Raw genomic sequence first — 241,005 nt, 5'->3', positions numbered from 1 at the left:
TGTAAATGCCCATACCCATCAGCACCAAATGGGATTCACCCTGATAGGCACTGGGAACATTTAGAGCTTTCCAGGAGGAAAGCTTACTGCTAAGCCACATTGCAATTTTGAACCACAAATTCTTCTTCGAGTGGTCCCCGTGGGTGCTCCACAAGAGGTGTCGGGCTCACCCGGCACCGCAGATCGGAAATCTTCCAGCAGTTTCTCCTGGATCGCACATGCGCCGGCGCGCGCCACCCCCCTGCGCACCTCCAGCCGTGTGCGCGATCCAGTCCGCGCCAGTTCCTTCTCAACCGCCATCGGCTGCAGACGGAATCCACTCAGGCTAAGGCCAGAGTCAGATTACTCAGTGGTTTTTTTCCACATGTAATTTGTTGTTTCCGTTATTAAACAGAGTGAAAGCAAAGACAAAGAGAATATCAGCAAAGAAAAAAAGAGAGGAGCAGAGAAGAGAAGAGCGGACGTGAAGGCCATTTAGGCCGCCGATCACTATTTGGGGTGGAAAGGCACGGATTAAGTGCTAAGTACCCTATTAACAATAAAGGACTCACCGCAACGGCCTCTTCAGGTTTTAAAAAGCGGGAGTCATGCCATGAAGCTATGCCGGCCTCCGTGGGGCATAGCGAAGGCATCCGACACCTGGGGGAATTACAGCTTACCCAGACGCATTCTCACTGTGCTAAGCTCACAGCCAGGGCCAGGAAGGACAGAGCGATGAGACGTAAAATGCTCTTGTTGATAAGGCTCTCCAGCCGGACTTGCCGGAGAAGCCTCACCCAGAAGGGCCCTCTGGGTCGCATAAGAGGAGGGCAGCTTTTCTCTCTGACCCCCTCAGCGCAGAAACAGAGGAAACTCTCCCTGGCTCGATCCTTGCCGTGCGTTTGCAGCGAGCAGGACAAGCGGAGCGCACAGCCACCAGCCGCATACTCAGGCAAGCGGCAGCGTGGCAGCGCATGTGGCAGAGGCTGAGCCTCTGATTATTCAACAGCTGGCATGCGCGGCGCCTAGAGCGTGAGCCAGGCAAGCGCCGGAACCGGTGGCACCGCCACAGGCGGCACAGACCCCCGCGGCACCAGCGGTGCAGGGCTGCCAGGCATGGAGCCTGCAGGCACCGGAGGGGGATACCCGCGCGGCACTGCAGCTGACGGTGCCGAGCGCGGCGCTGAGAGTGGGGCTGAGATCCCCGGCACGGAAGGGGGCAGTGCCGGTCCCGCAGCGGAGGGGCAAGGCAACATCAAAAACCTGGCACCGCAGTCCATCTCTTGACAGGGCTGTACTGCTGTTAGCAATAAGCCCTCCCCCTGTAATACACACGCCGCACCGAAGGCCTGTGTCTCCACCGGCCCATCCGGAAAAAAGAAACAAAAAAAAAAAAAAACCTCCTTCTCCGTTCCTCCAACCAATGTCACCATGGCTTGGGCCACCTTCGCCATTTCTGGGATTGGATCCCCCGGCGTACTATCACAAGCCAGTTTCACCTCTATCTATGTCGTCGCGGAGGTCTCGCTGTCCCAGACATCGGGGGTACACACCCCGCGAGTGGTCTAGGTCTCCATCCCTGGACCCTTGCCCATACTGCCATGGTCGTCCTTATCAGGCTGGACACAGACAAACCACAGGCCTACACCCAGGGGCAGGTCCCCCCCCCCGGCCGCTCAATACCCCTGTGGGCACTCCCGATCGGGGACGGAAACACAGTTGTCTAAAGGGGAGTTAATTTTAGAACCCCGAGACTTTCCTTCACAATCCTCCGGCGAGCAAGTGTATCATCGACCGCAGGAACCCGAGGGTTTGAGGGAGGTTTACCTTAGTGGTTCCTCCTCATCCTCCCCAGATGAGGCCATGGCCCCCAGGGACGTCACTCCCCCGGATGACTTTAAACAGTTTCAGGAGCCGTTTAGAAGGGTGGCTTTCACGCAAGACATTCAAATGGCAGAGGTGCAGGAGAAACATCACAAACTCCTGAGACCCCCGGCTTCATCCAAAATTGCTATTCCGCTGGACAAAGCCATTCTGGAGTCAGCCACTACTATATGGCAGACTCTAGCCTCTGTTCCGCCTACGAACAAGAGAGCGGATAACAAATACTTCATCCCAGCAAAGGGCATGGAGTTCCTCTTCAGTCACCCACAACCAAATTCTTTGGTGGTCGGGTTGTCCCAGCAGAGGTCAAAGGCTTCTCAGTACAAATCGGGGGATCGGACAAAGATGCTAAGAAGCTAGAGCTGTTTGGCAGGAAGGTATATTCCTCTCCTATCCTGCTAATGAGAATGGCAAATTATGGGCACACCTAGCAAACCATAATTTTGATAATTACTCCGGGCTTATTCCCCTCATGGATTCACTTCCGGAAGATAAAAAGCCGGTGTTAAAGGCGATGGTTCAAGAGGGCTATGCAGCATCACGGACGGGAGTCCAGATTGCCATGGACGTGGCGGACACGGCGGCACGTTCAACGGCTACAGCAGTGGTCATGCGTAGAGAATCCTGGCCCCAGACGTCGGGTATCCCGAGGGACCTACAGGCGAAGATCATGGACCTTCCCTTTGATACACAAAAGCTGTTTGCGGACTCAACCGACTCGGTCCCTCACCCCAGTAAGGACTCGAGAGCTACACTTAGAACCTCGGGCATTTATACTCCCCCATACAGGAGGGAAAAATTTTATCCTCAGCAAAGACGCTACGCTTACAACCACAGAGTGCTCAATATCAATGGGGCTACGGCCAAGGGCGCTATCAATAGCGGCAACAGTACAGAACTCCTAGGCGACGTTCTTAACAAAGCCGTATGCCCTCGGGTCAGGCCCAAAGGCAACAAGTTTGATGGGTAGGTCGGGGGCTGCACTATCAATACCCTCGCTCAATGCCACTCTCATTTCATGTTCCATCATCGCCTCAGACCGTTCCACTCCCAATGGCAAAAGATCATCACAGACATATGGGTGCTGGAGATCATAGCCACGGGCTACGCGATCCCCTCCCAGTTGCTTCCACCGACGAAGCCTCCCACCAGGCCTCACCTCAGGGACGCTGCCATGAGGCGAGGCTCAAGCAGAAGGTGACTCACCTTATGTTCATAAGGGCGGTGGAAAGAGTGCCGGAATAATTCCAGGGGAAGGTTTTTATTCACACTACTTCCTACCAGAGAAGAAAACAGGACACTGGAGGCCATCTTAGATCTTCGGGGCCTCAACAGTTACTTGCGTAAGCAACGGTTTCAGATGATCACAGTTGCCTTGATACTCACGGCACTGGATGATGGAGACTGGGTTGCAGCACTCAACTTACGAGATGCTTACTTTCATATAACAATCCACCCGGCACACAGATGCTTCCTCTGCTTCACGGTCGGCCAGGAGCGCTTCCAGCACAGGGTTCTTCTGTTTGGCCTCTCCTTGGCCCCCAGAGTCTTTACCAAAACCCTGGCAGTGGTATCAGCCTACCTGCACAGACAGGGGGTGTTTATTTTTCCCATATCTGGGCGACTGCCTGCTAAAAGGGACCTCGAAGGCAGAGGTCTCACGCATGATACGTGTCACAGCGGACATGTTTCTTCGCTGGGCCTAGTCATCAACCTCGCAAAGTCAAAGTCCGAACCCACACAACATATAGAGTGCATAGGGGCACGCATAAACTCTATCACAGCAAGGGTGTACCTACCAGACGCCCGCTTCTGCGCAATCAGTTCGCTGGTGCAAGTCATTTCATACAGCCCCACGGTGCCGGTCTTAACGTGCCTGCAGCTGCTGGGCCATATGGCGGCAGCGACATTTGTGGTGCAGAATGCCAGGTTGCACATGTCAAGCCTGTAGCCTTGGCTGGTGAGCGTTTACAAACCGGCATCCCACACTGTCCACAGGGTGGTGTCGCCCACAACAGAGGTGCACAGATCCCTGGCGTGGTGGGAAAACCCCGAGATCTGCTAGTGGGGGTGCCTTTTCACCAACCACAAATTTCTATTTTTTTCTTACTACCGACGCCTCCCACATAGGATGGGGAGCGCACATCGGTGACAAGGTAACGCAAGGGTTATGGTCCCCTGCGGAACAGACACTGCACATAACCATGCCGGAGCTCAGAGCAGTGTTCAACGACTGCAAACATTTTTGAGATCACCTACATGGCAAAGTAGTCGGGATTCAATACCGACAATACCTCCACTATGTTTTACATCAATCGACAAGGAGGAGCACGATCCCGTGCCCTATGTGCGGAAGCAGTCCAATTGTAGAATTGGTGCATCGCCAACAACATAACGTTGAAAGCCTCGTACTTGCTGGGCACTCACACCGTGAAAACAGATCAGCTGAGCAGGCGCTTTGCAATCACGCACGAATGGCAGATCCGCTCTGATCTGCTACGGCGCATTTTTCGTACATGGGGGTTTCCCCAGATCGATCTGTTTGCCACAAGGTCTTGCACTAAGCCAGAAGGGAGAGAGCTCGCATGATACTCATAGTCCCACTTGGGATTGGCAGCAATGGCTTCCCTTGCTTTTGTGCATGTTGGACCGCCCACCGCTCCCTCTACCGGTGGCACTGGACTTACTCACGCAGGCTTAGGGGTCCTTAGTGCATCTGCACCCTCAGGGTCTGCACCTACAAGCATGGCTAATCCATGGCTCAGCTCTTTAAAGAGCACGTGTACGGAGGGAGTACAACAAGTCCTGGAATGTAGCCGAAGGACCTCCACCAGGAGGACTTACAAGCAGAAATGGACTCGATTCACAGCCTGGTGTTCCGCCAAGCAGTTAGCTCCCCTTGACATTCCTATACCTGTAATACTAGAATACTTATTGGACCTCAAGAGAGGCGGGCTTTCTCTATCCTCGCTAAAGGTCCACCTCGCCGCTATATCAGCCTTTCAGCATACAGAGGAAGGGCCCACGGTATTCGCCCATCCTATTGTTACCAGGTTCTAGAAGCGGCTGGTAAACCTGTACCCCCCTCGGAAACCGCTTCCACCATCGTGGAATTTGGACTTGGTGCTCAGCACGCTATCGGGTCCACCTTTTGAACCATTAGCCACAGTTCCCATACGTCTCCTTATGAAAAAAAAAAAAAAAACACCTTCCTCCTTGCTACTATGTCAGCCCGCAGGGTGAGTGAGCTCGCGGCAGTGATGGCAACGCCGCACTGCACAGTATTCTCAAAGGAGGCGGTAACCTTAAGGCTGCAGCCAGCCTTTGTTCCAAAAGTCTCTTCGGAGTCCAATCTTAACGAGCCAATAGTTTTACCCTCGTTTTACCCGAAGCCTCACAGCTCCAGCACGGAGGCACGCCTGCATCTCCTGGATGTGAGGAGGGCGTTGGCCTTCTACATAGACAGAACTAAGTCCTTCTGGAAAACGGACAGGCTCCTAGTCTCTCTCTCTCCCAGGTCAAAAGGAGAAGGTCCCTCTTCACAGAGAATCTCTTAGCACATTGTGTCCTGTATAAAAATGTGTTACGAGCTTCAAACTGCTCCTTTGCTGGCCCCGCCCAGGGCTCACTCCACCAGGGCGGTGGCGGCGTCAACAGCCTTCTTCAAGGGCATCGCGTTAAAAGACATCTGTAGAGCGGCAACCTGGTCTTCCTACGACACCTTCGCCGAGCATTATGCCCTGCCTCGGGTATTCGAAGAGGATACCCGTCTGTCGACAGCAGTCCTCTCGGGGGCAAGCTGCACATCAACCGATTACCCACCTCCTTACTTGGGTTACTGCTGGGTGGTCACCTATTGTGGAGCACCCACGGGGACCACTCGAAGAAGAAAGAGAAGTTACTCACCTGTAATAACGATGGTTCTTCGAGATGTGTCCCCGTGGGTGCTCCACCACCCGTCCATCCTCCCCGCTTCGGTTCTCTGTCTAGTGTTTTTCAGGAGCATCCGAGGTGGTTGGTCAAGGAACTGGCGGGGACCGGATTGCGCACACGGCCGGGGACGCGCAGGGGGGTGGCGCGCGCCGGCGCATGCGCGATCCAGGAGAAACTGCTGGAAGATTTCCGATCTGCGGCACCGGGCAAGCCCGACACCTATTGTGGAGCACCCACAGGGACACATCTCGAAGAACCATCATTACTACAGGTGAGTAACTTCTCTTTATCAAGCCTTAACAGTGGAATATGACTTAACTATTGAAAACGCTGTATTTGATCAGTTCTGCATTTATTTGATCTGTATTTGATTAGTTCCAAGAGTCTCAGCATGACCAATTATGAGCTATCATTCAGGAAGGGCAGTAATACCCAAAAAAACACTCCAGCCTTTGCTGCACCAAATACAGTGGCTCAGTTCACCTCTTTGGTAGTCATTATGCAATATACTTTGTGTTTACACCTTTGAGGCTTCACCAAAGAAGTGCAGATGACTGTTGAAGACCTTCCCTTTAAAGGCACAAAGTTGTTGGCAGAGAAGAGTGAAATGTCTCTCCATACCCTTACTCAGGGCCACTCTCCACTCATTAGGAGTCTATGCACCTCAGCAAAAGAAAAAAATTAGTCTGTGGCACCAGCATAAATCCCATTCTCAGTACCAGGCAACTCCTGTGTTAGCCTCTGAGAAAGAAACCTAGGCTCACCAGATTCAAACCATCAGGTCCACAGTCTTCCATGTTCCAACCATCTGCCTCCAAACATCAATTTATACATCTTGGTCAAGTGTCAGATCACTCCCCTCAACCACTACAGGTGACCAACCCATCCTACCTATTTGGTTAGTATCTTATGATGCTCTGCAGTATCTAGGAACACGCAACATTGGACCAGTGGGTCTTTCAAATAATTCACAATGGCTGCTTCATCCATTTTACCTCCACAACACCCTTCTCTCTCCTTCTTCAGAGATCCTTTTCAAGAGATTTTACTGTGAGAAGGAATAGATCATCTCAACTTAAGTCGTAGAATCTGTAACTAAACATCTATGAGGCAGAGATTTTTACTTTTGCTATTTCCAAATAACTAAGATGAAGAGAGGTTGGAGACCCATAGTAGACATCAGAACACTAACAAGTTTGTTCAAAGCTCAAAAATTCAAAATGACAATTCTAGCAATGATTATTCCAGAATTGAAATAGTGGGATGTGTTTTCATTCTGACCTTCAGGACACATTTCCATATTTCAATTCTGCCATCCCACAGGCAGTTCTTCAGATTTACACTAGGACAAGATCATTACCAATACAGAGTATTCCCCTTCACGCTATAGTCAGATCCAAAGTAGTCACCAAGGTTCCCTCAGTGGTGGATGCTCACCTATGCTCCCAGAGGATCATGGTGTATCTCTGTCTGGATAGTTGCCTCTTCAGAACTTGCTCCATCGAGGCTCACCAGTTTACAAGAAAACACAATAGAACTGTTCAAAGAATTGGGCCAACAGATCAACCCACTCCACAAATTCAATCTCTTCATCTGTCATTTTCCTCAAGAAAGGCCATACTATAAAGAAATAGGTAGAGCAGCAACATGGGCATCAGTTCATACCTTCACAGAATATCATGTGATCAGTGGAGACTCCACCTCTGATGCCATCTTCAGCTCCATAGTATTGTCATATGCAACTAACTCAGCCCTCCAGTAGGGATACTGCTTGGGAATCACCTACAGTAAAGTACCCAGAGGCTGAGTCTACACTAGAGAGTTTTGTCGACAGAAGGGCCCTTCAGTCAACATAACTCAGGGAGTGTCTACACACAAAGCATTCTGTTCACAGATTCTTGACAGAACTCTGCATTTACCTCGACAGTATTATCTCTCAAAAATTTGAGGCATAATCTCTCGACAGAGAAGTGTCAACAAAAGTGCAATGTGGACACGTCTGTCGACAGAGAGGACGTCCGGCTGCCGGGCAGCCCTCTTTGCAGCGCTGCCGTTCTGCTTTCTGGCACCACAGGGCAGTGCAGTCTGGCAGCTCGCTGTCAACAGAGCGAGCTGTGTGTAGATGCAATCTGTTGAAAGAGGTTCTGTCAAGATTTCACTGTTGAGAGTAACTTCCGTCGACAGCTGCTTCTAGTGTAGACACAGCCATAATGGCAGTACGCAAAGAGAAAGTTACTTACCTTATACAGTCGAGATGGTTCTTTGAGATGTATATTCCTATGGGGGCTCCACAGCCCACCCTCCTTCACTCTACTTCAGAGTTCCTGACTCTGCAGTAGAGAAGAAATTAAGGAAGGTTAGCCTAGCGTAAGGGCATGAGATGAGACAGCGAATGTATGGGCCTAACCAATAAGGCTACCAAAAGTTCTCTGATCAGGAGCATGGAGATGCAAGCACACCTACAGTGGAGCACCCAAAGGGGGGCCCATGTCAAAGAATTACCATTACTGCACAAGTGAATGTGGGGGAGAGAGTTTAAAGAAAATGTGCAGTGTTCTGTGGCAATGCTGTTTGTTGGGCTTATTGAAGCCAACTAATTTATGCAGACACAAAACTACTTTAAATATTGCCTTGAATTAAAAGTAACTTGGACCTATAGCCCCACTGCACAAGGCGAATAACTATGTTGACACACAGTAATGGACCTATGGGCTGAACTACCTTAGAACAGCATAAAAAAAAAGCTTTGGAGTTATTTAGCTCTTGCAGGAAAGCCAGACGGATCAAACTAGATCTGAAACACGTAAGTCAAATTTATAGACAAGAAACAATTTGGCTGAGAGAGAGAGAGAGAGACTGCCATTCAGTTTGTTTTGCTCTGGGTGTATGGGGGTGGGGGGGAGCGGAGATTGCGAAGTGTTACCAGATATTGAAAAGATAAATTTACTGTACAAAATAGGGACCAAATTTTTCAGTTTAATCACAAACTAAAGAGGAAGAAAATAAACATTGTTTTGCCATTCGGAAAAAATGACAGGAGACAGCTGAATGACTTTAAGAAGGCAGCAACTTTATTAACAGATGGCTGGGACTAGCTTGCCAAGAAGAGCATACAGTGTAGGTAATTTCATGTTGATTCAGGATCTACCTGAGGGACCTCCACCAGCTTTCCCCTTTTTCCATTCAGGTCCCCAGCCAACCTATTGCTGGGATCTTACTATCCTCACCTCAGACCAGGGTCAAGGTGGGCTATAAGAAAGAGACTTGCTGCCGAACCAGCCTATTTGCCACAACTCACCCCTATCCCCAGTTTGGCTCCTTTAACAAACACTTTTTAAAGTCCTTTACCACTCCCTATATCCAGCCACGGTGCACCTTCCCTAGGGAGTATCTGCATGGAAAATCCACCCCCAATTTATATAACGAGTTGTCACATCGTGGCATACATCCCCTCTCTATTCATCACAGGGATCCCCTACTACCCCACCAGCTCAAGCTCATTATGGAAAGGCTAAAAATACCTCACTCCATCTTGGCCAGTCTGGGGGCGACGGACGAGTCCTCCCCAGTCCACCTAGAGAAGAGTGGTTAGCTGGATGCTCACAGTAGGTCCTGACCACACCAGGTGTTTTGCCACCCCCAAGGGATGGAGGGCAGGTGCAACTCAGCCTGACCAGGAAAAAGGGGCTTCTCCCACCTGGCTTGCCCCTTTTCAACCCCCCAAGCCTGGCAGTCCTTGTGGATGAGTAAGCATTGACATGTGACCCCCACCCCCCATCCCCCCTTTCACAGCAGCTTTGGAGATTCTCCAGCCCTCCATTCATAAAGTGCTTTTCCCCCACCCTGCAAACCTGATTGTACTCCCCTGCCACATACATTTAAAGATGTGATGTGGTCAATCACTTTCAATATGTGCCAAAGTGCATTTCAGTGAGCCACGTGGCTGCAGGATTACATTTGAACACAAAGTATGTGGTATAAACCAGGTAAACAGGAATATGCTTGGGTAACACCAGTCTCTGTAGTGGAACAATTACTTTTCCACGTAGCATGCTTAATGCTCAAAAGGTATTTCTGTTTTACTGAACAAATTAACTTCCCCAGCCTGCTTTCTGTGAAACACGATAGGAGGGACGGATTTAGAGAGTTCATATTTAAGTAAGTTGTTTTCCAGCTGAAATATGGTAATCGTACTTACCAACATTTCATTGATTTAAAAATCTGCCCTTCTAACAGTGGCTTCTATTGAAACCGGTTATTAACCATTCATTATTCTTCTACCATCACAATTACATTGTTGAGAATACTCAGTTTTGTACTTGACTGTTACAGTTGCCACACCACCACCAAACACTCATAAATATATCCCATCAGTGCTTAAACAACACTGTCCACATGTTATGGCCTAAAATGACACCACCTTTATTTTGGCCAAACAGACAAGGAACTGATACCCCGGCTGCTTCACCAGCACCTCTAGAGCACTCGCATGGCAAAATACAACATTATTTTATCCGCCTGTTACCCAGAAGAGAAGTGTGGTTTTAGTAAGTTACAACCCTAACTTCAGACTCTTTTCTTTTATAGATGCCAGGCTCTATTGCATTTTAGATCTACAACCTACTACAGAGTCACTTGGAACTTACATAGATTCTGATTTTGTCAGTAGCAGCAGTTCCCTTTTACACACTTCACCTTATTTTAAAGAATTTATTAAAATCAGATGTAAGTTGCTGCATATTTGGGGAAGTGTCACATTAATTTGCCCTGCTCAAATCTCAAGCAAGTATTTGTGTAAAAAGTACAAAATACAAAAAAAGCAGTCAAAAAAACTCTGGCTATTGAGAATTATCATTCAGAGGCAAAATGTTCAAAATGAGGGTATTTTTTTTACTTATGTTTGACAAATGCCATAATAGAAACTAATCGTTATTCCAATTGCATTCAGCTAACCAAATAAATGTAAGTAAGCAGACGTTTTCAAACCATAATTGTATTTTACAGAAATTATTTAAATCAAATCTCTAGTGGCCTCTTCACTCTACATGTATGGCATCAGAGTGACAAAAATAATAAATTGCAGCAGTTGGTCAAGTCACTAGTTTTTCTTGTTAAGAATACTGAAAGATGGATCATTACGTTGCATCCAGTAACTCGGTTTTCATTTGTGAACAACTGGTATACATAGTAACCTATTATACTCTTTTAGGCTCAGATTTCTAAAACATTTAAGCACATGCTTAACTATAAGCACATGCTTAAGTGTCTTTGACTTTGATAGGATTTAAGAACGTGTTCATGTGTCTTCTGGGTCTTAATGTTTCTTCCTCAGTAGTAGCCAGGATTTCTGCATTCACTGCTACAAATATATTAGTGCTAACAGAAAAGCCTGGTTGACCCACTCACTGTTTTAGATAGGATTCTTAAATTCACACTGCAGCAAAACTTAGTTTATTGTTGGAATATTAAGGAGCTAGTTTTCCTTCTAATAAAGTAACTCTTTAGGTAAGGGCAACATATGCACAATTTAGATTGTATTTGAGTCTTGGGCAGAGTTTTTAAATAGAAGTATTACGTAAATCAGTGTGAACCATAGAAAAATAGTCTTGGTTCTAATTAAAGTGGAATTTAAATTGAAATGGTCCTCCAGAACTGAAAGGGTTGAATCCTTGCCATGTGTTCCAGGTTCTGTGAAAAGGGTTTCCTCCTCCCTGCTGGTTCTCTGCATCCAGTGGGTCTTCTCCCGCGTCAAACTTCCTCCTCATTTCTAAAGAGACAGATACGTACATGGTAGAAAAGGGACATGGATTTCACACAATTATTACAGAACCATTGGACCAATCAACAGTAGTTTGGCACCTCTGGCAGGCCAACTGGGAGAAATAAGACATGGTTAAACATCCATCCCTAATTCCATAGAGCAGCAATGATCAGTTTCTTATTTCCTGACAGATCTGTGGATCCCATTACAATAGTAACTGCCAGTTTAGTTGCCAGTATAGTTGAAGTGATAAATTCACTTAAATTTATTATAAACAAATGATGTTTACAAACCATTCTAGGGAATTTAGACAGATTAATGAGAGGTACCTAAACTAGGACTGTCAATTGCAATTAACTCAAGTGATTAACATGAAACATTTTAAATAGTCATGATTAAGATAGATATTTATTGTTTAACAGTACAATTAAAACCTATTTAAATTTATTATATGTTGGATGTGCTTCTACATTTTCAAATGCATTGAATTCAATTACAACAGACTACAGTGTGTTCATATTGTTCTATTTGAGAATGCTTTCACTGCAGATTTAACAAAATGCCCAGAAGGTACAGTGTCTAAAAGATAGCTACAGCACTCCACCCAAGGTTTAAAAATTTGAAGCGCCATCCAAAATTTGAGAGGGATGAAGTGTGGAATATGCTGTCAGAAGTCTTAAAAAGGGCAACACTGTCGTGGAAACAGAATCCAAAACAAAAAAAAACAAAAAAAATAAAAAATGCAAAAACAAAAACAAAACAAAACAAAAAACAAAAAAAATCAACCTCCCCATGGTGGCATCTGACTTTGATGATGAAAATGAAGGTGTGTTGGTCTGAACAGCTTTGGATTGTTACCACGCTGAATCCCTCTGTTCTCAGTTTCAACATTAATGATAAAGTGAAGTGAACTGGGAAGTACTAGATTTTTTGTTTCTTTTTTACAGTGCAAATATTTGCAATAAAAAACTGAGTGAGCACTGCACACTTTCTATTCTGTGTTCTAGCTGAAATCAATATATTTGAAACTGGAGAAAAAACACCAAAATTTATAATAAATTTGAATTGATATTTGTTACTAACAGTGTGATTAAAACTGCAGTTAAGACTTCTTAATACTTCAGTTAATTGCTATTGGTGTAATTGACAGCCCTAATCTAACCTCTTTATGCTGCTTTTGATAATCTTAACCAAGTTGTACAGAAGGGTTTGAGATCCTTTAATATAGCTTGCAAAGGCAGCATGCCACTTCCCCTTCTCCACAAAAAAGATTTCTAAATACGAAAAAAAATCTCTTTGATTAAAGAAATCATCTGCAAGCATTTGGAAGGTGGTAAGATGATAGGGAACAGCCCGCATGGTTTTGTTAAAAACAGATCATGTCAAACCAAACCAATCTAATAGCTTTCTTTGATAGAATAACGAGCCTTGTGGATAAGGGAGAAGCGGTGGATGTGGTATACCTAGACTTCAGTAGAGCATTTGACATGGTCTCACATAATATACTTATCAATAAACTACGCAAATACAACTTAGATGGGGCTACTATAAGGTGGGTGCATAACTGGCTGGATAACCATACTCAGAAAGTAGTTATTAATGGTTTTCAATCCTGCTGGAAAAGTATAAACTAGTGGGGTTCCGCAGGGGTCTGTTTTCGGACCGGTTCTGTTCAATATCTTCATTAACGATTTAGATATTGACATAGAAAGTACACTTATTAAGTCTGCAGATTATACCAAGCTGGGAGGGGCTGCAACTGCTTTGGAGGACAGGGTCATAATTCAAAAGGATCTGGATAAACTGGAGAAATGGGCTGAGGTAAACAGGATGAAGTTTAATAAGGACAAATGCAAAGTGCTCCACTTAGGAAAGAACAATCAGTGTCACACACACAGAATGGGAAAGGACTGCCTAGGAATAAGTACAGCAGAAAGAGATCTAGGGGTTATAGTGGACCACAAGCTAAATATGAGCCAGTATCATGCTGTTGCAAAAAAAGCAAACATGATTCTAGGATGCATGAACAGGCGTGTTGTGAACAAGACACCAGAAGTCATTCTCCCGCTCTACTCTGCTCTGGTTAGGCCTCAGCTGGCATATTGTGTCCAGTTCTGGGCACCGCAGTTCAGGAAGGATGTGGAGAAACTGGAGAGGGTCCAGAGGAGAGCAACGAGAATGATCAAAGGTCTAGAGAACATGACCTATGAAGGAAGGCTGAAAGAATTGGGCTTGTTTAGTTTGGAAAAGAGAAGATTGAGGGGGGACATGATAGCAGTTTTCAGGTATCTAAAAGGGTGTCATAAGGCAGAGGGAGGGAACTTGTTCTTCCTTGCCTCTGAGGATAGAACAAGAGACAATGGACTTAAATTGCAGCAGGGGAGGTTCAGGTTGGACATTAGGAAAAAGTTCCTAACAGTCAGGATGATCAAACACTGGAACGAATTGCCAAGGGAGGTGGTAGAATCTCCATCACTGGAGATATTTAGGAAGAGGTTAGATAGATGGCTTTCAGGGATAGGCTAGAAAGTGCTTGGTCTTGCCATGAGGGCAGGGGGCTGGACTCGATGGCCTCTCGAGGTCCCTTCCAGTCCTACTCTTCTATGATTCTACCCAGTTCGTCTACTCTTGACATACCCAAATTCATGATTAGCTAGAAAATGTATCTACTTGCAGCCAGCTCTGCACAGAGTCTGGGGTAGGCAAGCAGGCAGATAGGTGGTTCCATACAGCCTTTTGAAAGCCTCTTTACAATAACCTGTGTTTGTTTCTCATAAGAGAGAGTGTCACTGAATTATGTCTCGGGTTTATAAAACACCTCGTTATAAAAGGCCTCGTTTTGAAAATGCAAGTCTCCTGCCCTCCCTGAGCAGCTCAAAACAAGCTGGGGAGGCAAGTGTATCAGCCAAAATTTGGAACCTCTTGCAAAGTAACGTTCCCATCAGTAGGTTTGGTCTTGGTGACTTTACACTCTACACGAGCTCTACTGATTTAACTCAGTAACAACCGAGACAACCAGTATGTAAACAAAATACATATTTTTAAATCGGCATTCCATTTCTCAGCCTCCATCATACCAAAGGTATTAAGATGGTGGTGGGTGGAGAAGAGAAGCTAAAAGCTATAGCCTCCTTTGCCCACTGCCACTCCACTCAGTAGCAACACTGCAAGCTGTTTTACCTTCAAAACTAAGTTTGATAAATTGGAACTGATTAATGTGCCTGGTGCAGCATTTTTGCAGATACATGGCCTTGATAGGCACTCAGCTACAGGGAACAGCTGATAAACACACTGGCAATCAGCCCCTGTTAGTGAAAAACTGCCTCCTATTTTTGGCTGCTATATTCTTTGCCTCCTAATCCCCACTCCCCCCGACCTCAAACACTACTTTCTTGTCCCCCTAAAGAGCAGCTCCTTGGAGGGCTGGAGGAGACTGAGGGATCTCTCACCAGTGCCAACCATGTTTCATGGATAGCTGGGTGAGGTGGAGGGTTGTTTTAATCTTCAGAAAATGGGAACACAAGAAGCTTCTGATTTAACCTCTGCCCTTTGCCATCTGAGGAGATAGTCAAGATGTACACTTTCGAAGTGAAAATGTTAGACTCCTCAGAGTATTGTACAGGGAATATTTGGCTTTTGACATAAACTTAATGGGACAAAACTGTGCCTTAATATTTTCTCCATCAGCATATGGGAAGAGGAGTCCCAGAAAGAGAACTGTGAAAAAACAGCTTTTATTCAGTTTTTAAATGCAATTTATTAAAATAGCATTAAGACACTCTGGGGTGTGGTTTTTGTCCATTAAGATAATCCATTGACAGATGAAGTTATTTTACTTGAAACCTTGTGCCCTATAGTGCGCACGGGGCATAGATAACACACAATAAAACTAGGGCTATCAATTAACCCATGTTAATGCCTGTGATTCATGCAGGGCAGAACTGATGCTTTAAAAATATGAACACTTATTCACGTGCCTTAAATTGATGGCCCTATTAAAGAGCAACCCAACCACTGTCTTTGCAGAGCACTCTCCTTAGTTGTGCGCCTCTGGAGCGAACCACACAGCTGCCTGCTACTTCCCCAGTGCTAGTCTCCCTGGCTTCTGCCTGGCGTCCAGGAGGAGGAGGAGGGAGGGGAGGGAAGGAGGGTGGACCCAAGATGAAAAGAAGCCACCGCAGGCTGGGAAATGGCAGCTGCACATTTGGGTGAGTGGCTGGTACAACAGTGCCCACCTGTGGTGGGACTGCAGAGGAACTTCTCCAGCCCCTAAAGCAGTGTCTTTTACAACACTCTGGCCATAGCAGCCCACTGTAAAACCAGCCTGACGTGATGCTGAGCCGGGTTCAGCAGCTGTTGAGCTGAGGTCACAGCCTGTAGCCTCACCAGATGTCCTTTCATTGCTCTGTCTGGAGTTTCCCTCTGCCCATCTGCACCCACATGGTGTAGCCTCTTCCACACGGCTTGTGAACGGCAATTTGGTGATGAGGCCACACAGTGCCTAGCATGGCAGGGGCTCCTACCCAATAACAGCATCACAACTGGAGCCAGGGTCCCCTGCAGAAGTGCCAAGTGTATGGGCTGTCTCCTCAGCTACTGGGGATGACTGCAGATCCCATGACTCCGTCCTGTAGTCACACACAGTGAAACCAGCAGGTCCCAGGCCAGAAGTCTGTGTAAAAGTTGTATGTGGGAGGGAGACATTAAACATCGTTTCACAGCCCAGGAGAAAAGCTTGCATGACAGCAGGCAGAGGGCAGAAGCAATCAATAAATCTGCAGCACAAGGGTTTGTCTTTCTTGTGCCATATCCCCAAAGGTCTAATGAAGCAAGGGATCTTTGAATTCAGTGAATGCACATAGTGTTCTACCTGCTGGGATTTCATCCTGCCACACGTGCAAGGGGTCTATAGAAGCCTGACGGGGGTGCAGAAAGGGAGTAAGGGACTGCTAGTAAATTAATGTGCATTCATCTTTTAAAAAATAAATTAACTGTGCTTAATTGTGAGATTAATTTTTAATTGCTTGACAGCCCTAAATAAAACACCAATCCACAAATGTCTTAACACTCTTTTTAAAGATAAGTGAGTAGGTCCATTTTGAAGTTTCCACGTCATTCCTTGCCAAAAGGATGGGATAAAAGTATGTATCAACCCATTATTCTGTGCCACGTTCCATTAAGAAAGGCAGAATTTTAGTCTTCCAGTCTATGGTGCTACTTACCATATGTTCCCCTCATTTGTAGTGGATTTACAAGACCTCTGAAGGTGACTAGTCTCTGTGCTACTTCTCAGGGTACCAGGACTGCTACTATGCTATTAGAAGACTTTCCTAACACGCCTTCCTTATCACTCTGTGCATATTGGAACACTGTCTTATATTTTTCATTAATCCTTTTTAAGAATTTCTCACAGTTGGCAGTGTCCTCATAACTGTTTCAACTTGAGTAGCGTTTGTAAGCTCTGTAGGACTAACCCAACAGTTCCATTACGGTCCTCACACCATTCAGTGGTTTCAGCATGCCCCCCCAGTCTCCTCCCCACCCAAACCTGAGAGCCCATTTGTAATTCACCCTCTTTATTTCCCTATCTTGACTAATGCAAACATTACAATTCACAGACAGAAAATATCTACGAAGGGGATTTTACAGTTCAGTGCATTTTGTGTTGTGCAGGTGATTTATAGGCAAATAATCAACTCCTGGCCAAACCAGACAAAGCTACCAGTCCCTAAAGAGACATTTATAGTTTCTAAGCCAACCTGTCACTAAGAAGAAACAAGATCACATGAATTTCTACATTGAACATTTTATCCAACTCGCCACAACTTTCTAGAAAAAATTCTGTCTCAGCTTATGATGCCTTTGAAATTCAATTGACTGGTTTTATTTTTGAGCACTTCAGGTCTGGTTAGGGAAGAGGGGGAAAATGCAAGGCAAGTACTTCATGTGCTTGAAGTCCATTTTTTGGTTCTCAGAGAATTCTAACATAGTTCAATATTCTTGTGTTGTCATTTACAGACAAATCATGTGACAAAATAGGTCATAATGGACATGACAGTTGTGTATATTCAACCCATTATTCTGAAAAGAACTACTGTGTAAATTTAGTCAATACCTGGGTCAGTCAGTACTTCTTTAGCAGCTGCTATGTCAATAAACTTTTTCTCTGCCTTCTTCTTCTCCTCTTCATTCTGGAAGTTATCAGGGTGCCACCTCGATGCTAGCTTTCTATAGGCTTTTATGATTTCTTGTTTTCTCGCATTTCTAGGGAGGAAGGAAATTAATTTATGTACAAACTAAAGTTTCCAAGTGTTCGTATGCTGCATCAATGAGTCTACAATATAGTTATAAATGTGAAGATAACACAGACCAACAGGCACCAAGAAAATAAAATATTCACTAGTTAGCATTTTGCTGCTGGTACTCAAGATTTCTCAGACAAAGATGGCTTCATCTAATAAGAACAGTAGAAAGCAGGTTGCAATTTTAAGTAAAACAAATCCACATTTTCAGTTGGCTTTCACTGGAAAACTTGTTTAATTAATTGGTATTAACATTATTATTAAGATTCAAGAGAACGTTAAGTGTTCAATAGCTTCACTTTTCTGGGGGAGGGGTCTCTGAGCTAAAAAGCGTACAACGGATTCAGAGGTGATATAACAACTCAGTCAAACACAAAACACAAAGATGAGAGGAGGGGGTAGAGTCACCACTATAACACTGGTAAAGCCTGAGCACAACAAGATGGTTTCTATGTTTTTAAACAGAAATCATTAAGTTTGTTTCTATCAAGCCCACAAAAGAAGTGAGGTTTCAGAACGTATCTTCTAGGTTTTTTTCCAGCAAGTCCCAAGGTACTGAGATCTCTGCCATGAATTATATTATTGTTTCCCTTCCATAGTTTTCTTCTGTCATCCTTTGGGTTCCCAGTCTGCTTACCTACCTCACTACGACATTATATTTGGGACTACTTGCTAATGGGGGATTACTTCCCTGTTTGTTGCCTGTTAGCACACTTTTACTCCTTACTAGCAAATTCACCCCATGTTACTTGGGTCTTTATGTCAATAATGGTGAGGAGGGGGGTAGGAGGAGGAGTAGTGGAAAATAAAAGGGAATGTTCATGCTTTATTTAAATTACTGCTTTTTAAAATCTGCACACCCCCCACCACACCTCCAGCCCCTGTCCTAAGCCTTTCCTCACCCCCAACCCAGACACCTGTACCCACAACCCTGTGCCCCAAGCCTACCACACAAACAGCCCCCTGGCCTTGCTTGCTGCTCCCCTACATAGGCATACACCACCCCCTATGATGAGTCCCCTACACCCCAGTGCCAAGCCCCAAACCCCAACTACTTGCTGCTCCCCATTCTGTCCTGGTGAGGGGGAGAGAGAGAAGCATACAGTTCAGCTGCCCCCTGCTCTCTCCAGCAAGAGTGAGGAATACAGCAAACTGTGCGCTGTCCCCTAACTCCCTAACAGCAAGCAGTGCATCTGGTGACAACCAAACCCTTACCTTGCTATAAATTATAATAAAAGGAAGCAGTCTTCCAAATTTGGCAGTCCTAGTGCTCACTATTTAGGAGGAGTTCTTGTACAGACAGACAGACACACACACACAGAGACAGACTGACTCACTCAAATGCAGAATAGACTAAGAGACTTTGAGCAAATGCTCTTTAGAGGCTGAGAGGAAAAAAACAAAACTAAAAACAATACAAAACAAATTGTGACCAATGTACAATCTAAACAAACGGACAGGAGAGAGAATAGGGAAACATACCCAGAAGAGCATAAACAGAAGCGTCAAACAGACTTTTATTAGTGACAGACTATATGAAAACATTCTGGCCATTCATCTCACCTTTTTATTCCCAAAATTTTGTAGTAATCTCTCTTCTGAGATTGCTTCAACATCCTCTGTGCTCTCTCCAGGCCTTCACGAATCTGTTGGTCATTTTCACTATTGGCCTGAGCCCTTTCATAATCCTGAACAGCTGCCCATAAAAATGAATGTAAGAGCATAAGACATTACACACCTCACTATATCAACCTTCTTTACCAAAAAAACTCCACTCAGTTTAGATTAAATACTAAGTCTATCCCTGTAACTTGGATCTTTTGCCATTATTACAAACCCAATTGCTGAAGCTTCATAAAAATGTCCTAATTTCATCTTATTTTCCTTGGTATTTGTAAGCATGAAACAAGAAACGTGTTTTGACTCCTATTCCGTGAAGTTCATTGCTTTATCTGCTTATGGTTTCTTAAAACACTTTGGAATCCCTCAGAGGCCCTGGAACAAAATTGTGATGCCTCAGTGTAACTCTTGCCTCTACTAGGGGGATTGCTCTCTTGGCTAACCCCGCACAGGCAAGGCCTAACTCACCAAAGCAAGTTAACTTCTTGGTTTTAATCAGACTTGTGGAGGACACTTGAAAATTAACAGCATCCCATGGCATCAGAAGGAAGTCAGGATCTTGTTCCTGTTTGTGACAGGACAAAGCGGAAGTATTCAGGGCCCAGCACTTGTCAGGAAAGGGATTATATGAGGGTCTTAACTTTAATTTTACCCTCTGATTGAAGTGGGACCCTAAATGGGTCTAAGAAAAGTCAAGATCAAGCACTTATTTGAGTGGCTGAGGGGAGCAGTGGTTCACAACCTTCTTCCCTCATGTATCACCTTTGTCCCTGTCCATGCCCTCCCTAGAGCCAGGAGTGGGGCCACAGTGCCAGGGGGTATGGACATGGACAAGAAGAAGGTCAAAGCTAGGGCTATCAGCCAGGACACATATTGCTGGCCGGTGTTCCCTCTCAACTCCTATCACACATATTAGGCTGGAGTCCTTGCAGGTGTAGGTATGATGGTTGCACATCCCAGTGGAGTATTAAAGCGTGGTACTGCATCTGCAGCGATGGTAAAAAAGTTTCTTCCCCCTCTCCAACTTAAGCCTCTTTGTAAAGGTTTCAAAAGGGCGTGGCAGGTGGAACAGACTGTTCTTTCATTATTTTGTTTGCCAGTTAGACCTCATTTCTGGCCCATCCGTTTGGTGTCCTCAATTTCTGGCCTTACATCTCTCTTATTCACTAGGTCTGATTGTCACCTAGACCTTGAATTATATTAATAGGTCTTTCTGTTTGGACTAATTTAGGTTTCTGTCTCCTTTTGACATTCCCCCACCCCCATCAGTGTTTGAAAGTTCATAAAAATGTAGTAACTTACACTTACTTTGTGCGGTGGTGTTTACAAGTAAGGTAAATCCGCAGGCCTAGTTATTACTACAGCATCAAACCCTGACATCCTTGATTTTAAATGGGCTTTCCATCTGATAGGAATACTCTAAGCATGCAGACTGGGCTCTGGGGGAAAGATAGCGATCTAATTTGTGGCTCATGCTTCCATTCTGTCCAGGTGCACAGCATGAGAAAGCAGTGTGCAAGCCCAAAGGCAGAAAAGAGAGATGCTGGGGACTTTAACGACAAACATTTAGGTACCAAGTGAGGTTTAGATTTCTGTGGGGTTAAGGAATGGCCAAGAAGTAGATTACGGAGATCTCTTTGTAGACCTGGCCTTAAATACCTATAGAGGGAAACAAAACTCTGAAACACACTAGATCAGTCAAGCAGACAAATGTGGAGCAAGGTCCACTGGCTAGAAAGTGAAACTAGAGAAAATTAGACAATAAATAAATGAGGCACAATTTTAAACAGTGAGAATAATTAACCATTGGAGCAATTTACCAAGGGTAATAGTGAATTTTCCCTAACTTGCCATTTAAAATCAGAATTGGATATGCTGCAATTTAAATAGGAATTAATTCAAGTAGTCCTATGGCAGTCAGACTGGATTATGACAGTAGACCTGTGGTTTTGGAATCTATGAATCTATGCTTCAGCAACTGAAGAGACATACAGAAAAGGTATAAGGAGAGCATTCTGTAGCTAGGATGTATACAGCAAGTGGAAGACAGGTTGCTAAAATCAGCACTGGAAAGAGAGGTCATTGCAGTTATAATACTAATGTGAAGTATTCAATGCATTTGGAAGTTGCATGATATGGATCCTATCTTCAGTGCATAATTGTTTTCAGCCCTTGATGCCCAAACACTATATGCTACAAGGTTCTCCCTATTGCACAGGTTTATTATGATAACAGAACAGCTAATCATCTGAAATCAATGCATACATCTACATAACATACTGGTATATTTGTTTATAAAGAGACAATATAGTGTATTCATAAAATTGTACTTTTAAATTCCATACATAATATATGTGCTTCTATTTTGAATTCTCACTTCATCACATGACTATTGCTTTTATTTCAACAGCATGCAAAATTTATCAGATACATGAACAAGCAAAATACTATAATGACTGTGCAAAAGAATAAGGCATTTTGAAGAGGTACACAGCTTGGCTGTGCTTTGTTCATAAGAGAGCATACAGAATCACTGGTACTGAAAATATTCTGTCTAGAACTGATTTCTTTTAGAAGAATGAAGCATTTCTTCAAAAGACAATTGTATTATCATCATAAAGTAGCAAGTGAAATACTTAGACTTCAAAATTTAGTATTCTTCAGTAGGCCCTGCTTTGCATTTTACATGTAATGAGCACTTTCCCTTTCACAGTGCTACAATCTGAGAGTCTCATTATAGGTCTAAGACTCTTATGTTTCCTAAATAAGACATATCTTTGCATCAAGATTATTTTCAAGCAGATGTTATTTCTCAGCAGGTGTTACATTGATCTTTTTGCTGTTTCTGTGTAAGACAGCAGGAGGTGTTAGTCAATTTAAATTAGACACTTGACAGGAGTGTGATCTTGTTTCAAGTAAGAAATTCAAAAATAAAAGCTAGACTGCATCTGATGGCCCAGTGATTCACACTATGTTTTTCAAAAAAGCAGAAGTAAGATTTCTATTCTTTCCAGTATGGCTATGAGTGATAGTCTCACTCATTTGTCACTGGAATCAGAGCACTTTGCCTGCTGCTGCTATTTGTAATAATTTGTCCAGTCACTTAAAAAGAGAACAGGCTGTAACAGTGCATGTCCATAACATATACACTACTGCATCTGATGGGGATAATGAAAATACAAGGACTTCTCCATTACCCTGCTTTATTGTCCTTATAATGCTAAGCAGCAGTGTGCTTAATCTGTTTTGTAGAATCATCAGCTTCTAACAAATGCTTATTACAGACTTAGGCTACGTCTACACGTGCCCCAAACTTCGAAATGGCCATGCAAATGGGGACTTAATAAGGGGACTTCGAAGTAGCTGGGGTCCTTTCGAAAAGGAGCCCCGTCTGGACAAGACGCGCGACGGCAAGCCGCGTCAATTTCGAAGTGCCGCGGCCACCCGCATGCTAATGAAGCGCTGAATATGCATTTCAGCGCTTCATTAGTAAACTTCGAAATGGCCATTTGCGTGGCCATTTCGAAGTTTGGGGCACGTGTAGACACAGTCTTAGTGTAGCAGAACTGCTCATCTTTACTGAATGACACATGCATCTACAATATGCCACTATCAACTAACAGTCTGAAGTAACCATTTTCTTCGAGTGTTTGCACATACCCATTCCAGTGTAGCTGTGAGCATGCCCCAAGCACAGTTGCAGGAATATTTTCCCTTAGTGGTATTTGTCAGGCTGGCTCCAACACTCTCTGGTGCCAGGCACTCAGCATGCCAGAGTAAAGCAGAGCAACTCCAGTACCTCATCATGAGACCTCGATCTGGATTCCAGTAGGGAGCCTTGCACTGAGCTTTAAAAAGGCACCCCACAGGTCCCAGTTGATTCAAAGGCTGGTATGAAGACCTCTCAGCTGATCCTAGCCTGCTCTTCCCCACTTGAGGCTCTGGTGGGAGGGGGTGTGCTTCCTCTCTGAGATGACCACAAGGCTTAACAAATAGGTTAAAATAGGTGGCCTGGATGCGACTGATCCTTTGGCCACATCTACGGCCCCATCAGCAATCATACACTGGTGCTCAATGGTTGCAGTTGCCAGATTTTCCCCCTAAAGTTACAACAAACCCTCCAAAGTCTTCCCTTGAAGATTGTCCTTATCCTTTTGGGGGCAAACAGGTGGCAGGCTTCTATGGGCTTAAAGGAGTCTAACAAAACTATGGAATCTTTGAATACCCAGCAAGTATTACAGGCTCCAGCAGTCTGACTCTTATTTTGCCCAGCCAATCAAGGCCTGCAGATGAGAAACAGGGTTCAGATGTAGACCACCAGTAACTTCCATGGAGGGCTGATGCAGGCCACCCCAGACAGTTAGGGAGCTTGGAGCACTCCTTGTAACAAAATGCTTGATATTGACATCTCAATCACCGCAATACTGATCCAACTGCCTGTGTGTTCAAACTCTGTGGCCCATTTCTTCAGTGCCTGAACTCTCAATACCCAGCAGGCCAGAAACAATGCCAACTGTGGCCTTTCAGTCTGGCAACCAGCTTGTTCTTGAACTCAGAGCCCACCTCCTGTGCAACTGCTTGAGAGTCACCTATGTTGGAATGGACATGTACGAACACTACCAGAAACAGTTAAAAAGTTAGCAGCAGGGGTTTTTAGTGACTAGCTTATTCAGCTTTTGCAAACAGTAAAAATACAGGCATGCAAGTTCTCTAGTGAAAGGACAGGAACAATCTGTGCAGCACACCTCAGAGGCATGCTTGGAAGCCCTGTGGCATGAGCAGAGTACAGTTAAGCTAACACCAGAAGAAAATGCACACTGTACATTCTTAAAGAGGAGGGGAAGCGAGATACCAGGAGGCGCAACAAGAAGGAGTACCACCTCACGGGAGGTCCGTCCTGAACAGTATATACTCATCCATGACAAGTCTCCTGATTCATACTGAGAAAATAGGGCATACATAGAAAATAGGCCCTTCAGAGCCAGCACATGAACATAGAAACCTGGAAAACAAACAGGAAGAATTGGAAGTCCTGGCACCATCAAAGAACTATGATGTGACTGGAATAACAGAGACTTGGTAGGATAACTTACATGACTGGAGCACAGTCATGGATGGATAGAAACTGTTCAGGAAGGACAGGCAAGGGAGCTGCACTCTATGTAAGGGTGCAGTATACTTACCCCAAGTTCCAGTTAGGAAGTGAAGTAAAACTTATTGAGAGTCTTTGTATTGAGATTTGAGGTGAGAGCAACAAGGGTAATGTGCTGGGCATTTTCTACAGACCACCAGACCAGCAGGACAAGATAGATGAGGCTTTCTTCAGATAACTAACAGACGTTTCCAGATCACAGGCTCTGGTTTTCTTAGGGAACTTCAATCATCCTGACATCTGCTGGGAGAGCAATACAGCAGCACACAGACCATCCAGCAAGTTTCTGAAGTGTGTTGGGGCCAAACTTCCTGGGACAAGTGCTCAAGGAACTACGTAGGGTTCATGTGCCTCTTGACCTACAGCTCAAAGAGGGAAGAACTGATAGGAGAAGTGGAAGCAGGTGGCAGGCTGGACAGCAGTGACCATGGGATGGCTGAATTCGGGATCCTGACAAAAGGAAGAAAGGAGAGCAGCAGAATATGGACCCTGGTCTTCAGAAAAGCAGACTGACTTCCTTAGGGAACAGAATCAGTTGGATGGCATCCCAAATCCCAGATTAAGGGCTATTTGGGGGGTGTGGGGGAAAGCTGGGCATGCCCAAGTCCACAGGGGCAGATCTAATGCATTCAAGAATGCAGAGAGAGTTGGCTCATCTAATGCAAAGCCATGGACCATGACGTTTGAATATCTGTGGTGATCAGATGAGGTCCTAAACAATTAGAAAAAAGGTTAATATAGTGCCCATCTTTTAAAAAAGAAGGAAGATACAGGGAACTGCAGACCAGTTAGCCTCTTCACCTCAGTCCTGGGAGGTAGAGGGGAAGTCCTCAAGAAATCCATTTTTGAAACACTTGGGCTACGTCTATACTAGCCAAAAGCTTCGAAATGGCCATGCAAATAAGGGGACTTTCAAAAAGGAGCCCTGTCTGGATGAGCCACGCAGCAGCAAGCCGCATCAATTTCGAAGTGCCGCGGCCGCCCACATGCTAATGAGGCGCTGAATATGTATTTCAGCGCTTCATTAGTAAACTTCAACATGGCCATTTGCATGGCCATTTCGAAGTTTTTGGCTAGTGCAGACACAGCCTTGGACAAGAGAAAGGTGATCAGGAATGGCCAACATGGATTCACCCTGGGCAAGTCATGCCTGACCAACCAGATATGGGGAAAGTGGTGGATGTGCTATACCAGGGTATTCTTTCCAGGAAGTTAAAATAGTACAGATGGGATGAATGGACTTTAAGAGGGCTAGAAAGGTGGCTAGATTGTTGGGTTTAATGGGTAGTGATCAATGGCTAGATGTCTAGTTGTCAGCTGGTATCAAGCAGAGTGCCCCGGGGTCAGTCACTTTTGTTCAAAATCTGGATAATTAGATGGATTGCACCATCAGCATGTTTGCTTATGACACTAAGCTGGGCGGAGAGGTAGATACTCTGGCCTTCTTCCTACCCACCAGAATGGCCTAGATGAATTGGAGGATTCGTCCAAACCAAATCTGATGAGGTTCAACGTGGACAAGTGCAGAGGCCTGCATGTAGGATGGAAGAATCCCAAGCATTGCAACAGGCTTGGGACCAACTGGCTAAGCAGCAGTTCTGCAGAAAAGAACCTGGGGTTTACAGTGGATGAGAAGCTGGAGATGAGTAAACATGACCTTGTTGCCAAGATGGCTAACGGACTATTGGGCAGCATTAATAGGAGCACTACCAGCAGTTTGAGGAAAGTGATTATTCCCCCTTGTTTTACACTGATGAGGTCACATCTGGAATATTGCATCCAGTCCCCTTCCAACACCCTACTACAGAAGGATGTGAACACATTGAAAGGAGTCGAGCAGAGGGCAACAAAAATGATTAGCAGGCTGCAGCACATGACTTACGAGGAGAAGCTGAGAGAACTTGGCTAATTTAGTCCACAGAAGAGAAGGAGCAAGGGGGGATGTGACTGCAGCCTTCAACTACTTGAAGGTAGCATACAAAAAAGTCAAGATTTCCAGTAATGCTGAAAGAGAAGTTCTTAAAGGTCCGATGGAATTATTCCTGTTGTATTCTTTAAAGTCTGAAACCATAATCTTAAGTTTTACCTTCCTCATATTGGTCTTCTAATAAATAGGCTTCTGCTCGGTTTTTTAAAGCATTCACATTATCTGGTTCCTGCAGCAGAACTTCTGTGCAGACTTTTATGGCTTCAGCAGATTGCTTATTCTGTAAAGCGGAAGGACAGATAATATTGGTATCTTGTTTTTTCTTGTGAAATATTATACGAGGGTAAAAAGTGTTCTTCTTTACCTTTGAGAAGCAGTGACAGATCCTTTCTTTGGCATGAGTAGTGTAAACAGGAACCTTTGGTTCAGTTTTCATTACAGATTCATATTTACTGATGGCATCTGTGTACCTATTTTAATTTTGAAAATAAACTGAGTATTTCGGAACACAATTATTTTCTAAACAACTATCAATTCTTCAGTGGTCATTAAATATACTGACTCATACAAAATAACTAGAAACTGTCATGGGGAGCTTTGTTTTGTTTGGAATGATCTGCATCTCTGGAAATGCCCCTCTCTGCCTCCGAGGCTGTCTCTGGCTCAGTAGGAAGAAAAAAAAAAAAAAAATGAATAAATAAAAAACACCTCTTATCGCCTTTAAGAACTGCACCACCATCTGTCCCTCCTAGGATTCGGAAGAGGAAGGGGCTCTCTGGTTGATTGGTTGGAGAGACACGTGCAACACAAGTCTATCAGCTCACACCATGAAAGGAGGCGGCTTATAAACCTTTTCCCCCTGCCTGGGAGTTGCATTCTGCAGCAGGAAGTCTCCTCAGTCACAAGGCAGGGAGGGAGGAAAAGTTCTGGGACCTTGTTGTGAGTATCACTTAAGGAATTTTTTCCTGGCAGCCAGCTTGGCCTGAGCAGAATGACTTTTTTGCCTTTGTCTCAGCAGCCCAGGATCCAGTGGGTAGGTTAGGTTGTAAAATTCAGGTTGTTGCAGCTTAGCAGGTGCCCAGTACAGGTATTCATTAAACGTGGGAGTGTGGTTCCCTGATAAAGTGGAATTGGAAGTTATAAGGAGAAAGCATCTCCGAGAGCTGTGATTTCCAATATGCTGCCCACTCGCCACATATGGCAAACAGGACAACCCAGTGTGGCAAATCCACGTTCTGGAGCCACAAGTGGCTCTTGGAGCCTTTAAACGTAGCTCCTCAGAGCTGCACGTGAGTGCCCCCCCACCCGCTCTGTGCATGAGCCCCAGTGCGTGCTGGTGGCAGTTCCTGGGCCTCCTGCTACAGCACAGCTTGGGCCCCCACATGGCTCCTGCAGCAGTAGCTCTGGTGAGTCGCTGTGCCTGGAGGGGTTGGCGAAGGTGTCTGGCTTCAGGGGTGTCTGGCTCTGGGGGAGGGTATTTATTTGGAGCAGGAGGGGTTGGGGCCTGACTCTGCGGAAAGGGGAGAGCTTTTATTTGGAGGGAGGTGTGGCAAATATGGAAGGAGGACAACCATAAGTGTGGTGATCCTTGAATTACTATTGGACACCAATGTCCTAGGGAAGGTGGCGGGGGTGTGGAGTTAAGGCTTCTAATATCTTGGTACAGTGAGGAGATAACACCCTTTTCACACACCCTAAAACTTCGTATGGGAGTAAGGCAGTGTCGTCTCAGCTCTGAGCTGAGATTGAGTTAGTGAAGGGGAACTGAGGAGGAGATAATGGCACTTCACCACTAGGTGGGAGAGATTACACAGGAGCTGCACTCAACAAGTTACTGCTAGATAAGTCCCAAGTGTGTTACTTAATATAAGTTATGACCAATCAAATCACATTTCCGGTGGTTTGTCATTCCACAGTGCCCACTGTCAATGCTCCTTTGCTTACTTTCCTATGCATGAATGCTACAGAATGAAAGCATCATCTGACGAGCAATTCAAGTGAGCCAAAAGAGAGAAACTATGTCTTGTAACTCCCAACGGGTTAGAGAGCTGAACCAAGGTTTATAGTTTTAAATGTGCACAAACTAAATTTCTCTGAAATGCAAGGTTTTTTTCTGAAACAAAAAACAGAACTGCAGGTTAATTTTTCCATTCTGTCCCTAACCAACCAAATCACATAGGGCCCAGACTTTGGAGCAAAAACAATACATTATCTATGCACCTCTCTGGGTCTTTTCAACCCTCAGGCATAGAAGGGATGGATTAAGGCTGGCATCCCATCAAAGTTATTTTAGTTTTATTTACTGTGTCAGTTAGCATCCCAAATGTAAGTTTGGCGCATCTTACAAGTCCAACATATTTCAAGGCTCTAGTAATTATTTTCTTGTTTCTTAAGTCATGACAAACTCATGAAAAATGCACTTGCAGGCTGTTGTGATATTTTATTTGCAAATATGCTGTGACCTCCACTTTTGAACACTCAATCATTAAAAATATGCATTTAATAAGAGACATTTAATACAAACTAATAGCACTGACACTTGAATTTACTGGTGAGAAGAATAACCACATAAAGCTTTCCAGAGAAGCCACATAGTACACCAATAAAATTATTCAAAATGTTTATTGATTTCTTTAAAAAATACTTATTAGAAACTCTGCTGATACAATTTTCATTTTTGTCATTTTGGCACGAGTGTAAAGCAAAACTAATTTTCCTACACACAAATGCACATTTAAGTATTCTAGATTTCATCCTCAAAGTTTAACCAAAAAAAAAAAAAAAAAACCATATCTGCTACCACACAGCATTTGAAATCCAGATAAATGACGAAAAGCTATTTATTGTCTATCACCTTACATAGCACCTAGCACAGCTGTGGTTATGCTTTTGACAAAACTGAGAAGATACAAGGAACAGAAACTCCGAAAAGACAACTTGCCACATCTCACAGCCAGGACATGAAGCCCTATTTGCGTGGTAGACCTATTAGTAAGGGACAATTTGTCGTAACATTGATCTGTATTTATTAGTTAGATACAGCATTTGGAGCTACAACACCTGAAAGATGAATACAAACCTTGCCCATGCCAAAAGCTTACCTATTCCATGCATACAGAAAACTCAAATGGCAATAGACCACAGGGAGTAGATAGGGGAGCAGGTCAAGTAAGAACCAGGTAAAAATAAGAAAGAACAGCTGCCACTGGTGGTACAGGTGGCTGGCTGTCTATTCTTAAATTGATTTTCTCATGGCCATCCCAGTGTTCCATCCCGCATGACAGACATTAAACAAACAGTCTCCAACCCTGGGGAATTTTACTACCTTAGGGGGAGTCATAGGAGGCATCATTCAGCACATGACTAGTGCTCTTACCTGCCTTCTCTGATGAGTTCCTCTGCTGACTCGATTTGCTTATTAAGTTTCTTTACTTGTTTATAGTGAGAAAAACACAGCTTATGGTCCTGGTCAAGTTTCAGACACTCCCGGACTTCACTTTTCGTGTAGGAAAAAGAAACAAAGGAATTTTAAACAGAAGTGGATCAAACTATTTTTTAAAAAAGCAGTCAGATTTTTCTGCACTGTGTTCGCTCTTCCACTTAAGAGTATGCTGACGCGCAAAAGTTAATGAGAAACATCCACCTGAATTCGCAGGTTTTTCCCCCCCCCCATTACTTTACCCTGCCAGAAAGGAGGAGAGGGAGAAAAGCCTAAAAGGACATTTTTTGACAGTGCAATCCCCTGTTCTCTCTACTTCCCACCCGCTTCCTCTGAGTCAACAATTGCTTCTCAGCACAGGTGCTGTAGGACAGCTAGCTGGTGGCAGGCTCTCATCGAGCGGATTCTAATGCTGCCCTCTTCCCCAGCTTGTTATGTGAGCGAAAGCAATGGATGCTGCCTTCTCACTTTCCTGAACTCATCACAATTTGTCAACATACAGAAGTACAGAGGTTGAACTTTAGCCAGAGTTAGTCTGAATGAACTTCAATCTGAGTAAAAGTCAGATGGGGTTAGAAAGATCAGTGGACTGGAAGAGGGAAGACAACATAGATGGCACTGAAGAGTAAAGTATTTGTTGACAATACACTATGTCCTTGATATCTCAACCCAAGTGTTTCAATGAACACGCTCTTTTCAAAGTCTAGACGGCCTCAACTGCTGTCTCCAGTTTCAGCCCCCAAGTTTTATCTGTATCCATGTGAGGTGGTTTCCCATGAAATATGTTCTCCAAAGACACTCACAAGAGCCCCTTGCAGTCCCGCGGCAGGCCTTTCAGCTGTATTTAGATCAATTTGCTCTTGACCAGACTTCTTCACTAATTCCTTCCTTCTCCACATTTTTCACTGTGCCCGTTTTCTTTTGTTTGACAGCCTAGCTGGCTTTTTTCTGAGCCAGGAGAGGAGCTGCAGTCTCTAACTATAAAGATGCAACCAATGCAGCACTTCATTAGTGCATTTTAATTAATAATGCACATAATATGCAGGGCTTCACACACCTTTCTTGTGCTGAATACTGCTGAACAGAACTGTATAAGAGATCGGCTCATCAGTGATTTCACACAGTGACAACGTTAACAGAAGTGTCTGCCCAAATCCTAACGCTCACCGATTAGGTATGTCACTGTACTAGACACGTCAACCTTCCCTTGTCATGGGCTTTGTGTCCTAACGCTTGCTATTACAGACAACAGTAAACTTACCTTAATGAGAGTTCATGGTCCCCCAACTGGTAGTATATTGTGCTGATTTTATAGAAGGCTTCAGTGTTATCATTCTTCAGTTTGGTAGCAGCTTTTAAGTCACTGATGGCTTTGCCTGGTTCCCCTTCCTTTATATAGCATTCAGCTCGAAGCTCCCGCAGCTCTGCGGCCCAAATGCAAACCTTAAGGAATACCAAAAGAAAGCTAGACTTCGATCTGCAAGCACTTCGCTTGTGTTTAGAGACCACCTAATTTCATATTGCCTCTTGTGATGGATCAGGGCTCTGGCCATGTAGTGAGCGCTTGACATTTAACATCACTACACTTCCTAGAGAGCGGAAGCCGTGCTAGTCTATACACTATCAAAACAAAAAGCAGTCAAGTAGCACTTTAAGGACTAGCAACATAGTTTATTGGGTGAGCTTTCGTGGGACAGACCCACTTCTTCAGAGAGGGTCTGAAGAAGTGGGTCTGTCCCACGAAAGCTCACCCAGTAAACTATGTTGCTAGTCTTTAAAGTGCTACTTGACTGCTCTTAGTTTTCCTAGAGAGCGTGAATGTTTATTTCAAATCCATTCCCGCAAAAGATAACAGAAATTACATTCTTTTGGAATGTGATTTGTAAGCATGCAGATGAGCCCACCTAGCAAGGCCTGCTTGAACTCAGCAATGCTGGAAAGAACTGGGACAGAACTGAGTGTGAAGGAATCCTAAATTATTACAATTTCCCTCACTATTTACAGAAGGTAAGAACTGTGATGGTTGAGGTGTTTACTGTCCAACTAGACACTTAAAGGAAGCTTCTATATCAACACGGTTTATGCATAATTCTGCCCTTGACACCTTTGACGGTACGAGTTTAGAAAGGGACAACAACCATCTCTCAAATAACTGATTGCATGTTTTTCCTGGATATAAAAATGAGTCTTTCCTTCTGTAATAAATGGGGCACAGGGTTGTCAAAAGTGACAAGCCATAAAAAAACAAAACATTTCACTTATTGTCTAAAGCATCCTCTCTCCCCCACCAATCCCACACGCCCATACTTTCACGGTTAGGAAATAAATGTTAAATTTGACAAATGATTGAGCTTATGGTGATGTACCCTCAAACAGCATATTCTCTTGTTGCATCTAACAGAGGGGACTCAGGGAGATAACTATTATTCAGTGTAAGGTGCTATGACAAGCAAAATTAGAGTATAGCTGTAGCATAGCTAGAATTACATTTGCCTTCAACAGATAACCCACTAATTCCTTTATCGCTGTTTTGGACTTGCAGGATTTGTCTGGAAGAGCCAAACAATGCAGCTTTTATGGTAAATAAAAGCTGTGCATATATTTTGACATAAAAGAAGACTGTATTTAAAAATCTTCAATAAAGCAATAGAGAGTATTTGAAATGAGTACACACATTTTAAGTTCTTCGTCATTCATAGATAGTATGTATACAATACAGCTTCTTAATGTTTTCGTGTATTTTTTAGAAAACAATTAAGGCTGTAAAGCAATTAAATAATCACAATTACTCACGCTGCTAAATAATATCAGAAAACCATTTTCATATTTTAGACATTTTCTACCTTTTCAAATATTTTAGTTTCAATTACCACAAAGAAAATGAAGTGTATAGTGATCACTTTGAATTTCTGATTACTAATATTTTCACTGTAAAAACAAGACACTATTTCAATTCACCTAATGCAAGTACTGTAGTGCAATCTCTTTATCATAAAACTTACACCATTGAACTTACAAATGTAAAATTATGTACAAAAATAACTGCATTCAAACATAAAACAATGGAAGAAACTTTAGAGTCAAGGATATCCACTCAGTCCTACTTTTTGTACAACCAATCTCCCACACAAACAAGGTTTTGTACATTAGCAGGAGATAATGCTGCCCATTTCTTGTTTATAATGACACATGAAAGCAAGAACGGGCATTCAGATGGCACTGTTGTGGGACCACAAAATATTTATGTACCAGATATGCTAAAGAGTCATACTTCTCTTCATGCTTCAACCATTTCAGAGGAAATGCTCATGCTGATGGCAGGTTCTGCTCAATAACAATCCAATGTAGTGCAGACTGATGCATGAGCGTGTTCATCATGTGAGTCAGATATCACTGGCAGAAAACTGATTTTTCTTTTTTGGTGATTTGGGTTCTGAAATTTCCACATCACAGTGTTACACCTTTTTGACTTTTGGGAGCATGTTCCGCACTTCATCCCTCTTAAATTTTGGATGACACTTCAGATTCTTAAACTTTGGTTCAATTGCTATAGCTATCCTTAGAAGTTTCACATTGGTATTTTCTGTATGTTTTGTTAAATCTGCAATGAGTGTTTTTAAAATGAACAAGTGTGCTGGGTCGTCATCTGGGACCTCCATAACAACAAATATATGGCAGAATGCAGGTAAAACAGCAGGAAATGTACAATTCTTCACCAAGGAATTTGGTCATAATTTTAAATTATATTTTTAACAAGCACCATCCAAATGGAAACATACCCTCTGGAATAGTAGTCAAAGCTTGAAGAGGCATATGAATGTTTAGCATAGCTGGAATGTAAATAATGTGCAACACTAACTACGAAAGTACCATGTGAATGCTTGCTCTCACTTTCAGGCTATACTGTAAATAAGAAGCAGACAGCATTACCTCTAGCAAATGGAAATAAATTTCTTCAGCCAATTGCTAAGAGAAATAAGTAGTAGAACTGAATGAACCTGTAAGCGTAACATTTTATGTCGTTTAGAATGCAGTTCTATTACAAAATAAATATCTACATTTGTAAGTTACACTCTTACAATAAAGAGGTTGCACTACACAACTTGTGTGAGGTGAACTGAAAATTACTTTCTTTTGTTTATCATTTCAACATGCAAATATTTGTAATAAAAATATAAAATGAGAACTGCACACAATGTTCTGTGTTGTATTTGAAATCAGTACATTTGAAAATGTAGAAGAAGAACATCAAAAATATTTAATGAATTTCAACTGGTGTTCTACTGTTTCAGGGTGCAATTAAAATTAATTAATTAGGACTTTGAATTACGTTTTTAGTTAATCGTGTGAGTTAACAGTGATTAACTGACACCCCCTAGAAAAAATGAAAAACAGCATACTAGTACGCTTTTGAGCGGCCCACATCAGATTATGTGACCAGTGACTGAAGAGTCAAAACAAGTGAAAATGCAACAATGCAGATATCTGAGGATAAGGATGTGAGTATGGAAACCATGTATGTACTTTAACTTAGGGATGTAAAATCCCACTCAATTGGTTACCCAGTTGGTTAGCTGGTTAAAACTGCAATTCAATTAAGATCGGGGGGGGGGGGGGGGGGGGGCTGTTGTCTCCCCTCCCCCACCTGCAGCGCAGCAAGAAACAGGGCTGCCACAGCTGGGCTGGAGGGCCCACGCCTGCAGCACTCCAGGGATCAGGGCTGCTCCGGCCCAGGCCATCTAGAGCAGCCCTTGTCCGCAGCTTGTCCTGCTGCCCCTCCATCCAGCCACCCACCCCAGCCACTGCGGATGGGGAATGCTCTGGCCCAGCTGGAGCCAGCAAGCCCCCTGGCTACAGTGGGTGGGGAGCTGCTCCAGTCCCAACCAGTTAACTATTAACATCCCTACTTTAGCTGCATACTATTTTTGGTCTGTCATGACTTCTCTCTAACTAGTTTCCCTACCTCCCAAGTGAGAAAAGTATTCCGTTCTCACTGACGACCTAAATACACGCTATGTATTAAATTCAATCCATTTAAGTTTCTTGGGTAACTTCAGCATGACTGAGAATAGTTAAATTAAGAGACATCTTTTAATTTGCTTAAAATTCCCTTAAAAATCCCCATGCTCAAAGTATGGTGAACTTTGGGCTGAGAGAAAGGACAAAGAATTTAAGCACAAAAAAATATTATTAAAAGTCATCTATACCAGCAAACTGGGTTAAAACAAAAATAATCCACAATCTCCCTTTCTTGAGTACTCTTGTCCCACCAGATGCTGACCACCCTCAGCTCCCACCAACTCTAATGGGATGCTACAGTGTGTGGCAGGATAGAACAAGCAACGCACAACATTTTTACATCAGTGCAGACTTTAAAGTTCTGTGTTAAAAAGGAAACAAACATCTGCCACAGACAAATTCTTATTTCTCTTCAATTATATTTCACGTAGCACTTACTTCTAGAATCCTATCAAGGAGACTTATAGCAGCAGTGTAATCCTCCTGATGGTACAGATGCAGTGCCTGTGAATGCAGGCGCTGTAGCTCATCAGATTTCATCAGCCCAGACCGGGCTTCCTTTTCCTCATTATCAGTGGGATTAGATTTGAGCTATAAATATTAACAAAGAGAGAGAGACGGAACTCTGGTTACTGGAGGTATGATTTTGTTCTATTAACCATCACATGCCCTGGAGAACAAACCTAAGATATTGCTGAGATGAACTAACCTGTTTAAAATTCCCTTGGAAATGTTTCTAGTTGGGAAGAAAGAAAAGTATGTTGCCAACGCATACACTGTTATAATCCACAAACGTCCAGTTCCTTTTGTTCAGTACTAAAAGTGCATCACTTTGACACTTCATTCCTATGTAGTTAGCATGCCACACCCTCTACTGTATTCTAGTTAATCAGTCTCTCCAATGAGGCAGAGGATTCTTTTACACAGCTTTTAAGTCCTCTACTAACCTGGACCTGTTTGATGTATTAGGCTTCCATGTAAAATCAGGTATATTTACATGATGAAAATATTGTGACTAGTTTAATATCACTGTAGAAAAGCAATTATCACACTTCCTTCAAAATGATGGCCATAGCAATAGATACAGATGCTTTACATTGGAGAAGGTTCCTATGGGTCAGCTGAGGACTCCTGGACTCGGGGAGCCAACAAGTATCAGATTTCACATAGCTCTTTTAGACTGGGGTGGGCAATAATTTTTGATGGGTGGCACGCCAAGATTTTAGTAAGTGATCAAGGGCCGCAGTTTTCTGTCAGGAGCGTGCAGGGGTCTGGGATGGTGGTTGTGTGCAGAAGGCACCTTGGGTTAGGAGACTGGGGTGCATGATAGGGTAGAGGTCAGAGAGAGCTTGGCTGAAAGATGAGGTTGTGACCTGGGACAGATTATTGGTGTGCAGAGTTCGGGAGAGGATGGGGTACAGAAGAGGATTCTGGTGTGAGGAAGGATGTAGGAGCAGGGTCTGAGAAGGAGTTGTGATCTGGGATGGTGCGCGGAGGGTGCAGGCAGTTTGGGTAGTGACCTGGGGTGGGGTATTGTGGGGAAGGGTCTAGGAGGGGGTATGGGTACAGGAGAGGATTAAAGGAGAGAGTGTAGGGTCTAGAAGGAAACTGGGGTGTAGGACGGGGTGGGGTGCCAGAGGCAGGCTCTGGCTGGGAGGAGCTCACCTTAAGCAGCTCCCTGCCACCAGCCCTTTTGGACAGGCCAGCAGCCCCAGCCCGCTGACCTATGTGACTCTCTGCCTTGGGTGGGGAGGGGAGAGGAGAAGGAAGGCTTTGTGCACTGCCCTCACCCACCATCAAATCACTTAGCTCCCATTGACTGGTTTCCAGCCAGTAGGAGATGAGATTTTTCTGGTGGTAGGGCCAGCACGTGAAGCTCTCCTTGTTCCTCAGTCTAGAGCCACAGGGAAGCAGCCAGCTGTGTTGAGCTGCTCTGTGCTGCAGGGGTGAACCACAGGTAAGATTAAAAGACTCGGGGAGCTGGGTCCAGCCCACAGGTTGTATCTTGCCCACCCATTTCAGATAAAGATGAAGGCCCTTGGTTCTCAGTCTCCTTCTGAACACAGGCATCCAGCACAGATTCTCTGACGCTACTATGACAATTCAGTATTTGAAGATGCAGGGTGGGTTCCCACTGTCTCCTTTTATCCCCAAATGCTGTCCTTACATGGCATTGTTGCTTTGCATTTGGCAGGCATGAAGATTATAGCCTATAACAAGCGCTGCAGTGGGATGGATCACTATGAGTGGTCCCCAAGCACTTGATGACAAAACTGATTTTTACACAATGAGGTCAGCTGGATGTGATCTCATCTGCCACTAAATCATGTGTATTATACTCCAAAGTAGATAAGAATCCAGACCCAGTGTCAGACACATTTCATTTTTCATTGGAGAAGGGTTCGCTTTATTCTGTTATGTAAGTCCTAAGAAAGACTTCACCGAGGCACAGTCCAACAGTTAAATCCTTGCCACCCAGAAGTCAATGGCAAAACTCTGTTGGACCCTTCATTATTCCCCCAGACTCAGTATTCTTCTCTTTTATTGCAGTAGGTTCTTTACCCACCAAAAACAAGCTATGAACGTTGAATGGGAAATCTTAATTTCTCTCAACAGACCACGTAACTGGGAAAAGGCAAACAAACATTCTATACAGAACACAAAACAAAAACCTTTAGTAGAAGGTGGTAAAGCTCACCACAATGTAAGTGAAGCAACTATGAGAGTTAAGTTATGTCAATTGGCCATATTAACCAAATTACTATTTTGAGAACACAGAAAAGTCAATCTTTTTCCAGGGTAAGTAATCACTCAAAGAAAGACACTCTGATTTGCTCGGGTAGTGCAGCTAGGTAAAATGTACCCAAAACCAGAAAGTTTTTGACGAGGGGAAATAATTTTCACCCATCAATGAGATTTAGCGGTAGAGTTAGTCATCAATTTATTCAGCTTTTGGGTCAAAATCAGAAAATATAACTTGTTTGCCACTAATGTTTTGGTTTTGCTTCCTACATTCCGAGATCTCAACAAGAAGTCTGGTGTGTATTGCCATAGAGAGTTTGTTTATTCTCCCACTTTGGGAAAAAAAAATCATCTTGGTTAGAAATTCCTCTACCGCCAGCAAGAATGAAATATCTATGAATCTTCGTCATTCCTTTAGCAATCCAATGGAAGGACAAGCAAGGGAGGAATCACAAACAATACCTGGCATAGATCAGATAGATGGGTAAGGGAAAGAACAAAGCTTCAGTGATCACAGGGCTACAAGAACTGACCATCTATTGTGTGGTAGAAGAGTTGTCAGGTCTAGTAATGTAATTTAAAGGTCTAATCCAAATTCCTTTGTTTTCAATGCACCTTGGCAAGACCTCAACTACATTAAATCATATGATACAGCTGGCTAAGAAGCCCAGGATGACCTTGGAGTATGTTTCTATCAATGCGGACATGATAAAACAGTACACTCCAAACTTCACTGTTTTTTTGCACTGTTTCATTTACTTTATTTCAAGTTCTAATGCATTGGGATTAGACTATTGGATTAAGCCCAACAAAATGAGCCTGATTGTAAAGGGGGCAGGGAACAGGGCAGAAGAAAGGAAAGAGGGAGGAAAGGCATTTTGCATGTCCCTTTTGAAGCTGCTCGTCAAGTTAACAAAACCAGAATCTTTTCCAAATTAACGTTAGCAAGGAACAGGACCTATCAAGAATGCAAACAATGCTTTCATGGTGCATTATAACTGAGGCCTCAGTGGGGGAGGGGGAACAAATTGGTAGCTCTGCTGCCATCTCTAATCCACCAACAATCATGAATGAAGCAATAGGTCTTCAAAACCAAGACAGGCTTGAAAACATTTGTTAAAAACAACAAGAAGTCCTGTAGCACCTTGTAGATTAATAGATATTTTGGAGCATAAGCTTTTGTGGGCAAAGACCCACTTCATCATAAGCAAGCATGCATGCATGCATGCACTACACGCATCTAATGAAGTGGGTCTTTGCCCAAGAAGCTTATGCTCCAATAAATCTGTTAGTTCATAAGTTGCCACAGGACTTCTTTTTTGCAGATTTTTTTTTCCGTTTTTGCGGATTCAGACTAACTTGGCTACACCTCGGATACTTGTCAAACATATGTCATCATCTCAGGATTACATATCTACTTCAAGAAACAGAACAGACGATTTAGCCAAAGCTGACAAAAACAGAATACACCCAAAAGTAAGCTTCAGGAACTTGTCTGAGAGGAGTACTGCTCATGAGACTCATTTTAACTTTATATCTCCTTCTCCACTGCCACATCCTTGCTTCACTACATATCAGAAATACATCTATATATTTCCAGGTCAAAAACTGATTATTACGTGCAATGCCCTCTGACGCCTCTACTGGCACTAGAGGTCACAACTAGCATCAACTTATTCATGTGCTGACATGCTATTTTGTTTTCAAAAATCTGAACTACCTACAAAATGCAGTGGTTAGAGCTGAAGTTGAAAGAGTGCTTTTGCACAACTGCAGGTGTTTGGCATGGGTAGCTGTACACTCGAGGTATAAGGGAGTTTGTTGTGGAGGACAGGCTCCTGAAAATTCACATGGGTGTTACTACACGGTTGAACACTAGAGGGTCTGAATGACAAGCTACATACTCAGTGGGACAGCAACCTACGAAGCTACAGCCTGTGATGAGCCAGCAGCAGCAGAAGGCACCAGAGAAATGCCTGTGCCTGAAGCAATCTGATAGAGGGAGAGAATAAGTAGGGAGTGAAAGGGGGGATAGTGGAAGCGAAGGGGGTCAGAAACAGGGGTTGTGGAGGGTTACAAACACCATCCATCAGCTGCACTGAGATCTGCTTTGTCCTTTATTATCCAATTACCCTTTACCCTGCTCCCCCCCCATGCCAAATGACCCCAGAATTTCCTTTCCCACTAGGACCCTCTTACATACCTCCTTCCCTCCCCTGTTCCACAAGGCTTGGTTAGCAAAAACAAACAGTCCTGGAGCACTTTAAAGGCTACCTAATAAGTAACTGTGCTGAGGCGCTTAAATGGGAAAGATACACTTCTCCAGAATCTGTTATGTAGTCCCAGGGGCTCATTGGCTCTGTCTTAAGAATCTGAAGACTTGGGCCATACCCACGAAAGCTCATAATAAATAAGTCTGTTAGTCTTTAAGGTGCTATGGGACTGCTTGTTTTTTTGTGAAGCTGCACACTAACACAGCTACCCCCCTAAGTCCTGAATAGGAACTTCTACAACATGCACACAGGCCTGTTTCATGGCATCTGAAACAAGGTCTCCGCATGCTAATGCTGCCTAGTTAGTGATTTTTTTTTTTTTTAAACTGAAACAACCTTAGGGTTCAGGTTGGTCGAGTTAATTTTTGACAATACAAGTTTGTGTAATGAATTACTGCACATTGGTGCACTTATAGGATTGTTCCTTAATCCCAAACACACTATTGGACTAGGAGCTATTAAACAGCTTAATGCAAACAAAATTCCTGGAGATGTACTTAGACGACACTAGAGAATACAGAATAAATCTGAAACATCAGTGTGACAGCCACGTAGTTCTAAGGGAACTGGACATGGGGGGAAAGGGGCAAGACTTGTGCCCAGGACAACTGACAAAGACCAGATAAGACAGGAGAGGGGAGACAGACTTGTTGCACAAAGAGACTGGGACAAGAAGCCAGAGGCGAGGAAGAGACAGTACTGGGACATTGACATGTCAGAAGGGATAGGGCAAAAAAAGCCCAGAGCCTCAAACAGAGCCCAACGTTCTTGAGTCTCACCCTCCCTTTGCCTTCAGCAAATATCTGTGAAACCCGCTAGCAAACTGTCCCCTTCCTCTGTAGTTCTGTACCACACAGAGGACACCTAATACTATTATAGCATACTTATTACTAATGTCAATTACTCCATTAGCTAAAGCAACATAGGTCATGAGCAGGGCTGGGACCTTTAGATCCACCACACCAGACCTATGTTGGTGGCAATATGAAACCACAGGATGGGCTGCTGGGGGAGTCCAGTTTGCTGTTCTAAAATCTAAAAAAGCAGTTTGTAATTGCGTTACATTATTAGACTTTGGAGAATTTGATTTTTATCAGTAATGTCAAACAAACAAATTCTACCACACATGCAACCTCATGAAAAAAATATTTCATTGATAATAATCAAAGTTTATTCATAGGTAAAACAAGAAATCTGCTTGAGAATTCAATTTGATTTAAGGATGTTTAATTTCAATATTTTGAGAAATTGTGCTTTGCCAGTTATAAAGCTTTATTTTTTTAAATCTACAACATTTATTAAAATAATTATTTTCTGGCATATACATTACCTGTCCCCCTCTAAATTTCTAAAAAAGTAAATATTGAAAATATTCTAAATGTCTGTCAAAATTATAAAAATGAAAATAAAACTCTGTCATGCCATGCCACAAAATTTCATTATAGCACACAAAATGTTGAAGAGTCTAAAATCCAAGGTTCCAATTTCACTATGCTTCTGCACCTGGCCAGACTATGATCCAACCTTGGAGATATACACTTGGAAGGCTATGTCTATACTAGAATTCCACGTTTGAAATATACATGCAAATGAGGGAAACTGAAAATGCAAGTGAGGTGCAGATTTACATATCTAGTACCTCATTTGCCTATTCTTTCAAAAGAAGAAAAAGCATTGTGTACACAGCTCTTTCAAAAGTAATCCCCATCTTTGAAAGAACCTTCTTTTTCCTTTTTTTTAAAAGGAAGAGTTCTTTCGAAGACAGGGTTTAGTTTCGAAAGAGCTGTGTCTCCACGGCTTTTCTTCTTTCCAAAGAATATACAAATGAGGTGCCAGATATGTAAATATGCACCACCTTTGCATTTTTGATTTCCCTCATTTGCATGCATCTTTCAAAAGAGGAATGTTAGTGTAGATGCTGCCTAAGTATTGCAACTACTTTTCACATTTTTAAATTGACAGTGAAGGCAAAATATTGAATACATAGGTCAATTCCTCTGCATGGGACAGGCAATATCACAGCCTGTCTATCTAGCCTTAGAAAAGAAGGTCCGGCATGTATGTAGAGCATGGATAGGTTGAGGGAGCAATTCTCATATCTAAGTGGGGTGGGATCTAGACTCCTTATTGGAAGACTTGTCGGCACAGAAGGCGGAGGGCCTAGAGTCAGTTGTGCGGCTTATAGTGACACGGTAGATGGGAGGCCATCTGTGAATGTTAAAAAGTTGCAATGGTCAGTGTGGGAGGGCCTCTGCATCACTCAGCAGCCCAGAGACAGACTGCGACAGGCCTAGCAAAGGCAGCAACAGGCTGCCAAGCATAGAGAGAAGAACAGTTTATGACAGGCCTAAGGACTAACGGAATGAAATTGAGCAAACAAAAATTCAGGCTATCTGGGAATCAAAACCAACAACAAAAACACCACCACCACCACTCAGCTAGCACAGGGAGATCAGTTAGGCTGTGGAACAGCCTCAGAGAAAGTGGAACAAACCCCATTGTTTGAATTACTGAAAATTAGACCAGAAACACACCTGAATATACGCTAAGCTAAAGTCCTGTACTGGCAAGGTAAGAAGCACAACTTAATTGAACTCCCTCACCCATTTCTCATCTATGGGTATTTACAGCTCTGCCCGATTGCCATTCCCCCCTCTCTTCGGTGTTCCCCAAACAGCTGCACATCAGATTGCCCTCTCTAATCCCTGCTAGCACTGTTCCTACAGAGCAAATAACTTGGGGACATAGTTTGATATCAATATGGGGTGCACCTCTCAAAGACAGAGACAGAAAATTGTCCTTCAAGTGTCCCCACTCTAAATGCTGACTGAAAAAATGGGGTTAGAGGTTATAGTCAACTAGAAAAAAAAACAGCTTGTTTCACCCACAGCTAAAAGATCTCCTCCTCTACATGCACACACTACATGACAACTGATAAATACTATAACGTATTTATAACTGAAGTCTGTGCTAAATTAAGAACATACAAAAATAAATGTGTAAGTGCACAATACTCAGAGTTGGTTAGCTTTTGCTGACACCTAGTGGAATTATAAGAATCTTCCATTTATGGCTTTTAAAAATCTGTAATTCCTCCATGCTCAAAAAAACCCCCATAAACTCAACTCTAGTGCTACGGCCATAATGTAGCCCTAACTCGAAATACCTTACGCAACTTGCACAACGCTTGTGCTGGTCCTACTCCCCACTGCTCATGCTGCTGATGGCTGTCCTTCACCTCCCTGGGAGGAACATGCCTGACACGAGGACCGAGGAACACCTCAGTTTCCCAGTGCTCCACCTGTGTTTGCCCCTTCGGTTGACCAGGCAAGCTGGGGGGTACCCACCAGCTCTGACTGGCGGGACTGGCTGGTCATGGGGCAATGGGATGACCAGCAGTGGCTCCTGAATTTACACATGGGCAAGGAGACCTTCATGGAGCGCTGCACCTTGCTCGCCCTGTCACGTGACTGGATTTGTATATTGCATGTGGAAGCCATTTTGTGCGCTCAGGGTATCTACTGGCCCCAAATATTGTGCTGGGGTGGGGGGCTGTATGAGGTGTCTAATGAAGGCTGATGATGTCCTGAATCTATGTATGCTATTGATATGTCTATATCATGTTTGTTGGTAAAGTTATAGATTTTAGCTCTATAGTTGTATTAGGAATATTCAGCGCCAAAAAGTATACCACTTCTGGCTCCGTACTTCTGTGATCACCACCACAGCCAGGACACCTGACTGAGACAAAGGACAATACGCATCTAAGAAATTGGGACAGTCTCCTGTGGTTCATCCAATGGCAGCTTGCCACTTGGGTAATGTGACAATGACCCTTAAGTGCCTGATGGGAAGAAGAAAGGGCTTTGTACCTGGACACACGAGAACCATGAGGTGGACCTAGCAGCGTCCATCTTGGGGAAAGAAGCTGTTGTGCCATTTCAAGGATCCAGGTGCCACCATGCTGATCCCAGCTGGACAGATCTACATTTCTCCAGTAACTAAAACTATGTAACCTGAAAAGGGACTTTCAGAGACTTTCCAGAATCAGCATAGAACACCGCTGGCCTGCATCAATAGATGCCCTCCCACTTGAGAAGCAAGTCACCATCACCTTCTGGAAGCTCGCCACGCTGTGACAGCTACCGCTCCATGGGCAACCAATCCATCAGGGCTATCCTCATGCAGTTAAGGCACTCTTGAACTGCAAGCCCTGTACTGAGGGTCGGGGTGGGGGCGCAGCCTAGGAGAGGAAGCCTTGGCCCCGGGGAACTGTGCCGCCCCACCCTCACACAGCCCTGCTGCTGGATGGGGGGAGTGGGGGATGGCCTCTCAAGGGGGGGCTCCGAGAGATCTTGGGGGAGAAAGAGGACAGAGGGCAGGGGACCCCCACTGGGGCCGAGGGACTCTCTCTCTCTCTCCCGGTCTCTCACATGTGTCTGGTCTCCTCCCTTCACAGGTAGTGTGGGCCATTAACATGCTCCTGCTCCGGACACTTGTGCAGCATCACTGGCCTGGACGCGATCATAGCCAGCTTCAACGCCCTCGGCTTCGCCAATTGTTTCAGGACAAAAGATGGAACCCACATGCCCATCGGGGCTCTGGACTACAGCACTGCATTACGGCACTCCCTTCTCCCCCTCAATCCCCGACCTCTCCCCAGTGAGGAGGGATGCGGGGGTGGTGAAAACTTTTACTAATAAACAAGTATCAAATAAACCTTTTTTCCATAACAAACTACCTACAGATACATGTACAGCACGGGGAGAGCTTGGGACAGGGGATGGGAGAGTATTTGCCCAGGGAGGGGGTGGAGGGCCGCGACTCTGCAGGGGAGTGGGATCCCGAGTGACGTCAGCCAAGGGATCCCCTCCCACTGTGGCTTCAGGATCCCTGTTGGGACTGGGAGCACAGGCAGTTATAGCACCTGGGGGTGTGGAGGGGAGGCTGGCAGAGGGAGGAGCAGGACCTGGATGGCAGGAGACTGGGCAGGCTGGCGGGGCCAGGGGAGCAGAGGGGATGGACAGCGCAGAGGGAAGCCTGGGGAGCAGGAGCACTGGCCACGGCCATTGCCCATTGCAGGGCCTGCAGCACTACCTGAGGCATGGAGCCAGGAGGGGTGAGCAACAGCAGCTGGCAGAGAAGCAGGGAGGCAGGTGCAGAGGCCCAGGCCTCCCTGACCTGCCAGGTGGCAGAGGTGACATCTAATCTGACCATCAACTGATCCCAGGCCTGAGCCTGCTGCTGCCGCCACTCCCAGTCCTCCTGCTGCCACTGCTTCAGGAGGTCATTCTGCAACCCGAGGGCAACCATGTAGGCCCAGGACACATCATCAGTGTGGCAGTGGCCCCTCCGGATGCAGGCTCGCCGCAGCAGTCGGGGGTGCTGGCTGGAGCAGGTGCCAGTCCCACGCTGCCGGTCTCTGGGCATCGTATGAGACTGGTAGCCCTGGTGGACTGGCGGGGCTGGCCCAGCCCTCCAATGGTGCAGCTGTAAGGAAGAGAAGACAGAGTGATGGCCAGTCATTCCTACCACATGGCCCCAAAGGCACTGCCTACCCCTGCATCCATGGGCAGCGCCCACCACCCCCGGAGCCGAGGGATGGAGATGTCCCAGGAGCACAGGCATGTATGCCCTTTACGGCGAGCCCAGCTGCAAAGGGACCTTGTGGTGCCTTGGGGACCAGGCTGCCCACTGCACCCTCCCACTCCATAGGCTAGCATCTGGGGGGGGCGGTGTCTGGCAACAGAGCGGCCCCCACACTGGTGAAAGATGGGGTACGCATGTAGGCCCCCCACATGTAGCTTGTAACACTGTCTACAGGAGCGGATGCTGACCGTCACCTGTGGGTACGCCTGTGAAATGGGAGCTGTAGTCCCCGGTGATGTGTTTGGGGTTGGGCCAGGACCCAGGCCTGTGTGGCTGGCCCACTCGCAGCCATAGTGGCAGGGGCAGGGGTGGGGCAGGGCAGGCCCCCCTTCCAAGCAGGGTTCTTACCAGATGGTCCCCCAAAGAGGTCCAGTGATGCCCTGGACAACATGGCCTGGCTTGACGAGGCTGAACCCAGGACAATCACCAGGATGCCATCGGTGGACTCCCGGTCTGAGGTCAGCTCCCACTCTTGTTCCAACATGGTCCTGGGTTAGTCTCCCTCCAGCTGCATCCTCAGACCAGAGCAGCCTGTGAAGCTCCTTATAATAGGAGCACGTCACAGGACCTGCCTCTGATTTCCTGGCCATATCCCAGGCCCTGGCATAGCCCTGCTGCAGCTCCTCAACCATGGCCCGAACCTGCTCCACGGGCTAAGCAGGGCAGCCATGGTTTTGGAGGCTGCTGGCCAGGTAGGCATAGCCAGGGGTGTTCCACCTCTTGGCTGCAAGATCCTTGATGATATCCTCATCAGCCCAGATGCCGATGAGGTCCCAGATCTCGGGCACTGTCCAGGATGCAGCTCTGAGTTTCATCACCTGGGTGGCTCCTGGTACCCCTCCAGCAGCTGCCTTGACAGCCCTGGGGTGTCGCAGGGCTGCTGGCTCACTGTCATGGGCTGGGAGACACTGTGAAGTGGCTGAGAGGGTGTGGGTGCAGACAACACGCTACTGGGCTGCTTGCATGCACTTAGCTTCCTGCCATGCAGTTTCCGAGGCTCCCTGAGCATTTAAGAATGGCTGGAACCCAAGAGCAGAGCTGTGACTGTGGTGGAGAGCGCACCTTCCGAGCCCAGCTGGCTGGCGCCATGGAGGATTTCTCTGTCAACAAAGCATTATTCCTAATCGCAGAGAGGCAGAACGCTGTTGGGGGAAGTGCCAACTTTTGCCAAGTGACTGTCAAGAAAACGCATTGTGTGTGCAGGCGCGCCGTGAGTTTTGTCGATAAAACGCCAGCTTTGTCAACAAAACTGTGTAGACTAGACGTAGCCTGTATGTTTGTGCCTTCCAATGGATTTAGGTTAGGTGAAAATATCTTTTGCTCAGAATCTGAATTTAAAGCCAATCACGTAGGTTCCTATACTTCCCACTTACCACATTTTTGAAGTCATCTTCTGCTTCATCAAATTTTCCTTGTTTAAGAAGTAAATGGCCTCTTTGTAATCTTGCCTGAAATTAAACAGCAGAGTGTTGTATTTTCATCAGTTCTTACCTGTAGTCTAAAAAGAACTTAAATCCCAAGCTTCCTAACATTTAATAAAATAGAAATGTAATCCCCCATTCACATCTAACAAATTGAACCAAAAGCAAATATAAAGATGTGGGCTCCCCAGATCCCTTTCCTATACTGTGTTCTTATAAGAACAGTCTTAGCAAAAGTGATTATGGCCTTCTACATCAGAGTTTTAAATTAGTAATTATCCATCAGCGTATCTAAGCAGTAGATCTTCCATGTCCAGTGTAGATGTAACCTAAGTGTAGCTTCAACTACCATCCAAATAATTCCATCAGAGGATTGTACAAAGAAAAATAATCACTTAGCCTTCAGGATAACAAAAGTTTTCATGCAAGTTAATTTAGAAGTGCTGTTAATGTTAATTAACACTTGCAGTCACCTTTCTCAAATAAACAAATTAAATAAAAATCAAAAGACTTCAAATAATTTATTGACATTGTTAAACCATTCATGGGACTTTAAAGACTGTTCTTTTATCAAATGTTTTAGTCCTTTGGGGTGGAGAAGAAAGAAAATCTTTCCATTTGTTCACTAGAACAAAATCATCTAAAAAAGGCATTTTATTGTAAAATTATTAAATCTTCTAAAGGAAAACAGCTGTCAAATTTGCCACAGTAACTAATATTATATAAAAACAATCACGATGTGGAGCAACTTATTGGACTAACTTCTGTTGGTGAGAGAGACAAACTTTCTAACTGCACAGAGTCAGGAAAAAGTACAGTAGTCCCTCAGGTTATGCGAGTGTTGTGTTCCAGGCAACCTTTGCAAGTTCCGAATTTTGGGTAAGTCAGTGAGGGGGGCTTGGGCGATGGGTTGGGGTTAAGGGGTTCAGCCAGGGGTCGGTTAGGACTACAGGTGGGCAGCTGGAGGGTGCAGCTGAGCTGGGGCATGCGTGGGCTGGAGCCGGGTCTGGAGCCAAAGCCCACCCTGTGTGCTGCACTGGGGACTGGAGCCTGAGCCCTGTATGGGGCTGTAGTGCACTGGGGGCTGGAGCCTGAGCCCCATGTGGAGCTGCAGTGTGCCAGGGGCTGGGAGCCCCCCCCCCCCCCCCAGGTTGTGGCTGAGCTGGGGCAAGGGGGGTTTAGCAGCGGGCAGTTAGGGGCTAAACCCTTCTCCCTACCTTCCCAGGGTGGCGCCATTGTCAGCTTAACAGTAGCGCCACCCTGGGAAGTCGGTTTTAGCCGCCTGGCTGCCCGCAGTGCTGCTCTGGGAAGACAGGAGAAGGGGCTCTTAGCCTGCCTGGCTGACTGCGGCTGTGGGAAGCTAGGCAGGCAGGCAGACAGCCACGTCTTCAAGTTACGTGAAACCCACATTAAAACAAGTTTCACACAACCTTAAGACATGTAAAGTGAGGGTTTACTGTACTCTGAGTGTCACAGCTAAAACACAAGGAGGAACAGATTTGACTACAAAACAATCCATTCCACCTTTGTGTTCAACTGTGATACTCCAAGTACCTTATGCAGGTTTCTTCAGATATGGGAAAGCTCAAAAGCAAGACTGGTCCTATAAAAGATACCACCTCACCCATCTTGTGTCTCTAATAGTCTAAAACCAACATGGATACAATAATGCAGTAAATATTAGATAAAATATCATTTTTGCAAAGAGAAATAGTCAATCTTTATTCTTCAAACTATGTGCAACTCAGTCTTTCCAAAAGTTATTTTAACAGCTTGAGAAGATATTCTACAGTTCAGAACAAAAAGTTGGGGGAGCCGGGGAGGAGGCTTATCAAACTAATTCCAACTTCACAAGTCTCCCAGCAACTAACTTCTAAGATGGGGTAGACAATTTTTGCAGTAGGGCTACTCCATGAACTTTGGTAAGTCATCACAGGCTGCACATTTCTATTATAATAACAGAGGGGTGTGGAGTCTGGGTCCTGGGGGGAGCCTGGGGCTGGTGCAGTCTGTTGGAGTGCAGAAGAGGGTGAGGAGTGTGGGCATCGGAAGGGAGTTTGGTGCAGAAGTGGGCTCCGGGCTTGGGAAGGAGATTGGGGGTGCTGGAGGGGATACAAGGTGCAGGCTCTAGCCAGAGGTGCTTACCACAAGCAGCTCCCATCCCAGCCTGTGGCACAGAAAGGCTCAAGCAAGCTGCCTGAATACCATGACTTTACACCACAACCAGTATGTACTGGCTGCTGGCACATTTCTGCATGCCCCTCGGCAGGAGGAGGGAAAAGGATCCAGCTCCCTTGGCTAGAAAGCGGCGAGAACAGAGCTGGGGGCAGGGACAGCGCATTGCCATCTCTCCTTCCCCACCAGCGGCACAGAGACGTGCAGCAGCTGCTTCCATGAGCATAGAGCGATCAGATCTCCCTCTCAAATACGGGAGGCGTGTGTGTGTGTGGGGAGTGGGGTGGCTCCTCCCAGCTGCACCAAGCCCCCCACAGGCCCAGGAAAGCAGCAGCCATGGGTACTCCTGCCCCCACTGGCCTAAATATGGGACAGTACGTCCCTTTTAAAAAATAAGTCGGGATGCCTTTTTTGGCCTCCCAAATATGGGACCGTCCCACCAAATACAGGACGGCTTGTCCCCCTACATGAGCAACAGGAGTCCACAGCAGGCAGGCAGCCTGCTTGAGCGCCCTGCTGAGCAATGGGACTTGTAGCAGCCTGGAGACTGCAAAGAGGCAGCCAAAGAACCACATGCAGCTCTGGAGCTGAAAGTTGCCAATCCGCGTAAATTGCTGGGAGTCATGCTGGGCCAAAGAGAACCGCTAAACAGGCCTGATCCAGCTCACAGGCCATGTTGCCCACCCCTCCTCCAAGAGCTTGATAAGGTAGGTGGTACCCCCAAAAAGTAACTGGTTTCCTGATTTGTCAACCAATTTTACTGCTTACAGATGACTCATTGGTCATTACAAACTCTTAAGTATCTTAGCAAGGCATCTGGGCATTTTACTGTAGCTAAAAGTAAAGTAAGAAATGAGACCATTCTTGCTCCGTTCTTTCAATATAGTACATTCACTAGAATCTAACTTTAAACTTTCTCAAATATGGAACATTCAATTTTCTCTTACTAGATGACCAGTCAGAAAAGACACTGCCTTTAAAACAAACAGGAAAACAGAAAGGAAGACCAGTTTCTTACTCTGAAGGAATCCTGAGACAGCATTACTTACTGCTGTGAAATCTTTCTTTAGTTCAACTACTTTACTTAAATCACGAATTGCAGCTTTAGATTTGCCCACGGCCAGATACACTGTGGCTCTTCTGTAATAGGCAATGTAATTATCAGAGTCCCCTTCTGCAAGCAAAGAAAACAATAATCAGAACACCAACTCAATGTAATTTGGGTACAATTAACAAAAGTAGCATTTATATGCAGTAATATTTTACATCTCATGACATTTGCTTATGTTATACATTTCTGAAACTAGAGAATGTGACTCCAGTAACATTGCTAATATTTAAACATTTTGAAGGTGAATATGTAGGGATATTTCAGCTCTGTATTGAAATCAAAATGAAACACACAACCTTTTAATCTTAAATTGCACACCAACTTTTGGATGCATATTTAATGCTTTCACTCCTTATCATGGGTAAATACCTGATATTGAAGGTTCACCAATAAGGAAGCCAGACACATTATTTCAATAATGACCAACACTAATCTAGGTAGCCCAAAATTTTCCTAATTTTATTATTTATTTATCAACAGTAAAAACTTCATATTTCATTTAACTTTAAGACATGCACAGTACCCTTATTTCTATCCTAATGGAAGAAAGATATTCAGAGAGCGGGAGGTAGAGATGTTAGCCAGGTGGTGCCTGAGGTGGAACTACATGGCTCTGCAGTTCCGTTCCAGTACTCTCTTCACAAATGCTATTCAATATCCATTCACTCTTGTTTGAGTCACACCACGCTGACCACTTTTGGAAGCCAATTTCAGGAATTTCTGGGCACATTTCTCATTCCTCTGACAGGATACAGTAAAATAATACATTGTCCTCAGCTCTGATATGAACAGTAATGGGACCACAGCCTGCTTGCTAGTGAACTGTATCTTTTACTTCAAAAGGACACAAAATGTTTTAATGTATTATTTAAAAAATTTCAGGGTTTGGATACAAGAATAAAACGTCTGGGCTACATCTACACTAGCACACTACGTCGAAGAAAGAACATCTAAATAGGCTACTTCGATGCGTATCGTCTACACATCCTCCAGGGCTGATGCAATCGACGTTCAACTTCGAAGTAGCGACGGGGAACGTCGAAAGGAGCCATCCCAGAAGGAAATGCAGAGCGTCCACACACACAAGCACTCTCTGTCGAAATAAGGGGCCGGCAAAGCCTGCAGACGGGGTCACAAGCTGGACTAGCGCTTCTGGGGCAAAAGCAAGCCGCTCCCTTAAAGGGCCCCTCCCAGACACACTCAGCCTGCACAGCACGAGGTCCACAGAGCCGACAACCGGTTGCAGACCCCGTGTACACAGCATGGACCCCCCCAGCTGCAGCAGCAGCAGCCAAAAGCCCTGGGCTAAGTGCTGCTGCACACAGCGACCACAGAGCCCCGCAGGGGCTGGGCAGAGCATCTCTCAACCCCTCAGCTGATGACTGCCATGGAGGACCCCGCTATTTTGATGTAGTGGGACGCGGATTGTCTACACACACCCTACTTCGATGTTGAACGTTGAAGTAGGGTGCTATTCCCATCTTCGGATAGGAATAGCGATTTTGACATCTCGCTGCCTAACGTCGATTTCAACGTTGAACTAGCGCACGGTGTGTGTAGACACAATGCATGCTATTTCAACGTTGTGCTAGCTACTTCAAAGTAGCTGGCTAGTGTAGACGCACCCCTGAAGAACAAAATGTGTATGCATGATCGTCACTTAGTAGATCTCAAGGGTAAAATATAAAGTTTAACACATGAACCTAAGAACATTGCTGAAGAACTTCAAAGCATGCAACTGAGCTTCATAGTTATAGCTGATATTAGCAGTATTTCAGATGCTGTCTTACCAAGGAGACAATCACTTTACTACCAAAGTGGAAAAATGCTGGAAGCCTAGAGGTTAATTACTTTCTACCTTGATGACACAGGCCACTCTCTATACTAGTACTATGGACTTCCACAGTTATTTTCATATCCAAATCCAAAAAGTTATCAGTAATTGCCATGGACTACTCCAAAATCTACATAACCCATTACAACACACACACACACACACACACACACACACACACACACACACACGGAGCTCAAGTTATATGTATAACTCCTAAACCTTGTAAGCCACACACACACACGCACGATCACCGACTGTAGTGTTTGTTAAGATCTAGGACTGAAGAAAAAGAAAAGCAGAAACGAGCTTGCTTTTACCATGTTAGATGTCTGCAACAGGAACACTGCACGGTCAGAGATTAAAAAAGGGAAAAGATATTGTCCAAATGTTAGTCCTGCCATGCAAAGCAGGCACAAAGCTTGGAGAAATAAGATTTTTTTAGTTTCCAAGCAAAAAAAATCTTATTTCTCCAAGCTTTGTGCCTGCTTTGCATGGCAGGACTAACATCCGGACAATATACATGCGCAGATAGTCTTAACTGCACCTGACATCTTAAATAACGTGTAACTTATACTTCCCCTGACTTTTTTTGTCCCCCCTTCAGAAAAGATCCAGGCATTACAGACAATTAAAAATTTAGAAGATAATAAGGTCACAAAACTCAAGACTGCTCCTGTATTAATAATTCCAGTAGAACAACAGCCTAACGCTCACCGAGTCCTTTTTAATGGCACTCCTCATACGAAACATAGAAAGCAATACTGCATGAAATGTTAATAAGCTAAGCTTTAAATAACTAACCTCACACATTTAAATTTCAGTTCTGCTTTTCCTTTCCTGACAAAAATGCTAACCAAGAAATTACTTGTAACAATGAATAATTAACCTCTATAAATATCACAATACGTTTCAAAACAAATCCAATCAAAGTTGAATTTCACTTGTAACCATAAAGTGGAATTGTATGGAATCAGAACTAAAGTTTCTACACTCTCCCACTTTAAACCAATGTTCGTTAGTTCAATCAAAAATCAAATTAAAAGCAAACACTAATAGCCAAAAATTTGTAGACACGATTGCAGTATGAATACTTTTTTATGTAGTTCTCAAAGGGCTGATATTACTGCAAGTGCACATTTATTCTTTTCACTATCACAAATGATATGTTTTGTTATATTGTGTCATTAATTCCAATTAGAAAAATCTGGATGGAAAAAACTGATATGCATATATCCTATTATAATGGTGTGAATAAATAAAATCAGACACCAGGGAAGAATAGAACCAAAGGCCGATTTAAGATTGTAATATTCCAAAGCACAAAATTGCACTCAACCTGAACAATGAATACACTCAAAAATGTATGAAGCTGCAATGATCTTTGTCTTCCGTTCCACCAATGGATGTGTGTGAGAATTTAAAAGTTATGAAAAAATATACTCCAATACTAATTTAGGTCTCAAAAAAAATCTTTCAAGTTATTCTGAAATGAGGAATATTGTTCCCCACCCCTAAGGGCATCGACAAAAAAGCTGTGTCAATGCTCTGGGGAGCCTTCTCTCGCCCTGTCTGCTATGCTTCCAGGTACCTGTTTTGTCAAGAGAATGGCCAGGCAGCCCAGCCGCTCTGTCAACAGAGCGGAGTACTCTTTAGATCAGCTTGTGTGTGTGTGTGTGTGAGGCCACACTCAGAAGAGATTTCCCAACAAAACTTCTGTCGAACAGTGACTTCTGACAACAGATCGCTGGAGTGTAACCATAGCCAGAAAGTGTTTGTCATCAACTTCCGATAAAAAATTCTTCTCTTCTCCCCTTCTCCCATGAGCAGTGTTTGCATTGTTGGCAGAAGAGCACTCTGTTTACACTAGCCACAGCTAGGCTTTTGCTAGCAGATTGAGGTGCCTGTACAAAGCCCACCAGAGAATTTCAGGAGGCCCATAGCCTGCTTCAAAAATATGCACTAATGAATCCTTAGTATTTTTGTCATCATCTTTACAGAAGAATGTAAACAGACCATATTGTATATAAAAACAGCATAATACAGACAAAACAAGACACATTTACAATATAAATCCATACAGGTGACTGTATCTCATTAAAGCATGTAGAATCTGCGTGACCCTCACAGCGCTGTGCTTTAGTTTGTGTGGCCTTCCTATATAATAGTTGGGAACCACACGATTATACCAATCCAGGTGGTTACAAGCAGTTAGTTTGCCTTACGCTTTGCATCATCACCCAGGCTTGGAGCTCACATTCTCTATGGCTGTTCTAGGTTTCAGCATGGATCCTGAAATTTTCCACACCCATGAAGTCAATAACGCTCCTCGTGGACACAGCAGGCCACCAACACATTGTGAATTGGAGCCATATTAATCAGCAAATTCTGAGAAACAGTCAATTGCAAGAGAAAAATACTGCACCACGAGCCCAGACAAACATTTTTTTTCTTCAGATACACACACCTATAGCAGCATGGAAGTGAGACAAAGCATCGGCCAGCTGTCCAGCTGCCAGTAACTTCTTGCCCATTTCGAGTTGTTTTTCAACTTCCGCATGTATTCCACATTCAACTCCTAAAAGAGAAGAGTCGTTATTTTTAATCACAGTTTGATTCTAACAAAGTTAACATCACACACACAAAAAAGTATGCTTAGAATGCACGCTCTCGCTCTCTCCCTCTCTCCATAATACCTAAAATCATAAAGGACAGCTCATATTCTGTTACCAGGCAAGAGCTCCCAACCTGAAAAATAAATTGCTGATATAGAAGCACATAAAACCAATACTACCTTTTTTGTACTCAGACATCTTAGTTCAGACTTTTAGACATTAAACTCATTGGCTCCTCTCCAAAAATCCAGTCATAATGAAACAAAAACAGCAGAAATGTAGGACTTTAAAGACCAACGAAATGATTTATTCGGTGATGAGCCGTCGTGGGACAGACCCACTTCATCAGATCAGTCTCATTTCCCGTACAGACTGACAGTACTGACATAAGTACAGAGGATCAAAAAAATTGCAATAAAAACCAACAAATCAAGTACATAGGACTGAAGGAGGGGGCATGTTAAGTGTCCTGCATGAGATAAGTATGAGCATCAAAGGAAGGGAAGCAGTCCTTGTAATGCATGAGATAATTGAGATCTCTGTTCATGCCACGTGTTAATGTGGTATTTGAAAATGTGAATATGAATTCCCATTCACAACTTTCCTGCTCTAATCGGTTTTTAAATTCTCTCTGCTCCAGGACACAAATTCTCAGGTCTGTAACAGAATGGCCCACTCCATTAAAGTGTTCACTGCCCAGCTGGCTGGGGCTCCACCGGCTGGCCTGGGAGGCTCTGGCAGTGGGGCTAAGGCATCGGGGCCGTGACTCGAGTGGCTGGCCAGGGCTCCCACAGCTTGGGCCAATGGGCCCGCAGCTCAGGCAACTGGCGGTGCATGGGGCACCGGGCCCGCGGCTCAGCCTAGTGGCTCACATGGCTGGCCCTAGCAGTGGGCAGCTCAGGCCGGCGGCTGGCCCCCTGATGACGGGGCTCAGGTGGCTGGCTGGGGCTTGGGCAGCTCAGGTGGGCAGCTGGCCTGCAGCTTGGGCGACTAGCCCATGGCTCAAGTGGCTGGTGGAGCTCACCTGGCTCTGGCACCACGAGGCTCAGGCGGGAGGCCCACAGCGCTTGAGCGGCTGGCCTAAGCAGTGAGAGACTTGGGCGGGAGGCTTGCCTGGTTCCAGCAGCTAGCATCGGCAGCGCAGGGCTCAGGCAGCAGGCTTGGGCGGTTGGACAGGGCGCAGGCGGCCGGCCTTGGCAGCACGGGACTCTGGCGGGGAGGCAGCTGTGTAGGGGTCGGGAAGCTCAACCAGCAGTTTAGGTAGGCAGCTCTGGCAGCTGGCAGGGGGGTCAGGTGGCTGGCCAGCTGGGCCTGCACCAAGCGCCCGCAAAGTGGGGGCTGTGCTGTTAGCCTGGCTGGTCCACAGTTGGGCTAAGGCTGGCACAGAGTCTGGCACCCTGGCCAGGGCTGCGGCTGATCTGCTGCACCTGCAGCTCTGGGGCCATCGGGTCTGGCAGGAGGCAAGGGAGCCCTGGAGTTGGTGGGGCACTAAGGCTCATGTGGTTGGCATGCAGCTCAAGGGGGCACGGCTCCATCGAGTCACTGGCAGTTTGTGGGACTGGGGAGTAGTGTGCCTGACTGGGGGGGAAGGGCGTGTGGATGGAGTAGAATGCCTGGCTCCAGGGGGCTTAGCTTAGCGGGGTGGGGGTGTGTGTGTCGTGGCCATCTATAGGGAAACAGAGGGCAGTGGGTGGAGCCCTGGGGCTTGTCCTGACATTTAAAAAGTGATCTTGGGTGTAAAAAGATTGGGGACCACTGACTTTAATAAAATTTTCAAATTTCAGACCACAAAATGTGATTTTTTCCCCCTCTTTTGACGTGTAGGGGTACTGGTTCAGTGGGTTGGGAGGCTGAAGAACGACGCAGAAGGCAACGGAACTTCTTCAAACTTTCTAGCATGCTTGCGGGAGTGTTTGGGATTATTCTATCAAGTGAGTAGATAGCCAGTTTTGCGTGGTTACTGGTGGTGGGGCACATATAAGGCAGCACGTGTCTGTACATAATAATAGTAAATAAACATTCATGATAACTTATCAAAGTAAGTTGCATCTATTAAATTTATTCTAAATCAGGAAATTATTTTAATATATTATGGCTGCAATTAAGAAAAGGAAGTATGATGAAGACTACATTAAATATGGCTTCACTGTCATAGGAAAAAATAGGATCAGTCATCCTCAATGCATAGTATGCCACACAGTTCTCAGCAATAGAGAGTAAGCCATGCTAGTCTATACACTATCAAAACAAAAAGCAGCCAAGTAGCACTTTAAAGACTAGCAAAATAGTTTATTAGGTGAGCTTTCGTGGGACAGACCCACTTCTTCAGAGGTGGGTCTGTCCCAGGAAAGCTCACCTAATAAACTATTTTGCTAGCCTTTAAAGTGCTACTTGACTGCTTTTAGTTCTCAGTAATGACGCCTTGAGACCTAACCGTCTTGAGCAAAGAACCACAGCACTTCGACAGATAAACCAAAAGAGTTTTTTCCTGCTAACCTTCAAAATTTGAAACACACGAAGCTGTACGCTACTGGAGCTTTACATCAAGCATCAGCCAAAACAGTAAAAGCATCTTATGAAATGTCATTGCTCATTGCTAAAGCCAAGAAAGCGCACATAAGAGAAACTCTTGTGAAGCCTTGCTTGTTGAAAGCAGCTGATATTGTGCTTGGTGTCAAAAGAAAGAGGAAAGTATTGGCAATTTCACTTTCTAACAATTCTAACAAATCCATGAAACAACGCACACAAGTTTAAGATCTCCTGCCAGGTCATCAAGTTGTGGAGGCAGTGTTGGCTTCCTTTTTCATAATTCAGTGCAAGGATACCACAGATGTAGCACAATGTTGTCAGTTGCTTATCTACACAAAATTCATTAACAATGGAACTGTGAAAGAAGAACTGCTTTTTTCAAAGGAATTGACAACCACATCAAAGGCTTCTGATGTTATGAAGACAATTTCTGACTTTTTTTTTTTTTTTTTTTTTTGGAAGAAAATAGACTTTCATGGGGAAAGCTGGTTGGTGTATGCACAAACAGTGCTCCAGCGATGCTTGGCTCTCACTCTGGATTTGTGACATTAGTGAAAGAAAAAAATCCAGCCCTAACCACACCTCACTGCGTCATACACAGACTTGCATTGGCCTACATGGCTCTTTGAATTTGGCCATCAAAGTCGTCAATTTTGTGAAGAACAGTGCTTTAAAGGCGAGACTTTTTGCTGCTCTTTGCACAGATCTGGGAACAGATCATAAAACTTTTGTTTCACATGCAGTTACGATGGCTTTCCAAAGGTAACATGCTTTCAAGATTATTCAAACTGAAAGACAAAGTGGAAATTTTCCTCAAGCAACAGAAGAAAGAAGAGTTATATCCTGCATTTACAGACTAAACATTTCAACTTTCACTGGCACACCTCATGGACATTTTTGAATCTTTGAACAGCCTCAATTTGAAGCTGCAAGGAAACAATGCTGCAACCATTATAGCTCACCATGATGCCATTAAATCATTTATGGGAAAAAAATCCAACTTTGGAAAAGCTGAATACAAGCTCAAACACCTAACTTTTCGTCTTTTCCACCATTTTCACCACTCTGAAAATGAAAGCTTCCAAGAACTTCATGAAGAACAAAATTGTGTTTCATCTGGACTGCCTTGCTGATGACTTCACCCTCTATTTTCCAGACAACTTTTCTGGTAACCCTATTCATAAATTAGTACACAATCCATTCAACAATGAAGTTGATACAGTGCCAGAAGTATTGCAAGAACAAGCACTCAAAATAAAATATGATTCAAGGGCAAAAGATAGTTTTGAAAACTCAAGCTTGGAAGAATTTTGGATAAAATATTTCTCAATGTACCCAAAAGGTGGACAAGAAGGACTACATATTATTCTTTCATTTTTGTCAACATACTTCTGTGAAAAAAGCTTTTCAAGTTTAGTCACATTAAAAATGAAACAAAGAAATCAACTGGATGGCGAAAATTATTTGCATTGCGCACTTTCATCTTTCAAACCAAGAATTTCCCAACTTGTGAAGAAAATGCAGTATCATCCTTCACATTAAATTCATTTTGTTTCTGCTGTTTGATACTAAATTACATTTTTATTAAATTTTTGGGCCAAGAAAAACCATTTGTGCTTATTTTTATTTTTAAATAATATTTTATATCATTTGTGTTTATTTTAAATTATGGATTCATTTTCTTTGTTAAAAGGGGGATGGATGATGGTAAAGAAGTATTAAAAGGAGGGCATGATGCTGAAAAGTTTGGGAAGCACTGTGCAAAAGGGTCTAGTCCTATCCATATAGAAAGGTAGTGCCCTTCTTACATCCAAGGTATGTAAACATTGCCGCCTTGGAAAGGTATGAGGTTTTGGGTAAAACACCAGTCAAGAAATGTCCTGATTAACATGAAACATAGAGACCACCTTTGATAAATACTAGGGGTGAGGTCTCAGTCTAACCTTATCCTTATAGAACACTGTGTACATGGGATCCACTGAAAGTGCTCATAGCTCAGATACTCTTCTGGCTGAGGTTATTGCCACCAAAAATGCTGTTTTGTAACTCAGAACCAGCAAAAAACAGGTAGCCAGGCGTTCAATGTGGCCCCCATGAGCTTGGCTAACACCAAATTGAGTTCCCCCGGGGGCACAGGTGCCTGAACCTGGGGTCTGACTCTTTCTAAGCCCTTCAGAAACCTTTTGACCACCGGTTCTGAGAACACAGAAGATAGTCCATGTCTCAGGCGGAAGGCTGAAATGGCTGCCTGGTGCACCCTGACCAAGGAGAGAGAGAGACCCTCCTGTACTAAGCCCCACAGGTGGTCTAAAATTATCAGGATGGGGGCCTGCGAGGGAGATAGCGAAATAGGTTACCTTCATAGAAGGTTACATGGAAAAGTTTCTCGGTGTGGGTGACTCACAGAGGGGCTTTCTACTGTTTAACAATACTTCCTTTATGGGATGCGTACAGGCTATATCTCTCAGCCACAGAGCATCCATGCTGTGAGGAGCAGCGACTGGAGCGCTGAAGACTCCCTCCTTGTTGTCTTAACAGATCTGGGCAGATTAGCAATCGTATCGGCTTGCGAATCAACAGGTGCAGGAGGGTTGAGTACCAGTGCTGGCACGCCAATGCAGGAGCCACCAAGATTATCAACACACCATCTGATCAAATCTTGAGAAGGACCCTGTGAACTTGTGGAAATTAAGGGAACGCATACATCAGCAGGCCTGACCAGGGAACACGGAAGGCTTCCGCCCAGGACCCTAGACTCTGATTGTGGTAAGAACACCACATCCTGCATTTCGCTTTGCAGTGGGAGGCAAACATGTCCACTTGGGGATGACCCCACTTCCGGAAAATGGAATGAACGACCTCTGGATGCAGTGATCCATAAAGGACCTGCTGAGCTGGTCTGCTAGCGAATTGTGCACCCCCAGCAGGTAACCGGCCTGCAACAGGTTGTTGTGCTGTATGCAGAAATCCCAGAGCATCATGCCCTTGTGACACACGGGTGAGGAGTTTGCACCCCCTGTTTGTTTATATAATACATTACCATCATGTCATGTGTACTGACTGATATGCAATGCCTCGCCAGATTGGCCCTGAAGATCACATACACTAGTCTGATGGCCCTGAGTTCCCTCACATTTACGTGGAGTTCAAGGCCCAAATCGCTCCACAGAGATTGTGTTTGGTGCTGACCCAGGTGCACTCCCCACCCCAGGTCCAAAGCGTCTGTTACTAGGGAAAGGGAGGGCTGGGGGGAGGGGGGAAAGGGACTCCTGTGAGGATGACAGTCATCCAACCACCAGTGCAGGGCTCACAGTCTGTGGTGGCACTGTAACCACCAAGCCTAAAAACTGTCTCTTACAGGGCAATACACTGATGCCAGCTGTCGGCAGAGTTGCCACCAGCGTGGTGCTCTGCTCTCTCCAATGTATCACTCGGCTGCGTGCGTGTGTTCCCTCTGTGTGCTGCGCCAGCTCTGCAGATAGCAGACACAGCAGACTCGAAGAGAACCCCCAATGACCACAGAGTCTAGTAGGGTGCAAAGGCACGTCGGCCAGGTTTATTGCTGTATTGGATACAGTAGTAGTTCCCTGTAGATTTCTTAGTCTAAGTCAGGGCATACTACAAATATGCACCCACGGTCAATGGACTCGGCTCAGTCAGTGGCAGGACTTTCCACTGCCCCCTCGGCCGGACCCAGACCACATCCCAAGATTACATTCTTATACACAGGTACAAACAACTTACACATCACTCCTGACGTATTGAGGTACACCCTTCTTCGTAATCAGGTACTGCCTCTCACCTTGTACATGGTGGTTTGAACAAAACAACTCTATCCATCGTATTACCCTTCTGCCCCTGTCATTGGGATGGGTCGGCCTGTTCTTCCTTATCTGTGGAATGTTCCAGGGTCGGGTGTTCTGGTACCGTGTTCCTATTTCAATATGCTAGGTAGATATGTTTATGCAACATCAACCCTCTTCTTGCCAACTTCTGTGAGCAATGCATTCCTTTAGCTCACAGCTGCACTTTGCTTTCTGCTAGCAAAGTTTTGACCATTACTTTGGTTCAGGCCTAAGGCCTCATACTAGGCCTGTACTTACTACACCAGCCACAGGTGCAGGGGACGCATGGTCGACCTGGCATGCTGAACCACAAAGGTACACGCAACCATGTGATCCATCAGGCACAGGCAACATCTGACCGTCGTGGTGGGAACTGCCATGTCGTCGCAGATAACAACCCTCATGGTTTGAAACCTGTTGGCAGGCAAGAACGCTATGGCGGCTTAGCGTCTGGCCAGGCTCCTACAAACTCTATTGACTGAGATGGGAGCAATATGGACTTTGCCTCATTGATCAGGAGATCAAGGTTTATAAGCGTTTGTTGAATCAGCTGTACATGCTGAAGTACCTGGTCTCGAGAACGACCCTTGACCAACCAGTCATTCAGGTATGGGAACAGCTGCCCTCCTTGTCTGGGTTGGTGTGCGGCCACAACCACCATGTGTTTGGTGAAGACCCTGGGGGCTGCAGACAGACCAAATGGCAGTACTGTGAACTGATAATGGTTTCTGTCTTCCATAAATCACAGGAACCTCCTGTGAGAAGGGTAAATTGAAATACGTGTCTTGTAAGTCAAGAGTGACAAACCAATCCCCCGTTCCAACATCAAGAATACGAGACCTAAGGATATCACATCTTTTTTATGAATTTTTTCAGCCCTACTAGATCTAGGATAGGTCTCAAACCCCCACTTGGACTTTGGAATTAGGAAGTAATGGGAGTAAAACGCCTGACCCCTGAACCTTGCAGGACCTGTAATTCATGCCGCAGCAGGATCTTGTGAGAGGGGTCCCTAAAGAGGGACAGGGAAGGGGGTAGGAAGAGAACTAAGTGGCATATTCCCCTCTCTACCATGCAATGGACCCACGTCTCTGCTGTGATGCTGCATCACATATGGTTGAAAGGGGACAGATGGAACAAAAAAAGTGGGGGTGCTGGAACAGGTGTCATTGGCTCAACACTCCTGACTGTCATCAAAATGGTGGTTTGGACCCCTGTGCGCCTTTTGAAGGCCCTGTGCCTGAGAACGTTGGCCAGAATGGCACCCGCCCGTCCTGCTGCACCTTCTGTTACTGTCCCTTTGTGACTGCAGGAGCTGTCTCAGCCGTGGATGAGGGTTAAAGTGCCTACGCTGATTAGACCCAGCGAATGCAGGGTGGCCCTGGAGACTTTTAGACTATTGAACCTTTTATCCAAGAACAGCACTGGGCTGTCAAAAGGGAGGTCCTGGATTGTCTGTTGGACCTTATATGGTAGGCCCAAGACCTGTAGCCATGCCCCACCATGCATGGTAACTCTGGATGCCATAACTCGAGTGGCAGCATCCACAGCACCCAGTGCAGCCTGTAGTGCCACCCCAGAAACCAACCTTTTCTCGTCGACCACCGAGGTGAAGTCCTGTTTGGCTTCAGGTGGCACCAATTCCAAGAATGTGTAGAGGGCATTAAGGGTGTTGCATGCGTATCTACTAACCAGGGCCTGCGCCTAGTGATTCTTAACTGTAACCCACTCGCAGAATAAATTTTTCTCCCATACAGTTCCAAGTGATTAGCATCTATATTTTTTTGGGGAGGGACCTTGGAACCCTTGACACTCAATGATTTGCAGCATCCACTATCAGGGAGTTGGATGGCAGGGTGAGTGAACAAGTGTTCATTTTCTTGGGATGGGAGAAAATACTGTATCATTGCTACAGCTCGTAGAAAAGGCAGAAGCAGGGGTCTGCCAGAGTGTTTTTTCTGTGGTGGCAATTATCTTAATTATGAGTAGAGCCACCCTGGTAGGTCCTACAGAGGACAAAATATCTGTGACTGAATCCATTTCATCATGGACCTCCTCTGCCTGGACTCTTAAGTTTCGGGCCACTCTTGTAAGGAGCTGCTGGAAGGCCCTGCCATCCTCCAACACAGACAAGGCTGAAGAGCTCACAATCTCCTCATCTGAGGAGGAGAGCTCCTGGACCTCTGCCTGGAAGGGGAGGGTAGCTGTGCCATGTCCCTGCAATTGGCTTCCAGAAGACACTATTGGGAGCTGGGTGGCATTGTGCTTGGCAGAACCAAAGGTGCTGATTAGCTGGGAAACCCATGGTTAGCAGCTGATATGGCATCAACATGGGCCCTTGCCCTTGGGCCCAATCAGGTGCAAGTGCTGGTCCCTGGAACACTGGCGCCAGCGGTATCAGCACCATGGTTGTCAGTACTGAAGGAGTCCAACCCTGTTGTGATGGGGTCAATGACGGCGCCAAGGTCGACGCTGACAACACAGAGGCAGGTGGCTCTGAAATATCTGACAGGTCCTGCTGCTGTTCCGGCGGGGGAAGAGGGAGGGGACACACAGCAACACTGACAGTGCTGAGCATGGAATCGGCAGGGCCCCCAGCACCCTGGCTGTGACTCCCATGCCCTGGCTCTGCACTTCATGAGTAGAAGGAGTCCGCTGCTGAAGACCCTGGTGGAGCCACCAGTGTCAGTGCCAACAACATCCACATTGAGAATGGTGCCTGCGCTGGAACACAGGGCACCTGAAACTGGCCCATCATCGCTCTCTGAGCGGACAGCTCTGGAGTGCTCGGCATCAAATGTGGTGTCAGTGCTGGAATCGGTGCCAGCATCACCTCCAGACATTCTTCTGTCTTGGTGCTATGGCACCAGTCCTCTATAGACAGAGAAGGACCCAGCACCATCACCTGTAATAGCCCTTGAGACGCTTGAAACGCCTCCAGCATTGAGGGCAGGTACAGAGAATGAGGACTGCCATTCTGCACCAGCTTCAACGCACACGCTTCCTGTCCCTTGGCATGGCGTGGTGGAGCCATGGACTTGTGGTTGCTGCGCTTTGACGTCAGCAACCCATTCCTCTTCTTTGGCACTGGAGATTGACTCTTATGGCACTGTGAGGGCAAGAGTACCTGCACCTGCTCCCAGTACCAGGAGTCCTTAGTCAGCACCGGGGCAGATGGTGCCAGTGCACTCTGCACTGAAGAGGGTTCACTTCCAGCTCCCACAGGGGACTCCTGGGGCTGAAGTGCTGCTTCCATCAGGAGGACTTTGAGGCTCTGGGCGCTATCTTTCCAAGTCCTCAGCTTAAATGCCTTGCAAATCAAGCAGCGGTCACCTAAGTGTCCTTCCACCAAACAACTCAGATAAGCTGAATGAGAGTTGCTCTTGGACGTATATTTGCCATACTTACAATGCTATGACAGCCTACTAGCTAATAAGGTGACTAGAGAATGGCAAGAGTTCCAACGATTGGCAGTGTGGCCAGAAGGAACTGCCGGGGGGTGTCAGGTGGTGCTTATATTGGTCACCATATCGGCACCACATCAACACCGCGGTTACTGCCTAAGGCAAAAAGCTTCCAATGACTGGGCATGCACCAGCGCACACACAACTTGGAACGGACATGAGCTATCACTTGAAGAACTTCGAAATCCCCTAAATGTCTATGTATAACCTTAATCGAGACTCAGCCAAGTTGAAATCTGGTCCACTTAAAAGAAGAAAAGAAACAACCCTTAAAAGTTCAAGTTTCACATCTGACCCCAAAGCCAAATCCATGTTTTTTCTATACCATTTTCCTCCTTTCTTCTTTTGTCCCCAAATCTCTCTCTTTCTTCCCAGTGGTGCAAGACAGGTCCATTCAAACAAGGGGAGAAGTTACATGACTATACGCAAAGGAAGGGACTTTTGAAAAGAAAACATATTCATCTTCAGTAGCACTAACTGAAAGCTGTAACATGGAACTATAGAAAGTTAAAAGAATTTCACACAGAACTGTGATTTTTAAAATGACAGTGGCACTTTCCTGTTAACACTGCTGGGCTATTTTTCTTTTTTCTACGTATTGTAGAAAGTAAGTGTGTGGGGGGCAGTTACATTGCATGTAGAGCAGGAAGAGGAGGGAGTAACTTTCACGAGTACCGTAAAGGTACTCATCAACAGCACAATGCAGATGCCTTGGCTAGGACTGGAGTTCAGATCAGAAACCCTTCCACTCTCACAGAGTTCTGCCCCTACTTAGGTAGGCCTGCCTTGCAGCAGAAGCACCACCACTTGTTAAAGCAACAGCTGTACTGCTTCTGAAAGCAGTTAGGCAAAGGAAGCTTGAGAAGGGAGGAGACTGAGAAAGGAACACTTGTGCCACACAGATTTCCAAGACCAGCATCTGATGAAGTGAGTCTGTGCTCACGAAAGCTCATGCTCAAAACTTTTCTGTTAGACTATAAGGTGCCACAGGACCCTTCATTGCTGTTACAGATCCAGACTAATACGACTACACCTCCGTCACTGAGGGTAGGGAGTAACTTTGGATAGTAGCAACTGAGCAGAAATCCTCTCCACTCCCACAGATGGAAGTGACAGTGTGAATGGAGTGTCAAGTGGGGGTGGTGGGCGGTGCAGCAAAAGAAAGCTATCACTAACTCTCCTTCCCCAACCCGCTCACTAATCTACAGTGGCCTGGGAACAGTGACAGGAATCTAATCGGAGGGGGAAGGAAAAAAGATATTAAGTAGAAACAGTTCCCAGAAGCACAGCTGACTGTATGAGAATGAAGCCAGCTGGCCCATCTTTTCTCCTGTTCCTCAGGACTCATTTGCTTTGCTACTTGGATTTGGGGGGGGGGGGAGTGGACAAAAGAGAAACAGGGCATTTCCACCTCCCCAGTCATCTTTCTTCCCCAGTGTAGCTTGGGGTGGATGAATATGTTTGATTCAGGAGGCAGAACTTTGGCACATGGCATCTCTGCTGGAAAAGTCAGGAAACAGACCACTTTATGATTACCTGCTCTGTTCATTTACTCTGAGGTACCTTGCACCGGCCATTGCTTGAAGACAGGATACTGGGATAGATGGACCTTTGGTTTGACCCAGGATGGCCATCCTTATTTTCTGAAGTAAGAACAATTCCAAAGAAAGACTGAGGCTCATTATCAATTCTATACTAGACTACTAGGGAAACGGCCATGTAAGCTGCAGTTCACCTCCAAAAGTTCTGGAACTTTTTCATAATCCTGAGGCAGATATCTGATACAATACCAGCAGCCATCTAAAACTTTAAATTAAAATACATTCCTTTATCCCATGGATTTTTACATGGCTAATAAAAACTTCCATAGCAAATTAACACATTGCACAGGGAACTTCCTAAAAGTCACAATTCAATGACTGGAAGTACCAAAAAGTATTAGGTATTAAATTAGAAACTTGTGAACTGCAGGAATATGCACTGGCTTTCTTGGAAGACTAACTACTTTACCTACATCATCTCTTCTCCCATCCTCCTCCAAAAGAACCCCATAAACCAGCAAAGGGCCACCTGGGCTAGTGAGTGGGCCACAAAATTGTCGTAACTAATGCAGTGTCCTGATACAGGGTAGTTTTGCTAACTGAGCTTGTGTACCTAGAATTTCTGAGGAGTACTCATTAAGCCATAGTAGCACTTTGGATGGATGCTGAGGGAACACACAGCTGTCACAGTTAATATTGTGTGCAAACAGTCCACACTTTATTCATGTTCCTTTGTTTTACCTGCATGTCACTTTAGTAATACTGGTAGGAAAAAAGATACCTGAATGAAAACCAGCAGGATCTAGCAACCCTGCACATGGGCAATGTTAAACAAAATGTCTTGTGGTCTCCAAACTCTCCTGAAAACCAGAGAGATTGAGACTGAAAATGATGCCTCTGTTCTAGGAGAGAAGAGATTAATACAGTCTCCAGCAGAGCAGAAACTTCACAGTAATACACCACCATCCCCATTTACAAAATCTCCATTTCACTGTTTAACTTTTTCAGCACTACGGCAAGGGTAAGAAGAAACTAAAAAATGTACAGTGTGCCTGTATAAAATGAATAAAATGATCTACAGCTACAGAATGTAAGTTGCACATTACGTTAGCCACACATACACTAAAATAAAAAGTTACTTCATAAGGGATATTAAGACTTAATAGGTCATATTTTGGCTATCCTAATGTCTGCAGAATTGTTCCCCATCTGGAGCACTTTGTCAAGGATAAGTTTAAAGTGGCACCCTTCCTGGAAAAGTATTTCATAACCTACTAAAGTTTGCTATTAGGAAAATATATACAAAATTAGAAAGTAAATTTGTGACAAACATTGCCACATTCAGCAAAGCAGCAAGGTCAGCCATACTCCTTGCATCTATAAGGAACACATTCAGAAGATGAATTATCTACATATGCTTAAAAAGCAAAGTACAGGTTGAACCTCTCTAAATCCAGCACCTCGGGGGTTGACCAGTGCTGTGAATTTGCTGACCACATGAGCACAATATTGTCTGACAGCATTACCAATGCTTCCACTGCTTACTGGGCTCTTAGAAGACATTCAGGGGTAATTAAAGCTAACTAACACCACAGAACACTGAGAGCCAGGACTGATGGTTGTAAACAAATGTTAACGCACCACAGGAAACTTGGCCACACTCATGATAAGTGGTCATCCAGCTAACTCAAATCATGCTGGATTATGGATGTTGCTGGATGAAAGAATGCAGGAGAGAGAGGTTCAACCTGTACAAAAGCTTAGACTGATTCCTCTGGTGTTAGTCCTCTTAACATTACTGCAGAAGTACTTGGTGAAAAACCAGTACAAGACTGCAGCATATACTTATACATTATAGTCTCATTCTTGCCACATTATGTTCAATATTAAATTATCACTAAGCCAAGATACTTGTTTTTAAGATTTCTCATTTAAGACAACTTTGAAGTGCATTTCTAACCTCCAGAAAGACCTTAAAGTAACATGTCTGGTTTTCAAACTGGAGCATGTGGTCAAAAAAGGATTCTGGCGGTTCAGGTCCGGTGCTGACCAGACTGTCTGCTTTGCAGTGCCGTAGAGTGGGGCTGGCAGACTCCATGTTACCTTTAACACCACACAGCTCCTGAGAGGCAGCTGACATATTCCCCCATCTGGCTCCTATGCATAAGGGCAGCCATGGGGCTCTGCATACTGACCAGGCCCCAAGTGCTATCCCACCACTCCCACTGGCCAGGAACAATAGCCAATAGGAGCTGTGGGGGCTGTGGCTACAGATGGGGCAGACAGTGCACAGAGCCACATGGCCACGCTTTTGTGAAGGGACCAAAGGCTGAACATACTGACTGCTTATGGGAACTGCTTGAGGTAAGCACCACCCAGAGCCTGCACCCCTCATGGGCCTCAACTCCCTGACCCAGCCCTGATTCCCCTCATCCCACCTTCCAAACCCATTGATCCCAGCCCAGAGCCCCCCCAGCTCCCCCAACATGATAAATCCTGCATCCCCAGCCCTGCTTCAGAGTACAGTCACCCCCCCACCCCAGCCTTCACTCTCCTCTGCCTCATGCCCCTATCTAGTCCCAAACCCCCTTCCATCTGAATCCCTCAGTCTCAGCCCAAAGCATCCTTCTATACCCCCAAGCCCCTCATCCTCAGCCCCACCCCAGAACACACACACCCAGCCAGAACCCTCACTAGCCCCACACCCCAACCCCCCAGAGCCATCTCCCACACTCCAAACCCCTCACCCAAGACCAGAACCTCCTCTTTCATCCCAAACCCCTCAATTCTGTCCCAGCTCAGAGCCCACACCCCCATCCTGCACCCAACCCTCTGAGCCAGACTGGTGAAAATGAACAAGTGCTGGGGGTGGGGAAAGAGGTCTTGGAGAAGGGGCATGGTAGTGTTTTCAGTTTTGTGCAAGTAGAAAGTTGGCAACCCTAAATGATCACAGCCCTCAGACAGCTCCAGGTTCACTCTAACAGTCAAGCAGTTCCCCCCCATTAGCTTTCCATATGATTACATAGACGTTACTTGATCAACGCTTTCAGTTTCCAATTGTAGTAAGTGTAACAGGGAATAATTCCCTGTGCAGAACCACTACCCTTAGCAGGAATGAATGATTTAAAAAAACAAAAACAAAAAAAACACCTCACAATTCTCAGAGCTGAGAACAACTTTACAGCACTAGCAGTTATGGGGAAAAAGTCTTGAACACTGAGCAGATCTATATGAAAGTCAGAAAGACACCATCAGCATGGAACTCCATAATCCCATTTCTACATGACCACTTTTTAAGCTAGATCCACACTCTTAAAGTCTTACAATAGTTAGCATGCTACCAATTTCCCTAGCTTCTTTAGGGAGGACTAATAGAAACCAAACTTAAGTAAATTGCACTTCCTGTGGCTTCAACAAAACAAAGCTACAACACAAAACTAGAAAATCATTACTTCAGTACTAGGATTTTTAAAAGCAACAATTAAGGTTGATGACTGCATTTGCTGTTCATCAGATTTTCATTAAAATCTATTTTGAATTTTGGACTTTAGGAAACATTTATTGTTTTCAAAGTGAACGGCCACAGCCCTCAACTAGAAAAATAAGGAATTTTTCTATTTTTTCACCGAGAATTCTCTGGTTGTACCCAGAATTAATGACCACACGCCTTTGACAACCTCAGCCCCTGCTCACATTCCCTGCCCATCGCAAATTTCTCTCCCTTCGATTCTCACAGGCTGATATTGCGCACAAGCCCAGCACAGACCTGCTCTCCCTCCCCGCGTGGATTAGGGCACTGGAGCACCGCACAGAGCTGCAGCGGAGAGACCCCTCAAGGGCCAGTAGGTTACGGGGTTGATAAGTAACCCTGTGTTGCGGCAACACGCGAGAGAGCTCAGGGAAGTGGGGGCTTCGCTGGGGGGAATATGATTACAAACCCCGGCACTAACTCTCACCTCACCTTGCCTCGCTCCCCACCACCAGCAGCGGCTCTGTCCTATGCACCTCCACAGTTCTCACCTCTCTCAAACTCAGCCCCGCGCCTAGCACCATAACACCCCCCCGCAGGCTGGGCAGCAGCCGTCCTGCCCCCTAGCAGTGTGCAGCGCCGTCCACCGGCGCGGGCTCGGCCCCGCGACCCCTCACCTTCGCCAAGCAGGTCGAAGAGAACCAGCAGCAGGGGCAGCACGCCGCCCAGTTGGCCGGCGCACGCGCTGGCCGATACCATGGGTACGGTAAGCGGCCGCGTGCACCCGAACCCCACTCGGGACTGCGAAGAGAACCCCGCCACGCGCCTCCAGCAGTCTTCAGCCGCTCCACTTCCAAGTTCGCAGGGGTGGGTCGTGGGTGCCCCCGATTGGCTGCGCCGCCGCCTGCTCCGCCCCCTGCTAGGGAAACGTGGAGAGCCCCGCGGACTAGTGTCAAGCGCCGCTCCCCTGACAACATTGCGCTTGCGCAGCAGGCGCGATCCGAGCATGCGCAGGAGCCACAAGTGAAGGTGCTGCCCGGAGTTTGCCCTCGCTCGTCGAGCGTGGCCACCCGGAGCGGAATGGGGAAGGCGGGGGGCAGGAGACAGGAGCGAGAGGCTTGTGTATGTGCAGTGTCAGCGCTGTGCAGCCTGCACAGGGTGGATCATTAGAGGCACAGGCTGGCGCACACCTTGGCTCGGTGGGACCCAGTCATTTTGGGGCCGGGACCCACAGAGAAGCAGAAGGAGGAGGCTGAAACACCCGCCCCATTCTCCAGTCATCGTGCTGGGCAGGGATTGGCGGATCTGGCAGCCCAGCAGGGGCTAACCCAGGTGAGCTGTGTCCGACCCGTAGGCCGCTTATTGCCCACCTCGGGGTTCGGATGTGCCATAGCCAGCTATGGCACTAGCTCCAGCCCCAAACGTTCAGAAATCCTGAGCCTGGTCTCCCGTGTTCCCCTCCACAGTTTGCTTTTATAAACGAAATATCGGGGAAGGGGTTTGGCCTATGTCTTGATTTTGAACCCCTTCCCCAAAGTGCATGGCATGGAGAGTAGGAATTACAGATCGGACTGAGTGGTCCTGAGCCAAAAGTTTGCCAGACCCTCTGCTTCTAGCCTTCAGATTCCAGCTGCCCCTCCCAGCCACTGAACTCCAGCTGCTGGCCCTGGCTCCACTTCAGTGTTCCCTGGAAGTTGTGAACTCATGTAGGCTCTCAGGAGGAATTGAAACGCCACTCAGCTGATGAGCAGAACAGCACCCACAGCTATGTTCTTTTTCATAAGTGGTGGACATTCAGACATGCTTCAGTGCACATAAAAATAATTCTGCCAAATCCAAGCAAGCCCCAGTCCACACCAGGACCACAGGCTGTAGGTTCCCACCTCCTGTCTTAAAGGGAGAACATTCCTTTTCTCCCAGTTAACTGGGCAAATGATTTAACCTTTCTGTATTTCTGACTATAGTCAACTTTTTTTAGATTTTGCAGCCCCAGGACTGGGAGGTTGCTGAATATTCAAATATTCCAGCTAACAGAGAGAGATACCTAGCAATGCGTAACACTAAAGAAAAACAAGTTAAGCTATTAAGAAAAAAAATGTAAGCAGAGTACTTTATACACCAACAATAGTAATATTGTAAAATTATAGTGTATGTGCTGTATTTATGGAAAATGTAACAAATTTTCTTATGGTTAAAATGCCAGTTATTTGAAAGTTCAGGATGATAGAATGCCAGATATGAAAGAGTTTACTCTATTTGGTGAACTAGTTTTATGAAAACCCTCCAGCAATCAGTACCTTATTAAAGTATAAAATCCTTTGTTATGCCTAAAATTTTTTTAACATCAACATATGGTGAAATTTCATAAATACATCTATTGTTATAAAGATCACACAACATTGTATTGTTACCTTTTTCTAAAAGCAGTGAACTTTGTTGTGAACACATTACACAGCACTGACTTTGTTTGAGCGCATTAGATAGGTAGTAATCATGAATGATTAGGGCTTATGGGTATATTTAAAATATAAAATTAACTTAGAAATACTGTTTAAGAAAATGTAAAACAGAGAAAAGCTGCATCATGTATTCCATAATATTTCATGTTGTATGCAGCAGGACAGCTGACTGGCTGTTATTACAGTTTTTGCAACTGAATATCTGACAAACTTCAGGGTATATTTAAAAAAAAACACCTGTGACTGACATTTGTTATTTCCAAATTTAGTGCTTTTAATTAGGTACCTTCTGCATGTCCAGTCTTCACAACCTGGCATGCACTGAATAACTTGCTCCATCTTCTTTAGAAAAATTTTAGAAGTGTTCTTTTTTTCAAATGTCATTTGCTACATTTGGGGTTCAGGGACTTGTCTGTAAGGGTGAGCAGAATGTGGGAGGTAAGAAAAGAAGGAGACAGTGGGAAAGCCTGGTAAAAGCAGAAGGTGAGCAAGGGTGGGGCCACAGGCTGGGGAGTCTGCCTTCCCAAACAGCAGCTTCACCCACTGCCCATGGGTTTAGCAACATTTGTGATTCTGCTGTGCCAGTTTTCCCTGTGAGTGCTCCAACCCCAGATACCCAAGGGGTCCCCCACAATGTTGGACCACAGATGTTGCCACACCAGAGATTCCTGCACTAGAGAAGTTCAAACTGTAGTGTTGTCATTTGACCACTTTCCTCAGTTTACTAAGGCGATGTGGCCCTGCTCCAGAGCTTCTCCCAATCTGATGGTGCAGTTTCCTACTTCTCGCAAATCCCCAAATTGCCTGAATCTGGACCCCGAGGCTTAGGGTTGCCCTTCCCAGCATCCAGCCCAAGGTGGGATATGGAGCGGGCAGCCCCAAGTCTCCCAGGCTGGATCAGGCTTTTCTAACAGAAGTAGGACTAGTTACACTTTTAAACTCTTCTCTTCTTTTAGACTGGTACAATAGTGATTATTTTAAAGGGCTTATTTTTTATGACTTCTATGCTGTACAAATTCATCTGACATTTCAGCAGCATGGAAAAGTGAACTGGGTTTTTTTATCACAAATAGAAGCCCCCCAGACATGATATGGCACCAAATTTAGCATCTGTTCAAGTGTAATCAACTGCATTAATTCTTCAAAATTACCCCAGAACTTTCTCACCACTGATCTGCTTCCTGCCAACACCTAACAGTTCCTGGTCACAACTTCAAGGAATGTTCCTACAGGTTGCTGGTTTTCACTGTAGTTAATGTTCTCCATTCGCAAGGCCAAACTCAGTCATCATCAGGGTCATGCCAGTGTAATGGAAAGCAGGCTTGGCCTTTTAGCTTTATTGTGACTTTTTCTCTCTAGAGATACATTGCTTGTTTGGGGTCTGATGAACCTGTTGGCTAAGCATTTTGACATCAGCTTGACACAAAGTAAAAAGCTCCCTGGCAGGTACAAAGACTGGAGAGGGTTGATCGGATTATGCAGGTTGAACTTCTTCAATCCAGCACACTTGGGACCTGACCAGTGCCAGACAAGAGAATATGCTGGACCACAGGAGGTCAATGTTGTCTAGCACGTTACCAACAAGAAGTCCTGTGGCACCTTATAGACTAACATATTTTGGAGCATAAGCTTTTGTGGGCAAATACCCATTTCGTTAGATGCCCACGAAAGCTTATGCTCCAAAATACCTGTTAGTCTATAAGGTGCCACAGGACATTGTTTTTGAAGATACAGACTAACTTGGCTGCCCCTCTGATACTTAGCACATTACCAACACTTCCACTGCTTGGGGGGCTCTTAGAAGACATTTAGAGCTAAAAACCAGCACACAGAGAGCCAGGACTGGTGGCTGCAAACAAATCTTATGGGACCACAGGAAATTTGGCCATATCCATGATGAGTGGTCAACCAGGTAACTAAAATGCTGGATTACAGATGTTGCCAGATGAGGGAGTTCTGAATTCGAGAAGTTCAACCGGTATCAGCTTCATCAGCAGCCATGGGTTCAGTGCCTGTTGGTGTCTGATGCCTTTCTCACTATTTCCTTCCATCTTACCCTGTCCAATGAAGAGTGGCTTAGTTTCTGTAGACTAGCTCCGTACCATTCTACTATATCATCTACCCACTCTCTCTGTGGGGTCTGCCTCTCCTATTTGAACCATCCACTATGCCAAATACCTGGATCTTGATTTTTCATTTGTTATTCATTCTGCAAATATGCCCAAATAGCTGTAATTTCCGTTGTATAATCTTCTGCAGTAGATTTTCTTTTGGTTGTATCTTCCCATATAATCCCTTGGTGGTGACCTTCTGCATCCATCCTATTCTCAGCATCTTTCTATAACAACTCCTCTCAAACACCAATATTCTTCTCCAATGATCAACACATTTCTCTTCAGTATTTCCTCCAGTGTCTTTGTCAAGTCTTTATGGAATAGCTCAATCTCTTGCTCCATGCTGTTTGACATGGGTGCATACACCTGAATAACCGAGATGTTGAATGGTTTTGCTTTGAGTTCTCGCTACCATCATTCTTACACTCACTGGTTTGTATCCTAATACTCCTCCTCTGGCTCTTTTGCTAAGAAGGAATCCAACTCCTGCCTCGTGTTTCGTTTCGTTCCCTGACCAAATGACTTCACAACCACACAGCTCTGCAAGAAGATGATTTCACTTTAACTTGTGCTGGCCATTAAAATTGCTGCTTGCACTGCTCTTGTCCTGAGACATTAAGTGTGCTTAGCTATCACCAGAAGAGAGTCTATACAATTCAGTGTTTTCCCCAGGAATTGAAAATAGAAGATATGTTTCAGTATATGAGAAATGGATGGGTGGGAGGTGTTGGGAAATGATTAAATTGGGAACACTGCATCTGCAGTAAAACCTCAGTTATGAACTGACAAACCGCTCAGAAGTATGCAATCAGGCAATGGCAGAGGTCCCCACACCCTAAAAGGCAGCAGTACAGTACTGCGTTCAGTGTAAATTACTAGAAGGATTTGACAAGGCAAAGAAACTATTCAGTGTTTGTTTCATTTAAATTAAGATGATTAAAAGCACCCCTTTCTTCTGCATAGCAAAGTTTCAAAGCTATATTAAGTCACTGTTCAGCTGTAAACTTTGAAAGAACCACCATAACATTTTGTTCAAAATCACAAACATTGCAGGGTTATGAACAACCTCCACTACTGAGTTTGTAACTCTGAAGTTCTATTGTTCCTAGCTGGCCACAGAGGAGATGGGGGTTAGGGAAATCCCTGTGGAGCTGAGTTACCATTAATGGAGAGAGGATCATAATCTCTAAAACCTAGTGCCCAAGCATGAGGTTCTTTAGAAAAGCACTCCAAAAAGCCACATATGTTGCTGGGAACCCCTCACCATACAGTGTCAGGGCTTCATTATTTTATCCCAAAATCTTGGCTTTACTAGATAGCACCTTAAGTCCCATCTATACTCCTGTTCAGCTCTCAGAGCTGAGAAGTGTAATTTCCCCTCAGATCCATAATAAAGCTCTTCTGAATGTTTGGAGGACTTCACATCAATCCAGCACCAAAGACTGAAATTGAACTCCAAGTATTTGAATATCTAAAGTAGATGTGCAATTTGACATAAATACAACACAAAATGTTGTAAATTACAAAATCCAGTTTCACTTATTCCTTTGCTGATGTAATACTTAAACAGAAGCTATTCAGTTGAGCCTTCCTGTTTCCTTGAGAATACGGCAGTTTCTATGAGTTAAGGGCGTTGGAGCTCATGGCAGGGTGGGCAGGTGGAGGGGCCATTGGAGCCCCTGGGAAGCCATTGGGTTCCTGGATTGGGGGCTTCCTAGAGGCTGGAACCCAGAGCTGGTGGAGCTGGCATCAGGGCTGGCCCCCAGATAGAGGGAATCCGGGTGCAAACCTGGAATTGCTACATCCCTCTGTACCCGTACTTCCTGCACCCATGTGCATGTGCTCCCTTTGGATCAAAATAAATTTCAAAGGTATCAGCAAACTGTTGTGAGAGGTGTTTAATGATCATCTGAAGAAATGGGTCTTACCAGGAAAGCTCATGACCTAATACGTTTGTTAGTCTTTAAGGTGCTATAGGAGTGCTTGTTATCCTTTGGAGCTGTTAGGCCCAGATCCTTAAGTGAAATCCTCACTGATTTCAGTGGGAGTTAGGAAACTAAATATCTTTGAAAATCTGGGCTTTAGTGCTTTTCTTCAAGTTTTGTGTTAGAAACGTTCACCGATTAAACTACTCCCTAGTTTACTATCAGCCAGGAAAATCTTTAGTATTCAGCCAACAAAAGCATCAAGGATTGTGAAATCACAGCAGAGATACAAAAATCCACTATTAGAGGAGCTAAAGTTCTTTTTGCCCTCCAACAGAATGTTCTAATTTGAGTTGGTCTGTCCTGAATCTTATAATGCCAAAGACCAGCATAAATACGTGTATGGTGAGTTGTTTAAAAGAGGGTAAAGGCATGAGCAACCTTTTTACCCCTCCCATTTTTTGATTTTAATAATGTTAGATAGAACAGGGTGGGTGATGAGAGTGAATGGGTTGTAGAAGACCATAAATGACTTGTAACTTTCAGTCAGTGTGTGGTTGGCAGTTAACAGGGCATATACAGGGGCCAATTTGGCACAGGCACGCATCCAACAGGGAGGGTGATTAGCTTCCCCTAGCGCTACACCTGCCACCCATGCAGGTTATTCTGAATTTTAACTCTATCCTTCAAAGCAGTTGCAACCCCTCCCAGCTTGGAATCATCCACAAACTTTACATGCCATAGTTTAGTCAGTTTCTGAGTGGCAGGAAAAACTTGTCAAACGATAATATTTTTAGTGTTTCCTTGATAATGATGATGATGATGATGAATTCATAAAACAGTGATTAACACCCCCTCCCCCCGCCGCTTCCCCCCACCTCCGAGTTTGAGGGAAACCGGCAGTGGGCGTCGGACTACGTACCCAAAAGCTAAGATAACTCTGTGAGACAGCTGCAGCGCGCTGACAATGAAGAGGCTGAAGTAAGCACTTCTGCAAGCACCAGTGCGCTGAGCTGAGAGCTGAATTTTTGCGGGAGAGCACCGCGGATGGAGCCGCCAGATCCTCACTCTTGCTCAGTTTGCTATTCCCGCTCGATCGCTGGGTGAGGGGGGCTGCCCCACTCCCAGGGAGGGGTCGCAGCCGCTTGCCACTGCCTCTGCTCGCCCGGGCCCAGCTCCGCATTTTCCCGGCGGCGGAGAATGGGGCGTGTCTGCGCCTGGCAGGATGGGGATAGGCGGGAATGAAGACGGGAGCGAGGAGCTGCCAGCCCCTCTGTGACAGGGAGCAGGAGGGGGCGGGGAGGCGGTCCAGTGGGGCCTCTGGAGGGGGGCGAGGAGGTGTACTCTCGGCTCCTGCTGCTCCACCCCATTCTCCTAGCGCAGGCGGAATCTCCCAGCGGGCTGCAGCCACAGCGGAGCCGGCTGCCGGAGAAGGCGCTGCCCGGAGGCCGCTGCCGCCCCCCGAGGTGAGAGCAGCGGGGAGTGGCTGGGATGCCGCCCTCCTACCCTTCGTCTTCCTCCTGTGGGACGCCTTGGTCCCCACCTCCGCCTCAGCTGTAATCAAAGTTCGGGCCGGGGCCGCACGTGTCGGGCTCGCTGGGTTGGCTTGGGAGCTCGCGGTGCGGTTGGGCTCCCGCGGCAGCCGCGCCTCGTCTGGGGCTGCACACTGGGGAGGGCGAGACCGGGCTTCTCGGAGCCCCGAGGCTTAGCTGACGGAGACAGTCTGGTGCAGGAACCTCTCCAGCTTTTTAGGCCCAGCTAGACTAGTCTCTCCTTCTTCTCTCCTCAGTCATCCTGCCGCCGCCTCGCCTGCCACGCTGCCCCTGCTCGGACTAGGGGGGCGGGTTGTGAATAAGTCAGGCCTTTGTTTGTTCTTTAAGGGTGTTTTGGGATGAGCTCACTACCATGGGCCTCCAATCCGGATGGGGCCTTTGGGTGCCACAACAAAGTAAACAAGCCGTCTGAGGCACCAGTCAGTGCTACGGTTAAGTTTAAATTTTGCACTTAAAGCAGCGTCCAACAACGTCTTTGTTGTGGATGAAAGAAAAAAAATATTGCCGTCCAAAACGACCGGTTGGACGCAAGAATTTTCAGAGCATTTACAAGGGAGTCTGTAAAACTGATTTGGAACTACAGTAAATTAAAAATGAGCATTTTTAGAAACAAAGCACATAGTGTTTCTTATTTTGCTTGCACTGATCTCAGTGACAGTCTCTGGCCCCTTTCTCACTGGATCTGCTTCCCAACAGTTCCATGCTAACTCCTCTAGCTGAACAGGTATAAGAAACCAGCACCCTGGAAAGGTCCCACAGCAAGGCCTGATAATGTCTCCTTTAGTGCCTGTGTTCAAAGTTGCATGACTTTAAATTGGTTTAAACAGATTTAGACTGTGTCTACACTACAAACATTGGCCATTGCAAGTTACATCTCTATAAGCCACCAAAGTTAGAATATTGCTTGTGCATGCACAGGGGGTATACAGTGGAGACTGGGGTACACTAAGCCTCCCTAAACCACATCTTGTGGGAGTGCCATGGGGGAGTGAATTACCCAGTTTGAGGCCCCCAGAAATATATCCCCCCAACATGGCCCCAGTGCTAGAGGAGCTCTTGCCACACCATAATCTCTGTGCCGTAGCAAAGCAGGGGATGGAAAGGAAGGAACAAGGGCAGAGCCGTTCAGGAAAGGTGGTAGTGGGGTGAAAAAGGCATTGGACCTCAGGGAAGAAGCAGAATGGCTATGGGTGGGGTCACAGGCAGATGGGGCAATCCAGAACCCGGCCGCTGCCGCCGCCAGATGAGGGGGGACGGCCTCCAACCTTGGAGGTGTGGCTAGGACTGATTGCTGGGGCCATATGCAGGAGGGCTGAGTTCTCAGCCCCCTGCGATGTGGGGGGCCAAGAGGGATAGGGGATGTACTGCTACTTACTACTACTTAATCCTAGTACTCACATGGAGCATAGATCATCTACAAGTCCCCTCTACTTCACTCTGTCTTGGGACAAAAGCTAAAAGCTGGGGTCAGGGCCTATGATGGAACAGGGGGCTAGCATCCCCACTAGGAAGTTTCTCTTTCCACTCATGCATTCAGGGGTGCTGCTTGCATTGGCAGTGAGCATACTCACCAGGAGCACTTGTGTTGATGTAAAGTGCACTGCATTCTTGTTAGGTGTCCCAGTGTGTCACATACTGCCATTCTTCACAATGCCTTTTGTGACATTTTGCAGAGTTATGTGGAGAGAGACAGCATTTGAGTATGAAAGAGAAACACTGTGTGAAAGACAGACTTTGTGACGCAGATTGTATGCTGCAGTGTACATGTGACTGTGTGTGTGGCATAGACTGGGTATGTTTGTGATGGTGACGTGCTGGTGCTGCTGGGTAAGTTTCTGAGAGAAGCCACCCTCTGTCTCTTTAAGGGAAATCTGTCCTGCTGTGTTGTCTCCTCCCTCCTGTTATGCACTCCTGAGTCACTTACTATCCATGCTTCAGCCTAGAGCAGCTCTGCTGTGTGTCTCCCTTTCCCTGATTTCTGCTCTGTAGAGATGGGCTAGAGAGGCAGGGAAACATGCTGATTTAGCACTCTCTTCTTCCCTCCACACTCCACCCACTCTGCACAGCTAGCAAGAGAATCCTAGGAGCAGCTCAGGTGCAGATGGAACAAGGCTGGAGAAGGGGCAGCTGAAAACATGCTGCTGGCTCTAAGTACACACACTCTGCTAATGCTTGACAGGCCAAATCCATCCCCTGAGGCTGATTCACCAGCCTCTGGTTTAGGTCGTGACAGTCTCAAACAGGTTCTTGCTTGTGGCATGGTTGGAGTCATCCATTGCATCTTCCCTCCTATTCCTTCTTCATGTTCACTGCAGAGGTCTGTCACATACTCCAATGTATCCACAGTGGTCTGCTGGGTGTTAGTGGGATTTCCACCCAATGTGGCATGCAGTTGCTTGTAAAGGAGGCAGGTCTGCAGCACAGCACCAGACCTAATGTGCTCCCTGGCAAAGTTCTTTATTTTCATGTGGCACTGCTGTTCATCCTTGTTGTACCCCTTTGCCTACATTGTTCATGTGATTTGCTTGTGGATGTCCACATTTCTTTAGCAGGTCCAAAGCTGTTCTTGGCACAGCTCCCTCTTACTTTTCTGAGTCCAGGGAGATCCAATCTGCCTTTCTCTTTCAGGCAGGGAGACATTCAGTACCTCTCCGTGAACTGCGGAGCAGGCATGGATGGTAATACACAACAAGGGTGGAGTGCTAGGTTTGCTTGTAAAGGTAGGCAATCTGGAAAAGGTATATCAAAAACACATGGAGGGCTGTAAAGGAGGAGTGGCTTTCAGTGGAGTTTAAAATTGTGTTCAGAGCCACCACTGAGTCATCAGTAAGGGAATGAGTCATTATGGAACAGCTGCTGGAGACTGCAAGGAGGATTGATAGATTATGCAGTGTCATAGAATCACAGTGTTAGAAGGAACTCCAAAAATAATCTAACTTAACCTCTTGCCAAAATGCAGGATTTGTTGTGTTTAAACAGATGGTTATCCGGCCTTCATTTGAAAACCTCCAGTGAGAAAGTTTCCACACCCTTCCAAGACAGACTACATTTACACTGTGTTGACCATGGCTCACCATTCAGTAAGGTGGTTTTACTACATCCTGTGACTACCAATGTTGGCTGGACACAGAATTGAACAAGGTCAACACAAGGCAATGTATGTCAATCTAACTTTGTAGTCTAGACCAAGCCTTATTTAAACCAATTCAAAACCCTCTGTGGACATTCCTAATTAAACTTGGTTTAATATTGATTTAACTAATGAAGAACTTACATAAACTGTCTGGTTTACCCAAATTGGTTTAAAAAAATCATACTTTTAATTAAATCTGTGCAACTTTGAATAAAACCAGGCCCCAGTCTCACATGCACTCTGTCTCTGTCTCTTGTCTCATTTCCCTCATCCTACATTATGCCCTTCAGCATCTTCAGCATGGGTGTAGTTGTGCATTTTATATACATTGGAGTAGATGTGGGTTGTATAAATTATTTGGAGGTGTATACTAGAAATGGGAGATGTGAAATGTGGCTATTGAGTGATGTGTATTCAAAAAGGCTGTGTAGTGTTTGTAGGAGGTGGCTGGAGGGAAAGAAACTTGGGATGTGTTTCTGAGGTGCACAGGATGGAGGGGTAGAGTGGAGTGTGTATTCAGTATAAGTTGTGTGGGGGAGCCTGGGATGTGTTTGGAAATGAGTGGAAGGGTGAGAAGCTGAGGTGTGTACAAAAGGAGTTGTGTATGCAGGAGGACAAGTCATTGGGTGTGAGGAAAGAAAGTGCAGTGGAAGGGTTCAAAGTGTTTAGGAATGGGGTGGTGAGGACAGCGGTGAAGTGTTTGGGGATGGTAGAGTGAGGTGTGTGGCGAATGGGGTGGTGAGGATGGGGGTGAGGTGTTCAGAGGAGAGTGAGGGCTATGGTTGCAAGTGTTTGTGAATGGGGTGAGGTTTGTGTGGATGAGGGTCTTGAGGTGAGCGGGGTGAGAGTGGGAATGTGTTTAGGGAGGGAGATGAGGTAGTGTGTGTGAGGTGGTGTGGATGGAGCATCAAGTGCCCGTGAAGGTGTTTGGGAAGGAGGATGAGGTGGTGCGGGTAGACCAGGTGTTTGGGAGAAGGTTTTTGGGGTGGGGGGATGAGGCAGCAGTATGTACAGGGATGGGAGTGTGGGTGGTGAAAGGTGAGTGGGAAGGGGGATGAGGCAGCAGTCTGTGTGGGGATGGAGTAGGGGGGTGGGGAGGGCGACGAGGCAGCAGTATGGGATGGGTGTGGGGGTGAGGGGAAAGAGGAGGAGACAGTAGTAGGGGTGGGGGCAGGGAGGAGGCAGCAGTATGGGTCAGGGTGAGGTGAGGTGGGTCGGAATATGGGGGGGTGAGTGAGGCAGGTGAGAGTGGATGAGGCATCAGTATGGGTGGGGCGGGTGGGGAGAAGAAGCAGTAGTGGGGGTGGGAGGGGGGAGGAGGGGGCTGGGGCGAGGCGCTGGGGGCGCCCGTGCATCTCACCCTCGCTCTCTCCCCGCAGCTGCCATAGCAACGCGGCGGACGCCGGCGCCTAGCGGCCGCGCGGGGGGCTCCGGGCCCGGCTGGCGGTCAGAGCCTGAGGCCAGGGCCGGGCCCTGGGCCGGCGCCGGGGGCGGCAGTTGGGGCCCCGCGGCGCCGGCAGCCCGGCCGGGATGAGCAGCGCCGCCGCGCCGGGGCCTCTGCCCGCCTTCCAGTTCCGGGCGCGGCACGGGAGCCCGGACTGGCGGCGGCTGAGCGCCGTGGACGTGGAGCGGGTGGCGGGCGAGCTGGACGTGGCCACCCTGCAGGAGCACCTCGGCCACGTCACCTTCTGCAGCGCCGAGCGGCTGCGCTGCCCACACTGCCGCGGCCCCGCCGACCCGCTGCTGCTCAAGCTGGTGCGCCTGGCGCAGCTCTCCATCGAGTACCTGCTGCACTGCCAGGAGCACCTGGGCGCCCAGCTGCAGGGCCGCGAGCAGGCGCTGAGGGCGGCAGACGCGCAGCTGGAGCAGCAGGCCCAGGAGGCGGCCCGCCGCGCCCAGGAGATGAAGCTGCTGAAGGAGGAGTGCAGGCGGCGGAAGAAGATGATCAGCACCCAGCAGATGATGCTGGAGGCCAGAGCCGTATATCACCAGGTGGGACACACGGCTACACTCATCCTCTCTGTGCTGTGCCCTTAGGGTAGGCGGGAAACACTTTCTTGCCGGCTGGGGGATATACTCCCCAGGGCTTGTGCTTTGTTCCCAGCACTTCGGGGTCAGCATGTGATAGCGTTTTATAGAGGAGGCATTATGGTTTAATTTCCAGCTGATTCTTTTCAGTGGTGAGCTTTTTTCAGGCTTGCATTCACTTTTCCATCCTGTGTCACATACCTAAAGTGAATCTGAAGCAGATGGTTACACAAGGTGGATGGCAGGCAGGGGAGAATAGGGCCCATTAAGTCTTAGAAAGAATAACAGCTTAAGGATCTATCAGCTTTCTTAATTTTCTTTTAACAAGTCTTTGGGGAATGTATAACCGCCTTAAAAGGTATTCTGAAATTTGAAGACTATACTAAGCTTAAACTTGGCAAACATGACATTGGGCTAACTTTATGTGTTTGTGTATGCATATTGAAAGTTCATTTAACTTTTGTGAAAGATGCTCGTCTGTCACTCCTGAAGATCAAAGTCTTGTTTATTGAGTAGTACAGGGAGAGAATAGGTAGGAGCAATGCAAGCTTTCTCATGTTGTGCCACCACTGTGTTTCAACTCTAACTGGAGGGAACAGCAGCATGTCACAGGGGTAGGAAAAGTCTTCATTTTTTGGTGGTTTTTTTTCCCCTAAGGAGTCTTGACTAAGGAAAACATACATCATAAAGCTCATTTGCTCAATAAAAAGAGAGGTACTTTTTGTCCCAAATTATATTTTTAAAAGCAGATTATTCTAGTTTTATATTTCTGTAACATGGGCCTCAATCATATAATGGTATCCATGTGGGCAGAATTCATTAGGATCCCATGTGAGTCCAGGTCCTTGTGGGTTCAGCTGCAGGATAGGGGCCTTATGGATAAGCTGGTGATGTGATTTGCATTTCAGAAGCTCTACATCTTGCTTGATCAGAGTATCTGACTAGAGTTGATAATGAAAACTGAGCTCCTGTGATAATTTAATTGTGAACACAACTGGAAAACATAATCTCAGCTATACATGTAAAAAATTCCAGCTATACATACATGTATACATATATACATATGATCTGGTCTAAATTAACTGTCACCAGTCAAGGAAGAGATCCTGCAGTAATTGTGGGTAGTTCTCTGAAAACATACACTCAGTGTGTAGTGACAGTCAAAAAAAGCAAACAATGTTTGGAATCATTTAGAAAGGGATAGATACTAAGACTGAAAAATATGTTATCTCCCTGTGGCAGATGTGATCACCTCATTTCCAAAAAGATATACTGGAATTTGGGGGTGGGGGCAGGGGCGGGAATTCAGAAAAGGGAAACAAAAATCATTAGGGGTATTGAATGACTGGCGTATGAGGAGAGACTAGTACGACTGGGACTTTTCAGCTATTACCCAGTATAGGCAGCAATGGTGTCCCTACTCTGTTTGCCAGAAGCTGGGAATGAAGGACGAGATGATTACCTGTTTTGTTCATTCCCTCTGGAGCACCTGGCACTGGCCACTGTCAAAAGACAGGACACTGGGATAGGTGGACCTTTGGTCTGACCCAGTTTGGCTGTTCTTATGTTCTTAACTGAATGACAATAATCTCCTTATTGCACTTAAGAACACAAATATGTGCATTTTTTTCAAAATGCATATAGACCACATCTGGCAGAGCAGAGCCAGAAGAAGAATCAAGTGAAGCGTTGGGCTAGGAGTACAGTTTATCTTCCTTCTTCTGTTCAGTGGTATTTACAAGAAAACTGAGACAGGAAGCCTCTTCTCATTTTTCATTTAAGGCCATATAAAATAAAGAGCTCTTTCTCTCTCTTTTATTCTTTGGAGTTATTGTCTGTAAGAGTCAGGTCTAGTGAGGGATGAGTTCTGAAAATATTAAGTAATATCTGTAAAATGGTGTGAGCATTTTGGGTCTAAATAGAGGACTTCAGATTATCCATTTCTAGGAGTACAGCTTGCCTAGTAAGCAACAATTACAAATCACTTGTCCTTAGTAAGCATTTCGCTTCCTGGAGTGTCAGATAATAGGGTTTTTGCTCGTCCTGGTCAGCAAGCTCCTCAACTAACATCATATATGCCATAGTGTGCCAGCAATACCCAGATGATTTGTATATTGGACAGACTTCTAACTCCCTTAGACAAAGGGTTAATGGGCACAAAACAGACATCAAAACACTCCATCCCCCACCACCACCAACCCCTCCACTCTCTGATTTGCTCACCTTGATCATTTTTTTCTGATTTGTCCTCCTTGATTACTGTTTTTGGTTCTCTGTGCCTTAAATATTGAGTCTGTTCTGGTATGGCTATGGTCTGAAGAAGAGGGTTTGTTCCATGAAAGCTCCCCTAATAAATTATTTTGTTAGTCTTTAATGTGCTACTTGACTGCTTTTTGTTTTGGTCAGCAAGTAGTTCAAGTTCCATGCCCATTAAAGCTTTGGCCCCTTTGTGGCCCCTGTAAACAATTATTTGCCTTTCTTATTGCATGTGCACTTTATTTTTAATGTGATGCTTACCAATTGAATTTTAAGTTTTTAGTTTAATGTCTTAAAAGTTTAAGTTTAATGTCTTTATCACCAGAATGAGTGATAATAGCTAAATATAGTAATTGTCAGAAGGAATTGCTATTATGATGTGATAATTTTAAGGCTCAAAAACTCAGACAGTATCCTAATGGAATTCCAGCTTTCTGTTGTATTTCAATTTTTCATATTTTGATAATCTGTGCAAGAATCTTAATGTTATATAGTATATTTTTTGTATTTAATACTATGAAGCATAGTTTGAGGAATATTGTCACCAGGCACATAGGCACATAATGTTAACATTCCATATGTTAGTTGTCGAATAAGTTTGCTGCCACTAAAGGAAAGTTTGGCTGACATAAGTTTACTGCTTGAATGGATAATAGTATTTCACAACCAATTTAATACCATAAATCATACACAATCTGTTACAGTATAAAGTCCTAGATAGTTCTTTGCTTTGCCACCGTGCTATACCTTCTTTATCTAGGTTTTAAGTCAGTACTTTCTTTCATTTGTCCAACAAAATGTAACTTAATAGTGGTTTTACTGGTGGTTGCAAGTTATTTATGTTTAATACTAAAAGATTTACACAGCATAGCTTGGGTCCTTCAGGGTGGGGGCTGTGAGTGTGGGGAGTGTAGAAGTCAGGGCAGGGGCTTGAGGACATGGGGTGCTTTAACTTCTGGGAATTTCATTAATTCAAAGGAGTGCAGATAAGCACTACAGAAGACCTTTGAAGGCTGGGGAGTTTGATGTATGAAAGAAGGCTAGCACCCTAATCCTGCATTAGAATCTGCTAAAGTGTTTGAGGGGCAGAGTAAGTCCTGGTAATATCATGCAAAATAGAACAGTTTTAGCATAATCAAAGAAGGCATTCACTAGGGATGAAATTAAGAAAGGGAAAATTGATGTTGACCATTAGGAAAATACTTCTTAATAGTAAGTGCTATTAACTTAAGTAATAATTTATCAAAAAGAGGGTTGGATTCCCAATTGCTTGGCACATCTAAAATTAGATTGCACAAAGCAGAAGTCATCTTACCCTGTCACATTACCAGGGTGACTTGACAAGTATTTTATCATTCCATACACTCACCCTTAATACAGACACTTGTGTATATTCCAAAGTGTAAACTATTGAAAGCCAAGTTCCTCCGTTCAGCTATTGTTGAGTTACATGCTTTGGAGTAGGGAGAGAAAGTGTGGCAATACAATTGCACAGTGGGAAAAGTACACGTATTTTTATTTTCAACTTTGTTGAATTCCAAAACAGTTGCAGGTATATTCCTCAGGGCAGGTCTGTGCTACAACAGAAGATGGAATTAAGGCACACAATTCCAGATACATTATTTACGTAGCTGGAGTCAATGTACCGTACATCAAGCTTCCACACCTTCTCCACTAAGGAAGGTCGGCAGAAGTGTTTGCTTCCACCGATTTCCCGTTGAGGGGCAGGAGTACTGGTGCTGATGCAGGCACCTTGTAACTTTGGTTTAGCGTGTCCCAATTGGAAGTGCTAAATCAAATGCAGGAGGTTGACTGTGGCAGGGTCTGTCTTCCCTGTAGGGAAGACATACCCTCATATTTCATGGTTTTTTTTTAAACCAGACATTGAAAAATTCAGCCCAAATGGAGATTTTATTTTAAAGTTAAGAGTGCATGATAATTGGGGAAATAATTTAATCTTTTTCCATTTTAGTTATATCATTAATTAGCAAGTGTGTGTATGTTGGTGTGAGAGAGTGTATTTTCTCACAGTATAGTCCACTGTTACTTTCTGTCAGTAAGAATGCCAGACATTTTTAAGAGTCTGTGATCTTGTCACCATCTAGTGGCTTCATTTTCAGGGGACATAACTGCTAATGTTGCTACTAAAGCTTGAATGTTTCTTTGGTTACCACTAGCATGCTGTGTAATTTAAATAGAATAATGTTGGAATTTAAAGTAGTATTCTGGAGGAAAACAGCTGCCAGGTACTAGAATGGACTACTGACATTGTATGCAGAAGTGTAATAGGGCTGAGGCTAATTCAAAATATGATAACTTATAATTAAAAAGACCAGCACTTAATGTTGCTACAAAAACAAGTATTTATTTTCTGTTTTGTAGTGTCAGTTTTGTGATAAGGCCTTTATGAACTATTCCTTTCTGCAAAGTCATATGCAACGTCGCCATAAGGAAGAATTTGACAGTGGTGAGTATTTTTGCACTATCAAGAAAATTAAAGTGATCTGAAAATATTTAACATATTTTTATGATATGCATTTTAGGATTTAGTGTGATCCAAAGGCAGCCATTGACACTTAGAAGCCCCAGACTGCTTGAAGCAGGGGGCTGGACTAGATGACCTCCTGAGGTCCCTTCCAGCCCTGTGATTCTGTGAGTTTGTATGTTTGACAGATCAGTTTATTTGCATGTAAACTGACCAAATATGATAATGGCAGTTATTTCACTGAATATTTATAGACAGTGAAGAGTGTGATGCCATGTTTAGAATCACTTTTTGAACTGTATTCCTGTTGAATACCTTTGCCAGTGGCAGAATTAGAACAGCAGCTTCCTTTGGGTATATAAAAAGCTGTGAAAATTTGGCCACATTGCTGCTGAACAAGGAGTATCGTGAAAAAGTTAATTTTATAAATGAGCATTGTTATCACTATAGGATCCAGTCCACCTCCAGTGAACTTAGCAAGAGTCGGATCAGGCTCATAGTGATTTTATAGTGTAGCACAGGGGTGAACCTCTCTAATCTGGAACACTCTGTTCCGGCCACATCCGTGCTCTGGCATGATTTTAGTTAGCTGGATATCCACTTATCATGGATGTGTCCAGGTTTCCTGCAGTACCATAAAGTTTGTTTACAGCCCACAGTCCTGCCTTTCAGTGTTCTGTGCTCTTATTTAGCTCTAATTTACCCCTAAATGTTTTCTAAAAGCCCAGTAAGCAGTAGAAGTCTTGATAATGTGCTAGTGATGCTGACCTCCTGTGGTTTGGAAAATTATCTGGTTTTGCACTGATCAGGTCCCAAGGGTGCCGGACTAAAGAGGTTTAACTTGGAGTTTTAAGGAAACTTCAATCAACATGCCAAACTCAATAATCTAGTATAATCATTGTTACATTACCTTAGCTTTGCTTATTGTGAAATAATTTTCTTAAAAATAGTACTGCAGATCTGAAAGTGGAATTGTATCAGGATATCTGTACTTCAAATTGTTCATTGCATGTAGCCTTTGCCAATATGATGCACAGTATTAAATATGTACAAGTTAGCAATACAGAACACATGGCTTCAGATGTAGGGTAAATCACTCTGCTGGGCAGTTCAGAGGAGTTTGCATGTACAGAATACTACTACAGTTTTGTTATCAATATGAATGATAAATTTAGGGATTTCTTCTCTGTCTCCTTTGCTTTGTGTCCACTGACATGTATGTATAGGATGAAAGACATTCCTCATATTTTTACTCATTTGATCCCAATATATTTTTTTCACTGTGTGTGTGATTCATTGTTGCTGGGAGCTGAGGTTTCTTAGCAATGAGACGGGGAAGTGAGGAATGGTGAGCTGGGGAGACAGGTTGCAAATGGAGCAAGAGTAGCTGGATAGGCTAGGTCAGGAAGGAACAGCAAGTGGAAGCAAGAGAAGTAGGCTAATGGAAGAGAGAGAGTGAAGACAGGGTTTGAACAGTAGCCTGAGCTGCTACTGGTAAATGATGCTGGTAAACTGGTCGAAGAAAGAGAGGGTAATAGAAGAAATTGCAGAGTCGATTGAGCTGAACAAGTTTTCTATTAAAAGAATTGTGGTGTAAGGGGATGCTCTGAGTCTTTGAATATTTAGGTCTGTATTGCAATTAGATGCCCACAGGTATCATGCCAGCTGCCTTCATGTCTCCCCCCTCAGACGGTCCTAGAATGTAGTCTCCAGCCCAAACCTGAACAGCTACACCACAATTAAATGTTCGCTTAGCCTAAGCCTCTTAGCCTGACTGAGCTGTCACGGATTAGCTGTGGGTCTTCAATTGCGATATAGGCAGCTCCACAGTTAATTTTGTTGTTCTGCTGTGTATTCAGATACTATAGTGATGGGTAAATCTATTGATAGAGGTTCTAAAGTCATGTCATGAGTAAAGGTGGACACATTTTTGAGGGGACGTCTTAAACAAACTTGGGATAGCAGCCTTTACAATGAAATTCTGGGAACATAAGTTTCACCTAAGTAATTCTAAACAAATCAAAAGCTGTATCTCTAGCTGGATTGACAAAGAAAGTCACTTTGACTAATTAACATCCACTAATGAATCTGGCAGAATTAAAAAATAGAGGCCATGCCTTTCATTCCTTCTTTGACCTGTTCCTTAAATTCCTATAAAACATGAAGAAAAGTTATTGTATTATCTGTATCAGATAAGTTCAATTTAATATTAAATGATTCTTAAGCTATTTCACATGCTGTATTTTAAGTAATACAGTGTCTGACTGTTTATGACTTGTGGAACTTATCCAGTGGTCCAGAGAATGTATTATTTGTGAAGCAATCTGTGAGGAATTATAATACTGGGAGGAAAGATGATCTGTCAGAATAGCAGTTCACAGATTGAAAAGGTTGGAGAAGCACTGAAGGTAGAAGCTTATGGGAAAAATCACATTTCCAAAAAATATAATATTTTACAAATGGGTTTTTGTTTCATGCAGAACAAAAGAAGAAATTGCAGACAGATAAATTACAGGATGAGATTGATAAGCTGAAGGAACAGTTACAGCTCACCAAGTCCCTCCTAGAAGCTGAACAACAAGCTCATATGGTTAGATTTTCTAAGGTAGTATATATTAATTATTAAAAAACTACAAAAATCAGTATTCTGGACTGTGTTTACAGACTGTGTAGCTCACAAACAAGGCAACTAGAACTGAATGAAACCTTAAATAAGATTTTTCTGTTCAGCAGCATTATTCTTGTGCCAGTCTGCATTAGATACAGCAGCTTCTGCAATTTTAAAAGCCCCGTTACCTTCCACTATCCCTTGTTGGATGTGTTTTTGGAACTAGAAAGCAGAGTATTACAGTACTATTTATTATTTAAAATATCATTTAGTGCCTAGACATTATGATGACTGGACACTGTATAGCACTGTAAATTTACATGATGGTTTATAAACAGATGTTCTTTGCTTTAAGAATTTAAACATTAACACAAACAAGACATGAAACAAAAGCTTAAGAAAAGGTGTTATAGAGGAAGATAGTGATGAGAAGATACAAGGAATAGCACTTCAATCAAATTCAGTTTATATGTTAGGCTTTGAAACCTAGGTAAACAGCCAGTCAAAGCTTTTCAGTAACCTTGAGAGCCTCAGCCATTGTGGAACATTGATAAGAAATGAAGCAAATTTGGAAGGCAAAAAAATTCAAAAGCAGTAGTATAGCTTTAGTATGTACTACATGCAAGGGTTTTATTTTATTACTGTTATTAATTTGACCTGGAAGAGAGGATAGGCGTAACAAACAAATAGATATTACAGTTGTATAGTTAATCTACTGTACAACTTGATAATTTCTGATGTTTCCAAACTGTCTTACAATTTTTGTTTCTTTCCAAGTAAATACAATCTGCTATCCTGTAGATATCACAGGAGAGGCGAGTTTTTAGAGCACATAGCCCTAACAGGCAACTAAAGGTAGGTCCACACAGCAGCCTTCTTTTGAAAAAAAGCTATTCTGGAACAGCTGTTCTGGAATAACTTATTTCAAAATAACACTGCTACACACACAAATCACAGAACACTAGAACTGGAAGGGTCATCGAGTCCAGTTCCCTGCCCTCATGGCAGGACCAAGCACCATCTAGTTCTGCCTCATGGGGAAGTGGCAGAGTGCTGGCGACAAAAGGGCCTCATTCTATCAATGGGTACATCTGCTATGCATGCTGGCCCATCTGTCAATATTTGATGGTTCAAAGTGATGTGCTTCAGCAGATGGCTCGTGCAGCTAAAGCATTGTCTTCCTTATGGCACAGAACACACAGCAATCCCAGTAGTCCATCACGGACGCCTTGGTGAGCGCTGAAGCATGTCTTTGAAACTACAGAAGTCTTAGTGAGGGAGCTGTCTGAGAAGTTCTGAAATTCGGGTTTACACTGGCACGAGGCCTCTGTCTCTTTCTCCTGACAGTATTCAGGCTGTCATGAGAGGAGCCTGGACCCTGCGGGAAAGTAGAGAGACAGAAATGAGTACATCCTGTCACTGTGACTGACCCCCTTGTCACTCCAGATATCCCTCTCTTCAGTGGGACCCTACCAGACACCATCATTTTCTAAAAGAACTAGTTACTCTGACAACAGAATGGGGAGACTTTTAAAGCCTGATGCTGGTCCCTCTTGCCTTCTGTCTAGATTCTTTTTTTTCCTTTTCCATTCTATTTAAAAGTAAGATAAATATAAACCCTGAAAAAGTTATTCTGGTTACAACATTTTGAAGTATCATTGTTACCTATTTCCTTCTATAATGTGTTCATCTTGCAGTCCCAAACCATCTCTTATGCCAAATACCAGAAGCCCCATCTATCTTTTACGTAAACATTCAAGTTTCTCTAAGAACTTTGAGAATGCAGTTGTGTTTGTTTAATAAAAAAAACATTCATTGTACATAAAATTGAAAATGTAAGGGACAGGAATAAAATACGATGTTTTTAAATACCGATTTTAAATAGCATGGGTGATGCTGATTGGAATGCACGATATGTTTTGATTTTAAACTAATATTAATCAATTTAAAATTATTTAAAGCTGCAGAAGAATTTCTAATCTGTCATATCTGAATATTTTGGAAACAAGAGTAGTGGGTATTTCCGTATAATTAGGTCAATGCTATTACAAAGTACTTGAGACTGTAATTTAATGATGCCCCCGATATGCACTTAATCACATATCATTTCTATAATTAAATATTTTAGCTTAACCATTAGAAAATCCACAAAAATGTTAGCAATTCACTTCCCTGTTTATTTATACCATTGAAACAAAGACACTTATTCAGAATAATACTGAGAAAGAAAAGTTCCATTTGAGATGTAAGGCACAAGGATAGAATAGAATATAGAATAATAGGGTGAGTAGAATAATAGAATATATGCTGTTGGGTAATTGATATGCTTCAGTAAAATCCACCTGACTGAACTCACAAAGTAACTAGAAAATTTCCTGTGGAAGGAAGCTGTTTAATAACAAGCAATAGAAATGGGCTCAAATAAACTTACCCCAAAAGGTGGCAGTATGGTTTCTTTCATGCTGTGTGTGCTGGGTCTCTGTCTTCTCTTTCATCACTCTGCCAATTGACACCCAATACAGAATGAAGATTTTTGTGTCCATCCCTGAGTCCGTCTGTAGACTCACAACTACCCCAGGATGAAAATATTTTTGTTAGTATAGAAGAGCAGAGGACTTCATGGTACCAGAATACACCTTTTTCATTATGATTTGTGCCTGCCATTTCTACTATCCTTACACTCAATCTGGATATCCCGTAGAAACATCTGTTGGAGGGCAGTTGGCCAATAAATCCACCAGTTGTTTCATATACAGTAAGCAATGAAAAGATATCAGATGACAGTTGCTTTTTGTCACTATTTTCTTAGTATTTAATTGATAGTACTGACTTCAAGTTGAAAGTCTGTCTAGACCAAGATTTCAAGTTCCTACTTCCTTACCATCGGAATGTGATAACTACATTTACTGATAGCCAGAGGTTAGCCCAATTCTTTTGCATATTTTGTTTAAAATTGTTATTTTTCTTGCTTAAAGTTCTGAGGGCAATGGGAGTCAGCACTTGCTGTAAAAGTGTGGATTTCATAGGACTGTACATTAAGGGAAAGATGATCACACATTCCCATTGTTTTTTCTTCTATTCTGCTGATTTGAAAGATTGATTTATGTATGATAGCCAGGTAATATGATCCATTAATATTGGATTATAATTTTCCCAATAACATAATACTATTCCAACCCATAGTGTTATAAAATCATAGGACTGAGTGCAATCTTGATAGCACATCTAGTCCAGCCTCCTAGACACATAGCAGGACTAAGGTTTATAGAGATAGGACCCTACCAAATTAATGGCCATGGAAAAACACATCTCAGATTGTGAAAGTTGGTCTTTTGGGTGTGGTTACCCAATATGATACAGATTTTGTAGTGGAGATCATCGCTTCTCAAATTGGAGGTCTTGACCAAAATGAGGGCAGGGGTTTGAAAGGTTATTTTGTGAGGTTGCAGTTTTGCCAACCTTACTTCTGTACTGACTTCACTGGAGGCAAGAGAGCAGCAGCTGGTGGCTGGAAAGAGGAACCTGGTGACTGGGCACTTGGCTGTGATGGTAGTACTCCACCAGCAGCAGTGCAGTAGTAAGGTTGGTAATACGATACCATGTCATCCTTACTTCTGCGCTGCTGCTGCTGCTGCTGGCAGCTCTGCGATCAGCGCTGGGCTCTAGGCCAGCAAGCTGCTCCTTTCCAGTTACCCAGCTCTGAAGGTAACACCACCTCCAGCAGCAGCACTTCCAGTATTAGCAGAAATATTAGCAGTACCACAAGCCCTTTGTACAATAATCTTGTACAATCACATTTGGCCCAGCCCGCATTACTTTATAGGTCAGGATCCCTGTAATTACAACATCATGACATTTCAGATTTAAATGGCAGAAAGCATGACATTTTCTGTTTTTAAAGTCCTGGGATTGTGAAATTGACCAACATGGACTGTTAAATTGATAGGCCATCTTGAAAGGTGTTCGTCTAACCCACTTTTAAAAATCTTCCATGATGGAGGTTCCACAACCTCCCCTGGCCATTCATTCCTGTGCTTAACTTTCCAGACAGTTAGGAAGTTTTTCTAATAACCAGCTTAAACAATTCTTACTGCAATTTAAGCCCATTGCTGCTTCTCCTATCAGAGGTTAAGGATAATTTTTTTTTCTCTCTCCTCTTTTTAACAACCTTTTATGTACTTAAAAGCTGTTATCACTTCCCCTTTCGGTCTTCTCTTCTCCAGACTAAATCAACCCAGTTTTTTCACTCTTCTCTCATAAACCACGTTTATTAGATCTATAATCATTTTTGTTACTTTTCCCTGGACTTTCTCCAATTTCTCCATGTCTTTCTTGAAATGCAGTGCCCGGAACTGGACACACTACTTCAGTTGAGGCCTAATCAGTGAAGAGTAGAGTAGAAGAATTACTTCTCCAGTTTTGCTTACAACTCTTCTGCTAAAACATGCCAGAATGACATTTGCTTTTTTTGCAATCAGGTTGTTTTGTTCATTTATATTTAGCTTAGTTTAAGGCCAGAAGGAACCACCAAATTATCTGGTTTGATCTTCTGTGTATCAGTGGCCACCAGTATAAGCCAATACCCATACACTAACCACAGTAGCTGAAATTAGACTGACTCATTAGAGACCACAGGAGACTTGTTACTCACAGGCAGAGAATAGGAGACCCAAATGCACCAGTGCCAGAGGCCCATGCAGTGGCAGGGAACTGATTAAATGAGAAACCCGCAGACAATACCAGCAAGTATTTCATACTCCATGCTGCCGGGGCAGGTGAGAAAAATTCCTTCCCAACTCAGAGTCTGTTACATTTTGAGCATGTAAGCAAGAGCGAGCCTGGTGATATGAATTTGTTTTTACAAAGTTGTAAATTATGCAAATTGGTTAGGCTATATAGCTTTCAATGTTTGTGGTGGTTTTTGTGTTTAAACTCATACTAGTTTCAACATATTTGACAGCAATATCATGCCTTAGTTTTTAGGCAGAACTTCCCATGACTTATTCAGAAAAGAGTTAAGGACAGGATGAATGGTTAATGCAAAACAAAAGCTTACAGCTTGAGGGTTGAGAGAGGAATGTGATGCAGTTTTTAGGCAATATCCCTTAATACAAGTGCCTGGAGGAGCTGACATTGTTTACAGTATTTAGAGAAGGGAAGAATAGTGGTTCAAATAGTTGGTTTTACTGAGAAGTTCTTAAAAGTTAATGTCACAATATTTTGCAAAAGTTATTTGGCTCATATAGCTTATCACTTACCTTTGCCGTTGTTGATATTGCATTGTTTTATACATGAGAACAAAGTGAGAGAATTCTTGAGTAACATTTTAAAATAATTTCAGGAACATGAGCATCAAAGAGCAAAAGAAGAAGAAATTCTTCAATCTTTTCATAAATGGAAAGAGGAAGAAAAAGAGAAATTGGCTGATGAAATAGAGAAAGTGAAAGAAATGTTTATGAAGGAATTTAAAGAATTGACTGCAAAGAATACTGCATTAGAGAATGTAAGTGATTTAAATATCGAATTTCTGTTAATATGTCTTTAAAGAAATAATGTTTGTTTATCATTTAAAACATATAGCAATAATATCTAGCTCTTATATAATTCTTTTTATCAGCAGATATCAAATCCTTTTGTTAAAGGAGGTCAGCGTCTTGCTATTAACACTATAAAAGCTGTTCTTATATTACAATTTAAAAATATTATTTAATGGTTATACTCTGGTATTGTCTCCTTAATTATAAAATATTTTCAGTTCTTTTCTTAATTGTATTCACTTGTGTGAAGGAATCTTGCCTACAAGTTACAGGTCATTCTTTTCTTAAACTTCAGCCACTGAGTTCTTGTTTTGCAATTGGTTAATATTTTATTATCGACGCTTGGAGGTACCCACCAAGATTAGGTGATTATGAGTGATATGGGATACGTCTAGACTATGCGGAAAATCAGGCTGATCAGGGTTGATCTTCTGGAGTTTGATTTCGTGCGCCTGGTAGAGACCTGCAAAATCAAACTATCTGGGGTCGTCAGTCATCCTCTGTACTCCTCAATCTCAGGAGGAGTAAGGGAGGCTGACGGGAGAGTTTCTACTATGTTTTACTACGTGCTGTGACCAGAGAGTTTCTCCTACATAGTTGCTACTGTGATAAGTATATAAAAACTTTCCTGTTGACCTCCCTCTGTGAAGATGGCCAGGTAGGCTGATTGCAGATAAGTTGATTCTAGCAACACAATTTGCATAGCTAAAATTGTGTATCTATAATCAGTTTATCTGCCTAGTTTAGACCAAGCCTAAGAAGAGAAGGAGTAACCTCTGTAGCAAGGTCCTGAGAGAGCAGAATGCACGGGCTTTTGTCAGAAAGATCAAAAGTTGTATTTGCCAGTGTCCTGACTTTGGATAAATCTCTGAGTATTCATGAACATCAGAAGAGCAATGTGTGAATTTACTAGAACCGTTCCTAACCTGCAGCCCTGTAATCACAGTAAATCTGATAAATGCTTTACTGCTTAGAAACGTTTATATGGAGAGTCTGATGCATGCCCAACTTTAAACAGTGATAATTTAAATTAAATTGCATATTAAACTACAATCCTGTAATAATGTCTTTGACTATATGCTGGGTTTTTTAACAGAATTCTTTTCCTCTTAGCAATTAGTAGAATTACAGAAGTCTAATATGCAGATGAAATCCAATTTGGGCACTTTAAAAGACAGCTATGAATTTTCAGAAGAGAGACCTCAGAATGATCAAGATTATCAGAATATGATGCAACTTCTTGAAAAACAGGTAGTACCCTCATGTAAATATGAACATACATTATAGTGATTGTTACATATAGTCTTTGTGTTTGACATTCAGCAAATAAGAGTGTAAAATTCAGAGTAAAATTTCTAAAATTCTCATTTTCTAAAGTAACTTTATTTTCTCAGTCACTACTGTCTACTAAATACAATTAGTAATTGCTGTAATGGAAATTTATTACCAGTTTGACTTGCTGAAGAGAAATTTAGACACATAGGCCTGGATACTCACCTATGTCCAGTATGTTCTGGATGCAGTTAATTGGCAGAAGAAATCATTTGTGTGTCCTTGATCTTAGTGTTGCTTTGGGGAAAAAAAATACATTTAAAATGGAACAAATGATAAGAAACTCTGAGATGTTAGAAACTTTTAGTGACGGGTTTTCTCCCTTCATTTAATCAGAGAAAATTCACAATGGATTTGTTCAGTTCTTTCCACAATGGGAAGTATATTCCATCTTTTACGAGTTAAGATATTTTATTTCATTATTGCTACAGACAACAGCCCATTAACCAAAGTTTGAATGTATGTTATTTAGAAAAAGATTACTCATTCATTGTTAGCAAAATGAAATTTATCTTTATAACTTTGCATTTCATCTACTGAGAAACTGAATTTACATGTTCAGTATCCTATTAATACATAATTTCTAGTATAATTAATAACATATAGCAATTACTATAATGGAGGACACTTAAATTAGTATGTAAATTATATGGAAGGGATAACTGAAATGCTGCTGTTTTAATAATCTTTTATGTTGATACACTTCGACCTCTTTAATCCAGCTAAGTTGGAAAATAGGCTATGTCAGCTTATGGCATTTTCCGGACCGGGGGGTTCATGTATACTTTGTTTTGCAGGTGAAAATAAAAACATTTTGCAAAGCATTGAGTTTTTATTTCACGTGTAACATAGGCAGTAATACATACAGGGTCCGGAAGGGAGGGAGTCTGAAGGAGTGCACTGGGTGTGTGGTAGCAAGGTCTGTGAGGGAGGGTGCGTGAAAGGGATGGGAGTGCTGCGTCTGGGCATGGGGGGGAATGGGAGCGGTGTGATTACCTGGTACCCCACTTCTGGGGGCACACATGGCTCTGTGCCCCCCCCACCCATGCACCCCCAGGCACCACCCTACTCTGCTATGGGACTGGCAGTGAAAAAGCTTCTGGAGAAGCGCTTTGCTGTGCTGCTCTTCCTCCTGCTGTGGGAGATGAGGTGGCAGTGCGCAGAGCTGCTTCCTCCTCCCCATGCCGGGGTCTGAATCATGGGTCTTCCAGGTTTAGGGACACGGATTATGGAGGTTCAAGTGTTTAATATCATTCAAGGTCATTATTACCAGTTTTAATACAAATGAAATCTTTCAAATGAACATTTATTTTCCTTATAGGAAAATAAGTGGACTTCCAGAATACAAGCCCTTCATGAAGAACATGAAAAAGAAAGGTACCAGGTAATACCGCATAGCACTGTGTTTATACCATCAACCTAATTTAAATAAGTGAAATAAAACAAGTGAAATAAAAACAGACAGCACATGCTTGCAATGCTGCTAAGAATTTTCAACATCTGGCAGGATAGAAATCATAGATATTCATAACTTATGCTCAAAATACCTTCTTTTGGTATGTGGCATTATTTTCTTCTTTCCCTATTTTTATGGTAGTGCCCAGAGATAGCAGGATCATTGTCCTGTTGTTGTTGAACTTGTATGGACACATAGGCTGTGTCTACACTAGGAACTAACTTTGAAGTTAACTTAGTTAGGGGCTACTTCAAAGTAGCCAGCAGAGAGTCTGCACACATTTTCCCTTACTTGTACGTTAACTTTGAAGTAGGGAGCCCAGCTTCGAAGTCCTTACTCCATTCCTGGGAATAGAGTAGTGCCCTAGCTAAGTTTAACTTTGAAGTTATTTTTGTAGTGTAGACACAGCCATAGAGACTAGTCCATGAAGAGTTTACTGTTTTTTCATCTCTGGGTAGAATATACTATATAGTATGTTTGCATACAGGGTGGTTAATAGAACATACAAAATAAAATTGCAATGCACAGTACAGCTCTTTTTTATCCTGATGGGTCAACGGGGGAGAGGTATTCTCAAAGTTTTCTAACCATAAATCGCAAATTCCTCCCTCCATCTTCCCTCTTTTTTCCTCAGTCTAACTGCAATCCTGAATCCTTTGACTTTTTCTTGTTCTACGAAAAGCTTTGTATAATCAATTCTTATTTTTGCATTAACTCTCATAATTTCCTTTTTCTTTGTCTCTTCCTCAAGCTTCATCTTTTTTCGTGTTGTTATTTTTTCCTCTCCTTCCTGCTCTAACTTTCTGTCTTTCCTTCTCCTCCTCATTACCCATTCAGCTGCATAGTCATGATCCATAACTATCCATATCACATATGGGAAGATCAAGGACTGCATGGCTATGTCTGCTTTTCCTCCCAGCAAGCAAGCAGCAGGGAACAGTCATACAACACCCTGGAAAGGGATATAGATGTGTGCATGTGTGTACAGAAACAGTGGAGGGGAGAAATAGAGTACGTTAAGAACATAAGAACGGCCATACTGGGTCAGACCAAAGGTCCATCTAGCCCAGTATCCTGTCTGCCAACAGTAGCCAGTGCCTGGTACCCCAGAGGAGGTGAACCGAAGACAATGATCAAATGATTTGTCTCATGCCATCCATCTCCCACCTTCGACAAAAGGCTATGCACCATACCTTACCCCTTGCTAATAGCCATCTATAGACCTAACCTCCAAACATTTATCGAGCTCTTTTTTAAGCTCTGTTAGAGTCCTGGCCTTCACAGTGTCCTCTGGTAAGGAGTTCCACAGGTTGACTGTGCGCTGTGTGAAGAAAAACTTTCTTTTATTAGTTTTGAACCTGCTACCCATTAATTTCATGTAGTGTCCTCTAGTTCTTATATTATGGGAACAAGTAAATAACTTTTCTGTATTCACTTTCTCCACACCATTCATGATTTTATGTATCTCTATCATAGCGCCCCTCAGTCTCCTCTTTTCTAGACTGAAAAGTCCCAGTCTCTCTAGCCTCTCCTCATATAGGACCCGTTCCAAACCCTTGATCATTTTAGTTGCCCTTTTCTGAACCTTTTCTAATGCTAATATATCTTTTTTGAGGTGAGGAGACCACATCTGCATGCAGTACTCAAGATGTGGGCGTACCGTAGTTTTATATAGGGGAAGTAAGATATTCTTCGTCTTATTTTCTATCTCTTTTTTAATTATTTCTAACATCCTATTTGCTTTACTGACTGCCGCTGCACACTGCGTGGATGTTTTCAGAGAGCTATCCACTATAATTCCAAGATCCCTTTCCTGATCTGTTGTAGCTAAATTTGCCCCCATCGTATTATATGTATAATTGGGGTTGTTTTTCCCAATGTGCATTACCTTACACTTACCCACATTAAATTTCATTTGCCATTTTGCTGCCCAATCACTCAGTTTGCTGAGACCTTTTTGAAGTTCTTCACAGTCTGCTTTGGTTTTGACTATCCTGAACAGTTTGGTGTCATCTGCAAACTTTGCCACCTCACCGCTTACCCCTTTCTCTAGATCATTGACGAATAAGTTGAACAAGATTGGTCCCAGGACTGACCCTTGGGGAACGCCACTAGTTACCCACTTCCATTGTAAAAATTTACCACTTATTCCTACCGTTTGTTTCCTGTCTTTTAACCAGTTCCCAATCCATTAAAGGCTCTTTCCTCCTATCCCATGACCACCTAATTTACATAAGAGCCTTTGGTGAGGGACCGTGTCAAAGGCTTTCTGGAAATCTAAGTATACTATGTCTGCTGGATCCCCCCTGTCCGCATGCTTGTTGACCCCTTCAGAGAACTCTAATAGATTAGTAAGACATGACTTCACTTTACAGAAACCATGCTGACTTTTGCCCAACAAATCATGTTCCTCTACGTGTCTGACAATTTTATTCTTTACTATTGTTTCTACTAATTTGGCTGGTACTGACGTTAGACTTACCGGTCTATAATTGCTAAGGTTTCCTTTACAGCCCTTTTTAAATATTCGTGTTATATTAGCTGTCTTCCAATCATCGGGTACCAGAGCTGATTTAAAGGATAGGTTACAAATCACTGTTAATAATTCTGCAACTTCACATTTGAGTTCTTTCAGAACCCTTGGGTGAATACCATCCGGTCCCGGAGTCTTGCGACTGTTTAGCTTACCAATTAGTGACACTTCTCTAGTGACACTTCAATCTGGGACAGTTGGTCAGATTTGTCACCTATAAAGGATGGCTCAGATCTGGGAATCTCTCTAACATCCTCAGCCGTGAAGACTGAAGCAAAGAAATAATTTAGTTTTTCCGCAATGGCATTATCTTCCTTGATTGCTCCTTTTATGTCGCTATCGTCCAGGGGCCCCACTGCTTTTTTAGCAGGCTTTCTGCTTCTAATGTACTTAAAAACATTTTACTATTGTTTTTTGAATTTATGGCTAACTGTTCCTCAAAATCTTTTTTGGCTTTTCTGATTACACTTTTACATCTAATTTGGCAGCGTTTATATTCCTTTCTATTTTGATCACTAGGATTGACTTCCACTTTTTAAAAGATGCCTTTTTATCTCTCACTGCCTCTTTTACATGGTGGCTCTTTTTTAGGTCTCTTAAGCCGTGTCTACACGTGCACACTACTTCGAAGTAGCGGCACTAACTTCGAAATAGCGCCCGTCACGGCTACACGCGCCGGGCGCTATTTCAAAGTTAACTTCGACGTTAGGTGGCAAGACGTCGAAGTCGCTAACCCCATGAGGGGATAGGAATAGCGCCCTACTTCGACGTTCAACGTCGAAGTAGGGACCATGTAGTCGTTGCGCGTCCCGCAACTTCGAAATAGCGGGGTCCGCCATGGCGACCATCAGCTGAGGGGTTGAGAGATGCTCTATGGTCACCGTGGGCGGCAGCCCTTAGCCCAGGGCTTCTGGCTGCTGCTGCGGCAGCTGGGGATCCATGCTGCAGGCACAGGGTCTGCAACCAGTTGTCAGCTCTGTGTATTTTGTGTTGTTTAGTGCAACTGTGTCTGGGAGGGGCCCTTTAAGGGAGCGGCTTGCTGTTGAGTCCGCCCTGTGACCCTGTCTGCAGCTGTGCTTGGCACCCTTATTTCGATGTGTGCTACTTTGGCATGTAGACATTCCCTCGCAGCGCCTATTTCGATGTGGTGCCGCACAACGTCGAAGTTGAACATCGACATTGCCAGCCCTGGAGGACGTGTAGACGTCGATGTTGCTATATCGAAATAAGCTATTTCGATGTAGCCTTCACGTGTAGATGTAGCCTTACTGTGTTTTTTAATTTGGGGTATACATTTAAGTTGGGCCTCTAATATGGTATCTTTGAAAAGTTTCTAGTTACTCTACCTTTTAATTTCTGCTTAACTAACCTCATCATTTTTGTGTAATTCCCCTTTTTGAAATTAAATACCAGAGTGTTGGACTGTTGCGGTGTTCTTCCCAACACAGGAATATTAAATGTTATTGTGCTATGGTCACTGTTTCCAAGCGGTCCTGTAATAGTTACCTCTTGGACCAGATCCTGTGTTCCACTCAGTACTAAATCAAGAATTGCCTCTCCCCTTGTGGGTTCCTGTACCAGCTGCTCCAAGAAGCAGTCATTTAAGGCATCAAGAAATTTTCTCTGACTCCCTTCCTGATGTGACATGTACCCAGTCAATATGGGGATAATTGAAATCCCACATTATTAGTAAATTTTTTATTTTGATAGCCTTTCTAATCTCCCTAGCATTTCAGAATCACTATCACTGTCCTGGTCAGGTGGTCGATAATGTATCCCTAGTGCTCTAGTCCCATCAGAGGAAGGAATTGCTATCCATCAGAGGAAGGAATTGCTATGTTCCTGTATGGGGTTTGTCATCACATGCTGCCCGTTACTGACATCTAATCCTGAATCAAGGCCATGGTGTTCATTTTCCAGATTCCCATGCAGTCTTTCTGAAATAGCATTATTTGCTGCTATGGGCAAGTGTAAATCATTTTCTTTATCTAATCATGTACATTTCAGACCATGTCCATAATAAGTATGCATATCCCTTTTTGTGTTTTAATACTCAGGTTGTAAATGAAAAATTATACAGGCCCTGATTCAGAAAAAAAGCATCCTCTGTTCATGAAGGTGCTGCAAACACTTATGCTTAAGTATTTTCTTGAATTAGGATGTGACAAAATGCTTAAACCCTGCACTGAAAGGCTGTGTCTACACCGGCACATATCTTCGAAACAGCCATATTTTGAAGATTACTAATGAGGCGCTGAATTGAATATTCAGCTCCTCATTAACATTAGGACGCTTCCGGCCACGGTGCTTCGAAAGAGCTGCTTTCAAAAGCGTGTGACTCGGCATGGCTACACGGGGGTCCTTTTCGAAAGGACCCGCACCTTTCGAAATCCCCTTATTCCGATCAGTGATCGAAGCACCACGGCTGGAAGTGTCCTAATGCTAAGGAGGTGCTGAATATTCAGTTCAGTGCCTCATTAGTAAACTTCGAAATGGCCATTAGCATGGCTGTTTCGAAGATTTGTGCCTGTGTAGACACACCTAAAGGGAATGAGCTGTGGAGACAGTGTGTACTAAAGTAGCCTGTACCTTCCTTGCCAGTCATGTATGATAGGAAGGAGTGGAGAGGTAAAGCAACAGAAGTCCAGAACAGGCAGCAGCTAGAATAGAGAAGAAGGGGGCACCCCAGAGAAACTTAATTACACAGGGCTTTAAAGAGAAGAATTTGAACCAATACTTTGCTTGATTGAACAGTTTAATAAAATACTGGATGCAATATTTACAATTAATTACTTTTCAACTGTTCTTTTCTAGCTACTGTCACAGATGGAGAAGCTTAAGTCATCAATGACAGAGGATTTAAATGCAAGTAACATCTTCTATAAGAAAAGGATAGAGGAGCTTGGACAGAGGCTTCAGGAACAGAATGAGCTGATCATTTCTCAAAAACAGCAGGTCTGTTTTATAAAGTATTCTTGGACATCTAAAATGATGGGGGCTTGTCAGAAGAGATTTTTTGTTTTAAATATTGCACTATGTGGGTGAATTTCCAATTTTTATGAATTAACATTCTCCTAAAACTCAGATTGGTGGTTTTACCTCTGTATGTGGCATTGCTGAGATCATTACTGGAGTACCATGTCCAGTTTTGATGGCTGTACTTCAGAAAGGACTGACAGGTCCACCTGGTTCATCAAATTTAGTATCCTGTTGTTGCAGGCACCTCCATCAGTTAGTCCCATTAGTGTATTTATCAAATTGGAAAGGGCTCAGAAAAGATCAACACCAACACTTGGGGTCTGGAAAACATACTTCATAGTGAGAGACTTAGCCAGTTCAATCTATTTAGTATATCCAAAGATGGTTAAGAATTGACTTGGTCATAGTCTGCAAAAGTCTGCATGGGGAAGCGATTTCTGAGGGTAGACACTTCTCATTATGTCTTTTTCTCATCTATGAGAGAACTATTGATTAAAATCTGATGCTAAACAAATTCTGACTATAAACAAGCCACATTTTTTGACCATGAGGATTATTAATCATTGAAACAGCTAATGTAGGAATGTGATGGATTTTCCATCATGACCAATCTTTAAATGGAGGCTGGATAGCTTTCTAAAAGAAATACTCTAGTTCACACAGCTTGATGCAGAAATTATTGGGTGAGCTTTTGTGGTCTCTGTTGTGCAGGAGATCAGTCTAGGTCATCCTAATGATCCCAGTCCCCATACACTGAGCTCCATTCTGCATCTAACTTCCATCACAGACCCTGCACTCCTCCATTAAAGTGGAAGAGTGTGGCACTTAACCATTTACCAAATTCCTAGAGTAGCCACCCATCAAAATTAATGCCTACCCCTGTTCTAGGACCTCCATAACTGCTTCCATGGGGGCGGATGTGGAGCAGCTGTCAGTCCTGAGTATGCTGGAGCAGCAGCTGGCAGTCAACAACAGAGCTGCCTTGGCAGCAGCCAGAGTCAGTACAGGGATGCCAGAGCAGGGGCTTTTCGAGCAGTGGCCAACTGTCAATTCCAGGGCTGCCTGAGCAGGAACTGTGAGAGCATCAGCCAGCAGTCAGTGCCACGGCTGCCAGAGCAGCAGCTGGGGTTGAGTGAGTGCCCCTGGGGATGGAGCAGTGGAGGTCAGCCATTTGCTGCAGGGGCTGCCAAAAGGCCTGAGCAGCTCCAGAGGTCATCCTCTAGCAGTGCTTCAAGTGTTAGTTCCCCCTTACCCCTGGACAGGTTGCAGGCTTCTCTGTTTTTGTTTACTGTCTGCAACTTTCCCATGACTTTTACTAAAAATACCTTTGACGGAATCTAAACCTTAATGATTATCTAAATGTTTTTCTGCAGAACCCCCTATTTATTTGTTGCACAAACTGGGTGGCATCTGAGGCTGAACTATGTAGTCAATATGGATTGGGGACCAGATCAAGTTAGTGCACTTTTCAGATTCTTAAAACTAAGCATGTAATGGACTGGGGCTGTACTTCAAGTCCCACTGCAGAAGTTGGAAGTACAGCATGTAAACAATACAGGCACCTATAAGAACCCCACGTATTTCACTGTACAGTCTGAAGGGCATACAAGATAGATCTACACAGCAGAGAAAAATCCACAGCTGGCCCATAGCAGTGGAATTAGGCTCATGGGACTTGGGCTGCAAGGTTGTTTCATTGCTGTATTGATTTCTGGGATTAGGCTGAAGCCTGAGCTTTGGGACCCTCCTATGTTGCAGGGTCCTCCTTCGCTGAGCTCCACACAGACTGATGGTTGAAGGCGGTGAAGTCCGATTAAAAAAATGTTTTCATTTATGGAGCCTTTTAAATAATCATTCCTGTCATTTTGTCTTTTGGCAATAGTGGAAATTTTGTTATCCTCTATATATCTTAGTGATATTTTCCATTTTAGGTTTTATTTTCAGTCCTATCACATCTCTTTCTAACTCATCTTATTGTAAATTTTTCTGTTTCAGATAAAAGAATTGTCCACAAAATCACTAGTAAGCATCAGGTCACATGATGGTAAGTGCAGGCGAAAAGAAAAGGCTATGCATTAAGTTGATTCTGCTTCCACATCTTAACATTTTGATTCATTTATTCTAATACAGAATGCTGACCTGCAGTTATCTTAGCACAAATAATAAAGCATGATACAGCAGCCATATTTCAAAATAAGCTATTGCAGAAAATCTGTTCTGAAATAACTTATTTCAAAATAACACAGCTACACACAAAATGCATTTTGAAATAGCACTTAGCTGTTAACCAGAATGGTAGGAGGGAGAATAGCAAAAACATCCTTGTATCTCAAATAACTTTACAGACAGTCAGGTAGATCTTACAAGCCCTAAGATATAGACAAGTGTTGCAGGATGGGGTTCCAGAGCACATCTCTGCAAGTAAGAAGACTAGGTAGTAACAGCTAGAATGGATGTACACTGTGTTATGTGTGACATGTATTGAAATTATAGTATCACCCTATACCCAAATCCCCTGTGTCTGTGCCTGACCAGAGTGGGCAAAGAGGTGTTATATGCCTAATAAATTAAACTGAGTGATGACCTAAAGTTGACCTGAGTTTTTTGGATCCCAGAGAACTGGATAACATGTTCTGCCAGAACTGGATGAGGTCTGGATAAACTTAATGGAAAGTTCTGCAATGGGATCCCAAGAAAGATAATATACCTCCTTCACAGGGCCTGATTTATTAAGTCCTCATGAAGTAAATGCACAATTTGTTTGGCCAGTCCAGGCTTTTACCCTTGCTTATTCAGGGCTTCCGTTTTACCAGCTTTAGGGCTTGGCTCCCCAGTCCCATCTCCTCATGAGGAGCTCTCCCAGTTCCTTTGTGGCCCGGGGGTGTGTCTGATGAGATCTCCACCCTGGAGCTACGGTTACACGACAGTGGTCTGTCAACAGAAGTCACTGTTGGGGGAGATTTTCTGACAAAACTTCTGTTGACAGAGTGCAGCCACACACAAAAGCCTATTGGGAGAGCGCTCCACTCTGTCGACAGAGCAGCTGGACTGCTTGGCTGCTCTTTTGACAAAATAGGCACCCGGAAGCACAGATGATAGGGCTGCCCATTGTTGTGGATGTGCTGTCTGCCAAGGAAGGCCCTGTGGGGGCATTTATACTGTATTTTGTAGACAGAATCTGTCAACAGCAACGTTTTGCCTCAAAGCTTTGAGTGCTGTGTTTTGTTGAGATGCTGTCAACAAATCCCATTTTGGGTGTGCGTGCTCCACAAATTTTCTTGACAAAACTGGCATTTTGCTGGCAAAACTTGCTAGTGTAACTGTAGCCTGGGTCTTTTACTAGCTCTGGCCCCTAGACTCAAATACTTTCATCCATTGAGGCAGAGTTTCCACACCTCAGGCTTCTTAGCTCTGTACTTGAATCCTGGTAGCTTTCATAGCCCACCATCATCCTGGTTCGTCACAGGAGATCTTCCCTGTAGTCTTGTCCGAACTCCAGGCTTGCTCTTGGCTGAGCTAAAAGCTTTAGGATATATCTACACTACATGATAAAGTCAAATTTAAGGCAGTAAGCTTGATTTTACAGTGCCACTGTCTTCACTGTAAATACCATTAGGTCAATTTTAGGCAGTGCTAAAGTCAGTATTATAACACCATGAGAAGCAACTAGATGTAGTGTCATGTTCAAATTTAAAAAGTTAGAAGGCTAGTGTGGAAACACCATGTCTTTTTATAGTCTTTATTAGCCTGCAGAGGTATCCTGTATGTATCCCACAGTGCTTCACGGTTGTCCACTCTGGCTGCTTCAGTCTCCGCTTTTCTCCAGGTGCGCAGGAATTAGGTAACAGGAAGCCCGCAAATTTGAATTTTGCACCAGAAAGCCTGTGGTGGTTAGCCTGTGGGGTCGTGCTTGTTAGAGAGGCTGAGAAACTTCTTTCTTTCTTTGCTATCTGCAAGGTGATCACATCTACCCATGAAAAATAGCCCCAACACAGAGTTTGTGGTTCTGTGAGCTGAGGACTTGGATTTTTTTTCAGCACTGGCACCGGGCCCTTGCCCCACCACACCATGTGACAGCTAGTCTGTGGGGGTCATGCTTGTATGAGAGGCCGAGAAACTTCTCCTCTGCAGTTCCCGTGGCAGCTCCTCCCTCCCCTACAGGCACCATGCGGTTGTGATCTTTCCTGTGCCCAACAACATCATGTGGGTAGCCCCGACCGTACAAAAAGATGTGCCTGGTGTTCAGTGTGGACCATGTGGCCAGGCAGCACTGTGTCCTGACTTGTGTGCAGTGTGGTTTCCAAAGGTGGGAGAGATTTTCAGGGGCTTGCTGCCACCAGCAGGAAGTCTACCTCCCACAGCAAAGATTTTGAGGGCTTGCTGTCGCTGGGGGGAAGTCTCGCCCTGCAGCAAAGATTTTCAGGGGCTTGCTGCCTCTGGGGAGAAGTCTACCTCTGGTGCCAAAGATTTTGGGGATTTGCTCCCCCCACTTGAGCAACACTGAAGGGACCATGTCAACTCGCCTTTCAGCCTAAGACCTCAAAGCCCCCTAAGGCGATGGGGGGGGGCTGGCCCCCACACAGTGAGTCGGGGTTGGCCCCCCGTCTGAGCACACTGAAGGGACCATGTCAACTGGCCCATCAACCTAAGACCCCACAGCCCCATAATGCAATGAGGGAGCTCCATCCCCCATGTTGGGCACTTCTGTGTAGTGAGGTGGGAAGCCAAAAATCCTGCATCAAAAATTTTTTTTCTAAACCTTTACTGTACTTCTCTTTCTTCAAGCTTTGCATTGTTCCTGTAATATTTTCAGGGATCATGTTTCTGGAGTTAAGGGGGGTGGGTAACAGTGGCTGGAGGGCCAGTTGAGAAGACACAGACGCCTGGGTTATCCCAGGGCACAGAGTCATTCATGCATGTATAAATTTGGCGAGCTCCATCCCCCGTGTTGGATACGTCTGTGTAATGAAGTGGGAAGCCAAAAACCCTGCCTCACAAAATGTCATTTTTCCTAACCTTTCTTATCTTTCTCTTTCTTCAAGCTTTGCATTGCTCCCATATTATTTTCAGAGATCATGTTTTTGGAATTAAGGGAGTGGGGTCAGTGGCTGGAGGGCGAGTTGAGAAGATTCAGACTCTTGCTGCTTTTTGTAAAATCTTTTGATAATTCAGTTATAAATGCAAGAGGTTTCAGTTAATTTGGAGATCTTTGTTGATGCTTTCTTTCCAATCTTCATTTCTTTCATGCCATACTGTGGTTTCAAGGAGGCGGAAGAGTAGCTGAGGGACCAGTTGACATGGCATGATCATCTGGGTGATCCCAGAGCACATACACATTGTGATTACTTACTTTTCTTTCTTTCCTTGTGGAAAAATGTCTGTTTGCTTCCAATGGGAGGGGAATGAAGGCAATGCAATGCAATGTCGAAGGTGACATCACGTACCCACAACCACTTACAGGACATTGTTTCCCATACTGCACCAGTGATGATAACCAGAGTGCTACGGGGCTGAGGGAACTGTGGGCTAGGTTCCCACAATGCACTGCTGCAACAGATGATGTTTGGGGATAGAGTGTGGCAGCAATAAGTTGACTTTTTTGGGAGGTGAGGTTAGTCAAATTCAAATTTCTAAAACCCAGCATTACAAAATCGATTTTCATAGAATACTAGGACTGGAAGGAACCTTGAGAGGCCATCGAGTCCAGCCCCCTGCCCAAACGGCAGAACCAAGTGCTGTCTAAACCATCCCTGATAGACATCTATCTAACCTGTTCTTAAATATCTCCAGGGATGGAGATTTCACAACCTTCCTTGGCAATTTATTCCACTGTTTGACCACCCTGACAGTTAGGAACTTTTTCCTAATGTCCAACCTAAACCTCCCTTGCTGTAGTTTAAGTCCATTGCCTCTTGTTCTATTCTCAGAGGCCAGAAAGAACAAGTTTTCTCCCTCCTCCTTATGACATCCTTTTAGATACCTGAAAATGGCTATCGTTGTCGCCCCTCAGTCTTCTCTTTTCCAAACTAAACAAGCCTAATCCTTTCAGCCTTTCTTCATAGGTTACATTCTCTAGACCTTTAATCATTCTTGTCGCTCTTTTCTGGACCCTCTCTAATTTCTCCACATCTTTCTTGAACTGTGGTGCCCAGAACTGGACACAATATTCCTCCAGCTGAGGCCTGAACAGCGCAGGGTAGAGCGGAAGAATGACTTCTTGTGTCTTGTTCACAGCACACCTGTTAATGCATCCCAGAATCATGTTTGCTTTTTTTTGCAACAGCATCACACTGTTGACTCATATTTAGCTTGTGGTCCACTATAACCCCTAGATCCCTTTCTGCTGTAGTCATTCCTAGACAGTCTCTCCCCATTCTGTATGTGTGAAACTGATTGCTCCTTCCCAAGTGGAGCACTTTGCATTTGTCCTTATTAAACTGCATCCTGTTTACCTGAGACCATTTCTCCAATTTATCCAGATCATTTTGAATTATGACCTTGTCCTCCAAAGCAGTTGCAACCCCTCCCAGCTTGGTATCATCTGCAAATGTAATAAGCGTACTTTCTATGCCAATATCTAAATCGTTGATGAAGATATTGAACAGAACCGGTCCTAAAACAGACCCCTGCGGAACCCCACTTGTTATACTTTTCCAGTAGGATTGAGAACCATTAAGAACTTCTCTCTGAGTATGGTTATCCAGCCAGTTATGCACCCACCTTATAGTAGCCTCATCTAAATTGTATTTGCCTAGTTTTTTGATAAAAATATCATGTGAGACCGTATCAAATGCTTTACTAAAGTCTAGGTATACCACATCTACCGCTTCTCCCCTATCCACAAGGCTTGTTATCCTATCAAAGAAAGCTATCAGATTGGTTTGACATGATTTGTTCTTTACAAATCCATGCTGGCTGTTCCCTATCATCTTACCACCTTCCAAGTGCTTGCAGATGATTTCTTTAATTACCTGCTCTATTATCTTTCCTGGCACAGAAATTAAGCTGACTGGCCTGTAGTTTCCTGGGTTATTCTTATTCCCCTTTTTATAGATGGGGACTATATTTGCCCTTTTCCAGTCTTCTGGAATCTCTCCCATGATTTTCCAAAGATGATAGATAAAGGCTCAGATATCTCCTCTATTAGCTCCTTGAGTATTCTAGGATGCATTTCATCAGGCTCTGGTGACTTGCAGACATCTAATTTTTCTAAGTGACTTTTAACTTGTTCTTTTTTTATTTCAACTTTTAACCCTACCTCTTTCCCACTAGTATTCACTATGTTGGACATTCCTTTATCACACTTCTCAGTGAAGACCGAAACAGAGAAGTCATTAAGCATCTCTGCCATTTCCAAGTTCTCTGTTACTATTTCTCCCTCCTCACAGAGCAATGGCCTTACACTGTCCCTTGTCTTCCTCTTGTTTTAATAAATTTGATTTTTATCTCATAGTGTAGATGTAGCCTAAATAATACTTAGCCACATGACTTGGGCAGCTGGCTATTATTTCCATCTTGGTCTGGTGTGTTTTCCCTGAACTACCTGTTCTTAAAGCAGCCATGCACAGGAATCAGCTGGCACTGGGCCCTCATTGCTGTCACAAGAAATACACTATGTTGTGGCATCAAGCATTTCATGGATTAGAAAACAGACAAAAGTGGGCGAACTGACTTGTCCGCGTTTACATGTACAACTCAGAGGCAAAGTAGGATTTCAGGCTTACATATGCCATCTGCAGTGGCCAGATAATACTGTTACTTCAATGTTTAGTAAAGCAACCTTTTACTATTTTGGAAACTTGGTATAAAATTGTATCTTTTCTTTGAAATACATTCTGTAATTAATATATAAATATGCTACAGTAAAACCTCAGAGTTACAAACACCTTCATAACTCTGAAGTGTTCATATCTCTGAACCAAATATCATGGTTCTTTCAAAAGTTTATGTCTAAAGTTTGACATAACTTCACTATGAAGCAGAAAAATGCAGCTTTTCTTTTATTTTTAGTACTTTGTTTTACACAGTACTGTGCAGTGTGTGTGTGTGTGTGTGTGTGTGCATGTGTGCACACTGCTGCCTGAATGCATACAGTAATCCTTCAAAATGCATGATTTCAAGTTGCGCTTAAACTAGCATTAACATGTGTGGCCTGAGTTTAACACCCTTCTTCCTCCCCTGTTCAACAGCCCCCCGCGTGGCCCTGGTTTAATCCCCCCAGGCCCTGGTTCAACCCCCACCCGCGGTCGTGGCTCACTCCTTCTCCCCGCCCCCGCATGTAGCTCCGGCTCACCCCTCCCCCTTACACATGGTTCCGGCTCAACTCCACCTCCCACCCCCCCTGCAGCCCTAAGCCACCCCAGTCTTAACCCCCTTGCTCCCCCTCCCATGGCCCCAACCCACTGCCAGGCTTAACTCTCCCCAGCTGTTCCTCCCAACCCCTGGACTTACCTTTCAAAAGGAGCTCCAGGTTCTTTTGCTTGTTCCCCAGCTGCAGAACCTGCATTCCGCTGGGGACAAAGGCTGCCTCCTCTGACTTAGGTGAAATTCAAGTTATGTGAGTGTGCGTGGGAACACAGCCCTCGCATAACTCAAGGGACTACTGTACTGTATTGTACTGTGCTTCTGGGTCCAAATGAGGCATAGGGGTAATTGATCAGTTTGTAACTCCAGTGTTCATAACTCTGAAGTTCTGCTGTATGTAAAATTTGCTCTGTTTGAGTATATATACTTGTCAATGTTTAGTGTAAGATATTTGACTTTAGCTTCTCCCTTTTGTGCTGTTTTAGTGAATGTTCCAGCCCAGCATGTTGTAGAACCTAAAACAAATCCATCACTCATGCATGGTAAGTTCTTTAATAGTTATAGTTGCAGTCCATGGAGATCTAATACTCAGTCTTCAGATTTATCATATGTGGGGTCATTTCTATGAGGATACTTACATTCACTAAAGAATACAATTTATTTAATTGTGCTTTAATTCTCATATTAAACATTGTTCTAAAATACATGTAAAGGTATGCTATAGATTTAGATAGGAATAAAAAATGACTATGCTTTGAGAGTGATTCCCACAAGATGGATGATTTTTATCTTGTTTTTTCCCAACTGAGCATTGGAAGTAGCAGCAAAATTAGTGTAATTCTGACTTTCTGTTAGAAAAATATTGAACAAAACTGGCATTTACCTAAAGACTGCGTGTGCTCTAACTCTTAGAAAAAATGCATTTTTTCATGTGACTTCAGTCATTAGCTGGGGAAAAAATACAACAGACGTAATCAGGAAGTTTGAACTTCCTTGTTGGGATGATTGTGTACTATAGGTTAATATATTGGTTTACTAACGCACAGTATTCTGATATCTTATACTGGAAAACACCTACATTGACCTTATATTCTTTCATCCTATATTGTCTAAGAATGTGTCATCATACCATGTCATCTTACTGCTTTACTTTTGTTTCTTTTTAAACAAAAGCAATATTTTGTTAAGTGTATCCAAATAGTTTGTTAGGTCTCATCTTTCAAAACAACGACTAATACTGTTACCATGGTACAGGTTCAACTTCTGAAATCCAGGACATTCTGATTTGGCAACATCCATGGTCCAGCACAACCCTGGATGTTGCTGGACCAGAGAACTCTGGTGGCTGGGAGCAGGTGCAAGCTGTGAGTCCCAAGACCGGAAGTTCTGGCTGGAGCTGTGCAGCTCCAGCTGGGGTGTGAACGTGGTGGGTGCCAAAAAGCCAGTATGGGCCAGGCTGCACTGGCTGGGTAACCTCCATGGAGCCACAGTTGGTAACTGACTGCTTCAGCTGGGAAGCCTCAGCCACAGCTGGGGACAGGCAGCCCCGGCTGGGGCCAGGCAGCAGCTATGACTCAGGAGCTATGGCCAAGGCCAGGTTGTCACACCCAGGAAGCAGTGGCTGGGGATTTGCAGCCGCCACTGGGTCCAAGTGACTGCAGTCAAGGCTGGGGCCGTTGCCACAGTGAGGGGCCGAGTGCCAGGGAGCTGCAGTGTCCAGAAGCAGGAGACTTGACAGGGCCATGAATCCAGAGGCTGGGAGGCCAGAGGGGCTAGCAGCTGGGAGCTGTCCAATTCCCCAGGCGGAGCCCCAGAACAGGGCCCATGGACAGCAGGGGAGCATTGACCTATCCCAGTCTGGAAAAATCCCTGGTCCGTGGCCACTCAGGTCCCAGGGGTGTTGGACCAGGGAGGTGCAACCTGTAACTGGAAATTGTTAGTGATCAGTAGGATTCTTTTTCTGAATAACATTTCAAATAGTAAAGTGACAGAGTTGTGGGTCTTGTTAGGTTTTATATATTATGAAGGAATGTTATTACGTGTGCTATGTGAATTAATTTTGCAAAAATGATTCTAAAATTGTTTTATTCCTAAACAAATCTTTGTAAGAAATACCACAGAGAGAGAAACTTTAATACTTCTCGGAGACGCTTCTATAATTTTTCTTGTTTGACAATTGAAGTTCAAGTTTAGAGGTGCCCAAAAATAGAGAGTAGAAGAAAGGTTCCACATATTATGGAAGCTTTAGACAACTTAATTAGTAATGAACAATTGAAACAAAATTATTGATTTGAAAAGGTAGGCTGTAACTGGAAATAGCTGTTTAACCTTAAAGGGCTTTTATGTTTATTGAACTATTAGTTTATTGAAATAAGTTTTTTAAATGGAATTGCAAAGTAATGATAAAAATATATTTAAAAGTTTTCTGTCTTTTTTACACTAAAACAACTTCTTACACATCAGGATGGGGAAACAGGAGGAAGAAGAATTAATTAAGAAACTTAATATAAAGTAGTTTAGATATGGAATCAGAGTTCAAGGATCTAATGTTGTCAAGAAGGTGTGCTTCCTCAGGTATACCTTTACAATCTTCCAAGTATAAAGCTTTATTTTAACTAATTCATGCCTTTCTTTTTTATCTACAGTAGTAGACTTGTTTCAGTATTAATCACCTTTAGTGTTCTGACTTGCTTATTTATATTTGCAGTTTCAATGATTAAGTTCTGCTTCTTTCTCTCTGCTCTTGTGGATGCAGTTGCATTTTATAATACTTCTCAACAAAGAAAAATATTGCTGCTCTCTTTGTCAGTTTACAGAAGGTTCAATGTTGTTTACTAATGAAATCTCCAGCGAGGGTGCTGACTTTGCATGATTTTGCTGATGATTATTTAATTTATCTCTACAGGTCACTGTCTGTCTCTTTCTTTCTTTCTTCCCTTCGGCATGTTGTTTTTTATCCTTTAAGTTCCAAATTTCTGCATATGAAGATTAGTGGCAACTTTAGAGCCTTTCCCTAAATTTTTTAAGATTTTCGTGGGTTCTAGCTGTGTACCCAAAAAATATAATGTAGCTACATCAGTGGCATTCTGAAAATGTATTCCTTTACTAGTAATTTGAATAAACACTTCTGCTTTTTTATTGTCCATCTTTGAAATCAGAAGATATATACCTATCAAAGCAGTTGCCTGTATCTGTAATACCCAGACTACAGTAAAAGCTCAGTTATCTGGCACCCAGATGACCTGCACATTGAATTAACCAGCATCCCAGCTCCAGCCGGCTGGTGGCAAACGGATCCTGCTCTCTGGAGCCATCCCCCTGCCCTCTTCTCCCTTGCAAGTAATCGATTAACCACTGAAATTTTCAGTGGTTACTCAGTTATTCAATATCCCAGTTGATCCCTGTTCAGCTTGTTGTATGTTGCAGACCTCTCTCACAAGACCATAAGCATAATAAGTGTGACATTTATGAGCAGCCGATTCAGCTGAAAAAAGTGGGTGTGCTGGGGAATTGTTTGTCTTGTTGACGTGTGCCATGTTGCTGAAAAGGTTGGGAAACACTGGCCTACAGATCTTATAAACACACCTCTATCAAGCCAAGCTCATTCTAGTCAGAGGTGTCCATTCTCTCTGCATTCACTGGCTTGGAGAGGCCCATGTGCCTCAGAAGTACACATTTTGTCTCAAATTAAAATCCAGAATCAGAAGGAGACATGTTCTAAAATTAAGACTGCTCATGATAGAAAGTTCACTCCAACCAGCCTTTGACCTTGGGTCCAGAACTTCCCATGGATAGCCATCCCAATTGAGACTGATTCCATAAAAGGCATTGGACCAGTACTGTGCAGTGACTTCAAAGAGAAAATCCTTGAATTCCCTTCAGAAAGTCTCAAAAAAGCAGGCCATAATTTTCTCAAGCAGGAAGGCAGCAGAGAGAAAGAGGTCCCCAGTATGGTTGATAACCTTGGTGCTGAATGACCCACAGCTCGATCTCTTTGAGGCTGCAGGTACCACTGGTAAGTCCAAAGACCTTAAGAGGACAGGCCCAAGCAGAATGGTGCTGTTGGGGAAAAAGAGAAACAAATGTAAACCCAGCTCACTTAGAATGGGTCTGATGGCCTCTGGCACCATAAAAGGCCATGGTGACATTTACTGGCCTTCTCAGAATGCAAAGGGCTGCCTATACCCATAATTCTCTCCACTTCAATAACACCTACTCAGTGAACCTCAGCAGTACCAATAAGTGTTCTGGTACCATGGAAATTTTGGTTGCTCAAAAGACTTGACAGTCTTGGAGATGCCTGAATAAAACATACTGGGGACCAATGTAACCATGATATGAGTTATGCATAAGTCCCTGGACTTAGACATTCTATTCCATCATCCTACCCCATCAAGCAAAAGCAAGGAAGACGGGAGAGGGTGACCTATACTCAGCCTCTCTTAATTTCTCCATTGCAACACCAGGGAGCTAGCTGTGTAGAAACCCAGTTATCTTCAGTTTCCCACTGAGATAAAAAGACCCACTCAGTCTGAATACCTGCTTAACTCTGGCTGTAGTGAGACTCTGGGTATCATATAGACGACAATTTTCAAGGACCTCTAGCATCACCAAGAGGGATAATAGAAGATAATTTCCTTCTGCTTCAATAGCTAGATCTCCTAATCCTTAATAGGAGTCCTTTGAGGAACAGGAGTAAACACTAGATAAGGAAGCCAGTCTGATGACCAACTTTTCTCATCATCTGATGACACACTTATGCGTCCCCTCTTCAACTAGAGCAGACACCTTCAAACAACTTCAGTAGGGTAGTGGATTCCTTGTAATTCACACTGAAGAAATCAGAGGGTCACAGCATAAATTGCTAGACATCCTACTAATATTGTCATCAGCAAAGATTGCACTCCACGTTAATGATGTGCTGCTTGATCTGATGAAACGTATATGGCAGACACGAGCTACAATATCACAGATGTGCAAAACAAAGAACAAAAAATATTATCTGCCCTCTAAAGATGGGAACTTACTATTTTCTCTTTCTTCACTTCCCCAAATTTACTGGTTAATGAGGCTGTTAATGAAAGTAGCAGGGTGTACTAAACTAAAACAACATTGTACAATAAGGACTGAAAGCAACAGGATGTATTTGGATGTAAGTCCTCTTCTTCAGCAACACTACTATTTAGGATCACTAGCTGTCAAGCCCCCAGGGCAGAATACAACCATATCAGTCATTCTAAATTAAACACCCTTATTGAATAGTCCTCATTGCATTAGAAAGAGAAAGTCCAGTCGTTGCTGAGGGCCAGCTCACAAGAACAGCATTATAAGCTTCTCTGGATGGTGCAGAGATTTCTGTTTGTTCCATCTCCATGATGGTTGTCTTGAGGAGGGAGTCTTGGCTTAGTGTCTGTGGCTTTTTCTTTAGGGATTTAAATTGTTTGCACCAAATACAGATAAATCCCTCCATACATTATGATTCTAATGCTTTTCTTTAGTAGGGTTTTTTTTTTTCATTTTTAGTCCAAGTGGCAGAATTGTCCATAGGTTCAGTTCACCTCTTTCTAAGCTAATATCCCTGAAGCTTCATTTTATTTTATTTTGGTCTGTTTCTTGTGTTGTTTAGAAAAAGTCCATTGTGGGATTTACTCGCATTTTTGGATGCTGAATCAGAAAGATCGTTCTAATCAGGGACATACAGACCTTTCAAAGAATCAGACTGGATACTTTTTATGTTGCATGTATTTTTCAGCTTTAATTTTCTTCCCTCAGTAGTAGAGTTGTGCTAACACAGATTGCAGTACAGAAGCCACGTTGGATCAGTTGGTTTCTGGATTTTTAAGAAGAAACAGACAGTGGTCTTTTTATATTCTTCACTTGTGAGAAGTTATAATCTTATTTTGTATATGTGAATCTCACTGTGGATAGCTATACATTTGTGATCAACACCCACATATTTGGATTACTGAAATGTAGTCAGTGTGAGACTAATAAGAAACTTCAGATACTGCTTCTCTCATGGAGTATTATGCTAGTGTTCTGTCAAGAGAACTAACTTCCAAACTCAGCATGGAACAAAATCTTGTTCTCTGAGAATGCCTCTTTCTTTACATTCCAGCCTGCACACAGAACTTGGAATGCTCTTTCTGACACCCTCTGGATTTAAAATTGGGATGGAGTTCTGGCAGCAGGCTGGAGATTGACCTTGACTCCATGATTCCAGAAGATATTGTGACTTCTGCACATCAGGGAATATTGCAAAATCCTCCTTTTTGTCTGGGTTATAGGGAGGGTTTTGTTGCTTTTTTGTGTGTTTGGAGGCAAAGGTTTTTATAGTCCTATTGAGTTCACTTTTAGTCCTTTGTTTTCATTTCAGTTGTTTGTGCAAATTGGCCTTGTGCTTCTAGAGCTGTGATGGGCAATCCAGGCTAGTAAGTGGGCTCCATGAGTGGTCCTTCTTCATCTCTGTGGGCTGTTAGATTGTCATAACCAAGATCATCTCCCGTGATAAGGTAGTTTTATTAACTGTTCTGCATACTTGGAGTTTGTGGGGTATGCCGATTGAATTGTAGCAGCACTTTAATTGGATGCAGAGCATGTGCATGGCTCTCGCAGTTGAAGTTGTGTGCAATTAGCAAGGACCTCCTTGCCTATGCCCTTGCTGTCTGCATATATCACTTTAGTAATACCAGCAGGAATAAAAATCAGCAGCTGGAAACCAGTGGAATCTGGCAACCTTGCACATGAGCAATGATAAACAAAATGTCTCATGGTCCACACACACAATCCTGGCAACAGAGAGTAAGCTGTGCTAGTCTATACACTATCAAAACAAAAAGCAGTCAAGTAGCACTTTAAAGACTAGCAAAATAGTTTATTAGGTGAGCTTTTGTGGGACAGACCCACTTCTTCAGACCATAGCCAGACCAGAACAGACTCAATATTTAAGACACAGAGAACCAAAAACAGTAAGCAAGGAGGACAAATCAGAAAATGATAATCAGTTATCTGCTAAGTCCTTTGTGTAGCCAGAGGGGAGATACAAAGGTGGCTTAAGTCTGAAACCAGGCTTGGAAGTTTTCAGTAACATCCAGACCTTGAGAGAAATCTTGGAATAACAGATAGGTGAGCAGAAAGGAAATGTTTAGTCAGATGTGATCAGGTTATTTTTTTATTTTGGGTTTGGTGTGGGACTTCTTAGGCTGGCTAATGTACCCCCCATGCACTGTAACTTTTAAACTGAATCCTAGGGAATCTTTGTGTTTTAATCTTTTGTGTTGAGTTGCTCCAAGCATACTTACCAAGAATGTGTTCTTTGTTTTGTTAATAAAATCACTTTTTCAAGGTGATGATTTGATTCTTGTGTCCTGGAAAGTAAAAAGGGCTTTCTCAGTTGGGAGGTGGCAGCTCCCTCCCAAGATCTGGGAATCTGTCACTTTGGGAAGATTTAAGCAGAAGTCAAGGAATTTTTAAGGTCTTTTGAGAGCCCCCAACTCTGCACTCAGAGTGCCAGAGAGAGCATACCTCACTTAGAGAAATAATTTGTTTTGTGTGTGTGTGTGTGTGTGTGTGTGTGTGTGTGTGTTCTAATTTTTGCCTAACCTGTCCCTTTCCACCACCATACAGGGTTTGATCTCTGATAATCAGCAATGGATGATCAAAGATACTATGGCTAGCACAGTTAGCCACCACTGTTACTAGTCCATATATTGTTGATTTTCAACTCAGCATACTAACCATAAACTGGAGCTGCAGATTATTTAAAACCCTGGATGCTGGGAATTCGGATTTCCTGTTACAGACTACTTGAGAAGGCGTTGTGCCAGGATGACATGACACACTTAAGCAGATTGCTTTTAAGGAAAGTAGACACTATGGGGACATACTTAATCCAGTTACATCGTAACTAGCTCAGTAGCCAATACCAAACAAGTGCTAGCCAGCAAAGTAGGCTTTTGCTCAACCAGTCTCTCAGTAGAGATTGGGTTTTAAGTCGTCCATGTGTAGTATAGGGTCTGTGGAATCATATTCTCATCCTGTGGCAGGGCTGTAGGTAAGAAGCTGTCTCAGCACTTGTGATTTGTTACAGATTATATGGGAGCCAAATTAAAGGGTAAATCATAAGTCTAACACTGTGAGTAACCAGATCAGAGGCTGGACACATGCTTAGAATGAGGGAGCATGAGAAGAAGAGCATTTGCAAAATCCTGTGCAGCACCTCTCTCTATCCCTCCACAGAGTGAGGTTGGGAGGGTGTGGACAGATGTGTCTCCTGTGACTCCAGTCACACTCTTCCTCTTGCTCACTCCTCACCTCTGCTCCCTGTCGTGCACAAACCATAAGGGAATTGGGATTACTTTAAAGAGCAGCTCTCCCTCCTCCATTCCCCTCCATGGATGAGTAGAACGACCAGTTCTGGTGCTAAGGAAACCCTTTGTGGAGTCAGGGACAGATTTTGCCTCTAACTGAATAATTATTTTAAAAACAAAACAAAGCCTCCATACACCCATACTAAAGTAAAGTGAATGCAGCAAAATCTGTTTGTTTGTATAGGCCCCTCTGTATGTGGGAGCCTGTAGCTTTTGCTGTGTGCGGCGATCTGGCTCTAGAGACTACAACTCCCACGAGGCTTTGAGAAGAGGAGGGGGCTTTTTGGCCAGGCTGAATAAAGAAGATGGTGGTCTCCTGTTGTTGGACAGAGAATGCTGTTTGAACAGACTGCTTCCAGGCAAGGGTGAAGCTTTCTCCCAGCCAGGAACTGCTTTGGGGGGCTGCAGCCTGCTGATGAGAGACACAGGGAAGGAACTTGACCTGTTTGTGTTAAGTGCCGCAGAAGCGAGCTCCAAGTCAGAGGCCCTGTTCAGTTGGTTGCTTTGCCCGGATTGACACACAGAACCCTGATCAAGCTGTCTGCAAGCCAGTGAACAACAGTGCATGTTACTGCAAGCAAGTAACTGGAACTCTGATCATTAAAGAGTGTACACTCTTGGGTGGGAGAACTGAGGGCAGCGTACATGCCAGTTATGTTTCATTTATTTCTGTGTATATTGCTAATTAATTTCATTCGTGTTTAGTCTGTAACCCTGTCTCCTTAAGTTGTTAAGTAGAGGTGTGTGTTGATTCTTATGTGCTCTTTCTGTTAGACATACAGGGTGTGTCTATGCTAGCCGGCTACTTCGAAGTAGCTGGCACAATGTCGAAATAGCACACGTCGCATCTACACACACCATGCACTATTTCGACATTGAAATTGATGTTAGGCGGCGAGACGTCGAAATTGCTATTCCTATCCGAAGATGGGAAAGGCACCCTACTTCGACTTTCAGCGTCGAAGTAGAGTGTATGTAGACAATCTGCGTCGCGCTACATCGAAATAGCAGGGTCCTCCATGGCGGCCATCAGCTGAGGGGTTGAGAGGTGCTCTGTCCAGCCCCTGCAGGGCTCTGTGGTCGCTGCGTGCAGCAGTCCTTAGCCCAGGGCTTCTGGCAGGTGCTGCTGCTGCAGCTGGGGGTCTGTGCTGTGTGCATGGGGTCTGCAACTGGTTGTCGGCTCTGTGGACCTCATGCTGTGCAGGCCGAGTGTGTCGGGGGGGGGCGTCTTTTAAGGGAGCAGCTTGCTCTTGCCCCAGAAGGGCTAGTCCAGCCTGTGATCCCATCCACAGGCTTTGCTGGCCCCTTATTTTGACGGAGAGGGCTTGTGTGTGTGGACGCTCCGCATTTCCTTCTGGGGCAGCTCCTTTCGACATTCCCCGTCGCTACTTCGATGTTGAACATCGACTGCACCAGCCCCAGAGGATGTGTAGATGATACACGTCGAAATAGCCTATTTCGATGTTCTTACTTCAAAATAGGCTACTTCGACGTAGTGTGCTAGTGTAGACGTGACCATACTATTTATACTGTTTGGGAGTTACATCCAGATTATAATTGAAATAAGTTTCCTGGAGGTTTCCAAAGGCACACCACTAAGAGTGTACAGGAGCCAGCCAGGTGGAGGCACTGCCATTTTACAGAGCTTTAGAAATCTGGGGTGGAAAGGGGATTCCCAACTATCCAATATCACCACTGGGACACTCAGGATCTCCTTTAATGTTGAACCTCTCAGGCATACCGACACACAACTCAGTGCTGCCTGCTCCCGAGTACCCCAAGGAGGAGAGAAAAGGGGTTACATTTGTATAGCTCTTTTACCTGTACTGACAATGAAAATATAACATGTTAATTACTTTATCTTTGGAGTCTTAGGAATGTGTGAACAGAGGTTCTTATTTTTATTTAACTAAGAACTTGGTTAATGCAGTGTGAATACTCATATTTAATTGCATATATTTCTATGTCCTCCTACTTCTCTTCTTACATTAGAAATTTAATCATTTTAAAGCTGTAACATTACAACAAAATTCTGCATCTTGTCCTCTTTCATGTAACACTTTTACATGGGCAGGAGGATGCAAGTGAAATCTGTCAGTCTTTAGAAGAATCACTTCAGTGTGTTGCAGGAGCTCCATGTTCAACAGAGGAAATGAGGTCACTTTATAAACTCCTGGAGGAAGGGATCCCTGGTGAGATCCTTCCTACAGTGAAGTCAATGTGAGTTTTGTCACTGATTTCAATGGTGGCATGATTTTAACACATATAACTTTTGCTTTTTGCATTGATCTGTAAAACATCATCCCCTTTTGGATGTACAAATTGGCAAATTAATATTTCTCAAATTTAATTAACTTTACTTTATTAATACATTTTTGCATTATGTTTCTGAGAACTTCTGTATGTGGACTTACATTTTCTTTTTGTAAACCTTTACTAGGATATGAAGTGCAAATAAATTTCTAACTTTGTTGCAGTGCATTTTGCATTAGGCAAATTTAGCATTTAAATTAAAATGCAGCTCAATTAAAAATTAAGCAGTTATTGTATTGGGTCCATATCCTACCAAATATAATGGTTGCTACTTTGAACAGTCTCATTGAATAAGGCCCTTATGATTTGGATCTGTGAGGAAGGTTGTCAGCAGTCAGAAAAAAGAAAATCAAAAGTGACATCTCCAGATATTCTTTTTCATAACTTTCCCCTTTCGGACCTTCATCTTGACTCTTTTCTATCCTGTTTGTCTGCTATTCCTATTTTCCCTTATTATTAGAAAAGGCACACTTGGTGCATATGCTGGAGCCCATAGAGGAGCGTTCAGAAGAGGAAAAAGGTAATAATGGGATCAGTCAAAAATGTAGTGAGCATTGCTTGTAACCATTTTATATGGCAAAAAATGGGTAACATTGTTTGGTACTTATAGTATGTTTCTGTTATTTTGAACATGTTTTATGTAATGTGAGCAAGATGTATGACCCTTTGTTACTGATGCTTTTAAAATATAATTTCACCATCCAGATTCAATATATTCTGATGGCAATCTAAAAATTACTTGCAATAAGCATATTCTGTACATTTTTCTAATTATGTGGCTATTTTAATTTATGAAGCTCTTTGTGTATGTGTAAAACGGTAATACTAATGAACCCAAATAACCTATTTTGACCTATATTAACAAAAGGTCATAAGGTAAAGTTCCACTGTTTGCTAAAGCCACTTTGCGTAAGCTTAAAGTGGCCAGGGAGACTCCATGGAGGGGATCTCTCCAGAGATTTAAAAGTGGTGAGGACAGTACTGCTACCTTCTGTATTAATAACTTTTCCACCCTCAGCATAAGGTGCAGGGGGCGGGGCGGGAAGGGGGAGGGCATGAAGTGTGAGCAAAATGGGGAGAGGGAGTTTGTGGTGGAGCTGAGTTCTGAGGTGATTAGTCCTCTACTCTCCTAAGACCTGGGGAACTTTTTGCAATTGATGGAGTGAAGGCTGTTCCTGTGGAGCCAGGCTCAGACAACTCTGAATTAGGGTATGAAACCCCACTGTCGGTGACACCTCCTTAACTCCCTCTGAGTGCAGCTTGGAGAATCAGGGCCCTGGGATTTACCATGCTGGAACAAACACCTCGTATGATATTCTGCCCCTGGCACTGGCTGGTATTTTCAGTGGAGAAAATGTGAAGGGTGAATTGAATCATCTTTTAAATAAATAAGCTTTACAAATGACAATAATGACAAATCTATTTTAAAATAAAAAGAAAAAATCAGAGGGGGCTAAATTGCTCCTGTAGGCAGGGCCCTGAGTAAGAGGCGGCGCAAAGCTATAATATTATACCCTTTTGGGGTGTGCCTACTAGCATTGTTGGCCAGTGCAGGATGGAGATAGTTGCATGGTCCCTCCCATTTGGTCACAGGGAAAGTCAGAGGTATCCAGTAATGTTGCTGCTGTGCCAAAGCCACAGTCGAGGGAGGTTCTGCATATCTCATTGGTGGGTGAGGACTTTGCACCCCTTCACTCTTTGTGTGGCTGTGTAGGACCTGGACACAATCTAGCACTTAATATTTTACTTGTCTGCTGGGGTCTGATATGAGGATATTGTATTTCTCTTGCAAGAGTTATCAGTAACATCTAATGAAAGGCTAAAGAATACAGCTGACCGTTCCAAAATTAAAAGTGTGTTATGCCATCCGTCCTCGGTGGGGAAAAAAAATCCTGTAGTCAGGTCAAGGGCATTTTAAGATGTAAAATGTTTACTGTGTGTTTTGTGTTAATTTGGTAATTCAGCCCATATTTTTATAGTTAATAAAGTATTTAAATTCACTTTTCACATTCAGAACATTGAGAAAGAGCTACTACCTGATACCCCAAAAACATTCTCCAGTAAGGTACCTCCTAGGTCAGGGGTGAGGAATCTTTTTCAGGTCGGAGACCACTGGCCCATAGACAAATCAGTTTGGGGCCACAGAAATGAGAAACAACCCGCTGCTCCCCACACACCCTAACTGATGTGGTCCCTTACTGTGTGGGGGCCGGGGCTGTGGGGTCTGGGCAGGATGGAAGGTGCTGAAGCGGGCTGTGGGTTGTGGAGAAAGAGGGTGCAGGAGAGGGTTGGTGATTTGGGCATGAAGTGTTGAAGGAGGGTTTGTGGTGTGGGGTCTGGAAGGGAGGGGTCAGAGTGGGGAGGAGGGTCAGGGTGGGAGGGAGCAGAAGAAGGTGTGGGTGGGGAGTCAGGGTGGGAGGAGGTGCAGGAGGGGTGTGTGAAGTCTGGGTGAGAAGGGTAGAGGGTTTGAGATGTGAGGTCTGGAAAGGAAGGGTCAAGTCAGGGGTCTAGGAAGGAGGGTGCAGGAAGTGGGTATGATGGAGGTCTGGATAGCAGGGGTTGCAGGAGCTCTCAGAGGGCCTGGTGTCTGGGCAACTGGGGGTGTACTTACCCTTTCAGCACTCTAGATGCACATGGCTTTACACCCTTTTTCCCCTGCTCCCAGGCACCCCCGGAGCAGTGGTAGGAGGCCTCTTGGCTGGGAGAACAACAGCAACTGTCAGTGTAGCCCTGAGCCCCTTACTGCTCCCCCACCTTCCCCCAGCAGAGCCAGTCATTTGCATCCGCACCATGGCTTACCTGACTCAGTCTGCGAGGCACCCTCCACGCTGCCGTGGGCCGGATGGCATGGGGGGAGCCCTGAGCCTCAGGATCCAAATCCAGACTTTGACTGGGGGTTCCCCACCTCTGTCCTAGGAGATGAGAAAAATCTCTAGCTTATCGCATTTTCAATCATAAGACATGACACAGAGTTGGCTTTGTCCTCAGATATTACTTTTAGATAATTTAATTATCACAATAGAATTTTCCTTCCTAGAAACACAGACAGGACTCTCCATATTTCCATATTCATACATGTATCTGTACAACATAGACACAGTATGAAAAATCATTGTCAACCAAGACAGTATGACTGCTTAGTGGTCGTCTGAGTGGTGGATTCTAAGTACGTCTATGTTCTGTAAACGAGTTCCAGATGTTATTAAAAGAAAAAGGCCATCCTGTGCAGACAAAACACCATGATACAAAGAAAACATTGAACATGTGTATATTGTTATAAAAAAATGCATGGTTTGGTTTTGTCTTTGTTTCGTCTCGCATACCTATACGCTGCCTTTTTAAATATATATATATTTTGAGTATAATTTTCCTATCGTATTACAGAAGCAGAAAAAATTGAACACAAAAGAGGCAGAAGTAAGCAATATTTAATAAATGCTTTGAAGACTAATCCGTCGTTAACTAAAGAATTACGAACAGTTTTGGAGCAGACCCTGGTGGAGAAATTGGAATCCTTGGGAATTAAAGCAGTAAGATAATTTTAAATGATTATTTTTCATTAAGTGATGGGTAAGATCCTTTTCCCTCCCACCTTTTTTCACTTCATTTCCTTACCACAGCCCTCAGTGATTGTTATATCCCAGTATCATTCCTGAGAGGAGCCACAGGTGGTTACTAGAGACCAGTGTGAAATATCCCCTCATTCTCAATATTATATTTTATCCCTGATGCTCAGTGATTTAAGGTTGGATGTTTCACTTGTTCCTATAGGAAAGTTATGATGGGTATTTTTTGCTGTTCTAATATGCGCCTTTATCCAGTTCTCCACAGTAGTGTTTATGACAGGGTGCACTAATCTCCTGTGGGTCAGGTGTGATCCTGCACTCTTTCCTGTCCCTAATGCCCCTGTCAGCTGATGACTTCATTAGGTGGCTGGCCTCAGGCTAACTCACACATAGTTGAAATGGATGAATCCGTTCCAGAGTCACAGAGGTTCAGTAAAGTCTACCACTGTGCCCTTGCTGGTCTGCAGCACTGTCTCTGTGCTTAATTCTTAGCCCCGTTGGGATGGGCTAGCTTCAGGTCTGTCCCTGCCCTGTTAAAAACAGTGTCCCTAACGGTTTCTGTATGGAGACTCTTTGCCTTCAGTAGTTCTGCGGTGTCCCAGCTCATGGAGACAGATTACGCCTTATCTTCAGTCCCCTGCTGGCGGGTAACAAAGTTCGACAAATTGTTGGCCCTCTTTAGGTTGTCAGCTGCCACCTGGGGCCTGTTAAAACTTCCAGCCCCTTCCTTGGGCTTCTTCAGTGGCTGGTATGGGGAATCTGGACCTGACCATTACTGTGGGACCAACTCAGGGGCCCTACAGACAACAACTACATACTGTTTCCTCTGCTTGGCTGCTGCAGCTAGTCTCTGGAAACAGGATATATCCAAGGTAGGGTTACCACCTTTGGAATGGGAAAAAGAAAAAACAGCAAAGCCCTCCCTATTCCCCTGGGCAAGCCAGCACAATACACAACCCCCAACCACAAGGCAAGTTCGCCCCCCTTCCCCTAACACCCACTGGTAGTATCAGAGGGAAAGAATATGGATAAGACTGGCAACATCACAGCTCCTCATTTTCACATGCTTGAGACCCTTTCTTGCACAGTGTACCTGTGTAAGGGTAGGCAGACAGATGTTATGCTTTCAGCAGTTTTAATCTGTTACTGCTGTGGAAGTGGGATCACTTCAGTGTCTTTAGCTGGAGACAGTAACTTTTAACTTTAGATATCCCAGTGTACTGTGATTTTATTGCTGGTGCCATGTTAGCTGGAGTTTGTGTCAAAGTTGCAGATGCTGGAATCAAGACATTGGGTGATAAGCTTATTAATAGAAGAATTTCTAGCCCTACTGGTTGCTGAAGAATGCTTGAAAAAGTGAGTGCACCTAAAAGTTCAGAAGCAAGAAGGCAAAGAAGAGACTCCAGAATGTACTGTATTGAAGAAACTCATGATATTGGTCTCAGACTCAAGCTTTTTGATAGTTTGAGTTGACAGTACTGTAAGAAGGGCTCTGTGTCGATTTGCCATACCTGTGTTCTTCATTCCCATTATCTCCCTTCTTCTTAGCATCCCTTTTGTATCCCTCTCACAGTCTTCTTTCTCCTGTAGGGAGCTTACCTCTGGCACTCCCTCATTCATCTTATGTGCTAAATGATCTTCCTCTTTTCTTTCAAATTCTCCTTAAAATGCATGTCTACAGAACCCATTCAGTGGTGTTTTGTAAATGGGATCTGATTCTCTTGCAGTTTGAGCAGTCACCTAGTGTATTTTATGTGTGTAAATTTCACTGTGTCTGAAATGGATTGTGGATAATCTTTGGATCATAAGCAGTCTTATACTGTATATTCATATGATACCAAGTGCACTGATGGTATTTAGTAAATAACTGGTTATAGCAACATACATATAGGTGGACTGTCCTTTCCATAAGGTTTATTAGGTGGCATTAAGAACTGATTTTGACTTCAGTTTCTGTACAGTATGTGAGAAATGTTGTGTCTCAGCAATTGTCAAATGCTGTTTTCTGAAAGGTTTCTGTGTCTTCCACTTTGGAGGTATGAAGTACCCTTCACATACGTATTAGTATTTGTACTGAATGACAACATGTTATGTCCTATGAATCCTTTATTTATAAAAAAGCTCTGAAGCCATTACAAAATGTTCTTTACAATATACATGTTCAGAAAGTATTCTATTCTGTTTGTTATGTAAAAGATATTCAGAAACTGGAAAAAAGTAAAGAGAAAATTATACAGGACCTTGCAGACAGAAGGCTTAAATTAGATGCAGTCAAGAAGGCTAAGCCACAACGTTTTAATGTTAGTTATGCTGTCCATCAAACAGTAACTTGTGGTATTTTTTTTCAGGGTGTTCGTGGTATTCCAAGTGACTACTTAAATAAAGTCTTAGCTTCTATTGAATCTTCTAGAGAAGAGAAAGAGAAACAAGTGCCTGATATTCAGCTAATTCGAGAGCATCTTGAACGCCAAGTCAGCTTCAGGATTGAGGAGAGATCAGCGTCTTGTAATAGGCTTGTTTCCAGCTCTCATCTTGCTTCAGAAGGTGGGATAATTTCAGAATTATTTTATTTTATTGGTTTCACTTATTATGAAATAATTCTGTTTCTGTTGCTAAAGTAAAAGTTTTGTGTGTAGATTTATTTACGGTTGTGTTTGTAATCTTTTACGTAGCCAATTAATTTTTAGCTGCTAGCTATACTGCACCAGGTAGAAAGCTCTCTACTTGTTATCTAATTACAAAACCTGTGTCTTTCTCTAATGATGGAGAAAATCAATGGCCAATGTGCAGCATTCAGAGCTTTCTTCTTCTTTTTTAATGCCACAAGTTCACGTTAAGCTATCTGATGAGCAACATCTATACTTTTTTTGAATGTTCAGATTGATAGTATAACTTATTTTGTAGCTGAACACAAAATGGTTCATATGGCAACTTCATCATCAACAGTGCAGCCAAAACCAGCACAATGGTCTTCGACTGCAGTACGCCCAGCTGGCCAAAGACTGGCTACTGCTGAGAATACATCTACACCAAAGTAAGGACACTTTCTTAGCACTTATGCCATAAATAACTCATTTATTTTCGGCCAGTAGTGTTATGGGTTTATTCTTTCTTCCATGTTTAAGAGAGCTGATGTGACCGTTTCTGGCTAGTACTGTATTTAATGGGGATTTGCCACATGCTTACTATGTTTATAAGCAAAGGAATAGATTTCTCACTGTGTATGTAGTTTGCAATCAAATGCTAGAAATGACTTCTTCCATATCTTATAGACCCAAGAAGCTTGTTTTTCGAGACAGAGTTTCCAGAAAAACATCTAGCATTGGGTAAGTTTTGCTCATTTCTGGTCTTGAAGAAATTGTTTTCTAGTGAACAGCACTTGAGTGGACAAAGAGATGGCTCTTACACAAAAAACACTAAGCTAAATCCAGAAGGTGTGCATGAATCATATGTTTTGTCTTAAAATATAATTCCTATTGAGTCCATTAGCATAATTGCTAACAGAGCCTATGCTGTGATTTGACCAAGTGTATTCTTAATAATTGAGCAGGCAGAGCATGAGGTGATGTCACGTTTTTCTGTCTGTTTCACATTATGTTCTGGCCTAATGAAACCTTAATTTTTTAAAACTTAATTAATACTTTTGTTGCATTCAGCCAGTATTTTTCTAATATGTACATGAGTGAACGTATTGCACTTGGTGCTTTTCATGTCATGCATATAATCTGTTTTGTGTAAATTGCTCATGCTACCAATTTGTTTGTGAATGTCATTCAGATTCTTAAATTAGATTTGTGAAGTCCCAAATAGATTGGGTATTTGTAGTCTGAGAATTCACTTTCTCTGTGGGTTCCCACTGACCAATAGAGATAAACTAGGAAGCTTCAGCTAACCATCCCTGTGTTTTTTAACTGTGAGGAACCAGGACAGAATTTTCTTAGTGGAACATATTTGATCCTGGACTTTGCTTCCACTGTTGATCCATGAAAGCATATATTTGTTGATCTTGCAAGACTGACCATATAGTCTGGCTTTGTTTTTTGGGGGGATGTTCACATTTGAGGTTAGAAGTAAATTCATTTTAGGATGATGTTGGATTTTCAGTTTATTTAATATCTTCGTACTTTTAAATAGTTGTATGTGCATCTCAGGTTACAGAAGATGATTTTGTAAAATAAAAATGTATAAATTTATTGGAAAAAATACAGGAAGCTCGAAGTTGTGCACATCTGTTTAATACTGAAACCCATTAAATCCTCATCTGATATACTTTTTTGTTTTAGCACCCCACCATTCAGCTCAGAGGAGGAAGTAGATGATGATGATATTGTGCATTCTTACATATCACCAGAATTATTGCAGCCCAAAGCATCCAGCAACACCATGAAAAATTGTGGGACGGTTACAGGCAAAAGCGAAAAGAATTGGCCTAAAGAAAGTGAAAGGCAGGAGACTGAAATACCTTCCAAGCCTGCAAAAGGTTTTTTTCCCAGTATTTCTGTACATAAGTAGTAAATAAAGGCAACAAGTATAAATTATTTTAAAGTTCCTAAGAAGTGGTAAAATCAATGTGTTGCCAAACACTCTAAAGCTGGAACGTATTTCATTGCATATATAGTGCTCTATACAAAGTCATAATATATTGTTCTTTTATTTTTATTAATATTAATGTAGTACTCAGAAGACTGAGTTGAGATAAGATCCCATTTGTGTTGTGCACTGTATGAATCCAGATGTAACCTTTCTACCAGGTTTTATTGACAGCAACCAGGGCCAAGTCTAGGGTCTCCACTTAACATTACAAAACACCACCCACCCCTCAGTGCTCTTAAGAGGTGATACTTCGACATTTGAAAGCACTGAGTTTGCAACTCATTACTATGTCTATGACTATTTGCTGCTACGGGGTGGGCTTCCAGATTGGGACTTAGAAGACCTGTGTTCTAATCCTGGTTTTCCTACTGCCACTGTTGTCTCTCTCTTGTGCTGATTTCTCTCCTGCTGCTTTCATTTAGCCCACTTCTTAGGGAGATCCACTGAGCAGTGAGGAAGCCGCTCTGCTGCATCCGCTGCAGTGACTTTCATCACATACGCAGGAAGCAAATATGATAATGGGCTCTTCAGTCTAGGAGAAAAAGGCACAACATTCAATGGCTGGAAGTTGCAATAATACTATTTTATTCATACTAGCTCTTCAGAGTTAATACAGTGATAGGTGAAGGGACTGGTGTGTGTTATTTCTTTTGTGTCATCAAGATAATTGTTTACTAAATTCCAATTAAAGAAGGAATCATTTAATTACAGGACCAATCATTTACACTGATGCAATCCCATGAAAAGCAATAAGATTACAGCAATATCACTGAACATGACTTGAGTTGCAGGATGTTTATTACTAGAAATAATACACATGGAGGAAGGAACCCAATTTGACTTAACGTATCTTGCAGTGAATTTGCAGGCAGCAAATAGGGAACAACATTTTTAATTGTAAACTGAGCATGTTATGTGTCCTAATGATTGAGAGACAATAGATGTGGAACGTCCTTTTCAGTTTGAGCCACTTTTCTGAATAGAACTACTGGTTTTTGGCTGTTTTTTTTTTTTTTTAAACTGTGGTATCTTAGAAATAAAAAAAAAATCTAAATGGTGAAAAGTAATTTCATGTGTTTAATATCTTTCATTCATTAAGAGTTGGTCAGTGATACAGTAGGGGGGATATTTTTCAACGATCTTACTTTTAAACTGACGGTCTCCTTGTAATATTTTTAATCATTGTATAGGTACAGTTATTCAAAAACTAACCGAACACACTGAAAAGACTCTTTCTAGCCATGGAAATAAGAGTAAGATGCCTGGAGGAATTAATGTTACACAAGCATTTATTAAAAAAGAAGATGCACAAGAACTAAAGGTATTACATTATTTGTTAATTAAATTTACCTATACCAAGATATGCTTCAGTTATTGCTACTATTTTGGCTACAATTTGTAATGCTTCGTGATGGAATGACAGTTCTGAGATGCAGTGATCATTGTCCAAACAACTGTTCTAAGTAAAATCAACAAGAGATATTGGAACATCACTTATTTCAAGATTGGGATTTGTAATCAACTTGGTGATGACACCAAAACAATAGTTTTGGCAGATCAAATTAAAATATTTCCTAAGCTTTACAAAGGAGATATGCCCTCTTTCTCCCCCACTGGCGTAGGGAGCCGTTTTCTGGGGCAGTTGCTCCTGACAGTGGGCTGGTTCCTCTTCCTTCCATCCCCTTGCAAGAGACGAGAGTCTAGCTGGAATGGGGTCAGTCTCTCAGGAAGACCCTGGACAGGGCTTTTACAGACTTAGTTTCTGAAAGTCTATTGTCCTGTCATGGGATTTACCTTCTACCCCTCTTCCTGCAGTTTATTGCTGTCAGCTGAGGTGGCTCTGGAAGCTGCATGCTCCATAGCTGTCTCTTTGATTGGCCTGCCTCTGTTACTAGCAGTTTCTGCATAGAGCAACCTACTTCCTAGGCACTACCCTTTCCTATGGTAAGCTTCCCCTTTGAAGCCTCTGCTCCTCCTCCAGCAGCAGGAACAAGCTGTGCTGCTGTGCTTCATTAGTGCGTGATAGGTGCAGAGGAGCTCATAAGCCTCCTTCTGGCCAGTAGGAGGGCATGTCCCTTCACAGAGATACATAGGCAGTGGATTATGTTATTCATCATTGAAATGGTGCCATGGAACTTAGTAATACATACTTCATATCTCACTAGAGTCTGAAAGGAGGAAGTTTAATATCTGACATTTTCTTTGGACACTGTATCACTCTGCCCTGAAATGGATGAGAGAATTCCTTTCTTGAAATGGTTATCATTAATAAACTCTTATTCCATGTGTTTTCCTTCTGGCTTTTGTTACAGTTACTGTGTAAAAATAGGACAATCAAAATCAGCCTATGAGATCCTGACCAAGAAGGGCAAGCAGTTCCATGTCATTGCCCAGGAGTTCTTAAAAGTTCTTCACATTGAGGGATTATATAGGCACTATATTTGTTCTTTGTGAAATTAGGCAGCATGGCACATGTTGCTTATATTAACAAGCTCTGGGGAGCTGAAGGGTCAGCAGGATTCATTCTATGGATGGTATCCCATATCCAGGCTTTATGGGTATTTCTCTTAGTGGGGAAGCAACTAGCACAGACTAGTCATTTAAAAAAAAGTTTATTTGGTATGCCAAGATGAAGAGGCAGTGCTCAATAGCAGAAGTTTTACAACAGATTTAGAGATGACATTCTGGGCACTGAAAGCATTTTCCATCCAGAATCTTTGGACATCCTTGTCATTCATTGACCTTGCTAAGCCAAAGACCACATCACTCTAGCTCTTCTTGTCAGCAGTTCCCAAGGTGATTGTGCTTCTGACTCCTTTGTGACCTCTTTCAGGATACCAAAACTTTCCCCTGAGTCATGAATTGGCTCCATTTCCAGAAAGAGGAATGGGAAGACCAAGCCACACTTTTTCTTAAAAAATAAATCTGAAGTTTTCCAGTTCTCCAAGCTTCTATCCTGTCTACAGCTTCTTTATAGTGTCCCGCAAAATCTTATCCTGAAAGACTGATCTTGAAAGGGGCTGTGTAGCTCACCCAAGCTGAACGGCAGGGGTAGTCTAAATCCTTTTCATGTATTGAAAATCAGTTAATGTGACAGTCAGTTCTTCTTTGAATGCTCACACATATCCATTCCAATATAGGGTTGTGTACACTCTCAGCACAGTTGCCAGAATTTTTTTCTCTTCATGGTACCCATTGGGTTGGCTGTAGCACTGCCCTGATGGTATGCATTCATAACTTTAGTATAAAGGGCCCTGCCAACTCCACTCTGTTTCAGTTTCTTCTTAGTGCTGTGACAGTTGCTAGAACCCTCATTGTTGTGGACAGGGGTCAAGCAAGAAGAGGCATTTTTTTTTCAAATTTGGTAAAAAATCTCAACAATTCAAGAGCTGCAATGCATGTGGATACGAGATGGTCCTTAACAAATAATGTCAAACCATACTTTTTATAACCCAAAATTTTGAGGAGTAAAGGTACTCTGAAGTGCCTGTGGCTACACGGCATGCTGGCTCTTTGAAGTTTGACACTTCAAATTGCCTCAGGGGAGAATTAGCCTAATCAAGTGCTGCATGTGCATCACAGCACTTCATTAGTAATCTTCCATCACCCTGATTACCATGCCCCCTTCAAAAAAGGGGGCAAGTGTAGACATAGCCATTGAGTTCTAAGTCTGTCCTCCAAAGTGCTTGCAACCCCTCCCAGCTTGGTGCCATATGCATTATTGACTCCATTATTCCAGTCATTAATGAACATACTGAATTGTTGTGGACCTAGGACTGACTTCTGCAGTGCCTGACTAGATACAACCTCTGGGTCTGAGCACAGGCTATTAATAACTAGTCTTTGAGTGCAGAAGGTCTTTCAACTACGTGTGAACCTCCCACATAGTAATTTAATCTAAACTACATGTCCCTTGTTTGTTTATTAGAATGTCATGTGGGACTGCGTTGAAAGCCTTATTAAAATCCAGAAAGATCACATCAACTGCTTCCTGCCTACCCACTAGGCAAATAACCCTGTCAAAGATCAGGTGGTTTGACTCGGTTTGTTCTTGACAAATCCATACTAGCTGTTATTTATTACCTTATTGTCCTCTAGGTGCTTACAAATTAATAATTAGTTCCAGTAGCTTTCCAGGTATCAAAGTTAGCTTAATGGTTCGTAATTCTCCAGGTCCTATGTGTTCCCCTTTTTAAAGGTAGATACAGCGTTTGTTCTTTTCCATTTTTGTTCCTCCTCCAGTTCCCCCATCCTCCAGGAGTGCTCAAAGGTTCTTCTATTGCTTCCGCTATTTCCTTACTTTTCTTAAATTCATACGGACTTAATACAACTAACTTACCTAAATATTCTTGCCCTATTTTGTCTTATTCTTAATATTATGTGGAGTATCTGATCACCATTAACCTTTTCGGTGAAGAATGAAGATAAAATAGGCATTAACTGTTGACATCAAGAAGGATGTGTATTTATTATCTCTCCTTTCCTGATAAATACAGGACTTACACTTCCCTTATACTTTCTGTGGCTCCTCTTGTTAATGCCTTTCATGACTCTTGCTGTGTTTTAACTCATTTCTGATTTTGTCAATGTTTCCACTTTTCATGGGATTCTTTTTTCATTTCCAAGTAATTAAAGATCTCTTTATAGAGCCATATTGATCCCTTTCTGCTCTTCCTGTCTTTCCTTTGCATTGGCTTATTTTGCAGTTGTGCCTTAATATTTTCTCCTTGAGAAAGTGCGAGTACTCCTCCTTTTTTTTTTTTTTCCCTGTTCAGTGTGGGACCTTACCTACCAATTGTCTGAGTTTGTTGAAATCTGCTTTTTAAAGTCACTCTCCTTGTTCTTTGGCTCTAACTTTTACCACTCCTTATAGTCATTAAATATATCCTCTTATGATCACTTTCACCCAAATTTCTTTCCACCTTCAGTTTCACAACCATTTGCTCCCTATTGGTCAAGCCCAGCATTCTAATAAAAAAAGCTAACTACTGTCTTCTAGGAATCAAATTGAAGGTTGATGTTAGGGTCAGGTCTACACTATAGACGAAGGTTGAATTAAGGTATGTGATTTCAGCTATGTTAATTAGATAGCTAAAGTCAATGTACCTTCAATTTGGGTTTCTGTGCTGTCTTCACTAAGGGAGTTTGATGGTAGCCTGTGCTCCCATCAACTTCCCTGACTCCTAATGGGGGCAGAAGTACCACAGTCAACTGGTGTGCTCTGTAAATTTGATTTAGAGTGTGCCCACTAGGCACCCTAAATCAAACTCTGGAAGATCAACTGCAGCAGGGTCAATCTTCCTTGTAGTGTAGATGTACCCTACGTGAGTTATTAATTCTTAAGGCAGGAGATACTAAAAAAATAGGCATCATGCCATAATTGAGGCCAGGTCTACCCTAGGGGGGAAAATTGATTAAAGATACACAATTCCAGCTACGAGAATTGCATACCAGGAGTTGACATATGTTGAAATTATTTTTGCCACCATACCCACAGTGGGAGTTGCTCCTGTCAACTTCCTTTGCTCCTCACAACTGTAGGGGTTGATGGCTGCACCCTGATCGTTCTATTTAACGCAGGCCCACTAGGCATGTTAAATTGAAACCGGGAAGGTAGACCGTCAGTGTGTCGATCTTCCAGTAAGTATAGACAAGCCCCTAGATATTGAGGTGGTCTGGGACTGTTTAACCCAGTTATGTTTAAACCTTTTTATTCCTTCCTTTTCTCAATACTCTTTGCTTTGTTACTTCCCTTTAAATAAAGAAATTTAAATGTTAAAGAGCCCTTAACATATTAAGGCAGCAGAATTGAAAAACAAGAAGTCAAGAAAAGCAAAAAAGTTTCTGCAGCAATCTAAACTGCCAAGTTGCAAATGTCTTCATTTTTCTTGTCCATATAATCTAATATTTAAATATGCTTCTTGTTAATACTGAAGTATTTGTATTACGGTAATGTCTACAAATCCAAGTCAAGATCAAGATCCCATTATGTTAGGGCAGCTATCCTGTAAGGCTATGTCTAGATTGCAGGCTTCTGTCGGAAAGCCTGCTGCTCCAGGAGCCTTCTGCCGACATCCCAGTCATCCTCATTCCACGAGGAAGAAGGTATGTTTACATATCTTTTGCCAACAATTTTTGGCAATCTAGACATAGCCTAAAACAAACTTGATGTGCATTGTTTTTAAGCCAACACAGTAAAGTGATCTTTGTATCTGGTCCTCAGCTGATGTACATCAGTGTAGCTTTGTACAGTGGAACTGTGCTGATTTCCACTAGTTTAGCATTTAGCCATTTACCTTTTGCAATTCTTTTCACTTTTAAATGATTTTTAATTCTGCAATACTAACAATGAATTAACCTAACTCTTTGCATCCAGCATATTCATAGGTTACAAGTGTGTGTTTGGGGGGGTGGGGGGAGGGTTTGTAGGTTTAAAAGGAAATGAAACATAGAAGTAAGGTGGAGTGGCACAGGAATGTACAGTCCTTGATGCATGAGCACCAGGCACCTTTTTAGAAGGGTTCCATTTCCGCACAGTTCCAGTTTTCCCTTCCTAACCTTTTACTAAGTCTGCATCAGTAGATTTATCAACAATTCTACACATCTCATAGAAAATAAAAAAATGAATGAATAGAGATCTACATCTCATAGAGCTGGAAGGGACCTCAGGAGATAATTGAGTCCAGTCCCCTGCCCTGTTGGCAGGACCAAGCACTATTCCTTTTTTATTTTTTTTTTAAATCTCTTTGCCCCAGATCCCTAAAGGGCCCCTCAAGGGCTGAACTTAACCCTTGGTTTAGCAGGCTCAAACCACTGAATTATCCCTCCCTACCTTTTGAAGAACACCACAAAATAAACAAAAACCCTACCTTCCTAAACAAACCAACATTCACGTTTTTCCTTTCCTGTTAGTTCACAGAAGTTGATGAGGATGACTGGGATATATCATCTGTAGAAGAAGAAAATTGTTTATTAGCAAAAGACAAGAGAGAGCAGAAGGGAACCACCGTTCCAAAGAATAATGAATCAAAGACTTCATCAATGGTACATGCCTGGGGTGTTCCTACCACAAATTTGCCTAAGGAGGAAGGTAACATATTCAAACATGCACAGTATTTAAGGGAAAATTTGGATTTGAGCATCTGATATAGTTAAAAATGCTGAAGTGTACTATAAAAATACTTATCACAATACCTAATTACAGTGGAATTAAATGGAACTTTTTTTGCAGCTATTTTGTTGTAAAATATGTAAAAAAAAGATGCAAAACTTTTCCTAACATTCCAAGACTCTGAGCATCTTCAAGCTGTTATCTTGGTAGTTTCAGAGTTATATCTTGTGGCTCAGGCTAAAAAAAAGAGTTGTATATCACTAGAAAGATAAGATTCTTATCTTTCCTGTAGGGGATAAAAACAATTGCTTTTCGGCTGGTCAGTTTCACGATGTCAGACTTCAAAAACTGACATTTTTTAGTAGAAACGGTCATTTTCAGAAAGGCCTGAAATGTTAGCATGGATAGCTGGTGTCATGGTCCCTCTATAATGAAGGAAGCCATTTTCATATGTAGTTATTTATGAGTTTCCTCCTATGGGTGAAATGCTGACCTGGTTGGTCAATAGGGGTGCGTCTACACTAGGAATTAACTTGGATGTTAACTTAGAAGTTAAGCGCTACATCGAAGTAGCCCACAGAGAGTCTACACACATTTTCCCCTTACTTCAAAGTTAATTTCCAAGTAGGGAGCCCAACTTCGAAGTCCTTACTCCATTCCCAGGAATGGAGTAGTGCCCTACATCAAAGTTTAATTTTGAAGTTGGGTGTGAGTAGACACTCTGCTTCCAAGTTGTACTTTGAAGTAAGCAACTTCAAAGTTATTTTTGTAGTGTAGGCACAGCCTAGAAGTTTTATAACTGATTGCAGTGGGGTTTTATTTTCAGTTGGAATTTAAAATTGTGAAATATGATTGATTGTACATTATTTATCTAATTCATTTTTATTTATTTTGTTATTTTGTTTGTAGGATTTCATGAAGCTGATACAACAAGCACATTAAAAAGCAGCTTAGTCACAGTAACTGATTGGAGTGATTCTTCAGATATATAACTGTTCAGTTGTGAATGGCAGACAGTTCTGTTAGATTGTAATTCAGAGTTAAAGACCCTTCCTAAAAGATTCTGATTCCTATTCAATTTTTAATTATATATTAATAACAAGATTGTTTACAAAACACTTGTGTCTTTTAACCCTGAACAGTTTACAAGGGGATTTACATACATATCAGTATTTAGCAACTGTGGGAGAGCTCCTGGCCAAACTGAAGTCAATGCCAAAACTCCACAGACCTCATGCGGGCCAGGATTTCACACTATTGTTTCTTTACAGGACTGAAAATAGTTTCTGAAGAAGCCCAGAAGCATTAACAAATAAACTTTTTTCTTCAGAATGTCACTTATCAGTGTTTTAATGCCTTTTTAAAAAGTATATTTTTGTATTTTATTCTGAATTTTATATAAAAATGTGAAATTTTAAAAAACCTTTTCTTTGCATTAAAATCTTAACATTTCCCAACGTAATTTAAAGTTAGCGTCAAAGGCTGAAAAATAGCATATCCTACATATTTGTTGTTATATACCTTGAAACTTAATACTAGGAAAGTGTTTCCATTGTAGTTATTCGGAGAGGCTTTAATATGTATTCATATCAAACTTCAAATTACAACACTGTAGCCAGACAATCCGAATGGGAGCAAGGAAGGTAAAGATGCGGTACTGAGCACTGACGTGTACTTTTTTGTTTTTATATTCAATAAACCTATTGCTCTTGCAGTTGCATTAATTTCTCCTACTTTTATTCAATTACAATATAATATAGATTGTTCCTTTTCTCTTATATTGAGTATTTAAAAACTAGGGTTGCTGAAGATGTGTGTATATTTAGCCTCTTGCTGCCAAAAATCACTTCACTGAAAATCAGAGAGTCTTCAAGTTTTCTTAGTGTTGGTGAGTTCATTTTTGAGAATCACTGCATCAATGGTCCCTACACTGTGGGGCATGCCCCTGGGAAGCAGTGCAGAGGAATGTTTAGTGGGGTGCAGCAAGGCCCAGGCCAACTGCCACGGAAGGTGAGGAGCACCAGCTGGCCCTGCTGTGTCCCCAGTTTCACCCATAGCTGTGGCTCTGTTCCTGGCCCCAGACTCCACGCCCCACCCCCAGCCTGTCTCCTTTCCCGTCCGCTCCTCCTCCCCCAGCTCCCAGGGAGTGGCACAGACAATGCTGGGGGGCCACGATGTGAAAAATTGGGGCTTACTGCAGTAAGTAGTGAGTCCTGCCACACCCAGTCCTGCTCCTATTTAAGGCAATGGAAATTTTGCTGTTTGCTTCAGTAGCAGTAAGTTGTGGTTCCATCTTCTTTGGAGGTGCCTGGGGAGCTAATCAGGATAGACTGGCACCACTGCTGGAATAAACATTTAAAGACACTTCTTAAATGTGGCCCTAATGCTGCAGACACTTATTCATGAGTTACCTGTTCTCTGTGATCATGTCAGTTGTTCCATTTTCTTCAGCAGTGCTGCTAATGAGAGTAAGCCCTAACTTGATTAAAGGATGACAGGAGTCATCTCAGCATCAAGAACAGTATCTTATAGGTAAGCTTAAAGTAAAATGAGATCGTTGTGGATTGAATATAAATGGCACAGCTGGAACTACTAGAATAGGAAAACAAAAAAAACTCAGAGAAAAAAGGAAAATGCAGATGGCTCCAACGGGTGTAGATCAAATTTAGAATTTGAACTGTGGCCATTCTGCCTGTTTACATCTCAAGAAACTTTTGGGTTTGCTTTTGGAGAGGAAACTAAAATGCACTGTAAGGCCTGTGTCCAAAAAGTATGCTGCAGTTATTTATAGTCTCATATTAGCTAAAGCTGACTCATTGAATCATTATACAAATAACAAAAAAAGTCACTGTTCCAAGTGGAAAGAGAGTGCCACTCACTCTCCCTGGTGACTGAGATCTTGGGAATGTTTGTCTAGTTCAAGATCGTTGCAGGGCTGCCACGTGAAATACAATTCATGTGCCATTCGTGCATCTGCCAGCCCTCTCACACATCCCCACTGCCATCTAGAATCTGCCACAAAGCCTCCAGGCATTGGCTAAGACTTTTCCTGTAACTGCTCCTCATGACTGCTAGAGGCCATTCTGGTGCCAGTTGTCTGCCGAAACTCAGTCAGCATGCAGCAGAATAAACTGCCAGAACAGATACCCTTCTAGCAGCTGCAGTTAGGAACAAAAGGGGACCAGAGACAGGCAGAGAGAGCAGCAGGTGGGGTAGTGACTGACCGGGGGAGCAATAGCAGTCAGCAAGCAGGAGACAAGCTGAAGCAAGGAAGAGCAGGCACTTGTCCCCACCCTCCACACAGATCCCCAAGACTTCCAGTGCTCTCACTCTGCTCCCCAAAATTTCAACTTGCCTCAGACTGGAGGTGAGGGGAGCAAACAACCCCTGGTGGGGCCCCACTTCTGTAGGTACCTGCACCTCCATAGGTATTGGGTGATCACAGTTCTTGTTGGCCAAAGGTTGCCATTCGTGGCCAATGGAAGCGGTGGGAAGCGATGTCCTGGTCTGCTGCCTGTCACTCCTGTTGGTCATGACTGGCGATCCATAGTCAACAAGAGCTGTGATTGCTTAACATAAGAATGGCCATACTGGGTCAGACCAAAGGTCCATCCAGCCCAGTATCCCGTCTGCCGACAGTGGCCAATGCCAGGTGCCCCAGAGAAGGAGAACAGAAGACAATGATCAAGTGATTTATCTCCTGCCATCCATCTCCTGCCCTTGTACTGAAGGCTAGGGCGCCATACTTTACCCCTGGCTAATAGCCATTTATGGACCTAACCTGCAAAAATTTATCGAGCTCTTTTTTAAACCCTAATAGAGTCCTGTCCTTCACAGCCTCCTCCGGCAAGGAGCTCCACAGGTTGACTGTGCGCTGTGTGAAGAAAAATTTCCTTTTATTAGTTTTGAACCTACTACCCATCAATTTCATTTGGTGTCCCCTAGTTCTTGTATTATGGGAAAAGGTAAATAGTTTTTCTATGTTCACTTTCTCCACACCATTCATGATTTTATATACCTCTATCATATCGCCCCTCAATCGCCTCTTTTCCAGACTGAAGAGTCCCAGGCTCTCTAGCCTCTCCCCATATGGGACCCGTTCCAAACCCTTAATCATCTTAGTCACCCTTTTCTGAACCTTTTCTAATGCCAATATATCTTTTTTGAAGTGAGGAGACCACATCTGCACACAGTACTCAAGATGTGGGCGTACCATAGTTTTATATAGGGGAAGTATGATATCTTTTGTCTTATTATTGATCCCTTTTTTAATAATTTCTAACATCCTATTTGCTTTACTAACTGCCACTGCACACTGCGTGGATGTCTTCAGAAAACTATCCACTATAACTCCAAGATCCCTTTCCTGATCTGTCATAGCTAAATTTGACCCCATCATGTTGTACGTGTAATTTGGGTTATTTTTTCCAATGTGCATTACCTTACACTTACCCACATTAAATTTCATTTGCCATTTTGCTGCCCAATCACTCAGTTTGCTGAGATCTTTTTGTAGTTCTTCACAATCCCTTTTGGTTTTGACTGTCCTGAACAACTTGGTGTCATCTGCAAACTTTGCCACCTCACTGCTTACCTCATTTTCTAGATCATTGATGAGCAAGTTGAACAGGATCGGTCCCAGGACTGACCCCTGGGGAACACCACTAGTTACCCCCCTCCATTGTGAAAATTTACCATTTATTCCAACACTTTGTTTTCTGTCTTTTAACCAATTCCCGATCCATGAAAGGATCTTTCCTCCTATCCCATTACCGCCTAATTTACATAAAAGCCTTTGGTGTGGGACCGTGTCAAAGGCTTTCTGGAAATCTAGGTATATTATGTCCACTGGGTGCCCCTTGTCCGCATGTTTATTAACCCGTTCAAAGAATTCTAATAGATTAGTTAGACATGACTTCCCTCTGCAGAAACCATGCTGACTTTTGCCCAACAATTCGTGTTCTTCTACGTGCCTTGCAATGTTATTCTTTACTGTTGTTTCTACTAATTTGCCTGGTACTGATGTTAGACTTATCGGTCTATAATTGCCAGGGTCTCCTCTAGAGCCTTTTTTAAATATTGGCGTTATATTGGCCGTCTTCCAGTCAGTGGGTACCGAAGCGGATTTAAAGGATAGGTTACAAACCACTGTTAATAACTCTGCAATTTCACATTTGAGTTCTTTCAGAACCCTTGGGTGAATACTGTCTGGTCCTGGAGACTTGTTACTATTCAGCTTATCAATTAACTCCAAAACCTCCTCTAATGTCACTTCAATCTGGGAGAGTTCCTCAGATTTAGGTACCTCTGTAACATCCTCAGCCATGAAGACTGAAGCAAAGAAATCATTTAATCGCTCCGCAATGGCACTGTCTTCCTTGATCGCTCCTTTTATATGTTTATAGTCCAAGGGCCCCACTGCTTTTTTAGCAGGCTTCCTGCTTCTAATGTATTTAAAAAACATTTTGCTATCATTTTTTGAATTTTTAGCTAGCTGTTCCTCAAAATCTTTTTTGGCTTTTCTTACTACATTATGACACTTAATTTGGGAGTGTTTATGTTCCTTCCTATTTTCCTCACTAGGATTTGACTTCCACTTTTTAAAAGCTGCCCTTTTCTCTCTCATTGCCTTTTTAACATGGCTGTTAAGCCATGGTGGTTCTTTGTTAGGTCTCTTAGGCTACGTCTACATGTGCCCCAAACTTCAAAATGGCCAGGCAAATGGCCATTTTGAAGTTTACTAATGAAGCGCTGAAATACATATTCAGCGCTTCATTAGTAAACTTCGAAATGGCCATTTGCATGACAATTTCGAAGTTTGGGGCTAGTGTAGACACGGACTTACTGTGTTTTTTTATTTGGGGTATTGTAGGACTCCCGAGACGCCCAGCCTTTGGCCTAGGGCAACCAAAAAAAGGGGTTATAACACCAGCCCGGCACTCAGTTCGGGGCGAGGCAGCAGTTCACCGGTAATATAATACAGGCCCAGCCCTCAGTCCAGGGCAGGGCAGCAGTTCACAATAGTAACACAGTGCAGGGCAGCAGCACACGGATCTGAGCACAGGCCCAGCCCTCAGTTTGGGGCGGGGCAACAGCATAGGGGTTTGAGCACAGGCCCAGCGTGGGCTGGCCCTGTCAAGGAGGGGGTAGGGGGTCGCAGGCCCTCCCACTCCACTGCGACCCGGCCCGGGGCCCTGGGGGTCGCTCACACATGACCACATCAGTGGGGATCCAGGCCGCAACACACTGCCATGGGTTCGGGAGCATCGTTCCCCAGGCCACTTCCTACCTCTACTTCCACCAGGGGAAGGTCCCAGTCCATCTGGTCAGGGGGTCTCGCGGGGTCGGTCTCCTCCAAATCGTCCACCTTGGGGGGCTCCGGCCAGTCGCTCATGTCGATGTCATTGGGATAGTCTGGTGGTGGTAGCACGGTGGGCCTGAGGCGATCCTGGGCCTGGGGGCTGCAGCAGTCTGCCGGGACTCTGGGGCAGGCTGCTCCTGGGGCCTCGTGGTCGCTCACCCTCGCCGGTCTGGCCGCGTCCGGGGCTTCTTCCAAGGCGGGGGGTCTCCGCCGGCGTGAGGGTCCCGGCAGGTCCGGGAAGTCCGGGTAGTCCCCCTGGGACATCTGGATCCGTGGTTGTTCGGGGCCGCTGGGGACTTGCTCCTCTGGCCCGGCTGGGCGGTGACAGGCCCTTTGCCCTTGGCGCCGGGGAGCTCGTGCAGACGCTTCCTCCCTGCCCGGAGGCCCAGGCTTTAATGGGTCCCGAGCCCTGCCCTTGGCCCTTCTAGCCCTGGGCCCCGCCCTCTGAGGGGTGGGCCACTGGTGTTCTGGCTCCGGGCCCGCCCACCAGGGCCTCTGCGCAGCCTCCTCTGCCTCTGAGTCAGCAGGAGGCCATACTGACTCACTACAGGTATACATTTAAGTTGGGCCTCTAGTATGGTGTCTTTAAACAGTTTCCATGCAGCTTCCAGGGATTTTAGTTTAATTACTCTACCTTTTAGTTTCTGTTTAACTAGCTTCCTCATTTTAGTGTAATTCCCCTTTTTGAAATTAAATGCCCGAGTGTTTGACCGCTGCGGTGTTCTTCCCAACACAGGAATATTAAAAGTTATTATATTGTGGTCACTATTTCCAAGCGGTCCAGTAACAGTTACCTCTTGGACCAGATCCTGCGTTCCAGTCAGGACTAGATCGAGAATTGACTCTCCCCTTGTAGGTTCCTGTACTAGCTGCTCCAAGAAGCAGTCATTTAAGGCATCAAGAAATTTAATCTCTGAATCCCGTCCTGAGGTGACATGTACCCAATCAATATGGGGATAATTGAAATCTCCTATTATTACTGTGGTTTTTATTTTGATAGCATCTCTAAGCTCCCTTAACATTTCAGCATCACTATCACTGTCCTGGTTAGGTGGTCGGTAATATATTCCTAATGCCATATTCATATTAGAGGAATGAATTTTATCCATAATGATTCTATGGAACATTTTGATTCCTTTAGGATTTTTGCTTCATTTGATTCTATATTATCCTTCACATATAGTACCACTCTGCCACCCGCACGACCTGTTCTGTCTTTCCGATATAATTTATATCCCAGTATGATAGTGTCCCACTGATTGTCCTCATTCCACCATGTTTCTGTGATGCCTATTATGTCAACTTCCTCCTTTGATATGAGGTACTCCAGTTCACCCATCTTATTAGACAGACTCCTAGCATTTGTGTAAAAGCACTTTAAAAAACTACCACTATTTATATTTCCGCCTTTCACAGACGCGTTGGATATTTTTCTATGCGATTGTTTCACATCTGATCTTGCCCATATATTATTTCCCACGTTCCCTATCTGACTAACTTCTAGGGAATCCCTATCTATGGAGCCTCGTGTAAGAGAAGTCTCCGTCCGATCCAGGTGCTCCCCCGCACCAATCGGCTTTCCCCCACCTCTTACTTTAAAAACTGCTCTACAACCTTTTTAAATGTTTAATGCCAGCAGTCTGGATCCACCTTGATTTAGGTGGACCCCATCATTCCTGTATAGGCTCCCCCCCACCTCAAAAGTGTCCCCAGTTCCTAATAAATCTAAACCCCTCTTCCCTACACCATCGTCTCATACCTGCGGCGGCACAGGTAACTAAAGCAGTGGCAGCCCACCAGGGGCTAACCGTAGTAGGCCACTACATTTTTATTACCTGTTCCTGCCGTATACTCAAAACACCACTTTCCCACCATCTACCCCTCACTCCCTCTAGTATCCCAGTCACAACCATCTTCTCTAGGCACCCTAGTCAGCTCAGGTTCCCTCACCCCTAAGCCAGCTCTTGCTTTATCTAATCATCTCCCTCACTTGCTTCTGTGAGGTGTGAGTGATTGGTTCTTGCTTCCCTCCACACCTGTTTCTCTTCTCGCTGGCCCCCTAAAGGAAATACAAGGACTGATTTTCAGAGGTGCTGGTCACCTGAGGGCCTCCCCTCCCCCCACTGACTTCAACTGGACATGGCCAGGTGCAGAAAATCAGGCTGTAAAATGACTTTCTCATTGGTGAAAAATTGCACATAGGCAGCTGCACGAATCTGGATTTCTGTCTTCAAATACTAAACCTATTTTGGAAGTGGCTCTCATGCTGCTGCTGTGACAAACTGCGTAAGATACTATGCATTTGATATCACACAAATAAAGTAGCTGACATAGTGTTACTGGTAAATATGCTATTTATTTTTGTAGAAAGGAAAAACAGCAAGTGATTTACAGATATATAATTTATGTATAACACCAACATAAATCTTAAAATATTGTATAAGAAAATTTACATCAATATGTAAAATGCTGTAAATTAATATTTTAAACCTTCATTGACCTTGTGGGTGATTATGCTGATATGCTTCTGGAAATCACTCTGTGAATGAACTGTACACAAAAAAAATTTGAAATCTGGCTTTGTATCCTAGAACAGTACAATTAAACATAAGCATTCTTGTCAAAGTGCTTTGGAGGGCCTTTTGGTGATTTCAAATCTGTCGCACTATTGTTGTGGACCTTTGGCCTAGAAGTGATCACAGATGTGGCGCTGTTGTATGTGTATCCCATTCTGAAAGACAGAAAACTCCCCATTTACACCTCATTCAATGAGCAGGTAACAATTATGCATCTGTGTATAAAAATATTCAAATTAGGGAAAAATGCATGTTTTCTCCCAGCCAAAACCAGGCCTATCACCAATTTCGCTTTGCCGTCTCTCACAAGTGTAGAGCATGGTTAAACCAACATCTTAGCAGCTATGCATTAAAACATTTTGTACTCCTGCACCCTAACTTAAGTCTCACCTGTGCTCATCTGTTTCAAACTAATCTACCACCTTTCACTGTTTCCTCTCCAACATCTTCCTCTGCTTCAGTGCTAATGTGCACGTTGCCGAAGAGCCAAGCAACTTAGGGTTACTTCCATTATGAAGGGGCAAAAGGTATCTGTTCAAAATGCACGTACGCTATTTTGGCTATCCCATGTAATTGATTGCTTTGCCATCAGATTTTGATACATGGCAACAACTTTATAAATACAGAAAGTCCCTAACTTATGAACTGGTTGTGTTCCAAGAGTTAGTCTGTAAGCAAGTTGTTTGGAGCTCAAAATGCATTTTCCCATTAGACACGGTGTTCTAAATGGGAGTTAGGCTCCCAGGCTGGACCACAAAAGGCAATTTAACCCACAATGTAGGTGACATTCCATATATTTGCAATGAAAACCAGCAGAAATAGTTTTTCATTTACCTCTGAATGCTGGTACTTGAGGAAAGGTGGGGTTAACTAGAGGAGGATGAAGAGGAAGGTGGAGATTCTGAAGGGGGCCTCTGAGCACCCCCAGCCACCACCCTCTCCGTGGGCTCTGTGCCAGCTCCTCAAGCCAGCCCCAGGCCCCAGGCCCCAGATATCCTGCCAGGGGCTCAGCACTGGCAGCCCCCCTACCTCTGCTCCTGCTAATCAGTGCAAACACGGGCTGGAGGACTCAGGTGGAACAGGGGGCAGCTGTGCCGCAGGCATCTGGAGAGAAGCAGCTGTTTCCACTTCAAAGCACTGCTTCTATCCAGCCGCTGGCTGCGATACTGCCCCCTGCTACTCTGGAGTCCCCCAACCAACACTTGCACCACTCACTGCCACCTGTGCCTCTTGCCTGCTCCCCTGAGGCTGCCTGCAAGCTTTTGTACATACACGTGGAAGCTTGTAAGCCAGACGTTTGTCCTCGGGGAATGCCCCTATGTGGAATCTGAAACAATGGCTTTCCGTAAAGTTGTGACTTCTTAAAAAGAAAAGAAGCCATTCAATGTAAATTTTATTTTCTTATTTCATGCAGTCCCTTTCCAAAGGTGAGCGTAGTGGACATTATCAAACTCAGCTACATCCCTTACCTTTCTAGATGTGTAATCACAAATTTGCTAGCATATTGATTTCTTACAATAAAATAAGTGCAACCACTTCAGTGCTGTACCTTGGGGATTTACTGTTCTCAGCTATTGAGAAGCAGAATATACTGCCACCAATTATGCAAAGTGATGCTCCAGCCCATCCAATGAATAAAGCTGCTCCTAATTCGTATCTGCAGGAAAAACAAATATGTTAATCACTTATTTGCTCAGGATATAGTTTGAATTTAGCATCGTATGTCAGACACACAAACCAGCTAACCAAATTTAACATTGTGTGCTAAATAACTTTCAGTATATGGCACAGGTATAAGTGCACAACAAAGAAACCACAAGTTCTGTTTCTCTCATCGTGTGTCTGTCTTTTATTTGGGGAGTGGTCATGCTAAGGCTCAGATCCGTCTCCCTGAAATACTTTTCAGCCTGCGCAGCCAGCCTGACAGCACCTCACATAGGTTGGGCTCCTTGACCAGTCCATGGATAGGTGCCAATCCCAGAGATCTCTTCTTGATACAATTTAGGAAAGTCAGGACCTTTTGTGGGGAGGAGGAGGGGTGTTAATTTCTTCTTCATTAATACTGCTGTTCTGCCTGCAAGGCATCTTCTTCATAATGTTCTCTAGGGCTGCAAGTCATTAGCTCCCTCTCTGGGACCCATCCAGCTGGTCAGCAGCTGTGCAAGTCCACGACTCCACCCCTCTCCCACTCTTGAGTGTGCTATCTTTCTGTCTGAGGCAACTCCTCAAATCCACTTCGCCTCACAAAGAGTCCTGCAGCTCACAATTCCCAACAGCTAGGGAAGTCTCTGGCTACTGCTGCTGCAAGTAGAGAAGCCTCTGTCTTTCTTATGTATTTTCTGGGCCTGCTGGTTGGTTCAACCTGTATTTTCTACACTCCCTTGGGTTGCCCAACAGGAAGAGACAGCACAATTTGGGGATTGCATGCTGCTTAAATCTTCTTGCCCCATTTCCTTTATCCTTGTGGAGGTGCTATTCTATGCAGCATCATCGAAGGATTTCAAGTTTCATCCACCCCTTCCCTAGCTCTCAGTCCAAGGTTGGCCTCTTGATTAAGATATTCTGTCTCAGCAAAGCTGCGGTCTCAAAGGTGTCCTCATCCCTTTCCATCTGATACCCATGCTTCCCTACCAAGCTCAAGGTGAACATTATAGCTTCCAAATCTTCCATGGAAAGCTCTAAAACCAACCTCCCAGTCCCAGAGCTGAACACAAGGAATAGGGACCTTCCCCACCCACACCATACCTTTCCCTTCTCCTATCCTGACAATAATGCTGTAATATTCAGACTGCACGCTTGAGAAATCTGTGTAAAAAGCTTATTATAAATCTGCAATGGACACTGGGACCCCTGTTTGATGTGCAGCAGAGGAAAGATTAAGAGACAGCACACGCTTTTGCTTTGATTCTGAGCACTATTTCCACATCAACAGTGCCTACTTTAATACAAAGTGAAACATACTGCTGAGAACACCTGAAACCCTGTCCTATGAAGCTCCTGAATCTTTTTTTTATAAAAGTGTTGTCACGATAGCACCTAAGAACGCTAATCAGAACTCAGATGATGCCAACTACCATACAGATAAGTACCAGAAGAATGTCAGCGCTCATATTCTCAGCAACTTGTGCGTTTCAATAAATCTTGTATGAAAGAAGTCTACAGCAGTATTAGTTCAAAATAGGAAGTGGCCAGGCGGCATATCTAAATTCACCCACCTCTTTGTTTGGTTTCTGTACTACATGTAATTGTACCTCATTCAGTTATTGTCTAGTGCTTTGTTGGTGTCATATCTGTGGGTTTTATCATTGCATTTAGTAATCTCTTCCTTGTTTGTAATGATGTTTTTCGTAGGCTCCATTGCGTGGGAATGGAAATGTGTAAATGACCTTGTGGGTACAGAGCTATCTGAGCCTCTGCAGGCTTTACAGTAAAAGGGGCCATAGCACAACCCAGAGGAACACTTCTGAGTTTCAGTACAGAAGACTGAGAACTTGGAAAGTCACCTTATCCAGACCCTGAAAGACCATCCACGACAGGATGGTACTTCCTTGTCTTTTCCCCTGCAAAACAGTGAAGGACCCAACCTTGCTTTGAAGAGCTGGGAAGCAAGAGCAGGCCATGAGTAGGTAAGGCTGGGGGTGAAAGAATGGCCTTTCACATCTCCCTTTCATTATCCTCTTCATTTTCATTATCCTTCTCTCCTTCCTCCCATTGAGTATAAAGCTGGTAGAAATGTCATGTATAATTCAAGTTTGAGCTGCAACAGTGCAACCCAAAAATGACACATACAGTAAGAACTCAGTTACTTGATAAAATATTCTGTATGATGCAAAAGACACTTGTAACCCATATAATATGCACCAGTGCAATTATACTCATAGTACTCCTGACAAAAAAGAATGCCAAACACACTTCCTATAACACCAGTATTGCTACCCATCCAGTGAAAAAAAATACATTTATTCAAGATACCAAGTTTATTTTATTTTATTATAGCTTAAATAAATGTCTTGATCCCCACCCCCTGCCTCCTACACTGTGCTGGCCCCAGCACGGGACCAGGCCCAGCCCCTAGACAGATCCCCCTCCCACACCATGCCACCCCCCAGCCCCTTCCTGGGCCAGTGCAGGGCCCAGCCCAGCCCCCAACCAAACCCTCACACCACGCCAGCCCCTCCCCCACCCACCACAGGGCCAAGCCCAGCCCCCTAACAGAGCCCCCACCCCTGTATTGTGCCAGCCCCAGCCCCAGCCCCAGCCCCAACCCCAGCCCCTCCTCTTACCAGCATGGTTCCTGGCCTGGTCCAGCCTCCAACAGAGCTCCTCCCCCAGCCAGCGCAGGGCCCAGCCCATACATTTTGGGTGGGTATCACAACAAGTTTCCGTCTAGAATTTTCTTCCAGCCCAATTTCCACTTGCAAGCAGAATTGCAACTGGGCCTCTCATCAGTAGATAAAATTCATAGGCATTTTGACTGCTTTAGTTGTTTTGTACAATTAACATGCTGACTATGGATCCCCACAGTCCAACAACGTATCAGGTCTAGGACTGGAAGTGTGTGCTTTAACAAATCTGACACCACTGCTTTTGGGGTGGAAATATCTTTGATCTATCCCATCACCATTAAAAGAGCAAATAGACTTTAAACATTTTATGGATGATGTCCAAGGTTTTGAACCCAAGCCTAGTAGCTGTCCCAGCCTGGCCTCTACCCAGTGGCTACTGAAAGCTGGTGAGCTAAAAAGCTACTAGGATGATAGTCCCAGCTAAGGCACCAACCACAGAAGCTCTGACTGGAGGATTGCTCAGCTCCACTGATTGGTCCAACTATACTATTTCAACAAGATAGAGCAACAGGAAGTTTGTCTGAGGCTACAACAAAGTGACTTCCCACTATGGCTACATTGGAGCATGCTTCCTTCAGCCAAGTCTCCTCCTGATCCCTACTTTTGCTCCTGTTTCCACCATGCTCCTGCATTGGACTTGACCCTTGTCTGTCCTGCCTCAATTAGCCGTCCTGACTCTGGCTTAACCCTTGGTTATTGCATTGGACATGTGACCTGTGCTCTGACCCTCAGCGTTGATTCCTGATTCTGTCTCTGGCTTGACCACAGTCTTTGCTCCCTGCCCCAACCTAGATGCTTACTCTGACCACTAGAACTGACTCCTGCTTTCACTACTTGGCAAGTCCTAAAACCATATAACCTTGATAAAGCTGCTGAAGAACAATTAAGAGAAGATCAATGAAGTGTTAGCGGGATGCAGAGTCCTGGAAGCACTGACTTTTTGCAAATATAATAAAATAATGAAAAAGGTAGAGTGTGACTAAGCAATTACAGTAAACAGTGAGCTGTAAACCATCCATGAGTACTCAAAGGTGACAAACACTAAACAGAGATTTCATGTAATCAACAAGTAAGACAAGGAAATATAGGATTAAATTAGGCAAAGAAAAAATGTATTTGGATATGGAGTGCTCCCAAACAGCCAAGCCACAATCTTTGGACAGGTTCTTTGATTGTTAAACTGGACTTAAGTAATAAGTGAGGTACAGTGTAGTAGGTTAATGTTTCATTACCTTTGCCTTAAGCAGTTTCAAGGAAAAAAAGGGGAGCAGAAGGGAAGTGATATTCTCACTTGTTTTAATAAAATCGTTTTCATTAAAAAAGCTATTGAGATATTGAGATTCAAATCAGTAAATGATGGTTCAATTAAAAGCAAATGGAAATATGGTTGGTATGGAAATGAAGTAAATACAGAACTATATAATGGAGAATGTTTCTGAGAACAGTGGGACCTCAAAGATCCAAACTGTATAAAGTGAGAGAATCAACAAAGCAAAGCTGTTGGAAAAAAGGCGAAAGCTGGTCTGGGCTGCAATAGTGATGTGAAAACAAGCTGGCTAATTATTCTGCTTACTCATTTTTCTTGGAATATTACATTAAAACTGAGCCTCACATTTGAAAAAAGTAAAAGAGGTAAATGGGAGAGAGTTCAGAATGCAGCATCAAACACTATACAAGGTTTGGAAAATGAAACCTACATGAAGAGACCGAGAGTATGGTGCAAAATTAGTGTACAGAAAAGAAGACTACAGGGAGCCAACTCTATCGACACGAAAAGTGAAGTTGTACTGAGGATTTAGATAAGCTAGTCTCATTAGTCAGTAACATCACAGTCATCTCCAAATCTGATCCTCAAATTGCTGAGCCTCATGGGTGCATCTACACCAGCCAGCTACTTCGAAGTAGCTGGCACAACGTCAAAATAGCATGCGTCGTGTCCACACACGCCATGTGCTATTTCAACGTTGAAATCGACGTTAGGTGGCGAGACGTCGAAATCGCTATTCCTATCCAAAGATGGGAATAGCGCCCTACTTTGACATTCAATGTTGAAGTAGGGCATGTGTAGACGATCCACGTCCCGCTACATCGAAATAGCGGGGTCCCCCATGGCGGCCATCAGCTGAGGGGTTGAGAGATGCTCTGTCCAGCCCCTGCAGGGCTCTATGGTCACCACATGCAGCAACCCTTAGCCCAGGGCTTCTGGCTGCTGCTGCTGCTGCTGCTGCTGCTGCTGCTGGGGGTCCATGCTGTGTGCACAGGGTCTGCAACTGGTTGTCGGCTCTGTGGACCTCATGCTGTGCAGGTCAAGTGTGTCTTGGAGGGTCCCTTTAAGGGAGCGGCTTGCTCTTGCCCCAGAAGGGCTAGTCCATCCTGTGACCCCGTCTGCAGGCTTTGCTGGCCCTTATTTCGACAGGGAGTGCCTATGTGTGTGGATGCTCCGCATCTCCTTTCAGTGAGGCTCCTTTCAACATTCCCCGTTGCTACTTCGACGTTGAACGTCAACGGCACCAGCCCCAGTGGATGTGTAGACAATACACATTAAAGTAGCCTATTTCAATGTTCTTACGTCAAAAAAGGCTACTTTGATGTAGTGTGCTAGTGTAGACGTAGCCCATGGCTTGGAAGCTGCATAACTGAACCTGATGGAGCTTTCCTGTTCAGACTAGGTGAGGCAAGTCCTTCCTGGCAACAGCAAACACTCTGTAAGAGCCACCAACCTTGCCAAGTGGAAAAGATTTTCAGTCTGGTCTGAGCAGCACAGCTGTTCCCAACACCAGCCTCAGTGCTGCTTATTCGGACAACCCTGGCTACCTGAAGCAGAAGGGGCTTTCAGCCTCATCTGTGAAGGTTCACTTAGCTGCCAGGTGCAGAGGGCCACTCTGTGTATGCAAACCCTAAGGTCAATCAGCTCTTAAAAAGCCTTGACAGGTTATACCAGGGATGGGCAATCATTTTTGTTTGGGCGGGCTGGGGGGGGAGGCGCGTCGTCAAGATTTTGGTAAATGGTCAAGGGCCACACTCTTCTCTGGAGGTTGTCGGGGGCCTGGGATGAGGCTGCGTGAAGGCAGAGACTGATGTGGGGCAGGAGATTGGGGTGCAGGTTCCAGGAGGGAGTATGGGTGCAGGGGAGGATTCCAACCTAGGGGAAACGTGTCAGAGGGTTGTGCAGCAGTGTTCCCTGTAAACAGAGTGCTTGGGCGGCCACCCAGGAAAGAGTCGAATGTCACCCAGCTGATGAGCAGAGCACCCCCGGGGGGCAGCATGTGCATCTGCTAGCAGTGTACATCTGCATATGCCTTGGTGCGCATAAAATTTATTCCACGCCTGGATGGAAAACATTAGAGGGAACATTGGTGCAGGGTCTGGGAGGGAAGAGAGCCTGGGCAGGGGTGGGGGACACAGAGGGTTTGGCGAGTGATCTGGGGCAGTAAGAGGTGGTGACCTGGGGCAGAAAACTGGGGTGAAGGAGGGCGTCAAGTGCCAGATACACGCTCTGGCTGGGAGGGGCTTAGCTGGGTAGCTCCCAGCCAGCAGCCCAGTGGGACCCTCAGGCAGGCTCCCTATCTCTTGCAGCCCCAGACCGCTAAAAGAGTCTGGCTGCTCCGTGTGCCTCTCTGTGCCACACGCCGGAGGTGGGAGGAAGCTTCCCACACTGCCTGTCCCCAGTACACTGTCTCAGTTCCCACGGGCTGGCTTCAGTTCTGCACAGCATGTGAAGCCCCTCCCCCGACCCCCGCCAAGCACAGAAAGGCACATGGAGCAGTCAGCCACTGTGAGCAGTCTGGAGTTGCTCCCTGCCTGACGGTCTGGGTGGGATGGCCATGGGCTGCATGCAAAGGCTTGGTCAGGCTGGATCCAGCCTGTGGACGGTATCTTGTCCACTCCTCCCCCCAACATCTGTCAGCCTCTCCCTGCTCAGAACCTCAGCCCGCTCCTTACCAAGCTCATGGGACTTCCCTCTGAACCCTTGGCAACATGCTCCCTGCTCTACCTCTCTTACAAGGCATCATTCCCAGGAGCAATAACACCAGCCAGGAGCTATCAGCACTCACAGCTCTAACATCAGAGCCTCCTTCCATGATGGTCTAGCACAGGGATTCCCAACCTATGGCTTGAGACCCAAACATGGTTCGCGATTAGATTTGTCGCAATTTGATTTCGTTTTCGAAAGAACCCTTCTTCCATGTTCGAAAACGGGGTTTGGTTTCAAAGGAACCCCATCTACATGTCTGTTTTTGCTTTCGGAAAAGTCTCTTCCAGAAGCACAATTGCACAAGATTATGCAAATGAAGCCCGAGATTTGTAAATAAGCCTTCATTTGCATTTTCGATCACCCTCATTTGCATTCCTCCTCCAAAAGTGGAAAATAGTATAGATGCAGCCTTAGGCTATGTCTACACGTGCCCCAAACTTCAAAATGGCCACGCAAATGGCCATTTCGAAGTTTACTAATGAAGCGCTGAAATGCATATTCAGCGCTTCATTAGCATGCAGCCGGCAGCGGCACTTCGAAATTGATGCGGCTTCCCGCCGCGCGGCTCGTCCAGACGGGGCTCCTTTTCGAAAGGACCCCGCCTACTTCGAAGTCCCCTTATTCCCATGATGGGAATTTCAAAGTGCCGCTGCCAGCCGCATGCTAATGAAGTGCTGAATATGCATTTCAGCGCTTCATTAGTAAACTTCGAAATGGCCATTTGCGTGGCCATTTCGAAGTTTGGGGCACGTGTAGACACAGCCCTAGGGTCCTGGATTCAGGAGTGCTACAGCCTGGCAGGAGTTCCTGCCCCTGCAATCACCGGGCACTCAACTAGGGCGCAGGCTTCAACAGCAGCATTCCCCGCCCAGGTTCCCACTCAATAATCTGCGGACCAGGCAGTGGAGCTGACAGCCACCACAGGCTCCAGGGCAAGGTGGGAGGGTTCTCCAGTTTAGGGCCTATGGCTGTAAGCCCCTTGCACCGCTCACACCATGGGGCAGCAGAGCGGGGATACCAGGGCACTTCAAAGGGGTCTGGAGTTCCAGCCACTGTTGTGGCTGAAGTAGCAGCAGCAGCCAGAGCTCTGGGACTCTTTGAAATGCTGGGCTCCAGGCAACTGCCACCTTTGCCCCCCACCTCCCACCCCCATCAGCAGTACCAAGATCAGGGACATGGTCCTACATCCACATCTTCACCATGCACTATGCAATTGCCCAGCAGGCCAGTGACAATACGGCCTTGGGAAGGGCAGTGCTCCAACCGGCGACTGACTCTGACCCTGCCTCCCAAACTGTGGTTTGTAAGTCACCTATTTGGCATGGGCATGAACAACCACTCGAAGAAAAAACAGTGACTCAGTTTCTCCTACATATCGTTCTTTAAACTGCATTGCTCGTATTCACTCCAGTGCTTACCCGTGTCCCCTCCCTAGGAGCAGGAAGGAGCATCGGATGGTTGGCCAGCAGTGCCCTATATGAGATACCACGTAAGCGCCACTCCAAAAGACAAAACAGAACAGCTCAACCCCACCCCACCCCCGAACTCAATAACCTGGAAAAATTAACTACTACCCTGAGCACCTCCAATGGGTGCTACTTCCTCTCACAAGCACCGACCCTGTGTATTTAGGAAAAAAACCAAAAAAAAAAAAACAAAAACACTTTTTCATAAACAAAGAAACTGAGTCTAGCACTCATTTGGGAAAACATCACAACCACAGTTCAACAGCATACGAGCAAGAGCAAACTCCAGCACGGAGTGGTGTCCTTTGCCTCAGTCCTTCTTACCTTGTGGCATGGAAGTCTGAACAAGTGTACCTTTAACACCCCACTCAGAGTTGCTGTCCTTGGTCAGTGAGCACAGAGAGTTCAGAGGCCCATTCACCTCCCATCCAGGGATGGGAAGTGTTGAGCAACATCTCAGCTTCTGCACAACCACAACCAGCTCACAGTTCCCATCCTTCAATCTGCCATCGCTGCTTGCTGCTGCTAGTCACACTACCAGCACATTGTCTCATTCTGCTGCCCCTAGCTACAGCTTTTTCCATTGCTACGACCCTGTGCTACTGGTGTCTCTCTGCTGCAATAACATTCTGAGCTTCTGACACTTAACCAAGCTCTCTGATTTCAGCTGGAACTGGAGAACCTCACTATTGGTGCAGGTTGTACAATCTCTTTCACTGCAGCACTGCCTCACAGTAGACAAAAGGCTCAGCGCTTGATTATCAGTGACTGCAGCAATAAGGATCATTGAGAAAACCAAGGGCTCTCAATTGTCTAAGAAACTGCCTTTAATGGGTGCAGACAAAAGAATCTAATGATATCTAGGGCTCCTTAGGCAGAGGCCACAGAACCAGGTAGGAACTAGCCCTACCATTTCCCCCCTTCACTGCAGAGCAAGTGAGGAAAAAAGCTTCCTTGGAAAGCAAGTTCTGCTGCCTTTTACTCATGTGTGTGTGTGTGAACACGTAGGTGTGTCTATGTGAACATGATCTGCTCCTGAAGTCTTTCCCTCAGTTCATCATCATTCAGGGCTTACATTAGCAAGGTATCCGCCACCGTCAGGATGTGGGCAGTTAGATCTAATGGTCAGAGCAGGCATCAGGTGGAAGGCAGGTCTGTTCACCAGGAGCTTGGGGTCAGATACAAGGTTGCAGAAAGCAATCAAAGAGCAAAGTCAAGGACTAACCAGAGCCAGAAGCCAGAGTCTAGCCTCTAATCAGGAACCAGCTCTGGAGCCCTATTGCTCAGACATCTCCCCTTCGTGGTTTTCTAGTTTAAGTATTGGCAGAGGCCATGCCGAGGGCTCTAAGGGGTCGCTACTCAGTTTGTGTTAGGCAGCACATCCTACCGAACCCAGCTTCACAGTTTCCTCCTGTGGAAGCCAAGCCTAAGATTCCATTGGTGCTGCAGAGGTGTCAGCCCAGCCTAGAATCATTATGGTCCTAGGCTGTACCTCTGCAGGTTCTCACAGCCTCAAAAGTATGAACCATCACTGCCAAACCTTTCTAGCCATGTAATCAATGGACTGCTTTAAAGGAAATGGAAAAAGCTTGGATGCCAAGTAAGTAAGTGTATACCCAAGTTGTACCTCTAGAACCGTGATTCTCTCGTCTGGCAACATCCATGGTGCAGCAGGACCATGGATGTTCCCAGACCAAAGAATCTCAGGCTGGGGCCCTTGTGGTGGCAGCAGAGTCATGGCTCGATCCAGAGTCCTCAGTGGTGGCAGAAGAACCGTGTCCAGGGCCAGAGTTGTGAAGCTATGGCTGTGATCAGCCCAGAGCCTGAACAGTGGGGCTGCACCCAGGGCCAGAGTCCGTGGCCAGCAGTGGGCCACCATCAGGCGGCTCCAGCAAGCAACTACCTAGCTGGGGCTGGAGGTAGGGGGGCCAGCTGGAGCTGAAATTGGGGTTGAGGCAAGCTGGGGTCCCGTGGAAGGGAACCCTCCCAGCTGATCTGGCAAATCCCCTTGTTCAGGACTGGTCTGGTCCCAAAGGTACTGGACCCTGGGAGGTCCAACCTGTATGTATGTGTATATATTATATTATATTTTAAATTGTTTGGTGTGTGCTTTGTCTAGGAAGGTGAATGCGAAACAAAAAACACTTTAAAGGCAGAAAAATACTATGACAATAATAAATACCAAAAAATAAAAACTTTGTATGTTGAAAGCTGTACATTATAAAACAGATACATGTGATATGGCAGAAGTCCATGGGATACACTTTAGGAACTGGAATTAATATACACACAACCACCTGTAACAGCAGAGCAATGATTACTGAGGCTCAGATGTACAAGTATATACAAAGGAAAGAACTTTTAAGGAAAGAATGCCAAAGCCTGTTGCGAAGGGAGAGAGGGCAGTCAACTGACACACTACCCAAATTCCAAAACGATTTCTTTTCTTGAACTACCATTACTGGCTTTATTGTGGCATCCCTCTGCCCTTCCCTCTGCCCCTCCCTCTGCCCGTGAAGACTTGTGTGATGACTCTTCACTCGACATTGCCTTTTCATTTTCTGGGAAACTGCTCCCTGTAGTTATGGAGCAAAACATGTTTAAAATTTTTTTCAAAGTCTTAGCTTCAGCTGTTTTTAATCACATGGGCAACCAGTTACCAGGACTGAAGAGTACAGAAGGCCTGATAGAATTTTTGGAAAACTTGGGGATTCATCTTTCAAGTAGAACTACCAATGTCTGTTAGACAGGCATGTCCAGCCAACATAAATGATTCCTACTAAACCTTCTGTGACTTAGGCTATCAATCCTTAGAGGTTATTGCCAACAGGACTTTACTGGGTAGTCAGAAGAGGAACTAGGAATGCAAACCTGCTGGCTATGAACAGGGGGCCATTAATAAAAGTGAGGAATTCATTCAATTGCTGGATCAGATCAGATGCGCTCAATGAAAAGAGACGGTCATAAAGATGATCTTTAGTTATGCTAGTCAGACAGACTGGCAGTCTATCAAAAGACTTTCTGAGGTAGTCCACCCTTGTGAAAAAAGAGTTTCTAGTTATTGTGAATGATCCATCATTTCTAAACCGTTCTGTCTAGAAGTGGACACCATGGTGCTGAAAGTGACACAGGTACTGATGATAGTAGGGAGACACCACTAGATGAAGGCACACCTGCAAACCAGAACTAATCGCTAGAATAACAAGCAGGACGTAATGCAGTGGTGAGTGATGCCCTGTTATACTGGCTGTGAAGTTCATGAAAACACAAGTCAGTCCTGGATAACATTCACCTAACCCCAAGAGACAAAAGTGAGCTACTTCCATTTGTCAATCAATGTTTCTAGGACAACTGAAACCCCAAATATGGTGCAGACAAAAGCCATAGCCACTTTGAAACAAGAAAAACTGCTGGAAAAGCTATGATCCTATCTCTCCTCGTTACATTACAGTCAAGTTTATGGACAGATTACATATGATGTACATCATCCAGGTTACCAAACCACAACTGCCCTTTGGTCAGGCTAGCCCAAGATCCAGACATTTGCCTAACACAAGACACTGATGATGCCGCATTTAGGAAACATGGAGATACACACGTATCTCATGGAGCTGGAACGAACCTCAAGAGGTCATTGAGTCCAGTCCCCTGCACTCACAGCAGGACTATCACCATACCCAACAGATTTTTTTTTTAAATCTAACCTAACCAGATCCTTAAAAGGCCCCCTCAATGACTAAACTCACAACTCTGGGTTTACAAGGCCAATGCTCTAATTACTGAACTATCCCCACAACTTTGAGAAGAACAAGAACGTTGATGCTCTTCTGATGTACTTGTCAGCTGCGTACAACACAATCTGACTGCCCCATTGCTGCAGACTATGTTCTGGAGGCTTCTGCTGCGGTTCCTCACACAAATCAAAATGAGTATTTACTTCATCTTGCAAGCTAGAAACAAAGTCAGACAGTCCGGGCATCTTTCTAATGGATTCCTGCAAGGATCCATTCAAACTCCATCTCTTTCTAACACATATATGTATATATCTGTATGACCTATCAACAACTAAGTGCAATAAATGTGTATATGTCAATGAGATCATGTGTGTAATGACCTACATGATATCAAAGGCCACTCAGGCAGGACACAAATGCTTTGGCTACTTACCTGTCTCAGTGGAGATTTATACTAAGTAGGTCTAAGATGGTGTCCACAACCTTGCATCTGAACAATCACCAAGTCAATCAACCCCTTTCAGTCTATGCCGATGATCATCTACTCACTTGCCAGACAGTTATCACTTACTAAGAAGTCAAAGAGGACCACAGCCTAATATATTGGCCTCATCTAGAACATGTAAAGAAAAAAAATGCTTCCTTGCAATGCCTTGATCCAGAAGCTAGCAGGACCCTCCAGGGAAGGAGAGGAAAATGTTCTATGAACCTGAGAACCAAAGGTGGTTTTGGCCCACTGAAATATTGTGCAATCATTTGGGGACAGGAGTTGACATTGATTTGGAGCCTGAATATAGTCATCCATGTCATTAGTGGTTCTGATAGTCACACATTAACATCTGATTTGGTTCCTATAGCTCTTCCAAAAATGTTGACAGGATGCCAGCACCCTTAAAACTTCATGGAGAGCTATGAATGATGAAAACAACCTTCTGCAAACAAAAGTGACAAAGGTTCTGCCAGGTGCAAACATGCAGTGCATACGTCCCCGAGGAAAATCTGCCTGCCTCCAGAAGAAAACACCAACGTAGGCAGTCCCTATTGACTTGCCAGGAGTGCCTTGGCACCATCCTTTTGTGGCAATGCTGGCAATAAGGAGGTTGCTTCTCCTGAGGCTGTGTCTATAGTCAAGTGGAAGGTCAATGGCTGATACACAATTTTAGGTGCGCCATTTCTGTACCTAAAATCAAGTTTTCAGCTGTTGACTTCCATGCCTGTCTTCATAGCAGACGGTCAATGGGAGCACTCCTCCCACTGATCTTCCTTAATCCTGCTGGCTCCCAAGGAATTCCAGGGTTGACATTGACCCCAGAACGCGCCTGAATGGTCAATCTTCTGTGCCTGGTATAGATGTAACCTTAGTAAGTATAAGCCTGATGGATAATTACCATGGGGCTATCCAGCCACTATGCTATCACAATGCCAGAGAGATAGCTGTGTTAGTCTGTATTCTATCAAAACAAAAAAGCAGTCACGTAGCACTTTAAAGACTAACAAAATAATTTATTAGGTCATGAGCTTTTGTGAGACAGACCCACTTCTTCAGATCATAGCCATACCAGAACAGATTCAATATATAAAGCACAGAGTTCCAAAAATTGTTATCAGGGTTGACAAATCAGAAAAACTGTAACAATCACAAAAGCTCATCACCTAATAAATTATTTTGTTAGTCTTTAAAGTGCTACATGACTGCTTTTTTGTTTTGATCATGCTGGTGACGTAGGTTCCCATTGCTTTCAAGTGTTTTTGAATGAGTGAGACAGGCAGAGTTTGTTAAATTTGAAAATGCCAGTATTAATTCATCGAAGAAAAAGAGAACAACAAGTGGAAAGCTTAGCATTAATACAGCTCCCATTAAAGAGCTTAACTAAATTAGTTAAAATAAGGAAAAGGTATCTACCAAGAAGACAGAGTGTTAAGCATTTCTTTTGAAAAAGGGAATTTAGGCACTAGGGAGATTTCTGTTGAGTTGCTTGAAAAATCTGTGGCTGCTCATGGAATTAAATTGGAAATACTGCACAGGGTTTTTGAAATTCTTGTTTTTAAGTACAAAGTTAAATTATAAAGTAAAATAAAAAAAATCTATAAGACATCATCTAAGGTCAACGTTTTCAAATCTGCGTGCCTAAAATTTGGCTCCTTAATCTATTCTTAGATATCTAACTATAAATTGCCTGATTTTTCAACAGTGCTGAGCACATGCAATGCCCATAATTTTAAATGAAGAATTTTAGATATTTTCTGATCATCAGGCCACTCATATTTAGCTACCTCATGTCCCAGTCCTGCAAAACCATATTTGTGTAATTCTAAGACCACAAATAGTCCCATTGATTGAAAATTAAATATATAAGTTAGTGATTATAGGATCATGGTTTAAATAAGATTTTATAAGCCAGATTTTGCCATGGGAATATTTTTAGACAATATTTGCAAGATAATTAACTTGTCATGGTCAGGTTTCATTCCTTTGTGCAAATCACACCTTGTATTAAAAGTTCACAAAAGAATATTTCTGTTTCATCTGTTGATGAATACTGACTTATCTGCCAAAGGGGCACCTCTGTCTTTAGATAAATCTTCTGAAATTTTTCTTCTGAACCAGTGACAAACTATAAATATAAGAATCACTCCTCTGTACCTGCTACACAGCACAATTATGTCATTATGCCTTTAGGCAGAGAAAGACTGTTACTTTACCAGTGCTATGGGAAAGCTTGACATAAGTAATTGTTTTTGTTAGTTCATTAAATTCCCCAATAAGTTTACCATGTACAATTTCATACTTTTGGTCTGAGTAATAAGAAGATATCTCTCTTACGTCCGGGACTGGAACATCTACTTCCTTTACAAACATACTTTGGCATTGTTTTAAACAAGCTAAGATCTAATTCGTTTGAAAATTTCATGAGTGTTAAAAAGTACTTACTTTTGTGCAATAAAAGTAGGATCAAAGAATTCGGATGTAATTCTGTTCGCATACAGGGAGCAACCAGTCATAGAGCACAACCCTAAAATGCACCAGATGAATATATCATTCAGTTGAATCAGTATAATAATTATGGTCCTGATCCTACTGCCAGTGAAGCCACTGGAAGTTGCACCACTGATTTCTGTGGGAGTAGGATGAGGTCTTAAGTGATTTGTAATGTATATTTAAAGTTAGTATTGCATATTTACCAGAAAGTATGAAAACTATCCCAGCTAAACAAGACACTTTTGCTTTAGTCTGATCCGAGCCTCCAACTTTGGTACACTTCATCCCAAACAGGGCAAATACGGAGCCAAAGAATCCAAGAGTGACAGCAGCAATCATGAGTCCTCTGCAGGCCTGGATATAACCTGTAATCACAACATGTAATCCTGATATTAGAATAGTATTAACTAACGATTTCCATGATAGTCCCTTTGGTTGACTCTTCCCACAGTCACACAGGATAACTGCAAGCACAATTAGACCATAACTTGTGATGTCATCTAATTTTTAGCATGGCCATACAGGTTACTGCATACTACCCACAAGATGATAAGTCCCTTTGTGTTCATTAAAGTTTGATTCAAATCCCTTTGAAATCAATGGAAATTCTCTTATTGAGTGCAACAGGGTTTGGATCAGGCACTAAAACCCACAAAAATATTTACAACAAGAAGTCCTGTGGCACCTTACAGACTAATATATTTTGGAGCATAAGCTTTCATGAGCAAAGATCTAAGTACCTGTGAGAAGCTGGGCTGAAGACCCTAATGTAAGAAGATACTGAAGTATATGATTAACTTTATATATAAACAGCTCTATAATTATGGTTGGAGGAATGCAATACTGTAACATTAACCAGTCAGTAAGAGATTATTCGTCATAACACATTTGGCTTTCATTTAAAATATACATGAATACACGCTTGCACTAGGTTACTTAATCCGTTTTATCCTGATACTGGGTAAGCAGGGGTGGTGGCAAAATATTTCTGTCTGTATTGTTATTTGAGTAGGCCATACTTTACTTATTCACTCAGAGCCTTAACAGATGGCTGAAATGATAGATGCTAAATAAACAGAAAATTAGTGTAAAAGTACACAACTAATGGAAAGCCTCAGTTCTATCTCTACTGTATAAGTGGCACCTCACCACAGTTCCACCGTCCTCACCTAGCTACTCGCTACCTTCACTCCTCAGTCCCAGTCTCCTGGTCCAGCAAGTACTAGTCTCACTTCTCTAGATTCCCCACCTTGCATGTTTTTACTGAGCCTTATAGGAGAAATTCTGTCTGTATGATCAGTGCTAAACCACTGTTAAACAGAGCTAAAGAACACCTTCAAATATTTATGGTTGTTCTCAAAACCCAGATGTGACTAGAAGTTATGAGAACAAACCAAAATGGTATGCTTAACAGTGAATAATTTGAATTATATTCTTGATTGCACTGGCACAACTTGTGAAAGTCTTGCCTGCTTGTCAGAGGGTTTATAGTACAAGCCACACATACTTGACTTAGACTGAGTGAAATTTTATTAATAGTAGAATTCCAGGAGAAAAGTAGAATGGCGATCTACAATTGTTTCAATTCCTATTCCAGTGTCAATAAACTTCATGTTTTTATGCCAAATCCTGCATTCTTAGGCCATGTCTACACAGAAGCATTATTCCTGAATAGCTTATTCCACAATAGCACAGCTACACAGAAAATGCATTTCGAAATAGCAGTCAGCTATTTTGAAATAGACCGTCTACACAAACTAGAGCCTATTTTGAAACAGAGCCACTGGATCCACTATGGCTTATTTTGAAAAAGGCTCTATTCCCTGTATACATAGCCCTTCTTTCAAACTACCTATTTCAAAATAGGTGCCATTCTTCATATAGGCTGTGTCTACACTAGTACAAATCTTTGAAATGGCCATGCAAATTCTGCTGATGGAATAAGGGGATTTTGAAGTTGGCAGGGTCCTTTCGAAAAGGACCCCCATCTGGATGAGCCGTGCAGCGGAGAAAAGCAGCAATTTCGAAGTGCCGCGGCTGGCGGCATGCTAATGAGGCACTGAATATTCAATTCAGCACCTCATTAGTAATCTTCAAAATGGCCATTTGCATGGCCATTTCGAAGATTTGTTTCAGTGTAGGCATAGCCATATTAAGGTTTACCAGCTTATTTCAAAATAGCAGTTGCATTGTACACACTTGCATAGCTATTTTGAAACAGCAGCTGTAATTTTGAAATAACTTTGTTGTATAGACCTACACTTATTCACACTGTACTCACACCAAGCTGACAATGATAACAGTAGGAGTGAAGATTTTAAAGGAACTTCAAAATTTGCTCTTTTTTACAAATTTATGGATGTATGTATGTAATGAATTGCTTCATTTTTGACAATATAAATATTCATAGCCACTCATCACCTTAGAATCACAGAATCATAGGGCTGGCACGGACCTCAGGAGGTCACCTAGTCCAGCCCCCTGCTTCAAGCAGGATCAACCCCCACTAAGTCATCCCAGTGTTTTTTTTTTCCTTGTTTTGGAAATGTGTTTGTGGTAACACTATTTAGGTAAAGCAACAGATGAAGACTGGCCAAAGAAGCCATTATTTTTGACAGGTCCAAGTTACTGCCACTGTTAGTTGCTAATTAACCCATTAAGGTGCTGAAGCATGAATATAGTTACCTAGAGGTACTCTAAAGCTTAATTTATGGCTAAATCTCCTAGGAGAAATATTAAACATTTACCGAAAAAATATCCAGCCCATGCAAAAACAACAGAGCTAAGAGCCATTCCTTAAAGTCAAAGCATGTTGTGGAAATAATAGAGGGCACTGTGACTGTGAGAGATTATTAACTCACTCAAACAAGACACAGTTTCAATTAGTAGATATCATGACTTGGAATATCATTGGAATCTATTGCCAACAAGCTCTCAGTTATTCAGGCCAGCTAGATTCAAAGCTCAACTCAGCTCACCAAAAAAATCATCCGATTAGGGTATTTTTAAAAGCAGAATTTAGAAATTAAAATTTTGACAATGTAAACCAAATGAGACAACAGGAGAGATGGTTCCATGAGTTCTACTAGGACCTTATTATAACTATCTAATTTACCTAGGAGTTACCTAGTTACTACAGTGATAGGTGACACTGAAAATTGTAAAAAACATGCAGATAGCTGTGGAAGATGTGTTAGATGTTGATTTAGGAATGAGAATCAGGGTAATAATCTCTTTACCAAGTCCAATTTCTGCTTCCTTGGACCACAGTTAAATTTATTGTGTATGAATGTAGCCTTTTAGTTACACAGTGACACATTTTTTGCTTTGTTGATTTTTTTCCTCAGACATAAACTAGTTAATGAAAACATGACAATTTATGCTACCTCAATACTACCAGACAAATTTGAATTTAAGGCAGTTAGCACAATTGTGCCAAGTGATTGTCTTCACCATAAATACCATTAAGCTCGATTTAGGGAGCACTAGTATCGATATCATAACACTGTTGAAACTGGCTGGGTGTAGCATCGAGTTCGTGGGAGCCAGGAAACCGACTGGCACTGCTGCATTTGGCTCCTTGCTGTGGCTGGTTCCCAGCTCCAGCAAGCCAGGTGCAGCAGCACAGGTCAGTTTCCTGGTTCCCCCAAGCTGAGGGAACCCAGGAACCAGGCAGCAGGGTGAGTGCTGCCATCAGCGAGGGTGCAGCAGGGCCTGGGGGGAGGACACAGAATGCGCAGCTGAGGGAACTGTGGGATACGTTCCCACAACGCACCGCTGCAACAGTGGATGTTTGGCCATTCAGCACAAATTCGACTTTGTGTGGACTTTGTGGGAAGTGAGGATACTCAAAATCAAATTTATAAAACCCGACCTTACAAAATCAAATTTAATAAAATTGAATTTATCTGGTAGTGCAGACATAGCCTTAGAAAGGCAAAACAAGCAAAATATGAGTTGGCCAAGTTGTGCTTCTTCAGTATTTTCTAGTGATGACCAGAAAGACATGCATATTGCCATCACTGATTATTTGGCACTGGCGTATAATTATATGGATCAGCTCAGTGTGACATTTTAAATAGAATAGTAACAAAATAGTTCCTACAGTATCTAACTTGGTTTTACTACATTGTGCATGATCAGCAACATTCCGATTACCCCCCCTCCAAAAATAGTTTGCTAACAACTATGTTTTGTCTTGCAGTCCAAAGATGATTTTTAGATAAATGATCTTTAGTGCCTCATTTCTGTCATATGTGACAGTCATGTGGCGTTTACACATCTATGAAGTGTGATACATGGAAAAAACGTATAATGCTCTGAGAATGGGTGACTTCAATAAATAAAATATTTGCTTGAGATAGCTTTATAGATATTGCACAGATTCCCTTTCCAATTGCAAACCCATAGCATTTGTACTTCTGTACCGGTTTCTAGGCTATAATGCCCTTTTCAGTTGGTAAGTGCATTTTTGTTCAGCTATGTTATTTCAATGGGTCATCTGAGCCACAGCTGTGGAATGCTGTAAATGTTGTGCTGATGTTGTTCAGTTGTCTTATTAATGTCTGGGATCAGCAGCACACAAAATTAAGGCAATCTCTCCCCACACGAACACCATGATTTTTCCCGTAGAAAGTGTCAGATTGGGCTCTTAAACACAATGGGTTGTATCGTGCCCATTATACAGAAGGCCTCATGCTAGGCACTATGGAGCTGCACCGTCCCAAAGGGAAGGAAAGGGAAAAGCATTTCTCCCAGACTCCCCCATTCCATCCCTTTTTTACACACGTACATACACAGAGAATTAGTGCCTGGGGAGCCGGGCACCGCTACCCACCTTCCTGGAGTGGAGCACAGTCTCTCTACATGGGGCTGGGTAGCTCTACTTCCTAGAACTCAGCAACGGAGATGGAGTTATTGAGCCACTTTCTTCTTCCCTCACTCCCTCATGCCTCCTTACCTCGGGCAATAGGGAGGATGCTGTCCCTACATTGCCATGATCACAGGAAGTGGAATTCAGCTTAGTCCTAGAAACACCATGCAGGGAAGATGGGGGAAAATGCTCTCAGGTCATGTCTACACTGCAGTTTGAGCCAGGGCTTGAACTCAGGCTCAAACCTAAACTTGTCTCCTGCATACACACAAATTGCACTAACTCACTGCTCAGACCAGCAGTGGGTAAAATATGGCCTGTGGGCCAGATCCAGCCAGCTACTCTTCTGTGGTCCAGCAGGAGCCTTGGGCAGGCTCCCTGCCTGCTGCACCCCTGTGCACTACTCAAAGCCAGTGGGAGCTGCCTGGGCCATGCCCGGATCTCAGGAACTGTGTGGAACCCCCTCCCCGCGGATCATACAGGATGCAGAGCTGCACACAGCCCCTGTAGCTAGCCAGCAGTATGCAGGGGCATGGCAGGCAAGGATCCCGCCTGAGGGTCCCACTGGACTCTTGGCCAGGAGCCGCCTAGGTAAACTCCTCCCTGCCAGGGCCTGCACCTGACACCCCATCCCTTTGCCCCCCAACCTTCTGCCCCTACTCCTCTACCACTGCCCCAGATCACAAGCCCCTCCCAGACCCTGCACCCCCTTCCTACACCCTTTCTCCAGGACAGAATCCTCTCCTGCACCCATGGCCCCTCCTGGACCCTGCATCCCCTCCTGCTAAACTAATTAACCTGGCGTTTAACCGGTTAACCAATTAAATGTGATTTTACATCCCTCGTAGGCAGCAGCCCAGAAGTAAGGGTAGCAATACCATGACGTGCTGTGCTTACTTCTATCCTGGTGCTGATGGCAGCTCTGCCTTCAGAGCTGAGCTCCAAGCTGGCGCTCTTGCTGCTCAACTCTGTATGCAGTGCCACCAGCAGCAGCAGTGCAGAAGTAAGAGTAGCAGTACTACAACCCCGACAATAATCTTGCAACCCAACTCCTTTTTGGGTTAGGACCCCTGCAATTTACAATGCCAGGACATTTCAGATTTAAAAAGCCAAAGTCATTAAACTTATAATTTTTAAAATCCCAGGGATGTGTGATTCACCAAAATGTAGCTGATCGGGCCCTAATTATTAGAGCTATTGACCACATTCCTGCTCCTATCTGAGTTATTAATTTTGTTATGCTGACCACATCAGGTCCTACAATTTTTTTTTCTTTTCAAATTAGTTTGTGCCCTGGTGAAGTGTAGCTACATAACAAATACTAAACATTAGGTGTAGATCAGTTAACTTGAACTGTGATTGGTAGGGATAGTGGAGCAAACTACTGGATGGACAAAATTAAAATAGAACAGGAAGACAGGAACTTTCTGTGCTATCTTTTCTTCTCTTTGGAATTCTGATTGATCAAATATTCCTGATCCCATGAGATTTATTGTTGATTTTACTTACCTTAGTACAGAGTAAGCTTGGAACAGAACGTCCTCTTAAAAAGACTGAATGGCTGCAGTCTTTAAACATGATTCTCTAACTCCAACCAGGAGGATTACAGCACCTATGCCAAGCCCAACTGAAGTCAGTGAGACAGATCCACAGCTGATGTAATTTATCACGGCATCATTTAAAACAATGGAGCCCAGAAAAATTACAGTATCTGAGGATCCAGCCCCCTGATTCTATGCAGGTGTTTGCTCATACAGAACAAATGGCAGGATTTGGATGTAAACACCTCTATTTGCCCATAAATCAGGGTCACACAAGTGATAGCAGTTCAAAGTCACCTACATTAACCTGGCACGATATCTATGATCAGCTCTAGAGGAGCTCTTTATAAGACTGAGGCATTCAACGTGTTGTATAATTACTAATCCCTTTTAGCCATTCATCTCCCAACCATTTTAAAAGGCAGTTTACACATCAGAAATATTACCTCCTCTCACAGTCACGTGTCAAAGGGGGAGAGCTAATATACCAAATACTATAGATCCTAATTTGTTTCTCAGAATTGGTTATACTTGTCGTTAACACCTTCTCTTGATCTACATATATATTTTGACTATCAACAGGTTACCCTGGAGGTTATCTGTAATATCTGACCATTGCACTGTGATAACAATCTTGCAATTACAACTTCAGAAATTGCCCACACTTTCTTCATCAGATTCAACTCTTCAGATAAAAATTTGAGCACCAGTTAAATGTAACAAGTAATAGTTTGAGCACTGAAACAAACAACATACTGTCTGTGTTCACTGGAAATGGTGTTAAAGTTTTTAAGAAAAATTCTTCCTGCCTAAAGAATATATATGTCCTCAAATTACACAAAAGTAGATCTTGTTTCAATAAAGTATCATTGATCTTTAAACACTGTAGTAAAGTGTTAAGATCTTATTCTGTACGGATGATCCCTTCAAAACCAGCAATGAATATTTATTTGTGTGTACTTTCTAGTGGCAAACTTTTAAACTATAAATTAAGTAAGTATATATGAGTTAATCACATAGTGAAAAAGCAAAGCGAACATTAATTCCTGAAGAATTACATTCTTCTCCTCCCATCACTGCCTGTTTTGGCAAAAACTTAAAGGAAAAATGTAGTAATAATTTAAAAACAAGCACGAGAATGGAAATTATAGCTTAATAGCTTATCCTCTTCATCTGCACCCTTGACCTTCCAAATGGAAAATAAGTAATTTTTGAAAATAGGACAAAGCGGGATGTAGGAGGGATATTAATGTAATCAGTATTTATTGAAATATCTGGTGGAAAAAAGTTGTAAGTTCATCAAGTAATATTTAAAAAATGCATTCATGATCTGTTTTTCAGCAAAATAATAATAGAAGGGAAATATTTTATACTGGAGCTATTTTAAAAGTTTTCCAATGTGAATATAAAACTTGTTTCCCTCCTGCCCTGGGAAAGAAGCACATTCTTTGTGGTTGATAAACAGGTATTTTTACATGCACATTTGGAAGCATATGTTATTTAACTGTAAATTGACAAGTATTGTTTCTCTGTAGATAGGTATTACATTGATGTGTTTAATTAAAACACAGATTATGCTGATATGCTAAGCAAAAGAATGCTTCCTGTGGCAGGTGACTACCACTCATCCAAGGGCTGAAAACAGAGTTGAAGTGCGCTACCTAGGAATAACACTGCTGAGAATAGTCTGAGAAATCCCTCCATTTGCCACAGCTGCTATTGTCATCCCCCCAGAGCTCTGAGTCTAGGAGTACCATATTTGAACTTTCAAAAAAAGAAGACCCCTCTGAGAGGGAGTGTATCTCTATCTGTGTCTCCCAACTCATCTTGTACTAATGTGTTACAGGATATATGGTGCATTAATACAAGATGAGTTGGGAGACCCTGACAGAGATACACTCCCTCTCTGGGGGGGTCCTCTTTTTTGAACGTTCAAATACAGTACCCCCAAGTCTCAGCCAGCAGCCCACGAGGCCAACAATAGGATTTCAGAAAAAGGGTTCTTCTGCTCTTCTTCCTTGCTATAAAGCCCCCTCTGCCCACACAACCCACCCAGCGAGCCCTCATCCTCTCCCACCCCACAATTAACCCCTTCCCTCCCGCACCGCAGCGCATCCTCAAGCTGGCCAGAGCGGGTAACCCCAGGGCCAGCTCATCTCACCTCCAGCCCCTCTAGGCCACCTCCCCGCCTAGCTGTGGGGAGGAGTGTGGGTCTCCCGCCCGCCCTGGCCCCAAGCCTGGCTGGGGGCTCGCAGCTGGGGCGCTCGCCAGCCGGGGAGCGACGGACGGACGGACGGACAGACAGAGGGAGGAAGTATAAGCAGCCCCAGCGGGCCGGTGCAGACCGTCCAGAGCCAGCATGGAGGGGAAGTCCTTGCAGTTGGACACGCCGGTGGAGTCGGTCACGCAGGTCTTCCAGAGGTTGGCCCAGAAGGTGGCGGTGGTGATGACGGTGCCGTCGATGGAGGAGACCTTCCAGTAGTCGGTGGGCAGCGTGGAGGAGACCAGCACCCAGCCCGCCACGGCCAGCAGGAAGGCCAGGATCTCCGCGGCCATGCGGGCCATGGGGGACGGCGAGGCGCGGGCGAGCGGCAGCAAGTGCGCGGCGCTCCCGGCCCGGCGGCAGCCGACTCAGCAGCAGAGGGAGCTGCGGCCCCGGAGACCCCACCCCTGCCGCCCGCCCGCCCCCTGCCGGGCTGAGGGCCGGCCCGGGGGCCGCGCAGCGCCTTCCCCGGCCGCGCTGGGACCGCCGCCCCCGTCCTCCCCCGCAGCCGCGGCGCCGCCGCTCCGCTCCAGCTCCTGCTCCTTCCCCCAGCGGCTGCCCGGGCACGGCGGGGGCGGCTGAGAGCCCCCGCGCGCAGGATCCCGGTCCAGGGCTGGAACCAGTTCCCCCCCCCCCACACGCAGCCCGGGAGCCGGGCCCGCGGCACACACCTGCCCCCACGACAGAGTCTCACCGCGGGGGTGATGCGCCCTGCGGGCGGTGCGTAGCCCGCTCCCTCCGCCGCCTCAGGAGCGAGCACAGCAGGGCCTGGCCTGTGTTTAAATCGGGGCCCTGGTGCACCCCCCCCAGCCCGTCCCCCCGCGGCGCTGCAAAAGCCGGCGTGTGGCGTCTGGCTGCGGCCGCCCTGGCTGCTCCTCTTCCGCCAGACGGGTGTGGCCAGCAGGTCAGCACTCTCTTCTGGCATCCCTGTCCTAGGCCAGAGTGATTTACAGGGTGTGCCGCGGCAGGCCGGTGTTGCCCGAAGAACTCGCAGGGGTGCCTCCGGTGCGTGGCAACACCACTCAAAGATTTTCCATAAATGAGTAGTGTATGGTGACAAGTGTCAGAGATAGTATCAGAGGGGTAGCCGTGTTAGTCTGGATCTGTAGCAGCAACGAAGGGTCCTGTGGCACCTTATAGACTAACAGAAAAGTGACCAGCATCTGAAGAAGTGAGTTAACTCACGAAAGCTCATGCTCTAAACTTTTCTGTTAGTCTATAAGGTGCCACAGGACCCTTCGTTGCTGCTAAGTGTCAGAGAGGTAGTCGAGTTAGTCTGTATCTGCAAAACCAACACGAAGTCCTGTGGCACCTTATGGAGTAACCTATACTTTGGAGCATAAGCTTTGGTGGGCAAAGGCCCACTTGGTGATAACAGTAATGGAAAATACTGAAGCATAATGTTATTTCTGTAGCTTGTGAGGTGGTAGCCTGGCAACACAGCAAGGTTGGCTGACATTGGGCTAACTTCCCCTCTCCTCTAATCTTCTCCTCGCTGTACCATGGCCTAGCAACTCTGTGTGGTGCATGCGCTATGCTGGCATAGCAGCATGTTGTCAGCCAGCTGCTAGATATCAGCCAGCAGGCGTATGTGGTGATTTATTGAATTATTTTCACCAGCTTGAGTAAAGAGAGTAAGCTAGTGCAGTGGTTTGAGCATTGGCCTGTAACCTAAGGGTTGTGAGCTCAAGCTTTGAGCTGGGACTCTTGCTACAAATAGGTCCTGCCAAGAGGGCAGTGGGTTGGACTCCATAACCTCCCAAGGTCCCTTCCAGCTCCAGGAGATGTGTATCTCTATGTATCATTATATTCTCTTTTTAAAAGACAGAAGTGAGTGAAAATACTCCTGCTGAGGAACCATTGTCATCAACGAGTGAAGTAAATTTTCATAGCTACTATCATCATCAACAACAACCACCATGGGCTCAGCATCTGTTCGTGCCGATGCCATTTCCACTATTTCTTTCTGCCTTTCCCTGGCCAGTGCGGAGTGGCTTAGTTTCTGTAGACTAGCTCTGCATCGCTCTACTATATCATCTACCCATTCTCTGTGGGTTCTGCCTCTCTATTCGAACTGTCCATTATGCCAAATACCAGGGTCTTGATTTTTTCATTCGTTGTTCATTCTGCAGATATGTCTGAATAGCTGTAAGTTCCTTTGTCTAACCTTGTGCAATAGGTTCTCTTTCGACTGTACTAGCCTATATAATTTCTCATTGATGACCTTCATCCATCCTACTCTCAGGATCTTTCTATAACAACACCTCTCGAATACCGAAGTCCTTCTCTTGGAATCTTTCGTTATCATCCGTGTCTCACATGTGTACAACATGCTGCCGAATACACACATTTTCAAGACTCTCATCTTTGTTCCTAAGCTAATTGCTTTGCCTTTCGGAATGTTATCCATCACCTTCAAACTCCCTCTTGCTTTCGCTATTCTAGTCACTATTTCCTTCTTACAGTCTAGATCACATGTTATGCTGCTCCCCAGATATGTGAACTTCACTCTGTTCTCTAGTTTGATCCCATCTACGCTGATCTTCCTTCCTATTTCCTTATGTCCAAAACCATTGTTTTTTGTTTTATCGATATTCATAATCAGTCCATACCGCTTCCCTTCCTCATTTAGCCCCTGCACTGTTTTCTCTAGCTTTTTTTCATTTTCTTCAATGATAACGGTATTATCCCTGAACATCAAATTGTTAATTCTCATCCTGTGCACTGATATCCCTTCTACCTTCGCAATATGGCATCTCTTTGTCTCGTACCTCTACTCGTTCTCATCCAATTTCCCAACTCTCCGCACATTCTCACCACTGCCTCTGCATTGACGTTGATAGCCTTCAACAACCGTATCAGTCTGCTGTCTGCTCCATGCAACCCCAACACAGCCCAAAGTCATTTTCTGATCTATGCTATCAAATACCTTCTGAAAATCAATGAAGCAAGTGTAGATACTCTTGTTCTTTCATCGAGCTTTCTCCGCTATCAATTTTAGCACCAGTGTCTGCTGTATGGTACTTCTGTCTTTCCCGAATCCCGCTTGCTCGTCCTCAAGATGTTCTGTCTGCAATCTCAGTCTCTTCATCAGTATCATCATCAGCACCTTGTCTAGATGACTCGTTAGGGCAATCGTTCTGTAGTACTTGCACTCCAGTTCATTTCCTGCCTTGCCTATTCTCACTAGCACAGATCTTGTCCATTCCTTAGGTGCCTTCCCTTCTTTCCATGCTATATTACGTAGTTGGTGTATTTCCTGAATCAAACTTTCTCCGCAGTAGTTGATCATCTTTCCTGTGATCTGATCGTTTCCAGGACTCTTGTCGTTCTTTAGGTGTTTCACTGTTCTTTCTACCTCCTCCTTCAAAATATTGGTCTCATTCTCGATGCTCAGTGGAGATATCTCTTTCAGTTCTTCGATCAGTCTTTCTGAGATACTCAGGTCCAACTGTGCTTTCTACAGATTGGTGCAGTATCTCGTCCATCACTGCACAATCTTCTCCTTGTTCATGAGCACCTAGTTGTTTTCATCTTTGATCGCCATCCGCTTCAGTTGCCACTTCCTATTATTGTTTGGTGTTCCATGGCCTCAAAATGTTTAAGAAACACCCTCCAAGAGCACCTGGATGTTTGTTGGCCCCTTCCTACCCTCTAAAATTTAGTTGCTAAACAGCTTTTGCCAATCCAGCACGATAATCCAGATCCCAAAGATCAGCATACTATTGTGTCAGAATGTGTCATGGTCCGCACCAGCTTCTGAGGCTTCTTATGCCTCATACTCGCCTGCCTGTCTGGCTCTCTGTCTGCCTTCCCACCCATATGGATTAGCCAGAGCCATAGTCTTCCCTTGATTTGTAAGGAGAAACACTAATGTGATATTGGGCTACTAGCCAATAAATGGCAAGAAGGCACTAGGGTTGGTGACAGTACCTATGTTATGAGAGTAACTTGTTTATGTTCTGTATGTATACGTTATTCCTCAGTAGCTATTCCTGTCAACGCTTTGTGGAATCTCATTTTGTCTTCTTTTGTAAATGTGAGAGTTTGTTGGGTGGGGGAAGTGTCACTAGCAGGCGTAGTAGGTGGAGGGATTTCTTAGTATTTTCTCAATCACCTAGTTTCTATCTGGTGTATTTCAGCTTTCTATGTAGCTGTAGTGCTAATGGGAGGATAATGCCGGGGCACCCCCCAGGTTTTTGCCTTTGCTCAGAGGTCTATTGGCTGTGGAGCTACTTTTAAGCAGAGGTGCTGTACTGAATTGTTGTAGCTGCTGCTGGAGCAGACTGAAGTGATGCTTTGGGTGGTCCCAGTGCCACTGAAATCTCACACAGCTGCCCCTCCATAAAGATGGCAGGGCAGTTGGACCAAACAGTGTTGCGACCTGGCCTATGGCAGTCTGTTCCTGTACTGTGCAGCAGAGCACAGCAGAATCCACAGAATCCTCGTGCACTGTGTAGTTAATATAAATGGGAGACTGCCTGGCCAAGAAATAACCAGAGGAAGTCAAGTTAGGATCGGTCTCTCTTTGTGGGGAAGTAGTGGGTACCAGAATTTGCCTTTGCCACAAAAAATATCTAAACTGGCACCAAAGGTTGTCTAGCCCTTTGATAACCGTTACATACCTGCTATGGGAAACAAGGGCACTCCTGTGCTTGATATGGCAGTCTAATCTATATTTAATTAAATATATGGATATGTATTTTATATATTGCCATACATAATACACACTGAGAGAAATAATCTTCGTCACTCTCCATTTGAATAAAATATTATTTCAAACATCGTATGTAAAATACAAGCATACCAACTATAAAAATGGGCAGTGTGAAAGCAAGTTATAAAGATTTATATTCATATAAAGATTTTTTAAATGATCACCAATTTGAACTGTTTCCTTTTTTTACTTATTTTTCTGAAAATGAGAGCTTGGATGCCACACATTTTAATACTGTTGCCGCAACTTTTTAATTATGTTTTGAACTTTTAACTTTCTACCTGCAGCTTTTTAAATTATCTGATACTCCACAAGGTGCGGTTTACATTAATAAAATTCTACATCCTGGTTTTTCCTGTAGTTAATAGTTACTTATTTTCCATTTGAAAGCTCAACAATACCTTTGGAGCTGACATGAAAAGAACACAGTTAATTAGCCTTTTCTGTTATTTATATTGAAACAATTGTTACATTACCTTTTATGTTTTTGCCAAACAGGTTGTGGTTGTAGGGGAAGAACAAGCCTTGATGTCATTTTTTTAATGAGTGTTCTTTTGCTTTTTACCAAGTGGTTATTAACATTAACGTAATGACTGCATTGATATATAGAAGTTTAAATTGCCTGCAACAGTTAGATATGCAGACGTGTTTCAGAAAGCCTCTGAAGGACTGCACTCTGTTGCCAGTTTCCCACTGTGCTGATGGTCTGGTGGGATATTATCAAGATCTATGTCTACAGCTATTGATACAGTGGTTCCTGAATGCCTTTGCTCTGATTTTGTTCTTCCAGGTCACTGTGAGTCACTGATGACTTGCAGTGGATGGAAGGAGAGGGAATACAGTTAGAATACCAATGGAGAAAGTCCCAGAGGAAGCCTGATTTATATGCCATAAATAATTTTTAAAAATTCTCATTTGGAAGTTGTGCAAAAGAGGGTAAGTTTTGTCTCCATCGTAGTTCTGCAGTGTTAAGCACATTTCAATTGTTTTGGGTAGTAGACAGCTTAATTAATCAAATCTACTCACGCTTGGAAACAATGGAGTTGTTTTGTTTTTTTTTGTTTTTGTTTTTCTCTAGTTGTGAGGAATTTGTTGATTACTGTGTTGGTAAAATGGTTTGGTGGTGGTGCAGTTTATTGAATTCATGGGTGCAGGGTAACATCTGGAGGAGAAGAATGCAGACCGTTCTCTGTGTTTAAGTCAGTGTTTCTTACTGGACGTGTGGAAGTGGTCAGCATTTTTCAGCCTACTCCTCCTGTGCTTTGGAACTGACTCTTCTGGCAGGTGAAGGTCAAGAGTGAGTGAGCGGGTCCTTTGATGGTGGAAAGGGTCATTGCTTTGTTGTGTGAGGGTTGGAAGCTAGGTGTGTTCAAATGTGCATCAGTAAGGCCTTTACTCAGGAGATTAACTCATGTTTCTGATGATCTCACCAACACGTTATTAGTATTGAGTCTCCTGGTTGTGAGAGATGGTGATGAAGCAGCTATGGCAAAACTAACAGTATTTAGATTTTCTTGTTGCTGGTATATCTGGATTTACACCTGGTTTTGGTACAGAAACTGCAGGCACTGGTCAGTGATCTCCTCCTGAACATAAGGGATCTGATTCCTCTGTATATTATCACATCACTCTGGTAGAGTAAATAGGCCTTCAAGTGACTATGAGGATCGATTATCCGTATTTTAAGGTCTGACAATGAAATGAGAACCAGATCCACTGTGTCCATGCTGATTTTATTGGATGTATCCCTTTTCTTTGATGTGGGTGATCATGATGTGCTGATGACAGTGCCAAAGTCCTGAGCAGAATAGATGGAACTGCTCTGAAGTAGCTTTGCTTCTTAATATAGGAGAGAAACCACACAGTGATTACTCATATCCCAAAAACTCTCTCATAGTGGGGAACTGCAGGGTTCTGCTGTATTGCCCACCCATTTTTAATACACGTGTTAAACTCTGAAGAAGGATAGTGAAGAGATTGTGGGCTGCAGCATCTGCACTAGGTGAACGTCACCCAGTTGTATATCTCCTTAGATCTGATTCCTTTGCTGCAGGGGAATGGATGACCCAGGAGACAGGTTTTAGCATGAGGTCGAGGCTTAGGCTGGACAAAGCTTAGATAATATTAGTAAGTTTGGAAAGTAGCTGAAGAATTGGCTAGAATTATAGCAGCAGTACAAATTGATTGTGCAGGCATTGAGAATCAACTTCACCACTGAGTGATCTTGTTTGACCCAAAGTTATCATTGTGTGTCCTGTACCAGCCCGGAAGAACACGTTTTTCCTTCTGTGCCTGCTAAGTTGTGCAACTTTGTGGCAGGGATATGCTCCACTCTTGCCTCTTTCCAGACAAGCAAACCATTTTGAGAACTTTTTCAAGTAAAACACTCAGTGCACTTCACTTGATGCTACGATTTAAGACATTTCAGAAGCTGTAGCTAGTCCAGAATGTGGCAGCCTAATTGCTAATTTTTAAGTACATCCTTTAGTACAAGTAGTTAGGTTTGTTTGTTTTTTTTCACATGGTTTGTAAAAACCAGTTTCCCACTGTTCTACTGACTGTTCTATTCCACATGCAATTTCGTTTTCTGGAAAACATTAAGGGTTAATATTCACAGAACTTTACTGTGTTTGTATTTTTAAAAATTGAGACAATGGCTGAGACAAGATCAATTATACTGGTGTAAATTCAGAATCATAACACGCATGTTGGCTGGCTACTCATTAGCAGCAACTATTTCTCCCTGGTGTGCCCTGTTTCCACAAACTAAGGAGTAAGTAGGCAGTTGTAACAGGTATTCCTCCCACTGATGTTTGTATTTTTCATACATTGCTCCTTTATACATTTCTTTTTAGCCTCTAACCACGTCTTTGTCTCCTCTTCTCTGGGTTGCTAAAATGTCTTCAGTTATGGTCTTCTAAGGTCACAAATCTTCTAGTTGCAGTTTTCAAATTGCATTGGCTAATCTGTTCCCACATACTTGTTCCTAGGTACAATTTGGAATGGATTGGGTTCAGTGGCCTACAACCTGAAATTCTTTTCTCTTGTACATCTGTGTCATCTTCCACCATTGTTCCGGTTCACCTCTACCCACCCCCTCCTCCACCCCCTCTCCTGAAGCTGCCCTCCTCTGAGCCTCCTGACAGCAAATGAGAGAGGTAGGAGTGAGTTGTGTCTAGATCCTTGCTGCTAGGCAGCTTTAGACCTGCACGTCCAGAAGCGCCTGGAACTGGATGTGGAACGTTTGGGTCTGCTCCAATAGTTTCCTTGTTGCTGGTGTCAGACTCCGTGAACACAAGCAGTCAGGGCAGCTGCTTAGGAGGCCATGTATCCTGTCTGAGATAGGAGATGCTGAGCCTGGAGGAGAAAGCTGTGTGTTGTCCCTCACTCTGAAGCATTTTGCATCATTTTTTTTGTTTTGTTTTTTGTTTTAATCAATATGCTTAGCTGAGTAGTTAATCAGTTAGCTGAAGATTCCTGCAAGCAAGTGGAGGGAAGATGTTCAGGCACAGTAAACCGTATAGAATTCGTGATCAAAGATACTAACAGTGACTTAGGTGAACTCAGCCTAAGCTTTTAGGAATCCTCACTTTTTTCTCACTGTGTGTCTGTGGGGACTGAACCGTTCAGACTTTAATTTGTTTTCTTTATTTATGTTTATGTATAATAGTGATAACATCTGTGGATTATAAAATAGCCATGTTATGTTGTAAAATTAGACTATTTTTGGTTTCTTTGTCATAAAATTTTATAACGTTTATTTAAATTCATTTCATTAATCCTTTTGGGACTTGAATATGGGGAACTTGACACTATGTGATCCGTGCTGAAAATCTTAGAGATTGAATCCTAAGGCCAGGTCTACACTAGACCTTAAAGTCAATTGTAGATACGCAATTCTAGCTACAGCAAGTGCATAGATGGAATCTACATGTCTACGGTCATCTTATCTGGCTATTCTCACTGAGGGACGCCAATGCGAAAATCAGGAGTACATGGGTTGACTGTCGACTCCTGTTAGTTTGATTTTGCACGTCACCACTAGGTGCGCAAAATTGAACCCTGGAAGATTGACCCTGGCTGGGTTGATCTCCTGGGTAGTGTAGATATACCTTGAGTCTCCAGCAGTGCTCCCTGTAAGATGAGCGCTTGGGTAGTTGCTGAGGAGAAAGTCTGGTACTGCCCAGCTGATTAACAGAGTGCTGCAGCTGCCCACAGTCAGCAGCCTGTGTCTCTGTTGGTGGTGTACATCTGTACACGCCTGAGTGCACATAACAAAATTTATTCTGCCTGTGGATTGAAAACGTTAGAGAGAACACTGGTCTCCAGCTGCTTTTCTATGGTAGTTTGGGTGGGTTTTCTTTTTTTTTCGGCATTAGAGAAGGGTGATGTGAACTCCAGCCCACCCTACGCAAACAAACCAGTAAATGGGCATTTTGACTTTGTGATTGTTCAGAAAATGTACTGTCAGCTTGTGTGTAGGTTTCCAAGTCCAAAGCACATTACACATGCTGTTAGAACTCATGATTTTCAAGGCCCAAACTCACTCCTTTCATGTTGTAATTCAGTTCAGGAAAGAGATAGAAACAGGAGTAGTTAGTTCAGTGGGGTCCTGGCTTGGACAGATTCACAACTCTGTTCAGCAGTTACACTGTTCTGCTACATATGGAGCCTCTGGTTTATCTTTGCCCCAACAGCTTTCTGATCCTCTGGGACAATTTCACAGAATTTTTCAAGCAGGTTGTGTTTCATAGGGAGAACAGCCTTGTTTCCATCACCATGCGAGGACTCCCTCCCAGGCCACTCTACAAAGGTGTGGGCTTTTTTGGGGGGTGGCAGGGGACACTGCTGGCAGCATATAGCTCCCAATAACTGTGTATCCTTGCAAACATCTGGCCTTCTCTTGGCTTTTGGTAGCCTCATGAATGATATGTTCACCAGCCTCATCAGTGCCTGTAGTAAGTTTATCAATGTACTACACTGTCCCTAAAACTTCCAGGTCTTGCCCACACCTCACAGCTAGAAGGCTTAAGAAGTGATCTCATATGCTCCCCATTCTGGGTACTGTTAAGTGGTGGTGAGTGTGGCCCTGCACATATTTTTAATCAAGATTTATATGAGAAAAGAATTAGGGAGTTACACTAATTAGCTCGTGCTGCCTACTAACCCCTTATATCTAACCATGGTGCTCTGCCTAGTAGTTTTTCAGTGACCTCAGCTGTGGTATCCTTGTGGACTGTCCATTTTAGACCAACTGAGACTTTCACCATAATAGGGAGGAAAGAGAAATAGACAAGACACATTCTCAGGATGGCTCATAGTTGCTGAGCCTGGAGCCCAGGAGACTCAGGAGTGGATGTGATATGTTAGGAAAAAAGGAGGACCTAGGCCTAGTGCACCCAGGTGTCATGCAGTTCCTCTAATCATAAATTCAGATGCTCCAAAGCATTAGTATAGCACCCTTAGGGTACCCTCCAGCAGCCATTGCAGTGCACAGACAGCAATGCCTTCTTCCTGGAGCCAAGGCAGACCCCTACCTCACCTTCATCTTTCTCCTACAGGGAGCAGCGTTCTGTGGAGCGGTGCGCCTCACTCAGCTGCAGCGGACAGTAAGGAGGAGTGCTGTGAATACACTTCCACTGGCCTTTGATGTGCACCTTGCACATTCTCTGTTAACAGTTTATGTGTGTTTGTTGTTGTATAATAAAACCCTATTTTGTGAACACTAGGATTTACTCTCTCTCTTACAATACAGAAATGCAAACCACACAAATCAATAGCTCCCCGAAGCAAAGCAACAATTTATGCACCAGCTAATTACTCGATATACAGTAAAACAATGTATCACACTGTCTGCCTACAGCAAATTACATGGCTTAAGGCTTCTCTCAGATGCACAGCACTTCAGTTGGCTCTAAGAGCCTTTTGTTGTGGGTCTCAAAATCAACTGACACCCAGTGTACTTCTACTCTCCATCCTGCAGGCAGCATTTCTTCCTTGGCCTACTAGATATTCTTCAAAACCCAACACGCAAAAATAACCATAGAAGTAATTTGTCTACTAAGATTGGAATTTGTCATAAGAGATCTCTATTTACTCTTTAATCAGCCAAGGACATAGTCCATGATCACCCTAAACAAGCTCAAATTTCCTTGCTGCTCTCGAGGGCTACGGCCACACAGTGAAGATATTTCGAGATAACAGCTGCTATTTCAAAATAACTTTCCTGCCATCTACCTTAGGCACATGCTATTTCAAAATAAATTCAAAATAGCAAGTGCATTATTTTGAAATCTGTAAACCTCATTGCAGGCAGAATAGTGCCTGTTTTGAAATAACGATTTTGAAATAGGTTCTGTTAAGATGCAGGAGAGTGCTTATTTCTAAATAACAATTTTGAAATAAGCACTATTTCCTGGCTACGTCTACACTACAGAGATCTTTCGAAAAAAGCCCTTCTGGAAGATCTCTTGAGAAAACACTTCTTTCGAAAGCATGCATCCACACAAAAAAAAGCAGATCAAAAGAACAATCTGCTCTTTTGAAAGACAGCATCCACACAACCTCTGCTCTTTTGAAAGAACAGGCCGGGTATTCAAAAATCAGGTCCCAAGAAGACTGCTCTTTCGAAAAAAGGGCCTGCGGAGCCTCTACGCGTTTTCTTTCTAAACAAGCTTTCCAAAGGGGGCACTCTCCCTGAAACAGGAAAGGAGAGATGAGTTCGAAAGGAGCGCCACAGTCTTTCGATTTACTTTCCAAAGGATGCTTTTTGTGTGTAGATACTCCACAGGATTTTTGGAAATAGCCCCCTTCTTTTGAAAAATCTTTGGAAAGACCTTTCTAGTGTAGACGCAGGCCCTGTCTTAACAGCACCTCTTTTGAAGTAGTTATTTCGCAATAGGCTCTATTTCAAAATAAGCACTACATGTGCAGGCCACATATTTTGAAATAGCTAAATGCTGTAGCTATAGCTGATAGGAATAAGGGGATTTCGATGTTTGCACAGTCCTTTTAAAAAGGACCCCCATGTGAACAAGTCGTGGGCGAGTGAAACGTGGCACTTTTGAAGTGCCATGGCTGGCGGCATGCTAATGAGACACTGAATTTTCATTTCAGCGCCTCATTAGTATTCTTCAATTTGGCTGTTAGCATGGCCATTTCAAAGTTTTTTCTAAGTGTAGATATAGCCTATGTGTAGCAGCCCTATTCTGAAACAGCTATTTTGGAATAGCTGTTCTGGAATATCTTATTCTGAAGTAGGGCTGCTGTGTAGACGTAGCCCAGCAACCTGAAGTATGACTTCATGAGCAAGGGAACTAGAGGGTGGGTCGGGTCTTCAGGAATCACAGTTGGTATTGCAGCTTTTCCAATATGTCTATTCAGGAAAAACATCCCAGAGAGCAGCTTGTCAAAAAGTCCTGTATTCCTAAAACTGTAAGACTCACACATATGCCCAGCCAACGTTGTCAGTGAAATATGTGTATCGTGATCTACCAATTTGTGCAGAATCATGGAAAAATACCCATTTCTGTTCATGTACTTAGAGGTGAGGTAAGTGGGTGTCAGGACTGGGATATGAATCCCATCTATCAACCACCAGAGATAGGGAAGGCCATTTAATTGAATTAATCTGTTATCTTCAGCATTGTTTTGAGTCACAGTCCTGTTCAGGACATACTGACCAGCTCTGCACACCTCAGTAATAACTCCCGGCCCCCAATATGTTTCCCAATATCAAAATGATAGCTTATCCACTCATAGCATTTTGGCATTGGAAGATTCCAGAGAGGACTCACAACTCATTTCTTCATAGTGAAAACAAGCATCATCTTGATGTCTGCACACTGCAGGGCTGAGTTTGAGGAATGTGGCCATTCATCTCCAAAAATTCTGCAGCACGTTTAAATCATGGTCTCATCTCATCACTCAGTGAGCCCAGAACTGTCTATCCCTAATGTACAGCAATGCCTACAGCAGCTGGCTAGTTTCTATTCTGATCTGATCTGATCAGTTCAATGTTTTTGATGGCAGGATGGTAGAGAGATTGCAAAAAAGTAGATGATAGGATGGAATAGAAGGAACTGTAGAATTTCCTACCACAGTGTTGGTATTGTGTAACACACTGCAAAAATTTCTGACTACGTTGTGTGCCAGATGGTGGGTTGAGAGGACATGGGCATGCCTCTGCAAAGTGCTGCATGTCTGCCAATACCTCCTGCCATGGTGTGAGCATTGCACCAGCAAAGGCAAACCATGAATGCACTCTTCCAGGACAGCTATGTCAGTAACATTATGCTGGCAAAAAATGTGCTGGTAAAACTTTCTGTTGTAGATAAGCTCTCAGTGTTCTATGGGCCAAGGCAATTGCTATGATAAATGACGGGCCATTTTTCTGAAGTCAAACATATCGTTTGTGTCAGGTTGCCACAAAAATTGCATTAGTACACTTTCGTAGTCATTTACATATATATATTTATTCCATTTACAGACACCAATGTGAAAACTGTGCCTGTAAATTACACACGTATTTTGTAAGCGATTGTGTAGTCTTCTTTTTAAACAATCAGGCCCTGTTACTGATTTCTTTTGAAAAATGTCATAGACAATATATGATTATTATTAAATATAGAATGTAGATGACTGTGAAACAGTTGGATAGTTTTGCGTGCCATACAAAAGTATATTTCTTTGCATGAAAGAGCCTGACAGAAATACTTTTGTTGCCAAATCTGAAGTACTTCTATTATTTAAACTTTTGCAGAGTAAAATTATAAGCAACCATTATTGACTCATAAATTTAATAGTGAGTGATAGCATTATTTGTTCTTTTTCCAGTATAAACAGATTAGTGTCGTCATGCCTGGTGTACCAGATAAGTTTTTCTTTTTTCTTTTAGCCAGGCCACTTTACACAGTTTCCTGTGACCTGGTTTTCTAGGTGTATGGGGAACACCTGATCAAAGACAACAGAAAACATTGTTTGTGCGGTACTGAGGAGTATCCTGCAGTGGTTCTAAAGAACCGACTATTGAAAAGGGCAGTCAGAAATGCAGGAAATGAACCATGATTCATTAGTGTAGCCTACTGATAAGGTCCAAGTGAAAGATCTACTGGATGTCTTAGAGATTAATATTCCATCCTTAACAAGTCTAGGCTTGTGTTAGAGACTATGTTATGTATGCAAAACAAAACAAGAAAGCAGTCCAGTAGCACTTCAAAGACTAACAGAATAATTTATTAGGTGATGAGCTTTTGCGGGACAGACCCACTTCTTCAGACCTGGAAGTTTTGGTGGAAGTGAACTGGCACCACAAGAATTAGTGTGTGTATATGCAGAAATTCTGTTCTGTCATGTGGGGTTGCCAGTGGAAGCCCTTCTGTAAAGTCGAAACATCTCCCCTCTCCCAAACGATGGGAGATACAAGAAGACCGCTCTCATGGAGCCTCCTCAATTTAGTGACTTTTCTATCTAATCTTTGTTGCGTGTTGTGTGTCTTTGAAAAAATCCTTCGTAGTGGGAGTGAACTGAAATACAGCTCAGTACTGTAACTATTTTCTAACAAACAACAACTCCTGTTTGCACAGGGCCACTTCTGTGGTTTTTTACACCATCCGACCGTAAATTACCCTAAAACATATGAGCTATGTCTACAGTTGCATTCCTTTTTTGAAACAGGCATGCAAATGAAAGAAATCAAAAATGCAAAGGAGGTTCTAATTTACATATCTGGCACCTAATTTTGCATAATTTCTTCTCAAAAGAGCTTCTTTCAAAAGAAAGAAAGCAGTGTAGTTGGCACCCTTTCAAAAGTAAACCCCATCTTCAAAATAATCCTTGTTCCTATTTTGTTTCAGGAAGGAGAGTTCTTTTGAAGAGAGGGTTTACTTTTGAAAGAGCCCCATCTACACTGCTCTTTCTTTTGAAAGAAGCTCTTTTGAAAAGAGATTATGCAAATGAGGTGCAGATATGTAAACCAGTGCCTCATTTGCATTTTCAACTTCCTTAATTTACATGTGTCTTTCGAAAGAGGAATGCAAGTGTAGACACAGCTATGGTGAAGTAGTCATTCTTATTTGATAAACTATGATGCTAAGAATGGTAAGTTACATCGTATATATGTTATACAATAAAGACTTAATTTCACAGAAAATGATAACATAAAAGATTTAAGACCAATTAAAACGAGGTTCCTAAAACTTGCTAAATTTCCCTCCATCCCATTTTACGTGCTGCACAGTCTATTTTGAAGTGAAAGACTTCAGTCCTTGCCATTGGGATTAATGCACTGATTTTATTTTTATAGCTTGCCTTCTTTGGTTCAAAAGAGCATGGGTTTCTCCCTGAAAGTTTTAAATACAATGCTTTTAAAAATAGATAACCTGTTCAACAAACTGAACAGGAAATTTGCAGAAATATATCTTTGGCTTTACTTAATGTGCATTCCACTGGGCAAGCAACATGATTATAGATTTCAGTGGTTCAGAAGTTTTGCTACAGAGAAACAGATCAGAACCTGAAAGCATGGATGACATATTTTATCTATTGACTGATTTATAAAATATATCCTATCAAACATGAGTTAGAATGCATGTATAAAATGCCTCAAATAAGAAAAAAGGGTATTTCACTCCTGAAAAAGAAATTACCCATATGAAGTAACCAACCTCCAGAAACATTATCTGCTCCTTACAATGTGTCTTAATGGTCAACTGATTTTGTTGCTGATAAGTGGTGTGACTGAGTTCCAGAGTTGATTTGAGTTTTTCTTGACATTACCCTGCCACCCAACACCAGGCCTGTTGTTTCGTATGCCATTACTAACCTCAGTTCCCATGGGAGCACATACATAAACATACACATTAACTTCAATAATAGAAATTAGAGTACTTTAAAATAGAAAAGATTTACAAGCTAGAAGAAATACCTTGTAAAGGTCATTGGAGGCACAATAGGTAGAGAATTCAGGGTGTCTTTGTTAAGAACCAAGTTTTTGCAAAAACCTCTTATATGGAGCAGTAGAGGAAAATAATTGGTTGCATCAGTTACGAATGTTCTTCCTTACAAATATCCCCCAGCATAGTAGATTTTTGGGCCATGTCAGAATTTGTATCTGGTTTGCACATTGCTATGCATTGTAACATAGTTTTCAAAGAGACATGACTGTGGGAACAATTTTTTTTTTTTTGCTAGATAGCAATTATGATTTCCAAACTGTATGTTATAAGGCTGGTGTCCAATATGCTTGCTACTCGCCACATGTGGAGAATAAGACACTACATTGTTGCGACTATGGGGGTGGCCAGCCCGCAGCTGCAGGCAGCTGTTGAAGCCTTTGAATGTGGCTCCTCCTGAGAGCCTCACACAGGGAGTGCCACCCGCTCGCTCCACACATGTCCCGCACCACTTGGTGGGAAAAGCGAGTGTTGGGAGTGGTCTCTGATAGCGGCTCCAGCAGTGGCCTCAGCAATGGCCCTGACAGCAGCTCCAGTGGCAGATCCAGCAGTGCTCTGGCTTTGGCATTGAATTTGAACAGGGGAGAGGGGGCTGGTGGTGCCTGGCTTGGGGGAGGCATTCCGTTAGCTCAGGGGAGGTGGGGCTGGGAGTGTGGGGGAGGGCATTGATTTAGTGGTGGGGGCTAGACGTGTGAATATGGAAAGATGACAACCGCAAGTGGTGTAATCTTTGAATTCCTGTCGGACACAGCTGCTCGTTTTCCCTGTCATTGCTTCTAATATAGGAATCTTTGAATTAAAAAGCTGGTCTTTATAGAAATGTATTCGGTCAGAACCATGTAGTGAGGGCATTGAACAAAAGGTCACCCAGAGAAAGAGACTGGGCCAAATCCATGCCTGGGTTACTTCAGTAAAGTCAATGGAGCTACACTGAGAATGAACGTGGCCTACGGCATTTCTATTTTAAGAGTGACTGTTTGCTCTAATGCAAAATCTTGTTTTGCAAACCCTGGATATGACTGGATACACCAAAAGAGAAACCCCATTTTCAAACTGTTTCACCCATATTTAAAAATGTTCTGGTTACAACTGACATGGTGCCAATTCACAACTATTTTTAAAAGGAGGATTTTGTTGTCTCACATGGCACTATCCCTTGTTTCTTTGTGATCAACCATTTTTACAGTGTTTTTTGATGTTAAAAAAATGAATGGAGGAGGAAGCACAAAAGCCTCTCATGTTGCAAAGGAGCTTCTGTACTTTTCAGGCGAGCACGGCGGTCTACCAAAGGATGGTCTTCCTTCAGCCATGGACGTGTACAGGTGGAATGTAGAGGTGGCTCCAATGGCAGGAAATGGGAATGTCATTTTCTGTGTGTGCCTCCACCCTGTTTTCAAAAGAACTCTTCTTCCTGCTTTGGTTCATGAAGAAGGGTTCTTTCAAAGGTAAGATTTATTTTTGAAAGAGCCACATCTACACTCCTTTTTTTTCTTTCAAAATACTCTCCTCTGAAAAAGACTATGCAATTGAAGGATGAGATACGTAAATCAGTGCCTCACTTGCATTTTAGATTTCCCTCAGTTGCGTTCCACTTTCAAAAGAGGAGTGCAAGTGTAGACATAGCCAAAATGCATTTTGAAATAGCCCTCAGCTAATCAGCACTATTCCTCATGGAATGAGGTTTACCTCTTTCAAAATAAGCCAACCAATATTTCAGAATTATTTCGAAATAGTGGTTGTGTTGTGTAGACACTAGCACAGTTTTTTCAAAATAAGGGCTGTTATTTGGAAATAACTTTTCAGTGTAGACATACCCTAAGAGATCTGCAGAGTTAAAGCAGGAGAAGCAGAGCTGTACCTGAAAATCAAACCAACTAGCCCTAAGAAAAATTCTCTGGAACAGCTTGAGAACAAAATACCAAACTGTCATCTACTGTGTATTTTAGAGTGCGCCTGTCTGTCTGTTGGTGCTACATTTGTTCAAGAGCTCCTCCTAAACTGGAAGAGCTATGACCATGGAATTTGGTGTTCAGCTTTGTCTTACCTTAACTTAAACAAGGTCAGGGTTTGGTTGTGCCTGGAAAGAGGGAAATGCCTGAAATCCCAGGCTGTCCCAGAGCATGGGAAGGGAGGAGCACTGAGAAGAGGGATGACATGCTTCAGATTCATCACTGGGGGCAGCGAGCACAGGGAACAGTGACATGGTGGAGTCACCACTGGCAGCAGCCACAGGAGGAAGACAGGGTCACGTGGAGATGAGCTCTTAACCTTGCCTGCCTCCAGACAGGTAAGTACCACCTGTGCTGCACAAGGGGAGCCTGCTATTTCCCCACAACCTCCCCCCCGCAGTTAGCCCTCCCCAGTTTGCTGGGGCCCTGCCTTGTCCACCCAAGCTCATTCTGGCGCTGGGGAAAGCCCAGCACTGCATCCCAGCCCCAGTCCCTACAACCCCACTGCACACCCTTGGCTCTCCCTGGGGCTGTCTCCCTTTGCAAGGACAGGTGAGGGGAGGAGGCTGGGAGCTGCAACCCAAACTGTCTCTCTCAAAGACAGGCACTTGGCCTTGGCCATGGCCTGATCCGGCCCCCTGACCTGGGGATAGGCAGTGGGGGCTGGAATTTTCAGCCCAAAGTGGCTCCCCCCACTGTCTGACCCAGGCAGGGGACTGGGTCTCATGGCCTGACCTGATCCTCCAGTCTGGGGACAGGTGGAGAGTGGGGCTGGGAGTAAGAGAAAAAACCTTCAGTTAAGACCCGCACAATGCTGAGTATGTAGGCTAGTATTGGTGTATAGGTTGTGACACGCAGAAGTGCTGGTGAGAAAGAAGGCTTTATGACCTGGTGGCAGGCATCCAATATGGGTCAGGGTTGTGAGAGTTTATTTCCTTGACATATGAAAGGTCACTGTGCGTCAATTGTGGTGACTACTGTTACATCTTCCCTCTTAAAAAATGAAAATCAAACAGAAAATCCGAGGTCCATCACGACCAATGGATACAGCCAGTTAATGAAATGGAAGTATGATTAGGATGCAGGTAAGGATGGAGAGCTCAAATTCTTTGGCCAGATGAAAAGATTTGTTTTGTCTTTTATTAAACATATCAGTAACTATTCTGGGTTATCAAAACAAAAAGCAGTCAAGTATTTGTTTTAATAGTGTATAGACTAGCACGGCTTCCTCTCTGTTACTATTCTGGGTTAGATTTTCAAGAGGGACTTGGATAGCTGATTGCTGCTTTGGGTGTCTATATTTAGGTACAATGGCATTCATAAAACCACCATTCAGTTGTAAGCATCTAAGTTTGCTGGTGGCCAAGTACAAAGCCACTGAAGTCCTGGCACTGCTGAGTTGTTGTCATGAATGAATATCTGTAAGGGGTTAAACCCACAAAGAGTGGGTTCTCAGTTGGCAAGCAGCCAGGTGAACCAATCAGAAGAGACAAGGATTGTTTTGAATTCAAGCAGTCACCTGTTGAGGGGGTCTTTTCTTTTGTGTGGCTGGAGGAGAAACAAAGATGTTTTAATCCTACGCAGGGTTCAATTAATCCAGTAAATATTGAGGCCACTGAATGACCTAGCACACAGATATGTAAGTAAAAAGGAAATGTTTAGTCAGATGTGATCAGGTTGGATTTGGTGCAGGACTTCTCAGGCTGGCTGATGTACCCCCTGTACACTGTAACTTCTAAACTGAATCTCAGGGAAGTAATTCTCTGTGCTTTTATCCACTATTTTTTCTTAAATTCCTATGTAATAGCTAGCAGCCAAGTATGCACACTCACTTTATTTGTATACTTTATCTTTTGTTTTGTAAACAAATCACCTTTTTCTAAAAGGCAATGCTTTGATTCCTGTGTCCTAGGGAAGTATCTGTGTGTATGGATGTGTCAGACTGAAAGGTCACCTATCATATTGCAGTTTAGTTTCTTCCTCTTTGTTTTCAAGCTCTCACCTAAGGGAGGGTTAAGATCTTGGAGTTACCCCACAGGGTGACATCCTGTGTGTGTCTCCTTGAGTTTTAAAGAGGGGGTTTCTCACTTGGGTGGTGGCAGCTACCTCCCTGGGTCAGGGAATCTGTGACTTTAGGAAGCTTTTGAGCAGAAGACTAAAGAGGCGAGTTTTTTGTTTTTTGTTAAAGAAAGGCATTTTAAGGTCTCATGCCCCCAACCTTCTGCACTCAGAATGTCAAAGTGGGGACCAGCCTAGACAGTTGCTCAGTGCTTTATTCGTATTGAGCCCCAGGAGGATATACAACCTAGATGTTCCCCTTCCTATGCAGTGTTTTCTGGCAGGTGTGCACTAAGGCAATGTTTCTTAAACTTTTTGAGACTCCGGAACACCAAACAATAATAATAATAATAATATTTTTACGCAGAACACCTATGGAAATTTTCTTCAAAAAATGTTGTCAGACCAAAAAAAACAAAAACAAAAACAAAAACAAAACGAATACCCCCAAAACCCAAACCGCAACATATATCACAAAAGCAAAATGAAGTAATGTAATCAGGTGTCCAAGCAATGAAGAAGTAACATTGTGTCTGGTTTTAATAACAGAAAATATATACCATCTGTGTGTGGCACCAAAAGAGTGGCAGTGAGTTGTTCATGGAACACCAGTGTTCTGTAGAACGCAGTTTAAGAAGCACATAGTTTAAGAAACTGTGAGGGCAGGGGACAGGACTCAATGACTAGAACTTCCACTGCTAGGCTGTGGCCACACTAGCTCCCTCCTGGGAGGGGGCATGGTAATAAGGCACTCTGGCAAATGCTAATGAGGCACTACCATGAATATGCAATGCCTCATTAGCATAATGGCAGCTGCACGCATTTCAAAAGAGCTGCTTTCTAAATGCATGCCGTCCATGTATCTGGGGCCTTTTGAAATGACCCCCCGATTTCGAAAGCCCCTTCTTCCCATTTAGCATCTGCCAAAGTGCCTCAGGGGGCTAGTGTGGCCACAGCCCTAGTGTTCTATGATTCCGTGCTCTAAGGCATTCTTAACTTGCATATTACTAAAAAGCAGTCCAATAGCACTTTAAAGAATAACAAAATAATTTATTAAGTGACAAGCTTCCGTGGGACAAACCCACTTCTCCAGATCTGGAAAAATTCTGGTAAGTGTAAAGAGGCACGCCGAGAATTTAAGAGAAAGACAGAAAAAAAATTAAATGAAATGTAAACTGACAAATCAGCTGCATAAGAAGGAGAGGGCGAAGTGGGGGAGGAGGAAAGAAAATTGCAATACAGTATTTCAGTACAAGATCTTGTAATCAAGATCTTGGTGTGGATGGTATAGCTGCAACTTTGGCGGTGGTGGTGCATTTTGAATTCTGGCCGTTGCTCTCTCTTTCAAGGAGAGAGTAGGAAGCGATTCCTAGGCTTCCTTATCTGTACTTTGTCTGTTCTAGTGCCCTGATATATGTTAGTTACTGCTTCAGGGTGAATTGTCTGTACTTTGAATGTGGTGTGATAGTCAAGCAATGTTACACACAGATCTCATCATTGTAATAAGGCTTTTATTTTATTAGGTTCTTTGCTATTTATCATGACATTTCTGGTAACCTATCTGACTGTACATAGTGGAAGCATGAAGTAGTACACTTGATATATCAGAGAATTGCCAAAATCAGCCACTTGTGAACTGTGGGCTATTGTCTGTTAACTCCTATGGAATCTTGAAACTCGAGTTTACTGTGTGTTGTTTACTATGTGTTGAAATTCTAGTTTACTGTGTGTTGCTATTTGCCTAGCTTGTGCAACAGCTCAACTTTTTGTAAAAGAATATGGAGTAGCAGTCTACTGAATAAGACATATTTCTCCCCATTTGTTTCTAATTGACCTTTGGTTTCAGTGATTCTTATGTATTCTTTCCAACGTTTATTGTAGAATTTACATTTGGACTGGTTCTCTGTAATGGTAGCATTCATGCCCTGCCAGAACAGGATTTCTTAATACTTCTCAAAGTTAATACATACATCTTCATGTTCTCATACTTCTTAACATCTAGATGGGCACTATGGATTTGGTTTACATTTCTGAACTCATGCTGTGACCTAATGTTCAGTGTAGAGGTTCCATCATGTGCAGTGGGGTTTTTTGTCGCTGTCATCCCAATATCTTTTTATGCTTAGAGGTGCCTGAGCTTTTTCTGCCAGCCATCTAAAATTAATCTTCCTTACTCTTATCACATTTTGTGTTTATTTGAAGTTGTCTGTTTGTTGTTTGTTAGTTTGTTTGTGTTGCCAGCTCTCGAGTTTTTATTGAGTCATATGATATCTAGTATTTTTCTTAAAGCCCCAACTCCTGGAGTCATGTTATTTCATGAGAATTTCCTTCCTTCCTTCCTTCCTTCCCTCCCAGATGGTTGTGGGAAAAAAAACTTACAAATGTGAGACAAGTTTTATCCTAAAGAGTAAAGAATCAGAAGGTGAATAAAAAAAGCCCAAAATATGTTAATATAAAATCTTGTGATTTTGTTTGCTTGACTTAATTTTTGAGCATACATGGTTGACAATGTTTTGGGGACTATTTGAGTCATATTAATTTCAAATAAATCGTTCTGCAAATCCTTGCTTTTACTGTGTACTGGTGTGCTTGAAATCACACTTGCTAAAAGAAGCTCCTTAGCAGGCTATACCAAATTTACAATTTTCAACTTTGAGTATCACCATCTGAAATATACAATGTGGTTTTAGCAGTGGTTTCTGTAATATGGCTTCCAGCAATTTACAGTCTGCCTTGTTTGATTTCTGCCCATAAACCTATCCATTAAACTGCTCACTACGAAAAGTCATTCCCAGGATTTCTTTTAAAGTCTGTGTATGGTTCTAGTAGATGGTGTTGGAACTAGGGCTTTGGAACCATATACCAATCAGTGATCACCTTGAAGGACAATCCCAACCCACATATGAATCTGCATCAGTCTTTCTTCACTTGATGGTTACTCGATAATAAGTAGGACATCTTCATGTCATTCTCCTGTTTATGGGTCCATTGGTGGCTGACCAGCCCAATTCTGGAGCCACAGGTCTTGTCACAGAGAGGGCTGGTGCTGGTAGCTGTTGTTGGGGCACCATGCAATTTTTGATGCTCTTTTCTCCTTCTCCATCTCTCCTCATCTGCGCTGCAGCAGGACCTCTCAACTTGTGCCATCCCCTCACAGATTACCGCTGTCCACTGGGGACAGTCCTGGTCCCAAGTGTCAACACCAATGCCACACTTTTTCATGTGTGTCCTTAGCATGTCCGTAAATTGCTTCCACTGGCCCCCCCATGCTCCTACGTCCTTCCTGCATATATCCTGAATTATTTGCATCAACAGATGTTTCATTGCAGGTGCTTCTGTGGCAACTTTTTGCCTGCCAAATATCCCATTGCCAGTCTGTACTGTTGTCAAGCAGTATTCTGAGTTGAGAACTAAATTGTGACAAATTAGGGATGAGTTTGCATATCTACATACATACCTATACAAAAACATGGCCAGGAATATCTGTAAATGGTTGGCATTTTAAAAGTAAAATGATATTACTGAATAGCTGCAGAAAATACATACTTTCCAGGAGTGTGTTGAGGCAAAACTTGTTCATGTCTTTGGATGGGAGACACAATAGAAATGCAAAGTATTCCCCATCCCTGATTATCAGAAAAAGAGAGTACAACTATGTGACCTGCTCATTTTACTTGAATGTGGCCAAAAATGTGAGGCATATTGTGCACACCAGTCTTGTGTAACTAGCAGGGGCGAGCCTCATTAGAGCATTTTTGGTGGATGACTATTGTGTAGCCCTTTAGGGTATATTGTACATTTGGTTAAAGGTCAGGGCTATCCCTTCAAGTTGAAAGCTATGGACGTGTATAAATCACAAAGCTACTGTAGGAGCTGAAGTTTCTGTCACCTACAATTGCCTCTCAACACAGCACATACACTTCTTTGACAAGGAATTGCTCTTATGAATAACCACTCCAGGAATGATCATTCTTTTGTGAATAGTTATGAAGACACAGTAAAAGAAAATGCCCACTGATAAGGGCTAACGGGCAATGGGGTGGGCTGGGTTGTGTTTCATATCTACTGATTTGAACCCACCAGGCTGTGCAATGGCAAATCCTGGCACAGGACATTCCAATCGCTGTTATTCTCATGGTCTCTCCCTTACCTTCCTATTGTTTGTTACAGTCCCTAGTGTCTTGTTGTACAATGCGTAGCGCAAAGGGACACTTCATCCTGACTGGGACTTCTGGGCACTACTAATAACCCCATAACCATGAAGTAATTAGGACATTCCTGAGGTTTATTGTCATTTATATGTTTTTAACAAAAGTATAATTGCTTTTTAACTCACATGTTGAATATAACAGAGAGGTAGCCATGTTAGTCTGTACTCCAACAAAACAAAGTGGCAGAAACACAGCAAAATGACTAACAAAATGATTTATTCGGTGATGAGCTTTCACGGGTCAGACCCGCTTCGTCAGACCAATTTAATTTCCAATTTCTCCTGTTACTCCTCCTTTACTTACACTACATCAATGACATCTTTATCATTTGGACCCACCAGCAAAGAGACTCTGGAAGAATTCCACAGAGATTTTAACAACCTGCATCCTCCCATCAATCTCAGCCTTGACTATTCCACGTGAGAAATACATTTCCTGGATACCACCATACAAATCACTGCTGGCCACATTGATACCACTCTCTACCAGAAACCCACTGACTGCTACACTTACCTACATGCTTGTAACTTCCATCCAGCACACACTACACGATCCATTGTTTACAGTCAAGCCCTTAGATACAATCACATCTGCTCTGATCCTACTGACAGAGACTGAAAACTAAAAGCCTCTACCAAGCATTTATAAAACTGAATTACCCACTGGGAGAAGTAAAAAAACAAATTGACAGGGCCAGGTGAACACCCAGAAACCAGCTACTTCAATATAGGCCCAAGAAGATCAACAACAGAACACCTGTGTCATCAGCGAAAGCCCCCAACTCAAACCCCTGCAATGCATCATTAAAAATCTACCACCTATTCTAGATCAGGATGCGACACTCCAGAAGGCCCTAGGTGACAGGCCTGTCCTTTCCTATAGACAACTTCCTAACCTGAGTAAGATTCTCACCAACAATCACAGGCTACACCACAATAATACTAACCCTGGAACTCTTCCTTGCAACAAACCCTGCTGCCAGCCTTGTCCACATAGTTACACTGGACCTAACCATGTTAGTTACAAGATCAAAGGCACATTCTTGTGCACTTCCAGCAACATTATATATGCCATTATGTGCCAACAGTGCCCTGCCACTGTGCACATTGGACACACTGGGCAAAACCTTCGCCAAAGAATAAATGGACACAGAGCAGACGTCAAGTAACTCAATACACATAAGCCAGTCAGTGAACACTTCAGTGGAGTGGGCCATTCAGTTAAAGACCTGAGAATTTGTGTCCTGGAACAAAAAGAATTTAACAACAGATAAGAGTGAGAGATTTGTGGGTTAGAGTTCAAATTCAAATTTGACACATTAACACATGGTATGAACAGAGACATCAACTACCTCACACATTACAAGGACTATCAAAACAAAAAGCAGTCAAGTAGCACTTTAAAGACTAGCAAAACGGTTTATTAGGTGAGCTTTCGTGGGACAGACCCACTTCTTCAGACCATAGCCAGACCAGAACAGACTCAATATTTAAGGCACAGAGAACCAAAAAATAAAAAACTTATATAAATAATAAACAAACAAATAAAAATACATTAAAATAAATAAATAAATAAATAAATAAACAAAAAACCTTAAATATTGAGTCTGTTCTGGTCTGGCTATGGTCTGAAGAAGTGGGTCTGTCCCACGAAAGCTCACCTAATAAACCATTTTGCTAGTCTTTAAAGTGCTACTTGACTGCTTTTTGTTTTGATAGTATCTAGACTAGCACAGTTTCCTCTCTGTTACTATTACAAGGACTGCGTCCCTTCCTTTGATACTCATAATTATCTCAGACAGGACAATTAACATCCCCCCGCCCCTCATCCCCCTCCTTGAATCCTATTTGATTTGTCAGTTTTAATTGCAATTTTGTTTTGGTCCTCTATACTTATAAATGTCAGTCTGTACTGGAAATGAAATTTATCTGAAGAAGTGGGTCTGTCCCAAAGAAGCTCACCACCGAATAAATCATTGTGTTAGTCTTTAAAGTGCTACTTTTCTGTTGCTTTTTTTTTTTTTTGTTAAACTCAGAGCATCCCACCCATCTGGGGCAAATGCTGCTCCCATTTCTGATGTACAAGGGGGATGAGTGGGTGCAGGTGTGGGGAAGAGTGAAATGGAGAAAGAGGATTTGATGGATGGTGCAGCAGGGCCTATTGCTCCATGGAGGTGATAGGGAAGGGGCACTGTCCTCCATCTTCCCAGAGCATTTGCTCACTGCCCAGCAGAGCTACTCAAACTGGGCATGAGCATCAAGATTTTGCCTTTAAGAACAGTATATTTGTGCGTAAATTGAAATATGCACTTTGTATAGGAACTCAGCTACTGACACAGAAGGTAAGGCCTGGGCCAGGTCAATTATGTAAATATACACTAAATTCTCCTTTTGCTTTGGAGTCTAAAATATTATTTTGTACCTTGATTTGAACACTAAAATGAGTTGAATTCAGAAATACTCTCATCACAGTCGTTCTTCAGTAAAAGAGCCATCAAATCATAAGGGCCAGCATCTGCCGCTGGGGCCAGATTCTCAAACAAGCTCAACTAAAAAAATTGGCCAGACCTCTTAAAACAGCTGACCCAAGTGCGCTGAGCATGTGATTGAGATTCCTGAATATAGTCCAGACTTCCATAGTCCAGCAACAGCTGGGGTCTGCCATCCCCATGGGTGCTCCCAGGCTGGAGCACTCACAGGGAAAAGCCAGCTTCACATTCAGCAACTCATCCCCTGCCCTCCCAGAGCCCTGAGCGCACCACAAATAGCTCATTTGGGTGCTCAAGCTCAGAGCCATAACTAGGTATTTTTGCACCTGGATAAAATATTATTTACATGCCCCCTCTAGTGATTATTATTATACATCTGACCCCTGATTCCTGGGAGTTCCACCTGCCTTCCTCCAACACCCCAGCTCCCCTCCTACTCTATAGGCTGGGGATTTGCTGGCATCTCTCTCACCATCCCGCTCCCTTTCTCTGTCCTCTGGCTTTCCCCTGCCCAGCCACGCTGTCCCTGCTCCCATATTCTCCCTCCAGCCTTTCACAGCCCCTCCCCACACTCTTCTTTGTTTCACTTTATCCCTGCACTCATTTCCCCCATCCCAGCTCTATTCCACTGAAACCCAGAATCCTCCACCCTGCCCCGAGTCCTGTGAGTTCCACCAGCCTCTGTCCAGCGCTTCACAGCCCCATGGCCTTCTCCCACCCCTTGCATCACTGTTCCCCCCTGCTGTCCTCTTCACATCCCTGGTCTCTCCCCTCACTGCCCTCTGGCTCTCCAAGCCCCCTCAGGCCTTTCTGCCTTGCGCCACAGCAGATGATGCCACTGCCTGGCCCAGCCCTTTGCCCAGGGCTTTCCCCTCATCACCTGCAGACTGCGAGCAGGCAGAGCCTGAGGCTGCTCAGGACTGGCTCCAGCCCCCAGCCAGGCTGCTGGGAAAGGGCTCTCCCTGCGCGCACTGTCTGCACAGCCCCCCACAGGGAGCAGCCATGGCTCAGCCCAGGCTCCTGGTGCACACAGAGACAGCAGCAGCATGGGACCCAGAAGCCCAGCCCCTGCCCCGCCCGGAACAGGGGCTGTGCTGTGCCGCATGGGAGAATAAGGTGACCATCCATCCCGTATTTCAGGTGCCAGAAAGGCATCCCAGGACTTATTTTTAAAAAGGGGCTAATTGCCCCATGTTTGCCGCCTCCCCTTGCCTCTTCCCTTTTCCCTCACCAGCGTGTGCAGGTGCAGCTGCTGGCCAAGGAGCACATACTCACGCAGTCTCTGGACACTGGAGGAGGGAGCCAGCAGGGGGCACTGCAATGATAAGAGTAGGTTGGGGCTCAGGGGGTGGCTGCCACATGCTTCCTGGCTTCTCAAGGCTCAGGGAAGCCCCAGCAGCTGCCATCCACTTGCCGGCTCTCTGTGCCTCAGTGGGGCCTGGAGGAGCCGTCCCTCCCCCTCCATATCTCCCTGTCCTGTGTCTGGGATAGTGACATGTGGTCATCCTATGGGAGAGGGGATTAACCCCTCAGCTCCTGGAAGCAGCCCTCCTCGGCTGGGGCAGGGGTCAGCACACACGATCCGGAGAGAGAGGAGGAGGGCCTTGCAACTTACTGGAGCTGCGCCCTTGATTATGCTGCACCCAGGTTGAGCTCCCCACTTGCCCTGCCCTCATTACAGAGCTCGTGGCAGCGGGGGGAGGGGCAGGAAATGGGGGGATGCTCAGCTGAAGAGGCAGGGTGGCTGCCGAGCACAGACCTGTGGCTGGTAGTGGGGGCCAGTGGCTGCAGGGCTCAGTGCTCTCCTGCAGGGGATTCACTCTTTGCCCTCAGCTGCAGGGATCCACAGCCATCCGGCCTCTTTTTCTGAGCCCTCTTCTCGCTACTACCTGCTTGGTCAGTGCCAGCCTCTCTGCTGCTGCCAGCGTAGAGCTCTGCAGCTGGTGGCAGTAGGGGAGCCAGCATTGACTTCCTTGGGTCCAGCAGATTTAGGGTATGGAGATACACATCTCATAGAGCTGGAAGGGACCTCTGGAGGTCATAGAGTCCAGTCCCTGCCCTCTTGGCGGGACCAAGCACCTAGGATTACCATATAAAAAAGAGGACTCCCCTGAGAGGCAATGTACCTGTATCAGTACCTACTAACTCACCGTAGTACTACTATAACACAGTACAAGGTGAGTTGGTAGACACTGGTACAGATACACTCCCTCTTAGGGGTGTCCTCTTTCTGTACCAATATCTACCAACTCACCTTGTGCTAATGTGTTATAGCAATACAACGGTGAGTTGGTAGGTACTGATACAGGAACATTGCCTCTCGGGGGAGTCCTCTTTTTTGGAAGGTCAAATATGGTAACCGTAAGCATATTCCCTGATTTAGAACCGGTCAGGTCTGGCAGCTGCCCAACCCGGGAGGTACAACGTAGGTTAACCACAATTAAACCACTCCTTAGTTCAGTAAATAAAGCAGGGCTGAATCTATTTTGTGATGAGACACAAAATGTTCCATTGCCACTCCAGTGCTGTTTAATTTCCATTCTTAATGCCATATGCTAAATGTGAACATCTGCCAGCAGCAACGCATTAGTTTAATACTAATAGATATGAGATCTGCGCCCTCTTCTGGAAGAAATCAGTTAGAACATGTAAATAATTTGCTTTTCTCTCTCTCCATGGTGGATGGTACTTACACACACACGCAGAGATACACATCTCATAGAACTGGAAGGGACCTCGGGAGGTCATTGTGTCCAGTCCCTGCCCTCTTGGCAGGACCAAGCACTTGGGCAAGAGAGAGCAAGTGGATGAAATAACTGTTTATTTCAGTAGGCAGAGCACTCATGTCTGAAAAGCTGCGTCTGGTCCTCCTGCTCTAACTACCCTGTCATTGTTTATCCAAAGTGCAACACTTCCAGCAGGGTTATTGAGGGAGGCTACTGTGAAACTATCCCCGGATTCAGCAACCCCCAGCACTGGTGCCAAGAGTGGCATGTGAGTTGATTTTCATCGGCACGTGAGGCAGGAACTCAGCTCTATCCTTCCTCCCCCCGGGCAACCAGGAGCTTGCTCAAAGCCATGCCACCTGTGGATTAATGAAAGACCAGCTAATGCTACCAACCGGTAAAGCTCTGCACCTTAATTTATTTGTTAATGAAGCTGTTTTAAGTAGGATTGTTAGTGACTTTGAAAGGTACCACCAGCACTCAGACTGGTATTGGACCATACATAGAAGTCAAAAGGTGAAATTTCAGCACTCCCCCCTCAGAAAGGCTGCTGACCCCTGCACTATGCCACAGCTGAGTGGTTTGACAACTTTTGTGAGAGGTGTGATACCTCGGTTCAGTCCTGCCCCTCAGGAATTGAACCTGGCTTTCTCACACCCAGAAAAGTACACTAACAAGACTAAAAAAGACTGAGTGGGTGACAGCACCAGCAGCAGTGGGCTCTGGCAAGGCAGCAGGGTGCTTTTCCAAAATCAGGGAAATAAGTGTCTTGGGAAGTTTTACTGTGAAAAATGGAGGCACCAAGTGAGGCTAGGTGTTACAGAGTTCTGCAAGAGTTTTGTGGAACACAGTGGAGCCAAAACTGAGAATAAGGAACCTAAACCTGACACTGGAGACCTAAGTATCTTTGGACCCCACCCCTGATTTATTTCCGGCATTCTGAAACTTTATAGTTACTAGCATTTTGTGCTTCTACCTTGGGGGAGTCAGCTGCCAATGATGTTTGAAGCATCTAGGAGCTCAATGAGTGGACCTGGAGAGAATCAGCTGAAGGAGAATTAATGCACGAGGAAGAAAAAAGAACCATCACCTGTTTGCTTAGCTGAGAAAGCAAGCGATCTGAAGGGCCCTGCTATCATCTCACTTATCTCAGTTGTACAATGGCATAATTCAGTTGCCTTTTGTGGGGCTAGTTTTGAATTACACAGTTCAGAGTTTGTAATCAGAGCCCCTATGCAAAGACAAGCAAGTAAAAAACCACTGGGTTTTCAATTCATTTGTTAGTTCAGACCTGAGCTACGTGTGCGACCTGTGCCCCCTCCCAACGGCAATGTTATCATACCATAAGTTACCGAGGTATTCACGCCTCTGGCACATATCACAGGTTTCAGATTTAATGGCCGTGTCTGCACTAGCCCCAAACTTCGAAATGGCCACGCAAATGGCCATTTTGAAGTTTACTAATGAAGTGCTGAAATGCATATTCAGCGCTTCATTCACATGCAGGAGGCAGCGGCACTTCGAAATTGACGCGCCTCGCTGCCGCGCGGCTCGTCCCAACAGGGCTCCTTTTCGAAAGGACCCTGCCTACTTCGAAGTCCCCTTATTCTCATGAGCTGATGGGAATAAGGGGACTTCGAAGTAGGTGAGGTCCTTTTGAAAAGGAGCCCCGTCGGGATGAGCTGCGCAGCGGCGAGGCGCGTCAATTTCGAAGTGCCGCGGCCGCCCGCATGCTAAGGAAGCGCTGAATATGCATTTCAGCGCTTCATTAGTAAACTTCGAAACGGCCATTTGCGTGGCCATTTCGAAGTTTGGGGCTAGTGTAGACGTAGCCAATGTCATGCATAGGTCCTTGCTGCAAAATTACCAAGTATCTCATTTCCATTGTGCCTTCCCGGCTACGTACCAGAACCATCAGAGGTGCAGCAGTCCCCAAACCTGTCAATTGGCCATCACAGCTGAAGGAAAACACTAATTTCACCACATCAGAATTGCTGGTGGTGACGTACCATCATGCAGGAAGAAGCTAATATGCCAATTCAAGACTCAATGATCTTCTCTCTGTATGTACTGTAACTGCTATCGTTGCCACTCAGCTGCTCACTGTCCTGCCCCTCTCATGGACTATCCCTGACACTAACTATCTTCTTCTGCACAGTGCACTGGTACACTTGCAGCCCTCGTGAAAACCTGGGCAGACATTATCACTTCCTTTGTGCCTACTTCCATGTGCCAGGTTTATGTTGTTTCTGCTGGTCCTTAATGGCAGCCCACAGTGGTGGTGCACAGTAGAAAGCCACACACTCAGCTTTCCCTGTGGACCAGTGCTTCCTTCATTGCAATCATGTTCTCTTAGGCCTCTTTTCACTCCACAGTGAATTCCCTCTCGTCTGTTGGAAGCTCAAGGCACAAATAAGGGCAAATGCTTCTCCCACGCAGAACAATGAGATATGAAAATAATTTCTAATTCACATTCATTGCTAGACAGTCCTGGGCTTGCCAACTCAATGCCTCTTGTCAAGGGAAAGTCTGGCTAGACCGCTCTACAAAATACGTCTCTGTTAGTGTGGGAAGCCTAAAATAGTTTAATTAGTCACAGAGAGGAAACCATGTTTGTTCGTATTGTCACAAAACAAATCAGCAGTTCTGTAGCACTTTAAAGGCCAACAAAATAATGTACTAGGTGATGAGCACACCCATTTCAAGTCTGCCCCACAAAAGCAAATCACTTTCTAAATTATTTTGTTAGTCTTTTAAGTGCTACAGGACTGCTTTTTTGTTTTGCATCATTTAATTAGAGGAAATCAAACAGACTTTTATCTTATGCTGGGAAACCTGTCGTGCAGCACCAGGCCATTGATGCTTACCATATCCAACTGATGAATTTCTCATTCAGATGCTCGAGAGCAAAGAATATGAACTTCCAGACTATGTCATTAAAAATACCAGAGGCTGGGAGAAAGACAGGCAGCCATAGAGACAAAGGTACTGAATAAGTCCAACAGGAGCAGTTAACTTCACAAAACAGATCTTGCTTGTTATAACCAGAAAACAGGTTTCAGAGGTAGCCATGTTAGTCTGCTTCAGTAAACGAAACTAGGAGTCTGGTGGCACTTTCAAGACTAACAGATTTATTATGGTGTTAGGGCATAACCTTTGGTGAGGGGTAATTCATTTGGACTGTCTCTGTGCAAAAGAATAAATGGACCCAAATCAGACATTAAGAATGGCAACATGCAAAAACCCAGTGCTTTTTTGTGCCAGTACTTGCTGGTAGTGAGTAGCGAAACCTCAGCAGCCCCAGCTATGGGATTGACTGGGGATGAGGAGTGGGGAGCCAGCTGAGTACTGGCACCCCTTTTTATTTTTACCGAAAAGGCACTGCAGAAACCAATGGGAGAGCACTTTAACCTTCCAGGACACACAGATTCTGATTTGCAATTTGTCATTCTCAGGAAAAAAAAATCAAAAACAGACTGCAACAAGAAAGTGCTGAGTTGGAATTTATATACGAATTTGGCACCCTGAACCAAGGACTGAACATAGGCCTAGAATGGTACCCACATTAGAATAGGCAATTTCCCATTCAGGTTCTCCCACCTTCTCAACTCTGTTGGACAGGAGCCACATTGATTCTAATTTTATTAGCACTGATGTCACACTCTCATCTCTGCATCCCTTCTCCTTCTGTTTCTTTTTTCAGCATTTGAGGCTAGTTGTATCTCACAAAAGCTTATGCCTTAGTACCCAAATACATTTGTTAGTCTTTAAAGTGCAGCTGGAATCCTTGTTTTTATTACCAGAAACGTTTATACTGAAACTAAATTGACTGGAGTAGACTGGTTATTTCAGTTATTTTCTGGCCTTTTCAGATCACTAACAAAGCTTTGGGCCAATATGTTAATGACAATGATAATATATATTGTAGCTCTGTAAGAGTTACAAACAGTAGTCACCTCTGCTTTTTTCTGATTCAGTATGTTCATTTGTTGACGTGGTTAGTCAACATGTAACATTTGAGTAATCAAAAGTCAGCAAATGGACAAATAACACAAGGGAAGAGAAAATAAATTATTAAAACCTGTATTGAGATCACATGAGCCTGGAGCTTTGAGGACTAATTGCTTCCTTGATTTTTTTTCTTTGTTTTTTACTGTGTAAATAAGGATGTTAACTAAGCAACATCCCTTTATTATGATTCAGACAAGGTCAGTTTTGAGAACAGGGAATTTAGACTGCAGCCAGGCTCTGCCAAATTCTTCCTTCTTCACAAAAGTCTGTGGATTCAGAGGATGAATTAAATAACTCTTAATATAGCATACATGAAACCCAAGGTACATAAAGTATTGTCTCGTGTATCTGTTATGTTTTAAGTATGGTGCAGTTGTTGATGTTGGGATGGAAATAACATTGCTTCCTGCTGCAACAGTACTGAGTCTACAGTACTGAATGAGTTAATTCCTTATTTATTGATAACTAATTTGTTCACATTTTTAGAGTTGAAATTATAACCACTCTCTAATCAGAACTGCTAAGAAAAAACATCTGTTTGCTTTACTGAAAGAAGCCCTGCCTGGCATATTTAAGCCTGTTTAGTGAAATAAGTATGCGATGTATCCAACACATACAGAGACACACCTCAGACTTGCCACGTAGATGTACCCTTAGCATTGTGTTCTGCCACTCTCGTTCACATCCAGTAACACCTTACTCCAGAAGGAGTGCTATTGAACTCAAAGGGGCTATTTACAGCGTTAGATATTATGCAGGCTCCATAAGGAGGGCAGGATATGGCTGTTAGTAATTTTGGCACAGAGTGATCCCACAATATTACTTACCTCTCTGTACTTCAGAGTTAGATAGGTTTTAATGCACCAGTCATTCCCTCAGTACAGGTAGAAATTCGTGTACAGCTGTGCTTTTTCTATCTCCCTTTACTGCTGGTGGTTTATGGCAGTTATCTGTTCTAGGCATGCATATGCTTTCTGCAAATCCACATGCCTGTTATGTATCTTCCACATCCCATACAGGTGACACACGGAGCAGCGAATAATTCTTTTATCCTTTAAGGCAGCAGTCCTGCAGATTTTCTTCTTCTTCTTCAGTTTCCTGAAAGGCACCATGATGGCTGAGGCAAAGAACATGTTCAATTGTGTATTTGTAAGGTGCCAGGGAAATCTGATACCCCCGATATCTGATTGTAATGAAGAAGTGGGTCTCACCCACGTAAGTTTATTACCTAATAAATAAATGTGTTAGTCTTTGAAGTGCTACAGGATGGCTTGTTTTTTAGTAATGAACAGTGTGCATCTAATGGTTGAATTTCACTCCGCTGCAAACCATTCTGAGTATTTTTACCATAGCATCTCTTCCCCCTGCCATCTGGTACAGCTCTGGCTGCTGTCCTCCCATTTAGTTTATTTGGTGAGCTTTCGTGGGACAGACCCACTTCTTCATTACTTCGTGGGACAGACCCAGACTCTGTTCTGGTCTGGCTATGGTCTGAAGAAGTGGGTCTGTCCCACGAAAGCTCACCAAATAAACTATTGTGCTAGTCTTTAAAGTGCTACTTGACTGCTTTTTGTTTTGATAGTGTATAGACTAGCACAGCTTCCTCTCTGTTACTATTCCTCCCATTTAGTGAGGGTGAAAGGGAGGCTCATACTTCTGGGGCTGGTTCTCCTAACTCTTCCCTTATGGAGAGGTGAGGGATGATGAAAGGTGCTTCTGGAGCTGGGAAGTAATTAAAATCCCATTAAGCTTCACACCTGAAGTAGTTCCGTTATCAGCTGACTGTTCTGTAGCTTTGACACACCCTCTCGAACAGCTTATTAATACATTGCCATATCTTGCTCATTTAAACAGCAGGATGAAATACTAGCATTTCTAAAGGAGGCTTATTCCATGCACTTGGTCATCCTTCTCAAAGCATTCATTTTGAGTAGATGTCATCTGACATGCAGCTGTTGTGGAAGTCTCAGTGAATGCAGTTTTGCTCAAAACAAGACAGCTTTTTTTTCCACTTCTAGGTTCTGTTCCTGCAAACCTTACTCTCGTGAGTTGTCCTCATTTAGGTAGAGAGTCCAATGAAGTTAATGAATGGTGCACCTTTGTTGATCATGCCTAGGCAGTGTCCTTCAATTAAGTTACCTTATTGTGCTTTATGAACATTCACTAAGTAAGCCTGACAGCATCTTTGAGGTTGGCAGGTCCTTGGTTGCTGGAAATCTTAAAGATTCCTCATTGTATTTCACCTGTTTGATTTCCAACCTGATATCCCTTGCTCCTTTCCAACCTACTGTTTATCTTCTTGTTGGCTGACACCAGGGTGTGTTGACTCAGGAACTAATTCTGTGCTCTATCACTCAAATCCCCACCTATCCACATTAATCAAGCTGCAACTGAAAGGCTGACACTTTCCAGAGGAGGTCAGTTAAGTGAGGGGAGACAGCTGAGAATTTAAAGAGGTGGAAGTAGCCCCAGCAGCTAGGTGCATATAAGCAGACATGAAGAAACTGTAGGAAGAGAAGTTGGGAGCCTGAAGGAAGGTAGAAATACATTGGACTGGTTGTTTCTAGGACTGTTACCCTCCTTAGAAGAAATCAGGGAAGCTGGTTGTGGCCTGTAAATAACACTAATGGCTGTAGTCTGCTGGAAAAATACAGTTAAACACAGTGGTGTTGAAAGAGATCTGGAGTGGTTATGTTCTGGTGAAGACTTGAAAAGGGACCATTCCATGACAAAGACTTTTTGTTTTTCATGTGTATTTAGTACACCATTCTCCCTAGTCTAAGGCTGATTGCTTAGTCAAGGATCTGTGACAGTTATCCTCTTCATACTACAGCTTGAACCTCTAGTGTTCAGCACCCTTGGGACCTGACCGGTGCTGAACAAGAGAATTTGCCAGACCACGGGAGGTCAATATTGTCTAGCAGAATTTCCAATGCTTCTTTGCTTACTTGGCTTTTAGAATACGTTTAAATTAGAGCTAAAGAACAGCATAGAACACTGAGAACATTGGTGGCTGTAAAACTTTATGGGCCCACAGGAAATTTGGCTGCACCCATGATAGGTGGTTGTCCAGCTAACTGAAATCGTGCCAGATTACAGATGTTGCTGAACGAGAGAGTCCCAGATGATACAGGTTCAACCTGTGGCTTCCCCAGTTTTGGTTTCATCATCTCAAACTTTTTTTTCACTAAATCAGGTTCTGCATCCCAAACCATCCTGTTTTCTTTGACTGTAGGCAAAATTTTCAGTCTCCAGCGCATTATATTTGTTAGTGTGTGAAAGGTTGCTAGAGGCAGAGATTGTCTCATTTTGATGAGGGTAACAGTCAATATTCTGAAATTACTTAGTTTTCTTAAGTTCCTGTATTGCCACCCAATACTGTAGTACCTGAGAACCTCCATGTAAAATTGATAACCAGAATGAATTCTCCAGTGGACTGCCCAGAGACTTTGGCACTCATCTCTTTTGGGGTCAAATCTCTGCTTGACTTTGTCTCTAACCATGGTGAAATGCTTAACATGGGTTTCTGTACGATGTTTCCAATTCATTACATCTGCTCAGTTTTTAACATGCCATGTTGTTGTATTTATGTCAGTCCCAGGATAACAGAGTGACAAGGTGGGTAAGGTCCAATAACAGATATTACTAACTTTTGGATTTGAGACAGAAAACTTTCAGGTTTACACAGAGCTCCTCTACAGGTGGAGGAGACACACTCATCCCCAAAAATTTATTCCACTTTATATTTAGCTGTGACTCTCTGAGTATGTTCAGAAACTGTTCTCTCTCACTGACAGCAGCTGGTCCAAAAAAGATATTACTTCACCTCTTTGTCTCTCCAGTTTTTCCAGGTAGACTATTATTCTAACTCTCACTAATTTTAGAAGCTTATATGAGCCTTAATGTTGTAATCATATAACTCAACTCTAGACCTCCAGACTCCAGAATTCAGTCTTTCAAGTAGCAGTTCTGCAGTTGTAGTTGTTGGTTTTTCCAGCCTATCAAGACTGTTAAAAATATTTCCTACCTGCAAACATTTTCTTTTCCTCATACTATGTTATCCCATCCTCCTTTTCACACATCTGAGCCCTATGTCATTTTAAAATGCACTTCTAATCTTTGTTGACAGCGCTTATAAAATTAATTGGACTACTCTTTTTCCTGTCAGTACACCTTTCTCCCAATGTCCACAATGTACTATATCTCCCACTTCCTAAAGTACATTAAGTATCATGTGGTGTCAGCCCTAAAATATCTAATAGGCTGGATTTTAAGAAAGACACTACAATACTCCTCGGTAAACATGCACCCATAGCTGTCCAAGGACCAATCAGTACTTTTTACCTTAGTTCTGAAAAATGTATTCTTTATAGACATGGATCCAGACAAGTTCTGCACTTGCAGAGAATTATGAGATAAAAAACCCCATTCATGAACTGTGTTGATCTTTTTGTCTTCCCACTTTTGCAAAGTGACCCTAAATCTTCCCCTTTCCAGAGAGGGGAATCCTGGAGGAGCATAATTACTGAAGCAACTTTTAATACATTCTTCTTGTTATCCCAGTACTAGCCACCATGGAGAGGGAAGGCATGGGGGAAGGCTCCATGGCCAGGCTTCTCCCCTCTGCCCCAGCTGTTCCTGGTTGCCAGGATCACTGGCAGATTAAATTCCTTTAATGTTCTGGGGAACTGGCCTAATTCAGGGTGACCCCATGGTCAGGACAAAGCAAAATACCCCTCTGTCTTCTTTGTCAAGTAGTCAGCTATGGGCATGAGTTGTCAGGCCATTTAGCTATCTGGAAAGGTATACAAAAATTAGGCATTCAAATTCCTTCATCCTAGCTAAGGCTCCAGACTTAACAACCCAACCTCTCTCGTGATACAATAGGAAGGCAGCCAGACATCTAGGCCTTAGAGCTAGTCATTTCAGAGCACAGACATACAATTATTTGAACTGGCCCAGCAACACACATGACCACCTGTCCCTAACCACAGGAAAGCACTCATTGATATCCTGGTGATAAGGCCTGTTACAAGCAAGCAAGGCCCTAGGGTTCAAGATGAGGGGCTGAGGCTGTGTGGTTGAAGAGTATTGTTGATACACTTGGTCTGGAATTAGTTGGTCCTTGTCAAGAGATGAGGGAGGAGTGGTAGTTTGAAGGGTGAACCAGATTTCATAGTTCAGGGAGTTCAGCAGCCAAGGCATCAGTCATGGGTGAACAGGCGAGTCAGGATGGGTTACAGATAAGTCAGAAGACGGGCTTGGGTAGCAGCAGTTTTTGGCCCCAAGGGGCTGGACAGCAACAGGCCAAAAGATGGATTGCTCAGAAAAGTGGCAGGGCAGGAAAAGGAAGCTTTGTACTAAGTCAGGTCCAGACTGCAAACTGCTGATGCTCATCTGATCCTGCTGAATCAGTAAGTGTAGCCCCTAGTTATGACCTATTAGCTGAAGTTCCCTTGTGGTGCAAAGGGTAGACTCTTACTTAGAAACCCTACTGACCTGTGTTTGAGAGTCACAGCAACTAACTACCAGCCTCATCGGGCAAGGAAGCTTAATTAACTTCACCCTTCCAGAGCTGGTGTAGTCAGAGAAGGATTGAAGCATGCATAGTGGCATGACCATGTCTCCCCAAAAGCCAGAAGTTCCCTATTTATCCACAAAACAGATACAACACAGAGACCAGCTTTCTAACTAGTCTGGTACCTTCCAATATTACATATATTACTTAGAAAGAAAGAAGTCATTCTCTTTTATATTTGTAGAACAATGGTGTATCAGATACAGAACAGAAGGGAGACAGAATTGTAATCCATTTACATTCACTCACTCTATCCAACAAGAAAATCACTGAACAGTTAACCATTGGTAATCAGAATAAAATCTAGTTTAAAATTCTTGTTAAAAATAGTATGTTTCAAATAAGACAGTTTCTAACCTTTTTATTTGCTTTTTCAACGCAGGCTCCTGCTCCAACTAAAATTAGTGGCAAGATATGGAGCCAGGACTGGAAATGTTTGTGTTGGTTTCTTTCTTTAAACTACTTTCCCCTTTTGAAAAATAATTTCATCTGGCTGTACATTCACATTTTAATGCAAATTTTATTCATTACATACAGAATACACCTAATGCTTTTTGAAAAATAATACTTACTTTAAATAAAGATCTCTCACTTTACTTCAAATGGTGTTCTCTTTTTACAGGTGACAAGGTTATTTGTCTTTGAATAGCTTAGATGGAATTTTGCAAAACTGGTTGTGTCTTAGGTTTTGTTGCTGTTCCAAAACACCTTTGGCAAAAGCTTCTGTCTCACCAATATGGGAAAATCTTCCTATATTTATGATGTTTTGTTGCTTGTCTGGGCATTACATCTATGAGCTAAATCCAGAAGTGAGGTGTGTGAAGCAACATCCTATTTAACAGTGGCAGTAGGTGAAGAAGGTTGGAATGCAGCTCACGAGCCAAGTGTACCAAAGCTCAAATGGGTTTCATGGGGCTTACAGGCTCAAGGCTTACAGGCTGAGTAGTTTAAGGGAGAGAGGTAGAGTGACTGACTAAAGAGGTTTGCCTTCAAGAGAACTGGGCTATCAGCTGGACATAGCCAGCTAGGGCACGTTCAGAGTTGGTGCAACTTCAAGAGATTTTTTTTTGAACATTCATTTGTCTCTGTCTGCCTTAGGAGACTCTGCAGAGTGACAAAGGACTCAATCATAGAGTGAAGAAATAATTTCTTTTAAAAGCCTGTTTCATTTTAATGGCTATGTGGAACTCCCATTAGCGTTAATGGAAATAATGTGTGTGAACTGAGAGAAGAATGAGGCCCATCCTGTCAGTGGAGTGGTTGCAGAGTTCTGGTTCTCCACAGCTACCGGAGAGGACCCTGTTGTAGCCAGGAGCTTAACAGATAGAACTTCCTCATGAGAGAGTTATCTAGACCAGGGGTTCTCATACAGTGGGTCAGGTCCCCCACTTGAGGCCCAACCAACCCCATTGTAATGGGGTCACCAAGGCTTGCTGCGGCACTGGACTTAAGCTTTGCCCCCTCCCACCTGGGGCAATGGGGCTCAGGTGGGCTTGGGCTTTGGTTCCCTTCCAAGGGTTGTGTGCTAAGTTCCCTCTAAGGGGCTCAGGGCCATGGTGGGGAGAGATGCTGCTCCCCCAGCATGGACCTGCTGCAGAGGGGAGCAGTGCCTTTCCTTGCCTGCCCCAGCACTGAACTGTCCTGGAGTTGTCATGGCTGGTGAAAAGGTGCCTGGTCCCAACTCAGCCCCAACATGGACCTGCCATGGCCAGGGAACAGATGCCCCTCCCCAGCCCAGTCCCACTGGAGATGTTGCAGCAACAGAGAGCTGCCTCTCACCTGGCCCTGAGCAGCTGCAGTGAGAGAGGACTGGGGAGAATCCTTTCTCCCTGATACACCCTGTATACTAAACCCCACATTCCCAGCCTCACCCTAGAACCCAAAACTCCAGCCAGAGCCCTCACCCCACCCCGCACACCCACAGTTCTCAGCTCCAGTTGATTGTAGGTACACAACTCCAGCTATGGCAATTGCATAGCTACAATTGACTTATCTACAACCAACTTACCTAGCTCTCTTCTCAGAGGGAGATTGGTGGGAGAAACTCTCTCATTGACCTCCCTTACTCTTCATGATATTGAGAAGTACAGGGGTTGACTGCCAACGCCAGAAAGTTTGATTTCATGCTTCCCTGCCAAGCACACAAAATCAAACCCCAGGAGTTTGACCCTGACCGGGTCAATCATCTGCATAGTGTAGACATACCCTCAGTTTATGTGGACTGTACACAACGTAATAAAAAGAGAAAGCTGTGTGCTTTCTGAAGCTGATGAGGCATTAGCTCAGTTACCAGAAGCTAAAGTCTTAAGATTTCCTATTATATAAGGGTTTTGAAAAATTCCTTCTCACTAAAAAAAATCTATACTCGTAGCCACAATCATCACCCCATTTGGAAGGTATTGTTTCATCCATCTTGCATTTGGCAGGGCTTCAGCACCAGAACATTTGCAAGTGAGGCTCTCTCAGATTTAAGCCAGAAAACTCTTCTTTTTTCTCCACTAACTGAGATCAGATAAATTTCTCCCAAGTTCTACACAAAATACTTCCTTACATAGAATGACACAAAAAGCTAAATAGTATTACTGTTGTGTGCTTCCCAGCCAAGCACTATGAAGAAATTGAAAAGTACAAAGTGTAAACTGAGGAACACCTTAATTTAAAGTTGGATGATAATAATGACCTCTTCCACCTGAGACAAATCATGTCACCTTTTTGACTTTGTTTCCCTTTTTATGAAATAGGGATACTTACATACGGAGTGTAAATTAATTAAACACTGTTTTTAGAACTATTTCCATGATCAAAAAGTGCTACTTACTATTAAATTCTACCTAGATCTGGTACTTGATTTAAATAATTTCCCTTATTTTTTTAACTATAAACACTTGCTTCGGTATGTCTCAGACCCCCCAATGTACCCAGATAATGTGCAGAAATATTGACTTATTAAATGCAGAAATCTGATTGATAATACCAGTATTCATATGTGTTATAGTAACTTACATAGCCAGTAGGGGGAAGCAGATCCAAAGGATGACTGTACATAGGCGATTAAAGGAATGCTACGTTTAAAAAGAACTTGGAGTCCTAAAAACCAATCAACCAAACAAATCCCAGAATGGTACGTGACTTCTTTGTCCTTTCACTATTTTGGACCATAGAATTCCAACTATGAGCATCTTAGTTATTCCAGAATAAAAGCCCTCACACGCCACAAGAGTCAGTATCAAGTTACCATAAGCTGCCAGTGTAGGGAAAACTTTCTGCATTATCTTTAAGGGCTTCACCGATTCCAAGGCCAGAAGGGTCTATTGTAATCTTCTAGTATAACACTGGTCATAGACAGTTTTCAGAGGAGTAGCCGTGTTAGTATGTTTCAGCGAAACACACTGAAGAGTCCTGTGGCACCTGACAGATTACCACATTTATTTGGGCATAAACTGTCATGGGCTGGAGCCAAGCTTATGCCCAAATACATGTTAGTCCTTCAGGTATTGCAGGACTCTGCATTGTTTTTACTGCTTATTGTATTATTTTGGGGAAGTTCTTTCTCTGCCGATAGCAGAGTGGCAGCGCGCCACAGGAGCAGGGCTTTGGTGGAAGGTGTGATTAGGGATGAGAGGAAGCAGAGAAGTACTGGGCTACCGTTCTCTGTCGATACTCTTAGACAGTGGCACCAACAGCCACCTCTGTTCCAGGGGTAAGGGAGGGGGGTCCACCTCCCCTCCCTGAAAGAGGCAGGGCTAAGGGCAGAAGGCATAAGGCTTAGGCTAGTCAGCCTTGGGCACCCCCCAACGTGTGTAGATTGGTGGCATAGTGCTCAGCAGTGTTCCAAACAGGCCTCGGGGCAACTGCCCCCGCCCCACCCCGTCGGTGGGCCTGCTCTAAGATGTCCAAGATCTACATCCCCCACCCTGCTTAGATAGAACAGTTTGAGGGAAAATGTGTGAGTTGAAACTTCCTGCCTCCTGTATGACTTTCATTTGTAAGGGGGACTATATGGTCCTGTTTTTAAAAGTCAGATACAAAGAACAAGGGCGGCCTCTTTCCTAGGACACAAACAAGCTGGTCTCATTGGGAAGCTCTGTAGATGTTAAAGTAAACTCTTTCATATCTGGCAGACTCAGGACTGGGAAGTTGCCAGATATTCAAATATTCTGGAGAATAGAGAGGTATCCCTAGCAATGCATGACACTAAAGAAAACAAGATATTAAGAAACAAACAAAAATGTAAGCAGGGTACTTTATTTACCAACAACTGTTGTTTGTACACTGTAAACTTATACTGCATTTGCTGTATTTATTTGTATTTTCTTTCACTGTACTGTACTGTTAGAGTACCAGTTATTTGAGAGTTCCCGATGACAGAATGCCAGATACGAAAGAGTTTACCGTACAAGGTTAGAAGAAAATCATATGGAAACCTCATTATTTGAAGCAGTCCTTTAAGATAGAGAACAATTAGTATCAAGTAACAAGAAGTATTAATATGGGATAACTTATCCAAAGTAGCAAGTATTTTTACTGTATTTTTCATTCTAACGCAAAAAACAAAGTTGTTTAAATAAAAATAGTAAAATTCTTTGGTTCGTATTGTTTGAAATCACAGCTATTTCTCCTGGTGTTCTCACAGCAAAAACCTCCTGGACAAGATCCTCTTCCCTGTCCTGTCCCCTTTACACTGTACGTGGCACAAAGGAATGTGACTAATTCTCCAGAGGCACACACCAGAGTAGCGGGCTTATTCAGCGCACTCCCTGCAGCCACAGGTATATGGGCCATGCTGTGGTCAGAGACGGGCACATCGGTGATGGGAAGGAGGAGTGATTGGAGCGTGCTGCTCTCTGCTAGACAATCTCTTGGGTGCTATTGCCAGATGATGTTGGTAATATGTGGTTAAGCCCATTTAGATTTGGCCAAGCACTGAAGTATGTGGTTGAGCCCGTTTAAATTGATGCTTAATGCTCTGTAGAATAGCAGAACCACAGTGTACTGTAATCACTTTCTACAAGTAATTCACTAGTGGGGGTGGGCAAGAGAACAGAAATGAAAACAGGAATCTCCAGTTTAGTTAAGTGGAAGTGCTGACAGGATATCTTACTATTGAGTCTAGTGATCATTACTAGAGCTGCCAGCACTTCAAAACAGACTTCCCACACTGAAAGTACACACAGAGTCAAGAGAAAATATTTGTTATCCTGTCCCTGCATTGCTGCACGAGGAAGAGCATAGACTCCTAATTCTACTGTGGCTAACTTTAACACAGAGGATGCATAATACTGCACGGGCCGTGGAAGTGACAGATCAAGGTGGGATCCAATAGATCAGCCAAACAGACCTCAAATTCTAGAGGGCAGGTTGATATTTGTGTGTGAGTGAGCAGGTATGTGCGTAATGAAGAGAGTAGCCAAGGTCGAGAACAATGCAGCAAGATGGGCCTGTTGGAATAGCTTCCCTGGTACTCAACACTTCAGAGAGCATCTGGAAAAAGGGGAGCCCTCAGCCTTTAAGAAATTGGTCCCAGCCTGATCTGGTAATTTAGCAAAGCACAAGGAGCAATATTATAGTGGCCTTTTGGCTTGCCAAGCGCCCTCCTGCATCTGCCATGACCATTAACTACCCTCTCACGTTCTTTATATGGAAAATGGGATAAAAGACACAGGGAAGGATTTAAAAAAACTCCAAAAAAGATGACAGTGAGGCCTGGAGTCAAGAAAGTGCTTCAGCATGTGCTTAACTTTGTGCATGCACTTAAGTCCATAAAATCAGTGGCTACAACTACATTAGTGGGTTTTTTTGACAAAACTTGCCACATGTCCACACAGAAAATGCATTATGATGACAGCCTTGTCAACAAAATCGGTGGAGTGTCCACACTCAAAATGCATTTTGTTGACACTTTTGCTGACAACCTTCTGCCTCTCCCAGGTGAGGAAGATTCTGTGGGCAATAAAGCTGTGTGGGTGCTCTGGGGGAACTTTGACTGACAGACAGGGTCTCCAGGACATTGAGCAGCCCTGTCTGCTCTTCTTCTGGTTGGCTGTTTTGTGGAGAGAGCAGCTGGGCAATCTGGCCACTCTGTCGACAGAGCAGATCGCTCTTTCAAGCTGCTTCAGTGTATGGCTGTGCTCCGTCAACAGATGTTTTCTCGGCAAATCTGTTCTGATGGAAACGTCTGTTGACAGATGCTTCTAGTGTAGCTGTAGCCAATGAGATTTAAACTGATGCTTAAAGTTAAGTATATTTTTTATAGTTTCCTGAGTTGGGACTTAAATTATGGAGCAAACGAGAATGATGTGGGAAAAAAAAAAAGGAGTTTGTGCCCTCCTCTTTCAAGGCACTTATATTGTGTGTTATCGCTTTCTGTATTGATTTCTGAGAAAATAACCTTGTGCCCTTTCTTTTAGGCTATGTATACACAGCAGACTTATTTCAAAATAAGCTGTTCAGGAAGTGCTGTTGCTGGTACACACACAATGCATTTCAAAATAACCCTCAGCGGCTACACACAATACAGCCTATTTCAAAACAGAACCATTGGATGCACAATGGTTTATTTTGAAATAGGGTCTATTCCCTGTGGCTGTGTCTACACTTGCATTCCTCTTTCAAAACAGGTAGGCAAATGAAGGAAATCGAAAATGCAAATGAGGTGGAGATTTGCATCTCTGGCACCTCATTTACATATTCTTCATAAAAAAAGAAAAGAAGAATTCTTTCAAAGATGAGGTTTACTTTTGAAAAAGCAGTGTCTATACTGGTTTTCTTCTTTTGCAAGAAGCTATTTAAAAATAAGAATATGCAAATGAGGTGCCAGAGATGCAAATCTGCACCTCATTTGCATTTTTATTTCCCTCATTTGCATACCTCTATCAAAAGAGTAATGCAAATGCAGACAAAGCGGCTGTTGCTACACAAGCCACTTTCCACCAAAAGTGGCATGCTAATGAACAGCCCAAAATATGTTAATGAGGCATGGATGCAAATTCCCTGTTCCTCATTAGCATAAGGTCATGTGGTTTGGAGTTCAGAAGACGTTCTTCCGGACTCCAAACAACGTATAGAAGCGCAGCCCCTGGGAGAGGGGGTGTTCCGGAAGCCTAAAAGAAAGGCCACAAGGTTATTTTCTGAGAAATCAACACAGAAACAGATAACACACAATGTTAGTTGCTTGAAAGAGAAGGGCACAAACTCCTATTTTTTCCCCACATCTTCCCAGGAAGAAGGGGCCGAAGACCCCCTGGGGGCTGCGCTTCTACATATTGTTTTGGAATCTGGAAGAAAGTCTTCCGGAATCCAAACCACGTGACCTTATGCTAATGAGGTGCCAGGAATTTGCATCCATGCCTCAATAGCATATTTTGGGCTGTTCATTAGCATGCCACTTTCGGAGGAAAGTAGCATGTGTAGAAACAGCCAGCCTGTCTATACAGCCCCTATTTTGAAATAGCTATTTTGAAATAGGCACTATTACTTATAGAATGAGGTTTACCAATTTAAAAATAAGCCAACCACTATTTCAAAATTATTTCTAAATAGCGGTTGTGTTGGGTAGATGATATTAAAATTATTTTGAAATAAGGGCTGTGATTTCAAAATAATTTTGCTGAGTAGCCGTACCCTGAGAGATTACATGATTGGATTGGTGGCATCATTACTACTACTTGTATAGTGCCACAAATGTGCATTAAGTGGAAGAGAAAATCTTTTAAAATTATTACAGTTGTAATCAACCCCTGGACTTTTAAATAGCAGAGAAACCCATTCATCTGTATTCTCTGTCTAACATTAGAAAACAGTTTAAATTGCTTTGTGGATGTTTACTGTGCTCCACTTGCAAGGCAGTTGTGTTTCAAAAGTGGGTGAAGTGATCCCTTCAGAAATGAAAAGGCCTGGTCTTGTAACATTCTCATGAGAAACTCTTACTCAGTGGAAACCTCCCACTTCACTGAGAATTCTGTGGCAGTAGAGATAGCAGGACCTCCCTAAATACTCCAAAGGCACTGGATTCCTTTGCAACAGAAAACATGATAAATACAAGCTACTGCAGAGTGTTTAACTCAGATCTTACAGGCAATATGTTACAGGAAGGCCCCATCTGTATCCTAAATAAACATAAGAGAGGCAAGATCGGTGAGAGACAGTGTGCCCTGTAAGTGAAGCACCTGGGTGGCTGATTGCCCAGGTGATTGGCAGAGTGCTCACAGCTGGCAGCTTGTGTTTCTGTTGGTGATGCACATCTGCATATGCCTTGGTGCACATAACAAAACTTTTTCAGCACAGGGATGAAAAATATTAGAGGGAACGCTGGTGAGGTAATACTCTGTTCAAAAGCTTATGAAGAGCTCTTCAGCACTACTGCTGCACTGCATATCCTAAATGAACATGTTAGTTATTCTTCTCATCCTGAGTTATCTCCTCTCTCTGTTTTCTTTAGCATCTACAAGGACACTTTGAATTTCCCTAAACAAGTCTTTCAGTTCAGGTTGTAGAACTGACTAGCAGATGGAAACTACTGTGTAGTTGTCCAGTCTGTAAAACAAGTATTATAATTATATAATTTTAAAAAGACTTTCTAGCACTGCTCTGACTTGCTGGTTAAGACCACTGACCTTTTAGAATGCAGATCTGTCCCTTACATCTCACTGATTCATGCTGCTGTAACTCTGCTCTATCTTACAAGTGTCAGTTAGATAAAATAATTTCTCTTTACCAAGAAACATTTTGAATGAGATACCCAGCTTCAGGATTATGTCGGATGGGTTCTTTGCATCACCTTTTGAAGAGAGGGTCACACTCTATAATTCTAGTTAGTGTTTTTTTTTAAACTGGGCTCAGCGTCTCATGCAATTTATTTTTTTTCTATAGCCACCATTGTCACTGACTCAGAATTAATGAACTCTTTTTTTTTAACCAGTAGCTGAATGTCTCAGAGACCTACTAGCCCAGGGATTCCCAGCCTATGAGTTGTGACCCAAACATGGGTTGCGATTAGATTTGTTAAGGGTCGCCAGCTGGGCAGCTCCCAGCTGCATGTGGCTCTTAAAGGAGCCATTTGCAGTTTCTTAATGCTGCCACCTTCCGCAACTATCCATCAACAGAGATAGCTGCCATCTCCACCAGCTATCTCTATCGCTAGAGATAGCAATTACCTTATGCCTGTGTGCTGAAAGCGTAACACTTGAGTTAATTGGTGTAATGACTGATAAATGAGCTGAGAGCTACCCCTGCGTGCTCTGCTTGCTGGGAGCTTGGGGGAGCCACCCAGGCTAGCAGCCCTGGGGAAGAGGAGACTATGAAGAAATAGCACATGGAGTTCCTGTGAAAGGTAAGGTGGAGAATTTGGGGTCTGGGGCTGCAGGAAGCAGGGTTAGCCAGGTGGGGGGAGTGGGTTTGAACCAAGTGGCAGTTGTGGGGAGGGGGTTTGAACTGGGTGGTGAGGAGCAGGTTGAAAGTCTGGGGGTTGTGTGGGACTGAGAGGTGGTTAATCCTGGGGGGAGGGGTGATTTGGGGGCCTAAGGTTGGGGGTGGGATGGTGCAGATGGTCCAGGGCTATTTTGTGTTCAGCTGCTGGAACATTTAAAAAAATTGCCATGTGGTCCCCCAGTGAAAAAAACATTGGACACCCCCGTCTTATGCATTACAAAGACACCTGCCTCCTCTTTGATATTCATAGTGATCCCAAGCAGTCACTTAATAGATTTTGGCAGTAATTTTTGTCCCCCCCTTTTGTTCTATGTATTGATTCATTTTTTGTTTGTGACTTCTCCCAGCCCCTCAGTGTGAGGCCCCCCAGCCTCCCCAGCCCCTGTATCCCCTCAGCTCTGAGTGTGTGTCTCACAGCCTCTGAATGTGACTCCCGTCCAGCCTGAGTGTGACTTCCCCCAGCCCCTCCAGCATCTGAGTGTGGAGTTTAAACTGGGGGCAGGGTGAAGCGGTTTGTGAATGAGTCTTTCTCCCACCACAACTCAGATTAACTATAATGATAAACTAATGAACTATAATAAACAGTGTTATTATTGTATTGATGTATTTTCCCTTTTTCTATGAAATAACTACTATGAATATATAAACATGGAGGGGCGCAATTTTATATTGTTGCCTCAGGCTCAAAATTAGCTTGTTATAGCACTGCTCCCCTTCCTACCCCACCCCTCCCACCCTATTTTTGCATTGCCTTGAGTCACCAAGTCTTCCTGAATTGTCAAAATGGGTCCCCGTCTGGAGAAGACTGGGAACTGCTATACTAGCCTTTTTATCTTGATCACTTTATTCAGTAAGACATGACGTCTTACATTATTACATCTATTGGGTTTTGAATGCTGCTGATACCTCCCTGATGGGATTCCCCTTTCACTGTTTGCTTGAGTGATCTTCTAAAAATAAAAAAAGGAGCAATGGACAATAACTAGGGATGCTCATGTAATCTACACTGCAATAAAGCTCTGATGGCTGAGCTGTGTCACCTGATATGGGCTCCTGGGGCTGGGGCTTGGGGCAATAGAATTGTAGCCCAAACCCCCAACCTCTATACTGCAATTTTATAGCCTCCCCTACACCCCTGCTGAGATGGGCCAACTAAAGATGTTTCATTGTAGCATAGGCATCCCCTAACTGATCGGTGGTTACTTCTAGAAGTTAAAATCAAATATAAGTCTGCCATCAAAGCAAACCTTTAATTCAGTGGTTCTTAACCTTTACTGCCACCTGTACCCCTTTGGTTCTCCAAATATGTTCTTACACCCCTTAGCAAAAATCAAATATGGAAATGGAGGAGGGGGCCTAGACACTTTTAAGTGCATATTAAATATATGTAAAATAGCTTTATGTTATTACTCACCACAAATAGCAGTACAGTAGGCATATAAAAATATGCAAGTACCACCCAGAGATGTTGTGGTGTTTTGCTGTGGAAGGAAACTGTAACTGACGCGCTAACAGTTAGCGGCTAACTGAGCTCAAACAAAGCCGCTGTGCAGACATATCATCGTCTGCGCATGAGTCAAGAAATACTCCTCAACGTGGCTGTACACAGTATTTTGTAGTGAGATAATTTCATTACAATTAGCTTAAAAACATGAAAATATTTTTGTTTGTATATTACAGTAATCATTAAAAATGTGTAACGTTAATAAATACATAGGTTTGATGAAACAAAGTAGTTGTACTTACATGCCTGTGCTTAATATGTGCTTTGGATGATTTCCTTTCACACACCCAGAAAGGGTATCACGCACCCCCAGAGGGTGTGTGCACCCCAGGTTAAGAACCACTGCCCTAATTCATCCAAGTGAAATACTGCCGTCTATCCAGGGTTACCATATATGACCTTTCAAAAAAGAGGATACCCCTGATAGGGAGTGTATCTGTGGCAGTATCTATCAACTCACCTTGTATTAATGTACTATATATACTATTACACATTACTACAAGGTAAGTTGGTAGATACTGTTACACATACACTCCCTCTCAGGGGTGTCCTTTTTTTATGCGATAACCCTAAAACTGTTTCCATGCCACCAGCTGTAGAAGGAACTGCTGTCCCTTGTCAAACTGATGTTCCTTATAACTACATGAAGTCATGCAGTGAAGGAAAGTGCAACTCATGAAGTGAAGGAAATTACGATGCATATTCTTCATCCAAACATTTAAGACTATAGGTTATGCAGGCAAAATTCAGTCCTGCACAGAATGAAAGGACAAAATCAGTGCTTCAATATGGACCTTACTAAAATGCCTCTGGATTGTGTGCACCAGTTAGAAAGACATAGTTAAGAAAGCAGTGGCCTGGGAATTAAATCCAGTTTTTGTAGCTGGCAGTTTAAAGAGCTAATGCTACATCAGCACAGCCTTCACAGGCTAATGACTTACCCTGAACTTCCATGTGATGTTTGCTACAGGGCAGTAACTGTGAAGCCCCAGGACTCTGCTGTTGTATGTACTGTTTCCTATCTGGCAGTAATGAAAATAGACACCAATGCCATGGGTGCTACTGAGCTGGAACATTCCCAGCAAAAAAAAAAAAAGGAGGTGCTGAGCATACACCAGCCACAGCTACTCAGCACTGTCCCTGTTCAGCTGATATGGGACACTGCAGAACAGCTGATCAGGGTTCTGCCAGTGACTAGCTGGTGGCTCAGGGAGAGGTTTGGGGGAAGGCAGAGACTGATGAATGGAGGCCTAAGGGAGAATGGCATAGTCATTGAAGCATAGTGTTGGAAGAGACCTCAGGAGGTCACTGAGTCCAATGAAAGCAGGAGCAATCCCAACTAAATGATCCCAGCCAGGGCTTTGTTAAGGCAGGATTTAAAGACCTCCAGGGAAGGACAGCAGCACTGACAGCCATTGTGGGCCCGGTGGGAAGGGGGCCCAGCTCCCTGCTCGCAGAAGGGGAGGGTTTAGGCAGTCAGCCCTGGCCCCTCCCCACCGTGCGCAGAGCAGTAGCACAGTGCTCTGTGGCATTTCAAAGGGGCTCAAGGGCAACTGTCCCCTTTGTCGCCCTCCCACCCCCATTGGCAGACCTGGAGGAGAAGATTCTGCCACCTCCCTAGGTAACCCATTCCAGTATTTCACCATTCTTCTTGTGAAATAGTTTTTCTAATATCCACCCTAGACCACCCCATAGCAACGTGAAACAATTGCTCCACGTTCTGTCTCTGTCACCACTGAGAACAGCCTCTCGCCATCCTCTATGGAAACCCCCTCCCGGGGCAGTTGAAGGCTGCTATCAAAGCCCCTCTTTGCTCTTCTCTTCTAAATAAGCCTAAATTCCTCAGCTTCTCCTGATAAGTCATGTGCTGCAGCCCCCAATCATTTTTGCCACCCTCTGCTGGACCCGCTCCAATGTATCCACATCCTTTCTGTAGTGGGGTCCCAGAACTGGACACAATACTCCAGATGTGGCTTCATCAGTGCTGACTAAATCACTTCCCTAGATCTGCTGGCAATGCTCCTGCTAATGCACCCCAGTATGCTTTTAGCCTTCTTGGCTACAAGGGCACACTGTTGGCTCATATCTAGCTTCTCATCCTCTGTAATCCCCAGGTCCTTTTCTGCAGAACTGCTGCTTAGCCAGTCAGTTCCCAACCTGTAGCTGTGCTTGGGATTTATCTGTCCTAAGTGCAGGACTCTGCACTTGTCCTTGTTGAACCTCATCAGATTTCTTTTGGCCCAGTCCTCCAATTTGTCTAGCTCTCCCTGGACCCTATCCCTGCCCTCAGGTGTATCAACTAGTGCAATCCACCCCCTCATCCACGCCATTAATAAACACTGAACCAGACCTGCCCCGGAACTAGCCCTAGGGATACTGCTTTCAATACCAGCTGCCAACCAAGCACAGAGCCATTGATCACTACCACTGAGCCTAATGACCTAGCCAGCTTTCTATCCACCTTATAGTCCATTTATCTAAGCCATACTTCTTTAACTTGCCGGCAAGGATACTGTGGGAGAACCTAACAAAAGCTTTGCTACACTCAGGGTATATTACGTTCACCACCTTCCCCATATCCACAGCGCCAGTCACCTCATCACAGAAGACGATCAGGTTGGTCAGGAACAACTCGCCCTTCATGGATCCATGTTGACTATTCCTGATCACTTTCCTCTCCTCTAAGTGCTTCAAAATGGATTCCTAGTGGATCCCTTCCATGATTTTTCTAGAGACTGAGGTGAGGCTGGCAGGTCTGTAGTTCCCAGATTCTCCTTCCCTTTTTAAAAGATGGGCACTAAATTTACCTTTTTTCCCAATCGTCTCTGGTCTCCCCTCTGCTGCCTAGTGCAGCGCTCATGGAACTGACCTTGTCTGTGAAGACAGGTGCAAAAACAGCATTGAGTACTTCAGCTTTTTCCACATCATCGTTCAGTAAGGGCCCCACACATTCCCTGACCAGCCTTTTATTGCTAACATGCCTGTGGAAACCTTTCTTGTTCCTTTGCTAGCTGCAACTCCAATTGCGCTTTGGTCTTCCTGATTGCATCCCTGCATCTTCAAGCAATGTATTTATACTCCTTCCTAGTCATCTGTCCAAGTTTCCACTTATTGTAAACTTTTTCTTTGTGCATTTAAGCTCCTCAAAGATTTCTATTAAGCCAGGCTAGTCACCTACCACATTAGCTTTTTATACTGCACATTGGGATATTGAATTCCTGTTCCTTTTGTAAGGTTTCTTTAAACTATTGCCAGTTCTCTGGACTTCTTTTTCCTCTGCATGTTAGTGTTCCATGGGACCCTGCCCATCAGTTCCCTGAGGGAGACAAAGTCTGCTTTTCTGAAGTCCAGTGCCTGTATTTTGCTGCTCTCTTTTCTTCCTTTGGTCAGGATCCTGAACTTGACCATCTCATGATCACTGCTGGCCAGGTTGCTACCCACATTTTTACTTTCTTACTAATTCCTCCTCATTTGTGAGCAGCAGGTCAAGCTGAATATGGTCCCTGGTCGGTTCCTTCAGCATTTGCACCAGGAGGTTGTCCCCAGTATTCTCAAAAAACTCCTGGCTTGTCTGTGTACTGCTGTATTGCTCTCCAGCAGATGCCAGGGTGATTGAAGTCCCTTATGAGAACCAGGGCCTGTGATCTGGAAGCTTCTGTTACTTGTTTGATGAAAGCTGCATCTCTCTTGTCCACGTGATCTGGTGGTCTGTAGCAGATTCCCACCACGACATCACCCTCCTTGCTTTTGCCTCTAAACTTAACCCAGAACCTCTCAACAAGCTTTTCTTCCATTTCATACTGGAGGTCTGAGCAATCATACTGCTCTCTTACATACAGTGCAACTCCATTACCTTTTCTACTCGGCCTGTCCTGCCTGAACAGCGTATACCCTTCCATGGCAGTACTCCAATCATGTGAGACATCCCACCAAGTCTCTGTTATTCCAATCACATCATAGTTCCTTGGCCATACCAGGACTTCCAAGTCTTCCTAGTAAGCAGGATTCAAACCACTGTGACAGGCGGGATTACAGAAATCCCCTTGGTGTTATCCCCCTGGTGTTCTGATATCAAGCCACTGATGTCCACCTTCCTGGCCCCTGGGGCTCCCCAGCACCCTGTCCTACTGGGCCAGAAGTTTTGGTCTCCCCTAGACAAGGCACAGAGTTGGGGTTACTGTCCGCCTGCAGAGCAACACAGATGCTGAACTGTTTCAGCTCTTGGGGTATTCAGATATATGGCTATTTGCATTACCCAGGAATGCAACCCCCCAAAAGGGTGCAAAACCCACATAACTCCATATTATTTTGGGGTGGGGGGTGCTACCACTGTGCATATCTCTCCTTCACTCAGAAAGGTGGCTGACTTTATGAGCTTTCTCTGTGTAACCCATATGTATGGCTGAGCTCTCCCAGAGCTGAGCTAGTTCAGCATCTGTTTCTCTGCTGTGGCCTGTTACCTCAACTCTGTACCAGCCAGCAGCACAGATGGCAGAAGGGCAGGCTCAGCGGCATGACCAGCACACCAGGGGACAGTCCCAAGGGGACCTCTGTGATCAAACCCTTCACACCAATGACGTAGAATGTTGCCAACAGCTCTCTTAACGCTTGGGTGTTGCCTCATTTGACATTCTAATGCATCTTCTCTGGACACAGGATAAATAAGAAATGTAAAACGTGTTTAAAAGGAAGGGCTAGGTATTTTATCTGCATAGAAGATTCTAGACAGAAATAATTGGAAGTTGAGGAAAGCATTAGAACAAAATGAAATGTATCCCAACATTTTGAAGCAACGCTTCCCAAAGATCTAAGCAGGCTTAGTGAACCTTAGGATGGCTGAAGTAGCTTGCGTGCAGTATGGAAAGATATTCTGTCGTCTTGTTAAAACATATGTAAATAGTATATGCTGACTCTTTTTTTTTTTTTTTTTTTTTTTTTTTTTTTAAAATAGAGGTTTTCGCCCTGTTGATGTTTGGAGCAACATCACCTAACATACCTGGAACAACGCTTCCTTCCCTTCCCTTCCCCCATTTTCTATTTATATGCCCACCTGTCTTTTCAGGAGTTTATTATTTAGAGTTTAAGCACCTTGGGAAGGGATTATCTGTTCGTTCTGTATCGTTTTGTACAGTTGCTCGTGCAATGGGATCCTTCCACGTCACTGGGGCATCTAGGTTCTATAGCAGTACAAATAATAAATGATGTTTGAGCTTCACCTGCTGCAGTTCCTGTTAAACTGTTTTGTGAAAAGCACACATGGCAGCTCCTCCCCGCAGAACGGTGCCTGACAATGCCGTCCCGCTAGCATATGGGATGTTGCATAGCATGATGTCATCCTGCTCACGTGTGAGTGCAAGTGAAATTGAAAATTATTACACAAACCAATAATGCACAAAGAAAACAAACCCAACTTAGAAAAAGTATTTCCTCAACGTATTTCAAAAAGTAACTTAATAATCAGGGATTGCACAAGGCTTTCAAATGTAAATGTGCTTTCACATTGACTCTTTCCTTTTCCCTGCTGGAAGTAAAAAAATGTAAGGAAGTTACAGGAGACTGCCAAAGGGAAGATAAACCATCTGGAACAATTTATAATAGAAGTTTGCTTTCTGACACATTATTGGCCAGTTTTTCAATATGGTCTTAACTAGGCCTCTGTCCGCATGACCACATATGTGGGAACTCACACATCCTGCACTTTCCAAAAAGGGTATTTTTAGGGCAAGATTCTACTGCCCTTGTTTGTGACTTCAGTGGGACTACTTGTAAGGTACCACTCAACATGAGTGTACGGTAGGTCACAGAATATGTCCCTTATTCTTGGGCTAGGATGCATGTCCCTTTCTCATCGTGGAGAGCATAGACTCGTAGGGCTGGGAAGTACATCAGGAGACCATTGAGTACAGCCCCCAAGATCAAGAATAGTTCCACTGGTGTCAGTGGGACTAAGGTGAGTAGCTGCTCATTTACAGCTGGATTGCAGCATGGATGAGGATACAGCACAGCTGAGTCTACACTAGACTTTTCTCTTTACAATTTACCATACTTGCTACTAGAAGTGGATTTTCATAGGGAGAGTGGCCTTCTGAGCAGGCATGCAAATAGCTGCCAGTGTTTAATCACTGGATTATTTAAGTCTGCTCAGAGCAGAATTTCCAGGGCAGCACTATCTCCAGACCGGAAGAAGTGGGTCTGTCCCACGAAAGCTCATCACCTAATACATTATTTTGTTAGTCTTTAAAGTGCTACAGGACTCCTGGTTTGTTTTGTCAGGATACAGACCAACACGGCTACCTCTGTTACTACGGAGCAAGTATGCATGAGATGGCATTCAAATGAGATACCCACAAGCACTTTCCTATACATGCCCATCACAGCTATCTCCACAGAGGCCACCTGGTCTGGTACGTGTTGCTGTGAATGTGGGGGCCAATAGCAGCCAAACAAAAGTGCTTTTGAGCATTACACCTGTTCAGGAGCGAGGCATGCAGAACACCTCTGGGGGCACCGGGGGTATGCTGGAATGGTGAAAAGGGTAACGAGAACTTTTTCTTAATCCCTGCTCTCAAATTTTGTTCCCATAAGAAGTGGGCTAGAAGGTGTATAGGACAACACTGATTCCACTCCCATGGCGCATTGCAAGCCCTGGATGTGCTAACCAGCCTCTTCCACTGCTAGAGCCGTCCCGCCTGTGAGACGAACTGGGGTGGCCACTCCTGGCCCCACGCTTTTTGGGGGCCCTGTGGTGCCTGGCCTGCCATCCTATGGACGGGAGTGGGGAGAATTGCCTCAGGCAGGGTGCGCTGCTGGTGGCAGCAGCAGGTGGTTGCCTCCCCTTGACCCCCCCCCCCCCCCCCCCGGCACTCTCCGCACCGGCGGCACGAGTGGCAGCCTACTCCGCCATGCAGCATGCTCCCAGCCTCCTGACTCCTGCTGCTCTGCGGTAGATGGAAACGACTCTTCTGTACCCACAGGGCTCGTGGGCCAGGAGCACGTGGCAGAGCACAACTAGCTGCACTCATGTTGCTTGTGTGGTGAGTGCAGGGGAGGAGCCCAGGGAAGGCGACCCTCCTGCTGCCCCTGCCCACCACCACTGCTGCACCAGGTAGTCCTCAGCCCCCTTGGTCTGGGAAGGGGGAAAGGCGCAGGGTGGGGTTGAAAGAGGGGCCTGTAGCAGGGCAGGGTTGCCCTAAGCCCAGCTCCCCCCTCCCCTGCAACTCTGCAGCCCTGTCCACTGCCTAGGGTGAACTGAGATCTGCATGATGCGTTGTGTGGGTGAAGCTTGCTGTACCCCATCTGGCGTGCCAGTGCAAGAGAAGCCACACACGACTAAAACAGGGAGCCCCTAGGCCCCAGTTTAAAACTTGGGTGCCTGAAATTATGTAATGAGGATTTAATTGTTATTTATATTACTTTACACCACTATAGCAGTGCCAAGGGGCACATTTATATTGCTCTGGAAGCATAAAAAGGCCTTATAATCAGTCCAGTGTAAATGTTATTAAGGTCCCTGAAATCATATTTAACTAGCGGTATAAAGTGGCCTGATTTCAGAGGCATTGATCTCTCCCATAGAAGGTGGAAGCTATGAATGCACAACACCCTGGAAATTGGGCCACTTGTTCTGGTGCCTACATATATGGCTTTAGACATCCAGCTTTGAACACCCAGCTTTGAAAACGTTGGCCTAGCTCAGGGTTGAGGGACCTCCGGCCTCCAGGCTGGACAGTTTGACAAGATTAGCCACTGGCAGGCCATCAAGCAGTTTGCTTATCTGAGCATCTGTGTGCACAGCCACCTGCAGCTCCCAGCAGCCACAGATCACTGCTCCTGGCCAATGGAAGCTGTGGGAAGCAATGGGGGCCAAGCCAGTGCTTTCCACAGCTCCCATTGGCCAAGAACAGTGAACCACAGCCACTGGGAGCTACAAGTGGCCATGCCTGTGGAGACTCATGCCAACAGACTGCCTGGTGGCCCACCAGCGGCTAACCCTGACGAATCTTTGACAGTTGGTGCACTGAAGCTCATTACCCCTACCTTAGATTAGTGACCAGGGGAAAATAAATAATTAAAGAATAATGGTTTCTAGTACTAGTTACAAACTTTCTCAGTTCTTGAAAAGTTTCCTCTCCCGTTCCTCTGAAAGGCAGGCTGGCAGTTTTGTCAGATCATTCCACCACCTGCCAGCATTCCCTGCCCCCGCTAGTCCCTTCTTTGAACCACCCCCTTGCACCGTTCAACCATCATCACAAAGTGTGGGGATATGTAATAGTCACATGGGGAGATTTAAGTAATTTTAAAAGAATAAGCCTCCCATACCTATCACTTGCATAGGGTGTGCCTGGGAGAATTAAAAAGAAATAACGAATAACGTGTCCTATTATCAGATGGAGATTTTAGGGTTTTTTTTTCCTTTTGTACTTCAAAACTAGGAAGACGGTAAAGGCAGTTTTAGGTTATTTTTAACTTGAAAATGGGGATTATTTTGGGAAGTGCATTTGATAATTTGAATAAACAATCAAGCTGGGACTAGTTGCTTCCAGTCTTTCCAAAGTGGAATGGTATGATTAGCTCACCGTCTTAAGAATGTTTGTTTGTTCTTCGACGAGCACATTCGAAACCCCTCTTCTAAAATATTTGTTAGCACTACTGTTTCAAATAGCATGTAAGTAGTCTTGTAGTCTGTGGGCCTGATGTCAGCTACAGAGAGCGGTACCTGGAAGTGGCGGGGGGCACAGAGCCAGGTAAGTGCCCCCCCCGACTGCCCTCCATGGCCAGCTCCTGCATCCCTATACCTCTCCCCCACCCTCCCCTCCTGCCCAGCTCTCCCACTCCTAGTCAGCTCCTGAACTCTCTGCCCCCATCAGACAGACACCTCAGCTCCAGCACCATCCTAGACACCCACCCTCAGCCTGCTCCTGCACCCTACCTCCCACCCCGGCTAGGGATGTAAACTCCCATTTAACTTGCTAACCAGTCAAATGCTAAGTTTAACCAGTTAACTAATTAGATGGGTGGGGTTGAGTGTAGCTGGAGTGCCCTTGCTCACAGCACACTAGGGACTGGGTATGCTCTGGCCCAGCTGGAGCGACCCTGCCTGCGGCATCACTGCTGGGGGAGGGCACTCCAGTGTGCCCAGAGCAACCCCCATCCACAGCAACCCAGCCTGGGAATTCCCCCACCTGGTTGGAGCAGCCCCTTCAACTGTGGCCTAGGTGTGCTGTGGGGCAGGGGGGCTCCAGCTGGGCCAGAGCAGTTCCCCTCCTTGATGGTCCTGGACACAGTGTGGGCAGAGATGTTCCAGCTGGGCTGAAGCAGCCCTGGTCCCAGTGCATGCCCCAGAAATTTGAAATGTCTGTAATTTGACTCCTGTATTTAATTTGGTCACTCTTTAGCTTTGCAAATGAAGGCTGTGATTATATTTAAATTCCAGATTTGAAATATAAATGTGTGCTGTATATATGTGTGTGTATATAGTATCTAATACCCACACACACATGTGGGTGTGTAACTGGTTGGATAAATACTCACAGGGAGTAGTTATTAATGGTTCACGGTCACGTTAGAAGGGAATGACAAGTGGGTTCCACATGGGTCAGTTTTGGGGCTAGCTCTGTTTTGAAATATAAATGTGTGCTGTATATATGTGTGTGTATATAGTATCTAATACCCACACACACATGTGGGTGTGTAACTGGTTGGATAAATACTCACAGGGAGTAGTTATTAATGGTTCACGGTCACGTTAGAAGGGAATGACAAGTGGGTTCCACATGGGTCAGTTTTGGGGCTAGCTCTGTTCAATGTCTTCATCAATTATTTAGATAACAGCACAGAGAGTGTGCTTATTAAGTTTGCAGATGATACCAAGCTGGGAGAGGCTGCAACTGCTTTTGAGGGTAGGGCCAGAATTCAAAATGATTTGGGCAAACTGGAGAAATGCTCTGCGGAAAATAGTTCAGTAAGGACGAATACAAAGTACTGCACTTAGGGAGAAACAATCAGTTTCACACTTAGAAAATGGGAAGTGACTCCCTAGGAAGGACTACTACGGAAAGGGATCTGGGGTCAGAATGGACCAGAAGCTAGGGATGTCAACAGTGTGACACTGTTGCAAAGAAAAGCAAACATGATTCTGCGTTGCATTAACAGGAGTGTTGTGACCAAGACATGAGAAGTCATTTTTCTGCTCTACTCTGCACTGATTAAGCCTTAGTTGGAGTACTGCGTCCAGTTCGGGGAATCACATTTTAGGAAAGATATGGAGAAATTGAGCAATTAAAATTATTAAAGGTCTAGAAAATGTGACCTGTGAGGGAAGATTAAAAGAACTAGGTTTGTTTTGTTTGGAAAAGTGAAGGCTGAAAGGGGACATGATAGCAGCTTGTACGTACCTAAAAGGGTGTTACAAGGAGGAAGAACATAAATTATTCTCTTTAGCCTCTGAAGAAAGGACAAGAAACAATGGACTTAAATTGTAGCAAGGGAGGTTTAGGTTGGACATTACGAAAAAATTCCTAACTGTCGGGGTGATTAAGTACTGTAGTAAATTGTCTACAGTACTTGTAGAATCTTCATCATTGGAGATATTGAGGAACACGTAAAATAAATATTAAACAGAGATGCTATAGATAGTGGTTCATCCTCCCATGAGGGCAGGGGACTGGATGACCTCTTCAGGTCCCTTCCAGTTCAAGTATTCGATCTCTCTCTCTCTCACACTCTCTCACACACACACACACACACACACACACACACACACACACACACACACACACTCTCTTATGTGTGTATGTGTATATGTATACATATGTGTGTGTATGTACATATATATTTATGTATACATGTGTGTATATAATATATACTTGAAAAATAATTGTTCCCTATGATAACTCAGGTTGTTAACCACAGATTTCCATAGGACAGCTACTTTTTTACTTCTGGATATTTGCATACAAGTAAGACACAATGTGGTTGTAATTTTACTCAAATAGTTTTCAAGAAGGATACTTTCACTTTTACTTAGTTACATTTTTTCCAAAGTAGCAGTACTTTTACTCAACTGACTTTTTGGGTACTTTCCCCACCACTGAGCATTCCATTCTCAGTGGCAGAGAGGCACAGCTGGACTTATCCTCCTGCCCATAGACAAGGGACCCACCAGAGCAACAGGTGCCATCTTTGTACCATGCCTTGGCCTGAAGTCTGCCTCAGAGAATCTATGATGCTGATACATGAGGTGGAAGCGTGGTTTTGCTGACTTCCTGACTAGCTTACTTCAAAAAGGGAGGTTAAAAGTTGGCCGGTAGCTCTTGAGATCTTTAACATGGATAGTAAAATTATGCGGTTTTTGAACACAAAGTAATGCATAAGTTCATGGGGGGGAAAATGAGAGAGAGAACGATAAAGGTATATAGCGAATTAGCTAATTGGTACTATTTAAATAAAAGCAAACATGAGCCAAAACACTTGAGACTTTAAAAAGTGTATTTTGTTTCCTTTTGGTGAACAATAGATACTATTGTTTTTCATTAGTGGAGAGAAGTGATATTTGCCAATAAGGTCTCTGTTTCAGGAAGTAACTCTCTGTGACTCATGCACAGTAGCAGTTATTAGTTGAAAACAGACTTTCCATCTTCACGGAAATTTCATCATAAATGAAGTTCTGTTGTTATAGGTTCATAAATTATAAGGCCAAAGGGGATCCCTGTGATCGTGTGGTCTGACCTTGTGTACAACACAGGCCTTAGAACTTCCCTGAAATAATTTCTGTTCTAATGGGAACATTCCTTTTAGAAAAACACATCCACTCTCGATTTAAAAATTTTCCCAATCCCTGCTACCTTACTTCAATAGTTAATTACCCTCATTGTTAAAAATGTGCACATTATTTCCCATTTGAATTTGTCTAGTATCAACTTCCAGCCATTGAATCAACTTGTAACTTTGTCTGCTAGGTTGAAGAGTCAGCTGGTTATCAAATTTATGCTTCTCCCATATGTAATTATAGATTGATCAAGTCACCCCTGGCTCTGCTTCCATTTGGGCTAATCACCCCTGACACTAGCTCTCTTAAGTTTGTAAAACGTGTGAATCTGACCTGCTGGCCCAGGCTACTGACCTACATCTGTTCCCCATTGTGGTCCTTCAGATCATTTAGGAGGGGGAATGGTCTGTTTAGTGACTCTGCAGGGTTTTCTCTTTGTCAAGCAAAACAGACTCCAGGAACACACTCTGTCACAATAAGGCACAATAAGGCATGCTCATGGGGTCTGGAAAAATGTTTATAGCGGTGGTGCTGAGAGCTGTTGAACCAAAGCGGAAAGCCGGTAAACAATGGAAACCACTTTGAGCCGGGGGGGTGCTGCAGAATCCCTGTCCCCCTAGTTCAACCACCTGTGAGCATGTTTTCCCATATTCCAAACATTGTCCTGGCTATTCTCTGAATCCTTCTCAGTTTATCAGCACTCACATTGTGAATACACTCATCCCTCGCTATATGAGCACAATTGTTTCCTAACTTTTTGCTCATAGGTGAAAACTCGTAAGAGGGACACTAAATTACCATTCAAATACACTTAAAAGTCTCTGACTGTTTCCTAGTGCTCCTAATTCAGAGAAGGTGTGGCAGCAGGTGGTGCTGCTTTTGAAAGGTAAGTGAACCTTGGGTTGGGGAGGGTTAAAGGCTGGGGGCAGTTTAGGGTCGTGAGCGGGAGGGAGGGTTAAAACCTGGTGGTGGGTTGGGTCCGTGGGGCGGACAGGTGGCATTAAGGCTATGATGGGTTAGGTCCATGGGCCAGGCAGGTGAGTGGGCAGGGGGGTTAAGGCTGCTGCAGGCTGGGTGTGCAGGACTGGCGGGGGGGCCAGACTGCAGTGGGTTGGGTCTGTGGGGCTGGTGGCGGGGGCTCAGGCTGCGGTGAGTTGGAGCTGCAGGGACGGGGGTAAGGTTTGTATTAGTAGGGGGAGTTTACTCGTCTAGTGAACAAAGGTAGGTATACGTGTCACTTATTTACACGAGTACTCGTAAGTAAAGTACTCATGTAATGAGGCATGAGTGTACCAGAACACGATGATATTTCAGCAAGTTGCCCAGTGCCAAATACAGAAAGTAATCTAACCTGCTTACTTCAATTTGAGATTCAGCAGCTTATACATCCAAAGGTCAGACTTGCATGTGTGAGCTCAGCATTGGAAAATCCTAATCAGCTGATGATTCGTTATGATCCCAAAGCCTATTTCAAAATCTCTGCTTTGCAGACAGTCTTCCATTGTGTAAGTATGGGCTATGGTTTTTATTCCTTCAGATTTTTGCTTCAAACTCGCTGAGGATGTAACACACACACACACACACACACACACACACACACACACACACACACACACACACACACACTACCTTGACTATGTTGCCATGTTGTGTAAGTTATTTTAGACTTCAACCTTTTCATTAAAGAAAATGCCCAAAACTCTTTAGTTTTTTTTGTTTTTTTTTTTGTTTTTTTTAATATTTAGCCTTTGGTAAGAATGTAGACAGAACTTTGACTTCAGCAGGAATACAAGTGAGCCTAGTCACAAAAAAGTGATTTCAGTGGGAGCATCACTGAGACAACAGTCACCATTTGAAATGGCTGTTGCAGGCTGGCTGGTACTTGAAGGTACTTCAGAGATGAGCTGGCTGGAGGGACAGGCCAATGAAGACTTGGAGAAAGCAGTCCATTCCAGTGCTGACAAAGTGGAAAGAAGGCATAAGAGGAAAAGATTCCCTGCAAGATTAGGGATACCCTACCGCTGACCATGCATCTTAACTGGGATACATGTTGAATACACATAGTTTGCTTCCCAGATTACTTCTACTTCATTTTGCCCACTACAAACATTTGCAAAGAGAGTAGCATGAGCAGGATGCATTTGCAGCTGCACGGTCTGGGCTGGCTTTACTCACTGCTCCCTCGGCTCCCTGAAATTACTAGTCTCTTTTTCTCAGACACTATTACTCAGCCTTTTAATCTCCCAGGTAGCTGTTGCTGTGTATGTTCTCTGCTGGCCCTGTCTCATGGTCATACTGGAACTACTTGTTGCAAACACACTCCACTAGACCACGACCTCTTTAATTCCAGGTAAATAGTGGAAAAGGAGGAAGATGATGCTACCTTCTTCCTGGATCTGCTTCCGTTAGGGATAATCACCACTGACACTAGTTCCCTAAGGTAATAAAACACATGTGAATCTGATCTGCTGGCCCTGGCCACTGACCTACATCTTACTACTGTTCCCCATTGCGGTTCTTCAGATCGTCTAGGAGAGGGAACGGTCTCTGTAGTGACACTGCAGAGTCTTACAGTACAGCATATAATAATCAGTGATCCTGAAAGGGACAGGCAAATGTTTTCTTATTTTAGGCTACACGATAGACAAGAAGGTGGGTGATAAGCAATGATCTGGTGTGTTGCCAGCATTTTACCAGAAGACTCCCACAATTTTCTCCTACATCCTTCAATGGTCTTGTACCAAGGAAGCATGCATTTGCAGACAGGAAGGGTGAGGGAATAGAAAACCTTTCCATTTGTGTTCTCGTTTAAACAAAAAGACCTCTCCAAACCATAACCAAAGGAGGATGCAGAGTCACTTGGCAAACAAATGCATTTTAAGTGTGTTTGCTGGAAATGTTTATACTTTGTTCCTGTAAAATATAGTGAGTGTATTGATAGGATTGCACAGAGTTCAGCTTGGGCAGACTGGAAGTCAGGGAGGAGAGTGAAGATCTCTGGAAGCTTGTGAAAATGCCACAGGGAACACCCCTGAAGCAAAACATTGCTCTTTAGAAGTATTTTAGGACCTCTTGGCCAACTGTGGGGTTTAAGATGAGATTCTCTCAGCACAGAACTGAGCAGGGGAGCAGAGTCCTGCAATGGCAATAGGATCCTGTGGAGCCCATGTAACTTGCTACCATAATAGTGGGTAGCCCTGTCTTGTCCATAGGACTGTTTGGGGCAGCTGCCCCAGGTCTCATGCCTTGGGAGGCCCTGTAGCAGATGTCTCCACCATCCCATGGGCAAGATGCAAGAGATTACCTGGCTGTCCAGTGTGGGGTGGCAGCAGAGGTCTCCCACAACTCACTGTGGCAGTGGGAACCAGAGTGACCCAGCAGCCTCTCTCTGGGCCCACTGTGCTTCACTTCACCATGGCGGCAGGAAGCACAGGACCCTGGCCCAGGCTGCAGGACACTCTACCTCCTGCCACCCAGTGACCAGGGCATGGCAGGGCAGAGTGGAGCAGGCTGCTGGGTCACTTTGTCTCTCACCACTGTGGTCAGTGCAGGGGGAGGGGCCTACAAGTGCTGCCACCCTGGGCCTGGCCCCCTGGTAATCCCATCTCACATTGCTCAGGCAACTACAGGAAAGAGGCAGAGCAGGGATGGAGCAGGAGTGGGACTAGAGGGAAGCGATTTAGCAGGGACAGGATGGAGTAGAGATGGGGTGGAGCAGGGCCTGCAGGGGGCAGGGTTGCTTTGGGCTCTGCATCTGGCACACTCATGAGGAAAGGGATTGTCCCAGGCTCCATTCTCCCCCTGGGACAGCTCTAATAGTGGTGATGGATAAAATGTACTAAGTTGTGAGAAGAATGGGTGGAGAAAAGAACCAAACACACAACCAACCCCCCCCAGACTTCACCAATTGGCAGGAGAACACAAAATCTCCCATCAGTTTCTCCTACACAGAATTTCAGCAATGTGAAGCAAGTTTTTCTTTTTTTTTTTTAAAAATAAATGTTTTAATAATTAAATGTAATTGAGGGATAAAAAGATCTGATGTTGATTATAACAGGATTGAGCGTATTTGTACGTGGCTTAAGCAAGATTTCTTTTTATCCTTTGGTGGTAAAAACTGTATCTGAATTCTATTTATATCTATTCACCGACCATTTTAATTTTTTTTAGTAGCAGGGGGGGACTCAATATCTCACGTGGGATTTATGGGTTCTAATGGGAACAGGATAAAAAGGCAAGAAACAATTCAGGAGCATGTGAAAGTGAGTACAGTGAGCGTGGAGGTGAGATTAGAATGGTAGTCCCACACAGGCATCTACAGGGCAGCATCTAGTCCTTGCGCTGTGCGCTCCTGCCGCTCACCCAGATAGCTGGGGCTAGGTCTATGCTGCCACTTTATTGCATTGTAGCTTTCTATCTCGGGTGTGGGAAAAACACCCTCCCACACCTCTCCACAAGTGCAGCAGGTCACAGTGCTGTCCAGTGCCTGTGTAAAGGGGCATCCAGCACTGTTGCCTACTCCCCTCATGGAGGTGGCTTACACAGAGGACAGGGAGCTAGCTCCTGCCATGGCCACCCTTTCATTTTAAAGTGCTGCTATGCCTGTGTTTAAATTTAGAAGTGCAGAAAAAGCCTGAGTGTCTGATTGGGAGCGAATGCTGTTTCAGCCAGCGTTCGCTTCCTCTTCGTGCCCTTTGAAGCCGCTGCTGCACAGATAGGGAAGGAAGCACCAACGGAAAAATAACTATGGCCACGTCTACGGCGCGCTGCAGGGACCCGACTGGCCGTCTTACCAAGCCAGGAGCTCACTGTCCACCCTGTCGCCTGATGGAGCCTCTTGGCGACACCCCCACCCAGGCATCAGTTGCTCCTGCCTCCCTGCCACAAAGTGGCGGGGGCTCTGGTAGTCATAATAATAACCCATGGTTTCCACCTTCTGTACCCCCTCTACAAAAATTGTTCCAGCACCATGGGGCTCTGGATGACGTGCTGGAATTTTTGTTATTTCTGAGGTAGATTAATATTTTACACCTTAGCACTATCTGCAAAGCTCATCCAGCAGATTTCTTTTCTTCAGAGTATCATCATAGTGTATTTAGTAATTTTACACAGCAAAATGCTTTGTTATGTTTGAATATTTGTTTTTCTCTGCATGTAATAGGACAGCTTGATGGTGCTTGCATGGGCTGATTAAAATGAGATTTCCTGCATGTCAGTTGAAATCATCGCTGCTATCCTATTTTAATAAAAACATGTTGCTCAAAGCCGTTAATTTCATATCTGTATTATAATAAACTACAGGCTGAATCTCTTTAATCTGGAACTCTCTCATCTGGTAACATCTGTAAACTGGCATGATTTAGTTAGTCTATCATGGGTGTGGCCAAGTTAATTAATTTCATTATAATCACATTATCATTTTCACAGTTGACTTTACCTTTATTCAAAGCAGGTGAAATGCTCTGATGGCAGAGGGGATGTATAAATTCATAGGTTTTCATAGTGTGCCAAACTTTGGGTCCACTGAGATCTACTGTGAAACTTCTGACTTCAGTGGGGCCAGGAACTGGCCTGTATGGCCCACAGGCCACTAGTGACCCCGTAGCATTTCTTTCAGCTCTCATGGAAGGATTTTCATGGTTGCCTCTGACCTGGATTTCTTCCCTTAGTCCATGCTGTTACTAGTAGGTGGTCTTTCTTTGTACTCCCCACAGCCCCCCAGAATACACTGGTTTATGGCGGACCTTTTTCAGTTGCCCCAGTCATCCAGAAGAGCCCAGATTCAGCAAGTTCCTTTGCCCTTGTCCTGAGTACTGCTACTGTGCAAATTTGAGGATGGATTTTACCATTTAGTGTCTCAAACTTTAACCACTACTGCAAGTATTTTCAGCATAATATTTCTCCATATTCTGCTCCATTCATGGGGAAAAAAGCCTTCACTCAGTAGCTGAGCAGTCCACATTTACTTTTTTTCCAATTCAATAGACGACTGACTCACCCACTCACTCCTTTCTTCCTTTCTCTCTCTCTCTCTCTCGTTCTCTCACACACACACAGGCCCCAATCCTGAAAGCACAGGATTAGCTCTAAGCATGTCAATAGCTTTGTGACACTCGTGGGTTTATAGCGAAGATTACACACAAGTGCTCCATTGGATCAGGCATATTATAGTGCCAGATCCTGTCATTATACCTCTTCCCCCACTCCCAGTCAGCCATATATTTCTATATTTCACATAGACCTCTTCTGTATTTAATTTCTATTAGGTCTTTAATTTCTATTAGCAGAAGTTTGTTACCAAAAGTATGGTCACCAGAGCTGTATCCAATATGGGGTGGTGGTGGTTATTTTTTAAATGTCTAACATGGTGGAGTTACCTTTTGCCTTGGGATATGAAGCTATTTCCAATATTTAGCCTACATTTTCCTTTTGTGAAATTCATACCATTGTTTCTAGTTATACCCTGTTGTACCACAATCATTCTCTTCTTCTGCAGACTTAATCTTAAATTCTCATAACTGTTTGTCAATATTACATTACTTAGTCACTGTGTACAAATTAAATTATTTCATACACTATATTAATTCTAGTAGAATTGCCCCTACTTACCATCTAGTTTGAAGAGGGTAAAATGAGGTCTGCAATGAAAAGCACCCAGTGCATTTCCTGCACAGTTCATCCAAAGACCCTGGAAAACCCAGGTTGCAGTGATGACTGACGTTGCTCTGCTAGTTACTTTCCATTCATTTGATGCTGTGGCCGCAATAATTGCTCCTATTCCACCAAAACAAAATATAAAAGCTAAAATCTGAATCCTTAACATGCTTCTTGGCTTTCACTCTATCCTGGACAGTGAGTAATATCACTGCATGGCATGAGAAGAGTACTTCACTCATCTGGGTAAGCGATAGTTACAATAAATAAATGACAAGTGTTACAAAAGTTAATAGGGGTGCAAGACATTTTTCATGCTTGCTTGACTTAAAGACTTAAAGGCACCACAAACATTTAGAAAGCAACAAAAAGTGGATTTTTTTCTTGTAGATAAGATTATTTGTGACAGACATTACAAATCAATACATTAATTTTAAATTTTAAAAATTAACTTCATTTTTTAACATATTCCTCATTTCTGGGATTCCAGTTAATGCTTAATTAATGCTT

The 241,005-nt window shown here is 43.8% G+C and overlaps 3 protein-coding genes across 5 annotated transcripts; 1 reads left to right on the top strand and 2 right to left on the bottom strand.

Annotated features, from left to right (window-relative positions):
• Nucleotides 1-8,851: 8,851 nt before the first annotated feature.
• On the bottom strand, nt 8,852-70,602 carry DNAJC3 (DnaJ heat shock protein family (Hsp40) member C3). Its single transcript, XM_074983109.1, has 12 exons — nt 70,362-70,602; nt 54,689-54,799; nt 50,326-50,450; nt 47,054-47,128; nt 35,455-35,607; nt 31,259-31,440; nt 29,935-30,054; nt 26,923-27,028; nt 26,718-26,838; nt 19,423-19,555; nt 17,673-17,821; nt 8,852-11,563 (listed from the first exon to the last, which is right to left on the bottom strand). Exons 1-12 carry the CDS (start codon nt 70,441-70,443, stop codon nt 11,409-11,411), a joined length of 1,512 nt encoding a protein of 503 aa, XP_074839210.1. The 5' UTR covers nt 70,444-70,602; the 3' UTR covers nt 8,852-11,408.
• Nucleotides 70,603-77,541: 6,939 nt separating this feature from the next.
• Nucleotides 77,542-140,062, top strand: DZIP1 (DAZ interacting zinc finger protein 1). Of its 2 annotated transcripts, XM_074983107.1 has the most exons (18): nt 77,542-77,648; nt 82,248-82,860; nt 87,535-87,619; nt 90,118-90,242; nt 95,587-95,748; nt 96,896-97,033; nt 98,436-98,498; nt 103,918-104,058; nt 106,078-106,126; nt 112,872-112,928; nt 126,453-126,598; nt 128,983-129,178; nt 129,539-129,668; nt 129,907-129,960; nt 130,918-131,114; nt 132,418-132,548; nt 138,140-138,317; nt 139,248-140,062. In XM_074983107.1, exons 2-18 carry the CDS (start codon nt 82,399-82,401, stop codon nt 139,328-139,330), a joined length of 2,397 nt encoding a protein of 798 aa, XP_074839208.1. In that variant the 5' UTR covers nt 77,542-77,648; nt 82,248-82,398; the 3' UTR covers nt 139,331-140,062. The 2 variants fall into 2 exon arrangements, with proteins under 2 accessions (XP_074839208.1, XP_074839209.1); XM_074983108.1 differs by lacking the exon at nt 98,436-98,498.
• Nucleotides 140,063-147,041: 6,979 nt separating this feature from the next.
• Nucleotides 147,042-240,672, bottom strand: CLDN10 (claudin 10). 2 transcript variants are annotated; one of them, XM_074983106.1, is made up of 5 exons: nt 240,451-240,672; nt 163,981-164,142; nt 163,730-163,811; nt 148,825-148,932; nt 147,042-147,430 (listed from the first exon to the last, which is right to left on the bottom strand). In XM_074983106.1, the coding sequence occupies exons 1-5, from the start codon at nt 240,662-240,664 to the stop codon at nt 147,301-147,303; spliced, it is 696 nt and encodes a 231-aa protein (XP_074839207.1). In that variant the 5' UTR covers nt 240,665-240,672; the 3' UTR covers nt 147,042-147,300. The 2 variants fall into 2 exon arrangements, with proteins under 2 accessions (XP_074839207.1, XP_074839206.1); XM_074983105.1 differs by lacking the exon at nt 240,451-240,672 and adding an exon at nt 172,537-172,879.
• Between the last annotated feature and the right edge of the window lie 333 nt (nt 240,673-241,005).

Source organism: Carettochelys insculpta, chromosome 1, assembly GCF_033958435.1.
Source record: "Carettochelys insculpta isolate YL-2023 chromosome 1, ASM3395843v1, whole genome shotgun sequence".
NCBI classification, from domain to species: Eukaryota; Metazoa; Chordata; order Testudines; family Carettochelyidae; genus Carettochelys; species Carettochelys insculpta.
This window is presented reverse-complemented; position numbering and strand designations above follow the sequence as displayed.

Excerpts from the sequence above, each read along its gene's own strand:
- DZIP1 (XM_074983107.1), top strand. The coding sequence starts at position 82,399 with ATGAGCAGCGCCGCCGCGCCGGGGCCTCTGCCCGCCTTCCAGTTCCGG. Across the intron at positions 126,599-128,982 it reads AATCCTTGGGAATTAAAGCA|GGTGTTCGTGGTATTCCAAG; the intron begins GTAAGATAATTT and ends ATTTTTTTTCAG. Across the intron at positions 129,669-129,906 it reads GAGAATACATCTACACCAAA|ACCCAAGAAGCTTGTTTTTC; the intron begins GTAAGGACACTT and ends CATATCTTATAG.
- DNAJC3 (XM_074983109.1), bottom strand. The coding sequence starts at position 70,443 with ATGGTATCGGCCAGCGCGTGCGCCGGCCAACTGGGCGGCGTGCTGCCC. Across the intron at positions 54,800-70,361 it reads CTTCGACCTGCTTGGCGAAG|GAGTTGAATGTGGAATACAT; the intron begins GTGAGGGGTCGC and ends CTTCTCTTTTAG. Across the intron at positions 30,055-31,258 it reads GACCATGAACTCTCATTAAG|TGAAGTCCGGGAGTGTCTGA; the intron begins GTAAGTTTACTG and ends CTACACGAAAAG.
- CLDN10 (XM_074983105.1), bottom strand. The coding sequence starts at position 172,756 with ATGGCCCGCATGGCCGCGGAGATCCTGGCCTTCCTGCTGGCCGTGGCG. Across the intron at positions 164,143-172,536 it reads CTCCATGCTGGCTCTGGACG|GTTATATCCAGGCCTGCAGA; the intron begins GTCTGCACCGGC and ends TTGTGATTACAG. Across the intron at positions 163,812-163,980 it reads GATAGTTTTCATACTTTCTG|GGTTGTGCTCTATGACTGGT; the intron begins GTAAATATGCAA and ends GGTGCATTTTAG.